Source organism: Salvelinus alpinus, chromosome 32 (assembly GCF_045679555.1).
Source record: "Salvelinus alpinus chromosome 32, SLU_Salpinus.1, whole genome shotgun sequence".
Taxonomy (NCBI): Eukaryota; Metazoa; Chordata; class Actinopteri; order Salmoniformes; family Salmonidae; genus Salvelinus; species Salvelinus alpinus.
In genome coordinates this window covers 11,743,197-12,031,554 of record NC_092117.1, presented here as the reverse complement: position 1 = coordinate 12,031,554, position 288,358 = coordinate 11,743,197, and the positions used below count along the sequence as shown (strand labels likewise).

Genomic DNA, 288,358 nt, shown 5'->3' with positions numbered 1-288,358 from the left:
TCTCTCTGGTGATCGAAACGATTCGAAAAACTCAGGGAACTCACAGAAGAGAAAGAAAAGGAGGCACAGGTTGGTACATATGATGACAGTTGTATTGCATTAAACTAGTACAACGAATGCCTTTGGGAAGCCTGCTTTATCAATGCTTCCAACTTTTAAAAAAATCATTTACAGAACCGTGTTCACATCGCATCAACTGGAGGAGCTCGAAAAGGCATTCCATGAAGCACATTACCCAGACGTATATGCCAGGGAAATGTTAGCAATGAAGACAGAATTGCCTGAGGACAGAATACAGGTAGGCCTATATAAACATGCAGGCTACTACAAAGCTAAAACGGACATGTAGGCCTACAATGGCCATATTGATGGTTTAATCCGGAAAGTTTTCCAACGATCTAACATTTTGTGCCTATTTTTTCAGGTATGGTTCCAGAATCGTCGGGCCAAGTGGAGAAAACGTGAGAAGTGCTGGGGACGCAGCAGTGTGATGGCAGAGTATGGGCTCTACGGTGCCATGGTCCGCCACTCCATCCCTCTGCCAGAATCAATCATCAACTCCGCCAAGAGCGGGATGATGGGCTCCTGTGCTCCCTGGCTTCTAGGTGAGCCAGCAGGTTGTTTGCTTTATTAATAATATAAGACTCAAATATGTATTTAATCCATTGAATACATAGCTGAGATGTGTTTTGTATCTGTACAATGTTTGATATAGGCCTAGATGTAGCCTTACATATTTCATGAAGTAAACATAAACATAACATATACTTAATAACGAGGAAGTAGGCCTAAATGTTACATTTTCGTTTACCAATAGGGCTAACCTCTACTTATTTGGATTTATTTTGCTATAGGCTACGTGTACGCTGAGACTAATTGTTTATAATTTTTATCACTTTACGCAGGAATGCACAAGAAGTCCATGGAGATAGTAAAGAAATCCCCGGGTACGCCAGAGTCTACCCACTCGGATACATACTCGGAGGAAACTAAAGGGAAAGACAGCGACATGTCCTGGCCCATCCGCGCTAGTGCTGTAGACGACAGTGAGGACATGGCAATAGACCTATCCAGCACCTCCAAGCAGGACAGCAACAAGAGCACTTTGAAATCATTGTCGCCGCAGAGGGATCTCATTCCCAACAGTGATTCAGACGATGAGAGCTAAATAGACGTCAATCCCCGTTGCAGACAGTGAGCTCGGACATTTGCGTGGAAATGATGCTCACCTCGAAGACAATTCCCACTGGGCACAGACGTCAAGGCAACGTCTATTCCACCTTGGTTCAACGTAATTTCACTGAATGACGTGGAAACAACGTTGATTCAACCAGTGTGTGCCTAGTGGGTTATTTTCCAAAGATGTGCAACGGTCCCATCAATTTAGGAGTGTACAGTGTACTTGTCTTATTTCTTAATACTTGTATTTGAACATATGTTTTATAACCTTGTCTGGTTTTAAATAAGATACTATTTAATGTTTTATTCCTTTCTATACTTTTGTTAACATTGTTGTGGTATTGAAATAATATTTCAAGAAAGAAGAGAGAGGACCACCAGAAATACACATACACATTATTTCATATTTTTGAATGTTGTTGGTTAGGGTGTAAGCCCCACCGCCTGCATTTTGTATAAAACATCAACTAAAATACACAGATCATCGTTATCAATGGGCGAAATTAAGCACTTTATTTGTGTTGATACTGAATGTCATTCAGAGGTCAGTTTCACTGTAATGATAGCGATAATAAGAACAGCAATATCATGAAAACAGTCAAATAAATCAAATATTTTTTTTGAAATTCTGTCTTTCTTTGATTTGTTCGTATACCTTCATTCACTTGATGTACCATTTAAATGTGTTAAAAAAAGACAGATGCCCTATGCAATAAGGTACTAACTATAGCGTACACTGATATAACCAACTTCTATTAAATAAATTACATTCCAGAAGGTAGACTTTGCGTATGCACTTAAAATGTTTTCTAGCACACACCTTTGACACCTGCTACTGTTGCTATGTTGGTACACTTACCACTAACACACACTTCCACATTGTTGCTTTTTACCCGTTTATTATTTATAGTCAAAATTAAATATTGAATGTTGGGAAATTCTGACAGAAGAGGACAACCAACAGAATCAGTGTATCGATGACGATGAGGCTGTATAGTGGAGCGGGTCGATCGCTTCAAGTTCCTCGGTGTCCACATCACTAAGGAATTAACACGGTCCACACACACACACACACACACACACACACACACACACACACACACACACACACACACACACACACACACACACACACACACACACACACACACACACACACACACACACACACACACACACACACACACACACACACACAGAGAGAGAGAGACAGCGCATCTTTCCCTCAGGAGATGAGATTTCCTGTTGACCTAAAAACATATTTTTAGAAGAACACATAGAGATGGAGATAGGCCTACACAGTTGGTTCTCTCACCGCCTTATTCGCCCCAAAAAATGTTAGGCTACATTAAATATTTAACATAAATCGAAATTACTCTAAAAAAACAACTAATTAGTTCACGACATGGGTATCAAAATACAATGTTTTGCCAATGTTGAAAATGTAGGCTATTTATGTTTTTTTGGAAAACAATAAAAGTATTAAAAAGATTACAAAAACAAAATAGCACCCTGACCAATTTTGAAGATCGAAAGGCACATGACATTTCCTGTACATTAAACATGTAACCTTTTAACAAGCAAACAAGACGGCGGTTGTTCAGTTGAAGCGCCGTAACAGCCCTGGATGCCTCACTGTATCTGTATGCCCATAAGAGGAGCAGAAGACGATGATGATTGAAAGAGTTATGATGGTAATGGGAGCATCCTTGCAGTGGCTCTATTTAACGCACTGTCACGCCCTGGCCTTAGTATTCTTTGTTTTCTTTATTATTTTAGTTAGGTCAGGGTGTGACATGGGGTATGTTTGTGTTTTGGGTGTTTATTATGGTAAAGGGGGTGTTGGTTTTAGTGTATGGGTTTGTGTTGAGTGTATGTGTCTAGGATTGTCTATGGTTGAGTGTAGGTGTTTAGGAAAGTCTGTGGTTGCCTGATTTGGTTCTCAATCAGAGACAGCTGGTTATTGTTGTCTCTGATTGGGAGCCATATTTAAGGTAGCCATAGGCTTTAGGTGTTTGTGGGTAATTGTCTATGTTTGAACGTTTGTAGCCTGTGTGTGTGTGTGTGTGTGTGTGTGTGTGTGTGTGTGTGTGTGTGTGTGTGTGTGTGTGTGTGTGTGTGTGTGTGTGTGTGTGTGTGTGTGTGTGTGTGTGTGTGTGTGTGTGTGTGTGTGTGTGCGCACAACGTTTATAGCTTCACGGTCGTTTGTTTAGGTTATGTATAGTGTTCGTTTCATGTTTTCTCTCTTCTGAATAAAAGAAGATGTTCTTTTCACGCGCTGCGCCTTGGTCCTCACTCTCTTCAGTAGACGATCGTGACAGAATTACCCACCAACGGACCAAGCAGCGTGACAAGCGGCAACAGGAGCAAGGCATCAAGGATTCTTGGACATGGGAGGAGATATTGGAAGGAAAGGGACCTTGGGCACAACCGGGAGAATATCGCCTCCCTCGTGAAGAGCTGGAGGCAGCGAAAGCCGAGAGGAGGCGATATGAGGAGGCAGCACGGAGGCAAGGCTGGAAGCCCGTGAGTACTACCCAAACATTTCTTGGGGGGGGGCTAGGAGGTAGTGGGCCGAGGGCAGGTAGGAGACCTGCGCCCACTTCCCAGGCTTACCGTGGAGAGCGAGAGTACGGGCAGACACCGTGTTACGCAGTAGAGCGCACGGTGTCTCCTGTACGTGTGCATAGCCCGGTGCGGGTTATTCCACCTCCCCGCAGTGGTATGGCTAGATTGGGCATTGAGCCAGGTGCCATGAAGCCGGCTCAACGCGTCTGGTCTCCAGTGCGTCTCCTCGGGCCGGCTTACATGGCACCAGCCTTACGCATGGTGTCCCCGGTTCGCCTACATGGCCCGGTGCAGGTTATTCCACCTCCCTGCACTGGTCGGGCGACGGGGAGCATTCAACCAGGTAAGGTTGGGCAGGCTCGGTGCTCAAGGGAGCCAGTACGCCTGCACGGTCCGGTATTTCCGGCGCCACCTCCCCGCCCCAGTCCAGTTCCACCAGTGCCTACACCACGCACCAGGCTTCCAGTGTGTCTCCAGAGCCCTGTTCCTCCTCCACGCACTCGTCCAATGGTGCGTGTCTCCAGCCCATTACCACCAGTGCCTACGCCACGCACCAAGCCTCCTGTGCGTCTCCAGAGTCCTGTGCATCCTGTTGCTGCTCCCCGCACTAGCCTTGAAGTGCGTGTCCCCAGCCCGGTACCACCAGTGCCGGCACCACGCACTAGGCCTAATGTGCGTATCCAGGGTCCAGTATGCCCTGTTCCTGCTCCCCGCACTAGCCTTGAAGTGCGTGTCCCCAGCCCGGTACCACCAGTGCCGGCACCACGCACTAGGCCTAATGTGCGTATCCAGGGTCCAGTATGCCCTGTTCCTTCTCCCCGCACTAGCCTGAAGGTGTGTGTCCTTAGCCCGGTGTCTCCAGTTCCGGTACCACGCACCAGGTCTACAGTGCGCCTTATCCGGCCAGAGCCATCCGTCTCTCCAGCGCCATCTGAGCCATCCGTCTCCCCAGCGCCATCTGAGCCATCCGTCTCCCCAGCGCCATCTGAGCCATCCGTCTCCCCAGCGCCATCTGAGCCATCCGTCTCCCCAGCGCCATCTGAGCCATCCGTCTCCCCAGCGCCATCTGAGCCATCCGTCTCCCCAGCGCCATCTGAGCCGCCCGTCTCCCCAGCGCCATCTGAGCCATCCGTCTGCCCAGTGCCGTTAGAGCCGCCCGTCTGTCCCGAGCCGTCAGAGCCGATCGTCAGTCAGGAGCCGCTAGAGCCATTCGTCAGTCAGGATCTGCCAGAGCCGCCAACCAGACAGGATCTGCCAGAGCCGCCAACCAGACAGGATCTGCCAGAGCCGCCAACCAGACAGGATCTGTCAGAGCCGCCAACCAGACAGGATCTGCCAGAGCCGCCAACCAGACAGGATCTGCCAGAGCCGCCAACCAGACAGGATCTGCCAGAGCCGCCAACCAGACAGGATCTGCCAGAGCCGCCAACCAGACAGGATCTGCCAGAGCCGCCAACCAGACAGGATCTGCCAGAGCCGCCAGCCAGCCATGAGCGGCCAGAGCCGCCAGCCAGCCATGAGCGTCCAGAGCCGCCAGCCAGCCATGAGCGTCCAGAGCCGCCAGCCAGCCATGAGCGTCCAGAGCCGTCAGCCAGCCATGAGCGTCCAGAGCCGTCAGCCAGCCATGAGCGTCCAGAGCCGTCAGCCAGCCATGAGCGTCCAGAGCCGTCAGCCAGCCATGAGCGTCCAGAGCCGTCAGCCAGCCATGAGCGTCCAGAGCCGTCAGCCAGCCATGAGCGTCCAGAGCCGTCAGCCAGCCATGAGCGTCCAGAGCCGTCAGCCAGCCATGAGCGTCCAGAGCCGTCAGCCAGCCATGAGCGTCCAGAGCCGTCAGCCAGCCATGAGCGTCCAGAGCCGTCAGCCAGCCATGAGCGTCCAGAGCCGTCAGCCAGCCATGAGCAGCCAGATCCGTCAGCCAGCCATGAGCAGCCAGATCCGTCAGCCAGCCATGAGCAGCCATATCCATCAGCCAGCCATGAGCCGTACAGCCAGGATCCGCCAGAGCCGTCCAGCCAGGATCCGTTCCTCAGTCCGGAGCTGCCCCTTAGCCTGGTGCTGCCCCTTATCCTGGTGCTGCCCCTTATCCTGGTGCTGCCCCTTATCCTGGTGCTGTCCCTTATCCTGGTGCTGCCCCTTATCCTGGTGCTGCCCCTTATCCTGGTGCTGTCCCTTATCCTGGTGCTGCCCCTTAGTCCGGTGCTGCCCCTTAGTCCGGTGCTGCCCCTTAGTCCGGTGCTGCCTCTTAGTCCGGTGCTGCCCCTTATTCCAGTGGGTTTAAGAAAGCGGGTAGTGACTATGGTGGGGTGGGGACCACGACCAGTGCCGGAGCCGCCGCCGTGGACGGACGCCCACCCAGACCCTCCCCTAGACTATGTGCTGGTGCGCCCGGAGTTCGCACCTTAAGGGGGGGGTTATGTCACGCCCTGGCCTTAGTATTCTTTGTTTTCTTTATTATTTTAGTTAGGTCAGGGTGTGACATGGGGTATGTTTGTGTTTTGGGTGTTTATTATGGTAAAGGGGGTGTTGGTTTTAGTGTATGGGTTTGTGTTGAGTGTATGTGTCTAGGATTGTCTATGGTTGAGTGTAGGTGTTTAGGAAAGTCTATGGTTGCCTGATTTGGTTCTCAATCAGAGACAGCTGGTTATTGTTGTCTCTGATTGGGAGCCATATTTAAGGTAGCCATAGGCTTTAGGTGTTTGTGGGTAATTGTCTATGTTTGAACGTTTGTAGCCTGTGTGTGTGTGCACAACGTTTATAGCTTCACGGTCGTTTGTTTAGGTTATGTATAGTGTTCGTTTCATGTTTTCTCTCTTCTGAATAAAAGAAGATGTTCTTTTCACGCGCTGCGCCTTGGTCCTCACTCTCTTCAGTAGACGATCGTGACACGCACCCTGTCCCAGGTTGAGCAGGACACGGTCATTCCCACTAAGCACGGACCGACGCCTGGTCCTGTCCAGACATCTTTTTTTTGGTGGGGTTCGGGCGTTGAAATCTGAATCATAGGCGTTTATGTTTGGTTCAGATTGGGTCAGGTCTGGATGGGCCATGATTTCAACATCCACAGCAACACCTCACATTCAATTCGTGCAAATATGTACAAAAAGTATTTCAGCAGATTTGGTCAGTTTTGTGTTTTTTTTTGTGTGGCTAATTCATGTGAAAATATATTTTTTTTTATAGTACAGTATAATGTACTGTACTAAACCCTCATTTACTCTCATGCACTCTACTCTACTGAACAAAACTGTACAATACTGTACTGAATTAAATTATACTGTATTGTACTGTATTGTATTGTACGGTCCCGTGTGGCTCAGTTGGTAGAGCATGGCGCTTGCAACGCCAGGGTTGTGGGTTCATTCCCTACGGGGGGACCAGGATGAATATGTATGAACTTTCCAATTTGTAAGTCGCTCTGGATAAGAGCGTCTGCTAAATGACTTAAATGTAAATGTACTCTAATCAAATCGAAATCAAATCAAAGTGTATCTGTCGTGTATACAGTTTAGCAGATGTTATAGCGGGTGCAGAGAAATGCTTATGTTACTAGCTCCTAACAATGCAGGAAAATGTTCAGCAAGTACACAAATAATACATATATTTTTCTTAGTCATTTTTTTTGTAACAACAAATCTTGGAATGTCAGAACAAATCCAATGAACTGTAACAGTAATACAAATGCAATCTATACGTATACATATATACACCGGAATTTACACAAGATATACTAAGAATGATATGTACAGCAGTAAATATATTAGACTGAGCTATGTCAAAAGTCTAGTATATAAATACATATGCAGTGCGTATAAACAGTGTAACTAAAAGGCAATGTACAGTAGTAGAAATAATAGAATGAGCGAGAATACATTATTTAAAAACACAGTACAAAACCCAATGGCAAAATGGATAGAATTGCAGGAATTTAGCTTCCAGACCAGAGTCCGGAATATAAATATACTGTATACAGTCAGGTCCATAAGTTTTTGAAGAGTGACACAATTTGCATCATTTTGGATCTGTACGTCACCACAATGGATTGGAAAGGAAACAATCAAGACGCTCTTTAAGTGTAGACTTGCATCTTTAATTTAAGGGTTTTGTCAATATTATTGTATGAACCGTGGAGGAATTACAACCATTTTTATACATAGCCCCCCCCCCCCTCAAAAGTAGGGCTCAAAAGTAATTTGACAAACTAACATAATCATCAATTAAATTGCTAGTTTTAATAATTGGTTGCAAATTCTTTGCAGTCAATGACTGCCTGAAGTCTGGAACCGATAGACATTACCAGATGCTGGGTTTCTTCCCTGGTGATGCTCTGCCAGGCCTTTACTGCAGCTGTCTTCAGTTCCTGCTTGTTCTTGGGCCGTTTTGCTTTCAGTTTTGCCTTCAGCAAGTAAAATCCATGCTCAATTGGATTCAGGTCAGGTGATTGACTTGGCCATTGCAGAACATTTCACTTCTTTGCCTTAAAAAAGTATTGGGTTGCTTTCACAGTATGCTTCAGGTCATTGTCCATCTGCACTGTGAAGCGCCGTCCAATGAGTTTTGAAGCATTTGGCTGAATCTCAGCAGATAAATAGTATTAAACACTTCAGAATTTTTTGACAAAATCTGGTCTTCCTGCTTTTGAGGCTTACCAATGGTTTAGATCTTGTGGTAAACCCTCTTTATTTGCTCTGGTGAAGTCTTCTCTTGATAGTTGACTTTGACACAGATACGCCTACCTCCTGGAGGGTGTTCTTGATCTGGCCAATGTGCAATTCCAAACCATAGTCTGGCTTTTTATGGCGGTTTGGAGTAGTGGCTTCTTCCTTGCTGAGCGGCCTTTCAGGTTATGTCGATATAGGACTCGTTTTACTGTGGATATAGATACTTTTGTACCTGTTTCCTCCAGCATCTTCACAAGGTCCTTTGCTGTTGTTCTGGGATTGATTTGCACTTTTCGCACCAAAGTACGTTCCTCTCTAGGAGACAGAATGCGTCTCCTTCCTGAGCGGTATGACGGCTGCGTGGTCCCATGGTGTTTATACTTGCGTACTATTGTTTGTACAGATGAACGTGGTACCTTCAGGCATTTGGAAATTGCTCCCAAGGATGAACCAGACTTGTGGAGGTCTACAATTTTCTTTCTGAGGTCTTGGCTGATTTCTTTTGATTTTCCCATGATGTCAAGCAAAGAGGCACTGAGTTTGAAGGTAGGCCTTGAAATACATCCACAGGTACACCACCAATTGACTCAAATGATGTCAATTAGCCTATCATACAGTGAATTATAAGTGAAATAATCTGTCTGTAAACAATTGTTGGAAAAATTACTTGTGTCATGCACAAAGTAGATGTCCTAACCGAATTGCCAAAACTATAGTTTGTTAACAAGAAATGTTTTGGAGTGGTTGAAAAACGGGTTTTAATGACTCCAACCTAAGTGTATGTAAACTTCCGACTTCAACTGTATATTCTCCACACTATGAGGTTGGAATAATTCTGTGAAATTGTGAAAATGATGGTAATGCCCTTTTAGTTGAAGAGCTATTTGAAAAGACCGCCTGAAATGTCAGCCTGTTTTGGTGGGATGGAGTTTTGACATCACCAGGTGGTATATTAGTTAATAGACCAATAAGAAAGAGAGTTCCAAACCTCTCTGCCAATAAAAGCTAGTTTTCGGGTTTTCCCCTCCCCACTCAGACCACTCCCAGACAGTCCTAGAAAAATTCTTGCTTGAGAAATTGCTCTTTGCTAAAAAGCTACTTCTGTTCCTTTTTGATCATTTTAATTGAAAACAATCACAGTAAGGTGCTTAATTCTTTGCCAGAAATGATTTGATATTGAGATAAAACGTATGCATTGGACCTTTAAAGTGACCAGTGATCAATGACTCTATGTACATAGGGCAGCAGTCTCTAAGGTGCATGGTAGAGTATCGGATTGTAGCCGGCTAATGACAGTGCCTAAGTTTCAGGGCAAGGTACTGGGCAGAGGCCAGCTAGTGAATTAAACTCTCCTGTACTATACTCTACTTGACTCTACTGAATGACACTCTATGAGATTGTGTTTGAAATTAACAATGATTTCATACCTTGATTACACTGAGCTGCAAATCACATATGTCTCTTTGTTTGATTTGTGGGAATACTTGGAAACAGGCTTCCTAAATTAAATTGACTGGTGATTTTACAGTCTTGTTTGACCAAAAACTAAAATGCCCCAAAAATCCATTCTTATAATGTTTTTAATTACTCGACGACCACCGTGGACCCCCTGTTGCTGACCCCTGTTCTATAGGTTGGACTACTTTGAACATAATCTCTGCCCGTTTTAAAGCTTTCGACGAGCTAACATAAGTGCATGTGACAGATGGGAGCTATAATAATTATTCTATGTTGGAATCTTCAGGTGGCTCCTCTTTCCCATATTAAATTGATTTAATAAGTATTATTGTGATATAATGCTTACTTAGAATCAATGACTCAAAAATAGGTATTTTCAACGTCTGTAAATTATGTATTTTCAACTTTCATTCAGAACCAAAAATGTACCTGATGTGCATTACACCATCCCCTGAAAATCCCAGTACATCTGGGCAGAAATTAATAGGACTACAGCTGATCACATGGTGTAGTCCTTGGCCGGGGGTCCGAGGGTCCTAGACGAGAGCTCAGGTGCCCCCCCACACACACAGAGCTCTCGCCTGTAGACACTAAATAAAGCTGAGGGATGGGGCAACAGGAATATAACCACTTTTGAGTACATGTAGCCAAGGATGCAATTAATGATAGTCCATTAGATCAACATCAACATTGTGGGTGATGGGGCAAGACTGTCCAGAATTTTCTCTGCAGATTGCACTATTTTAAGCCTATGTGAGTTGCAGGGGAGGCTGGTGGGAGGAGCTCATTGTAATGGCTGGAATGGAATTAATGGAACGGAGTCAAACATGTGGCTTCCATATGTTTGATGTGTTTGATACCATTCCATTAATTCCGTTCCCGCCATTACAATGAGCCCGTCCTCCTATAGCTCCACCCACCAGCCGCCACTAGTGTGTTGAGTAGTTTAACATCGTTTCATTTACATGTGCAACAGTTTACTCCCGTGACATGACCACCTTAAATGACCCGTGAAAAGCAATTGAACCCTGAATAAGAACACTGGCTAGAGTTATCAATAATGATGAGCTGACAACTGGCAAACTAGCTAACTAACTAATAATTTTCACCATTTGGATGGTAACTGGCAGGAAATCTGCTTATCTGCTTACACATGGTATTGGGTGTGTTTATTTATTTTAGAAGCTAGCTAGAAATTGATTGACAACTAGTTCGCTAATAGTGAGCTAGTTGCATGGAGTGAGGAGGTTGGATCACCTTAAATGGGGAGGATGGGCTCGTGGTAATGACTGGAGTGGAATCAGTGGAATGGTATCAAATATAGCCTCGCTACTGTATATAGCCTCGCTACTGTTATTTTTCACTGTCTTTTTACTGTTTTTATTTTTTAACTTACCTATTGTTCATCTAATACTTTTTTTTAAACGTAGAAATTGCACTGTTGGTTAGAGCCTGTAAGTAAGCATTTCACTGTGAGGTCTACCTGTTGTATTCGGCGCAAGTGACAAATAAACTTGAATTTGATTTGAAATACATCAAACACATGGTCCTTGGATCTTGGAGGGAATGCTCAGTGCATCTGCTCTATCTATTCTAGACCACAGACTCATCAGATGTTGGCCTATCCTTCTGACTCAAAACGTAAGTGGTTGTTTTGATGTAAGGATACCACATTGTGGAGATGTCTAACAAACACAACTGGCCTAATGGATCTCAAGTAATCCTCTCAATTTTCAAGCCCCTATAAGTACATGAACCCCTCCATATTTTCCACATTTGTTGTGTTATGGTCTGAAAAGTGACCACATTTCATTTGTATATTTAAAAAAAAACTATTTACACAACTTACTCCATAGTTATAAAGTGAAGAGAAAAAAACACGAGTGTTGTGTGAATAAGTAGGCCTATGTAAACCCCTGAGTGAGTACTTGATGAAAGCACCATTAGCAGCAATTAAGTATTTTCAAACAAATCTCTACCACCTTTGCCCACGAGATTCGGAAAATATTCACCCATTAGTCTTGATAAATGACTCAAGTTTTGTGAAATTGATGGACAATTATCTTCAAGTCTTGCCTCAGTTTTAAGTCAGAACTGAGACCCCTCAGGGACATTCAACAACTTAATTGTAACACTCCAGTGTAGCCTAGCCTTCTATTTTGGGTTATTGTCCTGCTAAAAGGTGATAATTCTATCCCAGCATTAGGCTGAGGCAAAATGATTGGGCGATGCGTTGTGGAAGGTCGGCCCCGGATTAAACGCTTTATATTGAGAACAAAGAAATATTTCAGTATTACTAAAATGTTGAATTGTAACAAAAAATGTTAGCTACTCAGTGGTAGTAGGCAGTGGTCAACCATGGTTATTGGACCTAGGCCTTCAGTGGGAGAAAAATAACGCTGTACCAAACTCAAAAATCAATAAAAATAAAAATAACATAAACATACTGTAGCTAATGTGCCCAACTGAATCAAATGGGCCTGAGGCATGCTTCAGGGTGCCACTCACACAGAGATAGCACCAGCATGGATAATGCTACCAGAAACAACAAACACACTGCTTACACAACCTATGGTAGCCTAACACCATCACCATCACTCCATCACCAAAACCCAAAGAAGAAATGGATGCTGAGGTGTTCATTTCACAACCTGATCATATTCAAGGTCAAGAGCAGAACTTTCAAGGTCAAAGGCAAGAAGTTGCTCATGGAGATATGCCAGAAGCAAGAGCACAAAAAGAATATCAAGCAGAGCCGTGACCAGCTCGTGAAAGAAGACTACCTGCTAGACTCCATGACTTTATCTTGACTTAGGGTCTTAGTTAAAGAAGGGGGAAATGTAGGACTGATAAGAGAATTATGTTCTCATGTTCTTTAACCAATGAAATTAAATTACTCAGTCTGCTATATCAGGATTTGTTGGATACTGATAGAAATAAAAACAGACAGAGGCCCAGTCTACAATAGTTAAATGTTTATTTACGGGAACGTTCTGCTTATTATTTCCGGTACATTGGTCTATATACCTCACATTTCGTCATAAACGTTCCTCCTCTTCTCAGATACAATGGCAACATAGTTCACAAGTCTCCTTCTCATACATTGTCCGCCACCTGTTGTACAATCTACTACAAGCCCAAGGTCTCTCCCCTCCCTGGGTGGGGAGACTTCCATCCCTGTTATCAGTTTCACAGTGGTCACAAGTTGTCTGCCACAGTTCCTTGCCTACCAACAGTCCCTCTTTCTTATGGACAAACATTCTTCATCAGACAGGATATAATTCTGTTAGTTATAATTCTACGTTAAATGTATACATAATTTTGTCATTATTCATAAAATTCCCATAACAAGGACCTGACTGAATACATAGTTCATAGTTTAGTTATAGGACCACAATTACCAATGTTCATATTAACAGAAGTAACTGTTAACATCCAAACTGAGACGGATAGGCTAGCTAAGGGATAGCTTAGCTGACAGCTATGAGCACTAACCATGTAACTTTCTAATACTTATCAAACCTTGTTAAATGATAGTACAAGTTGTAATCATTAGTCTGAGAAATACTCCTAAATCTGCCTTTTCAATACTTTTTGCCAGTAGTGTATATTCGACTGGCAGAAAATGAATGCCGGGTGATGGCTTAACGCTAACCCATTTTTTTTGTTTTGCCTTTCCCTAATCATAACCTTAATCACTGAAACTATACCTAACAACTTTAACCTAACCCTCATTCTTAAACCTAACCTTAAACCTAACCTTAATAAATGATTACCCCTATGCCGAAATGTAATTTTCCTGCTGCCGGTTGAATATACACTTCCATACTATTTACAATAAGAGATTTTTCTACTGGTGAAGCCTAGCATTTACTGGTTTTCATTCATTCCATCTCTCCCTCTGTTTCAGAAAAGGAACAAAATATTTGGAGCCGTGGAGAGGACCTCCAGACTTTCATTCTGATTAGTGGGGTCAGTTCATGCACTAGCTACTCATTAGAACATGTTATTTGCAAGACCGAAAGTGTTGAAGTGAAGTGATTCTGTATGACTGAAATTATCATAACATGTTTTTTCAGAGTGCAGTCGTAAATGCGGACTGGTGTGGATCTCTGGTCAATGTGGAGAATCCTGATGGAGAAGGTGTAACGATCGTCTGTTGAAGAAGGAGTGGACCAAAGCGCAGCGTGGTAAGTGTTCATGATTTATTAATAAAACTGAACACTGAATAACAAAACAACAAAGAGAACGAACGAAACCGAAACAGTTCTGTCAGGTGCAGAAACACAAAACAGAAAACAACTACCCACAAAGCATCGGTGGGGAAAAGCTACCTAAGTATGGTTCTCAATCAGAGACAACGATGGACAGCTGCCTCTGGTTGAGAACCACACCCGGCCAAACACAAGGAAATGCAAAACATAGAAAATGAAAATAGAATGCCCACCCAAATCACACCCTGACCAAACCAAAATAGAGACATAAAAAGCTCTCTACGGTCAGGGCGTGACAGAAGGACTTATGAATACAGATTAATTAGAAATATTGTCTTTCATACCAAAGAAAAGTCAAACATTTTGAAAAGTTAAATGCTATTACGTTATGATTGCTCATGTTTTTGCTCCTCTAACCTCACAGGGGGGACTGAGTCCAGTTCGTATGGAGGAGAGAATGTCAATGAGCCTCAGAACAATGAAAAGGGATCAACATCTCAGCTCACCCCTACAGAGAGCCTGGAAAAACCAGACACACTGCTGCCCTCCCCAGGCCCAACCTCAGACACCAAAGACAAGGATAGTGATACCGTAGAGCAGAGCAAAAAGTGCAGAAGCAAGACGACAGTCAGCACAAAAAAAACGGCATTCATGCTAACTTTGTGGAATGCATTTTTAAGGCCCAGGATGATCTCGGGAATCATCAGTGAATAGTACACTTATTTAAGGCCAAATCATTCATCTGTGGTTACTGTGGTACAGGTTTTGTCTAAAGCGCAATCGCGCCAGACACGATATCAATCACACAAGAGAGACTGTGTGCCAATGTAATATACAGTTGAAGTCGGAAGTTTACATACACCTTAGCCAAATACATTTAAACTCAGTTTTTCACAATTCCTGACACTTAATCCTAGTAAACATTCCCTGTCTTAGGTCAGTTAGGATCACCACTTTATTTTTCAAATGTGAAATGTCAGAATAATAGCAGAGAGAATGATTTATTTCAGCTTTTATTTCTTTCATCACATTCCCAGAGGTTCAGAAGTTTACATACACTCAATTAGTATTTGGTAGCATTGCCTTTAAATTGTTAAACTTGGGTCAAACATTTCGGGTAGCCTTCCACAAGCTTCCCACAATAAGTTGGGTGAATTATGGCCCATTCCTCCTGACAGAGCAGGTGTAACTGAGTCAGGTTTGTAGGCCTCCTTGCTCGCACACACTTTTTCAGTTCTGCCCACACATTTTCTATAGGATTGAGGTCAGGGCTTTGTGATGGCCACTCCAATACCTTGACTTTGTTGTCCTTAAGCCATTTTGCCACAACTTTGGAAGTATGCTGTCCATTTGGAAGACCCATTTGCGACTAAGTTTTAACTTCCTGACTGATGTCTTGAGATGTTGCTTCAATGTATCCACATAATTTTCCTGCCTCATGATGCCATCTATTTTGTGAAGTGCACCAGGCCCTCCTGCAGCAAGGCACCCCCACAACATGATGCTGCCAATCCCGTGCTTCACGGTCGCGATGGTGTTCTTCAGCTTGCAAGCCTCCCCCTCTCCAAACATAACAATGGTCATTATGGCCAAACAGTTCTATTTTTGTTTCACCAGACCAGAGGAATTTCTCCAAAAAAGTACGATCTTTGTCCACATGTGCAGTTGCAAACCGTAGTCTGGCTTTTTTATGGCGGTTTTGGAGCAGTGTCTTCTTCCTTGCTGAGCGGCCTTTCAGGTTATGTCGATATGGGACTCGTTTTTACTGTGGATATAGATACTTTTGTACCTGTTTCCTCCAGCATCTTCACAAGGTCCTTTGCTGTTGTTCTGGGGTTGATTTGCACTTTTCACACCGAAGTACGTTCATCTCTAGGAGATAGAACACGTCTCCTTCCTGAGCGGTATAATGGCTGTGTGGTCCCATGGTGTTTGCGTACTATTGTTTGTACAGATGAACGTGGTACCTTCAGGCGTTTGGAAATTGCTCCCAAGGATGAACCAGACTTGTGGAGGTCTACAATTTTTTTTCTGAGGTCTTGGCTAATTTCTTTAGATTTCCCCATGACATCAAGCAAAGACGAACTGAGTTTGAAGGTAGGCCTTGAAATACATCCACAGGTACACCTCCAATTGACTCAAATGACGTCAATTAGCCTATCAGAACCTTCTAAAGCCATGACATAATTTTCTGGAATTTTCCAAGCTGTTTAAAGGCACAGTCAACTTAGTGTATGTTAACTTCTGACCCACTGGAATTGTAATACAGTGAATTATAAGTGAAATAATCTGTCTGTAAACAATTGTTGGAAAAATTACTTGTGTCATGCACAAAGTAGATGTCCTAACCGACTTGCCAAAACTATGTCAGCAAGATATTTGTGGAGTGGTTGAAAAACGAGTTTTAATGACTCCAACCTAAGTTTATGTAAACTTCCGACTTCAACTGTATGTGTAAAAGGTTTTGGCAAAGTCCATTCCCTCAAATTACACCAGCACACTCACCGCAGCAAAAAACCCTTTGGTTTTGGTTATGCTGCCCATCTGAACCGACATCTAGATGCACACAAGGAGGAGAACGCATTCGGCTATGAGACTTGTGGGAAGAGATTCTGTCTGTGGAAAGAATTTCCACCAACCCTCCGAACTCAAGTCACACATGATTGTAAAACACTCAGAGGGTTCCAGAAAGACACTGACCTGCGCAGCCTGTGGAAAGATAATCTATCATGCCTTTAGCCTCAAGCAACACATGTTTACTCACACAGGGGAAAAGCCACACCCTTGGGAGGTTTGCGGAAAGCAATTCAGTCTCTGTTGGAATCTCAAGGAGCACCATAATGTCCATCCAGCTGAGAACCCATACAAATGTGCCACCTGTGGGAAGGATTTCGGTTCACGGATGTCTCTTTCCAGGCACAGCAGTATTCACACAGGTGAAATGTCCTTGTGGAAAGAGATTACGTCTCTGCCATTTATGAAGGTTCATCATGAGACACACAAAACAGAAGCTGAGGACTGCTCACACTGATGAAGAAGCTTGAAGAAAACCCACAGGCAGGTCCACAGTTTGAGTAGAATTGTTTTAGCTTTTCAGGTGAAGATATGTACAGTAGGCCTACTATGGGTACTGAATATGAATACTGATATGTGTGATACAGAGTGTTACATTAGTCAGTTCTTTACATTACCAAAAGTAGAATAAAGTTAATTGTTTATTAAATTCAACCTATGTATATTTACTTGGGCCTAAGTGGATCTCAATAAACATTTTAATGAATTATTATTACACATACTTAAATACAGTTTATGTACACTGCTCAAAAAGGGAACACTAAAATTACACATCCTAGATCTGAATGAATGAAATATTCTTATTAAATACTTTTTTCTTTACATAGTTGAATGTGCTGACAACAAAATCACACAAAAATGATCAATGGAAATCAAATTTATCAACCCATGGAGGTCTGGATTTGGAGTCACACTCAAAATTAAAGTGGAAAACCACACTACAGGCTGATCCAACTTTGATGTAATGTCCTTAAAACAAGTCAAAATGATGCTCAGTAGTTTGTGTGGCCTCCACGTGCCTGTATGACCTCCCTACAACGCATGGGCATGCTCCTGATGAGGTGGCGGATGGTCTCCCGAGGGATCTCCTCCCAGACCTGGACTAAAGCATCCGCCAACTCCTGGACAGTCTGTGGTGCAACGTGGCGTTGGTGGATGGAGCGAGACATGATGTCCCAGATGTGCTCAATTGGATTCAGGTCTGGGGAACGTGCGGGCCAGTCCATAGCATCAATGCCTTCCTCTTGCAGGAACTGCTGACACACTCCAGCCATATGAGGTCTAGCATTGTCTTGCATTATGAGGAACCCAGGGCCAACCGCACCAGCATATGGTCTCACAAGGGGTCTGAGGATCTCATCTCGGTACCTAATGGCAATCAGGCTACCTCTGGCGAGCACATGGAGGGCTGTGCAGCCCCCCAAAGAAATGCCACCCCACACCATGACTGACCCACCGCCAAACCGGTCATGCTGGAGGATGTTGCAGGCAGCAGAACGTTCTCCACGGCGTCTCCAGACTCTGTCACGTCTGTCACATGTGCTCATGTGCTCAGTGTGAACCTGCTTTCATCTGTGAAGAGCACAGGGCGCCAGTGGCGAATTTGCCACTCTTGGTGTTCTCTGGCAAATGCCAAACGTCCTGCACGGTGTTGGGCTGTAAGCACAACCCCCACCTCATTAGGTCTGTTTCTGACCGTTTGAGCAGACACATGCACATTTGTGGCCTGCTGGAAGTCATTTTGCAGGGCTCTGGCAGTGCTCCACCTGCTCCTCCTTGCACAAAGGCGGAGGTAGCGGTCCTGCTGCTGGGTTGTTGCCCTCCTACGGCCTCCTCCACGTCTCCTGATGTACTGGCCGGTCTCCTGGTAGCGCCTCCATGCTCTGGACACTACGCTGACAGACACAGCAAACCTTCTTGCCACAGCTCACATTGATGTGCCATCCTGGATGAGCTGCACTACCTGAGCCACTTGTGTGGGTTGTAGACTCCGTCTCATGCTACCACTAGAGTGAAAGCACCGCCAGCATTCAAAAGTGACCAAAACATCAGCCAGGAAGCATAGGAACTGAGAAGTGGTCTGTGGTCACCACCTGCAGAACCACTCCTTTATTGGGGGTGTCTTGCTAATTGCCTATAATTTCCACCTTTTGTCTATTCCATTTGCACAACAGCATGTGAAATTTATTGTCAATCAGTGTTGCTTCCTAAGTGGACAGTTTGATTTCACAGAAGTGTGATTGACTTGGAGTTACATTGTGTTGTTTAAGTGTTCCCTTTATTTTTTTGAGCAGTGTATTTTCAAACAGTCTTTTTATTTCAATATCCTACTTTTAGATACCTGTTTGACTAGTTGTATTGCTGTTTTCTCACAGAATAAAGGTATCTTGTTGACATTGCTTTTGCTTAGCCTATATGCCTCATCGTGATGGCTTGAGTGGGTATTGGAAATGCAAAACACCATCACAGTTGCCCTATTTGGTTAATGGTTCTTAAGATTCACATTAATATCTAGTTGTGTATTTCATGTCTAGTTTAAGCCTTAAAACCCTGCGTAATCACATATAATTCCCACTTAATGGTTCACAAACCATATAATTGCTCTACTGCCTTATCCTTATTTTTCCACATTATAGTCTAATGGCCCATTGCCTTTAATCTGATATTGTTTTGAGATTACAATGTTTTTGAATAGCAAATAGGGTAGTAGATTTCCAAATTAAATTGTATTTTGGTTTGGGCTCAATAATGGTTTATTTATCCTGTATTATTAATCCCATGATTAACAACAACAGCTTTAATATGATAAATAACACACATTTCCAAACAATAGTTATAAACAAATACTACTCGGATTGATTATAACATGATAAGGTGGGTGTCAAAAAATCCTACATGTGAGTAATGGAGAGAGTTCACCAAACAGTGCTGTTGTTCGGTTTGCAATCCAACAAGCAGAATACGTACGTTTACATACTCGTTATTTAGTAGACACTCTTATCCAGAGCGACTTACAGTTAGTACATTCATCTTAAGATAGCCAGGTGAGACAGCCACATATCTCAGTCATAATAAGTACATGTTTCCTCTATAAACTAGCTATTAGCAAAGTCAGTAAATTCAAGTCGGAAAAGGTCAAGTGTGAGTTCATGAAAGGCAAGGGTGTTAGTATATATATATTTTTTAAATGTCATTATGTTATGTTTTTTCTCCACAGCCTCATCAATATAGAATACCTCTGAATTTTAGCAAACATACAAAAACAATACAGCTAGGCTACACAGGCTGAGTAACTCAGAATAATATTATTCAGTACAATTACAACCATTGTATTAGTTTTAGACCATTGATCATGTTCAGTGAACCAATCAGTGGTCACATTACGTGAGTGATTGCTTTTCCCATGGATTGAACAAACAGATTAGCAGTAGGGAGAAAAACAAAACACAAAGAGATTAGAGACACCTCATTTTTAAGAATGAGGGGTATTAAATCTATTAAAATGTCATCAATCAGAATTTATCCCACAAATCCACAAGTCACGTTCATACCTTCACATCCCCTCGCCCAAACTAAACTACAATTATATGATGGTACTATGTTAGAGCATTATAGAAAACAGGGCAAATAATCTGGCCTTTTGTTGGAATTATCTGCTCATGGAAAACAGTGTTCGTTTATAGAACAGAATTTAATAATAATATCTGTTGTTGTTTTGTCAAGCAGGAACTGCCTGTCAAATGTTTGTTTTACTCCGTTCACAAGCATTCATCTTGTATGGTGTGTTTTTATATCACATACATCATTAATAAAGAGATTATGGGCCTAAAGTGTATTTAGTAGATAGGCCTATGCAGTGTGTTGATGAAAAGTTTGTTTCTGTCTAAATTGGTACGGTTGGTGTTTTTTTATTATACAACTACAAATGAACTATTCACTTTGGTTTAATTAGAATTCATACTATTAATGCAAGATCTGGAAATGATTGTCCGTAGCATAATATATGAGTGTATTTTCGACAATATGACTATTGCCAAACCCAATACAGTTTCATATTTCAACTGGGGATTCGAGCAAACAGTCTAATGTTATCACACACTGAAGGGAGAATTGTTGTTGAACAATGTGTTGGAGTGTGTTTGCAGGTTACATTGAAACTATTGCATTTGTTTTCCCCTAATCCAGATGATGGGATTGAGATTTCATTCAGGATTAAATAAAAATATAATTTCACCCTTCTGTATGGTCCTCTAGGAGGCAGCATCATTCTTGAATTTGAGAATACATGTAATAACAGAGTAGTGGCCAATATGAACATATTTTAAGAGTTTAAATTGAAAAGTAATTTTTTAATTATAGGGGACTACAAGAGATGGTGATGAAAAATTCGAAGGAAAATGTACTATCACACATATGCAGAAATTCAATAGGCTAATCATGATTTATTTCACACGTATTGTTTTTAATATGTTTTGACATGCCTTCTATGTACCACAATCTACTAGGACATATCAATACATGAAATATAAACATTTAAAAACACATACACAGACCAAAGAATGAGTAATACCTGTCTTGGCAGCAGAGAGAATGTTTAGCCGTTTTATAGCACATTTCCTGCAATTCTATGCATTTTGACATGGCTAATGCTCTGTTATTATGCTTAAACATTATAACAAAATTGTCTATCTTTTACTTTGTTTACTATAAATTCTCAGATTATAGGCTATTATTAAAACATACATAGGTCCCTTAGCTTTTCTATATACTTTCTATTTGGTTTTAGTGCTTTAAGTTTACACCGAAAGCGTTTTTCCATCCCAATTTTAACTATTATTTTTTTACACTTTTTGGGGTTGCAATGTACCAAAAATGTCCCGACTCCCGAGTTTGGGAAACAGTGGGCTAGGCTACACTTTAGTGATAGCGAGTGCTGAAACTAACTGTCCTCTGTCATGAACACTGAACTTCACATAATACATTTTCATCAACGACTTGTTCCCACCCTTTCTGTACCACCCAAGGAAACTCGAAAGAAAAGGATCCGGCTCTGGTCAAGTTCTGCGTGCAGCAGGGGAGCAGAAAATGGCTGCACATAAAAACGGGAGTTTGATACATATAATAAATAGAGCCAGTGTATACTTCAAAAACGGCAGCTACCGAAAGAGAATTTTATTGACCTCTCTGAAACCTGTTCAGTGTCAGAGGCGAACAGTCTCCAGCATCGGCGATAGGAACACGAACTTGACACCGCACTTGAGCTCAAATCTCGCTGGATGGTCATACAAGGAGTTATACGAATTGTCTGTGAAAGATCCGGAAACATTTTGGGGATCAATTGCTAAAGAGAGGCTTACATGGAATAAGCCATTCGATCAAGTGAGGGACTGCGAAATTACTAGTGGGAAAATCAATTGGTTTCTTGGGGGACAGTTGAACGTTTCTGGTAAGAATTGCCATCCCCTATTATTATTATTATTATTGGCTACACTGTAAATATTTACTACCCCATTGCATAACAGCATTTACTCAGTATTCTACATAGACTGGAAGTGCGTGCTCAAGCCTTATTTTCGTCTAGGATTAAGTTGATATTGTTTTTGTTTGTGTGGATCTTGTTCAGGTTTGCGAACTATGTTTAATGTACATTATGCTTACTGGACAGCCCCCCGAATACTGGACAGTAAGTTACATTAGTTTATCCATTCATCCATTTAATTGGCAGTGAATTGTTTGGATGTGCATGTTGCCAAGCATCCTGACAGAGTCGCCCTGGTCTGGGAGAGGGATGAACCTGGGACGGAGGTAAAGATCACCTATAGGTAAGTTCATGCCTATGCAAGGACCTTCGACAGGGTGGGGGACTATTATAACGTAACGCTTATCTTGGAAAGCTTGAGATATGATGTAGATGAGAGTTATCTGAATGAACGTGTCCACATCATTCAGCAGAGGAGCTGAAATCTATACTGATCTGTGCAACAGAGTAGGAGGTATAAAACCAACATACTTCACATTCCACACCGGTGTTAACCAGAGATGATTGCCTCCAGATGTAGGATCTTAATTTGAGCCAGTTTGCTACAGCATGAAAATAATCCTGCGGCAACAGGAAATGTGAATTATTAACCTCAAATACACTACAGGTTGAAAATGTGCAGGACGTTTTCCTGCAACAGGGTAATCAAATTAAGATCCTACATCTGTATCCTGTAAAAACATAATCTTGTCCTCTGTCAAGTATCCATGTTAGGTTCTGTTTTTTTTAGGTTATGCTATACTGTAAAGGGTAGGAGGAAACATGGCAGAGATTCAGCAGTGATATCTAAATATTTACAATATTCCAAATTGTTCTCTAGATATGCACAGTGAGATGTTCAGCTGTGCCAAAGAAGAACTGGATAAGAACCATGTTCTGGATATGCATGGATATATTGTTAACTTTAATGTTGTATAGTACATAAAGAGCATAACATTTAACCTTTATTGATACAAGGAATACCAATTGATACCAGAGTCTCTTTTTCAATGATGTCCTGTGTTACAACAATCAGCAAATCATGAAGGCTTAAATACTCCCATTACAATTTGCATTATGAATGAGACACCATATGTACTTTATTGTTGATGAGACTAAATCATAAGGAAGTGCTGTTGAAATTGCAAAATAATTTTTGGTTGGGTGTCACAGTTATGGTGTAAGGTGGTAGTGTGAGATTTCAAAATGAGGCCTTTCTGCAATAACGACTAAAGCTGCTTCCTGGATCAGAATGTAAACAGGAAGTTGTGGGGTGTCCAACTGAACGTTCACTAGACATGAAACTGAAAGTGTACTGGAAGGTAATTTCAGTGCTCCCAAAAATTATTAATCAGAGTTATCCATTGTTCAGTGCCTCAAAGAAGCCTCAAAGTCACTAATATACATCTTCCTATATGGATTGCAAGGAGTAGGGATTCAAAGTAGTTCTCAAAGACTCTCATCTTACAACAAAATACTTATTCGGCTATCACCATAGGAGAACCCTTTTGGGTTCCATGTAGAACCCTCTGTGGAAAAGCTTCTAAATAGAACCCAAAAAGGTTCTACCTGGAACCAAAAATGGTTCTTCAAATCCTTCTCCTATGGAGACAGCCGAAGAACCCTTTTAGGTTCTAGATAGCACCTTTTTTCCCTAAGAGTGTACACTTCAGATAGTGTTTGATGGAATCAATACAGAATACATACCTTTACTAACTTACATACGCAACAATATTTGAGGTAACTGCTGCTCCAAGTAATAACTTCTGTCTGAACTTTATACAACTTTTCTAAAGGGAGCTACTTGAGACTACCTGCCGCCTAGCCAACACCCTGAAGAGGCATGGGGTCAACAAAGGTGACCGGGTGGCCATTTATATGCCAGTGTCGCCCATCGCCGTGGCTGCCATGCTTGCGTGCGCTCGTATCGGTGCTGTGCACACGGTGGTGTTTGCTGGGTTCAGCTCAGAGGCCCTGGCTGGGAGGATTCAAGATGGTGAGTGATACTGGGCCTGGACTCATGTTTGACTGAGATGAACTCTTTAGAAATGTTAGGTCACAATTTTTTATTTATTTTATTTCACCTTTATTTAACCAGGTAGGCCAGTTGAGAACAAGTTCTCATTTACAACTGCGACCTGGCCAAGATAAAGCAACGCAGTGTGACAAAAACAACAACACAGAGTTACACATAAACAAATGTACAGTCAATAACACAAAAGAAAAGAAAAATAGAAAAATCTATGTACAGTGGGTGCAAATGTAGAAGAGTAGGGAGGTAGGCAATAAATAGGCCCTAGAGGCGAAAATAATTACAATATAGCATTAATACTGGAGTGAATAATGCATTTCAAGCACGTTTGTGTTTTGTATACAGATGCTCCCTTTAAAGCCCAAACATGACATTTGAATGGTTGACTGAACACAAGGGAAGGGCACAAGGTCATTTCAATTGTGCATGCATGCAGCTATTCAAGTTAAAATAAAAATGAGAGATTTTCGAGGTTATCTGTAATCATACAAAGCTGACATAATACTTAAGCTTTGCGCCTTTAAATAAAGCGTAATCATAGAGTTTACAGGAATTTCAGCTTTTCTATTCAAAGGCACAGGATAAATGTCTGATAGTTAAACAGGATATAGTTCCAATGGCCATGACCCCTAAAATGGCTTGAATGAATGGCTGCCAAGTTCTCAGCACTCCCAAGTGAGTCATTATGCATAGAGCAATGTCAGATTTTTAAAATTGAACATGCTCTTGGCCATTGTTTCTGGGATACACCAGTCATCAAGTTTCCTCCCCTTTTTTCCAACTTAACTCCAGTGAGAAACGAACCTGTTTTACTCAAACGCTCCTAACATCATGAGACTAGGCAAGGGTTGTTTAAATTCAAGCTGCATTTTGCGGTCAGACAGAAACCAGGCCAATTTAGAAAGATCAAACACAAGGCCAGCAGTTTAGGACACAAACTGAAGGATGAGACAGAAAACTAGGAGCAACATGTCATCTCAAACCTTTATAACATGTACAGTACAGTACTGAGTGTACAAAACATTAGGAACACCTGCTCTTTCCATGACATAAACTGACCAGGTGAATCCAGGTGAAAGCTATGACCCTTTATTGATGTCACTTGTTAAATCCACTTCATGAAGGGGAGGAGACAGGTTAAATAAGGACATTTAAGCCTTGAGACATGGATTGTGTGTGTGCGCCATTCAGAGGGTGAATGGGCAAGGCAAAAGATTTAAGTGCCTTTGAATGGGGTATGGTGGTAGGTGCCAGGCGCACAGGTTTGAGTGTGTCAAGAATTGCAGCACTGTTGTGTTTTTTACCTTAAACAGTTTCCTGTGTATATCAAGAATGGTCCACCACCCAAAGGACATCCAGCCAACTTGACACAGCTGTGGGAAGCATTGGAGTCAACGTGGGCCAGCATCCCTGTAGAAAGCTTGTAGAGTCCATGTCCTGACGAATTGAGGCTGTTCTGAGGGCAAAATGGGGTGGAACTCAATATTTGGAAGGTGTTCCTAATGTTTTGTACACTCAGTGTATACCTCAAACAGAACCAACAGATAGCAATTAGGCCTATTGACATCTTGAAATTGTGATAAGCTGCTTGCATTTTCTCAAAGTACTTAATATTCTCAGTTAGACTGTGTAGGGATGTGTCCGCATGATCTCAGATCTCTCAGACTGTGTTCCCCATCTCCCTGCAGCCCAGTGTAAAGCTGTAATCACGTGTAACCAAGGTGTGAGGGGAGGCCGGTTCATAGACCTGAAACCTACAGTAGATGCTGCAGTGAAGAACTGCCCCACTGTCCAACATGTGTTTGTGGCCCAGAGGACCACTAACCCAACTCCCATGGGCAAACTAGACATCCCATTGGAGGAGGTAAAACTTGTTCTTCATACTTTTCATTGTGTCATGGAGAAGGTAATAATGAGTCTGAGTAGCGGGACAAGCCAGTGGCAGTCCTGTCACGGGATCAGTTTGCATTGCAGCCAAGCTCTGCTCACAGATGAAGTGGTGAACTGAAAGAACCGTTTTGCGATGTTATCTGTCATGTTAATATCTGTTATGAAAGATCTATTTATTTGTCTGTCATTTCATCTGCCATTGTCACTGACGAGCTTAAACACCTTGAGGTGTTTTGTTTTCAAGAACAACCTGTGTACAGTACCATTGAACAAAGTACATAGACAGACCTACTAGGAGAGTAGCGTGATGACATAGCACACATTTAACTTGAAGCAAATCAAGTGTAATTCCACTGCATTTAGCTGCATTTAGTAATTCCACTGCAAGAAACATTCATATCACCAAACCATATCTCCAGTCTCCCACTCTTTTCCTCTCTGTCTCAGGCGATGGCCAGTGAGTCTGCACAGTGTGCTCCAGAACCTATGGGCAGTGAGGAGATGCTTTTTATGCTCCACACGTCAGGCAGTACAGGCAAGCCCAAGGGCATTGTCCACACACAGGCTGGCTATCTGCTCTATGCTGCACTGACTCACCAGGTATGTCTTCAGTTAACCCCTCTACGGAATACTTCTTACTTCAGAGAAGCAAATGCAGGTATGGTGCCTTCCTTAAAATGGTGATGTGGCAGAAAATATGCATTTGTTTAGCTGATATATTCAACCAACTATAAAAGGAGGAGGAAGGCCCAATTACTGTGTTGTCTGAGAATGTTTTGATGAGGGCTACAGAAAGGGGGCTACAGACAGGGTAGTTTGAACAATATAAATATTCTGCCACATGGTTTGGCATAGCTTAGATCAGAACAATGAATTCAGTGTTCCCCTTTTGTGAGAGAAGCCCCATTCCATATTCTGGGTCAAAATTAGCCCCCTTTGACTGACAAATAAAAACATCTGTTTTCTCCCTGCTTTTCGATGCTGGTGAGCATGTTGTGCTTGGTGGGATTTACAGACACAAAGCTTACATGATGTTAGTGATAATAATAGAATGAAAACACAGCTATGAATCTGCACGAGATGTGCTGCTAATTTCTAAGTAGCTTACCAGCTCAGACTCAAACAGACGTTTGGCAATTGCTCGCACTGTCTCTTTTTGGCATGTTGGCTGTTTAGATTCAAATAACAGACAAAGCTGCTTTATATCTGTATCCCCCTGAAACAGACTGGGCCTCTTGGGACCATGCCAAAGAGAGACCTGTTGCTGTTGCCAGGCTGTTAAGCAGTTCTGCTCAGAGAACTATCAATGTGGCAGCCATGTTGTTTGGGAAAGCATGTATACAGAATTAGTCAGAATTTCGCAATCTTGTAATTTTGATGATTTCGTTGTCTGGAAAAGTACAGCATTGCTCAATGGACCTTGTCTCTAACCTTACGTGTTCTTGTTCTTGCAGTATGTCTTCGACTACCATCCGGGCGATGTGTTTGGCTGTGTGGCAGACATTGGCTGGGTGACTGGTCATAGCTATGTGGTGTATGGTCCTCTGTGTAATGGTGCCACCACTGTCCTCTTTGAGAGCACTCCTGTGTACCCAGACCCCGGTGAGCTATAACAGTACAAGTACAAGGGCTGCACCCTGACAATATCTGATTGACATGATCATCCACTATTAATCATTAAGATGTGTCTACAACTGTTACATTGAGACAGAGGATACTTTGGCAGGAGACTTTGACATCAAGCATCAAAGTTTGTCCTGTCTTTTCTGGTGCTTTTTACTCACTTTACCAGAGGTCATAGAATTATACAGGTCGTATCCACAGAGAGATAGCCAGGTGACTTGTTACCAGCTGGGTGGGTGTCACAGCTTTTGGCAGTATTGGAATACTTATTCACTGGGCTGGGGGCAATAAGGGCCAAAAATCATTATTGTTTTTGATTCTATTTTTATAGACAAGTTAGAAGTTCTATATTATTTATGCATGTGTTAAGACGTCCTGTTGCTATGTGTGCTAGAACTAATGTATAACTATTACCGTAATACGCAATATGTTTCTTTCTATAACACCGCGGATAACTTGTATATGTAGTGCTTGGAACAACAAGAAAACCTTAGAAATGTGAATAAAGTGGATCACTGTAGTTGTAACTGGCTTCGTTGGCATTTCTCCAGTGTTGAGTGACTCATTAACTGTCTTGATGACAATTTTATTCTTTGCTTATTACCGTGGCTTGTTGACTGAAGGAGTGCTTCAAAGTGTTATAAGTTAATTGTTAAGGTTTGCTGTAAACTTTGTAGTGATATGACATTGGCCAATGCCCTCTATAGCCTTGGCATAATAGTACATTTCCTGTTCTTGTTTCTGTGTCACTATTTAGTGGTTTATGGAAACAGGAAGGATATATTTTGCTGATATTTGCGTGCGTGTCTATTCCTTTACCATAATGACCATGTGTCTTCTTTGTTCCCTCAGGGCGATACTGGGAAACAGTGCAGCGACTGGGCATTAACCAGTTCTACGGTGCTCCCACTGCCATCAGGCTGCTGCTGAAATATGAGGAGAGCTGGGTAAAAAAGTACGACAGGTCCTCCCTCAAGACCCTTGGCTCTGGTGAGAGACTAGATCAGTGCCCCTTGCATAATAATTTGCCAATGAGCACACAGTTGATCCTACCAGATTAATTAAATAACTGATCAACTGTTCTGTGTGCAATTGAGTTGCGTGTGGCTCAGTTGGTAGAGCATGGCGCTTGCAACGCCAGGGTTGTGGGTTCATTCCCCACGGGGGGACCAGGATGAATATGTATGAACTTTCCAATTTGTAAGTCGCTCTGGATAAGAGCGTCAGCTAAATGACTTAAAATGTAAATGTAAATAGCTGCAACTCAATTACAAATTCAAAGTCAGTGGCTTTGCGCATTATGGAAACTTGACTTGATTCCAGTGATTCCTGTCAGTGTTACAATGACCTTAATAAACAATTCATTTTCAGAGTTCTTGGCTATAGCCATCATCACATTCATAGGCCAACATTATCATAAGTCATATCAGTTCAAAGCATTTCGTATCTTTATTATTATTGTCTTATTACTGACATACTCTATCAGTAAAAAGGTAGCCCATTATCTAAATAATACAGAATGTTTATGCCTAGAGTACATTTCACAATATCTTAAACTAGCTCTGAGTGTGCCCAGAGCTGGGTGTACTGTATTGAATGTACCTGTCTTGCAGTGGGGGAGCCTATCAATCACGAGGCATGGGAGTGGTTCTACAACGTGGTGGGAGATGGAAGATGCCCCCTAGTGGATACATGGTGGCAGACAGGTAACATCAGGGCGGCTGAATGTCTTGGCCAAGGTTGTCTGATGTGGTAAATGCTTCAACTTTAAATTGCCTTAGCTTAATTGTGCGTTATAAAATCTCCTCAGTCTTTTAAAGAGTCTAACATTTTTTATTGCACTACCATGTAGGACATCATAATACACTACATTACATGACATGGAACAAAGGGCTTATCAAAGGCATATAAAATCAGGTCAAGTTATGTTTGTAAGAAGGAGGAGACAATCATGACTTGAAAAGCAAGCTTATTTTGTGCATCAAATGAATGCTAACGCCTGTGCTCTGATGTTGCATGCTGGTGGAGGAGAAAGCTCTGCCTCTAAGGCGCATCTTGATTTGTTATGGTGGTTTCTGTGCTGATCTAGACAATAAGTCTGTCTGATACTCTGTTTATTGGTGGCTTAACCCTAATTTGCAATTAGCACAAGGTACATCTGCACTGAAAATGAATTAAAATAATCCCTCCCTCACCCCCAACACACTTACCCCCTTCTCCCCCAACCGCCAGCGGGAGGAGGCTCTCCAGTGAGGGCCTGGCAGGAGTGAAGTGGGGAGGGTCATGACCTAATTCCTCAAAAATCACTTTCTGGGGTTTTCTCCATGGGCGTATGTGCTAAGTCTTTTGAGGGGGGCTGGAGAGTGGGGTTCTTCCAAAGGCTTAATATCAAAATGAAGTGTAATTTTCTTGTACAGTACTGCAATTCCTTTTTTATTAAGGTGATTATCACTTATTACTAATTTGCCATAGCCACAGGGGTTCAACCCTCACCCCTCTTCCCCATCAGCAAAACATAGACAATCTGTAGTGCAGCCAGACTTAGGTCAAATGCAGTACATATCAACTACTCTCCAATATGTCAGCTGCACATCCCTTTAACCCTCCTTATTGCACTTCTCCATGCATCTCCTCTCTCCCTCTCTGTCCCCAGAGACGGGAGGTGTGTGTATTGCTCCAAGGCCAGCTGAAGAGGGTGCTGAAATTGTTCCGGCCATGGCCATGAGGCCCTTCTTTGGCATTCAGCCTGTTCTCATGGAGGAGAAGGTGATCTGTCTGTGCTGAATTCAAATCAATTCAACTGTCTTGCTTTTTCAGAATGAAATGGTCAATTTGTATTTTTTTTAAACAGATTTTACTTAAGAGAAAACTTAAGAGAAAAATATCAAATGTATTTGTTCTATGTTCATCATTAAGGCACAACCTTAAATGTTTTACCTTCCATTTTTGTGAATCAAGTCCTTGTGAAATGTAGTCAGTTGTATTACCGCATTCTCCTCTGACGGCATTCTGGGACTTTGGAGTCTCGTTCTTCAGAAGCCATAAAAAGTATAACAATTCAAGCTGGACCATGTCCAACTGCTCCAAGGAAATTCCACTCTTCCCCTCCTCAACTGTGTGACCTCGTTCTCCGTTCAAAAGTTGAAAACAGGTTAACAATCACAAGGCCCGTGGGCGGAATACCAGGGTGCATTCTCAAAGCATGCACAGACCAGCTGGCTAGTGTCTTCACAGACATTTTCAACCGTTACTTGTCCCAGTCTGTAATCACAACATGTTTCAAGCTGACCACCCTCGTCCCGGTTCCCAAGAGCTCCAAGGTAACCTGCCTAAATGACTACCACCCTGTAGCACTCAGATCTGTAATTATGAAGTGCTTTGAAGGCTGGTCATGACACACATCAACACCATCATCCCAGACACCCTAGACCCACTCCAATTTGCATACCGCACCAACAGATCCATAGATGACACAATCTCAATTGCACTTCACACTGCCCTCTCCCACCTGGACATGAGGGGAAATAACAATGGGAGAATGCTGTCAATAGACTACAGCTCAGAGTTCAATACCATAGTTCCCTCCAAGCTCATCACCAAGCTAGGGACCCTGGGACTGAACCCCTCCCTCTGCTACTGGATCCTATACTTCCTGGCGGGTCGGCCCCAGGTGATGAAGGTAGGCATCAACACCATCGCCACGCTGACCGTAAACACGGGGGCCCCTCAGGGGTGTGTGCTTAGTTCCATCTTGTACTCCCTGTTCACCCATGACTGCGTGGCCACGCATGACTCCAACACCATTATCAAGTTTGCTGATGACATGACGGTGGAGTCCTGATCACCAAAGACGATGAGTCAGCCTACAGGGAGGAGGTCAGAGACTTGGCAGTGTGGTGCGAGGACGACAACCTCTCCCTCAATGTCAGTAAGACCAAGGAGCTGACCGTGGACTATAGTACAAAGAGGGGAAAGCACGCCCCCATCCATATTGACGGAGCTGTTGTGGAGCAGGTCAAGAGCTTCAAGTTTATTGGCGTACACCTCACTAAGGACTTCACATGGTCCACACACACACGCACAGTTGTGAAAAGGGCATGGCAGCGCCTCTTCCCCCTCAAGAGGCTGAAAATATTTGGCACGGGTCCTAGAATCCTCCAAAAGTTCTACAGCTGCACCATCGAGAGCATCGTGACTGTCTGCATCACCGCTTGGTATGACAAATGCACCGCCATTGACCGCAAAGTGCCACAGAGGGTGGTAGAGACATCCCAGTACATTCCGGGCCAAGCTCCATGACATCGAGGACCCCTATACCAGGCGGTGTCAGAGGAATCCCTGAAAAATTGCCAAAGACTCCAGCCACCCAAGTCATAGACTATTCATTCTGCTACCGCTTCTACCCCCAAGCCATAAGACTGCTATAGCCAGACTTCTAAATAGTAAATTAAATGGTACCAGAACTATCTGCACTGACTCTATCTTGCACTGACCCTACGCACACCCACTAGACTATATATACACACCATATATACATTCACTCACACACACTACCTTGACACGCCCACACATTCACACACTACATACGCACACACAACACAAACACACGTACACATTACACACACACTCACACACTTTTACACTCATCATTTGCTGCTGCTGCTCTGTTATGTATTTTACTCTTATTATTATTATCTATCGTGACGCCTAGTCACTTTACCCTGCCTTCATGTACATATCTACCTCATACCTCTTCACATTGACCTGGTATTGGTACTCCCTGTATATAGCTCCACATTGATCTGGTACTGGTACTCCCTGTATATAGCTCCACATTGACCTGGTATTGGTACTCCCTGTATATAGCTCTACATTGACCTGGTACTGGTACTCCCTGTATATAGCTCCACATTGATCTGGTACTGGTACTCCCTGTATATAGCTCCACATTGACCTGGTATTGGTACTCCCTGTATATAGCTCCACATTGATCTGGTACTGGTACTCCCTGTATATAGCTCCACGTTGACCTGGTACTGGTACTCCCTGTATATAGCTCCACATTGACCTGGTATTGGTACTCCCTGTATATAGCTCCACATTGATCTGGTACTCCCTGTATATAGCTCCACATTGACCTGGTATTGGTACTCCCTGTATATAGCTCTACATTGACATGGTATTGGTACTCCCTGTATATAGCTCCATTCTAGTGCATTTTATTACTATTTAATTTGTATCATTATTTTAAAACTCTGCCTCGTTGGGAAGGGCTCGTAAGCAAGCATTTCACGGTAAACACCAGTTGTGTTTGGCGCATGTGACAAATAAAATTAGATTTTGATTTGAACTGGTCTTTTAAAGCACTAAGTACTGTACGTTAGACGCTAATTGTGGGACAGTGAAATGATGAAAAGGCAGTGTGTATCTGGGGATCTCTCTGGAGCTGTTAACCCCCCCCCCCCCCCCCCTCAGTATTACATGTGGAGCCACTAGTTAGTCCCAGTCTTTTCAGCTTTAGAACAGAGAGACATAAGGACAGAGATATCTTTCAGTCCAGAAATCCCTCCAGCTTGAACCAACGTGTCCCTGTGGTAGATGGGTCACACCCGCCTTAACGCCTTTCACATTGCAATTAAAACTAACCAGCATATGCTTCCCTTTCCTTGATTAACATATTTACAGGGCTTTGTTGGAGTGGTAACCTGACCTCGAAACTTAATTTCCCCTCTCCGTGTCTTTTACTAGTAATTTCAGTAAACAGTAAATCTACACGCAGTACTGTATAACCTGCATGCACTGAATTTCTATGTATTGTTGTTATTTATGTGTTTTACTGTAGAGGTTGATCTTTATGAACAGACACATTCTTATTGTTATTATTGTTGTGACATGCTTGCTGCATGATTTTTTTCTAAATGCACTTGTAATGTTTGTGTTTACATTCTATACTGATTAGTTTTATTAATTCCAATGTTTTAATGTGAGAGAACCTAATAAATTATTAAAATGTTTGATAAATTTTCCTTTTATCACCAACAGGGTAAGCCTATATCAGGAAATGATGTCAGTGGAGCCCTTTGTATTGGCCAACCATGGCCTGGAATGGCACGGACCATCTTTGGGGACCACAAGAGATTTGTGGATGCATACTTCAAACCATATCCTGGTGAGTTGGCCTAATTCCGTTTCCCTGTAAGCTCCTCTCTATTTTTTAAATATTTTTTATTTCACCTTTATTTAACCAGGTAGGCCAGTTGAGAACAAGTTCTCATTTACAACTGTGGGTCAAGATAAAGGTCAAGATAAAGCAAATCAGTGTGACAAAAAAAACAACACAGAGTTACACATAAACAAACGTACAGTCAATAACACAAAATAAAATAAAAATAGAAAAATCTATGTACAGTGGGTGCAAATGTAGAAGAGTAGGGAGGTAGGCAATAAATAGGTCCTAGAGGCGAAAATAATTACAATTTAGCATTTATACTGGAGTGATAGATGTGCAGATGATGATGTGCAAGTAGAGATACTGGGGTGCAAAATAGCAAGAGTGTAAGTAATAATATGGGGATGAGGTAGTTGGGTGTGCTATTTACAGATTGGCTGTGTACAGGTACAGTGATCAGTAAGCTGCTCAGACAGCTGATGCTTAAAGTTAAGGAGGGAGATATAAGACTCCAGCTTCAGAGATTTTTGCAATTCGTTCCAGTCATTGGCAGCAGAGAACTGTAAGGAAAGGCGGCCAAAGGAAGTGTTGGCCCCGGGGACGACCAGTGCAATATACCTCCTGGAGCGCGTGCTACGGGTGGGTGTTGCTATGGTGACCAGTGAGCTAAGGTGGAGCTTTACCTAGCAAAGACTTATAGATGACCTGGAGCCAGTGGGTTTGGCGACAGATATGTAGTGAGGGCCAGCCAAGAGAGCATACAGGTTGCAGTGGTGGTATATGGGGCTTTGATGACAAAACAGATGGCACTGTGATAGACTACATCCAGTTTGCTGAATAGAGTGTTGGGGGCTATTTTGTAAATGACATCACCGAAGTCAAGGATCGGTAGGATAGTCATTTTTACGAGGGTATGTTTGGTGGCATGAGTGAAGGAGGCTTTGTTGCAAAATAGGAAGCCGATTCTAGATTTAATTTTGGATTGGGGATGCTTAATGTGAGTCTGGAAAGAGAGTTTACAGCCTAACCAGACACCTAGGTATTTGTAGTTGTCCACATATTCTAGGTCAGAACCGTCCAGAGTAGTGATGCTGGACGGGCGGCAGGGTGCAGGCAGCAATCGGTTGAAGAGCATGCATTTAGTTTTACTAGCATTTAAAAGCAGTTGGAGGCCACGGAATGAGTGTTGTATGGCATTGAAGCTTGTTTGGAGGTTTGTTAGCACAGTGTCCAAAGAAGGGCCAGATGTATACAGAATGGTGTCATCTGCGTAGAGGTGGATCAGAGAATCACCAGCAGCAAGAGCGACATCATTGATATATACAGAGAAGAGTCGGCCCGAGAATTGAACCCTGTGGCACCCCCATAGAGACTGACAGAGGTCCAGACAACAGGCCCTCTGATTTGACACACTGAACTTTATCTGAGAAGTAGTTGGTGAACCAGGCGAGGCAGTCATTTGAGATGCCAAGGCTATTGAGTCTGCCGATAAGAATGTGGTGATTGACAGAGTCGAAAGCCTTGGCCAGGTCGATGAAGATGGCTGCACAGTACTGCCTTTTATCGATGGCGGTTATGATATCGTTTAGGACCTTGAGCGTAGCTGAGGTGCACCCATGAACAGCTCGGAAACCAGATTGCATAGTGGAGAAGGTACGGTGGGATTCGAAATGGTCGGTGATCTGTTTATTAACTTGGCTTTCAAAGATTTTAGAAAGGCAGGGCAGGATGGATTTAGGTCTATAGCAGTTTGGGTCTAGAGTGTCTTCCCCTTTGAAGAGGGGGATGACCGCAGCACCTTTCCAATCTTTGGGGATCTCAGACGATACGAAAGAGAGGTTGAATAGGCTAGTAATAGAGGTTGCAACAATTTTGGCGGATCATTTTAGAAAGAGAGGGTCCAGATTGTCTAGCCCAGCTGATTTGTAGGGATCCAGACTTTGCAGTTCTTTTAGAACATCAGCTGTCTGGATTTGGGTGAAGGAGAAACGGGGGGTGGGGGGTTGGGCAAGTTGCTGCAGGGTGTGCTGAGATGTTGGGTAGGGGTAGCCAGGTGGAAAGCATGGCCAGCCATGGAAAAATGCTTATTGAAATGATTATGATTATTGTAGATTTATCGGTGGTGACAGTGTTTCCTATCCTCAGTCCAGTGTGCAGCTGGGAGGAGGTGCTCTTATTCTCCATGGACTGTACAGTGTCCCAAAACTTTTTGGAATTAGTGCTACAGGAAGCAAATCTGTTTGAAAAAGCTAGCCTTAGCTTTCCTAACTGACTGAGTATATTGGTTCCTGACTTCCCTGAAAAGTTGCATACCACGTGGGCTACTCGATGCTCATGCAGAACGCCACAGGATGTTTTTGTGCTGGTCCAGGGCAGTCAAGTCTGGGATGAACCAAGGGCTATATCTGTTCTTAGTTCTACATTTTTTGAATGGGGCATGCTTATTTAAGAAGGAGAGAAAAGCACTTTTGAAGAGCAACCAGGCATCCTCTACTGACAGGATGAGGTTAATATCCTTCCAGGATACCCGGGCCAGGTCGATTAGAAAGGCCTGCTCGCTGAAGTGTTTCAGCGAGCGTTTGACAGTGATGAGGGGTGGTCGTTTGACCGCGGACCCAGTACGCACACAAGCAATGAGGCAGTGATCGCTGAGATCCTGGTTGAAGACAGGAGAGGTGTATTTAAAGGGCAGGTTGGTCAGGATGATATCTAAGAGGGTGCCCATGGTTACGGATTTAGGGTTGTACCTGGTAGGTTCCTTGATGATTTGTGTGAGATTGAGGGCATCTAGCTTAGATTGTAGGATGGCCGGGGTGTTAAGCATGTCCCAGTTTAGGTCACCTAACAGTACGAACTCTGAAGACAGATGGGGGGCGATCAATTCACATATGGTGTCCAGGGCACTACTGGAGCACTATAACAAGCAGCAACGGTGAGAGACTTGTTTCTGGAAAGGTGGATTTTTAAAAGTAGCTCGAATTGTTTGGGCACAGACCTGGATAGTATGACAGAACTCTGCAGGCTATCTCTGCAGTAGATTGCAACTCCGCCCCCTTTGGCAGTTCTATCTTGTCGGAAAATGTTATAGTTAGCGATGGAAATTTCTGGATTTTGTGTGACCTTCTTAAGCCTGGATTCAGACACGGCTAGGACATCCGGGTTTGCGGAGTGTGCCAAAGCAGTGAATAAAACAAACGTAGGGAGGAGGCTTCTAATGTTAACATGCATGAAACGGGGCCTCCCGGGTGGCGCAGTGGTCTAGGGCACTGCATCGCAGTGCTAGCTGCGCCACCAGAGTCTCTGGGTTCGCGCCCAGGCTCTGTCGCAGCCGGCCGCGACCGGGAGGTCCGTGGGGCGACGCACAATTGGCCTAGCGTCGTCCGGGTTAGGGAGGGTTAGGCCGGTAGGGATATCCTTGTCTCATCGCGCTCCAGCGACTCCTGTGGCGGGCCGGTCGCAGTGCGCGCTAACCAAGGGGGCCAGGTACACGGTGTTTCCTCCGACACATTGGTGCGGCTGGCTTCCGGGTTGGAGGCGCGCTGTGTTAAGAAGCAGTGCGGGGGTTGGGTTGTGGGTTGTTGGGTTGTGTTGGGTTGGGTTGTGCTTCGGAGGACGCATGGCTTTCGACCTTCGTCTCTCCCGAGCCCGTACGGGAGTTGTAGCGATGAGACAAGATAGTAATTACTAGCGATTGGATACCACGAAAATTGGGGAGAAAAGAAGGAAACATTTAAAATAAATAAATAAATGTAAAAATAAATTAAAACATGCATGAAACCAATGCTTTTAACGTTACAGAAGTCTATAGCTATAGAAAATAGTTTTCGTGAATTCAATATGAAAATGGTAGATAGCAATCTACAGTGGCAAAGAGGAGGTGAGGGCCCTGGTGGAGTGGTGCTAGGAAAATAACCTCTCCCTCAACGTCAACATAACTAAGGAGATGATCGTGGACTTCAGGAGACAGCAGAGAGAGCACGACCCCATCCACATTGACGGGGCAGCAGTTGAGAGGGTGAAAATTGTCAAGTTCCTCGGTGTGCACATCATTGACAACCTGAAATGGTAAATTTCACACAGACAGTTTGGTGAAGAAGGCGCAACAGCGCCTCTTCAACCTCAGGAGGCTGAAGAAATTTGGCTTGGCACCCCAAGACCCTCACAATATTTTACAGATGCACCATTGAGAGCATCATGTCGGGCTGTATAACCGCCTGGTACGGCAATTGCACCGTCCGCAACCGCAGGGATCTCCAGAGGGGGGTGCGGTCAGCCCAACACATCACTGAGGGGAACACTGCCTGCCCTCCAGGACATCTACAGCACCCGGTGTCACAGGAAGGCCAAAAAGATAATCAAAAACCTCAGCCACCCGAGCCACTACCTGTTCACCCAGCCACCATTTAAAATGCGGAGACAGTACAGGTGCATCAAAGCTGGGACCGAGAGACTGAAAAACAGCTTCTATCTCCAGGCCATCAGACTGTTAAATAGTCACCACTAGCCAGCTACCACCCGGTACTCTACCCTACACCTCAAGGTCATTGAACACTGGTCACTTTAATAATGTTCACATACTGTTTTACCCACTTCATATGTAAACTCAGCAAAAAAAGAAACGTCCTCTCACTGTCAACTGCGTTTATTTTCAGCAAACTTAACATGTGTAAATATTTGTATGAACATAACAAGATTCAACAACTGAGACATAAACTGAACAAGTTCCACAGACATGACTAACAGAAATGGAATAATGTGTCCCTGAACAAAGGGGGGGGGGGGTAAAAATCAACAGTAACAGTCAGTATCTGGAGTGGCCACTAGCTGCATTAAGTACTGCAGTGCATCTCCTCGTCGTGGACTGCACCAGATTTGCCAGTTCTTGCTGTGAGATGTTACCCCACTCTTCCACCACGGCACCTGCAAGTTCCAGGACATTTCTGTGGGGAATGGCCCTAGCCCTCACCCTCCAATCCAACAGGTCCCAGAGAAGCTCAATGGGATTGAGATCCGGGTTCTTCGCTGGCCATGGCAGAACACTGACATTTCTGTCTTGCAGGAAATCACACACAGAATGAGCAGTATGGCTGGTGGCATTGTCATGCTGGAGGGTCATGTCAGGATGAGCCTGCAGGAAGGGTACCACATGAGGGAGGAGGATGTCTTCCCTGTAACGCACAGTGTTGAGATTGCCTGCAATGACAATAAGCTCAGTCCAATGACGCTGTGACACAGCGCCCCAGACCATGACAGACCCTCCACCTCCAAATCGATCCCGCTCCAGAGTACAGGCCTCGGTGTAATGCTCATTCCTTTGACGATAAACGCTAATCTGACCATCACCCCATGTGAGACAAAACCGCGACTCGTCAGTGAAGAGCACTTTTTGCCAGTCCTGTCTGGTCCAGCGATGGTGGGTTTGTGCCAATAGGCGACGTTGTTGCCGGTGATGTCTGGTGAGGACCTGTCTTACAACAGGCCTACAAGCCCTCAGTCCAGCCTCTCTCAGCCTATTGCGGACAGTTTGAGCACTAATGGAGGGATTGTGCGTTACTGGTGTAACTCGGGCAGTTGTTTTTGCCATCCTATACCTGTTGCGCAGGTGTGATTTTCGGATGTACTGATCCGGTGTTGTTACATGTGGTCTGCAACTGCGAGGACGATCAGCTGCCCGTCCTGTCTCCCTGTAGCGCTGTCTTAGGCGTCTCACAGTACGGACATTGCAATTTATTGCCCTGGCCACATCTGCAGTCCTCATGCCTCCTTGCAGCATGCCTAAGGCACATTCACGCAGATGAGCAGGGACCCTGGGCATCTTTCTTTTGGTGTTTTCAGAGTCAGTAGAAAGGCCTCTTTAGAGACCTAAGTTTTCATAACTGTGACCTTAATTGCCTACTGTCTGTAAGCTGTTAGTGTCAAAAAGACCGTTCCACAGGTGCATGTTCATTAATTGTTGATAGTTCATTGAACAAGCATGGGAAACAGTGTTTAAACCTTTTACAATGAAGATCTGGATTTTTATGAATTATCTTTGAAAGACAGGGTCCTGAAAAAGGGACATTTATTTTTTTGCTGAGTTTATATACTTTATTTTAGTCTAGGCTCATCCTATATAACTACTGCTTTACACACCTTTATTTATTACTCAGTATATACAGTATATTTATATTTTGGATTCATTGTTAATTCTGATATTTCTTAATTCCTTTATTTAAATTTGTGTGTATTGTTTTGTATTGTTCGGTATTACTGCCTTGTTGGAGCTAGAAACATAAGCATTTCGCTGCACCTGCGAATAACATCTGCAAATATGTGTACGTGACCAATCAAATTTGATTTGGATTTGATTTGTGATAGCAGGGCTAAAAAATAATACCAGTATATTTGTCTAACATGGCCAACAGTGTTGACAATGTTATTTAGATAACGATTACTGAGAGACCTTAGGTCACTGTTTATTACCCAAGGGTGAGCTTTGGAGTTGATTCTATTCCAGGTCTTTACTTCACTGGGGATGGAGCATATCGGTCTAAAGAAGGCTACTATCAGATAACTGGGCGTATGGATGATGTTATCAACATTAGTGGCCACCGATTGGGTACTGCTGAAATTGAGGATGCCCTGGTAAGAACTAACACACCTAGCCTATTTGTTACATGAATGGCAGCTATATGTTCAGTTGACTGACTAATAAAATCAATATCATGATTATGTGAAAGAGTCACTGTACTGTTGTTGTCAATGGGGATTTCTTATACATTTCTTGAATGGTTGTCTTCTGTCTTTTAGGATGAACACCCAGCAGTTCCTGAGACTGCGGTGATTGGTATTTCCCATGATATCAAAGGAGAGGGTAAGAATAAGAATATAGACATACAGTGCAAAACCTCTATCATCCCACATTAACACGCACAATACACATTTTTTACAGTATGTATGTGAATTGGATATTTCTGGAGCTTTGAAATGGCTTCTAAACCGTTGAATAACAGTACACCAGGAAATGGAAAGCTTCTTAGCTTTGAGTCAACTCTCTCCTTGAATCTAGCCACTGTTACCCTTTAGTGGAATAGGCACTAGCCTTCAGGTGTGTCAATACTAGTGTAATATATGTGGTGTTCTTCATGAGATTAAACCAACCCACATACTAACCAAAAGAAGATCAAGATTGCTAAAACTACATATGTATATATCTATGTACACTGAAATTACATATGTATATATCTATGTACACTGAAATGACATATGTGTACATCTATATGACTATCAAGTGCGTTGAAGTTTATTTACAACTTGCAATTAATTCATAGTTATTGGCACATTCTATCAACGCTTTGTTGCATGTTTTCCTTCCCTTGTACAACAGTTCCCTTTGCCTTTGTGGTTTTGAAAGAAGACCCTTCCCTGAACCACACAGCAGTCGTTAAAGAGCTGAGAGGCCTGGTGGCCACTAAGATAGCAAAATATGCCGTCCCTGACCACTTTCTGGTGAGGATATTCATGCTGCTTGTGGTTACTAAACTGTGCATTTATGTTAGTATGTAAAACTGCTGTTGTTGAAGATCCTAGTATATGCCCTGAACCAGACAGCAGTCGTTAAAGATCTGAGAGGTCTGGGGCCACTAAGATAACAAACAAAGTATGCTGTCCCCGACCACTTTCTGGTGAGGACATTCACACTGTTTGTGGTTACTAAACTGTGCATTCCTGTTATTCAAGGCAGTATGTAAAATTGCTATTGTTGAAGATCCTATTATATGGAAATGGCATTTGTTTTAAACTAATAATAGATGGTTTCTTTCATCTATCTGTCATTTGACCTCTTTCAGGTAGTGAAGAGACTTCCCAAGACACGCTCTGGGAAGATCATGAGGAGAATCCTGCGGAAGGTGGCTATGGAGCAGACAGGAGACCTGGGCGATGTGTCCACTCTGGATGACCCATCTGTTGTCTCAGAGATCATCAAGGCCTATGCTCAGTACAAGAGCCTGACATCTCAGAAAAAATAATGAAGTAGGCTTTATCACTGCTAAGACGTTGTGTTGGCAACTTGGCACTGGTCACTTGAGTAACAGCTCACTTCACTCACTCCATTCTGAATTTTATACTGTGCTGAAGCTGAGTTAGTTTTATGACCACAGTCCTTCAGTTGGTCACTATGTATGGCTCATTTATATAAGACACAAGACACTCAAGATACACAGTACACCCCTTTCTTTCCCTTAAGAATCATTATCATAAGGTTATCTCTCATGAGAGATGAAGATTATCAAACGCACAGTATTTTTTAACTTTGTTTTTTTTAAAGAGCCACACCGATTGGCACGGGTGTTTTTCTGTTGCTCATTAGAAAAACAAGATTTCAGTCTGGGATGTATGTTTCCTGACCGTTGTTCAACCCATGTTAGTAGGCCAATGGACATTTTAAAATCAAAACACAACCTTCATTTATTTACCTGTTGTGATGCACGGATGTTCCAAACTCTGTTTTAGAAGAGACTGACTTTATGAACAAAATTATCAGATTTACACTTGGTAGTCAATTTTGACGCTAGAATAACTGTTTCTTACTCATATAGATGCCACATATGCAGTTTTCAAAGGGATTCTTGCTTTTTAAAGGCAGTTCTCTTTAAAGCTGCAATATGCAAGTCTAAGAAGTGGTAGATCTGTTCTTTGTGCGCTATTTCTATGCTTCCCCTTCTTAAATTTCGTTTTTGGGTCTTTTAACTTTCAGTTTTGTACACCAGCTTCAAACAGCTGAAAATACAATATATTTTTTATGAAAAATATATTTCACAGGGGTTTGATGGTAAAATTACTCTACACTATACCTGCTTGTTTTGTCACATCAACTGAAATTAGGCGAACAATTAGAATTTTAGCAACCAGGAAATGGCAAAGCGATTTCTGCATAGTACATCATTTAAATATTTAGAAAAGGTGCTGTAATGAATTATGAATAATTCATCCAGAATAATGGTGTTTTATATATGTTATCTTTATAAAGGTCCCATTTAAACAAATGTTAAATTGCTCAAGGACGTGTTCACTTGATTGAAACATTTACTTGATAATTAACTTTTTTTCCAGATTCATTCTTTATAATATCAATGCCATCTTGAAATTATAACAGAATTAATTGACTTTACGTTGTAAATTCTTACAAAAAATAAAGCAACTAACAAAAATGAGCACTGTTTTTTTGCCTTGTCAATTGCTGTTGTATATGTATCGCATATATACGGAATAAAATATCTAAGAACTATTTTGCAGTCTTTATTAGTGATTATATTAATTGAAATAAACAATCCTTTTTGTTCAGCAATTCCATGACATTAAATGTTTTACAGTTACACATATGCAGTGGAGGAAACGACTTCTCCGCAACAAAACAACTCCAGTCCTTGCTGGTATAAATAAATATCTGCAATCTGCATGCCAACCATTTGATCTCAATCAGTTTCATGAAAATATACATTTAGATCTTCTTATTTAGTTATTTACAGTGTTGTGCGAATTTTTGAGCAGATAATGTAAACAAACTCTAGCATACCGGTGTTTTGTTTCAATCAATGGACACATTTTGCGGAGTGGTGCGCGCTGTTGAGTTGTGGCCCCAGAGAAATGTGACAATTTGCACAATCATCATAAAACAGCCTTTCTTAAAGTAAAGTATGGGTCGCGGACCAGTTAATGGTGGGTCGCGACGTGTCAGTGTAAATGTATAATTGTTTCATTAATTACAGGAATTGATTTGGCCAAGTGCATCTGCGCTCTCTGTTCAGTGCGCTTTCTGCTTAAGCAGCGGTCTCTGCTCAGTTTGGCAGCTGCGCGAGAGGGAGATGCCAGTGTGCTTCGCGGTTTACCGGATCTTTTTTTCTGCAGTTTTCTTGAAGATTACTCCGCGACACACACGATGCAGCGCTGTGGTTCAAGCGGCAGATTATGCGCTGTCAGCCACTGACTTGTCATTCCCACACCGCTGTCATCAAATGGATGCTAGCTACAAAATCAGACTGAGCTCAATTGTCATGGAACGCATATACAGCGACGAGTTTCTCTCTCTTTCATACACACTTATAACGAGGAGCGTCCACAATGTGTTTTGTGTGTGGAAGTGGTTAGTAATGAGTCTCGCATAACGAACAAATTAATAAAACATCCACAGCATGATGGTAAACCGAGGAAGTTATTTCAGAACAGGGCAGAATGCTTCAGGAAACAGTGCCTCGACAGTGGAAAAGTAAGTCAGCTAGCAAGGCATTGTTGTCATTTTATAGCAGGTGATGATAAGCAGAAATAAGGGAGTACTAACTAACTCTCATAGTAGTAGATGTGAGTTTCTCTTTCAAACAATCCCCTGGCCTTGTACACAGCTAATAGCTAACATTCGCCAAAGCAAGCTAGCTACTGATAGTGCAACCCTAAGTAACAGTACAGATGAAGATGAAAAATAATCAGGCCTACAGTACATCTTACTGTAGAAATTATTGTTGAAAACTAGTCTAGGCTGGAACTGTTGCTGTTAAAATACAATAATAATAACTGGAATAAACTGATTGACGCAAGATGCTATTTTAGGCAAACACACACAGTTCTGGGTTGCTCATCTACAACAGGAAGCGGTCTCCTGTCTGACTGAGAAAGCAGTAGATGTTCTGGTCCAGTTTGGCACCACATACCTATGTGAGTCAGGGTTCTCAACTCTGACATACTTAAAAAACAAGTACAGAAACAGTTTAAAGGCTGAGCATGACCTCTGTGTTGCACTGTTAAAAACAGCCCAGAATAGGCATGTTGCTGTTAAAATACAAATACATATTTTTTTATTCTGAACTGGAATAAACTGATTGATCACATCACACAGATATAGACCAGAAAAGGACTGTGTGTGATGTGATCAATCAGTTTATTCCAGTTCAGAATAAAAAATATGTATTGTATTTTAACAGCAACACTTCCAACCTAGACTTTCTTTCAACAATAATTTCTACAGTAGGCCTGATCATTTTTCATCTGTACTGTTACTTAGGGTTGCACTATCAAAAAGCCTGTGTGTGTGTTCTGTTATTCATCTGTGTGATGTGATCAATCCGTTTATTCCAGTTCAGAATGAAAATTATTTGTATTTTAACAGCAACAGTTCCAACCTAGACAGATATGTAAGTGTTTTAATTGGGGAAAATAAACATTAATAGATATTTATATGGATATTTAATTTAATTGTTATTTGTTTTTGTTTACAGTCGTGGCCAAAAGTTTTGAGAATGACACAAATATTAATTTCCACAATGTTTGCTGCTTCAGTGTCTTTAGATATTTTTGTCAGATGTTACTATGGAATACTGAAGTATAATTACAAGCATTTCATAAGTGTCAAAGGCTTTTATTGACAATTACATGAAGTTGATGCAAAGAGTCGATATTTGCAGTGTTGACCCTTCTTTTTCAAGACCTCTGCAATCCGCCCTGGCATGCAATTAACTTCTGGGCCACATCCGGACTGATGGCAGCCCATTCTTGCATAATCAATGCTTGGAGTTTGTCAGAATATGTGGGTTTTTGTTTGTCCACAAGTTCTCAATAGGATTAAGGTCTGGTGAGTTTCCTGGCCTTGGACCCAAAATATCGATGTTTTGTTCCCCGAGCCACTTAGTTATCACTTTTGCCTTATGGCAAGGTCCTCCATCATGCTGGAAAAGGCATTGTTCGTCATCAAACTGTTCCTGAATGGTTGGGAGAAGTTGCTCTCGGAGGATGTGTTGGTACCATTCTTTATTCATGGCTGTGTTCTTAGGCAAAATCGTGAGTGAGCCCACTCCCTTGGCTGAGAAGCAACCCCACACATGAATGGTCTCAGGATGCTTTACTGTTGGCATGACACAGGACTGATGGTAGCGCTCACCTTGTCTTCTCTGGACAAGCTTTTTTCCGGATGCCCCAAACAATCGGAAAGGGGATTCATCAGAGAAAATGACTTTACCCCAGTCCTCAGCAGTCCAATCCCTGTACCTTTTGCAGAATACCAGTCTGTCCCTGATGTTTTTCCTGGAGAGAAGTGGCTTCTTTGCTGCCCTTCTTGACACCAGGCCATCCTCCAATTCTTCGCCTCACTGTGCGTCACTCTGCTGCCATTCCTGAGCAAGCTCTGTACTGGTGGTGCCCCGATCCCACAGCTGAATCAACTTTAGGAGACGGTCCTGGAGCTTGCAAGACTTTCTTGGGCGCCCTGAAGCCTTCTTCACAACAATTGAACCGCTCTCCTTGAAGTTCTTGATGATCCGACAAATAGTTGATTTAGGTGCAATCTTACTGGCAGCAATATCCTTGCCTGTGAAGCCCTTTTTGTGCAAAGCAATGATGACGGCACGTGTTTCCTTGCAGGTAACCATGGTTGACAGAGGAAGAACAATGATTCCAAGCACCACCCTCCTTTTGAAGCTGCCAGTCTGTTATTTGAACTCAATCAGCATGACAGAGTGATCTCCAGCCTGGTCCTCGTCAACACTCACACCTGTGTTAACGAGAGAATCATTGACATGATGTCAGCTGGTCCGTTTGTGGCAGGGCTGAAATGCAGCGGAAATGTTTTTGGGGGATTCAGTTCATTTGCATGGCAAAGAGGGACTTTGCAAGTAATTGCAATTCCTCTAATCACTCTTCATAACATTCTGTGAAAATTAATATTTGTGTCATTCTCAAAACTTTTGGCCACAACTGTATATTGTATAATGAAATGTACAAATATTTATGTATCGTTGCATATTTTCCTAAGCTTGGGCCCCAGGAAAACACAGAATTTCTCATTTGGGTCCAGGCTGAAAAAGTTTAAGAACCCCTGTCATAAAATATAAGATGCTGTTTTTTGTCTCTAACAGTAATGTTATACTATGCTATTATATACGGTTATATGTACAATACTATCATAATGTGATCTTGCAGACATTGATTCAGCTTTGATCTAACTTTATTTGACAACCATCATTTGCCAGAGTAGCCTGTTCTTTAAATCTTCTACATCTGCATTGCTTGCTGTTTGGGGTTTTAGGCTGGGTTTCTGTTTAACACTTTGCGACATCTGCTGATGTTTTATAAATACATTTGATTGATTGACGCTCTATGAGTAGAGAAGACTGCGTAAGTAGAGAATTCCGCAAATGCGCAGAGACAGAGAGGAAAAGGCGAAGCGAGAGGGATAACTGGCAGAGATACTTTTGAGGAGATGGGACACTCTATTTGAATCGTATTGAAGCCATTGTGTGCGTTGCCCATGCCTCGGCAATGGACCGCGCGGTTCATTCTGGGCTATTCTGGCACAAGGAGAGCTCTCCTTCGTGGAGTAAATGGGAGTCAATTGGGAGCTAGCTCAAAAACACAACATTAGCATGACTTTTGTCAACAAGAACTGCAACATTACAAATCATTTCCTACATATAAAATAATTAACTGGTTCTCTGTAATATGTTATAGCTTTTGAATCGTGACATTACGTACTTTCGATGAAAATAGGGAGGTTTCTTGACTCATTCACTGACTTTGTGGCGGGATTGCGTGACGATTGTTTTAGCAACCGTGTGACGCAGCATGATAACTTGAACGTGATTGGTCGACAGAGTGCTGGATTTCTATCTCCTTTCTCTAATATCTCTGAATTGAGTACCTGGCCCCCAAATCTTCTTCTCCAGTAGGTGGCGTTTCTTGCGCTCGTCAAGCGATTCGTTTTTGTATGGAGGTCAATGAGAGTATCGAATTTGGTTAACAAAAAAATGGAATGCCTTATTTGCTACGTGTGGCTTATTTGAACGAATATAAGTTTCGTAATGTTTAGGTTGTTATGAGAGTACCGATAATCATAATCACAGCCGTATATATTCCCCCCCAAGCAGACACATCGATGGCCCTGAACGAACTTTATCTGACTCTTTGTAAACTGGAAACCACACACCCTGAGGCTGCATTCATCGTAGCTGGGGATTTTAACAAGGCTAATCTAAAAACAAAACTCCCTAAATTCTATCAGCATATCGATTGTGCTACCAGGGCTGGGAAAACCCTAGATCATTGTTATACTAATTTCCGCGACGCATATAAGGCCCTCCCCCGCCCCCCTTTCGGAAAAGCTGACCACGACTCCATTTTGTTGATTCCAGCCTACAAACAGAAACTCAAACAACAAGCTCCCGCGCTCAGGTCTGTTCAACGCTGGTCCGACCAATCTGAATCCACGCTTCAAGACTGCTTCGATCACGCGGATTGGAATATGTTCCGCATCGCGTCCAACAACAATATTGACGAATATGCTGATTCGGTGAGCGAGTTCATTAGGAAGTGCATTGACGATGTCGTACCCACAGCAACGATTAAAACATTCCCAAACCAGAAACCGTGGATTGACGGCAGCATTCGCGTGAAACTGAAAGCGCGAACCACTGCTTTTAACCAGGGCAAGGTGACCGGAAGCATGACCGAATACAAACAGTGTAGCTATTCTCTCCGCAAGGCAATCAAACAGGCTAAGTCCCAGTACAGAGACAAAATCGAGTCGCAATTCAACAGCTCAGACACAAGAGGTATGTGGCAGGGTCTACAGTCAATCACGGATTACAAAAAGAAAACCAGCCCCGTCGCGGACCAGGATGTCTTGCTCCCAGACAGGCTAAACAACTTTTTTGCCCGCTTTGAGGACAATACAGTGCCACTGACACGGCCCCCTACCAAAACCTGCGGGCTCTCCTTCACTGCAGCCGAGGTGAGTAAAACATTTAAACGTGTTAACCCTCGCAAGGCTGCAGGCCCAGACGGCATTCCCAGCCGCGTCCTCAGAGCATGCGCAGACCAGCTGGCTGGTGTGTTTACGGACATATTCAATCAATCCTTATCCCAGTCTGCTGTTCCCACATGCTTCAAGAGGGCCACCATTGTTCCTGTTCCCAAGAAAGCTAAGGTAACTGAGCTAAACGACTACCGCCCCGTAGCACTCACTTCCGTCATCATGAAGTGCTTTGAGAGACTAGTCAAGGACCATATCACCTCCACCCTACCGGACACCCTAGACCCACTCCAATTTGCTTACCGACCCAATAGGTCCACAGACGACGCAATCGCAACCACACTGCACACTGCCCTAACCCATCTGGACAAGAGGAATACCCATGTGAGAATGCTGTTCATCGATTACAGCTCAGCATTTAACACCATAGTACCCTCCAAACTCGTCATCAAGCTCGAGACCCTGGGTCTCGACCCCGCCCTGTGCAACTGGGTCCTGGACTTCCTGACGGGCCGCCCCCAGGTGGTGAGGGTAGGTAACAACATCTCCACCCCGCTGATCCTCAACACTGGGGCCCCACAAGGGTGCGTTCTGAGCCCTCTCCTGTACTCCCTGTTCACCCACGACTGCGTGGCCATGCACGCCTCCAACTCAATCATCAAGTTTGCGGATGACACTACAGTGGTAGGCTTGATTACCAACAACGACGAGACGGCCTACAGGGAGGAGGTGAGGGCCCTCGGAGTGTGGTGTCAGGAAAATAACCTCACACTCAACGTCAACAAAACAAAGGAGATGATCGTGGACTTCAGGAAACAGCAGAGGGAGCACCCCCCTATCCACATCGACGGGTCAGTAGTGGAGAAGGTGGAAAGTTTTAAGTTCCTCGGTGTACACATCACGGACAAACTGAATTGGTCCACCCACACAGACAGCGTTGTGAAGAAGGCGCAGCAGCGCCTCTTCAACCTCAGGAGGCTGAAGAAATTCGGCTTGTCACCAAAAGCACTCACAAACTTCTACAGATGCACAATCGAGAGCATCCTGTCGGGCTGTATCACCGCCTGGTACGGCAACTGCTCCGCCCACAACCGTAAGGCTCTCCAGAGGGTAGTGAGGTCTGCAGAACGCATCACCAGGGGCAAACTACCTGCCCTCCAGGACACCTACACCACCCGATGTCACAGGAAGGCCATAAAGATCATCAAGGACAACAACCACCCAAGCCACTGCCTGTTCACCCCGCTATCATCCAGAAGGCGAGGTCAGTACAGGTGCATCAAAGCAGGGACCGAGAGACTGAAAAACAGCTTCTATCTCAAGGCCATCAGACTGTTAAACAGCCACCACTAACATTTAGCGGCCGCTGCCAACATACTGACTCAACTCCAGCCACTTTAAAAATGGGAATTGATGGAAATTATGTAAAAATGTACCACTAGCCACTTTAAACAATGCCACTTAATATAATGTTTACATACCCTACATTACCCATCTCATATGTATATACTGTACTCTATATCATCTACTGCATCTTGCCATCTTTATGTAATACATGTACCACTAGCCACTTTAAACTATGCCACTTTATGTTTACATACCCTACAGTACTCATCTCATATGTATATACCGTACTCTATACCATCTACTGCATCTGCCATGCCGTTCTGTACCACCACTCATTCATATATCTTTATGTACATATTCTTTATCCCTTTACACTTGTGTGTGTGTGTAAGGTAGTAGTTGTGGAATTGTTAGGTTAGATTACTTGTTGGTTATTACTGCATTGTCGGAACTAGAAGCACAAGCATTTCGCTACACTCGCATTAACATCTGCTAACCATGTGTATGTGACTAATAAAATTTGATTTGATTTGATTTGATATAAGTAGGACACGTGACATCACGGTAAACTTTGAGAAAAAAAACACTTTATTTCGGAGTTGTGCCTGTTCACACGCGTATAGCCCTCTCATTGGCTAGAATGGTCCCACCTGATATTACCTCCTCCTGACTGCCTTCCATTTTTTTAAGACATTTATTTTCATTGTTAGAGCGGCCACTAAATATCTAGTCAATATAATTAAATAATCTGTGGCAGAAGCTTCGGGAGGAAAGGTCCAGTAAATCAGTGGAACTCAGCTTTAAACTTACTCTTGATTTGTAATAGTTGTAATAGTAGAATGCACAAAGTGCAATTTCGAAATGTCGAAGTGCATCATCAGTTCCTCTTGTCATGTTAGTCGTTGCATACCTTAGAGAGCTATTTATAACTTTTCAGAAATGTCCAGATCAACTAGCCCATGTCAGCTAATATTTATTTATTTAGGTTTTCTAGCCCAAAGATATTGTTGTAATTTTTTTTCTTCACTCAAATATCACATGAATACACATTAGACATGGCAAAATGTAAAGAATTGCAAGACAATTTGCTTTAATACTGAAAATTGTCTTTGCACACCATGACAACATGTGTAGAATTGCAGGAAATATCCTGCACAATGCTCTCCACCAACAAGAGGGGTGTGAACATGAACAGCGCTAGTACCCATAGAAATAGACTGTACTGACAGGGGGGCCCGAGTGAAAAAGTTTGGGAACCCCTGTAGTAAATGTCGGATCCGAATCCACTCCGATAAAGAGGAGGAGATACCCATACTTAGTGATATGTAAATAAATGCCAGCCAGATCTACACACACCTACCTGTACTCTCACTCCAGCCCGGTAGATGGCAGCAGTCCCCTTTCAGCTAGGAATAAGCTCACTCTGTCCAGTGTGGTGCATCATCGTCGGCATCTAAACTCAGCAAAAAAAAGAAACGTCCCTTTTTCAGGACCCTGTCTTTCAAAGATAATTCGTAAAAATCCAAATAATTGTAAAGGGTTTAAACATTGTTTCCCATGCTTGTTCAATGAACCATAAACAATTAATGAACATGCACCTGTGGAACGGTCGTTAAGACACTAACAGCTAACAGACGGTAGGCAATTAAGGTCACAGTTATGAAAACTTAGGACACTAAAAAGGCCTTTCTACTGACTCTGAAAAACACCAAAAGAAAGATGCCCAGGGTCCCTGCTCTGCGTGAACGTGCCTTAGGCATGCTGCAAGGAGGCATGAGGACTGCAGATGTGGCCAGGGCCATAAATTGCAATGTCCGTACTGTGAGACGCCTAAGACAGTGCTACAGGGAGACAGGACGGACAGCTGATCATCCTCGCAGTGGCAGACCACGTGTAACAACACCTGCACAGGATCGGTACATCCGACTCTTCACTGACGAGTCGCGGTTTTGTCTCACCAGGGGTGATAGTCGAATTAGCATTTATCGTCGAAGGAATGAGCGTTACCCCGAGGCCTGTCGATTTGGAGGTGGAGGGTCCGTCATGGTCTGGGGCGGTGTGTCACAGCATCATCGGACTGAGCTTGTTGTCATTGCAGGCAATCTCAACACTGTGCGTTACAGGAAAGACATCCTCCTCCCTCATGTGGTACCCTTCCTGCAGGCTCATCCTGACATGACCCTCCAGCATGACAATGCAACCAGCCATACTGCTCGTTCTGTGCCTGATTTTCTGCAAGACAGGAATGTCAGTGTTCTGCCATGGCCAGCGAAGAGCCCGGATCTCAATCCCATTGAGCACATCTGGGATCTGTTGGATCGGAGGGTGAGGGCTAGGGCCATTTCCCACATAAATGTCCGGGAACTTGCAGGTGCTTTGGTGGAAAAGTGGGGTAACATCTCACAGCAAGAACTGGCAAATTTGGTGCAGTCCATGAGGAGGAGATGCACTGCAGTACTTAATGCAGCTGGTGGCCACACCAGATACTGACTGTTACTTTTGATTATGTTCCCCCCTTTGTTCAGGGACACATTATTCCATTTCTGTTAGTCACATGTCTGTGGAACTTGTTCAGTTTATGTCTCAGTTGTTGAATCTTGTTATGTTCATTCAAATATTTACACATGTTAAGTTTGCTGAAAATAAATGCAGTTAACAGTGAGAGGACATTTCTTTTTTTGCTGCGTTTATTTCCTGAGCTTTCTTATATCTCCTAGATGTAGGACAGACACTTCAAAACCTTATTCCTTATGATATATATTTGTGACTGTATTTTTTGACATTTATGAATGTGTTATTCAAAGCGTTTCTATAGTAGTAATGGCCAAATTCAGTATTTTACCAAATATTTTTTTATTTTTGGGGGAGACCTAAAGGGGTTCTAAAATTCAAAATCAAATAGCTGAATAAAACAATTCCATATGTTAGCTTAGTATCCCCCCCCACACCCATGCGTCAATCTAAGTAACATAATTTAAAAAAAGTCCCACCCAGAAGTAGTCCAAACTAAAAAGCATGTTCTATGTAGAAGTTCCATTAAATTTGCTTTTAGGTCCAGGACAAGGCTTAATCCCTGTCTGGGAAACCGGACCTTAATAAGCAAGTACCTCAGATACCAGGGGTCAATACCAAGTGCATTTGACTGCTTGGCCACATACAACAGGTGTACACTTTACAGTGTAATTCTTACTTACATTTCCAACAATGCAGAGTTAAAAAGTAAGACAAATATTTGCTGAATAAAAAAGGAAATAGTAACAATAAGACAATAACGAGGATATATACAAGGAGTTTCAGTACCAAGACAATGTGCAGTAGTAAGTGGTAGTTGGGAGTTTGGCCCCTGTGATGTACTGGGCCTTATGCACTACCCTCTGTAGCGTCTTGCGGTCGGATGCCAAGCAGTTTCCATACCAAGTGGTGATGGAGCCAGTCAAGATGCTCTCAATGGTGCATCTGTATAACGTTTTGAAGATCTGCTCCATTTTAATCACATCTGTTACAATTCCATGTTGCACTATCACAAATAATAATGAAAAAGGTATACACAAGGGCAAACAACAGCATCCCATACATGCTGCAAAAACACCAATATGTTATCATTCTAGTACACTGAACCAAAATATAAACGTAACATCTAAAGTGTTGGTCCGACGTTTCATGAACTGAAATAAAATATCCCAGAAATGTTCCATATGCACAAAAAGCTTATTTCTCTCAAATTTGGTGCACACATTTCTCCTTTGCCAAGATAATCCATCCACCTGACAGTAAAAGACCACTCTAAAGACCACTCTAAAATGTGCAGTTTTGTCACACAACACAATGCCACAGATGTCTCAAGTTTTGAGGAAGCATGCAATTGGCATACTGACTGCAGGAATGTCCACCAGAGCTGTTGCCAGAGAATTGAATGTTCATTTCTCTACCATATGCCGCCTCCAACGTTGTTTTAGAGAATTTGGCAGTAAGTCCAACCGGCCTCCAAACCACGTGTAACTACGGCAGCCCAGGACCTCCACATCCGGCTTCTTCACCTGCGGGATCGACTGAGACCAGCTACCCGGACAGCTGATGAAACTGTTGGTTTACACAACCAAAGAATTTCTGCACAAACTGTCAGAAACCGTCTCAGGGAAGCTCATCTGCATGCTTGTCGTCCTCGACCTGTCATCCTTGACCTGACTGCAGTTCGACGTCGTAACCGACTTCAGTGGGCAAATGCTCACCTTCGATGGCCACTGGCACACTGGAGAAGTGTGCTAGTCATGGATGAATCCTGGTTTCAACTGTACCGGGCAGATGGCAGAAAGCGTGTATGGCGTCGTGTGGGTGAATGGTTTGCTGATGTCAACGTTGTGAACAGGGCAGGCATAAACTACGGACAACGAACACAATTGCATTTTATCGATGGCAATTTGAATGCACAGAGATACCGTGTCGAGATCCTGAGGCCCATTGTCGTGCCATTCATCCGCCGCCTCATGTTTCAGCATGATAATGCACGGCCCCATGTCGTAAGGATCTTTACACAATTCCTGGAAGCTGAAAATTGCCCAGTTCTTCCATGGCCTGCATACTCACCAGACATGTCAGCCATTGAACATGTTTGGGATGCTCTGGATCAACGTTTACGACAGCGTGTTCCAGTTCCCGCCAATATCCAGCAACTTCGCACAGCCATTGAAGAAGAGTGGGACAACATTCCACAGGCCACAATCAACAGCCTGATCAACTCTATGCGAAGGAGATGTGTCACGCTGCATGAGGCAAATGGCGGTCACACTAGATACGGACTGGTTCTGATTCACACCCCTACCTTTTTTACAAAAGGTATCTGTGACCAACAGATGCATATCTGTATTCCCAGTCATGTGAAATCCATAGATTAGGGCCTAATGCGTTTATTTCAACTGATTGATTTCCTTATATGAACTGTAACTCAGTAACTTATATTTTTGGTCTTACACTCACTACCTGGTTATATTTTGAGAAAATCATCACAAAAATACAAAACAAGTCTTGTGAATGTTACAAAAACCTTGGTCTGGTATCTAATTTACTTATCATGATATTCATTCATTTAAATTGTGTAGGTGAAGTAGAATTTCGATAGCATCCACTTCAATTTAAAACTTGCACAAGACAGTTCACAGAATTATCAATTTTTTAAAATGTAGGCAATTTATTAATTACAAAATTTGGCCAACATTAGATACTGCAGTTTATCCAGGGATTCTTACCTTTTCCTTAATTCAGCAGTCTCGTCCAGATCATCATGGTATTGGTAGTTATTTTTGATAGCCACATTAACAGCTAATTGGTTAGCATTTTTTTTGGGGGGGGGGGGATACAGGCGAATATATTGATAAAAGTCACCTTGTCTTGGAGAGATTTACACTGTTGTCAAAACGTCAGGCCAGTGTAAGCTTACACAAAACAGAGCCATTATTTTAAGTGTTTCTAAAATCCCATATGGGAAAAATAAATTGTGAAAAAATTATTGGAACAATTTCCTTGTTTGAATGCTTGGTTTTTGGGTTATTATGACTCATACTGTGGTACTCTATAGACCACGCTTATCCCTGTGTTCTCGGACCAATTTTGACCTTCCTCAGATCATATGACCAAAGACGGTGGCTAAATTAAGATCGTTAACTCAGGTGGTAAACCATTTGAAAAAAAGGGGGTGGCTCTCCATAGCCTCCAATGCGATAGCAGCAGGGTCTGGACTTCCGTTAAAATAGAAACAATGAGGAAGTGGGATGTCTCGCTTCCTCTTCCGTGTTTGATATGACCTTTTAAAAAAGATCTGTAGCGCACACTCCACAACAGCAGGTGGCGTTGAATATCAAGGATTAGAGACGGCACCTGTCGTCTGACGTAGAATAAAAAAATGCGTATTGCGTAAAAACTGTCCACGGCCGGGAAAGCTCGTCGTTGAATACTGTAGCTATCACTACGATGTCCTGCATGTATCTGTCTTTACAAGCAATCGAATTATCAACCTTCTCATGTAGCAAGCTGCTTACCTGAAACCTCATTTTGGGATAGAGTGATAGTAGAAGTCTCATTTCAGTATGAATGAGCCAGAGGGACTGCGGTTCAGGAGGCTGAACAGACCACAGATTATCACAGACGAATTACAGGAACCCCAATACAAGGGCACCAGGTAAACTAGCCTATTCTAAATAATACAGTATTCATATTATCATCAGATACTGCTTTCCTTGCTATGTAGTATGTATTGCCTCACGCACAGATGCAGTCAACCACTGTGTTTCAGAGTGCATGATTCGCATTTCCACTTGCTAGCTGATGACAGATGCAGAGGTAAACACAATCCATATCTAGGTCAGTTTTCCACTCACTGACGGGTAACAGTGGATGAATTACTTTGCATTATGCGTGCATGGTAGGAACCAAACCAGTCAGTGGAGAGAGCATTGGCCAGCATGCGCTGAGTGACGGTAAGGCTTATTCAGGTTTGTCATAGATGCATTCTCTCTGGGGGAAAAAATATGCATTTGCATTCTGTGTGTATGTTTGTGTACTGCATCATTTACTGTTGACCTCAGCTGACCTCATGGATCTCTTCAAACACCCAATAACATATTGATATTATTAAAACTACAGTTTGAGATCTGGGAATCTGTTCAAAATACCCATTGATTCTTGAAGAATGTAACTTAGGCCTATGCTTCAGGAGCTTAACACAGCAATCAAACCTGTATTTAACCAACAACATAAAAGTTATAAGCCTACTCCATTGTTTACAAACCAAAGAACATAAACTATGTAGAGTTCCAGTCAAAGGTTTGGACACACATACTCATTCCAGGGTTTTTCTTTATTTTTGCTATTTTCTACATTGTAGAATAACAGTGAAGACATCAAAACTATGAAATAACACATGAAATCATGTAGTAACCAAAAAAGTGTTAAACAAATCCAAATGTATTTTATATTTGAGATTCTTCAAAGTAGCCACACTTTGCATTGATGACAGCTTTGCACACTCTTGGTATTCTCTCAACCAGCTTCACCTGGAATGCTTTTCCAACAGTATTGAAGGAGTTCCCACATATGCTGAGCACTTGTTGGCTGCTTTTCCTTCACTCTGCGGTCCAACTCATCCCAAACCATCTCAATTGGGTTGAGGTCGGGTGATTGTAAAAGAAAATAGTAAAAAATAAAGAAAACCATTGAATGAGTAGGTGTGCCCAAACTTTTGACTGGTACTGTAAAGCTTGCTAATATTTATCATGTGGATGTCAGTCCTTGCATCTAGAGTTCTCTATGAATTTGAGAGGTTACATTTCCTCAGCCTCATCCCTTAGCTCTATAGAAAATGTATCTACGTTTTGTTGTTCCCAGTACCTACAGTGGAAAGGTATTCCGTGTGACCCTGGTGACCCTGGGAGGATGCCTGATCCTTCCATTGCTTGTAGTCTTTTTCCTGCTCGAGTCTCCTATTCACCCTGAGCTGCTCAGGTGAGATGTCAAGAATTTAAATCCTTCTCTCTTTTTTTTCTCCTGGTCTTTAGAATCATGTTAACTCTAATAGCTCAGAAATGTATTGACTTCAAGGAATGTTTACACTAATCAGCTTTACTGCAAAATACTTTAGTCCGTCTGCATAGTCAACATTTCTGCTTACTTTTCAACTCTTGAAATAGTTTTGTGGAAACTGTTCTGTACACTTCTACCACAAGTCCCTCTCACAGATGTTACGCCACTGAATGACTAGGCGTATAGTACTTGTATAATATACATTATGTAGTAGTATATAACGTTAGTATGTAGAATGGTTTCAATCATCCCTAAGCAATAGAATTCATCATGTAGGCCTAATGTTCTGATGCAAATATAAAATGCTTAGCCAAACAATATTGATAAGGCACTCTGCTCATAGTCTGAATGCACGGGTGCGATTTCCTTTTAGGCGCCTCCAGTCAGTTCAGAATCACTCTTGTCCACTCCACTGCCACAACCCTGATCTCTCCACAACTGCATAGCTGTATTTCTCCATACTGCGTTCTCTACTAATGCTATTAGATTGAGTGATTTGCTGCCCCAACTTGCACAGTGGCTGATCTCATTTGTAACCAGTGTCTGCCCCTCAGAACAAATAGCATGCGACTCCCTGTCCTCATTAGAATTAATTTCTAAATTCTGCATCCACAGTTAATGATCCATTCTGACGTCTTGGGGCCAAGGATTTCCTCTCTCCCTTTTCTCCACAGCACTAGGCTTCAGGGTACAGGCTAGTCTAGGGCAAGGGTGTTGATCAGTGATTCATACTGATTCTGTTTCCTAATTTGTTTTCTCTTGTTTGTTTTTTTTAGCCTCAATGAGCCTCCCCTTATGTCTGGGTGTTACGAGCCCAACTTTAAGCTGAGGGAGGCACAGCGGCTGTTTGAGGACCAGCTTGTTGGCCCAGAGTCCATTGCCAACTTCGGAGGTCAGTATGGGAGTAAAGCATTCCAGCTGGAGTCTCGCCACATGACAATGTCCTTCACCCAGTTTGTTTGGGCTTGTGTAATGTATGGTGTGGCCACAGTAACATCAGCTGATATTTCAAGGTGATAGGGCAATGCCGTCTGGATTGCAGACACGCTGTTGACCAATAATAGCAGATGTTTAGGTTTTCCAAATGAGCTATGATAAGCGTGGTCTTATCACTGGCCACTTTAATAATGGAACACTAGTCACTTTAATAATGTTTATATATTTGGCATTACTCATCTCATATGTATATACTGTATTCTATACTACTGTATCTTAGTACATGCCACTCTGACATTGCTGGTCCATATATTTATATATTCTTAATTCCATTCCTTTACTTAGATTTGTGTGTATTGTTAGATATTACTTGTTAGATATTACTGCACTGTTGGAGCTAGAAACATAAGCATTTCGCTACACCTTCAATAATATCTGCTAAACATGTGTATGTGACCACTAACATTTCTTAGTGACAGACGGATATTTGAGATGACACATATTTTCACATATGTTCCTCTGCAACTGTTTTGCTTTTCTGAAGGTCATAATGGTGAACCGTGTCCAACATATTGCCCTGGCGTTTTTTCAGTTTGTAAATGCTAATTGTTATTGTCTATCTCCTTCTCTAGATGTGATTTACACAGGTACGGCTGACGGGAAGATAGTGAAGATTGAAGGCAAGAGCATCACTGTTATAGCCAGACTTGGCAAGCCACCGTGTGGTAAGTGAGCAAGGACTAGAGCTGTGATTGATTCCTCACTCATTGCGTTAGACCTGATTTCACAAGCTTTAATTTCACAATGTTGTCTCAACATGACATGATTTAGACAGAAATGACCCAACAGTTCAATCATAAGCAACTCTTAGCAGTTGCATTTCACTCATGCCTTTTATGGATTGTTTTTATACTTGCACAACAAGGATGGCTTAATGCACAACAGGCCTTGCAGTGTGGCTCAAAACTGAAATGACATGTCAAAAAAAGGCCGAGCTCGAACTCTAGTATTTGCTCATATTAATCAGATTAGCCTGTTCAAAATGATTGAAATAATAAATAGCACCCAATAAATAAGGAATTACTTCAGATACCTCATATCCACTGGGATTGTGTGGTATGTTTTAGATGGATCCCGTGAGCAGGAGCCTAGCTGTGGACGACCCCTGGGTATCAGAGTGGGTCCTAACGGCACCCTGTTTGTAGCTGATGCCTATCTGGGGCTGTTCGAGGTCAACCCTGTCACAGGTCAGCAGCACACACAGCCAAGGGCAAGCTTCTACATAGCAATGGCTTTATTTCCTTTATAGGATAGATTTTCATATCAGTATTGTGACATAGACCGGTTCATTTTTTTTGCGAGGAATTCCCCAACAATTTTCACCTATTACTCAGTATAATCAATTTTGTTGCATATAATATCTTCCAAATAAAAGTGTGGTATTATGCAAGACATTTTAGTGATGTAACTCTCACTCCTTGACTCATCGTAAAGGTGAGGTGACCAACCTGGTGTCGGCTGGGCAGATGGTTGGGGGCCGGAGGCTCTCCTTCGTCAATGACCTGGATGTAACACAGGATGGGAGGAAAGTGTACTTCACAGACTCTAGCAGCAGGTGGCAGCGCAGAGACTACCTTCATCTCATCATGGAGGCCACAGCAGATGGACGGTAACTGTTACCACAAACCTTAGGGAGAGCTTTGAGCACATTCTAATAGCAAGGTCTTGTCTCCTTTTGTAAAGAGTTTCTATTGATAGTTAATATAGATTTTAGATCAGTATAGGGCCTTAAAAGCATGTGTGTTCATACATGATGTGGGTACCTTTCATTTTTAAGAAAAGGAACAGTTTATAAAGACAACAACCTGAAGTCTGAGAAAAGCTGTCCATATGTAACCCTTTGTCTGTCTTTCAGTGTGTTAGAGTACGACACAGAGACCAAGGAGGTAACCGTGTTGATGGAGAACCTTCGTTTTGCCAACGGGATCCAGCTTTTCCCTGATGAGGAGTCTGTGCTGGTGACTGAGACTACCATGGCTAGGATTCGCAGGTGCTGTAGTTGATCCTCCTGAGCAACACGACCAGCCTTATTTAACTAATTCACTGAGTGAAGAAATGCTACCCACAGGGGATCCCCCCCGCGTATCTCTCTCTCTTCCTCCTTTGGAACGATCTCATGTTTCGTCAGATGCTAAGTTGTTGTGGTGCCCACTTTTTGAACGTGCTCAAAGTGCGCCCACAGGGTTGTTATTCTCCTCTGGTTTTCATTATTTTCCTTCCACTGTAACACGATTTCATGGGTTTATTTCGCCTTTGTAATATCACACTTTTTAAAACCTGCAAGGAACACAGTCAATTCTCCCAAGCCTCACCTGGATAAATGATGCAAGCAGACTGTTGCCTCGGTAACGGAGCCCCTTCACCAAGCTGCCTGAGTAGAAAGACAAAATTAGCTTGTCCTTTCTCTAGTAGTAATACTAGTGTGGGTAGAGGGGGGAGGCAGCTCCTTCCTGCTGAATTTGTTTTGGGGGTGAGGGGGAATGAGTGTGAGGGAGGTGTTAATTCTTTGTTCATTTCAGCCTGTATGGTAATACAGACTGTTTGGGGACGTTTTCTATTTGCTGATTGTGCAGAATGGAAATCAGTAAATTGATTCCTTGAAAAACGGGGCATTATTTTGTATTTATTTTAAATGTTCTTTTTGGTTTTCCCAGCAAGTAGATTCTTTCCTCCCTCCCATAACTAGTTTATAATAGTTATAAGTCATACATTTTCCTTTGCTTTATCAATGCAGACAGTTTGCTGAGACAAATACCCTGGTGCTGCTGAAAACTCTGAATCTGGGTGGTCTTTCCATAACAGACTTCAAAGTATTGTGAAGACTGTTCGTAAAATATATATATTTTTTTCAAATGTTTTGAATTGTTTCCCATAATACCTCTGTCTGTCACACATACCGTAAGCATGAGGCAATGGACTTTCTTTCCCTCATCTCCTGAATTTCCATTCAATTGACTGTGTGTCTGTGTCCCTCCTAGGGTCCATGTGTCAGGTCTAAATAAAGGAGGAATGGACACGTTTATTGACAACCTGCCTGGTTTCCCTGACAACATCCGTCGCAGCTCTTCTGGAGGGTACTGGGTGGCCATGTCAGCGGTGCGGCCCAACCCTGGCTTCTCCATGCTGGACTTCCTGTCCCAGAAGCCCTGGATCAAGAAGCTCATCTTTAAGGTAGATGATATGACAGGACTTGATATCATATGGCGTTATATTATATAAAACCAATAGCTTTGTCCATTTACATGGACGTTTTAAAAAATACTACAGGGAGAACAATTTGCATGTCCAATTTACTGTGACTGAGTCTGGTCTTCATTGCTGTTAGTCTGATTTTTCGGTGTTTTTACATACAAGGGTTTACAGTGCCTTGCAAAAGTATTCATCCCCCTTGGCGTTTTTCCTACTTTGTTGCATTACAGTCTGTAATTTAAATAGATTTTTATTTGGATTTCATGTAATGGACATACACAATAGTCCAAATTTGTGAAGTGAAATGAAAAAAATTACATGTTTGAAAAAATTCTAAACAGAAAAGTGGTGCGTGCATATGTATTCACCTCGTCTGCTATGAAGCCCCTAAATAAGATCTGGTGCAACCAATTACCTTCAGATGTGACATAATTAGTTAGATTGCACACAGGTGGACTTTAAGTGTCACATGATCTGTCACATGATCTCAGTGTATATATACACCTGTTCTGAAAGGCCCCAGAGTCTGCAACACCATTAAGCAAGGGGCACCACCAAGCAAGCGACACCATGAAGACCAAGGAGCTCTCCAAAAAGATCAGGGGAAAAGTTCTGGAGAAGTACAGATCAGGGTTGGGTTATAATTTTTTAAAATCCGAAACTTTGAACATCCCACGGAGCACCATTTAAATCCATTATTAAAAAATGGAAAGAATATGGCACCACAACAAACCTGCCAAGAGAAGGCCGCCCACCAAAACTCACGGACCAGGCAAGGAGGGCATTAATCAGAGAGGCAACAAAGAGACCAAAGATAACCCTGAAGGAGCTGCAAAGCTTCAAAGCAGAGATTGGAGTATCTGTCCATAGGACTACTTTAAGCTATACACTCCACAGAGCTTGGCTTTATGGAAGTGGCCAGAAAAAAGCCATTGCTTAAAGAAAAAAATAAGCAAACATGTTTGGTGTTTGCCAAAAGACATGTGGGAAACTCCCCAAACATATGGAAGAAGGTACTCTGGTCAGATGAGACTAAAATTGAGCTTTTTGACCATCAAGGAAAATGCTATGTCTGGCGCAAACCCAACACCTCTCATCACCCCGAGTTTACCATCCCCAAAGTGAAGCATGGTGGTGGCAGCATCATGCTGTGGGGATGTTTTTCATTGGCAGGGACTAGGAAACTGGTCAGAATTTAAGGAATGATGGATGGCGCTAAATACAAGGAAATTCTTGATGGAAACCCGTTTGTCTTCCAGAGAACCCATCCAACTTGAAGGAGCTGGAGCAGTTTTGCCTTGAATGGGCAAAAATCCCAGTGGCTAGATGTGCCAAGCTTATAGAGACATACCCCAAGAGACTTGCAGCTGTAATTGCTGCTAAAGGTGGCTCTACAAAGTATTGACTTTGGGGGGTGAATAGTTATGCATGCTTAAGTTTTCTTGTCTTTTTTCGTTTTTTTGTCTTGTTTATTTCACGATAAAACATATTTTGCATCTTTAAAGTGGTAGGCATGTTGTGTAAATTAAATGATACAAACCCCCCAAAAATGTATTTTTTTTTTAATGCCAAGGGGGGTGAATACTTTCACAAGCCACTGTAGAATCTTGGCAGCTGGAAACCTGCCTAACAAATATTGAAGGGATACATACACCTCATTCATTGTGACCATGAGACCAGTTTGTTTCTTTATGCGTGATGTCGTCTACTTCAGTCGTGTTTTGGTGCTATGTGTGCCTCACTCCCCTCCCTCCTTTCTTCCTCCCTCCCTCCCTCTCCCTGCAGCTCTTCAGCCAAGACATGCTGATGAAGTTTGTGCCTCGCTACAGCCTGGTGATAGAGCTGCAGGAGAGCGGGACGTGCGTGCGTAGCTTCCATGACCCCCACGGTATGGTGGCTGCCTACGTCAGTGAGGCACACGAGCACGACGGCCACCTCTACTTAGGCTCTTTCCGCTCCCCTTACCTCTGCAAGCTGGATCTCAGCAAGGTGTGAGCTGGGAGCTGAGCACAACCACTTTCTCAGACGAAACCCGTATATGAGACTGCTGTCTGCCTACCTAACACCTCACTACCTAGTCTGTTTTCCAATAACAGCAAATACATCAGAATTGAAAAGAATGGCTTAATGCTTGATGTGCTGCATTTGCATTGCTTTTCACCAGCTTCAGGAAAAAATGGACTAGTCTTCATTAAGTATCTGCACTATTAAGGCACATTTGACTGGGATGCATATCCATCCTTTCTAGTCTTATCAGCCTACAATTAACTATTAACCCTTTCATTTCTGTTGACAGTGCATCTCAGTAGTTTCTCAAGGAATGTTTTTTATTTAACCAAACAGTCTTTGGGCCAAATAGTTTGCCCAAAAATCCCCATGTTGTAAGTACATTGTTTTTCAGGTCTGTGTTTTGGGTTGTTGAAATGTGCCAAATTTGTTCTTATTTTTGTTTGTTTAAACCATTCAGTATCTCAACTTTTAATTTCATTTTTGCACTAAGCTCTCATCTCACCTTTAAATATAACAATGTTATTATTGTACTTGGGAGAATTTCAAAGACTTAATTTTATCAGTTGAAATATACACCGAATCAGTATTATTTTAGGAGTGCCACTTTGAACTGATTTATTTTGTTGTGTATATTTAGAAATCAAAGATCTTGTTCATCATAATAAAGGTGATGCAAAAAGAATCCAAAATAAGTATGAATCATTTCCTCTCGTTTTGATACATTTCATCTGCTTTTGCATATTGCACTGTCAACTACCTTACGTAATCTAAATGTTTTGCTCGATGTTGAATGCTGCTGGCCTTCAGCTGAGTTTCCTTTGAATTAAAACAGTAATGTTTTAAAACTGGCTTTTGTCTAATATGAAAAACATGGTGACACATTTCTACAGTTTGTTTAGCTACTTACCAGTGTTTACATACTACTGCCATAAAGGATTAGCCTGCTACTGACCGACTACATGTCTTAAATGAGAGAAACCAGTGTCGGTGTACGCCTCAGCAATGTACAGTACAGTAGACCTCTACATGAGAGCAGATCGAAACCCTACCCTGCCTCAGAGCCAGTGAAGCTCATTAAAAGAGGGTGCTCAGAGTGCTGCGTCAAAGAGGGTGCCGGGAGCTCTGCGAGGAAAGTGCTGACCCCAAGAGCCGCCCGCTGCTACAGTTGTCAGCCTCTTCTGCTCTCTACTCCCTCCTCAAGATCAGATGCTGCTGCTGCTGCACTGGTTTCATAAGAGCCTTTGAATAATTAAGGTGTATCACAGACTATTAGACACAAGGTCAGGGTTCAGGTCACTGGGTGCTGAGGGAGAATGATAACCCTAGCTGTTAAACAGGCCCGGTGGAGCAAGCCTTCAGATGGACTCTGTAGAAGGTTTATGTTTACATGGGCTTAATATAATCGTGCTTGGTTGTCAAGTCCTTATTCACAAGGTTCCGTTTTTTTTAATCAGAGCTTGTTGATTAGAGTCTGTGCAGACCCTAACTCAGGCCAAAATGTGATTATTTATAATTCGGTATACAATTTGCAAGGGTCAAAGCAGTTTACCATTTTATTATAGGATAAAATACAACGTTATGTGCCTTTCGGTTGTTGTAGCTGTGTAAGTTAGACTTGAAAGGCCTGAAAATCATATTGCTACTCAAGACATGGAAATTGCCATTGTTTGACTATACGTTAAAGGAGTAGTTCACTATTTTACAACTTGATGTTAGATGGTTCCTCACCCAGAAAGTAGTCTATGGGCCAAGATAAACTGTAATCCATGGTTCCATTTTCTTTAAACAGCCACTACAAACTTCAGCTAACCTTAACCAACCCCAAGCTAACAATCAATGGAAATGATGGAAGTTTTTTAATGTCCAAATTCAAATCAACTCCACATTTGTTCTGATGTTACTTAAAGGTGATTTGGCCATTTCAACAACAAAAAAACATGCTCACATGACCCCATCACTTCCATTGATTGTTATCTTGTAGTGGATAAACTTATCTGAAGTTCGTAGTGGCTGTTTAAAGAAAACTGATCCATGGATGACAGTTTCTCCTGGCCCGTAGACTACTTTCAGGGTGAGGAGCCATCTAACATCAAGTTGTAAAATAGTGAACTATTTTAATATACTCAGTTATATGACCATGTTAAGAAGGAAACGGCTTAGTGATTTCCTCAGAATATTGAAATGAGGAAGGATTGGGTTTCATGAAGAAGTGGGAGGTCGGTCAGATGGACTGCAAACAAAATAGGTAGTCTTCATGAAGTGGAGCCAAGGCATAGTCCAAACCTCAAAGTCACAGTGGAATGTCTGAAAGACAAACATGCCCTCTATTAAAAATAATCATCTACAATGTTATGACATTTAGCCATGATCCATTCCACTTGTCAGCCAAAATGAGTGCTGGTCTTTACCCAATTGCTATACATACAACTTCGACATACTATATCATATTTAAATTCAATCCACACTGCTGTTCTTCCAACTTTTGTTAATTCTGCACTAAAAACATAATGTGTACTGTACAATACCTGCTGTAACAAACCATCTGGTTGGAACTTGCAGTTGGCCAGGTCTGCGTCTTTGTGCCCCTTTTTGCGGCACACAGTCCGTGAGAGGTCTACTTCCAGAATGTATTTGAACCCCTTTACAAGCTGTAACAGAAAGCTATGTTGAACCGAAGACGTTTATGCCTCGCTGGTAAAACCAACTACAGTATATTGTGAACCATACCATATGCCACACATTTTATATATTCTCACTAACAGGTTTTTAGCCAAAGAAGTTCAGCATGAAGGTCAAAGTTGTTGTCTGCCCTCCATACCTGTCTTTCTGCTTTCTTGATTGCAGATGGCTTGAAGAGAAAAGCATCATTGGTCTGGTTGTTAAATGAGTAGGCCCCGTGAAGGACCGCCTTTAGGACCCCCTTGTTATCCGTGCTGATGTTATAGGGAGAGCCAGGCACAGACGTATACCTTTGGCAACTGACTGGAAACAAATAAAAGTGCTTACTCAACACCATTCACAAATGTTTGTTAAATTAGGGTGACAGTCTGTTTACAGTACTACAGGTTTTACACTCCTACAAACAGTAAATCATTTTTATATATATTACATTTTTGTATTTAAAGCTTTTAGATCACAACAAAATCACAACAAATAAATATACAATTTCCCCCCTGCCCCACCCCCAAAAAAGTATAATAATTAGCCTGAAAAACAATACATAATAAACAAAAATATATTTTTTAAATAAGCAAAACATAAGTAAACAGGCCAACAATCAGCATATTGAAAGGCAATATAATTAGTAACATGGAACAGGTAATTGTTGACCCTAAGAACTAATACTAAAAAAGACTAATACTAATGAAAAATTAAAATAAACAAGGTATCCTTTGTTTGGTGTTGGCTTGGGCAGTGGACATGTACTGTACCTGACATGTTATTGTTTTCATTTGTGTAGGCCTACTTGTTTTTTGTTGGTTGTAACTCATCTACGTGGTGTTGGCATCCCTATCTACACTGCATTTTCACAGTCTTTGCGCGAGAAACACGTACGTACGCACGCACGCACGCACGCACGCACACACACACACACACTTACATTAGACTGTGTGCTACTACTGACAGTAAGAACTGAAGACAAGTGACACACAATATATTTTTCTCATACTGATAAATAGTTAGCCAACATGAGCAGAGAAATCTGACTCCTCATAAACAAACTGAAGCCAAGCCATAAGGGCCTAACCCTAACACGATTACAGAAATCAAGCAGGATATAAATCCATTATATTGCATAGGAATGATCATTAACTGTCATGCATTGCTACTGATCAAAGAGGCAATTCATTATTTAAATGCTTTGTAATAACAGATATTGGTGTAGTTATGTTATGGTAAAGTAATCAGAAGTGTTAAACTGAAGAAGTTGACAAAATCCTCAGAAAACCAAGACAACCAATTGGCTTCACAAACATGACATGCAAAACCTCCAACTTCAATTGAACACACACAATGTCATCCTGTTAATTAAAAGAGCTTACCAATTGAGCACAGGCACAAGCCAGAGAAGAGCAGAAGCATGTTGCCAATACCTGTTGGAGCTTTCTCAACACTGTTCTGTTTATTTTACTTCCTGTAAGGCAACACTTTCACCACACATTGCAGCCTAGCAAAACGTACCGTGGCCCCCCTCCCACAGGACATGATCTCAACCAATTATAACTAGCAGGTACAGTCAATAGTGAAAACTGAAGAGATAGTTTGATTCTTTCATTATCTTTTGATTGACATTCTTTAATATTTTTTGCAACAGAACATTATTTTAATGAATTGTGCTTACTTGGAAAGGTGGTGCATACAGTAAGTACATAAGAGAAGAAACCCACTAGGCACAGATGTCAATTCAACGTCTATTCCAAGTTGGTTCAACAGAATTTCATTGAAATGATGTGGAAACAACGTTGATGATTCAACCCTTGTATACCCAGTGGGAAAGCACCACAAGCAATTTTGAATTGGCTTTAAACTGGTTTATAGCTGCCTTTCAACAGAGTCCTGTGTGATAGCATCATCATGAAGACAGCAGAAGACAGCAGAAAGGCAGAGCCTGGGTTGGTTGACATCACTTCCTGTGTTAGTTGAACTGAAAGCCACAGAAGTACTACCAACAGTCCAATCGGAGACTTTAATCTGAAATGACCCAGCTAGCACATAACGTTCTGAAAATCATATGTTTCTAGAGTTTTGTAAGAGTGGGGTTCTCCTATGGTGATTTTGCATACAACCTTCCCACAACTTTCTGGGAATGGTGCAGAATAGTTGCTTGTCTTTGGAGCATTCTTCACAAATTTAAGGAACTTGACAAAATAAACATTATTTTCTTGGTATTTCATTACTTTAACAAAACGTTTCCTAAGAGTTCAAACATGGTTATGTTTAATTACATTTTTGGTAATGTTCTACTCCGGGATGCTGGCCTTCTAGGCAGAGTTGCAAAGAAAAAGCCATATCTCAGACTGGCCAATAAAAACAAAAGATTAAGATGGGCAAAAGAACACAGACACTGGACAGAGGAACTCTGCATAGAAGGCCAGCATCCTGGAGTCGCCTCTTCACTGTTCAAATCAAATCAAGTTTATTTTATATAGCCCTTCGTACATCAGCTAATATCTCGAAGTGCTGTACAGAAACCCAGCCTAAAACCCCAAACAGCAAGCAATGCAGGTGTAGAAGCACGGTGGCTAGGAAAAACTCCCTAGAAAGGCCAAAACCTAGGAAGAAACCTAGAGAGGGACCAGGCTATGAGGGGTGGCCAGTCCTCTTCTGGCTGTGCCGGGTGGAGATTATAACAGAACATGGCCAAGATGTTCAAAATGTTCATAAGTGACAAGCATGGTCAAATAATAATCAGGAATAAATGTCAGTTGGCTTTTCATAGCCGATCATTAAGAGTTGAAAAGAGCAGGTCTGGGACAGGTAGGGGTTCCATAACCGCAGGCAGAACAGTTGAAACTGGAATAGCAGCAAGGCCAGGTGGACTGGGGACAGCAAGGAGTCATCATGCCCGGTAGTCCTGACGTATGGTCCTAGGGCTCAGGTCCTCCGAGAGAGAGAAAGAAAGAGAGAAGGAGAGAATTAGAGAGAGCCAAGATTTTCAAAATGTTCATAAATGACAAGCATGGTCAAATAATAATCAGAAATAAATGTCAGTTGGCTTTTCATAGCCGATCATTAAGAGTTGAAAGCAGCAGGTCTGGGACAGGTAGTGGTTCCATAACCGCAGGCAGAACAGTTGAAACTGGAACAGCAGCAAGGCCAGGTGGACTGGGGACAGCAAGGAGTCATCATGCCCGGTAGTCCTGACATATGGTCCTAGGGCTCAGGTTCTCCGAGAGAGAGAAAGAAAGAGAGAAGGAGAGAATTAGAGAGAGCATACTTAAATTCACACAGGACACTGGATAAGACAGGAGAAGTACTCCAGATATAACCAACTGACCCTAGCCCCCCGACACATAAACTACTGCAGCATAAATACTGGAGGCTGAGACAGGAGGGGTCAGGAGACACTGTGGCCCCATCCGATGATACCCCCGGACAGGGCCAAACAGGAAGGATATAACCCCACCCACTTTGCCAAAGCACAGCCCCCGCACCACTAGAGGGATATCTTCAACCACCAACTTACAATCCTGAGACAAGGCTGAGTATAGCCCACAAAGATCTCCACCACAGCACAAACCAAGGGGGGGGAGGCGCCAACCCAACCTGTTGATGTTGAGACTGGTGTTTTGCGCGTACTATTTAATAAAGCTGCCAGTTGAGGACTTGTGAGGTGTCTGTTTCTCAAAATAGACACTCTAATGTACTTGTCCTCTTGCTCAGTTGTGCACCGTGACCTCCCACTCCTCTTTCTATTCTGGTTAGGGCCAGTTTGCGCTGTTCTGTGAAGGGAGTAGTACACAGCGTTGTACGAGATCTTCAGTTTCTTGGCAATTTCTCACATGGAATAGTCTTCATTTCTCAGAACAAGAATAGACTGACGAGTTTCAGAAAAAATATCTTTGTTTCTGGCCATTTTGAGCCTGTAATCGAACCCACAAATGCTGATGCTCCAGATACTCAACTAGTCTAAAGAAGGCCAGTTTTATTTCTTCTTTAATGAGCACAACAGTTTTCAGCTATGCTAACATAATTGCAAAAGGGTTTTCTAATGATCAATTAGGCTTTTAAAATGATAAACTTGGATCAGCTAACACAACGTGCCATTGGAACACAGGAGTGAAGGTTGCTGATAATGGGCCTCTGTACGCCTATGTAGATATTCCATAAGAAATCTACGGTTTCCAGATACAATAGTCATTTACAACATTAACAATGTCTACACTGTATTTATGATCAATTTTGTGTTATTTTAATGGACCAAAAATTTGCTTTTCTTTAAAAAACAAGGACATTTCTAAGTGACCCCAAATATTTGAACGGTAGTGTATGTACATTTCTAAAAACCTGTCTTTGCTTTGTCATTATGGGGTATTGTGTGTAGATTGATGAAGGGAAAAAACGATTTAATCAATTTTAGAACAAGGCTGCAACTTAACAAGATGTAGAAAATGTCAAGGAGTCTGAATACTTTCCGAATGTACATCATTTGTAGTACAAATGTCCACCAGCAGGTGGTATATGTAGCTTGCTTTTCCAGGAGCTTTGTCTGAGCTTTAACACTTTGACGATTACACTGAGTGGGGGAATCAGGGTAGGCCATGTCAGAGTGACTTAAATGTAGATATTTTTGTAAACTATACCCTGTAGATAAATCTTTGCATGGAAACGGAACATTTTCTGTCTTCAGGATTACAGTCCTGTTTTGAGTGACCAAGCTGCACTCCTCAAAATGTCTGATTACTTAAAAAAAAAAAAAAAAGATATTTATTAGGCTATTTCCACAGGCTTGTCTATAAAGTGCACTGCACTTCCAGTATGTAGAAGTAAAATCAAGTTCATTCTAACACTAATACTCAACTCATACTTTCAGTCAACTGGTGATCTGGTCCCATACATTGGATATAGCCAGAAGTGGGAACCTCTACACATTTTGTTATGTCTGGCATATTTGGTCTTCATTGCCTGTATCATCATTGTCTCTTCATTCCCTGTCACATCACTTGACCATGAATTGCATTCTGTTTTTGACAACTTAGTCATTGTGCGGCAAAATAATCCGCTCTCTAGACGTTCTACTGCAGAGAAGAGAGATGCTGATGCACTCGAGTTGAACCTCTGTCATCAAAGTCCCTCCCCGTCTGTTGTTGCTCACACACTTGACAGAGAACTTCGTCTTGTTTTTCACAGCTGCCCCCTTCAGGGAAAATCCAGATTTTCACTCTTCATGTTAGAAGAAATTGGTCTAAATTCACCGTGCTACTGTACAACACTCCATTTCTCCTACGCTTCAGTGGCTTTGGATGTCAAACATTACTTTAAGCCTTGTTCACACTGCTTGCCTTAATGCTAAAATCAGTTTCGGAATACTGACTGTCCAAACAGCAAGTTACAAAGAGGGTTGCCAGGTCTAGTTAAAATTTCAAGCCCAATGTCCACGAAACCAGCCCAAAAGGCCTGAAAACTAGGCCAACATTTTTTTTAAGCAAGAGAGGAGTTGCCATTTTTATACAATAAACCCTTTTTCGATAACGTTGTCGAGGCAATTAAGAAGGAATATCATAATAACTTGTAATGACGTTAGAAGCAAAATTAGGTTTTCCTCAAAATATTAATAATTACGAGCTATGACATGATGTAATAAAGGCATTTGAATATGTCGTGAAAGAAAGGACAATTCGCCCTTATTAAACTCGTCAGATCATTTTCCATCATTGGATGTCAATTTAACTAATTTGGCTGCTATGATTAAGCAATACGGCACAAAGGGTTATGATATATGGCCAATATTCCACGGCTAAGGGCTGTTCTTAAGCATGGCGTATTGGCCATATACCACAAACCCTCGGGGTGCCTTATTCATATTATAAACTGGTTACCAACATAATTAAAACAGTAAAACATTTTTTTTTGTCATACCCGTGGTATATGGTTTTATATACTACAGCTTTCAGCCAATCAGCATTCAGGCCTCGAACCAGGTTTATAGTTGTAAATAAATCCCCTTTGCTGATGTGCATAACTATAGATCAATCTGACAGGAGAGTTTGAGTGATGAAAGTTGGACAGAGGATCTCGAAATCTCTGAGCAAGAAACCCTTGGAAGAACATAAAAAAAAGAATGTTAGGCTATTTTCTGGCAATTTCATTTCAATAGGCAAAGACTACAGACTAAAATCTGAGTTTATGAATGTAATTAAACTTTGCCATGGTTTACTTAGATAAAGGCAGGTAGTTTATAGCCCCTGATAGGCCTACATCTAATTTCAGATAGTCTACAGTAGGCTAGGCAAGATGTAGGCAAGATGTGAACTCAACGATTTAGCGTCTGGAGGAAACCTGGCACCATCCATACGGTGAAGCATGGTGGTGGCAGCATTATGCTGTGGGGACTGGGAGCGCTCAGGACCTCAGACTAGGGGCGAAGGCTCACCTTCCAACAGGACAACGACCCTAAGCACACAGCCAAGACAATGTAGGAGTGGCTTCGGGACAAGTCTCTGAATGTCCTTGAGTGGCCCAGCCAGAGCCCGGACTTGAACCCGATCAAACATCTCTGGAGAGACCTGAAAATAGTTGTGCAGCAACGCTCCCCATCCAACCTGACAGAACTTGAGAGGATCTGCTGTTGCTTTGTCATTATGGGGTATTGTGTGTAGATTGATGAGTAAAATGTTGTATTTCATCCATTTTAGAATACGGCTGTAAAGTAACAAAATGTGGAAAAAGAGAAGGGGTCTGAATACTTTCCGAATGCACTGTATACAGTAGTACAAATTACCACCAGCAGGTGGTACATGTAGCTTGCTTTTCCAGACGTTTTGTCTGCATGTATTAAGGTGTCTGTAATAGAATACATACGTCAAAAACGAATGTAGACATTAATAGACGCATTTCTATAGCTTCCAAACTAATTTTTACAACGGTGGGGGAGTAAAAATATGGAGGCACGGTGGCTTCAACACAGCATCCCTCTCAGTCATCTAGTGTATATATTAATCATTGGTTCAGACAGCAGTCATTTACTGACATGGCTACGCTAGTTGTCATAGTAACGAGGGTGTGTGCTCAGCAGTGTAGGCTGATTGGTGGTGGTCATATGTCCTATCACTCAGTTATGTAGCAAGCTATGGTGATAATTCCTGCAATGAACGTTTCCCAGTTGCTTTGAATGTTCAAAATCATAGTGTAAGAACACTTAAAACCTCAAAGGATAAGACAATCCAACTTTCAAAAGTAGTCCTTTTTGGCAAGCCACTAGCTAGGTAGCTGATTACCTTTCTAGTACATTTACTAATTTGTTTGTAAACAATTAACAAGCTACCACATGTTTGTGTCAAATTGAGTAGATAGCAAGCAACAAGCCAAATAACTACATAAAAACACCTTGAGGGCAAGTAAATCAGATTTGACCGTTTAGACACAAGTCTCATGGCCAGAAATCAGGTCAGTTCTGCTAGTCTATACTAGCAGAACTGCACTGACTGCAATCTCACTCCCCTGTCCTAGAATAGGGTGACATTTTGTCAGAAATTCCCTGCAATAGTGCCCTTGGGTTGGATAATGTGGAAATGTTACAAAACTCCCGTAGCCTACTTCACATCGAACATGCCGGAAAGTTGACAAAACCAAAAGGAGAACAGACGAGGTAATGGAAATTAGAGGCAGAAGGTAATTTTCTCTTTCGTTTTGAGCCCACGAGAAGGCACCATAGCCTGCAGCGCAAACTGGTTCCCACTAGATAACCCAGCCACAAAGTCAATGACGAGCACACTGAATGGACGCCCCTGCCACGTCTGCTTCTTGTTCAGATCACACCTCCTGTAATTGGTGGATTGTAGCTCAACTTTGAGAAAAAACACTTTATATCGGAGCTGTCTCGAGACAGCTATGCATATTTATGACATGTAGCTAGTAGCATAGTATCTCTATCAATTGAATACAGGCGGCTGATGTCAACACCCCTCATCGAATATTTTTGAAAGTATTAAAATATCCACCAATCCAAAGAGAGGAATAGGCATGAGCTTGTTGAACAACCCGCCGGTCCCCTCTGTGGACAACACATCCCATTGCTAGGGTGGAGACAAGTTTCTCATCATTATATCCAAATATCTGGTAGCACTGAGTAGCTCCTCCATATGACGTTGACAAAAATAGTGCATTGTGGGTAGTTTAGAAGATATCCGGAAATTAGTGAATAAATATGTAATAACCCAGTGGTAATAACCCAAAAACATAACTATGTTTGTAACCAGATCAGGACAACTAAGTTACTTACTAAGTCTTTGACTACACTGTGTTGTTACATTTGTGAGTAAAAACTCATGCTTCATACCCTTTAATTTGTTCCCAAGATCAAAAATGCATGCATTCTAACTACTTGTTATGTGAGATGAGATTTGTCTTCAACATGAAATAGCTTTTTGCCATACTGATCTGTAAAAAAAAAATGATTTTTCTTATTGCTCTAGGTCAAGGTGAGAAACCATGATAGATTTGAAATATTGACTTTGATGTGTAATTGAATATACATTGACTTTGATGTGGGACTTCTCCTGCATTACAAAGAGACATACTCGCATGGTCCAGAATCTTTATTTCTTGATAAACAAAATGCCCATCAGCTCAAAATCAGCGTTTATGAACACTCTGTGTAGCCAAAACTGCTACAGTAACGTGATGCAAATGGGTTTGTCAAAAAATACTGTATTGATTTGTGGGCCTTTTGCAGGCCAACCTTGTTGGAATAGGTAAACGATCAAATGGACTGAGTGGTTCCCGCCATTTTGATGGAGTTCTCTAAATTGGTCTCAGCCCAACAATGTGAGCGTTCGTTCTGAGCTCATATTGCTTTTGCAGGAGGATTCAGTTTGAAAAAGAGAGGTTGTTTTTATATCACAAAGTGGCTGTTGTTTAAATATGACTTGATTTGGCAGCCGGGGAGCCATGTGCAGCTTGGGGATGCAACGTTTTATACTGCGCACATACAGCTGGTATACTGCAGGCGTTGCTCTGTGTGTGCATGTTGTCATCAGTGGATTTGAGTTCTGAATGTGACCCTGCCAGTGGCTGCCAGATGACGAGAGAGGCAGCAGAGCAATACGCAGTAAGAAAATATGGTTGTTTAGTGCCAAGGTCATAGGCCTGAAGACCTGTCATAATACTGTACCACCAAAAGCTATCAGTCGGAATGGTCATAGTTCAAATTGAGCAGCACACTGATATGGAATGCATCCTCATATTTTGCCAACTTCTTATGAACTCTTGAACTCACTGGAAAGTTGTATTTGGTCTAGATCTAGGATATATTTCTCTCCTCTAGCAATGTGGCTATTATCAGTATCTATTTGATACTGGTCTAGATCTATGATATACTTATCTCCTCTAGCAATGTGGCTTTTATCAGTATCTATTTGATACTGGTCTAGATCTATGATATATTTCTCTCCTCTAGCAATGTGGCTTTTATCAGTATCTATTTGAGCATGTTGTTGATAGTCAACTTTAGTGCTTTCAGAACTGGGTGGGAACATTTAGAGGATGGGTCTGTTTTAGTTTCCTTGGTTACCCTCAATTAGATGCAACATAATGCCTCATCCTCTTGTATTTAATCCTTCAAGGAGATGTGAAAAGCTTGAAACAATAAACACAATTAACACACAAGCATACTGTATTAGTGATGTGTAATACAGAGCACTATTCAGATTGCATTCACAAACCACCTTGTGTTTGTTCATCCAGACACTGGTTAGTTAACGCCTCCAGTCACAGAGCGTCTGCCTCATATCCTGTAAACAAACATCAGACAACATTAATATTATTTTCCTGCTGCATTTCCCTCATCTTTGTTTCCTCACCTGTTTTCCTTGTGGATCCTCATGATCCTCCCTGTAGGGCTTTTGACATTTAGATTCCTGGTAAGACGCCTTTTTAATAAGCCAGAGGTATTGAACCATGCAACCCCCACTCCCTTGTCTACAATTAATGGACTCCTTTCAGCCCTTTTGGAGAGCATTTTTTATATTAATGTGCACAATGTGCATGTGGTGAATCAAATTACTCAGGAAATTAAGGCTTTGGCATTTTCTAAACTCTGTCTTCAGGGGTTTTGCAAACCACACTGCCTGTCGACATGAAAAGTCATTATAAATGAATGTTTTTCGCTTTAGAGGAAGTGATAAGGTGTTCTATGTTGTTATATCCTGCAGCTCTTTAATTTTGTACACACTTTTCGAGACTTGCTGTCAACACCTTTGAATAGTTAGAATGCCATATTATGTTCATTGTTGTAGATGGGAACAGGAGCGCAGATTATGAGTTTGACATCTGGGGTCTATTCATTGTTAAATCTGTATGACTGTATGATTCTGTATGTCTCATACAGAATACCTGTGCTGTCTAGGAACAGCACCGCCTCTGCCCCCTCCCCTATCCCCCAGCCCAGCATCAATGTCAAACGTTTTGTCCTTCACATCACCATTGACAATGAGTGCCGAAGTGCATTGTGCCAATCATCAGCCAGCTCCTTCTATCTCACACTGTTGCTGACCCTTTCAGGAGGATACATTCTATAATTGCTGCTGTCAATAGGCGGATGGAAATCTCTGTCACTGAATTTCTCTGTGTTTATTTATCGATTGCAAGAAAAAGCCCAATGACTCAGTCAATACTCTCCCAATTTTTGTAGCGGTTGTACTTCCAACCACAGAAGCATCGCTTATTATATTGCTTTCACTTCTGTTCAGTTCATCTTTTAACCATAGTAATAATTTGCTCACATTGCAGAAATGAGTAAATAATAAAGTACAGTGGAGATTAAAATAGAGCTGAGTCTTCCTGCAATGATCCTCCCACATTGCAATATTAATACCATGCTTTTACTCCAGCATAGGCAGCCTCTGAGCCCTCCCATGAGACAGTGACAGCAGTATTATAGGCTATGTGTACAATATTGAGTTGTGTATAAATAACACACACCTCAATGCAATGTGTGGAGACAGGGTGAGCAAAATCCATTGATGAACACATGTCAACTGACTGTCACACCCTGGCCTCAGTTATCTTTGTTTTCATTATTATTTTAGTTAGGTCAGGGTGTGACATGGTGTATTATGTGTTTTTGTATTGTCTAGTGTGGTTGTATGGTTTAGGGGGGTTCATAGAGTAGATGGGGTTGTGTTCAGTGTAGGTGTTTAGAATAGTCTATGGTTGAGTGATGTGTCTAGGTATGTCTATGGTTGCCTGAGTGGTTCTCAATCAGAGACAGATGTTTTTCATTTGTCTCTGATTGGGAGCCATATTTTAGGCAGCCATAGGCATCATGTATTGTGGGTAATTGTCTATGTTGAACGTTTGTAGCCTGTGTGTGTGCACGACGTTAGTAGCTTCACGGTCGTTTGTTTGTTTTAGTTTTGTTAGTTTGTAAAGTGTTTCGTTTCGTGTTTGCTCTCTTCTTAATAAAAAGAAGATGTTCTTTTCACATGCTGCGCCTTGGTCCTCATTCTCTCCAGTAGACGATCGTGACAGAATTACCCACCAACGGACCAAGCAGCGGAAAATAAAGCAACAGCAGCGATGTCAAGACTCCTGGACGTGGGAGGAGATCCTAGACGGGAGAGGACCCTGGTCACAGCCAGGGGAATATCACTGCCCCAAGGCAGAGATGGAGGCAGCACGGCGACACGGTAGGAAGCCCAAGAAACAGCACAAAAAAATTCCTGGAGGGGGGCACTTGGAGCAGTCGGCGAAGTTGAGGGGTGAGTCTGAGATGGTCGAGGAGTTATTGGACAGATTGGAGGAGAGTGAACGAAGGGGAGATTATGAGACATTCGAGGAGTTGTTGACGAAGTTGGAGGAGAGTGAAGAGCGAGAGCTGTTGGTTTGGCAGAGTATGCACGGCATTCGCCCTGAGGAGCGTGTTAGCTGTCCGATGCCACCTGGGTCAGTTCCTCGTACTCAGCCTGAAACTGGTGTTAAAGTTCCGGAAGATTTGATGCCGGCTATACATACCAGGTCTCCAGTACACTTTCACAACCCGGTGTGTCCTGTTCCTACCTTTTGCACTCATCCTGAGATGCATGTCCCCAGCCCGGTACCACCAGTTCCGGCACCAAGCACTAGGTCTAATGTGCGTCTCCAGAGCCCTGTACGCACTGTTCCTGCTCCCCGCAATAGCCTTGAGGTGCGTGTCTCCAGCCCATTACCACCAGTGCCTACACCACGCATCAAGCTTCCTGTGCGTCTCCAGAGCCCTGTTCCTCCTCCACGTACTAGCCCTGTGGTGCGTGTCTCCAGCACATTACCACCAGTGCCTACACCACGCATCAAGCCTCCAGTGCGTCTCCAGAGCCCAATTCCTCCTCCACGCACTCTTCCTGTGGTGTGTGTCTCTGGTGTGTGTCTCCGGCCCGGTGCCTCCAGTTCCGGCACCACGCACTAAGCTACCTGTGCGTCTCCAGAGCCCTGTACGCACTGTTCCTTCTCCCCGCACTCGCCCTGAGGTGCGTGCCCTCAGCCCGGTACCTCCAGTTCCGGTACCACGCACCAGGCCTATAGTGCGCATCGAGAGTCCAGTGTGCCCTGTTGTTGTTCCCCGCACTAGCCTAAAGGTGCGTGTCCTTAGCCCGGTACCTCCAGTTCCGGCGCCACGCACCAGGCCTATAGTGCGTCTCAGCCGGCCAGAGTCTGCCGTCTGCCCAACGGCGCCTGAACTGCCCGTCTGCCAAGCGGCGCCTGAACTGCCCGTCTGCCAAGCGGCGCCTGAACTGCCCGTCTGCCCAACGCTGTCTGAACTGTCCGTCTGCCAAGCGCCGCATGAATTGCCCGTCTGTATTGAGCCTTCAAAGCCGCCCGTCTGCCATGAGCCTGCAAAGCCGCCCGTCTGCCATGAGCCTACAGAGCTGTCCGCCAGACAGGAGCCGCTAGAGCCTTCCGCCAGACAGGAGCCGCTAGAGCCTTCCGCCAGAACGGATCAGCCAGAGCCTTCCGCCAGACCGGATCAGCCAGAGCCTTCCGCCAGACCGGATCAGCCAGAGCCTTCCGCCAGAACGGACCGGCCAGAGCCATCCGTCTCCCCAGCGCCATCTGAGCCATCCGTCTCTCCAGCGCCATCTGAGCCATCCGTCTCTCCAGCGCCATCTGAGCCATCCGTCTCCCCAGCGCCATCTGAGCCATCCGTCTGCCCAGTGCCGTCTGAGCCATCCGTCTGTCCCGAGCCATTAGAGCCGCCCGTCTGTCCCGAGCCGTCAGAGCCGATAGTCAGTCAGGAGCCGCTAGAGCCATTCGTCAGACAGGATCTGCCAGAGCCGCCAACCAGACAGGATCTGCCAGAGCCGCCAACCAGACAGGATCTGCCAGAGCCTCCAACCAGACAGGATCTGCCAGAGCCGCCAACCAGACAGGATCTGCCAGAGCCGCCAACCAGACAGGATCTGCCAGAACCGCCAGCCAGCCATGAGCAGCCAGATCCGTCAGCCAGCCATGAGCAGCCAGATCCGTCAGCCAGCCATGAGCAGCCAGATCCGTCAGCCAGCCATGAGCAGCCAGATCTGTCAGCCAGCCATGAGCCGTCCAGCCAGGATCCGCCAGAGCCGTCCAGCCAGGATCCGCCAGAGCCGTCCAGCCAGGATCCGCCAGAGCCGGCCAGCCAGGTTCCGCCAGCCAGCCAGGATCCGCCAGAGCCAGCCAGCCAGGATCCGCCATTCAGTCCGGTGCTGCCCTTCAGTCCGGTGCTGCCGTCCCTTAGTCCGGAGCGGCCGTTCCTTAGTCCGGTGCTGCCCCTTAGTCCGGTGCTGCCCCTTAGTCCGGTGCTGCCCCTTATCCTGGTGCTGCCCCTTATCCTGGTGCTGCCCCTTATCCCGGGGCTGCCCCTTATCCCGGTGCTGCCCTTTATCCCGGTGCTGCCCCCTAGTCTGGTGCTGCCCCTTAGTCCGGTGCTGCCCCTGAATCCAGTGGGGTTAAGTTGGAGGGTGGTCATTTGGAGGAGGCTACGAAAGCGGGTAGTGACTATGGTGGGGTGGGGACCACGACCAGTACCAGAGCCGCCACCATGGACAGACGCCCACCCAGACCCTCCCATAGACTTTATGCTGGTGCGTCCGGAGTTCGCACCTTAAGGGGGGGGTTATGTCACACCCTGGCCTCAGTTATCTTTGTTTTCATTATTATTTTAGTTAGGTCAGGGTGTGACATGGTGTATTATGTGTTTTTGTATTGTCTAGTGTGGTTGTATGGTTTAGGGGGGTTCATAGAGTAGATGGGGTTGTGTTCAGTGTAGGTGTTTAGAATAGTCTATGGTTGAGTGATGTGTCTAGGTATGTCTATGGTTGCCTGAGTGGTTCTCAATCAGAGACAGATGTTTTTCATTTGTCTCTGATTGGGAGCCATATTTTAGGCAGCCATAGGCATCATGTATTGTGGGTAATTGTCTATGTTGAACGTTTGTAGCCTGTGTGTGTGCACGACGTTAGTAGCTTCACGGTCGTTTGTTTGTTTTAGTTTTGTTAGTTTGTAAAGTGTTTCGTTTCGTGTTTGCTCTCTTCTTAATAAAAAGAAGATGTTCTTTTCACATGCTGCGCCTTGGTCCTCATTCTCTCCAGTAGACGATCGTGACACTGACTTAATCAGATGGATGAATCAGATTGGATGATTGGATGAATCAGATGTTCTATCAGCTGTGTTGGTGTTGAGTCCTGTGGGAATATCTCCAGGTAAATAGATGATCAGTCAGTTCATCAAGTAGATATGAAAAGATTTTGTAAATTCCAAATGTTTGAACTGTCTGTCCCAAACATTTCTCTATTAAAGCTGCCAGACGATTGCATGCAATAGAAAGATTTCAATGCTATTTCCACCCTAGACATTTGAAGATATGTCATCACCTCCCTGCCAGTTGAAGAAGAACCATTTCCATTTAGACTGCCTTATTTGTACATCAGTCAGGGACATCAATAGTTTTTGTTTCAAATCATGGCCCTAATCATGTGACCACAGTGTGCAATGTGAGGAACGTCACAATGCTACAGTAGATGAGAATTTAGGGATGGGTTGGCATTCAGATCAAAGCCTGACTCCCTAGTGAGGAGATTATGTAATATAGGCTATGCATAGCCTAATACCCTTTTCAATACACAGGATAAAAAATAGGATTACTTTACTGAGCGCTGTAGACAACATGAAATAACTTAACTGATCTCAAATTGAGATAATATAGATTTTCTCCCTCATATAAATCTAATCTCAAATATCATGATTTGTATTCCTAAAAGTATGGCAATAGACAGATTATTAGTTTCTTCTCAATTTCTTTCCATGTATTGAGACCTGACAGTTTTTCCACATCTCAAGTGTCAACATGAAACATTTGTTCACCTTGTGGACATCAGCAGTGAAAGTGCTTCTCTTTAGTGTATCAAGTGGATGGGATGTAATGTAGGTTCATTTGCCTATTTATTCAGTCTTGGCGTGAATGTCTCCAGTTATTTTACAAATGTTTGACTTACAGTGACTAAAATACCCTAATTACTAACATTTTTAAAAGGGCTTGTTTAACCCTTCTGTGGTGCAGTGTGTTGTATGATGACTCACAAAAGGCTTGTGCTAAATGGCAACTATCTGGTTGACTATTTTAAGAGTAATAAAGTGTGTTTGTTCTTTTCCAACTACAAATGAGCGTTACACAATACAGCTAGTCATGCAGTCCGGAGGCGTAAGATAGGCCAACATTTTGTTATTTATTTACTCTCGCTTCTATCCTTCTTTTCCAAGGTCATCTGTCCAAGGGTGTAATGTTCAGAGATAAAGGGATGCTCTTTAAGTAACGTTTATGCTGTCATCTCCCATCATTTGACGTACTCGATGGCAGAAACCCATGCAGCCACGAATCAAAACCAGGCTTTAGCCTAACTAATGTTATGTTTATACCCATTAAAACGTATAGCATCTGTCACACTTTGTCCTGTGTCCATGGTCTGTCTTTGTTTTGTCATGCAATGCGACAGCTTGGAGGAGGCGAGAAAAACATACACATTTCTGTCTTTTGTGGATATCTATCTGTTATATCATTGGTATACGCCACATCTTCAAAACTTTTTAAAATAGAAATAGTAGAGGCATATTTCTCACCAGTTTAAACCAGGACAGATCATTATTCTGTTAAACTGAATGTAACCTAGCAACGGCTCCCAAAGTGGATTAATTTTTATTCCCCGGTCTAGATCCCCTAAACTCAAACCTGTTCATCCCCACACCACCACACCACCAATAGCAGTGCTTTTTTACATGACTATTTTGTCTGTATTGTATGTGTGATTGTTAATTGTATACTAATTGAAATCAGATTTAGTTCAGTATAAGCCTGTACAATATGCACTGCAAAGAGTGAAGGATAAAAAGCAGGAACAGTCTTAACTGAAGGGGACTCATAGTCGTACATACAGTAAATTAAGTGATAACAGGTAAGTTAGAGAGGCATTGGGGCAAGCTGATTGAGAATGGAATCCCTGTGTTGCTCATCCAGTTGACTGCGGTTTGTGATTGATGACTCCCAGGCATGGAGCGGTGCAGTCACCCTCCCTCCCCTGTCCCTTGCCTTCCCCGTTTGAGAACACAGATAGGCTGCTGCACTAAACATATAAATTAGCCCCCTGCCACACACAACTCCATAACTTGCTTCAAGCTGCTTTTGATGCAGAAAAAATAAAAATTATTGTAGTAAATTACAGTACGTTGTGAGTGCATTGCGGGAGGTAGGAGGAAAAAGCCAACCGGCCATGCATTGTTTTCTCTTTGCTTTGAGAGTACTGTACCTGTAAAGAGAATTGCATCCAAAGCCCCCTGTTACTGTGGAACAACAGACCTGGTTGGTTAAAATGACTGAGCGGGAGCTTTGTGGCTTGTCAAGCTGGTGATAAAATCAGCAAATGTCATTCTGTGACTCTTTCATTATAGATCTGTGATCACATTGCATGTTTTGCAAAGCAGAAACTTGTCTTTTGTTGAGGTTGACATTTGATAACATCACAGGTTATTCCTCTAGGAGTAGGAACACAAGAAATGTGTGTGATTTGATCCTGACGTCACCCTAACATCAATGATTTGGACCTAATGGGCATCAGTTTGGACTTTGTACCCTGCTGCTATCAAAGGGAAGATATCCTGAGAAGATATAATTTTATAATGGGGAGAAATTCAAGCCAATGAAACGCAATTGGTCACATTTTTGGACCAATCAAGTCTTGACTGCTCTCTAACTTGATTTTTTTTATCATAGAGATGAAAGGGAACGATTAAAGGTGAACAATGACTGACAATTATAGAAAGGTAAGTTTGATTGTTTTTTAGTAAAGAAACTAGCTAACCAACTAGCTAGCTAATCAACTATGATATATACTATTGAAATGGAAGTAGGTAGTTATTTGGTCTTCTTTTATTAAAGCAGGCTAGGAAGCTAACTAGCTAACGTTAGCTAGCTAACATTTAACCATGTGGTTTAACCAAAGCCAAGCTGGTTTAACTAAGAGCATTATCCCTAAGTCTAGGAGGGGTTTAGTAGAGGATGAGGACTTGGAAGACCAGCATGACTGGGTGGCAGAAGAGGGGGGAGGCGGGTGAGAACAGCTAGGGCAGACTCTCACTGGGGAAGAGGTCAGTGATTGAGGAGGGGGAGCCAGTCAGGCTCTGAACCAAATAATAGCCAATATTGTAAACCGTTAACCACATACTTCGAGATAGAATCTGATTGAAATAAAGATTTGATCACTTTTACTTTGTCAGTTGTTGTGCAGTTACAATAAATAAGAATGACCTCAAACTAATTCTCTATCTCCATCCCTGTCTTCATACAGGTCCACTGTCACTAATATGTGGCAGTGAAGTTGTTCTCTGCTCAGATGACAGAGACAGGAGATACAGGAGTCCATTCTGTTCCAAGTCGGTTACCTTGGCTCTCCTCTATGCACAGCAGCCTAGGGACTTCCTGCAGGTAACCGTGACATCCACCAATCACCCCCGTAACTTAATCATGAGTGGTACTGAGAGTTCCTCTAATTTCTAGGACACTGTATGGAGGCATTGTGCATAGGACATTTGTCACATAGGGAGGATAATGACCAGCTGCTGTCTATTGGTTAAAAATATGGTTCTATACAGAGGATGGTTCTATACTGAATGTACTGTATGTGATAGTCATTGCCAAACAATATGAGTAGTGTAGGTAAGGGATGAAGTGAAAACCTATAGGAAGATATCTCTCCACGAGGTGGGTTGGGCATAAAATGACAGCAGGCTGTTCAATACTGAGTGATGCTGAATTACATATGGCATGGATTGGTACAGGGCAATTCCACAGTGCCTGGGACACTGGAGAACAGCCAGAGGGTGGTCAAGACATCTTCTGCAACTTCATCTTTAGTGTGTCACCTCTGCTGCACCTGGGAGCTAAAGGTATGGCGCTGCACTCCTATTAGTCATGTGTAATTAAACATTGATGTATGCTCATGTATGTGTTTCTTAAAGTGGTAATCAGCAGCCCCTGTTTTGGTAAAACGCTGAGGGATGGGGCCAGAGAAATGTAACCACTCTCAAATTCATACACAGAGCTATGGATGCAAGGACTGACCATCGCGCCTCCTAAAACCGGGTTTTGAGAAGGTTGCGTGTAGAGAGGAAGTGAGGAGTTGAGCAGAAATTCATTGGGACAGAGCTCATGCCATTGTTTTAGGTGGATTCTATGTTGAATGATACATTTATTATCTGTTTGCACTTATATCTTTGTTCTACTTGTGCTCTTTCCACAGATGGCTCTGGCTTGCTGATAACATCTGATCTGATTATACTCCCGATTGCGATTTGACTCCTGTATTACTGAATGTATACAATAAAACTTCCAGTGCCAAATTGAAATAATTTGAGATTCTGTAATTAATAGACAATGGTAGTTCCCAATCAGACAATTACTATAAAATCCATCCTCACCTCTGCGATCACTGCAATGGATTGTGCGGTCTGCTGAGAGGGTCATTGGCTGCCACCTGCCCTCCATCGAGGCCCTGCACGCTCCTCACCAACCGGTCACCTGGTCCATGATGATCCTCTCATCCATGGACTTTGCACTCTACACTACTAATCCCAGAACTGCACATGTCTCTTTGCACATCTCTTACATGCATCATTTAGTTTATAGTGTTCATATAGTGTACACACTGTATGTGGATCTGTGGTAATTCTGCATCTATATATATTTTTGGTCTGTATAGGCTGTTTATAGTGGCAGCACCATTTCACAGAGTTAAATTCCTGTACATGCAAATAGCTTTGGTGAATAAAGCTGTTTCTGACATGTTAACCTGAGTTTAGCTGGTTTATCATATGACAGTTTATTTGGAACTGGTTATGCTCTGCTCTGTATGAACTGTAGCAGGTAGCAGATTCTCCCATTTGTGTCTTGATATAATTAAAAATCCCCATGTGCTGTGTGTCTGTGTGTGTCCTTGGGCTTAATACCCTAAATATTGGCTCCTGCCTGCAATTAGTGGATTCGTTTTATGGTGTTTGCTAGAGCTGGCTGTCTGCTTTTCGTTTTACAGGCGAACGTTGCTGGCTGACAAGTAATTATACTGAACAAAAATAGAAACGCAAAACGCAACAATTTCAAAGATTTTACTGAGTTACGGTTCATATAAGGGAATCAGTCAATTGAAATAAATTCATTAGGGTCTAGTCTATGGATTTCACATGACTGGAAACAATAAGCATCTGTTGGTCACAGATACCTTTAATAAAAGGTAGGGGCATGGATCAGAAAACCAGTCAGTATCTGGTGTGACCACCATTTACCTCATGACACATCTCCTTCACATAGAGTTGATCAGGCTGTTGATTGTGGCCTGTGGAATGTTGTCCCACTCCTCAATGGCTGTGCGAAGTTGCTGGATATTGTTGGGAACTGGAACACGCTGTCATACAAGTCGAACCAGAGCATCCCAAACATGCTCAATGGGTGACATGTCTGGTGAGTATGCAGGCCATGGAAGAACTGGGACATTTTCAGCTTCCAGGAATTGTGTACAGATCCTTGTGACAGTGGGCCGTGCATTATCATGCTGAAATATGAAGCGATGGCGGCAGATGAATGGCACGACAATGGGCCTCAGGATCTCGTCACGGTATCTCTGTGCATTCAAAATGCCATTGATAAAATGCAATTGTGTTTGTTGTTCCTGGTAGGGCTACAGTAACTTACAATGGCTTAGAAATGAAAAGCCTACTTGATGGCCAGCAGATGCAAATGTAGCCTTTCATTCTCCACATTTAATGTCAGAAGCATGGGAGGGAGTTAAATAACTTCCATTTCAAATTTCCACACGCTCAGTGCTCCAGACCTGAGAAATGAGCATGATTAAATCCCTTCGCTTGATACGGTTATCCATAAGAAAAGTTGACATTAGAATGCAGTTTGCTTTAAACCACCTAGGAGTTGTCTAAAGAGTTATCTAAAGGCCTCTAGTGCGTCTAAATTCCTTTTCATCGCTGTTACATCAGTTTTAGAGCGTTAATATCTTTTATGGAGAAAGGGTGTCTCCATAATGACCAATCTAAATAGCCTACTTACAACTGGTAAAAAGTTGTTACGACCTAAGTGCTGCTCTGTCTCCGTGACTCAGCTGCCTCTGCTGCAGCACTCTCTCAACCAATGCTCTCAACGCACACACCCCTCTGGCCCTCCCCTCAGCATTCAATTTCAATTCAACTTAAGGGATTTGTTGGCATAGGAAACATACACTACCGTTCAAAAGTTTGGGGTCACTTAGAAATGTCCTTGTTTTTAAAGAAAAGCAAAAAAGAATGTCCATTAAAATAACATCAAATTGATCAGGAGTACAGTGTAGACATTGTTAATGTTGTAAATTACTATTGTAGCTGGAAACGGCAGATTTTTTATGGAATATCTACATAGGCGTACAGAGGCCCATTATCAGCAACCTTCACTCCTGTGACAATGGCACGTTGTGTTAGCTAATCCAAGTTTATCATTTTAAAAGGCTAATTGATCATTAGAAAAACCTTTTGCAATTATGTTAGCGGAACTGAAAACTGTTGTTATGATTAAAGAAGCAATAATTCTGTCCTTCTTTAGACTAGTTGAGTATCTGGAGCATCAGTATTTGTGGGTTTGATTACAGGCTCAAAATGGCCAGAAACAAAGACCTTTCTTCTGAAACTCATCAGTCTATTCTTGTTCTGAGAAATGAAGGCTATTCCATGTGAGAAATTGCCAAGAAACTGAAGATCTCGTACAACACTGTGTACTACTCCCTTCACAGAACAGCGCAAACGGTCTCTAACCAGAATAGAAAGAGGAGTGGGAGGCCCCAGTGCACAACTGAGCAAGAGGACAAGTACATTAGTGTCTAGTTTGAGAAACAGACACTAAAACAAGTCCTCAACTGGCAGCTTCATTAAATAGTACCCGTAAAACACCAGTCTCAACGTCAACAGTGAAGAGGTGACTCTGGGATGCTGGCCTTCTAGGCAGAGTTGCAAAGAAAAAGCCATATCTCAGACTGGCCAATAAAAATAAAAGATTAAGACTGGCAAAAGAACACAGACACTGGACAGAGGAACTCTGCATAGAAGGCCAGCATCCTGGAGTCGGACCTATTATGAATCAATCTGAATTATCATATATGAACTCTGATGAAATGATAGCAGCTTAAGTGTAGAGGGTGTATTGCATGTGTTAACTTCATACAGGAGAGATGCAGCCATGATCATTTATTCATTCATTATTCATTCATTCATTAAATTTATTTTTGATAATTGTGTGATTAATTTCAGTTTGACCTTTCATGGCTACTTCTTTTATTTATTTAAACAGTTTTTAACTGTGTATGTTGCTGGTTATTATTACAGTATAATAACCGTATTAAAAGTAAAAAATATTAAGTAAAATTTCCAACCATACAGCAGGGGTAGACAGATAGATTCAACCGCGAGTGGCTGGTCAGGAGCCGGAACCTAATTATAATCATTTGTACACTGCAAATTAACCACAGCTAAGCCCAAAAAGAGATTGTGTTTGAAAATATAAATAATTTTATACCTTGATTATAATGAGACACAATCCCATTCAAATTAATTCAACTCAATTTCCCTGAATTACTGATGATTTTACAGTCTTTATTGACCCCAAAATATTTAACAAATAACTTTGGGGGGCCCCAAAAAATCACTCACGGGACAGTTTTGGCCCGCTTTCCACCTGTTGCCGGCCCCTGCAATACAGTATGTAGAGCAGCAGTAGTAACAACCTAACATAGGGGAAGTGAAAAAAATACTAAGACTTTCACCGTACAGTAGCAGAGAAAGAAAACTAATGTTTGTTTAATTGAATATATCCACATGAACAGTCACACTGGTTTTCAGTACAGTATGAATGGCCATGGCCCTGATTGGACTGTACAAGAGTAAGTGCCCCTTTACAAGGCCCCCCTTAAACCTCGTAAATTTGCCCATTAATAAGTTAAGATTTGTCTGTATCCTTTTCTCAAAAGTCACAAAAAATTAGCATTTAAAACCTGTAAAAAAATACACACAAAAACTCCCATATCAAAATATGTCCACCCCAATGTAAGAGTTGCTCGTTGCTTGTCTGTTGCTTGTCTGTAACCCATGGCTCTGCCTTTGGCATGAATGCTTGTTTACTTGAGTAAATGGCTAAAACAACATCCAGCAAACACATTTGTAACAAGCTTGACATTAGGAATGCTAGGGATTGAACTTGCACATTTGGATTTAATTATGTGATTGCATTTCATTTTCCTACCCTTTTCTGTGTGTCTTTTCCACTTCTTCCTCTACTCTCCCACGTAGGGCAGCTATAATCTGGGAGATGGATTTTCTGTCAGCTGACCTCACTGATACAGAACATCACTTCCTGGTCTTGACTGCTTATTGCTGCTTACTTGATGGATGGCTGCCAATACATGCACAAAATGGTAACTACTTCCTCAAAAACCAATAGATACGCGATGTACTAACTGCATTACCACTGCTCAATGAAGTTATATGGCCTTTTATTGGCCTTTTTCATTGTTTTAAAATGCTCTAAAAGAGGAATTTGTCGCTGTATTGTACAGTTTCTCCTATGGGCAAGGAATGATCGGATATCTGACAGTGTTGTTGGCATAGAGTCATAAATATTAGCAATTCATATCACTGTACATAACTTTTCCACCAGCTGCTCAAAAGGCTTTACATTGTATGGGGAAACTCACATCATCCACTATCAATGTATAGCACCCACCAGAGTGATGCCACGGCAGACATTTTTGTTCCAGAGTTTATCATCACACATTAGCTATCACAGTGGGGAGGTGAGGAGTGATGCATACCAATTAATCAGGGGATGATTAGGTGGCCATGATAGGAGCGACAGATTGGTAATGACGGAAACAGTGGAAATTATGAAGCCAATGTGTCAGAGACACCAGTAATAGTACACAGTTGTTTAAAGGAGGGAGAGAGTGTCTGCTCTGCTGTGGTGGGATTGCAGCAGTGGGAACCAGAGCCCACATATGGAGCCTCAGGAGGCGTAGCCAGCATTTGCATAGCAATTAAAACTCAATTTCTAAGTGATTTTCTTTTGTCTGCATTAAATGTCCTTTTTAAAGGTTGATTTATTCAACAGTACTGTCTGCTTTATTGAGTCTTCATCATCCTGCCTCTTTCCTTCTCAACTTGCTATTGTCCCCCTATCGTTCTGTTTTCTGCGCCACTTCTCGAGCTGAAATCCATTTTGGTTTGCGGTTGCTCCTCTCTGGTCTCTCCTCAGGCTCCAGTTTCTAATGGCAGTGGGTGACTAGCAGAGCGCTGCTGTGGTCTCCTTCTTAACCAGGTGGCATTTTCTGCATCACTGAAAATAAATCCTCATTATTGTCTCTGAAGTCTCCGTCTAACCTGTGGTCAATTGCATTCATATTGCTGATTAACTTAGTAATCAGTACATTATAATTGAATTCAAACACCCAAGTGAAATGATTACCTCATTACACACAAATAACTGCATTACCACCAAAGATTTGTTACATTTCTCAGTCAGGCATTGTTCAGAAGTAGACTCACTCTCACTGAAGGGTCAAGGTAGAATTTGCAAAATATGTAGCTACAACGATGGTGCGGTATGCTGAGTGGCTCAAGCATGATCTTCAATGTGCAGACACGCTTGATTCGACCCCCCCAGAGGCAGGGCTTGATAGCAGCGCCATCTCACAGTCAAAAGCGTTTGGGTCTGCTGCTCCGATCCTGTGAGACCAGGCCGTGATTGCCTTCTTCCTTTATTTTTCTCTACTGTATGACGGAACAGCTTGGAGTCTGTGTGATCACACAAGAACTCTCTATGGCATAAGCCGGGGGAACACAACAGAGGAGGAGAGACAGTAACACTCTGTGTATGTGAGGTGACCCAACTCTGATTGTTCATTACAGGCTAACATCTGATTAGCCACAGTCCCCGTATTCTTTATTAGATAATATGACACTATCCATGATGTCTCAGTTGGAACACAAGAGTCCGATTCTGTACCAGAGTACGCAACAACCTCCTGTTGACCTGCCTTGCTCCCCAACCACTTCTCCCCACTACTGGCCCATCGAGAGAGCTGTTGGCCTCGGAGAAGGCTGGATGAATAAATCATTCAGAGATGAGAGTGGGTTGAGTCATCACTGCTCCGTGTCACAGAAGGTGGGCTCTTAATTAACTCGCACATTAATTAACATTTTCAGCTTTCATGGAAACCCGAGAGCGAACCCGTTAGAGTTAATCGAATAGGGTAAGACCAGGGCCTTTTTCATTCCTTTTTGTGCTGTATTATGACCAGCTTAATCTCAGCAATCTTCAATTTACCCATATGATGATCATATTGAATTTTGGGTGAAACATCTGAGTGGAGGGTTGAGATACAAACCTGGCTCAGTATTATACAGACAATCTATTTCTTCTGTGAAATGATTTATGTGCTGTCCTATGCAGGTAGTGCAGAGCATGTCACAATGTGTGTGTGCGTGCCTGCGTGCGTGTGTGCACGTGTGTACATGCGTGGCCATTATTCATACCTTATTCATGTGGCAGATATTCTGCGATGTGACTCTAACATGGATCTTAGGGACAATATGTCTCCGGTATTTCGCCACGATGAACCTTTTGGCTCAGAGGAGAGGATGCACACTCTACAGATCTCGGTTGACATTTCTTCTTATTTACCTGCAAACCACAGTGGTGCATCAATAGAAAAGATCATTAAAGAAGATATCATACTTCCCGTAATGTACAGTATTAAGGGCAGTGTATAACGATAGAAACGCTATAGGTTTTCAGTTACCCACAGCAATTGGTTTTCTTGTTTGCATACATTTTGCATGACCAAATATCATAATGTACAATACATTAAAAAAAATATATATATATATTCCCTTTATCATCCTTTCCTGCCTTATTCCCGCTTGAACATAACAGGTGTAAATGTCTCACTGCTGCAAAATCTCAGTAAGCTTGTCTGTCCCTCTGTGTCTCCTCCTCATCATAGCCCAGTTCAGCCAGGCCCAGTGTTTCTGTGGAAGAAAACTCAATCACTGTTAATTTCCGATTAATGGGCCTTGGAGGGAAAACAGCTGCTGCGATTCATCGACTAGATTCCTCCTCGCCACAAGAACACTGACGTAGCAGTGTTGAGCAGGGGGGCCACGAGCTTTCAATATTATTCATTTCCATGCCGGCTCTATGCCTGGAAATGCCTTTGTCTGTAGCAAAAGATCCCAATTTCAAACTCTCCAAAAAACATTCTAAAAACTGGCAATAATTTATGTTAACTGAAAAATTATCTTATGTAGTTTTTTTGCAATAGCCTCTGTGACTTTAAATAATATTTACTGCTCTATGCTCTAACTAATATTTACTGCTCTAACTAATATTTACTGCTCTATGCTCTAACTAATATTTACTGCTCTATGCTCTAACTAATATTTACTGCTCTATGCTTTAACTAATATTTACTGCTCTATGCTCTAACTAATATTTACTGCTCTAACTAATATTTACTGCTCTATGCTCTAACTAATATTTACTGCTCTATGTTCTAACTAATATTTACTGCTCTATGCTCTAACTAATATGTACTGCTCTATGCTCTAACTAATATTTACTGCTCTATATTCTAACTAATATTTACTGCTCTATGCTCTAACTAATATGTACTGCTCTATGCTCTAACTAATATTTACTGCTCTATGTTCTAACTAATATTTACTGCTCTATGCTCTAACTAATATTTACTGCTCTATGCTCTAACTAATATTTACTGCTCTATGTTCTAACTAATATTTACTGCTCTATGCTCTAACTAATATTTACTGCTCTATGCTTTAACTAATATGTACTGCTCTATGCTCTAACTAATATTTACTGCTTTACTGCTCTAACTAATATTTACTGCTCTATGCTTTAACTAATATGTACTGCTCTAACTGCACAAGAACCACACCCTGTGATGAATGGTAGCATCTTCCCATTTCATTCACTTTGTGTTGCTGGTTCAGACCAGCAATGATTTTTGCTTGTGCTATGTAATTTGTATGACCTATCAAAACTCTTGAGCCGAACACGCTCTATTTGACTCAATGATTGACATTGAGAGTTAAGTGTCAAATGGGGGTGTTGTGCTAATCGACATTTGAGTTACAATGTATCGCCTTTAATATCTTACCCTGCCAACTGATAAGCTAAACGACAATGATGTGATACTCGGCTACAAATGACAGCCTTACAATTTGGGGAAGTCGATGCTGCCTCAAATTGCAGTCTTACACAACCATAATCAATGCCCTTCACTTGTTTTGGAGGATACTGACGACAGCAATGCATATGAATAGACTGCACTATCATCATCCCTGCTTTTCAGATCAGATGTCCTGCCAGTTAACATAAACATGGTGGAAGCCACCGTGCATTAAGCTAATAACCCATCTTCCCCCACTCCCTCAGTCCCCCGCTCTCCAAATCCTTATTAGATAGAGCTGTGGGCTCACTGGCCTGCTCCTAGCAAACAGCTGTTTACAGCAGGCTATGTTTGTTTTGTCGCTAATGGCAGCTCTTTGCCTGGGAGTTGCTAGTTTGAGGTTTCTGGTGATAAGGTGTCTTCTGCTTAACAATGAGAGCTCTAATTCATTGTTCCAGTGCTTTCAATTCATGCTGTCAATACATTTATAACGGCCAAATGCAAAAGACTGTCCTCTGCTTCTTTATTGTATTGTAACACATGTTGGAGGTCTAGACAATGAAGATATTGGAATAGGCTATTGATTTCCATGGCTATTGTTGCAATTCAATTTCCCTATGCCTTCTGAAAACGGGTATCTTAACCATTCCAGTCTATAGACAGGGTTGGGTAGGTTCATTTCTAAATGTAATCCATTGGTTACTAGTTAACTATCCAAAATAGTCATCAGTAATGTAACTTTTGAATTACCCAAACTCAGTAACGTAATCTGATTACTTTCAGTTACTTTGGAATTACTTTCCCCTTAGGAGGCAATAGAAGAAGACAAAAATTATCCTCAAACTCTTTTGGTGTGTCATCATAGTGGTCTCTGACTTATGTTCAGACTTGCTTAGGTGCAACAAACTTAAACTTGTGCCTTTTTTCAATGCTGAATTTAATATCATTGCAAAAACAGAGAGGTGTCAATGTATTTTTTTCCCGCAAACATCCTTTCTGAATTTAAAAGTAATCCAAGAAGTAATCATCTACACTGAACAAAAATATATATAAATTCAACATGCAACATATTCAAAGATTTTATTGAGATACGGTTCATATAAGGAAATCAGTCAATTGAAATAAAGTAATTAGACCCTAATCTATGGATTTCACATGACTGGGAATAAAGATATGCGTCTGTTGGTCACAGATACCTTTTTAAAAAAGGTAGGGGTGTGGATCAGAAAACCGTCAGTATCTGGTGTGACCACCATTTGCCTCATGCAGCCCGACATCTCCTTCGCATAGAGTTGATCAGGCTGTTGAATGTGGCCTATGGAATGTTGTCGGGAACTGGAACACGCTGTCGTACACGTCGATCCAGAGCATCCCAAAAATGCTGACGTGTGACATTTGATATGTCTGGTGAATATGCAGGCCATGGAATAACTGGGACATTTTCAATTTCCAGGAATTGTGTACAGATAGATCCTTGCGACATGGGGCTGTGCTGAAACATGAGGTGATGGTGGCGAATGAATGGCACGACAATGGGCCTCAGGATCTCGTCAAGGTATCTCACGGATCTCGTCACAGTGCATTCAAATAGCCATCAATAAAATGCAATTGTGTTAATTGTTCGTAATTTATGCCTGCCCGTACCATAACCCCACTGCCACCACTGGGCACTCTGTTCACAACATTGACATCAGCAAACCGCTCGCCCACACGACGCGTCTGCAGTTTGGAGGCCGGTTGGACGTACTGCCAAATTCTCTAAAACAACGCTGGAGGTGGCTTATGGTAGAGAAATGAACAGCCAATTGCACACTCCCTCAAAACTTGAGAAATCTGTGGCATTGTGTTGTGTGACAAAACTGCACATTTTAGAGTGGCCTGTTATTGTCCCCATCACAAGGTGCACTTGTGTAATGATCATGCTGTTTAATCAGCTTCTTGATATGCCACACTTGTGAGGTGGATGGATTATCTTGGCAAAGGAGAAACGCTCACTAAGAGGGATGTAAACAAATGTGTGCATAAAATTTGAGCGAAATAAGCTTTTTGTGCTTCTGGGTTCTTTTATTTCAGCTCATGAAACATGGGACTTTACATGTGTTTATATTTATGTTTAGTGTCATTTTTCAAAAGTATCTGTAATCTGATTTGTAGAAAATGTGCTGCTAATGTAAAAAAAAAGAAAAAGTAATCAGATTACATGTAATCAGTTACTCCCCAACCCTGCCATAAACGTTAGGTTGTAGATATCTTCTTTACCATCAAAATCCTTGCATTTACAGCCTAGCTGTTGTTATTGCCTCTGCTGGGTTTCCAGCCCCTGTGACTCAGAGTCTTATAGCCTATTGGTATGAATCAGCCTGGTCCCCGGGATTCACTGAGCAGGTGTGTCTTTTCTCCCAGTGGTTAGCCCAGGACACACAGTGTAAAGCACCTGGATCAGACCCACTAAGGATTCATAGAAAAGGCATGAAAGGCATTCAGCACTTAAAAGCCTACAGTACAATAGGCCTTTATCACTGAGTCTCTCTCATGTCACATATAGATATGATACAACTAAATCCCACCCTCTCCCAACCCACCTCTCTGACATGGAAGTCTTGGCATGCACTTAGAGCCGCGCTAACTACTACGGCGCCCTCAATGTCATGTAAAATGGATGAATCGTCTGGGCGCTTGGCAAGCTAATATTTGACAGGCAGCGAGAGGTTTCTGCTGCCATGAAATATGCAGTGCGTGCAGGTCATTAGTCATTCTTGGGGAAAGGCTGAATGTAATAGAGTTGTACTAGTATGTGCAGTGGAGGTGAGGATAGGGAAGGAGTGAGTGGGGAAACCTGATGCTTGAGCAGTGTCCATCATTTAGGTCTGTGCTGACTTCAATAAACACTTAATCATTTTTTGTGTGTTCAAGTAATATTTGTTTTTTTAGAAGCCTTTACGTTGTGCATATTATTAAAAAATGTTAAACATATTTTATAATGTACAGCATATGCAACAAAATAGCCTAACCTGTAAAACATTTTGACCAGATTATTTCATGTGGTAATACTGTATATGTTGTAATAAGCAAAGCTATTGTGCATGAAGAAAAAATACAATAATTTTAATAACGTTGCAGCTGAACCAACCAAAGTCAGATTGTGAAACCACAGGCACGTCAGACATAACACTACATTTCATTTGCAAGCACTTGTATCTCAAACACTGACTCTCCAATGAGTCTCCAAAACATTGACAGTTGACATAGTAGCAGTATACAGCAGGAAAAAAAAAGATTGCAAAAAAATGATCACATCTATTCCAGTATGTTTATAAACAAAAAGCATAGAGGTATTTACAGCATGGCTTCTGCCTCCAATGACTCCTCTGCTTTCCCCCCCCCCCTTATTTGTGCCTATCAACATTGAGGTACTGTATCTCTGTGTATGCTGGTTCTGTTGGGGAGCTGCAGCCTGTGCACTTTCTATCCCTGACGGAACACAAAAGCATGTCGTCGTAGGGTTACAACAAAAGCTCCACATTTCAGGTGTGAAGCATGTGTTAAAAGACATTGTGCTGCGAGGAGACATCAGTTCTCCCTTGAGATAATAGGGCCACCAAGATACTGTATTGGAGTGCAGTGGCACTTTAATGTACAGTGCCTTCAGAAAGTATTCATGCCCCTCGGCTTATTCCACATTTTGTTGTTACACAGCCTGAAATCAAAATGGATTCAATAGATTTTCTTTCTCACCCATTTACACACAATACCCCACAAGCGTGGGGAAGGAGGCCTGTATCTTTGTAGTGACTGGGTGTATTGATACACCATCCAGAGTGTAATTAATAACTTCAGCATGCTCAAAGGGATATTCAATGTCTGCTGCCCCCCCCCCCACACAGATAATTTTAAGTGTGGTGTACAGAGATGAGGTAGTCATTAAAAATACATGCTAAACACAATTATTGCACACGGTCCATGAAACATATTATTGGAGCACATTTTTACTCCTTAACTTATTTAGGCTTGCCATGACAAAAAAGGGTAGAATGCTTATTGAGACATTTCAGCTTTGAATTTTTTTATGAATTTGTTAAAATTTCTAAAAACATAATTCCACTTTGACATTATGGGTTATTGTGTGTAGTCCAGTGATAATAAAAACCTAAATTTAATCCCTTTTAAATTCAGGCTGTAATCAAGCGGTGTGAATACTTTCTGTAGGCACTGTATATAAACCATCACATTACTTTATAGGACTTGTAGTATTCACCCGAGAAATGATCCAGTTGAGCTGCACTATGTGACATCCACGGATCAATTCAATGTGACGTAGAATAAATGTATACAGGTTCAATGTATGGACGAGTGACATCTTTAGCAGCCCTTTTATCCACGACAGGAGCTGCCAAATGTGACTGATAGTGTGGTGAATGTAGCTGGACATCCACAACTCACCGTTAACTGAGCATTGAACATGCCCCGTAAACGTACAGTATACTCTTGGTACAGGTAATATTTAGTGCATGTTGGTTTGACCTCTCACAGGCTGTGTTTTGCCTTGGTAAAACTCAAACCAATTTTAAACATCTAAATAAGAAAATCAGTCGTGTATGGAACGACTAAGAGTCTCCAGTTTTTCTTGGTCAAAATGAGAGAATAACTTGACCGTTAAAATACCATTATCCATATCAGGAACCTCATGTTAGAGCTCACGAATTGTGTCAACCATATGGCCAGGTTCTGTCCATCCTGATAGTCCCATAGTTTGCAGGCCCATATTCCATTGTTCAATTGCCCCCAAGTGAACCATACCCCCAGCGCAGTCAGTACAGTGCAGTGGGGGCAGGGCAAGGCTACAAGTGGTGGTTCTTGGAGAGGTATGCGATGAGCGCGACAGCCACGCCCACATATATGCCTGTGCCGATGGTGATTGACAGCACAGCCAGGAAGAGGGCACGTCTGGAGCTGGAGCTGGCCAAGTGTAAGTCCCCCTTAGACACCGCCTTGTTCGTCTGAGAGAGAGAGAGAGAGAGAGAGAGAGAGAGAAAGAGAGAGAGAGAGAAAGAGAGAAAGAGAGAGAGAGAGAGAGAGAGAGAGAGAGAGAGAGAGAGAGAGAGAGAGAGAGAGAGAGACCGAGGGCAAAGGGGAGACAGAATTACCCAATTAATAGGAGGAAATTAAACAGGAAATTGGCCCTTTCCAGTGAAATGTATGGGGGATCTTGTGGAGGCGCTAAGCAAAACATGGCAACCCACAGCGGATAAATAATGAAATCCGCTGTGACTCAACTCGCCAACTGGGCCTGTATCCTTCTGAAGTCCACGAGAAATTATCAAGACTAAAAAGAGGGATATTCTGATTAATATAGCTCAATACCCTAGAAGTATTCCTTATTATGTCATCTACATACCGCCCCTGACCTCCCCTATTACCTTGCTGAGGACCATTCTTGGTTTGTTAGCAAGCAGTCCTTTTATCTTCAGCATTATGGGTAGCAATCAAAAGGCCGCCTGTAGACAGGCCCCCTCTAACATTGTAAATTGTGCAAGTGTGAATACCAAAACATTTATTAATGAACCAAATCCTCATTTAAAGATTCCAGACAAAGTTCATCACGAGGTGGGTAGCGGCTGAAAGCTGATAACCCTACTGGTGCTTGGCCCAAGGTTGAAAAAAAACCGGTCCTTTGGGTAAATGGAGGGTGAAGACAGGAGATTAAGGGATTGTGATGTTTTTATCTTGTTATTTTCTATGTTCAGACAGGAGCATAACATGGACTCATGTGAGGGCTCCCTGGGGCAAAAAACTTTATTTCACATTTTAATGTAGAGTGAACACAATGTTACAGCGAAATAACTGATGCAGTGGGAGGAAGGGCTTCAGAGGAGATGGAGTCCTGCGGGCTATTGAAAGCTCCATTATGATTTTTTTTCTTTTAAAATGATTGTAATTTGATGCCATGTTTTTTTCTGTGTGAATGTGGCCAGTGACAGGGTAGCTGAAATATTAATGCATGTAGCCGGCCCCAGAGTCCCACGGGAGCCCCGCTGAGATGTCAGCTTTACACCATCCCTCAGACACAGTACGTCAGCGATAGAGAGGACAAAGAACGAGGGAGAGTGAGGAAAGGGTAGTCGTAACAAGGAATGACTAGAGCGGTGCTGTGATAGTCAATTAAACCATAGTACTTATAGCATACGAGAGGTACTCATGGTCTGTTCGTTTTAGCTCACGTTCTTCTCAAGGTAGCTACGAATGTGTTTTCATTTAGAGGAACCTATGATTACATAATATGCAAATGGCAATTGTGAAGGTTATGCCTCACGGCCATGCAGTACTCCTGCAGGCCACACATAATAGAGTTGTAAACGTACGACCAAGAATGGCGCTGGAGGGATGACTGCCATTTTACGGGCTCCTGTGTTTCCTCGCATTGTTTGTAACTTGTTTTGTACGTAATGTTGCTGCTACCGTCTCTTATGACCGAAAAGAGATTCTGGATATCAGAACAGTGATTACTCACCTCAAACTGGGCAAATATATTTTTCTTTAATGAGTCCGACGCGAAGGATATACTGTTTCTCCAGAGACCAGGCCCATATCCCCATCATTCACGTGAAGAAAAGACGGAGGTACAGGGGGCAGGGATCGGGGTGCCTTGTGAAAATTCGGCAGCGAGTGGGTAACCAGCTTCTACCATCCGTTCTATTGGCCAATGTGTAATCACTGGAGAATAAAATGGATGAGCACCGTTCGGAACTATCCCACCAAGGTGACATTAACTTCTTTGGGGTAGGGGGCAGTATTTTCACATCCGGATGAAAAGCATGCCCAGAGTAAACGGCCTGCTACAAAGCCATAAAAGCTAGAATATGCATATTATTAGTAGATTTGGATAGAAAACACTCTGAAGTTTCTAAAACTGTTTGAATGATGTCTGTGAGTATAACAGAACTCATATGGCAGGCAAAAACCTGAGAAAAAATCCAGGTTGGTCGATTTTCAACTCAGCTCCTATTGAAGATACAGTGGGATATTGGTAATGTTGCACTTCCTAAGGCTTCCACTAGATGTCAACAGTCTTTAGAACCTTGTCTGATGCTTCTACTGTAAAGTGGGGGCCAATGAGAGGGGATTGAGTAAGGTCTATCATGTTGATGATAGACCATGTTGACCATGTTGACCATGTTGATAGATGTTGATGATAGATCATGTTGATGATGTTCATGTGAGACCGAGCTCTGTTCCATCGCACTTCTGAAGACAAATGAATTCTCCGGTTGGAACATTATTGAAGATTTATGTTAAAAACATCCTAAAGATTGAGTCAATACTTCATTTGTCATGTTTTTACGGACTGTAATATAACTTTTTTAACTTTTCGTCCGTACTTTCTGCTGGACTTGCCCGCGCGTCGTGAGTTTGGAAAGTGTACTGAACGCTAGAACAACAAGGAGGAATTTGGACATAAATAATGGACATTATCGAACAAAACAAACATTTTTGTGAAACTGGGATTCCTGGGAGTGCATTCTGATGAAGATCATCAAAGGTAAGTGAATGTTTATAATGTTATTTCTGACTTCTGTTGACTGCAAAATATGGCGGATATATTTGTGTCTTGATTGGGCTCTGAGCGCCGACTCAGATTATTGCATGGTTTGCTTTTTCCGTAAAGCTTTTTTGAAATCTGACACAGCGGTTGCATTAAGGAGAAGTGCATCTAAAATTCCATGCATAACAGTTGTATCTTTTAGCAATGTTTATTATGAGTATTCCTGTAAATTGATGTGGCTCTCTGCAAAATCAAAGGATGTTTTGGAACTTCTGAACGTAAGGCGCCAATGTAAATTCCAATTTTTGGATATAAATAAGAACTTTACCGAACAAAACATATATGTATTGTGTAACATGAAGTCCTATGAGTGTCATCTGATGAAGATCATCAAAGGTTAGTGAATAATTTGATCTATATTTCTGCTTTTTGTGAATCCTCTCTTTGGCTGGAAAAATGGCTGTGTTATTCTGTGAATAGGCCTAACATAATCGTTTGGTTTTGTGTGCTTTTGTCGTAAAGCCTTTTTGAAATCGGACACTGTGGCTGGATTTACAACAAGTGTATCTTTAAAATGGTGTAAAATACATGTATGTTTGAGGAACTTTAATTATGGGATTTCTGTTGTTTTGAATTTGGCGCCCTGCAGTTTCACTGGCTGTTGAAGAGGTGGGACGCTACCGTCTCACGTACCCTAGAGAGGTTTTAACAACTGTAATATCTTATGTATCACGAGTACAGTGGCTTGCGAAAGTATTCATCCCCCTTGGCATTTTTCCTATTTTGTTGCCTTACACCCTGGAATTAAAATAGATTTTTGGAGGGTTTGTATAATTTGATTTACACAACATGCCTACCACTTTGAAGATGCATTTTTTTTAATTGTGAAACAAACAAGAAATAAGACAAAAAAAACAGAAAACTTGGAGTGTGCATAACTACTCAGCCCCTCAAAGTCAAGGTACAGCTGCAAGTCTCTTGGGGTATGTCTCTATAAGCTTGGCACAATTAGCCACTGGGATTTTTGCCCATTCTTCAAGGCAAAACTGCTCCAGCTCCTTCAAGTTGGATGGGTTCCGCTGGTGTACAGCAATCTTTAAGTCATACCACAGATTCTCAATTGGATTGAGGTCTGGGCTTTGACTAGGCCATTCCAAGACATTTAAATGTTTCCCCTTAAACCACTCATGTGTTGCTTTAGCAGTAAGCTTAGGGTCATTGTCCTGCAGGAAGGTGAACCTCCATCCCAGTCTCAAATCTCTGGAAGACTGAAACAGTTTTCCCTCAAGAATTTCCCTGTATTTAGCGCCATCCATCATTCGTTCAATTCTGACCAGTTTCCCAGACCCTGCCGATGAAAAACATCCCCACAGCATGATGCTGTCACCACCATGCTTCAATGTGGGGATGGTGTTCTCGGGGTGATGAGAGGTGTTAGGTTTGCGCCAGACAGAGTTTTCTTTCCAAAAAGCTCAATTTTAGTCTCATCTGACCAGTGCACCTTCTTCCATATGTTTGGGGAGTCTCCCACATGCCTTTTGGCAAACACCAAACGTGTTTGCTTATTTCTTTCTTTACACAAAATGGCTTTTTTCTGGCCACTCTTCAAAGCCCAGCTCTGTGGAGTATACGGCTTAAAGTGGTCCTTTGGACAGATACTCCAATCTCCGGGTTATCTTTGGTCACTTTGTTGCATCTTTGATTAATGCCCTCCTTGCCTTGTCCGTGAGTTTTGGTGGGCGGCCCTCTCTTGGCAGGTTTGTTGTGGTGCCATATACTTAAACATTTTTAATAATGGATTTAATGGTGCTCCGTGGAATGTTCAAAGTTTTGGATATTTTTTTATAACCCAACTCTGATCTGTACTTCTCCACAAATTTGTCACTGACCTGTTTGGAGAGCTCCTTGGTCTTCATGGTGTCGCTTGCTTGGTGGTGCCCCTTGCTTAGTGGTGTTGCAGACTCTGGGGCCTTTCAGAACAGGTGTATATACTGAGATCATGTGACACACAGGTGGACTTTATTTAACAAATGATGTCACATCTGAAGGTAATTGGTTGCACCAGATCTTATTTAGGGGCTTCATAGCAAAGGGGGTGAATACATATGTACGCACCACTTTTCCATATATATATATTTTTTAAACAAGTAACTTTTTTCATTTCACTTCACATACACTTTATTTTGTGTATGTCCATTACATGAAATCCAAATAAAAATCAATTTTAAATTACAGGTTGTAATGCAACTAAATAGGAAAAACGCCAAGGGGGATGATTACTTTTGAATGAAGACACGGATAATATACAGTTGGCTGGGGTTTTCCGTGCATCGGCAGGACAGAACAGCTATGTATAGTAAGACGAGGGGTGGTGCTATGTGTCCATTTGTCAATAACAGCTGGTGTGCAATGTCTAATATTAAGGAAGTCTCGAGGTATTGCTTGCCTGAGGCAGAGTACCTCATGATAAGCTGTAAACCACACTATCTACCAAGAGAGTTTTCATCGATATATTTTTCGTGGCCATCTATTTATCAGCACTAACCGATGCTGGCACTAAGACCGCACTCAATGATCTGTATAAAGCCATATATTTAATGCAGGCAAACGTAAATCCATTTTACCTAATTTCTACCAGCATGTCACATGTGCAACCAGAAAAAAAAAACTCTAGACCATCTTTACTCCAAACACAGAGACACATATAAAGCTCTCCCTCGCCCTCCATTTGGCAAATCTGACCATAATTCTATCCTCCTTATTCCTGATTACAAGCCAAAACTAAAGCTGGAAGTACCAGTGACCGTACGTACATATCCCAACCAGAAGCCATGGATTACAGGCAACATCCGCACTGAGCTAAAGGCTAGAGCTGCCGTTTTTAAGGAGCGGGACACTAATCTGGATGCTTATAAGAAATCCCGCTATGCCCTCAGACGAACCATCAAAACAGGCCAAGCATCAATACAGGACAAAGATTGAATCCTACTACATCGGCTCTGATGCTCATGGGATGTGGAAGGGCTTGCAAACTATTACGGACTACAAAGGGAAACCCAGCCACGAGCTGCACTGATGACGCAATTTCAAATCGCACTCCACACTGCCCTTCCCCACCTGGACAAATTGAACACCTATGCGAGAATGCGGTTAATTGACTACAGCTCAGCGTTCAATACCATAGTGCCCACAAAGCTCATCCCTAAGTTAAGGACCCTGGGACTAAACACCTCCCTCTGCAACTGCATCCTGGACTTCCTGACAGGCCGCCCCCAGGTGGTAAGGATAGGCAACAACACATCTGCCACGCTGATCCTCAACATGGGGGGCCCTCAGGGGTGCGTGCTTAGGCCCTTTTTGTATTCCTTGTTTACCCGCGACTGCGTGGCCAACCACGACTCCAAACACCATCATTAAGTTTGCTGACGACACAACAGTGGTAGGCTTGATCACCGACAACGATGAGACAGCCTATAGGGAGGAGGTCAGAGACCTGGCAGTGTGGTGCCAGGACAACAACCTCTCTCTCAACATGAGCAAGACAGAGGAGCTGATAGTGGACTACAGGAAAAAAAGGGCCAAACAACCCCCATTCACATCGACAAGGCTGTAGTGGAGCGGGTCGAGAATTTCAAGTTCCTTGGTGTCCACATCACCAACAAACTAACATGGTCCAAACACACCAAGAGAGTCGTGAAGAGGGCAAGACATCACCTTTTCCTCCTCAGGAGACTGAAAAGATTTGGCATGGGCCCCCAGATCGTCAAAATGTTCTAAAGGTGCAACATTGAGAGTATCCTGACCGGTTGCATCACCGCCTGGTATGGCAACTGCTCGGCATCCGACCGTAAGGCGCTACAGAGGGTAGTGCGTACAGCCCAGTACATCACTGGGGCCAAGCTTCCTGCCATCCAGGACTTATAAACTAGGCGGTGTCAGAGGAAGGCCCCAAAAAATTGTCAAAGACTCCAGTCACTCAAGTCATAGACTGTCCTCTCTGCTACCACAAGGCAAGCGGTACCGGAGCGCCAAAAGGCTCCTTAAAAAACTTATTTGGGATTGGTGTCCCTTCCACGGACGGTTGAGCTAACGTAGGCTAATGTGATTAGCATGAGTTTGTAAGTAACAAGAACATTTCCCAGGACATAGACATATCTGATATTGGCAGAAAGCTTAAATTCTTGTTCATCTAACTGCACTGTCCAATTTACAGTAGCTATTACAGTGAAATAATACCATGCTATTGTTTGAGGAGAGTGCACAATTTTGAACATAAAAATTATTAATAAACAAATTAGGTACACTTGGGAAGTCTTGATACAAAATTTTGAACAGAAATGCAATGGTTCATTGGATAAGTCTAAAACGTTGCACATACACCGGTGCCATCTAGTGGCCAGAATCTAAATTGCACCCGGGCTGGAATAATACATTATGGTCTTTCTCTTGCATTTCAAAGATGGTACAAAAACAATACAAAAGTACAGTTGTTTTTTTCTTTGTATCATCTTTTACCAGATCTATTGTGTTATATTCTACTACATTCCTTTCACATTTCCACAAACTTCAAAGTGTTTCCTTTCAAATGGTACCAAGAATATACATATCCTTGCTTCAGGCCCTGAACTACATGCAGTTAGATTTGGGTGTCATTTTAGGGGAAATTGAAAAAAAGGGGCTAATCCTTAAGAGGTAACAAATTCTACCCCGAAACCATAAGACTGCTGAACAATTAATCAAAGGCCACCCTGACTATTTACATTTACAACCCCCCCCCCTTTTGTTTTTACACTGCTGCTACTCACTGTTTATTATCTATGCATAGTCACTTTGCCACTACCTACATGTACAAATTACCTCGACTAACCTGTACCCCTGCACATTGACTCGGTACCGGTACCCCCTGTATATAGCCTCAGTATTGTTATTTTATTGTGTTACTTTTTATTTTATAAATATTTTCTTAACTCTATTTCTTGAATTGCATTGTTGGTTAAGGGCTTGTAAGTAAGCATTTCATGGTAAGGTCTACTACACCTGTTGTATTCCGCGCATGTGTGAAATACAATTTGATTTGATTTAAGGCTGTGTTTTTCAAGTCAGCCCAATTCTGATATTTTGGTATTTTTTCATATCATATCAGCTCTTTTGTCAATAATTGGTAAAAAGATCAGAATTGGGCTGCCTGTGTAACAGCCTATGCTGTTCAAGGTTACAGAGTTGGGGCTAATTGATAATTGTGAACACCAGGCTGGCAGCGGAGATGTCATTCAGTGGAACCGGTCCGTCCTGTCATGACAATTTCATTTTCACACCAAACAGTGCCAAAGAACAGAGGTGTTGGAATAATTGACACATGGTTCAATTCAAATGTGTTACCAGTGTGTGAAAAGACCATAACCAATCATGTGGAATCACAGGGAGGGATAACACCACCTTTGTGTTAGGATCTGTGTAACTTGTGACCCAAGTTGTGGGATCGTTCATAAATTCCAGGCTTTTTATGTTCAACAGAACCAGGATTCTTCTCTTGCTCCATCATATAAACTAGATAAACCTAATAGGTTAAGTGAACAAGCATTTTCTCTCATACAGTTCTCATGATGCCTAGAATGATTAAATATGCACATGCCAAAACATAAATATTGTCAAGAGGACAAATGTTTTCCATTACAATGTTCAATGCAATAACAGTTTTAATGTAGTCTGGAGGAGAGACACAGCTGTCATTCAGTCCACTGCTTTCTGTAATACAGAAAAATCGAATTTAGTCAATGTGATCGAATATCTTTCCACTGACACATGATCGTGGAGTGCCATTGTTAATAAAGCAAACACGTCCACAGTGTGTGCCGATGCCTCCTTAGTCTACATAAGGTTCCTCTGAACACTTTCCCCTGTGGCTCTGCAATGCAAACTCAAGTCAAATAGATGTATGTAATTGTTTCTGTCAGGACATACATTTCAGTCCTTAAGCACAGGCAGTTCTGTGATCTATTTATATTACTGGCGTATGTCTAGGCCTAAGGAACAGAGAATTCGGTTTTTGGATTCAGCCCTGTCTGCAGCCTCAGTTAGAAGCTTTCTTGGAAGGCTATTATCTTGTTTTTCATTTGACTCACCGCGGATAAAATGTGCTTGAATCAATGAGGACATTATCTAATGACTTGCTATGTCAACAAGACTAACCCTAGCTCTGAAGAACTTAATGGTACTCCAAACTGTAGAAAGTTTTTTATCGAAGATGTGATTTCACCCTCTTGCCTACATCCCTCAGTGACAAGTATACTAAAGACGCACTTACAAGAGAGAAGAAGAAGACTAATAATATATTACGCAATAATCCCTTCATTTTCGGATCGACTAAAAATCATCCTACTTGAAAATTGGTGATATAAACTTAAACCTAGTACTCATTAGAGATAAGTGTAACGATCGTCGTATCGAGGAGAAGGAGAAGACCAAGGTGCAGCGTGGTAAGTACTCATAATTACTTTTAATGAATACTAAAAATAATTAAAAAACGATAAACGAACAGTTCTGCCAGGTGAACATACACTAAACAGAAAACAACCACCCACAACACACAATGGAAAACAGGCTACCTAAGTATAGCTCCCAATCAGAGACAACGATAGACAGCTGCCTCTGATTGGGAACCACACCAGGCCAAACACAGAAATAGACAACCTAGACATACAACATAGAATGCCCACCCACATCACACCCTGACCAAACAAAACATAGAAACATACAAAGCAATCTATGGTCAGGGCGTGACAATAAGGATATATACAAAACAAGGTAATCATCTTTAAAAAAGGAAGCATAATGATTTCTCCAATCAAAAAGCTTAATTCTTGGAAGCCAAGGTAATCAAGGTAATTCAAACGATTAATTTCAGTTTTTGCTGCTGCTTCGCATTGAGGTCAAATATACTCTCTTACGTATATAATAGATTACATTTACTGTGTTTGGGTGGACAACCCACCCCTAACACACACACACACACAAATCCGCACACAGTCTCTGTCCAACTCCAAACAATGCTACCATGAGGACCAAAGGCTGATTATCATCCCCTGCGTGGGGATCTATGATCCATGGTTAATCTGGGCTTGATGATATTATTTAATTTGAAGAGATCAAACTCCCACCCACTGCCTCCAACATACAGAGCCATGATTGCATGGAACTCCCATCTCCAATTACTCAAGCAAACAGCAAAATTACCTTTAAAAAAAGATTAAACAACATTTTATGGGACGGCTGGGACTGTGGGGACACACAAACACACGTTTTAGTTGTATTATTTGTACCATCATTTTTGTATATCATTGTATTTTACATCTGTGTGACTTTCCTTGTCGATCACTGTATCAGAGTTTTGTTACTTGCCATGTTTAGTGTTTTTTGTGGTCCCCGGGAAGAATAGCTGCTGCTTCAGCAAAAGCTAATGGGGATTCTAATAAAGCAATAAACCAAAAAATAAACCAAACCGAAAAACAACATAGTTATAGTGGAAGTCTGAGTAAGATTTCACTACGTCACCGGAGCACGACGTATGTTTGTTGTTGTTGAACGCTGTTGAACGCAGAAAACTGAACTAAAGAACTCAAATCTGAAGCTTTTTTTAGTGCTCTAGTCTCTGTGGTTGATGTAACACACATTTACGCAGGGGGGAGGGGGAGTCGGGCATGACACAAACAATGACCTTCACTATCTCCAAGTTGTGAGTACACATGCACAGTATAATCATTCACAGAGTTATGCGAAGGTAATATAGACCTTTGTTAACATGACAATGAACCATAATAGATCTGTGTTGTCTATCACATTACATACAGTGTACGAAACAAAATATGAGTAATTTCTGCATACTTGGAAAGGTCAGCAGGACATGGTTGTTTAGGCTGCCAGCAGAATTGTAAATGAGGACAATGAAACATGCAGGTGGGCATGAAAATGACTGTTGATGAATGTGTACAAAACATTAGGAACACCTTCCTAATATTTTGCCCTCAAAACAGCCTCAATTTCATGGGGCATGGACTCTACAAGGTGTCGAAAGCATTCCACAGGAAAGCTGGCCCCTGTTGACTCCACTGCTTCCCAAAGTTGTGTCAAGTTGGCTGGATGTCCTTTGGGTGGTGGACCATTCTTGACACACACAGGAAATGGTTGAGTGTGAAAAACCCAGCAGTGTTGCAGTTCTTGACACACTCAAACTGGTGCGCCTGGCACCTACTACCATACCCCATTCAAAAACGTACTTATTTTTTATTTAACCTTTATTTAACTAGGAAAGTCAGTTAAGAACAAATTCTAATTTACAATGACGGCCTACCCCGGCCAAACCCGGACGACGCTGGGCCAATTGTGCGCCGGGCCTGTGTGACTCCCAATCACAGCCGGGTGTGATACAGCCTAGATTCGAACCAGGTACTGTAGTGACGCCTCTTGCACTGAGGTATAGTGCCTTAGACTGCTGCGCCACTTGGGAACCTTAAATCTTTTGTCTTGCCTATTCAGCCTCGGAATGGTAAACACAATCCATGTCTCAATTGTCTCAAGGCTTAAAAATCCTTCTTTAACCTGTCTCCTCCGCCTTCCTTTACACTGATTGTAGTGGATTTAACAAGTGACATCAAAAAGGATCATAGCTTTCACCTGGATTCACCTGGTCAGTCTGTGTCATGGAAAGAGCAGGTGTTCCTAATGTTTTGTGCACTCAGTGTATGAGAGATATCTCTATAGAATGGCTTCGATGTTATTATTTAAAGGATAAGAGAAGGATAACATACCGAGATCAAGATGTATTAGTAACTCTCATGAGCCCTTCAAAAATACACACTGTTTGTTTCAGATGACTGACAAATGTAACAGAATGCCACAGTGGTCCCAGTCTGTGTCTCATTATTCTAACTATCTTCAGTTTTAACTAGAGGATGCCACATAGGGTGTTGCTGAGTCTTACAGACACTACCATTTTCCACCCAGCCCTCCCCAGCAGTTAATGAGCATACTAAGTATGTAAATATGATTAACAACCCTATTGTTCTGCACAGGCGAGAAACAGTTCTTTGTAATTACTGGCTCAATTTAAGTTGGCTTAATTAATTACAATCAAATCAAAACAAAAACGAATTCACCACGGAGCAACCGCAGTTCCTCAGATGCAGTAAGGAGAAAGAGAAAACAACCATTTTCAGAATGAAAAACGTGTTTTACAAACACATTAGACAATTATCTTCTACCCTTGAGATCTGAGGGTGTTGCCTGAAAATAATCTTTCACATTTCAACAAAACACTTAGTGCTCCTACACTATCATTCACAGGGACATAAATGTACTGTATACACTACATGAAAGTATAGATCATTGTGGATATACAGTGGCAAGAAAAAGTATGTATGTGAACCCTTTGGAAATACCATAAAATGTGATCTGATTTTCATCTAGGTCACAACAATAGGCAAACACAGTCTGCATAAAACTAATAACACACAAACAATTATACGTTTTCATGTCTTTATTGAACAAACCACGTAAACATTCACAGTGCAGGATGGAAAAAGTATATGAACCCTTGGATTTAATAACTGGTTGACCCTCCTTTGGCAGCAATAACAACCAAACGTTTTCTGTAGTTGTGGATCAGACCTGCACAACGGTCAGGAGGAATTTTGGGCCATTCCTTTTTACAAAACTGTTTCAGTTCAGCAATATTCTTGGGATGTCTGGTGTGAACTGCTGTCGAGGTCATGCCACAGCATCTCAATCGGGTTGAGGTCAGAACTCTGACTGGGCCACTCCAGAAGGCGTATTTTCTTCTGTTGAAGCCATTCAGTTGTTGATTTACTTCTATGTTTTGTCTCGTTGTCCTGTTGCATCACCCAACTTCTGTTGAGCTTCTATTGGCGGACAGATAGCCTAACATTCTCTTGCAAAATTTATAAACCTGGGAATTCATTTTTCCGTCGATGATAGCAAGCTGTCCAGGCCCTGAGAAAGCAAAGCAGCCCAGAACCATGTTGCTCCCTCCACCATACTTTACAGTTGGGATGAGGTTTTGATGTTGGTGTGCTGTGCCTTTTTTTTGCCACACATAGTGTTGTGTGTTCCTTCCACACAACTGTAGTTTCATCTGTCCACAGAATATTTTGCCAGTAGCGCTGTGGAACATCCAGGTGCACTTTTGCAAACTTCAGATGTGCAGAAATTGTTTTTTTTGGACAGCAGTGGCTTCTTCCGTGGTGTCCTCCCATTAACACCATTCCTGTTTAGTGTTTTACGTATTTTAGACTCGTCAACAGAGATGTCAGCATGTTCCAGAGATTTCTGTACGTCTTTAGCTGACACTCTAAGATTCTTCTTAACCTCATTGAGCATTTTGCACTGTGCTCTTGCAGTCATCTTTGCAGGACGGCCACTCCTAGGGAGAGTAGCAACAGTGCCGTAGACAATTTGTCTTACCGTGGACTGATGAACATCAAGGCTTTTAGAGATACTTTTGTAACCCTTTCCAGCTTTATGTAAGTCAACAATTCTTAATCTTAGGTCTTCTGAGATCTATTTTGTTCAAGGCATGGTTCACATCAGGCAATGCTTCTTGTGAATAGCAAACTCAATTTTTGTGAGTGTTTTTTATAGGGCAAGGCAGCTCTAACCAACATCTCCAATCTCGTCTCATTGATTGAACTCCAGGTTAGTTGACTCCTGACTCCAATTAGCTTTTGGATTAGTCATTAGCCTAGGGGTTCACATACTTTTTCCGACCTACACTGTGAATGTTTAAATTATGTATTCAATATAGACAAGAAAAATACAATAATTTGTGTGTTATTAGTTTAAGCACACTATGTTTGTCTATTGTTGTGACTTAGATGAAGATCAGATCAAATTTGATGACCAATTTATGCAGAAATCCAAAGGGTTCACATACTTTTTCTTGCCACTGTATCTATGAGTGAAACATTTTTATACATGATAAAAACCTTTGCTTTGTGGAATATGTCCGCCATCGCTCAAGGAGGATTTTTGTTCCTAGCTTATTCCATACAAGGCCCACTCTCACACAATCGCGCCAAAATATTATGTAAAAAGCTTACCCAATTTGTGTGGGGCATGTTCTAAAAGCAGTGAATCAGATTATACACACCGGCGTAGCAAAAACAGATTGTTTCAGTTTGGTATCGTAACATTGAGACCTCTCTTTAGGGTGTCGGGACCTATTCAACTTTGCCCATGTGATATGACAGAGATTGATTTAAATAAGATCTACAGTAATAATAATACAGTAATAATAATCATCTTGTGACAAAAAAAGGTAATTATTAAGCTGCACATATAATCCTGTGTTTTTCCATCTCACCATTTGTGTACACCACCACCTTATTTAAAGAATAACAACTACATGGTAAAAAGTATGCTCAGGAGAGTAGTTATATTAATCCCAATACAATCCTCCTTGACGACACCAATGAATCCACAAAATCAGCCAATGACAGAAGAAGCGGTTGAGTGTTACAGGTGATAGTAAACATGCCAGGTAAACAACCTCTCCCTCAACCTTACCAGCAAAACAAAGGACCTGATTGTGTACTTCAGGAGGAACCAGGCTGGACACGCCCCCATCAACAGTACCGCTGTACACATCTCAGAGAAGATTAAATGGTCTAACCACACAGACAACGTAGTGAAGGCACGACAGCGACTCTCCAACCCCCCCCCCCCCTTGGACATTTTCCCCTCACACCCTCAACGGTCACTTACCTTACCTGCTGCTCCACCTATGGACAGTCTTTCTCATGCAGCTCTTCCCCCTGCTACATATGTGTCCCCCTATGGACAGTCCACCCCCACAGACTTTTACTCTGCCCCCACCCCAACGACATTAGTCACTGTTGCATTTGTTAATATGTATATTATAACTTTTTTTTATTAAAATTGTTATAGATTTTTTCACTTGATCCCCACACCCCCCCAATGGTCAGGCTTCTCCCCTTATGGTCATTCCCCCACACCCCCTAAACAGTCTTTACTCTGCCTCTACCCCAATGGACATGTATTTATTCATCACTGCTACAGTTGTTATTGTGTATATAGTTCTATTGTTGTTTTTTATGACCATTTTCTTTATTTGACCTGGTCCTGCATGTTGGAGCTCAAAGCCTATGATGTTCACTGTACCCTCCAACGTGCCATTGGAACACAAGGAGTGATTGTTGCTGATAATGGGCCTCTGTATGCCTATGAGGATATTCCATAAAAAAATCTGCCGTTTCCAGCTACAATAGTCATTTACAACATTAACAATGTCTACACTGTATTTCTGATCAATTTGATGTAATTTTAATGGACAAAAAAAGTGATTTTCTTTCAAAAACAAGGACATTTCTAAGTGACCCCAAACTTTTGAACGGTAGTGTAGGTCAAACCACACTTAAATTAAAGCTGACAGTCTGCACTTTAACCTCAGTCATTGTTTGATTTCAAATCCAAACTTGTGGAGTATAGAGCCAAAAGAATACAAAATGCTTCACTGTCCCAATAATTACAGCGGCACTGTATATCCCAAAAAATTCTGAGTAAGCTTTGTTGTACAATTAACAGTAAAATACACTGCATTTCAAAAAGTCTGCAATAATCTAATGAATTCAGGGCTTGTAAAATTATACCTAGGCTAACTATAAGCCCTCCACAACCATAAGACCCACCAGTGGCGTGCCGTGGGCCTGGGGCCTGGGCCTTCAGTGAGGTACTACACAGTCCCACCCGAATTAATCCACCTCTTATTACCATCATTATGATGCCATGGCTCTAGACACTATACATTTAGACAGAAACGCAGTATAACCAGGCGTTGCGTCACCTTGAAATTGACAAATTGACATTTTTGGGTAAACAGTGTTTACCCAAAAACATGACACAATCAATGAGTCTTTTCAATATTTCCCTTCACCTTTTCATTGTGCAGCTCCGTTGCCCTGCGCGCTTGTTTTTTGAGCTGTAGATCCACTCCGGTGTCCCCAAAAGTTTTCAAAAGCACAATTGCTTGTAAGTGCCCAGCCGTACTTTGGAGTCTCGTTGCTGCCTTGGTTAGACAACTCAAGTTTGCAAAGCCAGTGTGGCTCCAAACACCAAATCGATCACTTGCAAATAATAGGCATTCCCAGCAGTACAGTTTGCAGTGCTTCTCGGAGCCTGTGAGCCATTGATAGCGCTCGTAGTTGAAACTTTGAAAGTGGCTTTCCCGCCTGTGACAGGCTTTGTGGCGTCGGGCGACCTCTCCTTACAATGTCTAACTTTTCTTGAAAAGTTCGTCTTGAGAATGGCGTTATAATTATATCCTCGACCAAATCGATATCTTCTCCTCCTTCCGCCATTGTGGGTTGAAAAAACAGTTTAGTAGTACGCGAATTAATTCGTTTATCAAATTCAGTTAACTAGATCTGCATAGACCTGCCCATAGGACCTGCCTCTCAATATTGGTAATCCAATCAAAAGACGTGCACGCACTACGCCTGCTAGCTGGCTCCTGTGTAACACTGGAGCCAGCCAGCAGGCGTACAATAGCCAACTCTAAAGCTGATTGGTTGACACAAAATTTTCATTTCCATTCACTATAAGCTACAAGCGCCCGCACTGTTGATTCTGAAGGCCTGAGGGCAGATTTTAGACCCCTGGCAACACATGATGGCTGAATATGATTGGATAAAAGATCTAACATAAAGACCAGCCCTCCAAATCTCAACCTGGGGCTGGAAGCAGTGCAACCAAGAGGAAAGCTATGAAATGAAGAGTATAACTCTTACTCTGGGGAATAATTTAATACATATTTGTGGGAAAATATATTTTAAAAAATATATATATTCTGATGATGTTTAGGCCAGCAGAGAAGGCCTTGCAGGCCCTGACGGCCCACCACTGAGACCCACTAATAATTATATTATTTTATCAAAAGTTTAAACTGCTTTTTGTTGTTGTTGTTGTTGCAATAATCACTGTCTGTCTATAAAAATGCCCTTTTTGTTACAGATTTAACCAGAACCATGCATAATGCACATGAACTAATAATAACAAACTTCCTGTAGCAGGTATTATAGGTCTCATAAACAATATCTCAAGCACAAGCCCACCTCTAGTGAGTAGCCAGCGAATGTTTGATTTCAAGTCTAGCTAACTTGGATCTATTTGCCAGCTAACAAAATAGAACAGTTGAATTGTTATGAACACACCCAGTGTCGCCATGTTCGCTGTTTTCCCATTTGATACAATAAATGTTGAAATGGCGATATCACTGGAGTCATTGCAAATCAATTTGTGCCACTTGTGTAGCCTACCTGGAGCTGGCAAACCGATTTCATAAATAGCCTATAACTTCCGTTTATTGTTGCAGCCTTGTGTTATGCAATTATTAATGGGCATGTTTCGTTCATTCAATTGGAAGTTATCAAACTCTATCGCAATTGCAGATCAGTTGTTAGAATGCATTAGACTGATGGTAACAGTCAGATTAGACTACAGTTTTTTTTTTTTATCTAAAAAAGAAAACACTGGCTGTTGTTGACCAGCATATTCAGTTCATATACATATTATTAATATTTAATTCAGTGATTGAAATGATGACCCATCCTCAGTATCCTATTCCAGCAGGCTATTGGGAAACACAAGCACTTCTTACCTTCAAATCTATTCATGTTGGATGAATTTGTCTGTTAATTTGAACGAGGCAAACTGCTAAATCGTTCAGTTCACATCTTGCCTACGTCTTGTCTAGGCTACTATAGACTATCTGAAATGAGATGTAGGCCTATCAGGGGCTATAAACTACCTGCCTTTATCTTAGCAAACCCATGTCAAAATTCAATTACAATCATAAACCCAGATTTTAGTTTGTAGCCTATGCCTATTGAAATGTCAATCTCACAAATAGGCCATTTATAACGGTGTATAGTCTTAACATCTGGCACATAATAACGGCCCAATTGCCAAACTGTTTTTTTATGTTCTTCATCTGTTTCTTGCTCAGAGATTTTCAGATCGTCTGTCCAACTTTCATCACTCAAACTCTCCTGTCCGATTTCTCTATAGTTACGTTATTTACAATTATAAACCTGGATCGAGCACTGAATGCTAATTGGTTGGAAGCCCTGGTATATCAGACCATATATCACGGTTATGAAAAATAATACTTTTTACTCTTTTAATTACGTTACAAGTTACTACGATATTCCTTCTTTATTGGCTCGATAACGTTATGGAAAAAATTATTTATTATATAAACATGTCAACTCCTCTCTTGCTGTGAAAAAAATGTCGCTAGTTTTCAGGTCTTTTGGCCAGGTTGAGAGGTCCTTGGGCTTAATTTTAGCTAGACCTGGTAACCCTGAACACACCCTTCTTGTAACGATTGTTCTCCTCCTCGTCTGAGGAGGAGCAGGGATCGGACCAAAACGCAGCTTTTGTGGAGTACATAATGAATTTATTCAAACAAGACGAACACGAAGCACACTTGAATAAATTACAAAATAACAAAAACGACGTAGACCGACCTGGACATGAGAACTTACATAACACGAAGAACGCACGAACAGGAACAGACTAAACAAACGAAACAGTCCCGTGTGGTACATACACAGACACGGAAGACAATCACCCACAAACAAACGGTGTGAACAGCCTACCTTAATATGGTTCTCAATCAGAGGAAACGTAAAACACCTGCCCCTGATTGAGAACCATATCAGGCTAATTAACAATGAACCTAAACATAGAAACACATAACATAGAATGCCCACCCAGCTCACGTCCTGACCATACTAAACAAAGACAAAACAAACGAAATAAGGTCAGGAACGTGACAGTACCCCCCCCCAAGGTGCAGACTCCGGCCGCAAAACCTGAACCTATAGGGGAAGGTCTGGGTGGGCATCTGTCCACGGTGGCGGCTCTGGCTCAGGACGTTGTCCCAACCCCACCATAGTCAATCCCCGCTTCCGTAGCCTCCTCCCAATGGCCACCCTCCAAATTAACCCACCTGGATTAAGGGACAGCACCGGACTAAGGGGCAACACCGGGATGAGGGGTAGCACCGGACTGAGGGGCAGCACCGGACTGAGGGGCAGCTCCGGACTGAGGGGCAGCTCCGGACTGAGGGGCAGCTCCGGACTGAGGGGCAGCTCCGGACTGAGGGGCAGCTCCGGACTGTCTAACGACTCTGGCTGGTCATGGCTGGCTGACGGCTCTGGCTGGTCATGGCTGGCTGACGGCTCTGGCTGGTCATGGCTGGCTGACGGCTCTGGCTGGTCATGGCTGGCGGGCGGCTCTGGCTGCTCCTGTCTGGCGGGCGGCTCTGGCTGCTCCTGTCTGGCGGGCGGCTCTGGCTGCTCCTGTCTGGCGGGCGGCTCTGGCTGCTCCTGTCTGGCGGGCGGCTCTGGCTGCTCCTGTCTGGCGGGCGGCTCTGGCTGCTCCTGTCTGGCGGGCGGCTCTGGCTGCTCCTGTCTGGCGGGCGGCTCTGGCTGCTCCTGTCTGGCGGGCGGCTCTGGCTGCTCCTGTCTGGCGGGCGGCTCTGGCTGCTCCTGTCTGGCGGGCGGCTCTGGCTGCTCCTGTCTGGCGGACGGCTCTAGCGGCTCCTGTCTGGCGGACGGCTCTAGCGGCTCCTGACAGACGGACGGCTCTGAAGGCTCAGGACAGACGGGCGGCTTTGAAGGCTCAGGACAGACGGGCGGCTTTGAAGGCTCAGGACAGACGGGCAGTTCAGGCGGGAGGAGGAACAGGGCTCTGGAGACGCACAGGAAGCCTGGTGCGTGGTGTTGGCACTGGTGGTACTGGGCTGGGGCGGGGAGGTGGCGCCGGATATACCGGACCGTGCAGGCGTACTGGCTCCCTTGAGCACCGAGCCTGCCCAACCTTACCTGGTTGTATGCTCCCCGTAGCCCGACCAGTGCGGGGAGGTGGAATAACCCGCACTGGGCTGTGTTGGCGAACCGGGGACACCATGCGTAAGGCTGGTGCCATGTATGCCGGCCCGAGGAGACGCACTGGAGACCAGACGCGTTGAGCCGGCTTCATGGCACCTGGCTCAATGCCCAATCTAGCCCTACCAGTGCGGGGAGGTGGAATAACCCGCACCGGGCTATGCACACGTACAGGAGACACCGTGCGCTTTACCGCATAACACGGTGTCTGCCCGTACTCTCGCTCTCCACGGTAAGATCGGGAAGTGGGCGCAGGTCTCCTACCTGACTTCGCCACACTACCCTTTAGCCCCCCCCCCCCCAAGAATTCTTTGGGCTTGACTCACAGGCTTCCGTGCTAGCCGCGTACCTTCATAACGCCGGTTCCTCTCTCCGGTTGCCACTGCACTCCTAACTGCCTCCAGCTGTTCCCATGGGAGGCGATCATTTCCAGCCAGGATCTCCTCCCATGTGTAGCAACCCTTGCAGTCCAAAACGTCCTCCCATGTCCATTCCTCCTTCGTGCGCTGCTGCTGCTTTCTCCACCGCTGCTTGGTCCTTGGTTGGTGGGTATTTCTGTAACGATTGTTCTCCTCTTCGTCTGAGGAGGAGCAGGGATCGGACCAAAACGCAGCTTTTGTGGAGTACATAATGAATTTATTCAAACAAGACGAACACGAAGCACACTTGAATAAATTACAAAATAACAAAAACGACGTAGACCGACCTGGACATGAGAACTTACATAACACGAAGAACGCACGAACAGGAACAGACTAAACAAACGAAACAGTCCCGTGCGGTACATACACAGACACGGAAGACAATCACCCACAAACAAACGGTGTGAACAGCCTACCTTAATATGGTTCTCAATCAGAGGAAACGTAAAACACCTTCCCCTGATTGAGAACCATATCAGGCTAATTAACAATGAACCTAAACATAGAAACACATAACATAGAATGCCCACCCAGCTCACGTTCTGACCATACTAAACAAAGACAAAATAAACGAAATAAGGTCAGGAACGTGACACTTCTGTCCATCTCCAACTGTTTGAACAGCATGCTAGCCTGTCCACTTTGTTCAGGATGTTGAAATCATGTGGCCTACCTTGTTTTTCAGAATGAGAATGAGTTCTCAATTCCTTATATAACAGTATTTTATGCTAATGCACATTTATAAAAACCAAACTAGACAGTATAATAGTCTGTGGCTAAAATACTGCCAGCAGTACACACGTGCAGATATAAACTGTGCATTCAGTCATTTCCAGAAATAATGTTCATTGACACTCCCGTTTTAGTAGGGTGTGCTCTTTGCAAAATTTAAGGAGTTGAAACATGAAAAGGGTATTTGTTAGAAAGGTTACGTTGTCGTCTATTACAGTAAAATATTGTCTCAATGTGTTTCGGTGTCCATATAACCAATTCTGTTGGACCAACCCAAATGCAAATAGCGAGTGGAATCCGCTTGCTGTCAAGAGAGGAAGAGGTGATCTTTCATCTTTGTTGTTATGAGTGGCAGGGGGAGGGCCTTGGTGTGTGTAAATGGGAAGGTGCACAGCATAGGTGCACAGTCACAGCAGAAGGAGCGAAGGAGACGAGACCAAAAAGACAACATGAGAACAAGCAGACATTTGCGTTCATAAAAACTAAAAGAAAACATAAGTAAACTTGATTCTTACAATACAGGCATTTGGAATATCGCGCTAAAACATAAACTCAAATTAATTCGATATATAGCCCAGCACTAAAATGAAATAGTAAATGGCCTATTCAAACCAGGGAAATACCTCCATAGAAATAAATGCACTTTAAAATGTTGAAAGAGTTATGCATGTTCCCCAAATAGCATCCCCAGAGATAAATGGAAGGATTTCATTCCAAACTGGCCCGTTCTCCTCCAGGTTTCCCTTGGGATGGTGCCTAACTAGAGATGAGATCAACCCCTGCTTGAATATGTATTTCACAATTTACTCGCTCTGATAGTTTCCTCTAAGTCCCAGAAGAGATGGGAAGTAGTGTGGTGGTGGTTGCAATATGCATGATCAACGGAGCTCTCCACTCTGCCAGATGAGTCAGAGGGACATAGTCATCCTCAACTGTTTCACTGCAGATAACAGTAATGAAAGTGGAAAGAAACTGTACCCAAACACTTTTCAGCCCAGCTTGAACAAAAAAAAGGGAATCAGGCAACTGAGGGACTTGAAAATCCCAAAAACATTCCTTACCCCAGGAAAAGAAAAACGGCAACTGTGTCTGCAATGATCTGAGTATTTATTGACAGGACATACGCAGAGAAACTCATCCACGCGTTCATCTTCTCTCGGATCGACTACGACAAAGCACTGTTTGTAGTGATTTGGCTGGGAGACCCCCAGAGGCTCCAACCAATCCAGAACAGTGCTGTCAGTGTCCTGACCAGGACCAAGAAGTCAGACCGCATCACCCCAATCCTGGCCCAACTCCACTGGCTACTGGTCAACTACCGGATCAACTTCAAAAGTCTCATGCTTGTATTTAAAGCTTGAATGGATGGAGTCCCACCTACATCAGCGACCTCATCTCAATCAGCAAGCCACCTCGCATTCTCCGCTCCAGCCACTCCCTACTGCTTCATGTCCCCAAGACACGTCTATGGGGGACCGAGCCTTCTGCTCCCTTGCCCATGGAATGGTCTCCCTGACCATCTGAGAGCCACTCCATCACTCTGAACTTTTAAAACTGGCCTTAAAATCCACTACTACAGACTATATATTTCTGAGTCCTAGTCCCAATCTAAAATGTATTTAGCACCTAGCACACTATTGCCATTTTACCTGCCTTCATTCTAAATGTATGATATATATATAACTAATATAAAGCGCTATACAAATTCAAATGTATTATTATTATACAAAACAGGCTTAAGTTTCAGCCTAATTGCCATCAATTCTGTCCGAGTCAGTCTGGGAGTTTCGCTTCGATGAAAGCCAATTCATGCTTCTCCTTTGAGTTTGAGACAGTAACAGTAAGGAGTAAGGATCCCCCTGGGCACAGACGTCAGTTCAACGTCTATTTGAGTTGTCAACTAACATGAAATTTAAAAAATGATGTCACCATAGCATTGGATTTATGTTCAAAGTTGGGTGAACAAAAGACGAAATTCTCTTATGTTGATGACTTTTTGGAAAGCCAATCACATTGAAACGTCGTCACAACAGAATAGGAGGAAGAAAAATACTAATGAGCAAAAACTGCAGCTAATACTGTGCAGAAATCCAAGTCATTCTGACAGATTAGTTGACCTTTTAACAGGCAACTGTATAGCTACTGGGTTGTTTATCTAATAGAGAGGGTGGGGGAGGGGGGGTCCCCTGCAATCTCATCCATGAAATCTAGATTGGTTGTGATTAAAGCTGTTTTCCCCCTACACCATGTCGCCCCAAAGAGCTGCGTATTGATTGCTTCGTTCCTCCTCAAAAGGAGGAAATTAATTGGAGTGTTGAGCAGTACAAAAGGTAACGGGAACCAATTAAAATGGGGCAACGGCCTTTAGTTGCTCTCGAGATGCAGAAACCAAGTGCACCACTCAAAACACAGCTCTTATTAACGTTCTACCAATCGACACAGAAGCTGCTTTCTGCTCTGCTTTGAGCGTGAGACTGAGGCACATCTTCAGAGAGAGAGCCCATAAGCAATAACCTGATCTTGATTAAAGTGCACTCAAGGTGATTGATATTTGAAACAAACTCCTGGGGGAGGTGTTGAAAGGAAACCTATGCTATGGCACACACTCTGTATGTGTGGGCTGTAGACAACATGGATTATCTTTATATTACATAAATACAGGCTGGAGCAGAAAATTGTTGAGCCTTACTGAAGCAGTTCCTTTGTCAATCTATGCATGGTTTTCCATCCAATTATCACATTGTCATATTACCCAATTTCCATAAATGTAAATACCAATAATGTTCTTAATTATGTTCTGGCTTCTACCTCTTGATCCAATAAACACGTCAGTGCCGATCCATTCTGCACAAACAGGAAGTTGTGTCTGTAGCATTTTTTGAAGAGATGATTTCAACAGCTTTTGTGTGTACGTAGGTGGCTTTCTCAAGACTGTATTTTCCTTGATTTCATTATGTTTTGCAGACCACCTTCGATTTTTCCTAAAAAGCCAACGTGGACAACTCATAGGAGGAAGATGATCAGCAGATATTTAATTCAAGAGATTCTCCGGTAATTTTGTATACTTTTTAGACAGTAGTTCTGAAAGTAGTCGATCACGAGCCAAAAGTGGACCCAGAAAATTACGTACTACGTCACATATGTGCATTGCTCTCTCTTTCCCTCTGCTCTGTGTGCATCTTGCTAACTGGAACTCAAATGGCGAGGGGCTGAAGCTCATTGGCTGAAACTCTAATTGCTAGGGGGGGGCTGGCCCAAGTGTGGGAAAATGAAGGGAAAATGGCGCTGCACAGCTTCCAGAAAACAGTCACTTCGTGGCTAATTGAGGTAAGACAGTAATTCTGCTCATAGATTATGCAGATACGGGGCGGCAGGTAGCCTAGTGGTTAGAGCATTGGGCCAGTAACTGAAAGGTTGCTAGATCGAATCCCTGAGCTGACAAGGTTAAAATCTGTCTTTCTGCCCCTGAACAAGGCAGTTAACCCACTGTTCCTAGGCCATCATTGTAAATAAGAATTTGTTCTTAACTGACTTGCCTAGTTAAATAAAAGTTAAATAAATAAAATATGAACTATAGAATTGACACATCCAGCCCAAAGTGGGAGGTTTCAAAAAATACTTACTAGTTGCCAAAGTTCTGGAGCATGTCTAACATGCTTGTGGATGGGTTTTCAATTCACTGAGACTCAAAACGTTTTCCTGTTCCATTCAGGAACTTATACTAGTTGCTTTGAATAGCTTATTGTCACGACTTCCGCCGAAGTTGGTCCCTCTCCTTGTTCGGGCGGCATTCGGCAGTCGACGTCACCGACCTTCTAGCCATCGCTGATCCACTTTTCATTTTCCATTGGTTTTGTCTTGTCTTCCATCACACCTGGTTCCAATTCCATCAATTACATGTTGTGTATTTAACCCTCTGTTCCCCCCCATGTCCTTCTCGGTAATTGTTTCTTGTAGTGCTTATGCACGGTATGCTGGTATTTACCGGGTTTTGTTTGAACCATTTATTGTATTGTTCTGTTGACGGTGGTTTATGGATATTAAACGACACCGTTGTAAATCAGTTTTTGCTTTCCTGAGCCTGACTTCTCTGCCGCCAGTACGCACCTCACTACACGTATCTTTGATGATACCCTAAACCAGGGGTGTCAATTTCATTCCATGGAAGGCCCAGTGTCTGTGGGTTTTTAGTTTTTTCCTGTTAAGAAAACCAGATGGGGAGAGTTCTTTATTAATTAGTGACCTTAATTAATCAATCAAGTACAAGTGAGGAGCAAAAGCCAGCAGACAATCCCTCCGTGGATTGAGTTTGAAACGTGCCCTAAAGCTCTTCAAAACCTACCACCATGGCGATGTGGCTTTCTGTTTTAATTTCAGATTGCAACATTTTGTATCCTGTGGCTACAAGGCTTTGTAGTTGGATTTTAGGAAATTGATTTTAGCGTGGGCTGTGTTGCCCATGCCAACCAAGCAGACTTTATAAAAACCTGGAGCATAAGAGAGAGATGTAGGTGTGTGAGTCGTGACGTGCAGTCAGACCAGAGTGATTCAGTGTGGGTAGCAGGCTGCTGCCAGAGGCTTCGAGCAGCTCACAGATCATTACAGAGATCATTACACACACACGGAAAACAACTGTCTAACATCTTCATCAAGCCCACTCTCATCTATCAACTGAATCAATGTCTTTTTGCTCATTTTCCTGGCTCTAAGATGCAATCAAGATGGTAAAACTATACAAAGTACAAGGTTACATGTTTTTATAGGGGATTTATGTTGTACATGGTCTGAAACAACAGGGACTTTTCACTAAAGGCATGTTTTTTTGTGTTATACTGTTATTACAGCTAAGCCCTTCCTGCAAAAAGCAAGGATTCAATCTCATGGTGTCCTTAGTGGTCCCCATGGTGCCATAACAAACCCATGGTTTACATTACAGAGAAAATAACATTGTCTAGGCGCATGCTTTGGCTGTAAACAAATTGTCCTATTTTTCCAAATAGGATGGACTGAAAAAGGATGGACTGAAAAAAAGCTTAATCAGGTCCCTGATTTATTTTATATGAAAATAAACCATCTTCTTTTTTTCTCCTAACTGCCATTGGTGACCTGTGAGCTGAAAAAAAGCAACAGCTAATGCAGAGATTTCATCCCGTTCTCTACCTACTAGGCAGCCCCCTGGGACCGTAGCTCTGCTGTCCTATATTACAAAATGTTAAATACTGAAACACACAGGAATATTGAATACTGATATTGAATACATGATGCATCTAACAACAAAAAAACAGGCACACAGGCAACAGATCCACTGTCTGGCACATTGGAAAGGAATAAAGAATATTGAGATACTTTCTTTCCATTTTAACAATGAATACCTTCCTGCCAGTAGATCTTGACAAAATCAAATCAAAATTGATTTGTCACGTGCGCCGAATACAACAGGTGTAGACCTTGCAGTGAAATGCTTACTTACAGGCTCCAACCAGTAGTGCAAAAAAAGGTATTAGCCGAACAATTGGTAAGTAAAGAAATAAAAACAACAGTAAAAAGACAGTGAAAAATAACAGTAGCGAGGCTATAAATGTAGCGAGGCTACATACAGACACCAGTTAGTCGGGCTGATTGAGGTAGTATGGACATATGTGTCACGCCCTGTCCATAGAGAAGCTTTTATTCTCTATTTTGGTTAGGCCAGGGTGTGACTAGGGTGGACATTCTAGTTTCTTTATTTCTATGTTTTCTATGTCTTTGTTTTTGGCCGAGTGTGGTTCCCAATCAGAGGCAGCTGTCTATCGTTGTCTCTGATTGGGAATCATACTTAGGCAGCCTTTTTCCCACCTGTGTTTTGTGGGTAGTTGTTTTCTGTTTAGTTTATGCACCTTCCAGAACTGTTTCGGTTTTCCCTCTTGTTTATTTTGTTTGAGTGTTTTGTGATCAAATAAAATCATGAACACTTACCACGCTGCGCTTTGGTCCGATCCTCATTACGACGAGAGCCGTGACAATATGGTCAGAGTGACTATGCATATATGATGAACAGAGAGTAGCAGTAGCATAAAAAGAGCCAATTGAGGTAGTATGTACATGAATGTATAGTTAAAGTGACTATGCAAATATGATAAACAGAGAGTAGCAGCAGTGTAAAGGGGGGGGGGGGGGGGGGCACACAATGCAGATAGTCCGGATAGCCATTTGATTACCTGTTCAGGAGTCTTATGGCTTGGGGGTAAAAACTGTTGAGAAGCCTTTTTGTCCTAGACTTGGCACTCCGGTACCGCTTGCCATGCGGTAGTAGAGAGAACAGTCTATGACTTGGGTGGCTGGGGTCTGACAATTTTTAGGGCCTTCCTCTGACACCTGGTGTAGCGGTCATGGATGACAGGCAGCTTAGCCCCAGTGATGTAATGGGCCGTACGCACTACCCTCTGTAGTGCCTTGCGGTCGGAGGCCGAGCAATTGCCGTACCAGGCAGTGATGCAACCAGTCAGGATGCTCTCGATGTTGAAGCTGTAGAACCTTTTGAGTATCTCAGGACCCATGCCAAATCTTTTTAGTTTCCTGAGGGGGAATAGGCTTCACTAGGCAAAAAGTGCCTAGTGAATGTCTACACACCCCCTGCAGTCGTCACATTCTGCTGCTTTAAAATAAAATCTAAAAATGTATGACAAATAGATTTTTTCCCCCCTACTGATCTACACACTGATCTACACATACTCCACATTTTCAAAGTGAAAGATTTTTTGAATGTTCCAAATTAAAGCAGGTCTGGTGAAGACCTGCCTTACAACAAGCCTACAAGCCCTCAGTCTAGCCTCTCTCAACCTATTGCGGACAGTCTGAGCACTGATGGAGGGATTGTGCGTTACTGGTGTAACTCGGGCAGTTGTTGTTGCCATCCTGTACCTGTCCCGCAGGTCTGATGCTCAGATGTACTGATCCTGTGCAGGTGTTGTTACACGTGGTCTGCCACTGCGAGGACGATCAGCTGTCCGTCCTGTCTCCCTGTAGCGCTGTCTTAGGCATCTCACAGTACGGACATTGCATTTTCTTGCCCTGGCCACATCTGCAGTCCTCATGCCTCCTTGCAGCATGCCTAAGGCACGTTCACGCAGATGAGCAGGGACCCTGGGCATCATTCTTTTGGTGCTTTTCAAAGTCAGTAGAAAGGCCTTTTTAGTGTCCTAAGTTTTCATAACTGTGACCTTAATTGCGGCCGGTAGCCTAGTGGTTAGAGCGTTGGACAAGTAACTGAAAGGTTGCTAGATCGAATCCCCAAGCTGACAAGGTAAAAATCTGTCGCTCTGCCCCTGAACAGGCAGTTAACCCACTGTTCCTAGGCCGTCATTGTCAATAAGAATTTGTTCTTAACTGACTTGCCTAGTTAAATAAAAGGTAAAATTAAAAAAATGCCTACCGTCTGTAAGCTGTTAGTGTCTTAACGACCGTTCCACAGGTGCATGTTCATTAATTGTTTATGGTTCATTGGGAAACAGTGTTTAAACCCTTTACAATGAAGATCTGTGAAGTTATTTGGATTTTTACCAATTATCTTTGAAAGACAGGGTCCTGAAAGGGGACGGTTCTTTTTTTGCTGAGTTTATATCACGGTATGACCGACTGTATTTTATATTTTTTAATAATAAAAGTTCTACATTTGCTTTATTTGTAGTGAGTGACCCTAGGGTGGCAACACATCCATTGAAATCACTTAGAATGTGTCCTTCTCCATTCTGATTGTTTTTTTACTGTTCAATTCAACCCAAAATAATTTTCTGCATTTACTACACTCATTTGAGGTAATTTCCACACTGCCACATAGGCATAGGGCTGCACAATGGCAAACAATCTAGGCCTTATTTTTAACCAAATGTTGCAATTGTGATTTGACTGGTGAACTGTTGGAATCATGAAAATAGAATGATTGTTCCAATTCTATAGTTAGAATATAATAGCGGGCACTTTGAATACAGTGTTGTTTGACATGACAACGAATGAAAATGTCAGGAGGAGTTATTGTGACAGGGTAGGAAGAAAAGTGTTAATAAGTGTTTCCTAAGGGACCCTATAATATTTGGCTATAATACTTCATGTAGCTAACATATTCATGCTTCGCATATTCCTCTTTGATTTAGAAGATACTGTCACACAAACAACATACTGATTTAGGGTCTATCCCATCACTGGTATTATCAAGCTGTATAGCCAGTTACGCTTGTTCTGTCTCAGTACATTTATTAGCTAGCTAGCCAGTTAACTAGCGATTAGCATTAGCAGCTAACACGATTTAGGCCCAACTTGCTAAGAAAAGACAAACTAGCTGTTTGCAGATGTAAGAAACACAAACTAAGTGTAATTATAGAACGCTTGGGGGGAAAAAATGGGACGTTAAACACGGCGTATCACATTTAACAAACCAAACATTCAAACAATTTTAGAAGGTAACATAAAAACCCAACCTGGTCCGTGCCTCGATACCAGTATTTCGTAAAATACGGTATACCGCCCAGCCCTACAATATGGCAAAGAAATTTACTTTTTGGCCTAAATTCAAAAACACACACACACGTTTGGGTCAAATCTAATACAACTGAGTGAAACCCTCTGTATTTTCAAGTATTGTGGTGGCAGCATCATGATAAGGGTATGCTTGTAACCGGCAAGGACTGGGGAGTTTGTCAGGATCAAAAGAAATAGGGAGCAAAGCCCAGGTAAAAGGTTAGAGGAAAACCCTCCTCACTCTACCCCCAGATAGTTTAATTTTTCATTGTGAAAATTACACAAATGTTCATGCCAAAGACACACCAGCATGGCTTTCCACAAGGGGTTGAGTGTTCAGTTTCAGTCCTGACTTAAATTTCCTAGAAAATCTGAGATGTTTGAACATTGCTGTCCATCATTGCTTCGCAGCCAAATGTACTGAGCTTGAGCAAGGCACTGTGCCTTCAGAAAGTATTCATACCCCTTGACTTATTCTACATTTCGTTGTGTTAGAGCCAAATTATTATTATTTATTTTTTAAATATTATTATTTTATCACCCATCTACACACACAATACCCCATAATGACAAAGTGAAAACATGTTTTTAGAAATATTTGCAAATGTATTGAATATTAAATACAGAAATATCTAATTTGCTATGACACTTTAAATTGAGCTCAGGTGCATCCAATTTCCTTTGATCATCCTTGAGACGTCACTACAACTTGATTGGAGTCCACCTGTGGCCAATTCAATTGTTTGTACATGATAGTTTGGAAACACTGCCTATATAAAGTCCCACAGTTGGCAGTACATGTCAAAGCAGAAACTATACCATAAAGTCCAAGGAACTGTCTGTAGATCTCCTAGATTGAATTGTGATGAGGCATACAAGGTATAAAACAATTTCTAAAAGTGTTGAAAGTTTCCAAGAGCACAGTGGTCTCCATCAAAGGGGAAATTGAAAAGAATATGGAACTACCCAGACTCCCTAGAGCAACAGGGCAGGAAGGACCTTGGTCAGGAAGGTGACTAAGAACCCAATGACCACTCTGACAGAACTACAGAGTTCCTTGTTTGAGATGGGAGAACCTGCCAGAAGGACAACAGTCACTACAGCACTTCACCAATTTGGGCTTTATGGGAGAGTGGCCAGACAGAAACCACACCTGAGAAAAAAGCACGACGGCAAACCTGAAGTTTGCAAAAAAGGCATGTGAAAGACTGAGCGCATATGGAAAAAGATTCTGTGGTCTGATGAGACGAAAATATGATTATTTTGCCTGAATGCAAAGTGCTATGTCTGGAGAAAACCAATCACAGTTCATCAACTGTCCAACACTACCATGAAGCAGTGTTGTGTTCGAGACCAAATCGAATCCAAGTCAAGACCAAGACCGGAGGAGGGGCGAGACTGAGACCAGAAAAATGCGAGCCCAATTCAAGACCATGATTGTAATTGTGTCAAATCACCACCATAAGAGTTCAAAATGTCCAGTATTTCTATATTCATATTTCAGAACATATGGATTCTTTAGACATCCGGAATAGTGAAAAAAATGCATGCCGAGGGCAAATAGAGCAACTCTACAAATTATTGCTAACCCCAAACACAGTGGGGAACAATGGGCTTTCTACGCCTTCAGAGAAGGGCTGAGGATTTATAAAATAATGATTATAATAATGATAATTGTATTATTTTCCATGCTGTTCTGATTTAATCTCAAGTTTTTACTAAAACGTATGGAAACTTCTGCCTTCTTGAAGGCCAACAAGTTACTGCGCAATAGCGAGCAGTAGTTTTCCCATGTTCTAGCTAGCTAGCTTTCGTTGTTGGCTATAGCAGGTGTTATTAAAGAGGATGTTGTTGCTAATTTGTTAGCTTCTCTCTTTTCAAGAAGAACTTTCAACAAGAAGTTACATTTCAAATGATCATCACCTGGTGAGTGGAACTTTGTTTTATTGCAACACACTTGCTGTTAGCCATTTCCTTGAAAATAACTTGTGTGTGTGAAACACTGTTGCATTTAAAGTGGAACTGACAGCATTTTATCAACATTAAATCTTATTGAAATATGTTCATATACAACCTCAGAAATAAAATTAAAACATCTGTCTCGTCCAGTACCGGAGTCTACACAGACCGGTGTGCTATAGCCAATCAGAACTACAATAGACCTTTATACAAATAAGTAATTTGCAACATGGGCCTGCCATCATTCACTTTGAACTAGACTGTGTTTACAGGCAGTTGCAACAGCACGACATTAGATCATTAGAATGCATTTGCCAAAAGCCACAAAATACACCTGAATTGATTTCTACAAATATGTAAACACAACGGGAGTCCTCTTAATTTTGGGAACTTTACAGTCCTATTGATCAAACAACCATGAAAAGGTAGACTCTCGCTCTCCCTCAGTTATGCATATCAACAAGATCAACAACTAATGCTAGCCAGAGCAAGATGAGCTCAAATCTAACAAAGGAACATTAGACAAACCCTCTGAAATTTCAGCCAATTGGCCATCACAATTGCACTGATAAACGATGGGGAATTATAGCCTACTCGTCCTTCTGCAGCTTGTCAGCCAATGCATGCTTGTCCCAACCAAATCACCCAAGCTAACTGGCTAAAGTTGGCTAGCTAGCTACTTCCAGACACAAATGAGAGAACACCTCAGTCTGACCTTTTTACTCGCTGTAGCAGAGCTGGTTAAGTAGTGTTTTTGTATTATTTTAATTGGGACCTACTGGCTTATTATGTCCTAGTTTATCGACTGCTTATCCTTTAACATCACGCTTTCCATCGGCCCTATGCAGTGGTGTAGTGGTACCTGGAGAAGTGGGTATACTCTAATTTTGCCCCAAAGTTTTTTCTTTCTTGTTTTTTCCCCCCACTCTCAAAATCACACTTTTTAAAATAAAATGTAAATAAAAACATGTAATGGTCTGTCCACAACAATGCTTAAACCACATCAATCTGATTCGGTGTGCCTGTCAGGGCCTGGCTCCCCTGTCCACCCAGGCCCGATCCATAACTACGCCCCTGACGCAAACAGCACATGACAGTTGCGCATCACAAATAGCCTACTAACCAACACTTCGGACTTAACTTTTTCCATACCTGGTTTGCATACCCATTGTTGCCTTAGTTAGCATTTACTGGTAGATATAAGTTCAAACGTCTTTGCTACTGTACCGGCTACCGATGTCATTCTTCGGTGAGCTGCTCCATGCCAAAACCAGTTGAGAGATGCACACTCTTGCTGCCTGCAAATGATATTCCGCTGAAACTAGGCTATGTGAATATATTTCACATGCTTTGCGATTGTGTAGGTTACTTTGTGCATGATTTCCCTGTTGTTCTACATAATTGATAAATCGTATACCTCCACTACACTATTTGGATATGCATCAGTAGGGAATAAGAAGTGAGTATAAGCAATGCCCACTGAAAAAGTGGGTATGCGGCTTATACCTGCGTTTACCCTCCACTACACCATTGGCCCTTTGTGTTTAACAGAAAGTGCACTCTCCTACATGAGTGCACTGGTATTACGGTTGCTGTCCTTTCAGAATCACCAACCTGTCACACACTGAAGGCCTATGTCTATAATAGATATAAAGGCTGTTAATATTGTATACATTTGGCCTGGCGAGGTGGTTTTATGCGCTGACTGAATGGAAGCTGATAATTATGAGTTGAGAAAATCTGCAAGGAAGAATGGGAGAAAATCCCCAAATCCAAAGGTGCAAAGCTGATATAGACATTCCCAAGACGACTCAAAGCTGTAATCACCGTGCTTCTACAAAGTAATAACTCAGTGGTGTTAATACTTATGTAAATGAGATATTTCTTAGATTTTATTTTCAATAAATCTGCAAACATTTTTTTTTTTAATATATATTCAGGCTGTAACAACAAAATGTATGAATACTTTCTGCAGGCACTGTCTGTTGTAATGGCTGCCAAAAGGTGCTTCCACCAAGTATTAACTCAGGGGTGTGAGGACATACACAATCAAGACATATATTAATTAGGACACTTTGAAAATGTCTAGATACATTTTTTAAATAAAAATGTAATCCGTAATCCTTTTTAGATTAAATTTTAAGGCAGCAAAATGTGAAGATGTGTGCAAGGGGTGTGTAGACTTTCACTAGGCACTGTACTTTTGAGCCTTGCACCTAATACTATGATGACCTAAAACTATAAATGATTTACTTCTTAGGTTATTTATTGTGTGAGAGTATACACATTCTCCTAAGACTGCCTTGATATTTACTGTAACTACTAGTGGTGACGCAACCGTGGTGTGTGTAGTGTCATTGACAGTGTAGTAGTCCTTACCTCATGGGACAGGTAGAAGGCAGCGATCCCCAAGGGCCAGAAGCAACACAGCATGGAGAAGACGCTCAGGCCCAAGTGGTCCCTCGGTGGCATCATGAGAAAGTTGTCTTCACTCTCTGAGTCGCTCGAGTACTCACTCTGTGAAAGCACAAAGAGTGACTACTTTAGATGCAGGTCAAGAAAGGCGAGAGGTTTACAGAAGACTGCACTATATCGCAGCATATGGTGGTCTTGCTGATGTGTTGTTGAAATAAATGTTAATTCTCTTTACTTCAGATGGCTCTGGTTTTCCTCACCTCAACACATTTGTTCAGGCACTGAGCTTGCACCGCTGTGCTCTCTAGCAGTCGATTTGCACCGAGAGGGCACTGTACATATGTTCAACCAGACAGGGGCACAACCAGTCATGCCAATTGGACAATGATGGGCAAACTGAAACCCGGGTCCAGCGACTGCCAAGCCAACACAGTGTATCTCAAACCGGTCTGGGCTACCCCCGAATTGACAACATTATACTTCCATGGTTGGTTTCATTGACTCTCCCATTTAACTGCTCCTAAATTTACCTGTTTTTAGCTACAATCAGCTTGAGCAAACCTAGTGGATCATGCTTGAAATACCGGTAAAAGCAAAATGCCCCCAAAAAAGCCCAAAAAGCTTGGCCCTAATTATGAAGGCATTCTTGCCCTGGAGGGTGGATTAGTAAGACACTAAAATCATTACACCTCCTCAGACTAGCTGATTAACTTCAGATGGGTACGGAACAAGACGCCAAAAATGTATAATTCACTAATCTCATTCCACACACAGTGCCTAAATCTGACGGTAATAAAAAGGTCAGAGGGCACAGTAAATTATAAGATATTGAAAGGACTTAGATAGTAACCTAGACAGCCTATTTAAATTTGGAAGGTTTAGACATGTTTTACTCCACAAGTACTGTAAGAACATTGTGATGGGCAGTCCAATACTGTAAACCCAGGGGAATTATGTTGACATGCTCTGGAACTTTGGCGACTGGTAAGTCTTTTTTAAAACCTCCCGCTTTGGGCTGGATGTGTTAATATGTAGTTCATAAATGCATAATCTAGAAGCAGAATTCCTGTTTTACCTCAATTAGCCACAAAATCCTTAGTTTGAAAGTGACTGTTTACTGGAAGCTATGCAGCACCATTTTCCCAAAATGTTCCCCCAAGCGGGCCAGCCCCCAAGCAATTTGAGTTCCAGCCAATGAGCTTTAGCCCCTTGCTATTTGAGTGACAGCTAGCAAGATGCACACACAGCAGAGTGAAAGAGAGAGCAATAACGGTGTGCACATATCTACACGTGACGTAGTATGCAATTTTCGGGGACCACTTTTGGCTTGTGAAGGCCGGCTACTGGCTAAGTATAGAAAACTACCAGAGAATTTCTAAGTATGAGGTATAGTATGTGCAATACATTTTAAGGATGGTCGTCATCTACAAATATTCTGTGGGAACCTCACATATTATTAAATTGCTGTGTATTTCAAACAAACCACGATGAGAATCCAAGGAGCTACTTTTGTAGTGAATAAAAGGCCAAATGAAGCAGTGGCGGTATTTTTTGCTTTCTCTACAATTTTACAACATACTGTAACAAAGATCATATTAATTAAGAATGAGCTATAAAAATGTTGCATACCTTGACTACTCCAGTGACAACCACCAGAAACCATGGCAACACCAGAAACCAACAATTTAGTGACGACTCAAATGTTTCCTGCAAACATTTAGTATTAAAATAACTAGTCTTTGAAGGTCACATAGACCCAGGGATAGGGAAACAATATATCCACCTGAGCCCACATAATGTACATGTCTTTCCCTGCCTGGTCTGTGCTGAGGCCTATTGAGCAGGGAAATGCCTGCTGAATCAGAGGTGGTGAGACATCTTAAAGGACCCAAGAGATCTTTCTCCTTCAAACAAAAACCTCAGAAATCCATCTGGTCCATTATTATTTGGCTCTAAATGCAATAACACAAACGTCTAACCATACAGCAATATATTCATGCGTTTCTTACATACCTTACAGCGTAATGTGATATGATAAAAGACAGAGCCCCAAGCCTTACCTCCAGGTCCTGGAACTCATCATCGTCATAGGACAGGGTCTGGATCTTTGCATCCTCCACAGACATGTCCAGGAACTTGCCATCGGCAAACATCAGCGTATCCTTGGAGCCGGCAGAGGAACCGGATGCCAAGTCCTCTATGAAGGTGGTCTCACAGCAATCCCCGACTCCTCCATCCCCCCAGGCCCGCAGCGTGTTCTCGGAGTACAGGATCAGGTCGGGCCTGAAGCATGGGTCCATGCCCTGGGGTAGAGCGCTGGGGTTGAGCAGCTGTGGGTGTCCCACTCCTCCGCCCACTCCCCGGCCATTCTGCTCCTGCTGGGGGGATAGGTTGACCACCATGTGACCCTGGTATTTGGGGGCCGAGTACACCGACACCAGCCCTTCAGTCTCCACCATCAAGCTGCGGGTATTGATCAGTCCGTTGTGCTTGCAAGAGCCCAGCCCTGCATCCCCTCCTCCGCTGGCTGGAGAAGTTGTCCCCTGGGTGGGGTACTCAGCCTCCACAGCCTGGCTGGAGCACGACCCTGCTCCCTGTCCACCCTCCATCCCGACTTACAGAGCTGGATTGTTTGGTCAAATCCCCTCCTCTTTAAAGGTCTCTCTCATAGGGGCCTTGGGTTGGGGAAGGCATGGGATGGTAGGCTGCACTCTCCTGTGGGAGGTCAGATTAAAATGGCTTATCAGATAAAAAAGGGCTTTTGTATTCGATTTACATTGTTGTTTTTTCCTCCATCAAAAGCAGTATAAAACACCGACAGAGCTTTAAGCCTGTACATGCTTCCTCTATTCATGTTACTGAATTGGTAATTCAGATGAGAAAAACAGGGGGTTTGAGGGGGTTTAATCAGTGATTGGCTTTCTGCCTATTTTCACATAATCTTGCACTCAGTTGTAAATGTATTTAATTGTGCGGAGTTATTTTGGTAAATCCAGCTCAGTCAGAAACATGGTCAGGTAAAGGGGTTATCAAAAAGTGAAGAGTGTTTTGTCAATTAACATCCACCATCTCTATGAAGATTTAATTGCACAGCTGCCAGTTACAAAACATCAACCCTGCCAAGCATTAAATCCTGAGAGGTTCGGTGCTGCCTAAGGCACTTTAACTCCCGGCCTACATCACTTTGCATTTCATCTGGTGGGGTGTGTACCAACAAATGCATTTTGTTGGCAAACACATACATGACTGCATGTGCACATGCACACACCTCACCCCCCTCATTCCCTCTCAGCCCTGCAAGCTTTTGGTCCTCAACCATGCCAATATAGTCCCTGCGTAAGCAGTAACGTTGCATGTCAGAGCCATAGATTCCACCATTGCATTATCTATCTGCATGCTATACCTTGCCAAGGCCTGGAACAGAAAGGCCCTTTTTGCTAGGTTCAGCAGTACACTGTGTGTGCAGGATGAGGCTCTAATGGATGCCATGTCCAAGTCAGCTTTTAAGTGTATTGCCACAGTGTGTGAGAGCAGCTTCTTGTGCAGCATCCTGTGACTAATTAGACACCTCGCTGAATGTGGGAGGTATTGGGACTCCCTTGGCTTGAGTTCAAACCTTTATTTGTTTGATTTTTTGTATTTTGCAAAAGAGTTCAACATGCTGCTTTGTATTCAATGCCTCAGGGACAGTAAACCAACAGCCTTTAAGCACATATCAAAACATTAGCAAATGAATGGTTCATTAGCAAATGAAAGGCTCCAGTGGAATTAAAATGGACTGCCACTATTCCATTTCTATCCCCTTCAAAAATCAAAGCTAAGGTCAAAACTAAAGCCTATAGAAGGGACAACTGTTCAACATTACAAAATCTCTATTTACATTATGAGAATATCTAGCTGGTCACATTTTGGCTCAATGACAGTGCTATCTCTGAGCATATGAACATAAGTGACCATTACAAGAACAAGCTTTTACGGGCTTAACTCACAACTGAGCCTAATTGCAATAAGGACAATAATGGCACAGTCCTTTTCCTGAAGATATATTACACTGAACAAAAATATAAAACGCAACATGTAAACTGTTGTTCACATGTTATTAATGAGCCGAAATAAAAGATCCCAGAAATGTCCCATACGCACAAAAAACTTCTCTCAAATTTTGTGCACAAATTTGTTTACACCCCTGTTAGTGAACATTTCTCATTTCCCAAGATAATCCATCCACCTGACAGGTGTGGCATAGCAACAAGCTGATTAAACAACATGATCATTACAGGTGCACCTTGTGCTCGGTACAATCGAAGGTCACTAGAATGTTTGTCACTCAACACAATGCCACAGATGTCTCAAGTTGAGCGTGCAATTGGTATGCTGACGCCGAAATGTCCACCAGAGCTGTTGCCAGAGAACTGAATGTTAATTTCTCATACCACAAGCTACCTCCTAAGTCATTTTAGAGAATTTGTCAGTACGTCCAACCGGCCTAACAACCGCAAACCACAAGTAGGGCTGGGCGATATGGACAAAATCTCATATCCCGATATAGCACATTTTCTATAAATTAAATGAATAAATAGTTTACATAAAATGACCACATGTAAATGCCTATTTCTTATTACATTTTGAATTATACTCAACAAATAAAAAAGGTACTTACTCATATTTAATTTCCTTTTATTTAGAACCTGTGCACATTTTCAATTAAGCATGTAACAATATAAAATATGAACGTAAGAAATCTAAAAAGGTAAATAGAAAACACTTCAACTACAGTTGCAAACAAAATAAAAATAGGCCTAATACAGTGGGGCAAAAAAGTATTTAGTCAGCCACCAATTGTGCAAGTTCTCCCACTTAAAAAGATGGGAGAGGCCTGTAATTTTTATCATTTTTATCATTTATCACATTGTAGGATTTTTTATGATTTTATTTGCAAATTATGGTGGAAAATAAGTATTTGGTCAATAACAAAAGTTTATCTCAATACTTTGTTATATACCCTTTCTTGGCAATGACAGAGGTCAAACGTTTCTGTAAGTCTTCGCAAGGTTTTCACACACTGTTGCTGCTATTTTGGCCCATTCCTCCATGCAGATCTCCTCTAGAGCAGTGATGTTTGGGGCTGTTGGTGGGCAACACGGACTTTCAACTCCCTCCAAAGATTTTCTATGGGGTTGAGATCTGGAGACTGGCTAGGCCACTCCAGGACCTTGAAATGCTTCTTACGAAGCCACTCCTTCGTTGCCCGGGCGGTGTGTTTGGGATCATTGTCATGCTGAAAGACCCAGCCACGTTTCATCTTCAATGCCCTTGCTGATGGAAGGTTTTCACTCAAAATCTCACGATACATGGCCCCATTCATTCTTTCCTTTACACGGATCAGTCGTCCTGGTCCCTTTGCAGAAAAACAGCCCCAAAGCATGATGTTTCCACCCCCATGCTTCACAGTAGGTATGGTGTTCTTTGGATGCAACTCAGCATTCTTTGTCCTCCAAACACGACGAGTTGAGTTTTTACCAAAAAGTTATATTTTGGTTTCATCTGACCATATGACATTCTCCCAATCTTCTTCTGGATCATCCAAATGCTCTCTAGCAAACTTCAGACGGGCCTGGACATGTACTGGCTTAAGCAGGGGGACACGTCTGGCACTGCAGAATTTGAGTCCCTGGCGGCGTAGTGTGTTACTGATGGTAGGCTTTGTTACTTTGGTCCCAGCTCTCTGCAGGTCATTCACTAGGTCCCCCTGTGTGGTTCTGGGATTTTTGCTCACCGTTCTTGTGATCATTTTGACCCCACGGGGTGAGATCTTGCGTGGAGCCCCAGATCGAGGGAGATTATCAGTGGTCTTGTATGTCTTCCATTTCCTAATAATTGCTCCCACAGTTGATTTCTTCAAACCAAGCTGCTTACCTATTGCAGATTCAGTCTTCCCAGCCTGGTGCAGGTCTACAATTTTGTTTCTGGTGTCCTTTGACAGCTCTTTGGTCTTGGCCATAGTGGAGTTTGGAGTGTGACTGTTTGAGGTTGTGGACAGGTGTCTTTTATACTGATAACAAGTTCAAACAGGTGCCATTAATACAGGTAACGAGTGGAGGACAGAGGAGCCTCTTAAAGAAGAAGTTACAGGTCTGTGAGAACCAGAAATCTTGCTTGTTTGTAGGTGACCAAATACTTATTTTCCACCATAATTTGCAAATAAATTCATTAAAAAATCCTACAATGTGATTTTCTGGATTTTTTTTCTCATTTTGTCTGTCATAGTTGAAGTGTACATATGATGAAAATTACAGGCCTCTCTCATCTTTTTAAGTGGGAGAACTTGCACAATTGGTGGCTGACTAAATACTTTTTTGCCCCACTGTATATACATACATACACACAGTTGAAGTCGGAAGTTTACATACACCTTAGCCAAATACATTTAAACTCAGTTTTTCACAATTCCTGACATTTAATCCTAGTAAAAATTCCCTTAGGATCCCCACTTTATTTTAAGAATGTGAAATGTCAGAATAATAGTAGAGAATTATTTCTTTCAGGTTTTATTTCTTTCATCACATTCCCAATGGGTCAGAAGTGTACATACACTCAATTCGTATTTGGTAGCATTGCCTTTAAATTGTTTAACTTGGGTCAAACGTTTTGGGTAGCCTTCCACAAGCTTCCCACAATAAGTTGGTTGAATTTTGGCCCATTCCTCCTGACAGAGCTGGTGTAACTGAGTCAGGTTTGTAGGCCTCCTTGCTCAAACATGCTTTTTCAGTTCTGCCCACAAATTGTCTGTAGGCTTGAGGTCAGGGCTTTGTGATGGCCACTTCAATACTTTGACTTTGTTGTCCTTAAGCCATTTTGCCACAACTTTTGAAGTATGCTTGGGGTCATTGTCCATTTGGAAGATCCATTTGCGACCAAGCTTTAACTTCCTGACCGATGTCTTGAGATGTTGCTTCAATATATCCACATAATTTTCTTTCTTCACGATGCCATCTATTTTGTGAAGTGCACCAGTCCCAGCAGCAAAGCACCCCCACAACATGATGCTGCCACCCCCGTGCTTCATGGTTGGGATGGTGTTCTTCAGCGTGCAAACCTCCCCCTTTTTCCTCCAAACATAACAATGGTCATTATGGCCAAACAGTTCTATTTTTGTTTCATTAGACCAGAGGACATTTCTCCAGAAAGTACAATCTTCGTCCCCATGTGCAGTTGCAAACCGTAGTCTGGCTTTTTTATGGCGGTTTTGGAGCAGGGGCTTCTTCCTTGCTGTGCGGCCTTTCAGGATATGTCGATATAGGACTCGTTTTACTGTGGATATAGATACTTTTGTACCCGTTTCCTCCAGCATCCTCACAAGGTCCTTTGCTGTTGTTCTGGGATTGATTTGCACTTTTCGCACCAAAGTGCGTTCATCTCTAGGAGACAGAACGCATCTCCTTCCTGAGCGGTAGGACAGCTGCGTGGTCCCATGGTGTTTATACTTGCGTACTATTGTTTGTACAGATGAACGTGGTACATTCAGGCATTTGGAAATTGCTCCTAAGGATGGACCAGACTTGTGGAGGTCTACAATTATTTTTGACGTGTTGGCTGATTTCTTTTGATTTTCCCATGATGTCAAGCAAAGAGGCAATGAGTTGGAAGGTAGGCCTTGAAATACATCCACAGGTAAACCTCCAATTGACTCAAATTACGTCAATTAGCCTAACAGAAGCTTCTAAAGCCATGACATAATTTTCTGGAATTTTCCAAGCTGTTTAAAAGGCATAGTCAACAGTGTATGTAAACTTCTGACCCACTGGAATTGTGATACAGTGAATTATAAGTGAAATAATCTATCTAAACAATTGTTGGAAAAATTACTTGTGTCATGCACAAAGTAGATGTCCTAACCGACTTGCCAAAACTATAGTTTGTTAACAAGAAATTTGTTGAGGTGTTGAAAAACTAATTTGAATGACTCCAACATAAGTGTATGTAAACTTCCGACTTCAACTGTATATCGTCATATCGCCCAGCCCTAACCACAAGTAACCACGCCAGCCTAGGACCTCCACATCCGTCTTCTTCACCTGCGGGATCGTCTGAGACCAGCCATCTGGACAGCTGATGAAACTGTGGGTTTGCACAACAGAAGAATTTCAACACAAACTGTCAGAAAAAGTATCTGGAAAGCTCATCTGCGTGCTCTTGGTCTTCACCAGGGTCTTGACCTGACTGCAGTTTGGCGTCATAGCCGACTTCAGTGGACAAATGCTCAACTTCGATGGCCACTGGCACACTGGATAAGTGCTCTTCACAGATGAATCCCGGTTTCGACTTTACCGGGCAGCTGGTAGACAGCGTGTATGGCATTGTGTCGGGCGAGCGGTTTACTGATGTTAACATTGAGAACAGAGTGCCCCATGGTGGCAGTGGGGTTATGAGTATGGGCAGGCATCAGCTACGGACAACGAGCACAATTGCATTTTATATTTTGTCACAAACCGGCTCAAAGTCCGTAACAAAAAGGGAGACAACGTGGAGATTAGGAATAACAAAAATATGTTTATTAACTGAGGTAACGTAAATACAATTAACAATGGTGTGTGTAGTCAGTAATCTGTAGGTGTAAGTGATAATGATGGGTGTTGAAAGGTGCAAAAGCAAACAAACAAAACGGCCACAAAAATGCCATGCATGGAGAGAGTCTCCTCAATGAATGGGGAAGAGGTGAATTTATCCCGGGACACACTCGGGCCCAGGTGTGTCCCATGTCGCTGACAACCCTCCCAGCTCCGCCCGCCGACATCCTAATAAGGAAAACAAGAGCAAAGAGAAAGAATACGGCAGACAGAGTGGGAGGGTCGTCACACAAACAAAATACTGCCCTGGATGGATACTAGCAGAAGACCCAGCCTGCATCCCAAATTGACCCAACCAGCATCCCAAATCCATGTGTTCACACTTCCACTTGCCCCAGCCAACCTCGTCCTCCACAGACTTCAGCAACCTTTGCGCACAGGAAGCAACCTTTAAGAGGAAAGAAGAAAACGAGACCAGAAGGAGCAGACAGGAGCGACAGAACAGAACAATACCAAACAAAAGAAACAATGGTCAGTCACGTAGACATACAGAAACAGGGCGCACGAGAGAGCGCGTCAGCAATAAGCTCCAACAAAAAGAACGTCTCAGGGTCCTTCTCATAAAATTTTGGCAACAACCTTAAGTTTCCAACAATATCAAATGAGTCAGGGGCATGACCGAGAGAGGAGCAACCCCTAGGTAAATCTGGGTCACCTTCCCAGAGGAAACTCTCCCCTGAGAGCTTTCCTTCCCTAACCAACTGTAGCCGCTCTTGTTGCAACTTGATTTTTGCACGCTCCAAATCCTGTGTAAATGCCAATTCCTTTTCATACTTTACATGATCATGCTCTAGTTGTAACAGAAGCAGTTCCTTCTGTTGTTCAAAAGACAGACCACTAAGTCTAACAGATGGGGCGGCCATTGTAACGAAACGGGGAGACGGCTGGGGAGGTGGCGAGTCCTCGGCAGAGGCTGCCCCAGTGTTAACTTCAAGAATACCACTCTCAATCAGATTGGCTTTCAATATCAACATAACAGAATTATTTTGACATTTATCACTAATTTCAATCTTGTAGTGTTCAGCGATCTTCAACAGCTGTTCTTTAGTACATAATTCAAACAGTTCCTCTGATGGAAAGCGAATGAACTCGTCTACATTAGACGCCATAATCACAAGTAAATACAACAAAAACAAAAAACATCTCGCTCTTCCCCTCTGCTGAGCACACCAGACCGGACCACAACAAGAGAAATGACAATCACACTGGGCACCACAGAAGAGAGATGAGATATATATGGAGATTCCCCAAACCCCACAATAACTCAACCTTAGTCTTCGTGCGGATTTGCGGTGGGTAATTACGCACTGTAGCCCGCTGGCAAGGTAAAAAAAAAAAAAAAAAAAAAACAGCACGCTGGCAGATTCCCTCCAAGCCACGGATGTGCCCCCGAGACAACTGCTCAGTTCACGGACACCACACAAAAATAACAAACAAAATAACCATGCCCAACATATTCCATAGTGAAACCATGCCCAACGTATTCCGTTGCTAAGCCTAACAGGGGAAAAAGAAAGGCTATAGCTCCAGGTAGCAAGTGTCACTACCCTACCCAAATCTCAGACTGAGGTACACAGCCGATTGTACTCATTTCCTCTGACCACTGTCCCAACAGCGAGTAGAGCAAGAGTCTCCAGCCTGGGTAGGGGCCTGGAAACTAACCAATGTACTCTCTCCAATGCAGCACACAACCAACTATCCACCGCAATGTCAAGTTTACCAAACAAACAAAGGCAACTAGTACTGAGCACCAAACATTACAACTCAAAAAAGCTGTAACAAAAGATGCAAACAAAGCACCAACAGAGATCTCAAACATTAACTCCACGTTTTCTCCCAAACACAATACCTTCGAGATCCCGGATGAGCCCCCACTTGTCACGAACCGGCTCGAAGTCCGTAACAAAAAGGGAGACAACGTGGAGATAAGGAATAACGGTTGCATACATAAAATGTGATTATGATGGGTGTTGAAAGGTGCCAAAGTAAACAGCCACAAAAATGCCATAACCAAAATCTAACAGTGTGTCTGCATGGAGAGAGTCTCCTCAATGAATGGGGAAGAGGTGTATTTATCCCGGGACACACCCGAGCCCAGGTGTGTCCCCATGTCGCTGACGACTCACCCAGCTCCTCCCGCCGAACATCCTAATAAGTAAAACAAGAGCAAAGAGAAAGAATACAGCAGACAGAGTGGGAGGGTCGTCACAATTTGAATGCACGGAGATACCGTGACAAGATCCTGAGGCCCATTGTTGTGCCATTTATCCGCCTCCATCGCCTCATATTATGGCATGATAAAATTAAATCAAATTGTATTTGTCACATAGTTAGCAGATGTTAATGCGAGTGTAGCGAAATGCTTGTGCGAAGCGGCCATCTCGGTCGGCGCCGGAAGTAGATGATAATGCACGGCCCCTCATTCCCGAAAGGATCTGTACACATTTCCTGGAAGCTGAAAATGTCCCAGTTCTTCCATGGCCTGCATACTCACCAGACATGTCACCCATTGAGCATGTATGGGATGCTCTTGACTGGCGTGTACGACAGCATGTTCCAGTTTCTGCCAATATCCAGCCACTTCGCACAGCCATTGAAGAAGAGTGGGACAACATTCCACAATCAACTCTATGCAATGGAGATGTATCGCGCTGCATGAGGCAAATGGTGGTCATATCATACCAGATACTGACTGGTTTTCTGATCCATGCCTTTTTGTTTTTTAAAGGCATCTGTGACCAACAGATGCATATACTGTATGCATTCCCAGTCAGGTGAAATCCATAGATTAGGGCATAATGAATTTATTTGCGTTATATTTTTGTTCAGTATAGATTGGCCACTTTGAAAGGGACTATAGCTCCATCTTGACAAGAATCTAAATCAATGAAGTGAGAATGTGAAGTGACAATCAGTCCCACCTCTCAACACTAAAATACAATGTAAACTTTTTTTATTTTTATATTATTTTCCCCTAAAGTCCAATGACAGTTTTGTTGGAGGTCGGATTCCATGTAAAGAATATGAAGTTGTAAAATATGAATTTCAGTAGGTTTGACAGAAATCATTATAGTCAGTTGTTAGGCTATAGTCCTGCCATGTCATGTTAATCACATTTTCGCATGGCTTTTTCACAGGTGTTGCGTCTGCCAGCTCTTACCGCACTTTTCAGTCCCTGATTAGAGGGGAACAATGAAAAAAATGCAGTGGGAACTGGGGGCTATAGCCTATAAATCTGAACGGTTACAACGTCACCTAACACAACGGTATCACATATTGGTTACAAGAGATGACAATGGGAAGGAAGTAATCAATCAGGCCAGATAACGTTTATGCTTTAAAATGAGTGTTAAGTTGTCGACTGATAGGCTATCCTAACTTCCCATGAAAGCAATATACAGTGCATTCGGGAAAGTATTCAGACCCCTTGACTTTTTCCACATTTTGTTACGATACAGCCTTATTCTAAAATTGATTAAATTGTCCCCCCCAATCAATCTACACACAATAACAGGTTTAGAAATGTTTGCTAAATTATAAAACATAAAAATGAAATATTACATTTACATAAGTATTCAGACCCTTTACTTACTCTGCCCCTTTGGCAGTGATTACAGCATCGAGTCTTGTTGGGTACGACGCCACAAGCTTGGCACACCTGTATTTGCTGATCCTCTCAAGCTGTCAGGTTGGATGGGAATTGCAGGCACGATATAATGAAGCTGCCAGTTGAGGACTTGTGAGGCTTCTGTTTCTCAAACTAGACACTCTAATGTACTTGTCCACTTGCTCAGTTGTGCACCGGGGCCTCCCACTCCTTTTTCTGGTTAGAGCCAGTTTGCGCTGTACTGTGAAGGGAGTAGTACACAGCGTTGTACGAGATCTTCAGTTTCTTAGCAATTTCTCACATGGAAAAGCCTTCATTTCTCAGAACAAGAATAGACTGATGAGTTTCAAAAGAAAGATCTTTGTTTCTGGACATTTTAGGCCTGTAATCAAACCCACAAACGCTGATGCTCCAGATACTCAACTAGTCTAAAGAAGGCCAGTTTATTTCTTCTTTAATGAGCACAACAGTTTTCAGCCGTGTTAACATAATTGCAAAAGGGCTTTCTAATGATCAATTAGCCTTTTAAAATGATAAACTTGGATCAGCTAACACAACATGCCATAGGAACACAGGAGTGATGGTTGCTGATAATGGGCCTCTGCACACCTATGTAGATATTCCATAAAAATTAACAATGTCTACACTGTACTTCTTATCAATTTGATGTTATTTTAATAGACAATTTGATTTGCTTTTCTTTAAAAAACAAGGAAATATCTAATTGACCCCAAACTTTTGAACTGTAGTGTAAGTATTTAGACCCAGAACTTTATTGAAGCACCTTTGGCAACGATTACAGCCTTGAGTCTTCTTGGGTATGACACTACAAGCTTTGCACACCCATATTTGGGAAGTTTCTCCCATTCTTCTCTGCAGATCCACTCAAGCTCTGTCAGGTTGGATGGGGAGCGTCGCTGCACAGCTATTTTCAGGTCCCTCCAGAGATGTTCGATCGGGTTCAAGTCCGAGCTCTGGCTGGGCCACTCAAGGACATTCAAAGACGTGTCCCAAAGTCACTCCTGCGTTGTCTTGGCTGTATTCTTAGGGTCGCATGTTGGATGGTGAACCTTCGCCCCAGTCTGAGTTCCTGAGCAGGTTTTCCATCAAGGATCTTTCTGTAGTTTGCTCCATTCATCTTTCCTTCGATCCTGACTAGTCTCCCAGACCCTGCCACTAAAAAACATCCCCACAACATGATGCTGCCACCACCACGCTTCACTGTAGGGATGGTGCCAGGTTTCCTCCAGACGTGACGCCTGACATTCAGGCCAAATAGCTTAATCTTGGTTTCATCAGACCAGGCCTGATTGTTGGAGTGCTGCAGAGATGGTTGTCCTTCTGGAAAGTTCTCATCTCCACAGAGGAACTCTGGAGCTCTGTCAGAGTGACCATTGGGTTTTTGGTCACCTCCCTGACCAAGGCCCTTCTCCCTCGATTGCTCAGTTTGACCCGGCGGCCAGCTCTAGGAAGAGTCTTGGTGGTTCCAAACTTCTTCCATTTAAGAATTATGGGGGACTTGTCTTGGGGACTTTCAATGCTGCAGAAATATTTTTGGTACCCTTCCTCTGATCTGTACCTCGACACAATCCGGTCTTGGATCTCTACGGACAATTCCTTCAACCTCATGGCTTGGTTTTTGCTCTGACATGCACTGTCAACAGTGGAACCTTATATAGATAGGTGTGTGCCTTTCTAAATCATGTCCAATCAATTGAAATTACCACAGGTGGACTCCAATCAAGTAGACACGTCTAAAGGATTATCAGTGTAAACAGGATGCACCTGAGTGTAACAGATGTGAAATGGCTAACTAGTTAGCGGTGGTGCGCGCTAATAGCCTTTCAATCGGTGACGTCACTTGCTCTGAGACCTTGAAGTAGTGGTTCCCCTTGCTCTGCAAGGGCCGCGGCTTTTGTGGAGCGATGGGTAACGATGCTTCGTGGGTGACTGTTGTTGATGTGTGCAGAGGGTCCCTGGTTCGCGCCCGGGTCGGGGCGAGGGGACGGACTAAAGTTATACTGTTACATGAGCACAATGTCGAGTCTCATTGCAATGGGTCTGAATACTTCCGTAAATAACATATTCAAAATATAAACAAATACATTTGCTAAAATTTCTAAAAACCTGTTTTCGCTGTCGTTATGGGGTATTGTGTGTATATTGAGGGAAGAAAATAATTGAATCTATTTAGAATTTGGCTGTAATGTAAAAAAATATTTGAAAAAAAAGTTAAGCGGTCTGAACACTTTCTGAATGCACTCTTAGTTTGTGGGTTGTGTGCAACGGGTAACATAACGCGCCTACGGGTTGCCCAATTTCCTAGAATTTTAATTCCATAAAAGGTGCATGCACTGGATTGCAATTCTGGTAAAGTAAAGGAATCCAGTTCAGTTTAATGAATTACAGTGTAGGGCAGGGCTCTCCAACCCTGTCCCTGAAGAGTTACCCTCCTGTAGGTTTTCAATCCAACCCCAGACTTAACTAACCCAACGTTTCCCAAACTCGGTGCGCATTTTGTTTTGCCGTAGCACTACTAAGCTGATTCAAATAATCATCAAGCTTTTATTATTTGAATCAACTGTGTAGTACTTGGGCAAAACCCCAAACGTGCACCCCTTGGGGTCTCCAGCACAGAGTTTGGAAAACGCTGAACTAACCTGATTCAAGCGTGCTAGATTCGGGTTGGAGCGAAAACCTACAGGACGGTAGCTCTCCAGGAACAGGGTCGAAGAGCCCTGGCCTACACTGTAATTCATAGCCTACCTATGACACAATGTAAACAGAGAAGTAGGCTAAAACGTGGTCAGCGGCGGATCAAAATAATTGCACGAAGTCTCCGGGTGAACGGAGGAGTTGTCCATGGAGCTGTCATTCAAGGTCCTTTATTTACCGTGTTTGTAATGAGTACGGAACAGTTCCCAAACAGCTCACTCTAGAAAGAAAGAAAAAATTGCCTTATAGGCTATGGCCCAATGGCCCACGCGGAGATGCGGCAATGTTTGTTAGTGACACATATATATATATATATATATAAAACATTTTTTTAACTAGTAGTCTACATGCATACCCTTTATCGTTTTATAATTCACCAGAATCACCCAAAACGAATCACTGAAAATAACATTTATTAGCTTGCTTGTGTTCTCTGCAGTCTCTTCTAGAAAACTTGACAAATGTACGATACACTATTTGCATTGCGAATAATTTACGAAGACAGTGTTATTCGGTTATGCGCTGGTGTCATCTTGGTGCAATCAATTGTTGCTGTAACCTGCAAGTTCGTGATCTGACTGGCAAGACATTCACACAAACTTACCTTCCAACGTGAAAGCGCGTTCTGCGGCGAGTAGACTAGATCCCGTCGGAAACATAAGTGGACCGAGGGTTTAACAATCCGTCAGCGATCCTTCCCTTACAGTAGGAATTCTCTACAGGCTATCCCATATAAATCTATCCAGGACTCCGTCTCCACCTAGTCTAACAAAAAGTGTTTAGCCAAAGCCTCAATAGTCCGATGTCCACCCTGAAGAAAAACATCAATGACATTTGTATTTTGTGTGCCTGCAAAGGGGGTGTTGCATTCTATCTTCTGCTCAGATGGGATGAATACAGCGGGGAACACGTGCAGCATACAGACAGACAGACACACACCACCGGCTACAGCTACCACAGTTCTTACTTGTGAAGTGAAGGCAGCTGCACTGTGCTTTGTGTGTAAAAGTGTCAAATAGCAGCATTTCAGACCTTACCCGCTATCAATCTAGTGCTGGGTGAGTGTGAAGGTACCAATCAAATGGAACAGTTCACCCCATGGTCCTAAAGAATGCCTGTTATTTCAACATATTTTTGTGCTGAAATAGGGATTTTATGCCATATTTCAAAGGGATTACAATATCAAAGGTTTACAATAAACTATGGTTTAGTAACCCATCTGGTACTATAGGTAAATCCTATACTGAATTGTATATTGACTCACAAATAAGACAATTTAATGTTGTGAATGTTGAAGAATGATTGTCCTCGGTCTCTACCTCGCTGTTGTTTCTCCTATCAAATAATCCAATGCTGCCCCCAGGTGTAGGCTACACGTCAAACAAATAATAAGGGTTGATGTACTGCAGGTCCCAGGTTTGGAACATTGAGCTTTAATAAGAACTAGAGACAGCCTCCAAGATGGCCGACCATTGTTTTCAATTTAATCTACTCATGGTTGCATACACCAATTTGTGGGGGCTGACATCTTGCTATTTCCGGTTTCAGGAGCCCATTAATACATGTGCACTAGCACTGGAGCTCAGCCGAGCACAGCCTGGAGCCCAGTGTGTGCAGCAGCATAGTGAGGGAGAAGAAATCTGTAGGCACGAAGTACCACCACATAACCACTGAAAACATTAAGAACATTTTGTGTATGAGGACAGTGCTTTCGCTTGCTCTATTTGTGCACATCAAATCAAATTTTATTGGTCACATACACATATTTAGCTGATGTTATTACGTGTGTAGCGAAATGCTTGTTTTCCTTGCTCCAACAGTGCAGTAGTATCTAACAATTCACAACAATACACACAAATCTAAAAGTAAAAGAATGGGAGACAGTTGTATGATATTTTCTATTTAAAGGGACACTTTGGGATTTTGGCAATGATGCCCTTTATCTACTTCCCCAGAGTCAGATGAAATCAAATAAAACAATCAAGTTTATTTTATATAGCCCTTCGTACATCAGCTAATATCTCGAAGTGCTGTACAGAAACCCAGCCTAAAACCCCAAACAGCAAGCAATGCAGGTGTAGAAGCACGGTGGCTAGGAAAAACTCCCTAGAAAGGCCAAAACCTAGGAAGAAACCTAGAGAGGAACCAGGCTATGGGGGGTGGCCAGTCCTCTTCTGGCTGTGCCGGGTGGAGATTATAACAGAACATGGCCAAGATGTTCAAATGTTCATAAATGACCAGCATGGTCAAATAATAATCAGGAGTAAATGTCAGTTGGCTTTTCATAGCCGATCATTAAGAGTATCTCTACCGCTCCTGCGGTCTCTAGAGAGTTGAAAACAGCAGGTCTGGGACAGGTAGCACGTCCGGTGGACAGGTCAGGGTTCCATAGCCGCAGGCAGAACAGTTGAAACTGGAACAGCAGCAAGGCCAGGTGGACTGGGGACAGCAAGGAGTCATCATGCCCGGTAGTCCTGACGCATGGTCCTAGGGCTCAGGTCCTCCGAGAGAGTGAAAGAAAGAGAGAAGGAGAGAATTAGAGAGAGCATACTTAAATTCACACAGGACACCGGATAAGACAGGAGAAGTACTCCAGATAACCAACTGACCAACTGATGAAATCGTGGATACCATTTGTATGTCAATACAATTAAATTCAAGTGGCTTTATTGGCATGGGAAACATATGTTAACATTGCCAAAGCAAGTGAAGTAGATAATACACAAAAGTGAAACAAACAATAAAAATGAACAGTAAACATTACAGTCACAGAAGTTCCAAAATAATAAAGACATTACAAATGTCATATTATGTATATATACAGTGTTGTAACGATGTACAAATGGTTAAAGTACAAAAGGGAAGATAAATAAGCATAAATATGGGTTGTATTTACAATGGTGTTTGTTCTTCACTGGTTGACCTTGTGGCAACAGGTCACAAATCTTGCTGCTGTGATGGCACACTGTGGTATTTCACCCAGTAGATATGGGAGTTTATCAAAATCGGGTTTGTTTTCAAATTCTTGTGGATCTCAGTAATCTGAGGGAAATATGTGTCTCTAATATGGTCATACATTGGGCAGGAGGTTAGGAAGTGCAGCTTAGTTTCCACCTCATTTTGTGGGCCGTGTGCACATAGCCTGTCTTCTCTTGAGAGCCAGGTCTGCCTACGGTGGCCTTTCTCAATAGCAAGGCTATGCTCACTGAGTCTGTACATAGTCAAAGCTTTCCTTAAGTTTGGGTCAGTCACAGTGGTCAGGTATTCTGGCCAAATAGCATTCTAGTTTGCTCAGTTTTTTTGTTATTTCTTTCCAATGTGTCAAGTAATTATCTTTTTGTTTTCTCATGATTTGGTTGGGTCTAATTGTGTTGCTGTCCTGGTGCTCTGTGGGGTGTGTTTGTGAACAGAGCCCCAGGACCAGCTCTTCTCCAGATTCATCTCTCTGTAGGTGATGGCTTTGTTGTGGAAGGTTTGGGAATCACTTCCTTTTAGGTGGTTTGGACTGAGCCTCGGCCTCCAGTCTAGTAGGGGATTTGCCGTGTTTCTCTGGGCTGCAGGGCCCCCGGAGGCCCCTGGGGTCAGGGATGGTGAGGGACCCCCCGCGGGGCCTGCAGGCCTGGGGGAAGGTGTGGTAGTCTGGGGTGGAGCTGTGGCGACGGCCTGTAGACTCTGGGCCTGGGCCCTCTGGTTTGATGATGGTGTTGGAGTCGTGCCTGGCCGTGCAGTCATGAGTGAACAGGGAGTACAGGAGGGGACTGAGCACGCACCCCTGAGGGTCCCCCGTGTTGAGGATCAGCGTGGCGGATGTGTTGTTACCTACCCTTACCACCTGGGGCGGCCCGTCAGGAAGTCCAGGATCCAGTTGCAGAGGGAGGTGTTTAGTCCCAGGGTCCATAGCTTAGTGATGAGCTTTGAGGGCACTATGGTGTTGAACGCTGAGCTGTAGTCAATGAATAGCATTCTCACATAGGTGTTCCTTTTGTCCAGGTGTGAAAGGGCAGTGTGGAGGGCAATAGAGATTGCATCATCTGTGGATCTGTTGAGGCGGTATGCAAATTGGAGTGTGTCTAGGGTTTCTGGGATAATGGTGTTGATGTGAGCCATGACCAGCCTTTCAAAGCACTTTATGGCTACAGACGTGAGTGCTACGGGTCGGTAGTCATTTAGGCTGGTTACCTTAGTGTTCTTGGGCACAGGGACGATGGTGGTATGCTTGAAACATGTTGGTATTACAAACTCAGACAGGGAGAGGTTGAAAATGTCCATGAAGACACTTGCCAGTTGGTCAGCGCATGCTCGGAGTACACGTCCTGGTAATCCATCTGGCCCTGCAGCCTTGTGAATGTTGACCTGTTTAAAGGTCTTACTCACATCAGCTGTGGAAAGCGTGATCACACAGTCGTCCGGAACAGCTGATGCTCTCATCCATGTTTCAGTGTTACTTGCCTCGAAGCCAGCATAGAAGTAATTTAGCTCGTCTGGTAGGCTTGTGTCACTGGGAAGCTCTCGGCTGTGCTTCCCTTTGTAGTCTGTAATAGTTTGAAAACCCTGCCACATCCGACGAGTGTCGGAGCCGGTGTAGTACTATTCGATCTTAGTCTTGTATTGACGCTTTGCCTGTTTGATGGTTCGTCGGAGGGCATAGCGGGATTTCTTATAAGCTATCGGGTTAGAGTCCCGCTCCTTGAAAGCGGCAGCTCTACCCTTTAGCTCAGTGCGGATGTTGCCTGTAATCCATGGCTTCAGATAACCACCTGCGTGTTTGCCCTTTCCCTCTCCCTTCTGCAGGACTGCTTACTGTATGGATCCTGGTGTGACTGTCACAGCTGCAACATAACATTTCAACATGACAGAGTGAGTAGTTATTGGACATTGAGTGCACATTGAACTATGAACTATGAGTACTGCTCCAGGGTTAATGTTATTGTGTGGCAATGGGTGTGCTGTGTTTTGGTAGCTTTCATTATATTCAGGTGACCTGATTCGGACGCAGTGTAGCAGCCCTACCCACCTGCTGGCATGTAATAACACACAAAAAACAGTCAGGCATAAATAGTGCGCCCCCCCCCCCCTTTCATGGGAGAAATTACATGGAATTGTTCACTAAGGTGATAGCCCCCGGAATGAAACTCCTCCTGAAATGCTCAGTGCACCACAGGATCAACCGGTTTCTTTGACCTAATGGGAGTTGATCAAAGCAAAGGTGATGATCAAAGTAAAGGTGATATGGGTGGTCCCGGCTGAAGATTATGTGGCGGGCTTTGCGGTGGATAGGGCGATCATTCTGAAGGGAGAGTTGAGGACTTGGGGAGGCCAATCAGTTTAAATTCTTCAGTTTGTTGCATTGTGAGACTCTGAGCGTATTGTGATAACAGATGCTGCCGTAGATGAGTAGTGGTTCAATTATGCTCCGGTATCACATTGCTGTGATTTCTTAGTTATTTCAGTGGTGTGTTATTCGAAGGTGAGTTTGTGGTCTATTGATATTTCGAGATATTTGAATGAAGGAACCATTTCGATGGCCTCTCGGTTGATGAGGAAAGGGTTGTCACGTTTTTTTTGCGGAAGTTGGTTGGTATTTATTTTGTTTTGGAGATTTTGAGATCCAGGTAGTTATTGCGACACCATTCACTGAATTGGGTAAAGGATGATTGATATTGCTGGAAGGATAGGGGGTGGGACAGGATGTCTGTGTCATCAGGGTACTTGAAAAGGAGTGTATTGTGGTCCATGCTTTGGCAGTCATTGGTATACAGGGTGTAGATTAACGGACTAAGAACGCAACCCTGCGGCGCGCCCGTGTTGGTGATGCGCACAGAGGACAGGGTGTCATCTATCCTCACGGCCTGAGGTTGATGGTGGGAGATACGTACAGGTTATTGAGCTTCTGGATTATAGTGTGGCGTTGGATGGTGTTAAAGACAAAGCTGAAATCCACGAACAAGATGTGTGCGCAATTCCCTGTTCCCTCCAAGTGTTCCAGGAGCCTGTGCAGCATGCAGACCACCACGTCATCCGTTTCTCTCCCCACTTTGTAAGCAAACTGGTAGGGATCAAGGGAGGAGTGAATGGTGGGCAGTAGGATGTTAAGAACCAGTCTTTCCAAGCATTTCATGATCAGTGAAGTGAGGACAACAGGTTGGTAATGGTTGAACTCAGTCTGAGGAGACTTTTAGGAATGGGGACAATGGTAGATGTTTTTGTGCTGATGGATAGTGATAGGTCAAACAGTCTGTGGAGGATGGGGCTGAGCTCAGCAGCGCAGGCTTTTAGGACTCGACCCGGTGTCCCTTGTGGCCCCGCTGCCTTGCACTTAGCTTTGTGTCATCATGAGCCTGTGGAGATGGTTTATCGGAGTAGCCTGCACACTTCCTGACTTTTTGAAAGGAATGCTTAGCGTTCATGTTGCTGAATTCCTCCTCCATCTTGTCCTTGTACCTTAGTTTGGCTTGTTGAATGGTATTTTCAGTTGGTGTAGGGACTGTATATCCCAATGGGAGAATGCAATCTTCATGCGTAATGCGTTTTTGATTCGCCATTTATCCATGGTTGTTCTCGTGGGGATCACACAGTGTATACAGAACTTGATATAGTCCGTTATTGTGGTAACCATTTGATCAATATTGTTGTTGGAACCAGACACGTGTGCATCTCAGTTCATACAGGCGAGGGACCCCTGGAGCTGGGCAATGGTGTCATCAGTCCATTGTTGGTAATAGGTGCCATGTGCACCGGTTTGAGTGTGTCAAGAACTGCAACGCTGCTGAGTTTTTCATGCTCAACAGTTTCCCATGTGTTTCAAGAATGGTTCACCACCCAAAGGACACCCAACCAATGGCCGCCCAGTGGTCGAAAATGGGTCATTGACGAAAGAGGACAAAGGAGGCTGATGCGAATTGTTTAGAGCAACAGACGGGCTACAGTTAGTCAACTGACAGTCCAGTACAATATTGGTGCCAAAAGACCCATAAAAGAATGCACAACTCATCGCACCTTGAAACGATTGGGGTATGGTAGCCGACGACCTTACAGAGTTCCACTTCTTTCAGCAAAAAACAAGAAACTGCAATTGCAGTGGGCTAAGGAACGGAAACACTGGACACAAACTATTTGGAGTAGAGATCCACTACCAGCCAACTTGACAAAACTGTAGCAAGCATTGGCGTCAACATGGGCCAGCATCCCTATGGAACGCTTGACACTTTGTAAAATCCATGCCCCAACTAATTGAGGCTATTCTGAAGGCAAAAGGGGGTGCAACTCAATATTAGGAAGGTGTTCCAAATGTTTTGTAAACTCAGTGTAAGTGGGCGTAAGGAAACATAACAGCTAATTGGGCAGATTGGTTGCCACTCAAGACAGTTTTGCGTGGCTGCTTGCTGCTTCCTTGCAGCTGTTTTAGTAATTCAGTTCAACCATTTATCTGGAATGTGATCATCTCAACACACTCCACAACTCCCATGATGCTCTGTGGCACAACCCCAAAACACAACAACTCCTCCCATCCTAAATTAACTGTTGGGAGAGTCTGTTTGACAAGTCCAAGCATCTAGGTGCCCAACTATCTCTCGTATGGTAACAGTAGTCAACCTAACTATCAACAACATCTTTAGACTGTGGTGTAGTCATGTGAGCAGCTTGTGTCACTGCCGGGTCAGGGTGTCAACTGGACACAGGACCAGTCTGAGCAATGACTGTAGCAGGAACCCACTGTGGTCCGTTGAGGTAGTTCCTAGCTTGCCTAACAACTGAAACTTAATTCTTCCACTGCGTTCGCTACATACTTCAGTCTGAGACTGCCATCATTGAAGTTGTTTGTGGTGAGGTCAAAATGAGGAGTGTTGTACAAAACAAAGTCGTCAGCAATTGGATAATCTCTAACCAATCAGAGTTTCAAAGCCAATGACAAATTTTCAAACACCGCTATACCCACGTGTGTTCTGGCTCTGGCCCAACCCATAGGTTTTTGGGACCAATCAGACGATCTAGAATGTGTTTGTGTTTTAGAAATCCTAGGGAAAGTACTCAGATCCAGACTCATTGCGGAGGAGAAACTAACGTCTGTAGCCTTTGGCCGGAGCAAGGAGTTTAGGTAGCCAGGCAAGTTCCTAGCTAAAACAGTTTCTCCAGGATTGAAAGCTCTGTCCTTTGCTGTCAGTTCGCAACTTTTGACTTGGCTCTCCTGTCTTCTTTGCGTTCTGAGGTTTGATTAGGTCGAAATTTGTGTGTAGCTCTCTCTTCATGAGTAACAATGCAGGCGAAGCTTTGGTGGTTGCATGAGGTGTATTCCTTTAGGATAACAGGAAGCTGTTCAAATGTTGGTGCTGTGTTCCTTGACCCTGAGATGCTTTTAAGGCATGTTTCATGGTCTGTGCAAACCTCTATGCCAGCCTGTTGGTTGATGGATGATAGAGTGCGTACCTGATTGGTTGTACGCCATTCACCTGTTGTACCGTAGCCATTTCTTGGGACACTAGCTGTGGTCCGGTGTCGCTAATGAGTTAGAGTGGCAATCCAAACTCACTAAACACTTCTCTATGCTTCTCAATAGTCTCTCTGCAGTAGTAGACATCATGATGGCAACCTCTGGTCAATTGCTATAAGCATCCATGACCACTAGAAACATTCTGTCTTCAAATGGACCTGCAAAGTCGATATGTATGCGTTGCCATGCCTCATCCTGCCAGTCCCACGGATGAAGAGGTGCAAGTTTAGGTACGTTGAGCACCTTCTGACATGAGGAACATTTCACTTTCTCCTCAATGCTTCCATCCAATCCAGGATGTCCTTAATGCAAACCATTCCACAATAAACTGAGTGTTGCTGTTGCAACACTAGTTTCTTCAGTGAAGGCGGAAAGATAACTCTCCTCCCCCACAGCAGACAACTGGACTGTACTGGCAGCTCAGTTCTCCTTGAAAGGTAAGGTTTCAGTTTTGGAGCAACTTTACCTTTGATAATAATGTCTATCACTTCAGATAACACTGGGTCGTTTCTTGTGTTTCTCTGCACTTGTGTTGAAGTGACTGATGCATTTTCCACTTGTCTGAAGTAGAAGATGTCCACTTGGCGTGACTCTGGTTTGTCTACAGGTAGTGGTAACCTGGAAAGTCCATCTACGTTGCATTGCAGTTCTGACTTGCGGTAGTTGTTGTCATAGGTGTGTGCTAATAACAACAAAGCCCATGTTTGTATTCTGGTTGCAACAAGTGACGGAATTCCAGTATGCGTTCCAAAGATGCTCGTCAGCAGACAATGATCTGTAAGAAGGGTGTACTCCCACACCATATGGACTAGCATCACAAGCTAGTTGGATGGGCAATGACTGGTCGAAGTGCATCAGTGCCTCAGATTTCACGAATGCTTCCTCGCATTGTTCTGTCTATTTCCATGTTTTGTCCTGACAAAGCAACTGATGCAGCTGTTTCAGCTTTGTTGCTAAGCTCTGGATAAAGTGTCCGTAGTAATTCAGTAATCCCAGGAAAAAACTTAGTTGGCTCACTTTGAGGAGCTGGTGCGTCCAAGATAGCCTTGACCTTATGAAGGCTCTTGGCGTTGATTACGTGTCCTAGGTATTCAACCGATTATTGAAAGAATGCATATTTTAACTCACAGTCTGTAGTCCAATCTCTGTAAGGTCGCATCGAAGTTTTGTAGATGGTTTGTCTTCGTCTTTCCCAGTAACGAGGATGCCATCCAGGTAGCATTGTACTCCTGCCACTGGCATTAAACAAAGCATGTGTGTCCATGTATGCTGATGATTTAACCATATAGGCATCAGCAACCACAGCTAATGAAGTCACTGAAACTATTAACAAAGAGTGGCCAGTAATAAACTGGTCCTGAACATCTCTAAAACTAGGAGCATTGTATTTGGTGCAAATCATTCCGTACTTTCTAGACCTCAGCTGAATCTGGTAATGAATGGTGTGGCTGTTGAACAACACCTGGTTAACTGTGACTTTAGGAGACTAAATTACTTGGCGTTACCTTAGATTGTAAAATGTCATGGTCAAAACATATAGATTCAATGGTTGTAAAGATGGGGAGAGGTCTGTCTGATATAAAGTAATGGTCTGCTTTTTTGACACCACACTCCAAAAAGCAAGTTCTGCAGGCTCTAGTTTGGTCTAATCTTGATTATTGTCCAGTCGTGGGGTCGAGTGCTGCAAGGAAAGACCTAGTTAAGCTGCAGCTGGCCCAGAACAGAGCGGCACATCTTGCTGTTCATTGTAATCAGAGGGATGATATAAATACTATGCATGCCAGTCTCTCTTGGCTAAGAGTTGAGGAAAGACTGACTGGATTACTTATTTTTATAAGAAACATTAATGTGTTGAAAATCCAACATTTTTGCACAGTCAACTCACACACAGCTCTGACACAAACACTTACCCCACCAAACATGCCACCAGGGGTCTTTTCACAGTCCCAAAATTCAAGAAAGCGTACAGTTTTATATAGAGCCATTATTGCATGGAACGCCGTTCCATCTCATATTGCTCAAATAAACAGTAAACCTGGTTTAAAAAAACAGATAAAGCAACACCTCACGGCACCACGCCTCTCCCCTATTTGACCTAGATAGTTTGTGTGTATCTACTGATATGTATGCTACGTGTGCCTTTGCAACAGCTAATGGGGATCCTAATAAAATACCAAATACCAAACTGACAGTGCTCTGATAGTAAACCCCCTTTTTCCCCCAATTTTGATCTCGTCTCATCGCTGCAACTCCCCAATGGCCTTGGGAGGCGAAGGTCGAGTCATGCATCCTCCAAAACATGACCCGCCAAACCGAGCTTTTTAACACCTGCCCGCTTAACCTGGAAGCCAGCCGGGCGCCAATGTGTCAGAGGAAACACCGCTCACCTGACTGCCGAGGTCAGCCTCCAGGCACCCGGCCCGCCACAAGGAGTCACTAGAGCGCGATGAGCCAAGTAAAGCCCCCCCGGCCAAACCCTCCCCTAACCCGGACGACACTGGGCCAATTGTGCACCGTCCTATGGGAGTCCCGATCACAGCCGGTTGTGATACAGCCTGGGATCGAGCCCGGGTCTGTAGTGACGCCTCTAGCACTGCAATGCAGTACCTTAGTCCGCTGCGCCACTCGGGAGGCCCAACAACACAATTTCTTAAAACTTTGGCAAAGGGTAAAGTCTACAAAACTTAGTTCACTTTGTTTGGAACAGAACTGTATTGAGATCAAATGTCTCATTGATGAGTAAATTAACAGAATGTCAGCCTAAATCCATCTCGTTTCATCTTCTCCCACTGCCGGCCACTGGGGTTTCTCTCACTACGATATTTAGTAGTGAGTGGGAACGCCAACCGGATACTTCACATTTATACATCCGGTGAAATATCTGTCTCATTGTTCTATCTGTGATTCTAGCCAATGAGAGGGCACATACGTGTGTGAACAATAGTCCATAGAGATGGATAGAGGGCTCATCTTTGTATCTGTGCCATTATAGCCTCTGTAACTGCATGGACAACGTCATTGAGGCTATCTCAATTTTAAACTAGTCAATTATCTTCTTATTAATTTGCTGATTGCTCCCAACTCATAGGAATCCCCACCCAGTTGCCTACCTAAAAATGGTGGAAGCCCTCAATGGCAATGGCCATGCTAACACGAGTCATATCCATGATGAGTCCTCTATGTCTATGAAAACAGTCAAAACTCTGATATAAAGTCGTTTTTTTTCAATGTTACCAAAATGACACGAGTGGTCACTATATCAGTGTATTGGTAACAACATAGCCATTATGACATTTCTATTCAATTAAATAATAGCAAATTCCCAACTACATTTTTGTTGAACAAATTCGAAACTCTCTCATTGGCCTCCATACAAAAATGACTAACTTCGTGGGCTTATTTTGGTGGACATATTTTGGTTGGAGTAAAACCTTTCGCTTCTCCGCTTCCTCTTTGACATTAGGGGACGTGATATGAAAGTTAAGCGGAAGTGAAGCGGTTTCATTCGGTCGTCACTAGTTATTACAGCCACAAAGTTATAAACCCCGCCCATTTCTAAAATGTGTCTTAATAAAATCAGATTTTAAACCTAACCACACTACTAACCTTATGCCTAACCATAACCTTAAATTAAGACCAAAAGGCTATTTTTAGTTTTCACAATTTGTTACGATATAGCCAATTTTGACTTTGTGGCTGTGGTAACTAGTAACAACCGTTCGTTTCACAGGGAAATTCCTACCCGTCACCTCAGTTTCTAAACCATACGTTTGCTGTCACCGTGCGGTGCGCACCGTAGTATCAAACGCTGCCTTTGAACTTTTTCCAGGCTGGGAAACGATACATTAAAACGGAGAAGAAAGCTCCATCGACAGAAGAGCGGGGAAGAAGTGAAGGGGAAACTCTGTAACACTGGAGGTAAACGAGTTATCTACCCATGCTATGTTGGTGTTATTAGGCCGCTCTAGTTCAGTTACACGCAAAGCCCGCTAATCACATATATATATAGTACAAAAAAGTGTAACTAATGTTAGTTACTGGTAGCTTTTAAAATCTTCTCGATAACGTTAGAAACAGAGGCAGGCGTTAGCAAGCTAGCTAGGTAATGTAGCTTCTTTAATAATTTGAGGCAGGGTTGCCTTGTCAAAAAGGGCCCCTGCTGATGAGGCAGTCTGTAGTGTAAACTTGTTGGAGTTATTCAGCGACATTGGCAGCCACACCTTTTTCATAGTAAATAGAACGATAACGTTCGCTAGTGTTTAAAAAGTGGAGCTGACTAACGTTAACTTCCCAGCTGATAGAATCAGATGTTTGAAGAGGGCTTTGATAGTCAAAATGGATCAAATGTAATAAAGTTAGCTACCAAACTAGATAACTTTACTAGCTAACAAACGCTATAGCAGCAGCCAGCGTTTACTGACCGTCGTTAGAATTTGCAACTGCTGTATAATAGCTTAGCTAACTGCTCTTCAATCTCTTATGCAAATTACTACCGTTATTTAGTTAACTATAGTAGCTAGCTACATATGTGTTGATAGGTACCTTTTTTACCCTCTAAATTAATATTCAAATCGGTCATAATGAAAAGGAAACTAAAGTTTCTGGAAATGTATAGCAAACTAGCGAACGTTAGCTATATTTGCCATTCACCAATAGCTTTATTATGTCAACAGCCAAGCCAAGTCTTCATTCATTGGCTGATTTGCCCATCCAGTAGTTTTTGTTATCCCTCACTGATCCAGTATCTCACTTTGATTTCCATAGAGGTGCACAACTAACAAGATACAGCCTGGCTACAAGTTGTCCAACAGTGTTATTTTAATTTTATCTTATATGGTCAAAGTATCACCACCTCAAGTATTGATATTAGTCATTCATTCTTAATTTTTACCCTTACAGCGGTCATGTTAGGCGAACGCCGCAATGGAAACCTGCTTGTCCAGCTGGGCCCGAAGCTGCAGGCCTACCCAGAGGAGTTGATCCGGCAGCGGCGGACTCATGATGGCCAGACAGAGTACCTGATCCGCTGGTGCCTGCTGACCATAGACGACGGTAGTGGCTCAGGTGGAGGGAGCAATGAGACAGGAGGAGAAGGGGGAAGCAGTTCAGGGGTGGGCGGTTCAACCTCAGGCGAGAGCAAGACGGAGAACATCCTGATGTGGATGTCAATGGAGGACGTCTACGCCAACTGCCCCACGCTGCTGGGCAAGCGCAAGGCAGATGCCCAGCGGCCCCTCCAGGAGGCAGAGGAGAGGCCCGGTGGAGATTTCCCTGCTGATGTCACCTTTGATGAGGTGGAGCTCTCTGACATGAAGGACGATGTCAAGAACTTGGTCAGGAGGGCACGCAAGCAGATGACCAAGAAGAGCGACTTTGCCATCAGCACCACACACACCATCCATGTGCTGAGTGCCTACGCCAGCATCGGCTCACTGGTGGGTGTCTTCAAGGAGACGGGTGCCCTGGACCTGCTCATGGAGCTGCTCTGCAACAAGGAGCAACAAACCCGCAGAAGTGCTGGCAAGATGCTCCGGGCTCTGGCCTCTCATGACGCAGGTATGGTGGGGCTTTGATAATTTCATTCTTACACTGTCCCAGTGTCAGCCATATTGGAAATGAGAGTAGAGAGACTGAGGCAGTAGTAAGTGGTGGTAATACATTCTATACTAGAGGTCGACCGATTATGATTTTTCAACGCCGATACCGACTATTGGAGGACCCAAAAAGCCGATACCGATTAATCGGCTGATACATTTTTATTTTATTTTTTGTAATAATGACAATTACAACAATACTGAATGAACACTTATTTTAACTTAATATAATGCATCAATAAAATCAATTTAGCCTCAAATAAATAATGAAACATGTTCAATTTGGTTTAAATAATGCAAAAACAAAGTGTTGGAGAAGAACGTAAAAGTGCAATATGTGCCATGTAAGAAAGCTAATGTTTAAGTTCCTTGCTCAGAACATGAGAACATATGAAAGCTGGTGGTTCCTTTTATTTACACGAGTCTTCAATATTCCCAGGTAAGAAGTTTTAGGTTGTAGTTATTATAGGAATTATAGGACTATTTCTCTCTCTACCATTTGTATTTCATTAACCTTTGACTATTGGATGTTCTTATAGGCACTTTAGTATTGCCAGTGTAACAGTATAGCTTCCATCCCTCTCCTCGCTCCTACCTGGGCTCGAACCAGGAACACAACGACAACAGCCACCCTCGAAGCAGCGTTACCCATGCAGAGCAAGGGGAATAACAACTCCAAGTCTCAGAGCGAGTGACGTTTGAAACGCTATTAGCGCGCACCCCGCTAACTAGCTAGCCATTTCACATCGGTTACACCAGCCTAATCTCGGGAGTTGATAGGCTTGAAGCACAGCGAAGAGCTTCTGGCAAAACGCAGGAAAGTGCTGTTTGAATGAATGCATACGAGCCTGCTGCTGCCTACCACCGCTCAGTCAGACTGCTCTATTAAATCATAGACTTAGTTATAACATAATAACACACAGAAATACGAGCCTTAGGTCATTAATATGGTCGAATCCGGAAACTATCATCACGAAAACAAGACGTTTATTCTTTCAATGAAATATGGAACCGTTCCGTATTTTATCTAACGGGTGGCATCCATAAGTCTAAATATTCCTGTTACATTGCACAACCTTCAATGTTATGTCATATTTACGTAAAATTCTGGCAAAATAGACTGCCCAAACTGTTGCATATACACTGACTCTGCGTGCAATGAACGCAAGAGAAGTGACAATTTCACCTGGTTAATATTGCCTGCTAACCTGGATTTCTTTTAGCTAAATATGCAGGTTTAAAAATATATATTTCTGTGTATTGTTTTTAAGAAAGGCATTGATGTTTATGGTTAGGTACACGTTGGAGCAACAATACGCACCGCATCGATTATATGCAACGCAGGACAAGCTAGATAAACTAGTAATATCATCAACCATGTGTAGTTAACTAGTGATTATGATTGATTGAGTGTTTTTTATGAGATAAGTTTAATGCTAGCTAGCAACTTACCTTGGCTTCTACTGCATTCGGTCAGATCGGTGTCCAAAAATACCGATTTCCGATTGTTATGAAAACTTGAAATCGGCCCTAATTAATAAGCCATTCCGATTAATCGGTCGATCTCTATTCTATACTTATCACCTTCCTTTCTATATAGACCACTGATCTTAACTGACCAGACAGAAAAAGCAGGCTTACTGGTAGGCTAGGCAGGGTTTCTGCCCTCTTGCTGTCACCTAGACTGTCCTTTACCACTATTAATATTTCTTTATCAGTGATGAGCTGTGAAAAGTGAGGGAAAATGTTTTGTGTAGACTACTTAATATGTGAGGACTTGGCCCCTGTCTGTTTTACATCTGCACACAGTTCCTGTAGTCTGTTTATGAATTAGGCTATGGTCCCTGATGTTTTTGGTGTGTTGGTGTGAAACATGACCCATCTGCCTGGAGTTCCACTCCCGTTACTATCCAAAACATGTTTATAGTGCAGGACACCATTTGTTTTCGGTTACGCAGTTTGTTGAGTGTGGTTGTTTATTGGATTACAGAGCATGTGCTGCAATGTAAAACACAGACCCCTATTAGGTAAATCAGTCACCAGGTATGTGTAATATTCTTCTGTAAGCATCATTGACCTGAATAATGGTATTTCTGCCAAAAAAGGGCTTAAATTCTTGATTTAGCCACTGGGTAGTCTTTCCTTTGGCTGATAGTTTAAGTTTCCCTAGCATTTTCTATTGTCATTGACTGACAATACTTCCCATTTTTAATTTTGAAAGTGAGAGTCTGTGGGCAATGGTAAGCCTAACTAGCAGGTTGGCATTTATTGTCATGAATCTTGCACTGGATGCAGCTCTGCAGTATAGTCACTAGCTGGCACAGCCACTAAGTCATAAAATCAGATTTTAAAGCTAAACTTAACCCTAACCACACGGCTAACCCTAATGCCTAACCTTAAATGCAGACCAAAAATCTAGTTTTTGTTTTCCTGAATTTTTACAATAAAGCCAAAGTTGACTTTGCAGCTTGCCCATCTAGCGGAAATTGCTCAGTTCTGCCTCCAAGGGCAAGATTTGTGACAAAAAACATCAACCTGCACCTAACTATGGGAACCTGTGTAGTGAGTGCCTAAATTACATGACAAAATATTTGTGCTGTAGTCCTAATACTTGAGGGATGCTGCTTGTTTACTTGACCTTTAGTCATGACATGTAATTCTGTGCAACTAGTCTGGATCTGAACCCAGACCAGTGGCAGGGAGCTTAGTGGTTAGAGCGTTGGGCCAGTAACCGAAAGGTTGCTGGATGGAATCGCTGAGCTGACAAGGTAAAAGTCTGTCTTTCTGCCCTTGAACAAGGCAGTTAACCCTGTTCCACAGGCACCGAAGACGTGGATGACGATTATGGCAGCCCCACTGCATCTCTGATTCAGAGGGGTTGGGTTAAATGCGGAAGACACATTTCAGTTGAAGGCATTCAGTTGTACAATTGACTAGGTATCCCCCTTTCTTAATTTGAATAAACTTTCGGAATGTGTGACATAAGTCTGTAGCAATTGACAGGCATGATGCAATGACAATCTGTACAATCCAAAACACTTACCACGTTTCCATCCAGACTTATTATCATCCATTATCTCATCATGTAGACTAGCCTACCTGTACTGAATCTGCGAGCTGTTGTTGGCTAGAGTGCACTTGCCAAGACCAGAGACACATTTAACAATTTTTGACAAAACTATCGGTTGAGTTGAAAATGCGATGGAAACACATTGAACCTTTTTTTTCTTTTTTCGGAACATGGTAAAGCGAGAAATAACATTTTGTGTGCACTACGTCATCACGCAGTCTTAATTTAGTTTTTTTTCATAGATTTTATCCTCAACGAGTACGTTAGGAAAAACACAATTGGTGGGAAAATCTGCGGATTTTTTAATATTTGCATGAAAATCTGTTGACAATTGGATGGAAATCTTGAAAGCTTGTGAAAAATATTTGTGGTATTGGTAATGCATTGTACCAGGTCCACTTATTTCCCATGTATTTTCTTGCCTTCCCACTGGCCCTTTTTTAGCACAGGCCCGCCCACTTGGGAATCAGACCTGCCCACAGGGGAGCCACGCCCAGCCCATCAGAATCAAATCAAATTTATTTATAAATCCCTTCTTACATCACCTGATATCTCAATGTGCTGTACAGAAACCCAGCCTAAAACCCCAAACAGCAAGCAATGCAGGTGTAGAAGCACGGTGGCTAGGAAAAACTCCCTAGAAAGGCCAGAACCTAGGAAGAAACCTAGAGAGGAACCAGGCTATGAGGGGTGGCCAGTCCTCTTCTGGCTGTGCCGGGTGGAGATTATAACAGAACATGGCCAAGATGTTCAAATGTTCATAGATGACCAGCAGGGTCAAATAATAATCACAGTGGATGTCGAGAGTGCAACAGGTCAGCACCTCAGGAGTAAATGTCAGTTGGCTTTTCATAGCCGATCATTCAGAGTATCTCTACCGCACCTGCTGTCTCTAGAGAGTTGAGGTCTGGGACAGGTAGCACGTCCGGTGAACAGGTCAGGGTTCCATAGCAGCAGGCAGAACAGTTGAAACTGGAACAGCAACACGGCCTGGTGGACTGGGGACAGCAAGGAGTCTTCAGGCCAGGTAGTCCTGAGGCATAGAGAGAAAGAAAGAGAGAGAGAATTAGAGAGAGCATACTTAAATTCACACAGGACATCGGATAAGACAGGAGAAATACTCCAGATATAACAGACTGACCCTAGCCCTCCGACACAAACTACTGCAGCATAAATACTGGAGGCTGAGACAGGAGAGGTCGGAAGACATTGTGGCCCCATCCGACGATACCCCTGGACAGGGCCAAACAGACAGGATATAACCCCACCCACTTTGCCAAAGCACAGCCCCCACACCACTAGAGGGATATCTTCAACCACCAACTTACCATCCTGAGACAAGGCCGAGTATAGATCTCTGCCACGGTACAACCCAAGGGGGGGCGCCAACCCAGACAGGAAGATCACGTCAGTGACGCATCCCTCCTAGGGACGGCATGGAAGAGCACCAGTAAGCCAGTGACTCAGCCCCTGTAATAGGGTTAGAGGCAGAGAATCCCAGTGGAAAGAGGGGAACCGGCCAGGCAGAGACAGCAAGGGTGGTTGGTTGCTCCAGTGCCTTTCCGTTCACCTTCACACTCCTGGGCCAGACTACACTCAATCATAGGACCTACTGAAGAGATGCGTCTTCAATAAAGACTTAAAGGTTGAGACAGAGTCTGCGTCTCTCACATGGGTAGGCAGACCATTCCATAAAAAGGGAGCTCTATAGGAGAAAGCCCTGCCTCCAGCTGTTTGCTTAGAAATTCTAGGGACAGTTAGGAGGCCTGCGTCTTGTGACCGTAGCGTACCTGTAGGTGTGTATGGCAGGACCAAATCGGAAAGATAGGTAGGAGCAAGTCCATGTAATGCTTTGTAGGTTAGCAGTAAAACCTTGAAATCAGTCCTTACCTTAACAGGAAGCCAGTGTAGAGAGGCTAGCACCGGAGTAATATGATACATTTTTGGGATTCTAGTCAAGATTCTAGCAGCCGTGTTTAGCACTAACTGAAGTTTATTTAGTGCTTTATCTGGGTAGCCGGAAAGTAGAGCATTGCAGTAGTCTAACTTAGAAGTGACAAAAGCGGGGCCTCCCGGGTGGCGCAGTGGTCTAGGGCACTGCATCGCAGCGCTATCTGCGCCACCAGAGTCTCTGGGTTCGCGCCCAGGCTCTGTCGCAGCCGGCCGCGACCGGGAGGTCCGTGGGGCAACGCACAATTGGCCTAGCGTCGTCCGGGTTAGGGAGGGTTTGGCCGGTAGGGATATCCTTGTCTCATCGCGCTCCAGCGACTCCTGTGGCGGTCCGGGCGCAGTGCGCGCTAACCGAGGGGGCCAGGTGCACGGTGTTTCCTCCGACACATTGGTGCGGCTGGCTTCCGGGTTGGAGGCGCGCTGTGTTAAGAAGCAGTGCGGCTTGGTTGGGTTGTGCTTCGGAGGACGCATGGCTTTCGACCTTCGTCTCTCCCGAGCCCGTACGGGAGTTGTAGCGATGAGACAAGATAGTAATTACTAGCGATTGGATACCACGAAAATTGGGGAGAAAAGGGGGTAAAATAAAAAAACATGGATACATTTTTCTGCATAATTTTTGGACAGAAAGTTTCTGATTTTTGCAATGTTTCGTAGATGGAAAAAAGCTGTCCTTGAAACAGTCTTGATATGTTCGTCAAAAGAGAGATCGGGGTCCAGAGTAATGCCGAGGTCCTTCAGTTTTATTTGAGACGACTGTACAACCATCAAGATTAATTGTCAGATTCAACAGAAGATCTCTTTGTTTCTTGGGACCAAGAACAAGCATATCTGTTTTGTCTGAGTTTAAAAGTAGAACATTTGCAGCCATCCTCTTCCTTATGTCTGAAACACAGGCTTCCAGCGAGGGCAATTTTGGGGCTTCACCATGTTTCATCGAAATGTACAGCTGTGTCATCTGCATAGCAGTGAAAGTTAACATTATGTTTCCGAATGACATCACCAAGAGGTAAAATATATAGTGAAAACAATTGTGGTCCTAAAACGGAACCTTGAGGAACACCAAAATTTACAGTTGATTTGTCAGAGGACAAAGCATCCACAGAGACAAACTGATATCTTTCTGACAGATAAGATCTAAACCAGGCCAGAACTTGTCCGTGTAGACCAATTTGGTCTTTTGTAGACAATCTCTCCAAAAGAATGTGGTGGTCGATGGTATCAAAAGCAGCACAAAGGTCTAGGAGCACGAGGCCAGATGCAGAGCCTCGGTCTGAAGCCATTTAAAGGTAATTTACCACCTTCACAAGTGCAGTCTCAGTGCTGTGATTGGGTCTAAAACCAGACTGAAGCGTTTCGTATACATTGTTTGTCTTCAGGAAGGCAGTGAGTTGCTGAGCAACAGCTTTCTCTAAAAGTTTTGAGAGGAATGGGAGATTCGATATAGGCCGATAGTTTTTTATATTTTCTGGGTCAAGGTTTGGCTTTTTCAAGAGAGGCTTTATTACTGCCACTTTTAGTGAGTTTGGTACACATCTGGTGGATAGAGAGCTGTTTATTATGTTCAACATAAGAGGGCCAAGCACAGGGAGCAGCTCTTTCAGTAGTTTATTTGGAATAGGGTCCAGTATGCAGCTTGAAGGTTTAGAGGCCATGATTATTTTCATCATTGTGTCAAGAGATATAGTACGAAAACGCTTGAGTGTCTCCCTTGATCCTAGGTCCTGGAGTTGTGCAGACTCAGGACAGCTGAGCTTTGGAGGAATACGCAGATTTAAGGAGGAGTCCGTAATTTGCTTTCTAATGATCATGATCTTTTCCTCAAAGAAGTTCATGAATTTATCACTGCTGAAGTGAAAGCCATCTTCTCTTGGGGAATGCTGCTTTTTAGTTAGCTTTGCGACAGTATCAAAAATAAATTTTGGCTTGTTCTTATTTTCCTCAATTAAGTTGGAAAAATAGGATGATCGAGCAGCAGTGAGGGCTATTCGATACTGCACAGTACGGTCTTTCCGAGCTAGTCGGAAGACTTCCAGTTTGTTGTAGCGCCATTTCCGTTCCAATTTTCTAGAAGCTTGCTTCAGAGCTCGGGAGTTTTCTGTATACTAGGGAGCTAGTTTCTTATGACAAATGTTTTTTGTTTTTAGGTGTGCGACTGCATCTAGGGTATTGCGCAAGGTTAAATTGAGTTCCTCAGTTAGGTGGTTAACTGATTTTTGTGCTCTGACGTCCTTGGGTAGGCGGAGGGAGTCTGGAAGGGCATCTAGGAATCTTTGGGTTGTCTGAGAATTTATACCACGACTTTTGATGATCCTTGGTTGGGGTCTGAGCAGATTATTTGTTGTGAGTACAAACGTAATAAAATGGTGGTCCGATAGTCCAGGATTATGAGGAAAAACATTAAGATCCACAACATTTATTCCACGGGACAAACTAGGGTCCGGAGACATTTAGGACAAAACCCACTGAGTCGATGATGGCTCCGAAAGCCTTTTGGACTTTGTCTGTGGACTTTTCCATGTGAATATTAAAGTCACCAAAAATGGGAACATTATCTGCCATGACTACAAGGTCCAATAGGAATTCAGGGAACTCAGTGAGGAACGCTGTATATGGCCCAGGAGGCCTGTAAACAGTAGCGAAAAAAAGTGATTGAGTAGGCTGCATCGATTTCATGACTAGAAGCTCTAAAGACAAAAACGTCTTTTTTTTTGTTGGTAAATTGAAATTTGCTATCATAAATGTTAGCAACACCTCCGCCTTTGCGGGATGCGCGGGGGATATGGTAACTAGTGTAACCAGGAGGTGAGGCCTCATTTAACACAGTAAATTCATTAGGCTTAAGCCATGTTTCAGTCAGGCCAATCACATCAAGATTATGATCAGTGATTAGTTCATTGACTATAACTGCCTTGGAAGTGAGGGATCTAACATTAAGTAGCCCTATTTTGAGGTGTGAGGTATCACAATCTCTTTCAATAATGGCAGGAATGGAGGAGGTCTTTATTCCAGTGAGTTTGCTAAGGCGAACACCGCCATGTTTAGTTTTGCCCAACCTAGGTCGAGGCACAGACACGGTCTCACTGGGGATAGCTGAGCTGACTACACTGACTGTGCTAGTGGCAGACTCCACTAAGCTGGCAGGCTGGCTAACAGCTGCCTGTCCTGCACCCTATTTCATTGTGGATCTAGGGGAGTTAGAGCCCTGTCTATGTTCATAGATAAGATGAGAGCACCCCTCCAGCTAGAATGGAGTCCGGCACTCCTCAACAGGCCAGGCTTGGTCCTGTTTGTGGGTGAGTCCCAGAAAGAGGGCCAATTATCTACAAATTCTATCTTTTGGGAGGGGCAGAAAACAGTTATCAACCAGCGATTGAGTTGAGACTGCTGTAGAGCTCATCACTCCTCCTAACTGGGAGGGGGCCAGAGACAATTACTCGATGCCGACACATCTTTCTAGCTGATTTACACGCTTAAGCTATGTTGCGCTTGGTGACCTCTGACTGTTTCATCCTAACATCGTCGGTGCCGACGTGGATAACAATATCCCTATACTCTCTACACTCACCAGTTTTAGCTTTAGCCAGCACCATCTTCAGATTAGCCTTAACGTCGGTAGCCCTGCCCCCTGGTAAACAGTGTATGATCACTGGATGATTCGTTTTAAGTCTAATACTGCGGGTAATGGAGTCGCCAATGACTAAGCTAATGGTGGGAGACTTCGGCATCTCAGACCCCGTAACGGGAGGAGTAGAGACCAGAGAAGGCTTGGTCTCTGACTCCGACTCGCTGCTTAATGGGGAGAACCGGTTGAAAGTTTCTGTCGGCTGAATGAGCGACACCGGATGAGCATTCCTACAGCATTTCCCTCCAGAAGCCATGAGCAAGTTGTTCGGCTGCGGGGACTGTGCGAGGGGATTTGTACTACTATCTGTACTTACTGGTGGCACAGACGCTGTTTCATCCTTTCCTACACTGAAATTACCCTTGCTTAACGATTGCGTCTGAAGCTGGGCTTGCAGCACCGATTTGGCCGCTTTTTTAATTTAAATTTTTTACATCTTTATTTAACTAGGCAAGTCAGTTAAGAACACATTCTTATTTTCTATGACGGCCTAGGAACGGTGGTTTAACTGCCTCGTTCAGGGGCAGGACGACAGATTTTTACCTTGTCAGCTCGGGGGATTCAATCTTGCAACCTTACAGTTAACTAGTCCAACGCTCTAACTACCTGATTACATTGCACTCCACGAGGAGCCTGCCTGTTACGCTAATGCAGTAGAAACTGCACATGGTTGATGATATTACTAGTTTATCTAGCGTGTCCTGCGTTGCATATAATCGATGAGGTGCGTATCGTTGCTCCAATTTGTACCTAACCATAAACATCAATGCCTTTCTTAAAATCAATACACAGAAGTATATATTTTTAAACCTGCATATTTAGCTAAAAGAAATCCAGGTTAGCAGGCAATATTAACCAGGTGAAATTGTGTCACTTCTCTTGCGTTCATTGCACGCAGAGTCAGTGTATATGCAACAGTTTGGGCCGTCTAATTTGCCAGAATTTTATGTAATTATGACATAACATTGAAGGTTGTGCAATGTAACAGGAATATTTAGACTTATGGATGCCACCCGTTAGATAAAATACGGAACGGTTCCGTATTTCATTGAAAGAATAAACGTCTTGTTTTCGAGATGATAGTTTCCGGATTCGACCATATTAATGACCTAAGGCTCGTATTTCTGTGTGTTATTATGTTATAACTAAGTCTATGATTTGATAGAGCAGTCTGACTGAGCGGTGGTAGGCAGCAGCAGGCTCGTAAGCATTCATTCAAACAGCACTTTCCTGTGTTTTGCCAGAAGCTCTTCTGTGTGCTTCAAGCCTATCAACTCCCGAGATTAGGCTGGTGTAACCGATGTGAAATGGCTAGCTAGTTAGCGGGGTGCGCGCTAATAGCGTTTCAAACGTCACTCGCTCTGAGACTTGGAGCAGTTATTCCCCTTGCTCTGCATGGGTAACGCTGCTTCGAGGGTGGCTGTTGTCGTTGTGTTCCTGGTTCGAGCCCAGGTAGGAGCGAGGAGAGGGATGGAAGCTATACTGTTACACTGGCAATACTAAAGTGCCTATAAGAACATCCAATAGTCAAAGGTTAATGAAATACAAATGGTATAGAGAGAAATAGTCCTATAATTCCTATAATAACTACAACCTAAAACTTCTTACCTGGGAATATTGAAGACTCATGTTAAAAGGAACCACCAGCTTTCATATGTTCTCATGTTCTGAGCAAGGAACTTAAACGTTAGCTTTCTTACATGGTACATATTGCACTTTTACATTCTTCTCCAACACTTTGTTTTTCATTATTTAAACCAAATTGAACATGTTTCATTATTTATTTGAGGCTAAATTGATTGTATTGATGTATTATATTAAGTTAAAATAAGTGTTCATTCAGTATTTTTATAATTGTCATTATTACAACAAAAAAAAGAAAATCGACCGATTAATCGGTATCGGCTTTTTGGGTCCTCCAATAATCGGTATCGGCGTTGAAAAATCATAATCGGTCGACCCTTAGCTTCGGCTGGTGGAGGTCCTGACAAACCACGTCCAGATAAAGCGTCCGGAGTGAAAAAGTTGAATGAAAAAAAAAGTATTCTGAGGGAAAAACAAAAAATATAAACGGTAATTAAAAGTAAAAACTGTCAGGTAGCAAAGTAAGGTTAGCAACAAAACGCACAGCAGCACTTAAACAGGTCTGCAAGTTGTGACTGGAATGAGTTTTTCCCCACAAGGGCTTTATTACATACAGAAATACTCCTCAGTTTCATCAGTTGTCTGGGTGGTTGGTCTCAGACGATCCCGCAGGTGAAGAAGCCGGATGTGGAGGTCGTGTGCTGGCGTGGTTACACGTTGGAGGCGGCTTATGGTAATTTTAACGTTCATTTATCTGGCAACAGCTCGGGTGAACATTCCTGACATCAGCATGCCATTTGCACACTACCTCAACTTGAGACATCTGTGGCATTGTGTTGTGACAAAACTGCACATTTTAGTGGCCTTTTATTGTCCCTAGCACAAGGTGCACCTGTGTAATGATCATGCTGTTTAATCAGCTTCTTGATATGCCACACCTGTCAGGTGGATGGATTATATTGGCAAAGAGAAATCATCTTTTTAACTGCACTGCCACCGTTTAACCTGTTATTGATCACTTCCCTCGCCAATCCCGTTAGCGGGATCGATTTGACAACATCCAGTGAAATTGCAGAGCGCCAAATTCGAACTACAGAAAAATCAATATTCAAGATTCACGAAAATATAAGTATAATACATCAAAATAAAGCTTAACTTCTTGTTATTCCAGCCGCAGTGTCAGATTTCAAAAAGGCTTTACGGCGAAAGCAGACCGTGCGATTATCTGAGGACAGCACCCCGCATACAGACACATGAAAATCATTTTCAACCAGGCAGGTGGTGACACAAAAGTCAGAAATAACAATATAATAAATGGCTTACCTTTGAAGATCTTCTTCTGTTGGCACTCCAAAATGTCCCAGAAACATCACAAATTGTCCTTTTGTTCGATAATGTCCTTCTTTATATCCCCAAAATGTCCATTTATTTGGCGCGTTTGATTCAAAATACACCGGTTCCAACTCGCCCAACATGACTACAAAGTATCTAATAAGTTACTTGTAAACTTGGTCCAAACATTTCAAACAACGTTCCTAATCCAACCTCCGGTATCCTAAAACGTAAATAATCTATACAATTTAAGACTGGATAAACTGTTTCCAATAGCGGATAAAAACGTGAAGTGCGTTCCAGTTCACGCGCACCAAACAGTAGAATCCATCTGGAGTGACACTTACAAAGAACAGCCGTACTTCTTCATTTCTCAAAAGAAAAACATCAACCAATTTCTAAAGACTGTTGAAATCTAGTGGAAGCCGTAGGAACTGCAACCAGGTTCCTTTTAAATAGGGCTTTCAATAGAAAACCAATGGAAAATACTATGACCTCAATTTTTTTCTTCCCTGGATGGTTTGTCCTCGGGGTTTCGCCTGCCAAATCAGTTCTGTTATACTCACAGACATTATTTTAACAGTTTTAGAAACCTTTGAGTGTTTTCTATCCAAATCTACCAGTTATATGCATATCCTAGCTTCTGGGCCTGAGTAATAGGCAGTTTACTTTGGCCACGCTTTTCATCCGGACGTGCCAATACTGCCCCCTATCCCTAAGAGCATTCTTAGCAACTTTCTGCTGGAGATGAAATTTAGAAATATATATTACCTTTTAAAAATAAAATCCCCAATTTCGTGGTATCCAATTGGTAGTTAGTCTTGTCTCATCGCGGCAACTACCGTACGGACTCGGGAGAGGTGAAGGTCAAGAGCCGTGCATCCTCCGAAACCCAACCAAGCCACCCTGCTTCTTGACACAATTAACCCGGAAGCCAGGCACACCAATGTGTCAGAGGAAACACCGTACACCTGCGACCGTGTCAGTGTGCACTGCGCCCGGCGTGCCACAGGCGTCGCTAGTGCGCGATGGGACAAGGACATCCCTGCCGACCAAACCCTCCCCTAACCTGGATGACCCCGGAGACAATTGTGCGCCGTCCCTTGGGTCTCTCGGTCGCGGCCGGCTGCGACAGAGCCTGGACTCGAACCCAGAATCTCTAGTGGCACAGCTAGCACTCTGATGCAGTGCTTTAGACCACTGTGCACTCAGGAGGCCTGAAATGTATATTTTCTTACATGCTTTATGAAAACAGTAGAACATTCATTGAATTTGGCTGTGTTTAATTTTATTGTAGGGTACTTTTTCTTTATTAAGCCACTCAGTGTTTTTATTCAAACAAAAACATTTTGAACCCCTTTTTTCTATGCGATTTTCTATCTGGACTCATCGCTTCAACTCCCAACGAGCTTGGGAGAGGCGAAGGTGGAGCCATGCGTCCTCCAGAACATGACCCGCTCCTTAACACCCGCCAGCTTAACCCGGAAGCCAGCCGCACCAATGTGTCGGAGGAGTCGCTAGAGTGCAATGAGCCAAATAAAGCCCCATCTGCCAAACCTTCCCGGACGATGCCGGGCCAATTGTGCGCAATCCTTTGGGGCCATGGCCGGTTGTGGCACAACCTGGGAATTAAATAAATGTCTGTAGTAACGACTCTAGCACTGCGATGCAGTGCCTTTAGACCGCTGCGCCACTAGGGAGACCAAAATATATTTGTTTTTAATGAAGATCCGAATGTGTGTGCTCTGCTGTCTTGTATAGAATTGCCTCTTGGTTTCTGTAAATTTTTAATTCCCTCTCCTTAGGCTATGAGGCTCACAATCCTTGTGGAATTTTATTCGATGTAACTCCTATCAGGAAGGGCTGAGACCTTTGACATGACGCTAAGGGCAGCTCTGCATTTCCGTCAGTGTCTGTCACTGACTGATGTTTGTTTTCATAGCTGAGCCCTGTTGAGGAAACGCTTGAGTACACAGGAGATCTCTTGAACCCTGTCTGTGTTTCCACTTTTGCCGTATTCCGAGGTGAATGGGAGCTAATATGGTTGTAAAGGCCTTTGCTTTGTCACAAAGGTTGTGTTTTCACTAATTTATATTTTGACCAATAAGGTCAGCTCTGAAAAAATATCTAATGTGAAAAGATCTGATGTGATTGGTTAAAAGACCAATTAGTGGAAAACATAATTGGGCTGCCTGTAAACCTAGTCACACACTTCTGCACTAAAATATATTTGTTCACAAGGATTTCTTGGTGCAAGTGCAAAAACAAAGCACATCATTGTAAGTACTATTACCATGCCAGGATTTTAGGTTGTCTTGTAAGTGCAAATTGAGTGAAACGGAAATGTATTGTTAACAGGTGATTTAAGATGATTAAGCTCTGGTATATCTCAACACTCCTGGGACAGTGGTAACCACCTCATTAGATACTAGATGACAATTTTGCTTCACGTTTAAACACCCATTTCCCCCCCCCCGTTTGTCTTTTAATATTATTTAAAAATCATAAAATTCCACGTCAATTCATAATGCAGAGCCGGGCAAATAAGTTTTATCTACCGCAGTCATATACCCTTGAAAGTTCCTCGGGTACGGCATGTTTTTTATGTCTAGGGTTAACTACAGCTTTTTAAATGCCGACACGAAACGTTCTCTGGAGATGGTTTCGAAGCGCCATTGAATGGGCATTTTACTTGTTTGTAAAAGAAGGCCGCTTCTGAAGCGGGACCGATGTCCATCACTAGGCGACCAGAACTGTCAATCAAATAATCTTGAGCTACCTACGCGCAGCCTGCCTGCCTGCTCGCAGACCACGCCTAAAAAAGTACTTTGAAGGTCGTGAGATAATATTTAGTTGAAAGAAAACATCTTCTATTAGGAATTGACTCCTATGATTCAGTATTTTTGGAATGGAGGAGACTGATTTAGTTCTGTACTTCTGAGAAGACAAACACTCTCATCTTTCCTAGCAAGTTTGCAAAGGACTGAGGGAGAGGGGAGGGGCACAGTATAAGCAGGTCGGCCACTAGGCAGACAGTTAGAACCGTGCACTAGGGCTGTCTATCGGCAATCAAAATCTGTATCTCGCAATGGAATGCTGTATTTTGCAATTTATTGGCTTGCAATGTCTCGCAACTGTCACAAACCGGCTCGAAGTCCGTAACAAAAAGGGAGACAACGTGGAGATTAGGAATAACAAAAATATATTTATTAACTGAGGTAACGTAAATACAATTAACAATGGTGTGTGTGTAGTCAGTAATCAGTAGTGCACGTGAGTGGTTGCGTGCATAAATGTGTTGAAAGGTGCCAAAGCAAACAAACAAACGGCCACACAAATGCCACAACCAAAATCGAACAGTGTGTCTGCATGGAGAGAGTCTCCTCAATGAATGGAGAAGAGGTGTATTTATCCTGGGACACACCCGGGCCCAGGTGTGTCCCATGTCGCTGACGACCCTCCCAGCTCCTCCCGCCGAACATCCTAATAAGTAAAACAAGAGCAAAGAGAAAGAATACGGCAGACCGAGTGGGAGGGTCGTCACACAACTTCAGTAAAACAGGGCCTATCATCAATGAATAGGCTAGGATATTCTACATGCAACAGACCAGACTGAACACACTCTCGCATCATTTGCGACGAAAAAGTGCAGGCGAGCCAGCTTCACTGTGATTTAAATTGTGGGGGGATGATGTTTTCTTAACGTTAAGGATCCCAATTTAGTTTAAACATTCACACCCCTAATACTAGGTGTCATGACAGACCAACCAGTGAAAGCTCAGAGGGGGAGAGAATACGAGAGAGAGTGTCCACCTAAAATAACAATGGTGCTTCTGTCTTCCCCCAGGGAGCCGTGCCTATGTGCTCCTGTCACTCAGCCAGCAGGACGGTATTGAGCTGCACATGGACTTTGACAATCGCTACACCCTCCTGGAGCTGTTTGCAGAGACCACTTCCTCTGAGGAGCATGGCATCTCTTTTGAGGGAATCCACCTCCCTCAGGTAACTACCAAATCACATTCTATGTCTATGTACAGTATTTTTACTTACCGATGTGTTCCTACATGTACCTCTAGATCAGGGCTCGCCAACCCTGTTCCTGGAGAGTTACCGCCCTATAGGTTTTCACTCCAACTCTATTCCTGGAGAGCTACCGCCCTGTAGGTTTTCACTCCAACCCGAATCTAGCGCAAATGATTTTAATAATTAGCTGATTGATAAGCTGAATCCGGTTAATTACAACTGGAGTTGGAGCGAAAACCTACAGGAGGGTAGCTCTCCAGGAACTGGGTTGGAGAACCCTGTCCTAGATCAAACCAGTAAATTACCTATCGCTAAGATGTAATGTGACGTTTCCCGTGTGCTCCAGATCCCAGGGAAGCTACTGTTCTCCCTGGTGAAGCGGTACCTGTGTGTGACGTCCCTGATGGACAAGCTCAACACGGCAGGGGTGGAGTCAAGCTCTGAGCGGCAAGACGCAGCAGGCTCCTCCTCAGGGGCAGGCCACCAGCCAGAGAACCTACGTGTCCAGCGAGAGTTTGAGTTCACCATGGCCATGGCTAACCTCATCTCTGAGCTGGTTCACGTCATGGGCTGGGACCACAACCGGCAACCGCCACAGTCCAGCAGCCTAGCCCAGGGCAGGGCCTGCGGGGAGGACCAGGAGGACGTGACGCCCCGCCGCATGCTGCGCTCCATCTTCCAGCCCCGCTTCTCTGCCTCTGCATTTCCTGTCTTTACCACCTCAAGCATGGCAGCCGCCACACCACCCAAGAAGAAGACCGGCAGCGGCTTCAGGACACGCACAGACTTTGCCAGCCGCTCTGCTTACGTGGAGTACGTGCAGGACAACCTGAAGAGCGGCATGTTGGTCCGTATGCTGGAGGACTATGAGGAAGTCAGCGCTGGTGATGAGGGGGACTTCCGCTACAGTAATGACGGCTCGCCACCAGTGCAGGTACAAAACATCACACCTTGTATCAGCACACAGCTGGCTCCTGAGATCTGATTAAGGGTTTAGAGTGATGACGGAGTTACAAAAACTTTATTAACAATATCAGATCAGATTTGCTTCAATGTGATTGGCTTATTGCTATCTGCTTCTTTTTGTGGGCACAGGTGTACTGGAACTCCCTATCTCGGACCTACTGGGTGCACTGGCACATGGTTGAGATCATGGCCGCTGGCACCAGTGGACAGGGTGAGAAAGACGCCCAGGAGAAAGCCTCCTCCCTGACTGAGACCATCAAGCTCACGGCTGGTAAGAGGGGGTCACCTGCACCCACAGAATCGCACTTAAGTAAGTGACTTTCAACAGTAAAGTGGCTCCGAAAGCATCAGGGCACATGAACTTTGAGCCCTAATGCACTTGCAGGTTATTCTGTAAACTCAACAAAATGCCCAAATACTGTTTTATTAGAGACGGTCTAATATTGTTGGTGTTGTGCTCCCTTGTATGTAGTGAGTCAGACGTTCTTCTCCAAGCCTCCTGGTGGTCTGTACTCGTTGCCTTACCTGGCTGAGGGGCTGCATGCTGATGGCGCCACCCTGAGCCGGGCTGAGTGGTGGGAAGTGCTCTTCTTCATCAAGAAGCTGGAACCAAAGCAACAGCAGGAGATCAACAACATCCTGCGTCAGAGCCTGGATGAACAGGCAAGTGCCCATCACTCCATCCTCCCCTCTGGCTTCAAATCCCTCACTCTCTAATCTAATCATTCTTCCTGCTCTTTTCATGACTCTCAGCCCCCATGGAAGTTGACCGTAGATTTCATGTTTTTTGACTTGCTTCTCTCTGCTTTGTCAGATGTCAGACGCAGACGAGGCCACTCTTATCCGGCTGTCGGTGCCAGGTGAGGTGGCCCGTAAGCTGCTCCACTACCTGAAGCAGACCCTGCAGAACTCGTGTCTGTGGGACCTGCTCTGCTCCCACTCCTTCTCTAAACACTACATGCGGCGCGGTGGGGGAGGCCTGGAGGATGATGAGCTGCTGCCCGACGGCTGCCCGGGCTCCTCTGGCCTGGGAGAAGGACAGGGCACCTCTTCATCTGCTGGCACTGCTTCCTCCTTCTCTGTCATGGGCTCATTTTGTAAGAAGTCTAAGAAGGAGAGTCCTACAGACTATATCTCTGACACCGAGTCTGAATTGCCCATGGAAGAGTCTAATTACTCAGAAGACCTGGAGGAGAAGATGAAAGGTGTGGCAGTCAGTGTGTTTGAGCTTTGTTTGTTTTTTCAGTTGGAAAACTACCTCTAGCTGTAGCCAACACCTTTTTTTCCAGAGAAAGACAAGTGAAACCATTTTTGTTGTTGTAGCAAAACATTTTGCATTGTGAAAATGAAAACAAGTGTTTATTTGACAAATTCAGGTAGATCCCTCCCAATTTCAGTCCATTTGCTTCCGTTTGGTTCCTAGTGAAAACACCCCAGGATACAGGATGATTTGCATCATGACAGCCATTCTTACTCTAACATGCTTTGCCTTGTGTTTTCCCCACCAGTGTTCAACAACTCCAAGGTGCAGGGCAAGAAGACGGCCCTGGAGAAGCTTGGGGAGGTGGTGGACATCATGAAGAAGAGTGGCTCAGATCCAGTCCAGCAGCTGGCTGGGATCAAGTTTATCACCAAGGTCCTAGAGGACGAGGGGCCTCAGGAAAGAAGCACCCTCAGGACAGACGCTATCCAGACCATCCGGTAAGGCTGCTGCCTGCACACTTCCTCTATAGGGTCACATTTGACATTTGTGTCCTCCCAACATGATCTTTGACTTTTCTCTGCCCCCCACCCCCAGGGATAAAGTCCTGAAGCTTGTGGTCGACATGCTGAGTGGGCAGCCCAAGGAGAATGTGGTCAGCACCCTGCGTCTCACCCGCACCCTCATGGTCAAGTATGAGTGGAGGGTCTCCTTTGCCACGGAGGGGGGCGTCAAAGCCATCCTCTCTTGTATGCAGGAATACCCCACTGTTCCACAGATCCAGCAAGTTGCCCTGGCGGTGAGTTCTCAATCACTTTGTTGTGAGTTGTTTTTACTCCCGCCAGTTATGTAATCTAGCTAGATTTCTTACGCAGTTTTAGGGGATGACAAGTAATGAGAACTCTGTAAAGGAGAAGCTTTCTATCATGTTTCTGTCCACGATTGGTTTCTTTCCTCCGCTCTAGACTCTGATGGTCATCACAGGCGCAAGTAAGTATAACCTTAGCAGCATGAGCAGCTCTTGTCTTCCTCTTTCTGAGTCTGGCACACCCATGATGCTCGGAGTCTTTGCCAGTATTGGCTCTGCCACCCCCGAGGGCTCCAAGGGACTGCTGGCTGCCATCCCTGCTGCCATTGAACTGATGCTCAACACATCTGGGTATGTCATTTGCACCTCGACCGGCTCTCAAAGGGAATGTTAACATGCCCAACTCCTATGATGAGACTGCTTTTGTTACAGTAGAGGTTAAGGGATATCTGCTCTCTCTCCTACCAGGTGTATGTTGTCGGTAAGGAACGGTCTGTTGGTGATCATCATGCTGATCTCTAGTAGTAAGAACCTGGCGGAGCAGCTGGTGGCCTGTGATGTCAGCACCGTGCTCAAGAAGTGCCTCGCGGCCTCGCGGCCAGAGAAATGGCTGGCCATCATCGCCCTCAACCACATCTCCATGGACCACAAGCTGGAGAAAAAAGGTGCGATTTCACTGCTCATCTGAACACACTCATCAATAAGTGCGGAGTTTCGGTTATGTATAGGCGTTCCTAGCTGGCTAGTTGCACATGAGCTTTTTTTTTTTTCTGCCACGCCTCTATTACTATGATAGTTCCTTCTAACAAAAAATAACAAAGAAAATATGACATCCCGTTCTTGTGGGCTTATGTCCCAATGTGGACAACAGGGTTTTTTCGGGATCCAAATTGGGTTTAGGTGTTGGTTGTGGTGGGGGCATGGCCATTTTAGAGGCTCTCCTGTTGGCCACAATAATACAATTTTGCTGTTTTAAAGCCAATTTCATGCAATTATACACATTTTGCCATGAGACAGAGAAATTTGATGTAAAATACAATTTCCTGCAATTCTACACCTTGCCATGGGGCTGAGAGGAAAATGTGCAGTTTTAAAGCAAATTTCCTGCAATTCTACACTTTTTGCCATGGCTATCAGAGTGACTCAAACATTAAAGCAAAATCAATGGGGGCCCCATGCCATGACAAAAATACTAGAATTTGGGATTCTCCCTGACTGTCTAGCTTTTATTTTGGTGATTGTTAGTTCTTAAAGATCTTATGAAAAAAAAATATATATATAGGTCCATTTATCTTTGTACAGTCATGGCCAAAAGTTTTGAGAATGACACAAATATTAATTTCCACAAAGTTTACTGCTTCAGTGTCTTTAGATCTTCTTATCAGATGTTACTATGGAATACTGAAGTATAATTACAAGCATTTCATACGTGTCAAAGGCTTTTATTGACAATTACATGAAGTTGATGCAAAGAGTCAATATTTGCAATGTTGACCCTTCTTTTTCAAGACCTCTGCAATCCGCCCTGGCATGCTGTCAATTAACTTCTGGGCCACATCCGGACTGATGGCAGCCCATTCTTGCATAATCAATGCTTGGAGTTTGTCAGAATTTGTGGGTTTTTGTTTGTCCACCCGCCTCTTGAGGATTGACCACAAGTTCTCAATGGGATTAAGGTCTGGGGAGTTTCCTGTCCATGGACCCAAAATATCGATGTTTTGTTCCCCGAGCCACTTAGTTATCACTTTTGCCTTATGGCAAGGTGCTCCATCATGCTGGAAAAGGCATTGTTCGTCACCAAACTGTTCCTGGATGGTTGGGAGAAGTTGCTCTCGGAGGATGTGTTGGTACCATTCTTTATTCATGGCTGTGTTCTTAGGCAAAATTGTGAGTGAGCCCACTCCCTTGGCTGAGAAGCGACCCCACACATGAATGGTCTCAGGATGCTTTACTGTTGGCATGACACAGGACTGATGCTAGCGCTCACCTTGTCTTCTCTGGACAAGCTTTTTTCCGGATGCCCCAAACAATCGGAAAGGGGATTCATCAGAGAAAATGACATTACCCCAGTCCTCAGCAGTCCAATCCCTGTACTTTTTGCAGAATATCAGTCTGTCCCTGATGTTTTTCCTGGAGAGAAGTGGCTTCTTTGCTGCCCTTCTTGACACCAGGCCATCTTCCAAAAGTCTTCGCCTCACTGTGCGTGCAGATGCACTCACACCTGCCTGCTGCCATTCCTGAGCAAGCTCTGTACTGGTGGTGCCCCGATCCCGCAGATGAATCAACTTTAGGAGACGGTCCTGGCGCTTGCTGGACTTTCTTGTGCGCCCTGAAGCCTTCTTCACAACAGTTGAACCGCTCTCCCTGAAGTTCTTGATGATCCGATAAATGGTTGATTTAGGTGCAATCTTACTGGCAGCAATATCCTTGCCTGTGAAGCCCTTTTTGTGCAAAGCAATGATGACGGCACGTGTTTCCTTGCAGGTAACCATGGTTGACAGAGGAAGAACAATGATTCCAAGCACCACCCTCCTTTTGAAACTTCCAGTCTGTTTTTCGAACTCCATCAGCATGACAGAGTGATCTCCAGCCTTGTCCTCGTCAACACTCACACCTGTGTTAACGAGAGAATCACTGACATGATGTCAGCTGGTCTGTTTGTGGCAGGGCTGAAATGTTTTTTTGTGGATTCAGTTCATTTGCATGGCAAAGAGGGACTTTGCAATTTATTTCAATTAATCTTATCACTCTTCATAATTGCTATCATACAAACTGAGGCAGCAGACTTTGTGAAAATTAATATTTGTGTTATTCTCAACTTTTGGCCACGGCTGTACATACTTTAAGTTTACACTGAATGTTTTTCCATTATTTTCTATTTTCATAAGTTATTTGTGGCCCATAAAAACACTTAGGCGGGCCGCCCAATACTTTTCTATGCACAACCCTAGACAAAGAGGATTCAGTAAGTTCTGTTCTGAATATGTCCCCTCAGAGTTGATGGAGGAGTTGGACTTCAAGGATGCGGAGCTAAAGATGCTGGTGGTGAGCCTGAAGGAGATGACAGCCAACAAGGAGGTGATCCTGACTCTGGAGCAGCTGCTGTGTGACAACTCCTCCCAGTTAGAGGAGGAGCGCAACCAGGTGACCCGTAGCCGAGAGACCTACCAGGACCTGGTGCGCCTCATGGACCAGCACCGGGCCGACCGGGCCACACAACTCTCCATCCTCAGGTGAGACGGAGCTTTTTCGAAACTGTAACATGAAAAATGCACCCTGGGAAGTGAAATGCAATCTGGGAATTGTAGTATGCTGTGTGAAATCTATTGTATTTCTATGGTGTGTAGACTATTGCAATATACAAGCTTTAGAAATGAGCTTGTGTTTTTGTCATTTTGGAACTATTTAATTCATTAAATTATTTAGCTATAATTAATCATAGGTCTATGTCATTTGACCCAATATTATGGCCATAGATTAGCAAATTAACCCTGACATGTATCAAATTACATTTTTCAAAGTTTAGATGTAATTGTAAAATTGTGTTTTGTCTGCTCTGAGTCTCTATGGTTTTGCGTAAGGAAATTGAAGGTATTCTTCTGTTCTTTAATATGGTGTTTTATTTTTGAAAGAAATTGAGTATATACTGGACAAAAGTATAATCGCAACATGTAAAGTGTTGGTCCCATGTTTCATGAGGTGAAAAAAAGTCCTATACATTGTTATTATGCACAGAAAGCTTATTTCTTTCAAATTTTCAGCACAAATGTGTTTATTTCCCTGTTAGTGAGCATTTCTCCTTTGCCAAGATAATCCATCCACTTTACAGGTGTGGCATGTCAAGAAGCTGATTAAACAAGCATGAATATTACACAGGTGCACCTTGTCCTGGGGACAATAAAAGGCCACTTTAAAATGTGCAGTTTTGTCACAGAACATAATGCCACAGATGTCTCAAGTTTTGAGGAAGCGTGCAATTGGCATGCGGACTGCAGGAATGTCCACCAGAGCTGTTGACAGAGAATTGAACATTGATTTCTCTACCGTAACGTCGCTTTAGAGAATTTGACAGTACGTCCAACCGGCCTCTCAACCACAGTCCACGTGTACCCATGCCAGCCCAGGACCTTGACATCCGGCTTTTACACCTGTGGGATTGTCTGAGGGGGGAGGGGGGAGTTCTGAGGAGTATTTCTGTCTGTAATAAAGCCCTTTTGTGGCAAACTCATTCTTATTGGCTGGGCCTGGATCCCTACCCTTGGCTGTGCCCCTGCCTAGTCATGTAAAATCCATAGATTAGTGCCTAATGAATTTATTTCAATTGACTGATTTACTTAGTGAAATCTTTGAAATTGTTGTGTTTTATTTTGTTTCAGTATAGAATATAAATTATATTTGATTTGCTCTACCAGTTATCAACATATTGTTCAATGTTTAAAAAAACTAAAGCCTAGTGGTTATTCTGTGACTAACTACAACGCTTTCTTTTTTTCATTTTTTTTCATAGTATTGTTTCGGTATCAAGTATCATGATGCTTAACCTGGTATCGTTATCGATGTAAAATATCTGGTATCGTGACAAAACACTAACTACAGGGTTTACTTGTTGGAATGCCATGTCAGTGCCTAGATCCTGTCATCAATACTGTGTAATGAACCTCAAAGGGCAGTAGGTTATGTACAGTGCCTACCGAAAGTATTCAGACCCCTTTTCCACACTTTGTTACCTTAAAGCCTTATTCGAAAATGGATTTAAAAAAATGAAACCTCACCAATCTACACACAATGACAAAGCAAAAACAGGTTTTCAGAAATGTTTGCAAATGTATCATACATAAAAACAAAAACAAATAACATTTACATAAGTATTCAGACCCTTTACTCAGTACTTTGTTGAAGCAGTGATTACAGCCTCAAGTCTTCTTACGTATGACGCTACAAACTTGGCACACCTGTATTTGGGGAGTTTCTCCCATTCTACTCTGCAGATCCTCATGCTCTGTCAGGTTGGTTTGGGAGCGTTACTACACAGCTATTTCTCGGCCTTTCCATAGATGTTAGATCGGGTTCAAGTCCGGGCTCTGGCTGGGCCACTCAAGGACATTCGGACACTTGTCCCGAAACCATTCCTGCGTTGTTGGGAATGTGTGCTTAGGGTTGTCTTCCTGTTGAAAAGTGAACCTTCGCCCCAGTCTGAGGTCCTGAGCTCTCTGGAGCAGGTTTTCATAAAGGATCTCTCTGTACTTTGCTCTGTTCATCTTTGCCTCAATCTTGACTAGTCTCCTAGTCCCTGCGTCTGAAAACATCCCCACAGCATGATGCTGCCACCGCCATGCTTCACCGTAAGGATGATGCCAGGTTTCCTCCAGACGTGATGCCAAAGAGTTCAATCTTGGTTTCGTCAGACCAGAGAATCTTGTTTCTCATGGTCTGAGAGTCTTTAGGTGCCTTCTGGCAAACTCGAAGCGGGTTGTCATGTGCCTTTTACTGAGTGACTTCTGGCTGGCCACTCTACCATAAAGTCCTGATTGGTGGTGTGCTGCAGAGATGGTTGTCCTTCTGGAAGGTTCTCCCCTCTCCACAGAGGAATTCTAGAGATCTGTCAGTGACCATCAGGTTTTTTTTCGTCACCTCCCTGACCAAAAGCCCTTCTCCCCTGATTGCTCAGTTTGGCTGGGCATCTAGCTCTAGGAATTGGCTTGGTGGTTCCAAACTTCTTCCATTTAAGAATGATGGAGGCCACTGTTTTTTTGGGGACCTTCCCCAGATCTGTGCCCCGACACAATCCTGTCTTGGAGTTCTATGGACAATTCCTTCGACCTCATTGCTTGGTTTTTGCTCTAATATGCACTGTCAACTGTGGGACCTTTTTATAGACCGGTGTGTGTGCCTTTCCAAATCATGTCCAGTCAATTGAATTTACCACAGGTGGACTCCAATCTAGTTGTAGAAACATCTGAAGGATGATAAATGGAAACAGGATACACCTGAGCTCAATTTTGAGTCTCATAGCAAAGGGGCTGAATACTTATATAAATAAGCAACAACAAAAAAAAAAATCATTGGCAAAAATGTCAACCTGTTTTCGCTTTGTCATTGTGTGTAGATTGCTGAGGAAATTATTTTATTTAATCAAATTTAGAATAATGCTGTAACAAAATGTGGAAAAACTCAAGGGGTCTGAATACTTTCTGAATGGCACTGTATATATGCAATGCATGTATTGTGTCAGGTGGTTACAGTGACTTTATATTCTCTCCTGTAGAATATTGAACAAGGTCTTGGACAATTACCAGGAGGATCTGCTTCCATGGCATGAGAGCATAGAACCATGCTTGTCTTCTATGACCACATTCATTAATGACCGTGAGGTAGGAAAGATCTTCCCACATGTGGCTGATGGCACCTTAATTGGGGAGGACTGGCTCATAGTAATGGCTCAAATGGAATGGTATCAAACATATGGTTTCAATGTGTTTGATTTCAATCCATTCCAGCCATTATTTTGACCTGCCCTCACCATCCTCCTGTGGATCCTCCATGATTATAAACGCATAGCTATAATCCTGTGTTTTCTATTTTAGCTAATGGTCATGACACAAGTTATTTTATTTTTTTCCCTAGGTTGTCCAGCAGCTCATCCGCTTCCTGTATCGCCTGGCCTCTCTGAACAAAGACTATGCCGTGGTGATGTGTCGTCTGGGCACAAAGGAAGCCCTGGTCAAGGCGCTGGACAAGCACAGTGTCAACCTGCTTATGGTCACAGAGCTGCGGGACTTAATCACAGACTGTGATAAGTACGCCAGTCTCTACAAGAAAATGACCACCAGTGTTCTGGCTGGTTGCATACAGGTTTAGTACAAGTGCTACTATCTAACTATTCAGCAGTTATATTTTCTCTCCACATAGTTTTTTCCCCCCCAGCTAAACCTGTTCTTCAATTAAAAATAAAATAATAATTACCTTGACATGGTCAAATAACTCAAGCATAGATTGGTAACTTTTGAGCAACTTGGTTAAAAAGAATGGCATCGATTCGCTATAGGTGGCGCTGTCATGATCACTCAAATCATCATATCCGCCACCCCGTTTGACCTAGTGACTTGAAACGTTGTGTTTAGTTGTCTTTCCTCATGCTGAACAAATTTGCTTCAAGGACCCATAAGGTCCATTAGTATAGATTTCCCTCCATCTTTGACATTTGCAAGATGTGATAACATGCTAAAATGTGCAGAAAAATACTTTAAAAATCTTCTTATGAACCATATAACCTAAAAACACAATTTGGGATGTAGGCCCATGGTACAGTTGATGTCGGAAGTTTACATACACTTAGGTTGGAGTCATTAAACTCGTTTTTCAACCACTCCACAAATTTCTTGTAAACAAACTATAGTTTTGGCAAGTCGTTAGGACATCTACTTTGTGCATGACACAAGTAATTTTTCCAACAATTGTTTACAGACAGATTATTTAACTTATAACTCACTGTATCACAATTCCCGTGGGTCAGAAGTTTACATACACTTAATTGACTGTGCCTTTTTAAACAGCTTGGAAAATTTCAGAAAAGGATGTCATGGCTTTAGAAGCTTCTGTTAGGCTAATTGACATAATTTGAGTCAATTGGAGGTGTACCTGTGGATGTATTTCAAGGCCTACCTTCAAACTCACAGCCTCTTTGCTTGACATCATAGGAAAATCAAAAGAAATCAGCCAAGACCTCAGAAAAACAATTGTAGACCTCCACAAGTCTGGTTCATCTTTGGGAGCAGTTTCCAAACGCCTGAAGGTACCACGTTCATCTGTACAAACAATGGGACCACGCAGCTGTCATACCGCTCAGGAAGGAGACGCGTTCTGTCTCCTAGAGATGAACGTACTTTGGTGCAAAAAGTGCAAATCAATCCCAGAACAACAGCAAAGGACCTTGTGAAGATGTTGGAGGAAACGGGTACAAAAGTATCTATATCCACAGTAAAACGAGTCCTATATCGACAAAACCTGAAAGGCCGCTCAGCAAGGAAGAAGCCACTGCTCCAAAACCGCCATAAAAAAGCCAGACCAAGGTTTGCAACTGCACATGGGGACAAAGATCGTACTTTTTGGAGAAATGTCCTCTGGTCTGATGAAACAAAAATAGAACTGTTTGGCCATAATGACATCGTTATGTTTGGAGGAGAAAGGGGGAGGTTTGCAAGCTGAAGAACACCATCCCAACCTTGAAGCAAGGGGGTGGCAGCATCATGTTGTGGGGTGCTTTGCTGCAAGAGGGACTGGTGCACTTCACAAAATAGATGGCTTAATGAGGAAGGAAAATTATGTGGATATATTGAAGCAACATCTCAAGACAACAGAAGGAAGTTAAAGCTCGCAAATGGGTGTTCCAAATGGACAATGACCCCAAGCATACTTCCAAAGTTGTGGCAAAATGGCTTAAGGACAACAAAATCAAGGTATTGGAGTGGCCATCACAAAGTCCTGACCTCAATTCTATAGAGAATGTGTGGGCAGAACTGAAAAAGCGTGTGCGAGCAAAGTGGCCTACAAACCTGACTCAGTTACACACGCTCTGTCAGGAGGAAGGGGCCAAAATTCACCCAACTTATTGTGGGAAGCTTGTGGAAGGCTACCCAAAACGTTTGACCCAAGATAAACAATTTTAAAGGCAATGCTACCTAATACTAATTGAGTGTATGTAAACTTCTGACCCACTGGGAATGTGATGAAATAAATAAAAGCTGAAATAAATCATTCTCTCTACTATTATTCTGACATTTCACATTCTTAAAATAAAGTGGTGATCCTAACTGACCTAAGACAGGGAATTTTTACTAGGATTAAATGTCAGGAGTTGTGAAACTGAGCTTAAATGTATTTGATTAAGGTGTATGTAAACTTCTGACTTCAACTGTATATGTTTTAACTTAGTTTGAGAAAAGCTAATGGATTGGTCAAAAGATGGCTGGCAGATTATAGACAAATCAAAAATCTACTTCACGGTGGCCTATCAACTTCAATCGCTGTCATGGATGTCTCTAAGATGAACCACACTGAATCTGGAAGAAAACAAGAACTCATTCTTTGCATATGTAACGCTAATGCTCAATCATCTGCAAACGTCTTCATGAACCATATCAGATTCACTCCAGATGTTGTATTTAGACTCATGAATGAACATAAAGGATGATAGTTCGTACATGATCGTGCTGGCTTTGTTATCCAAATGATCTTGTGTCCTTTGTCATCCTGTGAACCCTGTTCATTGCTGCTCGCTGCTATATTTTTACTTGTGGTTTTTAGAAGTGTGACTTCAATAGGGATGTCACATTTTGGCTTGCAAGTGTCATGCCACTCTGTTGCTAATAGCTCATTTGTAATCCGTGCTGTCCTTTCTCACCAAATACAGATGGTTTTGGGCCAAATAGAGGAGCATCGGCGAAGCCACCAGCCAATCAACATCCCCTTCTTTGACGTCTTTCTGCACAATCTGTGCCAAGGTATATTTACTTTTAGCTGATTCAAAGCACAGCTCTAATACCAGATACGCAAAGAAATGGTGCCAAAATCAGGGCTCCAAACTAACATTTCCCCTAACTTTTTCAGTTGGTGCTTTACAAATCCCATGATTTTGATTGCACCCAAAAAAAAGTATAATTTCAGCTCCACAAAAAAAGTACTTATCTTTTAAAGTAATTCTAAAGTAATCCACAATGCTTTATTAAGTGTAATACACCTGCATTGCTTGCTGTTTGGGGTTTTAGGCTGGGTTTCTGTACATCACTTTGATATATCAGCTGATGTAAGAAGGGCTATATAAATACATTTGATTTGATTAATAGACCACTGAGAAGGTATTCAATAAATAAGTTAATCCAGTGATTATCAAATCAAAATCGAATCATTTTATTGGTCGCTTACACACATTTTGCAGATTTTATTGCAGGTGCAGCGATATGCTTATGTTTCTATTTATGTTTGGGGCGGCAGGTAGCCTAGTGGTTAGAGCGTTGGGCCAGTTACTGAATGCTTGCTAGATCGAATCCCCGAGCTGACAAGGTAAAAAATCTGTCGAATCCCCTGAACAAGGTAGTTAACCCACTGTTCCTAGGCCGTCATTGAAAATAAGAATTTGTTCTTAACTGACTTGCCTGGTAAAATAAAAAAAGAACATCCGATAACATTCAAATGTTAGCCATTTCTGAGACTCATTTAGATAATTCATTTGATGATACAGCAGTAGCAATACAAGGATATAACATCTATAGAAGAGACAAAACGCTTATGCGGGAGGTGTTGCTGTATATATTCAGAGCCATATCCTTGTCATGCTTAGAGAAGATCTTATCTGAAGTGTTATTGAAGTGTTGTGGTTGCTGGTTCACTTGGCACATCTGAAGCCTTTTCTTTTGGGGTGTTGCTATAAGCCACCAAGTGCTAACAGTCAGTATCTCAATAATATGTGTGAAATGTTTGATAGTGTTTGTGATGTAAATAGATGTCTACTTTCTTGGGGACCTGAATATTGACTGGTTTTCATCAAGCTGTGCGCTCAATAGGAAGCTTCTCACTGTAACCAGTGCCTGTAATCTGGTTCAGGTTATTAATCAACCTACTGTACCAGGGTGTTTACAAACACTACAGGGTCAAGATTATCCACATGTATCGATCACATTTTTACTAATACTGTAGAACTTTGATCTAAAGCTGTATCCGTACCCATTGGATGCAGTGATCACAATATTGTGGCTATATCCAGGAAAGCCAAAGTTCCTACTAAAATAGTATATAAGAGATCATACAAAAGATTTTGCTCTGACTCTTATGTGGATGATGTAAAAAAATATTTGTTGGTCTAATTTGATTAACATACATCTTGAATAACGTTCAAACCGGAGAATAACATTCAGATGAGCGGTGGAACGGAGGTCCTCCTCATGTGAACGCGCATGGTGAAAAACTCATCCATATCTCGCTGGGATTTCAATGGGAGCTTGGTTGAAAATCCACCAGCCTCAGAATTTCCACTTCCTGTTTGGATTTTTTCTCAGGTTTTTGCCTGCCATATGAGTTCTGTTATACTCACAGACATAATTCAAACAGTTTTAGAAACTTCAGAGTGTTTTCTATCCAATACTAATATAATATGCATATATTAGCAACTATGACTGAGGAGCAGGCCGTTTACTCTGGGCACCTCTGTGCACCTTTCATCCAAGCTACTCAATACTGCCCCTGCAGCCATAAGAAGTTAATAAGGAGCATCCAGACGCTGCATTTGATGAATTTATGAAATTGCATCTTCCAATTATTGATAAACATGTACCTGTTAAGAAACTGACTGTTAGAACTGTTAAGGCTCCATGGATTGAGGAATTGAAAAACTGTATGGTTGAAAGAGATCATGGAACAGAAGGTGTGGCTAATAAGTCTGGCTTACTGAAAATTGAGAAATTATGTGACTAAACTCAAATCATAAAAAAAAGAAAATAATTATGAAGCCAAGATCAATGATATAAAAGTACTTTAAGTTATGGGCAGAAAGACAAATTCAACTCCATCTTTTATCGAATCAGATCACAAAACCATTTGATCTTGCCAATTATTTTAATGATTACTTAATTGGCAAAGTAGGCAAACTTAGGCAGGAAATGCCAACAATGAACAGTGAGCCATCGTATTCATGCATAAAAAAAACTATAATGAAAGAAAAGCATTGCAAGTTTGAAACTTATTTTAAGTTATTTTGGGAGAGGTGGAAAAATGTATCGATCAATAATGACAAACCTGGCATTGACAACTTAGATGGAAAGCTACTGAGGATGGTAGCTGACTCTATAGCCACTCCTATCTGTCATATCTTTAATCTGAGCCTAGAGGAAAATATTTGTCCTCAGGCCTGGAGGGAAGCCAAAGTAATTCCGCTACCCAAGAGTGCTAAAGCAGCATTTTACTGGTTCTAACAGCAGACCTATAAGCTTGCTGCCAGCTCTTAGCAAACTGTTGGAAAAAATGTGTTTGACCAAATACAATGCTATTTCTCTGTAAACATATTAACAACAGACACTCAGCATGCTTATAGAGAAGGGCACTCAACATGTACTGCACTGACACAAATGACTGATTTGTTGAAAGAAATTGATAAGAAGATTGTGGGAGCTGTACTGTTAGATTTCAGTGCAGACTTTTGATATCATTGACCATAACCTGTTGAAAAAAACTTGTCATGGCTTTTCAACCTCTTTTCAAGCTTCTCTAATGTCAAACATGAAATGTGTAGTGTAAGCTGCATCTGGTCCAGAACAGAGTTACACGTCTTGCTCTTCATTGTAATCAGAGGGCTGATATAAATAAAATGCATGCCAGTCTCTCTTGGCTAAGAGTTGAAACATTTAATGTGTTGAAAATCCAAAATTGTTTGCATAGTCAACTTACACACAGCTCTGACACACACACTTACCCCACCAGACATGCCACCAGGGGTCTTTTCACAGTCCCCAAATCCAGAACAAATTCAAGAAAGCATACAGTATTATTTAGAGCCATTATTGCGTGGAACTAAGTTCCATCTCATATTGCTCAATTAAACAGCAAACCTGGTTTCAAAAAACAGATAAAGGAACACCTCACGGCACAACGCCTCTCCCCTATTTGACCTAGATTGTGTATGCATTGATATGTAGGCTACGTGTGCATTTAAAAAAAAATAAAACATTTGATGTAGTTCTATCCTTGAGCTGTTCTTGTCTATTCATGTTCTGTATTATGTCATGTTTTGTATGGACCCAGGAAGAGTAGCTGCTGCTTTTGCAACAGCTAATGGGGATCCTAATAAAATACCAAATAGAAAAGATTTGTACAGCAGTAGTGATATAGGATGATCCAAGACTATATAATACAGTATGTGACGATTTATTAAAGTGACCAGTGTTCAATTTATTATGTACGTAGGGCAGCAGTGTCTAAGGTGCAGGGTACATTACTGGGTGGTAGCCGGCTAGTAACAGTGACTAAGTTCAGGGCAGGGTACTGGGCGGGCCGTTTAGTGGTGACTGTATAACAGTCTAATGGCCTGGAGATGGAAGTCATAGGTTGACAATATGGCTATTTATGTTATTTTACTTTCAAATAGAGCTCCAGAATCCTGATTTGTTTTTGTTCAATAGATATGAATTTGCCTTCATCTTTATGTGCACTATTACATTTAGAGAAACATTTTAGAATAGTCCATCTGATTCAGAACATACAGTTGGTTGCAGTCTGGAGCCCTGCAAAATGTATCACAATGCAATTCCTTTTTTATTCTGTTTTCATAAAATACATTACTAGTACTGGTAGATTATTTACTTGACCTAATCATCCCTTAAGTTTTTATTTAGCTTTTGAAAGTTAAAGTACAATTTGTCTTAAACTGTCCTGTTCATCTTGTGACCGTTAACAACAGGATCTAGTTTGGAACTCAAGGAGGACAAGTGCTGGGAGAAAGTGGAGGTTTCCTCTAATCACCATCGAGCGAACAAGCTCACTGACAAGAACCCTAAAACATACTGGGAGTCCAATGGCTGCACAGGTTCCCATTTTATCAACATCTACATGCACAAGGGGGTGGCGATTAGGTATGTCCACACATCACTTTGGCCATACTGAGTGTTTATAATGTTGTAATGTTTACTCTTGATATCTATGCACAATATGTAAAGACAATTGAAAATGAAGCCCACCTGTGTTGCTCACTGTTCCCTTGCCTTGTTCTTGCATCTGTGGATTATTATGCTAGACTGCATGCTGTATCTTAAACAACTGCTGCGTTTACTTCAATGGCATCCATATTTGTACTATTTCTTACTGTAACAATTGGGCACTTACTGTAAGCACATTTTCTCCTGTTCTTGTTAAACCAAGGCAATTGGCAGTTCTTGTGGCCAGTGAAGACTCCAGCTATATGCCTGCACGCATTGTAGTACTTGGAGGAGACGACCCCACAAATATCAACACAGAGCTGAACACAGTAAGCAGCTGTATAGGCAGGCAGGAGTAGGAAAATATTTGGAAGTAGGTTATATGTATGATCTTGTCTTTTTAAGGTTTAAGCCCCTCCCCCAACTCTTTGTGTTTACAGGTCAATGTGCCTCCGTCAGCCAATCGCATTGTGTTGCTGGAGAACATGACCCGCTTGTGGTCCATTGTGCAGATCAGGATCAAGAGGTGTCAGCAGGTGGGCTGTGGCATCATGAAAATTGGAATTTCAATTCCATTTTACTTCCTGAATTGAAATGGTATTGATCCCAACCCTGGTCAGCAGGGAGTCTACTTTAAAATGTTGAACATGCATTAACATCATTTTCTCTTCGCACCAGGGTGGCATCGACACGAGGGTCCACGGTTTTGAGGTGTTGGGGCCCAAGCCCACCTTCTGGCCCGTTTTCAAGGAGCAGCTCTGCTGTCGCACCTACCTCTTCTACACCACCAAGGCCCACACCTGGTGCCAGGAGATCCTTGAGGACAAGGCCCAGCTGCTACAGCTCTTCAACAAGTAAACCTGTCTCTACTATACACACTACTGCTAACTGCACTCACCCCCAGACTGCCCTAACCTGGCCTGGTGTGTGTGTCTGCAGACTGAACAGCGCTCTGCGACATGAGCAGATGTTTGCTGACCGCTTCCTGCCCGATGCCGAGGCAGCGGAGGCTCTGGGACGCACTTGCTGGGAGGCCCTCATCACCCCCATCGTACAGAGCATCACCATCTCTGGTAACTTCCGGAGTCTCTGGATGTTTCTCAATATGCATACTACCGTGCGCCACACTCATGCGCCAAGTTTATTCTCCGAGGACGTTCTCCTGAGTATTTTTATTTATTTATTTTATTTTACCGTTATTTTACCAGGTAAGTTGACTGAGAACACGTTCTCATTTGCAGCAACGACCTGGGGAATAGTTACAGGGGAGAGGAGGGGGATGAATGAGCCAATTGTAAACTGGGGATTATTAGGTGACCGTGATGGTTGAGGGCCAGATTGGGAATTTAGCCAGGACACCGGGGTTAACACCCCTACTCTTACGATAAGTGCCATGGGATCTTTAATGACCTCAGAGAGTCAGGACACCCGTTTAACGTCCCATCCGAAAGACGGCACCCTACACAGAGCAGTGTCCCCAATCACTGCCCTGGGGCATTGGGATCTTTGTTTAGACCAGAGGAAAGAGTGCCTCCTACTGGCCCTCCAACACCACTTCCAGCAGCACCTGGTCTCCCATCCAGGGACTGACCAGGACCAACCCTGCTTAGCTTCAGAAGCAAGCCAGCAGTGGTATGCAGGGTGGTATGCTGGCTATGTTTTTGTGAGGACGAGATTGTGGAGAACGCATAAAACATTACATTTGAGAAGCTACTGTATTACCTCACACTGCAACTCCTCATTCACTGAACCTTCTTCCAGCCAGGACAATGGCAACAATGGAGACGAAATCAGATATACACAAAGCAAACGTTTTACTTCATAATTATCAGCTAGCTGTATGGAAATCGTAATAATCTAGCTAGCTAGCCAAACAGGCAAAAATGACCTAAAACTAATGTTATGCAAGGTAGATGTACAATTTTCGTGGGTAGCGAGCGACCAATTCTTCATGGCGATCTGGCTAGCTAACTAACCGTAGTAGATTGCCAGTTAGCCCTATTGACTGTCTATGGGCTTAAGGTCTACGGACACTACAGTGGGTTTTGTGGGCAGGTAAACATGCCAAAATTAACACAGCATGTATTTATTAACGTATTAAGATATAATATTGTAGTCAGGCAACATGAGATGTGGCTATGCAACATTTCATTTTCTCTCGCTACAGTTCAAATAAGGACATTTTGTGTAATTTTTACGTGGTTGCGTAATATTTCTGTGCATACTTTATGTTGCATGCTTAAAAATGTTCAAATGGAGTAAGCATTCGACAAGTGCTCTCTGTACTCCGTTTCGCATTACTTTGATTTGAATCATACTCCGACCGTCCCATGTACCAATTTGCGTGCTCATAGCACGGTAGTATGCATTTTGAGAAACATCCTCTCTCTCTCCGTCTGCCTCTCTCACTTCCTGCAATTCAGCTACGTTCTGTCAGCCATACATTTTCATCAACTAAGATGATTTTCTGTCAGCGTTGTAGTATGCCAACCTTGCTTTTCTCCTCCACTCCTAACAGAGACCCAAGTCCTCAGTCCCCTCTCCTGGCTACTCACTGAGTACCTGGACAACGCAGAGTCAGCCAGGCGCTGCAAGAGTCGGGCCGCCATCTTAAACTCCCGCGTCCGTCGCCTCACCCACCTACTGGTCCATGTGGATACCAGCCGAGTGAACACAGAGGAGCTCAAGCCGCCCATCAAATGCAGTGAGTAATCCTGTAACCCTTATACCCTACCACCTCTTTACTTCTGGTATAACCACAAGTCTTCTCTCTGTCCAGCTGTGACTGATATTTCATTAGGCACAGTGGGGCAAAATGTGGGCGCCTCAACCTTTTTGAATAGTATTTTGGCAATTATTGCCCCTAAAATTGGGTGCGGAAATCCTACAGGAATTGCTAATCAAAATGAGTTGCAAATAAATCTCAGTAGACTAAAGACTAGATTTTACGTGGTAGTATAATATTTTGGAAATGCGAAGGTATTGATACTTTATTCATAATATTTGGTCGACAACCCATCACGTCTTCCGTATTTCTTTTGTTTTCAGAAGGTATCAACCGAAGCAAAGTTTTAAAGAGTAAGTAAGAGCTTAGAGTCTAATGTACTGCATTTAGTTATTCTTCCAGCATCTCCATTTTTATATTACTAATGACTGAGCCGTTCCGCTTTCCACCCACACGGAACCCTCCAGTTTGAATTGAAAATGATCAGGACGGTGTGTTACTCCTTTGTTTCTTTCAGTTGTTTTTGGCTGCAGTTTCATACACTACATGACCAAAAGTATGTGGACACCTGCTTGTCAAACATCTAATTCCAAAATCGTGGGAATTAATATGGAGTTGGTCCCCACTTTGCTGCTATAACAGCCTCCACTCTTCTGGGAAGGCCTTCCACTAGATGTAGGAACTTTGCTGCGGGGACTTGCTTCCATTCAGCCACAAAAGCATTAGTGAGGTCGGGCACTGATGTTAGGTGTGGAAGACTTGTCGCCCATCTCGACAAACAATTTTTTTATGGACCTCGCTTTGTGCACGCGGCATTGTCATGGTGCAACCGGAAAGGGCCTTCCCCAAACTGTTTCCACAAAGTTGGAAATACAGAATTGTCTAGAATGTCATTGTATGTTGTAGGGTTAAGATTTCCCTTCACTGGAACTAAGAGGCCTAGCCCGAACCATGAAAAACAGCCCCAAACCATTATTCCTCCTCCACCAAACTTTACAGTTGCAACTATGCATTGGGGCAGGTAGCGTTCTCCTGGCATCCGCTAAACCCAGATTTGTCCGTCGGCCTGCCAGATGGTGAAGCGTGATTCATCACTCCAGAGAATGCGTTTCCCCTGCTCCAGAGTCCAATGGTGGTGAGCTTTACAACACTCAAGCTGACGTTTGGCATTGCGTATGGTGATCTTAGGCTTTTGTGCAGCTGCTCGGCCATGGAAACCCATTTCATTGAAGCTCCCGCTTCCAGTGGCAGTTTGGAACTTGGTAGTGAGTGTTGCAACCGAGGACAGACCATTTTTACGCCCTTCGTGCTTCAGCACTCGGCGTTCCCGTTTTGTGAGCTTGTGTGGCCTACTACTTTGCGGCTGAGCCGTTGTTGCTCCTAGATGTTTCCACTTCATAATAACAGCACTTACAGTTGACCGGGGCAGCTCTAAAAGGGCAGAAATTTTACAATCTGACTTGTTGGAAAGGTGGCATCCTATTATGGTGCCACGTTGAAAGTCACTGAGCTCCTAAGTAAGGCCATTCTACTGCCTGTGTTTGTCTATGGAGGTTGCATGGCTGTGTGCTCAATTTAATATACCTGACAGCAAACGGGTGTGGCTGAAATAGCCGAATCCAGTCATTTGTCCACATACTTTAATATATGCATTGTATTTATTTTTACCTTGAATTTCTCAAACCTTTTGCCTAGAAGATAACTGATTTTGTCATTTTCTTTCAGATGGCAAAGAGGGAAAGAACAAAGATGCAGCTGCTGTGTCCTCTTCGTCCTCCAACTTTGTCAAGCCGAAGGGGAAGAACATCAGCAGTATTGCAGGGATAGCACTATGTTGGCAGGGCGTGGTACAGAGACAGGTTAGCCACTCTTACTTCTCTAAAAACACTGAGGCCCATTATAAACCTACTCTGATCTAATGTTCTTGAAGTAAGTAGGCGTAGTAATTCGGATCTAAAGTTTAAGTCAAGATGGCATCAGTAAATGAATCACAGGCCGGATTTAAGTTTATTTTTTTAAATGTATATATTTTTAAACTTGAGTGATTACTCAACCCATGTTTAACAGGTGAAGAAGTTCTTGGACTCAACGTGCAGTCAGACAGACTTTGTGGAGCGTTACAGGAACATGTACCTCCGTCTGAAGAATGCCATGGAGGAGCTGTTTGGCCAACAGACAGCATTTGTGCTGGCTCTCCGCCACGGCTTCTCTGCTGCTCTCCTACAGCTCTCCATCCTCACCGCCATGCATGTGAGTTATACTGGGTGACCTGTACTCAATACTACCTGGGTCATGTTCATTAGGGCAAGCAACAGAAAACGGCAATAGTCCAAATGAACGTGACCTTGCAGTGTACCTGTAACACATCTATGCTCCAAATCACTGCAGTCTGTGTGGGTTACATTCGCTATCTCTGTGTTTGCAGATGAGTGAGCGGTTTGCCCAGTATATCGACATGATGATCCAGAAGAGTGGAGTGGACTCTGGCAACGTGGAGACTCTTAACCAGTTGCAGCAGTTTCTAGAACCTATGCTCTTCCTCTCTGGCCTGGAGCTTGCCAACACCTTTGAGCACTGTTACAGGTAAGGCCACATTTCTTTATCTCTGCAGATTCCTGCACGGGTCAGTTTTTTTGGAACCGCACCTGCCCCGCGCCTCCCACATAAATTCCAAGCACCACCCGATATCTACCTAGAATTGTTCCTGGAGCCGATCTGTGACCCTCCAAATAACATATACATTTATTTCATTATTTTTAAGACTCCAGAGTAGTACACTATTATAATGAATTAGTCTGCATGTCTATTCAACATTTGGATAAAAGGAAACATGTCATGAATTAAGAAGGATAGGCCCATCTTGTTATTTTCACAATGTAATGCTGCACAACTCAAATTGCTTTTAAAAATAGCCTTCTTATTAGCCGACTCCTTCCCTACTGAAGCTTATAGCCGACATAACAATACCCTTACATTCAGTATTGTTTAAATAATCTGTTTAATTTAAATAAACAATTCCCAGAATCGAATATGCTGTAGATTATTGGCTACTCAAATTTTTACCAGCCTCGTAGGTTTAAACTTTATATGGGATGTGTATTGGTCTAAATGAACAAATTAACCTGAATTCATGTAATAATTAACCAAATTATTGTAAACTAATACCTACTTGCACTTTTGCCAGTTGGGTATCCATCTACCGGGTTGTTGTTCTCGTCCACAATGACTGGAAATATTATTTGTGCAGCACCTGTTTCCACGATGGTGTATCCCCCATCATAACCTTTTTATTTATCCTGTTACGTTAGCCATTTTCACGTGAGCTAGGAGTCAGGGAAAATTAACTTGGAAATGTATTGTCAAGAGGTGGAAGGGAACATAAGCTCTGCACATGGACAACTTAGGAATGTTTCAACACCACACACATAATGGACAGTTCCCGGCTCCACTCTCTCTCTGTGTGGTTAGTAGCCTAGGCTGTCTGTCTCACTGCTCACATAATAGAATTTGCAACACAATTCAACATAACAAGCTCATTTTTTCAAATAATATTATCTTGATTTAAAACGTTTCCAACCTGCAATATAATTGTTCTGAACCGTGAGCCGACCCTAAGACCATTTATCATTCATAAAAGGACCATATTGTAGCATTGTCTAGAGTCTCAATCCATCTCTTTTCCCCATCCCCCTCCTCCACAGGTACTACCTTGGTGACAGGCTGCTGGGCCAAAGCAAGGTGTGGCTGGAGACTGCTGTCATAATGCAGATAGGCACCTGCTTCCCAAACCGCTTCCCCCAGCAGATGCTGAAGAATCTCAGTGAGTCTGAGGAGCTGCAGCAGGAGTTCCACCTCTACCGCCTCCAGCAGCTGGACAAGACCCTGCAGGATGTCAACGAGGAGGTGAGTGTATATAAAAGAAGACCCTGCAGTGTATATAAAACATTGCAGTGGTGGTTTTCATTCACTGCTCAAAAGAATAAAGGGAACACTTAAACAACACAATGTAACTCCAAGTCAATCACACTTCTGTGAAGTCAAACTGTCCACTTAGGAAGCAACACTGATTGACAATAAATTTCACATGCTGTTGTGCAAATGGAATAGACAAAAGGTGGAAATTATAGGCAATTAGCAAGATACCCCCAATAAAGGAGTGGTTCTGCAGGTGGTGACCACAGACCAATTCTCAGTTCCTATGCTTCCTGGCTGATGTTTTGGTCCCTTTTGAATGCTGGCGGTGAGACGGAGTCTACAACCCACACAAGTGGCTCAGGTAGTGCAGCTCATCCAGGATGGCACATCAATGCGAGCTGTGGCAAGAAGGTTTGCTGTGTCTGTCAGCGTAGTGCCCAGAGCATGGAGGCGCTACCAGGAGACAGGCCAGTACATCAGGAGACGTGGAGGAGGCCGTAGGAGGGCAACAACCCAACAGCAGGACCGCTACCTCCGCCTTTGTGCAAGGAGGAGCACTGCCAGAGCCCTGCAAAATGACCTCCAGCAGGCCACAAATGTGCATGTGTCTGCTCAAACGGTCAGAAACAGACTCCATGAGGGTGGTATGAGGGCCCGACGTCCACAGGTGGGGGTTGTGCTTGCAGCCCAACACCGTGCAGGACGTTTGGCATTTGCCAGAGAACACCAAGATTGGCAAATTCGCCACTGGCGCCCTGTGCTCTTCACAGATGAAAGCAGGTTCACACTCACATGTGACAGAGTCTGGAGATGCCGTGGAGAACGTTCTGCTGCCTGCAACATCCTCCAGCATGACCGGTTTGGCGGTGGGTCAGTCATGGTGTGGGGTGGCATTTCTTTGGGGGGCCGCACAGCCCTTCACGTGCTCGCCAGAGGTAGCCTGACTGCCATTAGGTACCGAGATGAGATCCTCAGACCCCTTGTGAGACCATATGCTGGTGCGGTTGGCCCTGGGTTCCTCCTAATGCAAGACAATGCTAGACCTCATGTGGCTGGAGTGTGTCAGCAGTTCCTGCAAGAGGAAGGCATTGATGCTATGGACTGGCCCGCCCGTTCCCCAGACCTGAATCCAATTGAGCACATCTGGGACATGTCTCGCTCCATCCACCAACGCCACGTTGCACCACAGACTGTCCAGGAGTTGGCGGATGCTTTAGTCCAGGTCTGGGAGGAGATCCCTCAGGAGACCATCCGCTACCTCATCAGGAGCATGCCCAGGCATTGTAGGGAGGTCATACAGGCACGTGGAGGCCACACACACTACTGAGCCTCATTTTGACTTGTTCTAAGGACATTACATCAGCCTGTAGTGTGGTTTTCCACTTTAATTGTGAGTGTGACTCCAAATCCAGACCTCCATGGGTTGATAAATTTGATTTCCATTGATCATTTTTGTTTGATTTTGTTGTCAGCACATTCAACTATGTAAAGAAAAAAGTATTTAATAAGAATATTTCATTCATTCAGATCTAGGATGTGTTATTTTAGTCTTCCCTTTATTTTTTTTGAGCAGTGTATATACAGTGCCTTCGGAAAGTATTCAGACCCCTTGACTTTTTCCACATTTTGTTACATTACAACCTTATTCTAAAATATATATATTTTTAAATTCATCAATCTACACACAATACCTTGTAATGACAAAGCAAAAACAGGTTTTTAGACATTTTAGCAGAATATACCAAAAATAATATCTGAAATATCACATTTATGTAAGAATTCCTACCATTTACGCAGTACTTTGTGGAAGAAACTTTGGCAGCGATTACAGCCTCGAGTCTTCTTGGGTATGACGCTACAAGCTTGGCACACCTGTATTTGGGGAGTTTCTCCCATTCTTCTCTGCAGATCCTCTCCAGCTCTGTCAGGTTGGATGGGGAACGTCGCTGCACAGCTATTTTCAGGTCTCTCCAGAGATGTTAGATCGGGTTCAAGTCCGGTCTCTGGCTGGGCCACTCAAGAACATTGAGACTTGTCCCGAAGCCACTCCTGGGTTGTCTTGTTGTCTTAGGTGTGTGCTTAGGGTCGTTGTCCTGTTGAAAGGTGAACCTTCGCCCCAGTCTGAGGTCCTGAGCGCTCTGGAGCAGGTTTTCATCAAGAATCTCTGTACTTTGCTCCGTTTTTTTCCCCTCGATCCTGACTAGTCTCCCGGTCCTTGCCGTTTTGAAAAACATCCCCATAACAGGATGCTGCCACCACAATGCTTCACCATAGTGTCATGACTCTCCTGACAGTGGATCAAAAGACCCATCAGCTAGGCAAATATTTGAAGATAGCCAGACCTCCTCTCGCCCACAGAAGAGGGGAAGGGGGGCTGTGCCGGTCTTGACACCTTAACACTGGGTCGTACATTTTTTGAGAACAATCTCTTTCTTGCCCTCCATTATTGGGAAAGAAATCAGTTTTTCCGCCAAAAACTAAATGGACAAAGAATGAATGTTGGCACAATATTCATAAGATTGGTCCTTGGGGATCTAAAGAATAATCCTGTCATACGGTTTTATTATTTTGTGATGTCATTAAGGATGGTATAACCTAGTAACTGTAATTCTTAGTGTACGCTTTCTATGTATCAAGTTTACGTCTAAATGTTGTATAAAATATATTAATAAATAGGAAAATACTTTTGTGAAGATAGCAATGTGATTTTAGCCTTCTAAATGAGGTAATTGCGTTTCATATAAACTTGTGCACAGTCAGTAAACACGCCCAAGTGAGCACAGACATGTCGGCGTGATGGAACACCCCTTTTGGCCTGAGTTTTGACATAACAATTTGAGTGCTTAAAAGCTTCTTAAGGATCAGTGTCCCGCTAACGGGATAACTTCCGGTGAAACAGGAGGGTGCGCAATTCAAATAAATAATCATACATATTATGGATTTTAAACATTTAGGTACATAAGTCTTTTATATCAGCTGAAAGCTTAAATTCTTGTTAATATAACTGCACTTTCCGATTTACAGTAGCTATTACAGCGAAAACATGCCATGCGATTGTTTGAGGACGGCGCCCCACATCAAAATATTTTTCCACTGGCACAGGTTTCATACATTCACATATAACGATTAAATATTAACTTACTTTTTGAAAATCTTCCTCTGATTTGTCATCCAAAGGGTCCCAGCTATAACATGTAGTGTTGTTTTGTTAAAGTCCTTCTTTATATCCCAAAAAGTCAGTTTCGTTGACGCCAATCGATTTGAGTAATCCACTCGTTCAACTTGCAGAGAAAGGAATCCGAAAATCTACCCCCTGAACTTTGTTTCAATAAGTCAAAATATGTTTCTATTTACTCCTCAGATACCCTAAAATGTAATCAAACTATAACATTTATTTCGGAAAGAAGTATGTTCAATAGGAAACCGATTTTAGCAGGTGCGTAATGTCTTCATGGCGCGCGCAAACACAAATTTCCAAGACTGTGTCCTTCTGCCAAAACTGATATTTCTTATTCGTTTTTGAAGTTACAAGCCTGAAACCTTGAACATAGACTGCTGACACCATCTGGAAGCCATAGGAATTGCATCCAGGGAGTTAATTTACAATATGATCTTTCTCTTGCATTTCTAAGAGGATGGTCTCAAAGAAAAGAAAAATCTTTGGATTTTCTAATACCATATCTATTGTATTATATTCTCCTACATTATTTAACCTTACATTTAATTTAACATTTCTACAAACTTCAAAGTGTTTTCTTTCCAATGGTACCAATTATATGCATATCCTGGCTTCAGGGCCTGAGCTACAGGCAGTTCACTTTGGGCACGTCATTCAGGCAGGAAGTGGAGAAAAAAGGGCCGTAGCCCTAAGAATTATTTAAGGAACCGCTAATGAAATTTACATTAGACCAGCCTGACAGACAGCGTGAGCTGAATGTTACGAAATGGTTTAAAACTATGAGACCAAAACATGCCGGGTTGCTGCTGGCGTGTAAAGTGGTCGGGAGCCTGAACCTGAAGAATCAACCTTGAGACCACTACCAGACCAGCCGATATACAGCGCGAGCTGAACTTTACAAATGGTTTAAACTCTGAGATCACTGCGAGACCGTGGTCTACACGTTGAAATGGTTAGAAACTTGGAAGCTCTCAACCTCAACACGAGTGTGGAGATCACCTGCATGTAAAAGTGGTCCTAGAACTTTGACTAAAGCCAAGGTGGGAAGGAGAATCCCAACAGACAACCCTTGGTACATCTGAAGTATTTGTTCTAACAAACACTCCACTACCAGAGAAGCTCTACAAAGGACATTGTGACCTCTGGTGGACAACCAGAGCCTTACATCGAGCGACTACCCAGAGACGGATCAATTGGTTTCAACAGATGGATGACGATCAGGTACAACTACGCGTAAATGTGACTCACCACCTGGATTCGGTCTTATGTAGCAAAATGTGAAATATTTTTTTACATTGGATAAAAGTAGAGACTCGGCGCTAAAAAAGTATATCATACACTGCATTTGAGGAACAATGGGAAAGTAATTCTGCTTTGAAAGTTGATCAACTTGTATAGTCTTGTGAAAATCACCTTTGAATGTTTTGTTATCTAGTGTTGAGCTCTTCTTTGTCTACACCTATTCAGCATCATTCACACCTTAAGCTTTAGCCCCACCCATCTCGTTTCACTCTCGAAGTGCACACTTGACGCTCTGGCCGATGATTTGTTTACCTCTGGATAACATGAAGACAGCCTAACCAGCCCTGCTGGCAACAATTCCATTATGCTTTTTTGCAGATGTTTACTGACACTGGCCATATTCATCGGGTGTTGTTCACACGTCACGTAATGTTTGCTAAAGAGCCAGCCAACTAACGTTAGCTAGTTAAACAACAATGAACAAAGTGCCATCAATGCCTAACATTAGGCTCTAACTAGAAAAGCTAACTGCTCTGCGAAACAAATAATGTCTGCAAGGGAGCTAGCCAGCTAACTTTAGCTAGCTAACAGTACACTTTAGCTTAAGACATATAGCTAGCTAGCTAGGTAAACAATGAACCTAGCTAGGTAAACAACGTTTAAGATCACACACGTAACGTTAGCTAACGAGTCAGCCAGCTAACGTTAGCTAGTTAAACAACAATGAACAACATGCCAACAGTGCCACAGTGCTGGAAGCTAACCAACCAGGTCCAATGTTAGCTAGCTAACATTGGGCTCTAACTAGAAAAGCAAATGGCTCTGGGAAACAAGTAACATCAGCCACCTAACGTTCGCTAGCTAGCTTGCTAGCAGTACAGTTTAGCTTGAAATGAAACCACTTTGTCAAAATTACAAATGTGTAATATCTGAATGTAGCTAGCTATCTTACCTGTATACATCATGCATGATGGACGTGTCTGCCTGTCAGGAATGCCATACCACGGTTGCCCTTAGTTTGAAGATGTAATCCAGAGACAGGTGTTTTCTCCATCTCTAGCTATCATACTCTAATTCCACTGATTTTCAAAACGTGATCCTCCAGAAGGTGGAGAGCAACACTTATGCAGCTCCACTACACAATACATTTTTCAAAAAGCCGCTTTCGCACAGGATTACCAACAGACTGACGAGCTCAAATAGACAGAAGCCTTGACTATGGCTTCTCTCTGCATGTCCAGCCCACTCATTATCTCAGCCGATCATGGCTAGTGGGAAGGTTGCCATTAAACAATTTTAAGTTTAAGGCATTTCTGCCAAAAAACGTATTTTGATAAAAATATTTTTTATGTTCAAACGGCTCTCCTGTGAAGTCGTGACTTGCGACATTTCTTGCGGCATTTCTAATCCGTTTGAGAGGTTAGCGTGCTAAGTATTAATATTTCGGTGAGCGTAGCTTCCAAGTGTTCTCTCCCTCTTATTTTTTATTTTATTTAACCTTTATTTAACTAGACAAGTCAGTTAAGAACAAATTCTTATTTACAATGATGGCCTACACTGGCCAAACCCGGACAACGCTGGGCCGATTGGGAGTCCCATAGGGTGGCGCACAATCACAGCCGGTTGTGATACAACCTGGATTCAACCCAGGCTGTCTGGAGTGACTTCTCAAGCACTGAGATGCTTTGCCTTAGACCGCTGCACCACTCTTCCCTCTCCATATGTGTAACATCTTGCCAGTCCACTAGGGACTTTTATCTCATGTATGTGTATTCTGTGTTATTATTAAGTTAGTAAATAAATTATATCAATTTGTGTAGTACTGAATATTCAGAAGGGCTAGGGTTCTTGTGGATCCAAGGATTATGCGACGTTCAGAATGAGACTGAGTTAATAATTGACTGTTATTGATGCAAGAGATATCTATATATCTTTAGAGTTTAAGTCGGGAGAAAGTAACTCGTTAAACTACTTTTCCCGTGGTGCCCCAAATTCCTAATGAGTTAATTGTTACATGATTCATTTAATTGAGTAATACTGAGTTAGTTGGTAAAATAGCAGTCATCAGAGTAATGATAGTCAAGTCACGACAGTAGGGATGATGCCAGGTTTCCTCCAGACATGACGCTTGGCATTCAGGCCAAAGAGTTCAATCTTGGTTTCATCGGACAGATAATCTTTAATTAGCCTTTTACTGAGGAGTGGCTTCCGTCTGGCCACTATACCATAAATGCCTGATTGGTGGAGTGCTGCAGAGATGGTTGTACTCTCCACAGAGGAACTCTGGAGCTTTGTCAGAGTGACCATCGGGCTCTTGGTCACCTCCCTGACAAAGTGAGAAAGTTACAGACGACATTAATATCAAACCCCTCAGAAAATGCTAACCTCTTCTATTGTAATGGTGAGAGGTTAGCATGTCTTGGGGGTATGATATTTGTGCGTCTAACTTTCTCACTCATTATTATCCACGATTCATTCAGGATTATCTGTAATCATGGTAGTTTTCAAATGAATGTTGAAGTGTTTAGAAACATTTTCTAATCTTATTTACAATATATGCAACTCCAAACGATACTACATTATTTACCATTAATTTCTATTGGGCACAAAATAATCTGAAACAAACAGCAAATGACTCCAAGTTTGTAGAGTCACAAGCTTGATGTAGGCATTGATTGCTAGGGATATGGGACCTAATACTAACAACCTTTGACTACTTTAACAGACATACAGTTGAGGTTGGAGGTGTACATACACCTTAGCCAAATATATTTCAACTCAGTTTTTCACAATTCTTGACATTTAATCCTAGTAAATATTCCCTGTTTTAGGTCAGTTAGGATCACCACTTTATTTTAAGAATGTGAAATGTCAGAATAATAGTAGAGAGAATGATTTATTTCAGCTTTTATTTCTTTCATCACATTCCCAGTGGGTCAGAAGTTTACATACACTCAATTAGTATTTGGTAGCATTGCCTTTAATTTCTTTAACGTGGGTCAAACGTTTTGGGTAGACTTCCACAAGCTTCCCACAATAAGTTGGGTGAATTTTGGCCCATTCCTCCTGACAGAGCTGGTGTAACTGAGTCAGGTTTGTAGGCCTCCTTGCTCGCACACACTTTTTCAGTTCTGTCCACACATTTGCTATAGGATTGAGGTTAGGGCTTTGTGATAGCCACTTCAATACCTTGACTTTGTTGTCCTTAAGCCATTTTGCCACAACTTTGGAAGTATGCTTGGGGTCATTGTCCATTTGGAAGACCCATTTGCGACCAAGCTTTAACTTCCTGACTGATGTCTTGAGATGTTGCTTCAATATATCCACATAATTTTCCTTCCTCATGATGCCATCTATTTTGTGAAGTGCACCAGTCCCTCCTGCAGCAAAGCACCCCCACAACATGATGCTGCCACCCCCGTGCTTCACGGTTGGGATGGTGTTCTTCGGCTTGCAAGCATCCCCCTTTTTCCTCCAAACATAACGATGGTCATTATGGCCAAACAGTTATATTTTTGTTTCATCAGACCAGAGGACATTTCTCCAAAAAGTACGATCTTTGTCCCCATGTGCAGTTGCAAATCGTAGTCTGGCTTTTTATGGCGGTTTTGGAGCAGTGGCTTCTTCCTTGCTGAGCAGCCTTTCAGGTTATGTCGATATAGGACTTGTTTTACTGTGGAGAGAGATACTTTTGTACCTGTTTCCTCCAGCATCTTCACAAGGTCCTTTGCTGTTGTTCTGGGATTGATTTGCACTCTTCGCACCAAGGTACGTTCATCTCTAGGAGACAGAACGCGTCTCCTTCTTGAGCAGTATGACGGCTGTGTGGTCCAATGGTGTTTATACTTGCGTACTATTGTTTGTACAGATGAACGTGGTACCTTCAGACGTTTTAAAATTGTTTCAAGGATGAACCAGACTTGTGGAGGTCGCCAATTTCTTTTCTGAGGTCTTGGCTGGTTTCTTTTGATTTCCCATGATGTCAAGGTAGGCCTTGAAATACATCCACAGGTACACCTCCAATTAACTCAAATGATGTCAATTAGCCTATTAGAAGCTTCTAAAGCCATGACATATTTTTCTGGAATCTTCCAAGCTGTTTAAAGGCACAGTCAACTTAGTGTATGTAAACTTCTGACCCACTGGAATTGTGATACAGTGATTATAAGTGAAATAATCTGTCTGTAAATAATTGTTGGGAAAATTACTTGTGTCATGCACAAAGTAGCTGTCCTAACTGACTTGCCAAAACTATAGTTTGTTAACAAGAAATTTGTGGAGTGGTTGAAAAGCAAGTTTTAATGACTTCAACATAAGTGTATGTAAACTTCCGACTTTAACTGTAAGTGATTTTGTCCCAATACTTTTGATCCGTTTAAAATGGGTGAACTATGTACTAAAAGTGTTGTAATTTCTAAATGGTTCACCCAATATGGATGAAAATAACCTCAACTTAAAGCTGATAGTCTGAACTTTAACCCCACAGTCATTGTATCATTTCAAATCCAAAGTGTGTGAGTACAGAATGTACTCTATGCCACTGTCCCAATACTTTTGGAGCTCACCGTATATAACAGATGATCGTTTTCAAAGCAGCATACACATTGTCGTGACGTGACTATCATTGTGATGACTGCTATTTATCGAATAATTATTACTCAATTTAAATTAATCATGTAACAACTAACTCATTAGGAATTTGGGGCACCACAGGAGAAGTATGTTTAATGAGTTAACGTGTCCCGAATTAACTCAAGAGTATATAGATATCGTACCAGTCACCAATTAATAATTTCCTCATATCAGTTTCATTCTGAACGTCGTTGACTTCGTATATCTGCACAAACCCGAGTCTTACTAATCATTCTGTACAATACATTTGATTTGATTATTTACTAACAAGCTAAATGATAACATATGATAGACACGGTGTAGGTTATTGATTAGAAACGTAACACAATGACAACAAGTCCTTAGCGGACTAATACAATATGACACTGACTATACAAGATGGAGATTTAAAGAGAGAGAAAGCGACAAAGAAAGCAACACTTGGATACATTTGGAAACTATACTTATAATAGCCCTAATACCTTGCCCCAAACTGCCGCTCTTATGGGTAAAAAGTAATGCATGTATTTACGTGTTGAAGGTCTTCGTCGGGTGTCTCTGTTGGGCCCAGGCCTCTGTGGGCAGAGTTCCGCTCGTTGAGAAGGGGTCTGTTCCTCTGTAAGTCTGATTGTCCACAAGATGCCACAATGTCCTTTCTCTTAGTTGTCTGTTTACTTGTACTCGTTCTGGAAGAGTGGTCTTCTGAGCTGTGTAGATGATCCCAGAGTGGGGATAAGAGCAGTGTAGACAAACAATGATTTCAAGATAATAACCGGATGGTCCTGCTTAAATTCACCTTCTTAGATACAGTACTCAACCGTAGCAATGATTAAGAGGTTCCTTTGTCTTCAAACTAGTGTTGCGTTTCGGGGTCGTGACTAATCGTAGACCTCAGCTGCAGCTTGTGGCCCTTCTAGTCTGATATGTTCATTCTTAACTCAAATGCTTTATACCCTCGGGTAAAATTGAGGCGTTTACATCAGGCTGGCACGCTCTCTGGGTTCCCTGGGGCGTGGCTAGTTACGAGACAAGGTATCACAATATGATCTCGTTGGAGAATTAAAATCACAATCTTATCGTCATAAAAAATTCTTTATCCTGGATATTTTCCACACAATGTGAAGTGTGTAAACATGACATACACGTATGAAAACTCTTTAAGTTACAATGTTTTCGTTATAACGTGTTCATGCAACTTTTAATGACATCACAAAATAGACATTCATTTTCCATTTTCCATCTCTCATCATTCCCAATATTCGGATATTGAAATATATTGTCCATGGTTTGATGTTGAAGTTCTTGGGCGGCAAACTCTTCTGTCACACAAAGATGCATTCCATTTGCCCAAATTAGGCCCCAAAAGGAATCGTCTGCTGCCTATTAACGATCTACGTGAGGTGTCATAAACCCCCACATCATTCCTCTCCCCCTCTGCGGGAGAGAGGGAGCTCTGTAGAGCTGATCCACTGTAACCTGATCCTTTGGATCCTCACAGGAGAGTCATGACAACATATTACAATGTTATATGGCCTATTGGGAATCCAACCCATAACCTCCCAAAAATGTTGTCCTTTTCTGTGCTGCAGATGATGGATGATCAGCCGTCCGAGCCTGATGAGGAGAGTGAGGTGAAGGTGCTGGTCCTGTCTCCTCGCTGCTGGGCAGTCTCCTCACCCTGCTACCTGGACAACTCCAGCAGATACTTCCCCAAGCAGCTCTCCACCTACCTGGCGGAGTTCACAGACTTCTACTCTAACAGTCAGTCCCATTCTGTCTTTTCACAAAGTTTTGGCTGTATGTTTCTCTCCTCATATTGATATACACTGAACAAAAATATAAACGCAACATGTCAAGTGTTCGTTCCATGTTTCATTAGCAGAAATAAAAGTTCACAAATGTTCCATATGCACAAAAAAACCTGAATGTTTACATCCCTGTTGGTGAGCATTTCTTCTTTGTCAAGATCATCCATCTGACAGGTGTGGCATTTCAATAAGCTGATTAAACAGCATGATCAGTATACAGGTCCACCTTGTGCTGGGGACAACAAAAGGCCACTCTAAAATGTGCAGTTTTGTCACACAACACAATGCCACAGATGTCTCAAGTTTTGAAGGAGCGTGCAATTGGCATGCTGACTGCAGGAATATCCACCAGAGCTGTTGCCAGAGAATTGAATGTTCATTTCTCATACCATAAGCCGCCTCGAACATCGTTTTAGGGAATTTGGCAATACGTGCAACCGGCCTCACAACTGCAGACCACGTGTAACCACACCAGCCCAAGACCTCCTCATCTGGCTTCATCACCTGTGGGATTGTCTGAGACCAGCCACCCAGAGAGCTGATGAAACTGAGGATTATTTCTGTATGTAAGCTCTTTGTGGGGAAATCTCTTTGATTGGCTGAGCCTGGCTCCCCAGTGGGTGGAAATTCATAGATTAAGGCCTAATTAATTTATTTGTATTGACTGATTTACTTATATGAACTGTAAAATCGTTGAAATTATTGCATGTTGCGTTTATTTTTGTTTAGTATATTTTAGATCTTTCTCATAAGCCAAAATCTCGCCAAGTTCCATCAGAGCCAGTCCGTTACAATGTCATCTTTGAGAACGAAGTGCTAGAGGCTGATTGGTGTGTGATGTGTGTTTGTCTGCAGGCCAGTGCATGTACAATTTGACCCACAGTAAGCCCCGGCGTCTACAGTGGACCTGGCTGGGCCATGCAGAGCTGCACTATGGCTCCTGCACTCTCTACGTCTCCACACTGCAGATGTACATCCTCCTACAGTTCAACCACCAACAGGTAACTAGATGGGGGAAACACAGTGCAATGCACAATGGGAAATGTAGTTTAATTATTTCATTTTCTTAATTGACACTAAACTACCTCCTGTTATTATTTTCAGGATGTATCTGTGGAGGCTCTTCAGCAGGCTACAGGCCTTTCTCCGACAGTGCTGGCCCATGCACTGTCTCCCCTCACTGCAGAGAAGGGCATTCTCACCACAGACAGCCCCGACAACAATCTTGTGAATGGTGCGCTACCGCTCTGTCTTTCCCTGGCTAGCTCTTTCTCTGAGCTTTTCACAAATACATTCTATGGAGCTACTGTGGAACCCTGCAATCCAGCAATTTTTTTCAAAAAAAGATTCCATCCCCTGAATTGTTCCCCAGTTAGATGTTATTTTCATGACCGTTTGAATTTACTGTTGGCGTTTGTGGAGTTGGACTGAATGTAAGGTTTTGTCCTTCTCTACACATAGGAGTCCTGAGGTTGAACAAAAAAGCTGTGTCTCAGAGTTTGGAAAACCGAAGCTACTGCTACCTGCTACCCAAGCAGACCTACCTGAATGTGGACGAGGACGCTGCCTGCTCGCTGGAGAGGAAGAGGAACTTCATCTACTGCCTCATCATCCAGATCATGAAGGCTGAGAAAGAGATGAACATAGACAACCTGGTGTTCAGAGTAAGGCCTTGTTCCCTCATGTGTGACCATTGGAGATGATCAACTGATCCTATGTTTTATTTTTATTTTACCTTTATTTAACTAGGTAAGTCAGTTAAGAACAAATTCTTGTTCAGGGGAGAACGACAGATTTTACAGATTTTACCTTGTCAGCTCAGGGATTTGATCTTGCAACCTTTCGTTTACTAGTCTAACGCTCTAACCACTAGGCTACCCTGTGTAGTGGTAGTGTAAATATACATCTCTCCATGTTTCAGGATCAGCTTTTATTTTGGTTCATCTTTATTTGATGTTCCAGATGCTAGCAGCGGGTGTCTTTATGTCCCTTATTTTATCCCTTGTCCTCCCTCAGGTGTTGGACACGTGTCAGAAGCGGGAGGTGACTCGTTCCCCAGGCTCGGTGCGTTTCAGCTGCAGCACTACAGACGTGCTGTCCTGTGTCATGCACGTCATCAGCAAGGGCTACATCAGGCGCAACGAGGACAGCCCCCACATCGTGGAGTTCCTGCCTGAAGACCCCTCCACTCCCCAGAAGGGCCAGGCGCATTTCTCCTTCAGCAAGGCAGAGCTGAAGAATAACCCCAGCAGCAGCAACGCCGACATCAGGTGTGCGGACGACCCTTGACCTAGTGGGGGAAGGGTTTTTAATGTAGATTGCTGGTGTGGTCTCGGTTGATTTTGTATCTCAGGGCAAGTTCTTTGTTTTTGAATTGTAGGGAAGGAGAGTAGAATAATTACTAACAGCCTTCTTTTCCATGTATATGTCTGTCTGCTATAGCCATTGCATAAATGCTTTAATAGCTAACCAATTGGGTTGATGTCTTCAGCCCTGACGTTACAGCACTTATTTGTGCCATATGTACTCGTTCTGTCCAAGTTGAGCTTTTAAATACACATTGACCTAAACTGTGGCTGCATGGCAATGCCTGACAATGTCAGTCATTTCACATACAGGATGACCATTGACCACCGATGCTGTTTATGTAAGCCATTACCTTCAAAGAAACCCATGGCTCTAATAGTCTAATACATGCAACACAACAAAATATCTAGGCTGTTATGCCATATGTTGAGAAACAGTCAAAAGATGCAAGTGAATGTTCTATTAATATAAATAATAAAGAACATTTAAACTTTGAACCACGTTTGTTGCTTTCTTATTTTGTGTGGGTATAATACAGTAGTCTAGAAATGCTGTGTGGGGTGATCTTTTTTAATGAAGATACCACAATTTGTCTCTACAGCTCTTTGCCATTAAAATCACATGAACTACTAACCTGATAATTACAAGCTCTGCTTTCCATAAGAATGTTATTCTGCCGCAATGTTTTTAATAACACATGCTTGTTCTCTGAAATGAGAGTATTTCCAATGTAATCATGCTAAACTGTGACCCTCCTCACGTTTAAGAGGTTAAGATTTCCATAGCTGTAAGTTACCTCTTGTGACCCGCTGTGTCTTCTCCTCCAGCCTGGAAGGCATCATTGCAGCCCCTCAGAGTGTGGAAGACGGGGTCCTGGAGGCTGTCCTGTTGTCCATGGGCCGGACTATGAACCAGGAGGAGGTCCGGCAGCTGATGCAGCGCACAGTGCAGCAGGTCTCTGGCACCCTGAGTCTGGACCTGGACCGGGCTGAGCACCTGCTGGTCCACTGCAAGTGGAACGTGGACGTGCTGATCCAGCGCTACACAGACGACCCAGACTCCCTGGTCATGGCTGCTGGGCTGAGGGGCTGGAACCCCCAGCAACCCCCCAGCCCTGTGTCCAGCTGCCCTGTGTGCCTCATCTCTCAAACAGAGGAGGCAGAGCCCGTTCCCACCCTCTGCTGCATGCACTACTGCTGCCGGGTCTGTCACTTTTTACCAATTTTTCTAATCCTTTTCTAACCTTAAACTAGTTTAATCATGTATAGATGCTTTAAAGGGACATTTTGCAGTTGCTATATAATTTTTGGGACTTAGAAATGAATGATATGTACCCATTGATTCTTGCCTTCAGAAAGTATTCATACATTTTGTTACAGCCTGAATTCAAAATGGATTTAATAGATATTTTCCCCACCCATCTATATACAATACCCCATAATGACAAAGTGAAAACATGTTTTAGATTTTTTCCCCCCACATTATTTGAAATGAGATAGAGAAATACACTACAAAGTATGTGGACACCTGCTTATCAAATATCTCATTCTAATTATTAATATGGAGTTGGTCCCCCCTTTGCTGCTAAAACAGCCTCCATTTTTCTGGGAAGGATTTCCACTAGATGTTGGAACATTGCTGCGGGGACTTGCTTCCATTTAGCCACAAGCATTAGTGAGGTTGGGCACTGATGTTGGGCGATTAGGCTTAGCTCGCAGTCTGCGTTCCAATTCATCCCAAAGGTGTTTGATGGGGTTGAGGTCAGGGCTCTTTGCATGCCAGTCAAGTTCTTCCACACCGATCTCGAAAAACCATTTCTGTATCGACATTGCTTTGTGCACGGGGGCATTGTCATGCTGAAACAGCAAAGGGCCTTCCCCAAACTGTTGCCACAAAGTTGGAAGCACAGAATTGTCTAGAATGTCATTGTATGTTGTCAGATTAAGATTTCCATTCACTGGAACTAAGGTGCCTAGTCCGAATCATGCAAAACAACCCCAGACCATTATTCCTTTTGCACCAAACTTTACAATTGGCACTATGCATTGGGGTAGGTAGCGTTCTCCTGGCGTCGGTCGGACTACAGATGGTGAAGCTTGATTCATCACTCCAGAGAATGCGTTTCCACTGCTCCAGAGTCCAATGGTGGCGAGCTTAACACCACGCCAACCGACGCTTGGAATTGCGCATGGTGATCTTAGGCGTGTGTGCCTGCTCGGCCATGGAAACCCATTTTATGAAACTCCCGACAAACAGTTCTTGTACTGACGTTGCTTCCAGAGGCAGTTTGGAACTTGGTAGGGAGTGTTGCAACCGAGAACAGACGATGTTTATGTGCTTCAGCACTCGGAGTTCCCGTTCTGTGAGCTTGTGTAGTCTACCACTTCGCGGCTGAGCCATTGTCGCTCCTAGACGTTTCCACTTCACAATAACGGCACTTACAGTTGACTGGGGCAGCTCTAGCAGGGCAGAAATGTAACGAACTGACTTGTTGGAAAGGTGGCATCCTATGACGGTGCCACGTTGAAAGTCACTGAGCTATTCAGTACGGCCCATTCTACTGCCAATGTTTGTCTATGGAAATCGCATGGCTGTGTGCTCGATTAGATACACCTGTCAGCAACGGGTGTGGCTGACATAGCCGAATCCACTCATTTGAAGGGGTGTCCACATACACTATATATACAAAAGTATGTGGACACCCCTTCAAATTAGTGGATTCGGCTATTGTACAATATTTGCACATTATTCTTACAAAAATTATTCAAGCTCTGTCAAGTTGGTTGTTGATCATTGCTAGATAACCTAAATCGGCATGAAAATGATTAACTGTAACTCGGCTCCTCAGGAACATTCGCTGTCTTCTTGGTAAGCAACTCCAGTGTATATTTGGCCTTGTGTTTAAGGTTATTGTCCTGCTGAAATGTCAATTTGTCTCCCAGTCTGTTGGAAAACAGACTGAACCAGGTTTTCCTCTAGGATTTTGCCTGTGCTTAGCGCTCTTCCATTTAGTTTTATCCTATAAAAAAAAACGATGACAAGCATATCCATAACATGATGCAGCCACCACCATGCTTGAAAATATGAAGATTGGTACTCGGTGTTGTTTTGGATTTGCTCCAAACATAACACTTTGTATTCAGGAAATGAAGTACATTTTTTTGCTACATTGTTTGCCGTTTTACTTTAGTGCCTTATTGCAAATGTTGCATGTTTTGGAATCTTTTTTTTCTGAACAGGTTTCCTTCTTTTCACTCATTTAGGTTAGTTTAAAATTCACTGCTCAACTGAGGGACCTTACAATTATCTGTATGTGTGGGGTACAGAGATGAGGTAGTCATTCAAAAATCATGCTGTCCATGCAACTTAAACATGCTGACCGGACACATCGCGTGTGCGAGCGTCGCAAAATATATATTTTTTTATACATGTTATTCAATTATTGCACCCACACTGCTCGCGCGCGCGCGCCAACGAGCGTCTGCGTTGCCAAGGGCTAAAATAGAAGTCATTCCTATTTCTGACGCAGATCGCGCTGCAAGTCCTGCCTCTCCAATCTCCTCATTGGTTTATAGAAGCAGTTACCATCTCCTCATTGGTTATACCCACGTGGGTGATTGAAAGACGAAATGTTTTGCCGGTTGTCTTGGTAAAAGTGTAGATGCGATCACCATATCATTTCAAAGATGAAAAAGCTTGGAAGGAGGAGAGATAACTAGTAATGATTCGGTTGGCCGTTTTATGTGTGGATTAATTGTCGGAGTAGACCTTGTGCATTTCAGGTAAAATAACAACTCAATGTTTATATCCCAGGACAAATTAGCTAGCAACAGCAAGCTAGCTAAATAGGACAAATTAGCTAGCAAGCTAAATTGCCATACATGTTTAATGCTTTTCGACCTGTCCCCAAATTAATGTCATTGGTTCAGAGTTTGTTTTGATATTTTAACCTGCGTGTCGTGATCGCGTTTGGTGTAGGGGGACAAAATACATTTATGCACGATGGCGCACACGCGCAGCCGGTTTGGGTTCCGTGTTATGTGACTTTAAGCACATTTTTACTCCTGAACGTTTTTAGGCTTGCCATAACAAAGGGGTTAAATACTTATTGATTCAAGACATTTCAGCATTTCATTTTTTATTACATTGTAAACATTTCTTAAAAACAATTCCATTTTGACATTTATGGGGTATTTATTGGGTGTAGGCCAATCACACAAAAATCTAAATGTAATCAATTTTAAATTCAGGCTGTAACACAACACAATGTGGAAAAAGTAAACGGATGTGAATTTCTGAAGGCACTGTAACTTATAAATGCCCCATGAGTTCAACTGTCTTTACCCCATCAGAACCCAAAATATAAGATTGTTTTACAATGTTTGTAAACAAAGTAAATGTAAACAAACACTACAGCCTTAAAACATGGTTTAAACTAGAAATTTGATATCATGGATGGTCAGTCCCTTCATGGATAGCTTGGTCTATGAATTTGAGCGGTTAGATTTCTCTAACCCCATCCCTCAGCTTTTTACCGAAACCGGGGTGAGGGTGCTTTGTTATTGTTTCAACTGCTGAGTGCTGCATTAGACTGTTCATGTTGAGTCGTAACATCTGCTCCTATTTGATGTGTGAACAGTTTGTCACAGGACTCCCATTTCATGATAATTTATTTATTTTTCCTTCCTAGTCTTGCTGGCAGGAGTACCTCACGGCCAGAATTGAGCAGAACCTGGTGATGAACTGCAACTGTCCAATAACAGACTGCCGAGCACAACCTACCTCTCAGTTCTTCTTCAACATCCTGACCAACAAGGACACCATCGCCAAGGTCTGCCATCCCCCCCCCCACACACACACACACACACACACGAGAGCAACACACTTCAAGTGAATTTGGAAAGTATTCAGTATTTGGGGAGTTTCTCCCATTATCTGCAATGCATATCCTCTTAAGATCTGTCAGGTTGTATGGGGAGCATCTTGCACAGCTATTTTCAGGTCTCTCCAGAGATGTTTGATCGGGTTCAAGTCCGGGCCCTGGCTGGGCCACTCAAGGACATTCAGAGACTTGTCCCGAAGCCACTCCTGCGTTGTCTTGGCTGTTTGCTTAGGGTCGTTGTCCTGTTGGAAGGTGAACCTTTACCACAGTCTGATTTCCTGAGCACTCTGGAGCATGTTTTCATCAAGGATCTCTCTATACTTTACTCCGTTCATCTTTCCCTTGATCCTGACTAGTCTTCCAGTCCCTGCCGCTGAAAACATCCCTACAGCATGATGCTGCCACCATGCTTCACCGTAAGGATGATGCCAGGTTTCTTCCAAATGTGACACTTGGCATTCAGGCCAAAGATTTGAATCCTGGTTTCATCAGACCAGAGAATTTTGCTTCTCATGGTCTGAGAGTCTTTAGGTGCCTTTTGGAAAACTCCAAGTCGGCAGTCATGTGCCTTTACTGAGTGGCTTTCGTCTGGCCACTCTACCATAAAGGCCTGATTGGTGGAGTGCTGCAGAGATGTTTGTCCTTCTGGAAGGTTCTCCCATCTCCACAGAGGAACTCTAGAGCTCTGTCAGAGTGACCATTGGGTTCTTGGTCACCTCCCTGACCAAGGCCCTTATCCCCGATTGCTCAGTTTAGCCGGACGACCAGCTCTAGGAAGAGTCTTGGTGGTTGCAAACTTCCATTTAAGAATGACGGAGGACCTTGCTGCAGAATTATTTTGGTACCCTTCCCCAGATCTGTGCCTCGACACAATCCTGTCTTGGACCTCTGTGGACAGTTCCTTCGACCTCATGGCTTGGTTTTTGCTCTGACGTGCACTGGATGATCCATGGAAACAGGATGCACCTGAGCTCAATTTCGAGTATCATACCAGAAGGTCTGAATACTTATGTAAATAAGGTATTTCTGTTTTTGATTTTTATAAATTTGCTAAAATTTTTAAACCTGTTTTTGCTTTGTCATTATGGGGTATTGTGTGTAGATTGAGCATTTTTATTTATTTAATCCATTTTAGAATAAGGCTGTAACGTAACAAAAAATACTTCATGTACTGTATATAAACCCATAAAGTTAAGCCTGTCCAGTTGTACGTGTTTGCTGATCGTGAGTTTAAAACAGTAGCGCCTATCCATCCTCTGAGGCTCCTGTCCTCTGTTTCTCCTCAGTATGAGAACGCTCTCCTCCGGGGCTACGTGGAGTGCTGCTCCAACCTGACCTGGTGCACCAACCCCTTGGGCTGTGACCAGATCCTGTGCAGGGAGAACATCGGCAGCATGGGCACCTGCTCAAAGTGCTGCTGGTCCTCCTGCTTCAGCTGCAACTTCCCCGAGGTTAGCACTGAGCTGTCATACACGTCTCCTGTCCTCATTCATGTGGTTTATTTGTCTTCTTTTTTTTTTTTTTTTACTTCAATGGCATTGAATCAGAAATCCATATTTGTATGGATACCCATCAGACCTGGTGTAGTGTAAATCTATCTAGTACATACAGTATTTTTGTTCATAGAGACAGACAAGCAAGCACAGAGTATAGATTTATGCTGATTTCTTAACCCCCACTATCTCCCCAGGCTCACTACCCAGCCAGCTGCAGTCACATGTCCCAGTGGATAGACGATGGTGGCTACTACGAGGGTATGACCATGGAAGCTCAGAGTAAGCACCTTGCCAAACTCATCTCCAAACGCTGCCCCAGCTGCCAGTCCCAGATAGAGAAGAACGAAGGGTGCCTACAGTAAGTTTAAAGCCACTGGACCCGTTTCAATCCTCAGCCCTGTTCTCTGACGATTTCCATCAAACCATTTCAAGGTTAACCAGAAGTATGTTGTAGGGATTTCTAGGCATCACTGTTACTGCCACTCAGTGTCTTTTTTTTTTTCTCAGTATGACTTGTGCCAAATGTAACCATGGATTTTGCTGGAGGTGTCTCAAGCCATGGAAACCAACCCACAAAGATTACTTCAACTGCTCAGCTATGGTAATTCCAATTGACTTGATTAAGTTAAGTTTGTGCTTCATACGATTTTGTACAAATGCAAAGGGTTTCCCCTCGATATGTATTTGGACAGTGAATTTTTTATTTGGCTCTGTACTCCACCATTTTGGATTTGATCAAATGTTTCATGAGGCCACTTTACAGAATATCACCTTTTATTTGAGGGTGTTTTCATACATATCTGTTTTACCGTTTAGAAATAAAAGCACTTTATGTACAGTGCCTTTGGAAAGTATTCAGACCCCTTGACTTTTTCCTAATTTTGTTACGTTACTGTCTTATTCTAAAATGTATTAAATAAATAAAACATCCTCCGCAGTCTATACACAATACCCCATAATGACAAAGGGAAAACATGTTTTTAGAAATGTTAAACAAAATAAACAGAAGTTTTACGTAAGTTTTCAGACCCTTTGCTGTGAGACTCAAAATGGAGCTCGGGTGCATCCTGTTTCCATTGATCATCCTTGAGATGTTTCTTCAACTTGATTGGAGTCCACCTGGTGGTAAATTCAATTGATTAGACATGATTTGGAAAGTCACACACCTGTCTATATAAGATCCCACAGTTGACAGTGCATGTCAGAGCAATAACAAAGCCACGAGGTCGACGGATTTGTCCGTAGAGCGCCGAGACAGGATTGTGTTGAGGCACAGATCAGGGGAAGGGTACAAAAAACAAATCTGCAGCATTGAAGGTCCCCAAGAACACAGTGGCCTCCATCCTCCTGAAATGGAAGATGTTTGGAACAACCAAGACTCTTCCTAGAGCTGGCCACACGGCCAAATTGAGAAGGGCCTTGGTCAGGGAGGTGACCAAGAACCCAATGGTCACTGACAGAGCTCCAGAGTTCCTCTGTGAAGATGAGAGAAACTTTCAGAAGGACAACCATCTCTGCAGCACTCCACCTAACAGGCCTCTATGGTAGAGTGGCTAGACGGAAGCCACTCCTCAGTAAAAGGCACAACAGCCCTAAAGATTCTCTGGTCTGTTGAAACTAAAATTGAAATCTTTGGCCTGAATGCCAAGCGTCAGGTCTGGAGGAACTCTGGCACCATCCCTACGGTGAAGCATGATGGTGGAAGCATCATGCTGTGGGGATGTTTTTTAGCGGCAGGGACTGGGAGACTAGTCAGGATCGAGGCAAAGATGAACAGAGCAAAGTACAGAGATCCTTGATGAAAACCTGCTCCAGAGTGCTCAGGACCTCAGACTGGGGCGAAGGTTCACCTTCCAACAGGACAACGAACCTAAGCACACAGCCAAGACAACACAGGAGTGGCTTCGGGACAAGTCTCAATGTCCTTGAGTGGCCCAGCCAGAGCCAGAACTTTAACCGATCTAACATCTCTGGAGAAACCTGAAAATAGCTGTGCAGCGATGCTCCCCATCCAACCTGACAGAGCTTGAGAGGATCTGCAGAGAAAAATGGGAGAAACTCCCCAAATACAGGTGTGTCAAGCTTGTAGCGTCATACCCAAGAAGACTCGATGCTGTAATCGCTGCCAATGTGCTTCAACAAAGTACTGAGTAATACTTATGTAAATGTGGTATTTCATTTTTATTTTATTTAAATTTTAAATGAGCAAACATTTCTAACCTGTTTTTGCTTTGTCATAATGGGGTATTGTGTGTAGATTGAGGAAAAGGGGTCTGTCACGATATCAACACCCACCCGTAGCACGCGCTCCAGCAGGTATATCTCACTGATCATCCCAAAAGCCAACACCTCATTTGGCCGCCTTTCCTTCCAGTTCTCTGCTGCCTGTGACTGGAACGAATTGCAAAAATCGCTGAAGTTGGAGACTTTTATTTCCCTCACCAACTTTAAACATCTGCTATCTGAGCAGCTAACCGATCGCTGCAGCTGTACATAGTCCATCTGTAAACAGCCCACCCAATTTACCTACCTCATCCCCTTACTGTTTATTTATTTACTTTTCTGCTCTTTTGCACACGATCATCTGATGATTTATCACTCCAGTGTTAATCTGCTAAATTGTAATTATTCGCTCCTATGGCCTATTTATTGCCTACCTCATGCCTTTTGCACACAATGTATATAGACTCATTTTGTTTTTATCCTACTGTGTTATTGACTTGTTTATTGTTTACTCCATGTGTAACTCTGTGTTGTTGTCTGTTCACACTGCTATGCTTTATCTTGGCCAGGTCGCAGTTGTAAATGAGAACTTGTTCTCAACTAGCCTACCTGGTTAAATAAAGGTGAAATTAAATTTTTTTAAGTAATTTCTGAAGGCACTGTATCTAGTCCCCCCATTTGAGGAAGTGAAGTATTTGGACAAATTTGCTTACTGTATTAAAGGAGTCAAAGATTTAGTATTTTGTCTTTGCACTCAATGACTACATCAAGCTTGTACAGACTTGTTGGATGCATTTGCAGTTTTTGGTTGCGTTTTAGATTATATTTTGCCCAATGGGAACTGAATGGTGAATAATGTATTTTTTCATTTTGGAGTCACTTTTATTGTGACTAAGAATAGAATATGTTTCTCAACACTTCAACATTTATGTGGATAATCATGAATGAACCGTGAAAAATTATGAGTGAGAAAGTTAGAGGCACAAAGATCATACCTCCCCTGTTATTGGTAATTGTGAGGTCGCCAAGTTTTGTTGTAGCCTTTAACCTTCTAACTCATTATTCATTTTTCAGTGTTCAGAAACATCTTTATCCACTAACATAGAAAGGAAATTACTCCAGTCATCATTCACCATTCAGTTCCTATTGGGCAAAACCTAACCCAAAACAAATTGCAAATGCACCCGAGTCTGTAGAGTTACTAGCTTGATGTAGTCATTGCGTGCTAGGAATATGGGACCAAATACTCCTCTTTTGACTACATTAATACTCAGTGAATTTGTCAAAAATACTTGACTTCCTCAAATGGGGGGACTAGATACATGAAGTGCTTTCATTTCTAAACAATAAAACAGATGTATGAAAATAAAAGGTGACATTCTGTACTGTTGCCTCATGAAACCTTTGATTCCAAAATGCTAGAGTGAGGAGACAAATAGAAATAACATAGCTTCACTGTCCAAATGCATATGGAGGGGAGTGTATTTCCCCTTGGTATGTAATATGATCCTCCATGTCCAATCTAAACCTACTACATACTTAAATACAGGGCTTCCCAAACTCGGCCCTGGGCCCCCCCGGCTGCACGTTTTTCCCTAACACTACACAGCTGATTCAAATAATCAAAGCTTGATAATGAGTAGCTGTGTAGTGCTGGGGGGGGTGTGTGATCCAATGCAGTGATCCACTTTTTTTCTGGCTGCAGGTGAGTAAAGCAGCAAGGCAGGAAAAGAAGTTCCAAGACTACAACGAGAGATGCACTTTCCACAACCAAGCCAAGGACTTTGCCATCAATCTAGAGAGCAAAGTCTCCTCCATCAATGAAGCCCTGCAAATGAAGTCCTTGACGTTTGTTATTGATGCCTGCAAAGTCCTCGCTCAAGCGCGCAAGGTAAGAGGAAGTAAACTAATTAGAAAATAACTGTCCAATCGGTAGAGACATTTAAGCATTCACCATGGGAATATAGATATGCATTTGTTGGTCACAGATAGTTAAATGTAGGGGCATGCATCAGAGAACCAGTCAGTATCTGGAATGACCACCATTTGCCTCATTCAGTGCTACACATCTCCTTCGCATAGAGTTGATCAGGCTGTTGATTGTGGCCTGTGGAATGTTGTCCCACTCCCCTTCAATGGCTGTGTGAAGTTGCTGGATATTGGTGGGAACTGGCACACGCTGTCGTAAACGTTGATCCAGAGCATCCCAAACATGTTCAGTGGATGACATGTGGTGAGTATGCAGGCCATGGATGCACTGGGACATTTTCAGCTTCCAGCAATTGTGTACAGATCCTTGCGACATGGGGCCATGCATTATCATGCTGGAACATAAGGTGATGGCGGCGGATGAATGGCACCATCTTGTCACAGTATCTCTGTGAATTCAAATTGCCATCGATAAAATGCAATTGTGTCTGTTGTCCGTAGCTTATGCCTGCCCATACCATAAACCCGCTGGCCACCATGGGGCACTCGTTGATATCAGCAAAGCGTGCTGTCTACCATCTGCTTGGTACAGTTGAAACCGGGATTAATCTGTGAAGAGCACAATTCTCCAGCGTGCTAGTGGCCATCGAAGGTGAGCATTTGCCCACTGAAGTCTGTTATGACGCCAAACTACAGTCAGGTCAAGACCCTGGTAAGATCGATGAGCACGCAGATGAGCTTCCATGAGACGATTTCTGACAGTTGTGTGGAAATTCTTTGGTTGTGCAAACCCACAGTTTCATCAGCTGTCCGGGTGGCTGGTCTCAGACAGTCCCGCAAGTGATGAAGCCGGATGTGGAGGTCCAGGGCTGGTGTGGTTACACGTGGTCTGCGGTTGTGATGCCGGTTAGACATATGGCCAAATTTTCTAAAATAACATTGGAGGCGGATTATGGAAGAGAAATCAACGTTCAATTGTCTGGCAACAGCTCTGGTGGACATTCCTGTAGTCAGCATGCCAATTGCACTCTCCCTCAACATGAGACATCTGTGGCATTGTTGTGTGACAGAACTGTACATTTTAGAGTGGCCTTTTATTGTCCCAAGCACAAGGTGCACACTGTCTAATGATCATGCTTGTTTAATCAGCTTCTTGATATAGCACGCCTGTAAGGTGGATGGATTATCTTGGCAAAGGAGAAATGCTCACTAACAGGGATGTAAACAAATTTGTGCACAACATTTTAGAGAAAATCTTTTTGTGCGTATGGAACATTTCTGGGATTGTTTATTTCAGCTCATGAAACATGGGACCAACACTTTACAAGTTGCGTGTATATTTTTGTTGAGAATAAATTATACAAATCTTAGAATGTCTTACAAATCAAAATATATATGGGCTGCATGGTGACACTATAGGCTATTGATGTTTTTGGAAAGTCACAAAAAAAGCTTGCGCTCTGTTCCTTGCCTCAGGCTGCACATGTTGTTCTCAATTTAATCCCATCTTTACTAATATGCAAAATTTGTTTAGATTTAGAATGGCCCATTATAAAATGAGCAGGGGAAGAAAGATGTAGTCTGTATGCACTCGAATAGCGAATGGAGGCCGCTTTCCCACCGGTTCGTTTTTCAATCATGCCGGGTTATTTCACTCCATGCATCAACTACTGTTTTTGTGGAGCATGCAGCCTCTTGCTGCACGACAGGTGATATTCCGCCCAAACTCTGTATACCATGGGCTCTAAAACCCTGTTCCTGCAGCTTCCCAGTGCTTAATTTGGGAAACCAAGTCAAATCTTTTCATGAACATCGATAGTAAAAAAGAAAAAAATCACAACGAAACACAGGCTATTTCATTGAACTGTTGCCAGCCCCTCTCTCTGCATGTTCGAGAAAGGAATGAAGGACACAGAGAGATGGAAACGGACGGCGGTGAGATTCTCTAGCTAAAGCCTATTACTAGGCTATTCAAATACAAATTCACTATAATTGTAGGCTAACTCAGTCGCCCTGCACAATCGATGAATCAATAGCATCTCCTAGGCCTATACGTTCTCTCCCAGACTCATGGATAGAAAGTTTGGAGTGTAGCATAAGGTAACCAGTACATCCAGTATGCAGAATAATACAGTCCACACTCAAAGGCAATTGCTAGAATTTTAATTTTGGCGTATAGGCTAGACCAATTTTGAACCAAAAACATCTTAAATCAGTTTTTAAAATATTTTTCTGCCATGTGTAATATGCGGTACACTATGTATTGTATAACGGAACAATCATTATTTTAATTCAATGTTTTTTTCAGGCTTGGGCTCATATATAGGCCTGTGTATGGATAAGCTCGAATATGCATATGTTATTTTTTTAATGAATCATCACATTAGAAAGCGCTGTCCATTTCGTTGTTAGTCTTTGAAACAACATCCACAACGACCATGTTTTCCACTGCTTCAGCCAATCACAGTGAGGTAAGTAAAAAAAAAAAAACACTATTGTTTTGATTAGTGTTTGATAGCATTTCCATTGATGTTAGAGGGACAATTGAGCACTGAGTACCAGGCCATTAGTGACCTTATGATCGTTAGTTTGTTGGGTACTACTTGATGCATGTCCAGAGTGCATAAGAGGAGATTACCTTGACTCAACAGTCACATGGCGTTTTACTGCGGTCATGACTGCCAGTGTGACGGTAATACGGTCACCTCAAAAGCCCTATTCATGATGAACCTTTTCAGCATTTAAAAGATATGACTAATATGGATCCCTTGCCTGACTGTGCCATGTAGGTGCTGGCCTACTCGTGTGTGTACAGCTACTACAACCAGGACACAGAGAAGATGGATGTGATGGAGCAGCAAATGGAAGCCCTGGAGCTTCACACCAACACTCTACAGATCCTGCTGGGTAAGACCTGCAGGAATTACAGTGCCTAGAGAAAGTATTCACACCCATTCTTAACCTTATCCACATTTTGTTGTTACAGCCTGAATTTAAAATTGATTAAATTTAGATTTTGTGTCACTGGCCTAAACACAATAACCCATAATGTCAAAGTGGAATGATGTTTTTACAAATGAATACAAAATGAAAATCTGAAATGTCATGAGTCAATAAGTATTTAACCCCTTTGTTATGACAAGCCTAAATACAGTGCATTCGGAGAGTATTCAGACCCCTTCCATTTAATTTTTTGTTACTTCACAGCCTTATTCTAAAATTGATTAAATAAATTAAAATCTTCAATCTACACATAATAACAAAACAAAAACAGTTTTTTATATTTTTTGCAAATGTATCAAAAATCTAAAATGGATACCTTAACTATTCAGACCTTTTGCTATTAGACTTGAAATTGAGCTCAGGTGCATCCTGTTTCCACTGATCATCCTTGAGATGTTTCTACAACTTGATTGGAGTCCACCTATGGTAAATTCAATTGATTGGACATCTCTGCAGCACTCTACCAATCAGGCCTTTAAGGTAATGGCCAGATGGAAGCCACTCCTCAGGGCACATGACAGCCTGCTTGGAATTTGCCAAAAGGCACCTATAGACTCTCAGACAATGAGAAACAAGATTTTCTGTTCGGGTGAAACCAAGATTGAAGTTTTTGGCCTGAATCCCAAGCGTCGCGTCTGGAGGAAACCTGGCACCATCCCAACTGTGAAGCATGGTGGTGGCAGCATCATGCTGTGGGGTGTGTTTTTCAGTGGCAGGGTCTGGAAGACTAGTCCGAATAGAGGGAAAAATGAATGGAGCCAAGAACAGAGATCCTTGATGAAAACAACATTGTACTTACTCCCCAATACTAACCTAATTGACAGTGAAAAGTAGGAACCCTGTACAAAACATGCATATTGTTTGCAATAAGGCATTAAAGTAAAACTGCAAGAAATGTACTTTATGACCTAAATACAACGCGTTATGTTTGGGGCAAAGACAACACATCACTGAGTACCACGCTTCATATTTTCAAGCATGGTGGTGGCTACATCATGTTATGGGAATGCTTGTCATCGGCAAGGACTAGGAAGTTTAGAATAAAAATAATCCTAGAGGAAAACCTGGTTGTCTGCTTTCCAACAGACACTGGAGGACAAATTCACCTTTCAGTAGGACAATAACTTAAAACACAAGGCCAAATATGCTTACCAAATCAATTTGTATTGGTCACATACAGATGTTATTGCGAGTGTAGCGAAATGCTTGTGCTTCTAGTTCCCGACAGTGCAGCGATTTCTAACAATTTCACAACAAATACCTAATACACAACCATCTAAGTAAAGGAATGTAATAAGAATATGGATGCGCAATGACAGAAGAGCACAGGCTAAGATGCAATATAGAATACAGTATATACATATGAGATGAGTAATGCAAAATATGTAAACATTATTAAAGTGACTAGTGTTCCATTTATTAAAGTGGCCAATGATTTCACGTCTGTATGTAGGCAGCAACCTCCTCTGTGCTAGTGATGTTTGTTTAACATTTTACATTTACATTTTAGTCATTTAGCAGACGCTCTTATCCAGAGCGACTTACAGTAGAGTGCATACATTTTATTACATTTTTTTACATACTGAGACAAGGATATCCCTACCGGCCAAGAGCAGACGCTCTTATCCAGAGCGACTTACAGTAGAGTGCATACATTTTTATTACATTTTTTACATACTGAGACAAGGATATCCCTACCAGCCAAACCCTCCCTACCGGCCAAACCCTCCCTAACCCGGACGACGCTATGCCAATTGTGCGTCGCCCCACGGATCTCCCGGTTGCGGCCGGCTGCGACAGAGCCTGGGCGCGAACCCAGCCCAGCCTGGGCGCGAACCCAGAGACTCTGGTGGCGCAGCTAGCACTGCGATGCAGTGCCCTAGACCACTGCGCCACCCGGGACAGTCGTCTGGTCTTGAGATAGAAGCTGTTTTTCAGACTCTGTCCCAGCTTTGATGCACCTGTGGACTGACCTCGCCTTCTGGATGGTAGTGGGTTGAAAAGGCAGTGGCTCGGGTGGTTGTTGTCCTTGATCTTTTTGACCTTCCTGTGACATCGGGTGCTGTAGGTGTCCCGGAGGGCAGGTAGTTTGCCCCTGGTGATGTGTTGTGCAGACCACACCACCCTCTGAAGAGCCCTGCGGTTGTAGGCGGTGCAGTTGCCGTACCAGGCGGTGATACAGCTCGACATGATGCTCTCAATTGTGCATCTGTACAAATTTGTGAGGGTTTTAGGTTGTCACCTCATCTGTGTGGATGGACCGTTTCAGTTTGTCAGTGATGTGTACGCCGAGGTACTTAACTTTCCACCATCTACACTGCTGTTCTGTCGGTGGATGGGGGGGTGCTCCCTCTGCTGTTTCCTGAGGTCCACTATCATCTCGTTTTTGTTGACATTGAGTAAGAGGCTATTTTCCTGACACGTATACTCCGAGAGCTCTCATCTCCTCCCTGTAGGCTACCACGATGTCATTGAATGTTCCTGAGTGGCCTAGTTAGTTTTGACTTTAAATAGTCTTGAAATTGGCTGTCTAGCAATGATCAACAAACAACTTGACAGAGCTTGAAGAATTTAGAAAAGAATAATGTGCAAATATTGTACAATCCAGGTGTGCAAAACTCTTAGACCCACCCAGAAAGACTATGCTGTAATGGCTGCCAAAGGTGATTCTAACATGTATTGACTCAAGGGTCTGAATATTTATGTAAATTTCATTTCTGTATTTCATTTTCAATAAATAAAAAATACATGTAAAACATGTTTTCACTGTCATTATGAGGAATTGTGTGTAGATGGGTGAGGATTTTTTATTTTATTTAATACATTTTGAATTCAGGCTGTAACACAACAAAATGTGGAATGAGTCAAGGGGTATGAATAAAAGGATCATTGTAAGATTGTCAAGGCAAATTTCTATTACGTACAGATTGGCATTTGAAAGGATTTCACTATTAGAGAGATTTTTTTACTTCAATGGAGACTTGCTCACGTGACTCGAGAGATAGCCGGTGCGCTGCACTCTGCTTGTTTAAGTAGAAAGATGGAAGCGTTCTTATAGGTGTAAAGTCATACCATATTAGAAAAAAAATCATGACAGATATGATTGAAACAGGAAGTTTCTGTAAAAAATAACTGTTGCGCCACTTTAATTGACCGACAATAAGCTACACTTGTGTAATGCGTTGGCTACCGGTGTGTCTTTTTTATGGGGCACACTCAAACTCTTGTTTTATTAAAACTTTGCATGCAATGGTCTATTCTTGTAGGTTATGTAGCAATGTCACATAGGATCATCTTAGACACAGCCTTAAAAAAAAAAAGAAGATCTCCCAAGTAATCGAATACGAATGTCTGTTTTGGATATTCGAACATCCCTACTTTTTGAGGATGTTTCATACACCATGGATGAGTTCTCATTGTCTGTGTCTTTCCCCTCCAGAGGAGACCTTGTTGCAGTGTACGGATCTAGCGTCCTGCATCCGTCTACTGAAGCCTGAGCACCTCAACACTGGCCTGGAACTCATCCGCCGCATTCAGGAGCGTCTGGTGGCCATTATACAACACTCGACCCAGGTAGGGACTAGGGAGGGATTTACACACTCTGAAGAGCACAGCACAAAGTGTGGCGGTAATACTTATTGGGTGCTTTGTGGTCCAATCAACAGCAAGTCATGAGGTTTTCCTCCTGTCTGGTCTCTCCAAACACAGGACTTTCGAGTGGGATACAACTCCAAAACAGGACGACAGGAACTGGAATCTGCTCAAGCTTCAAATCTTTCTAAGACCCCAGACGCCAACAAAGTGTGAGTACAGGAGATTTGGGAAGTGGATCTCTACATTGGTTACTGGATCTAGTAGCTTATTACTGAGAAAATGTTCTTCCTGATTTGCTGTGCTCACGGTGAGACCGGGTCTTCTCTCTGCAGGGCTGGGGGCTCTGAGTCTGACAACCATAACAACGAGGGTGGAGATGAGGAGGATGAATGGTATGACGATGAGTACGTTCCCGAATGGCATGAAGATGACGAGGATGACTTCTTTTCTGATGGTGACGAGTCCGATAACCTAGAGAGGGACTTCAGTCCTTTTGACTAAACATCTAAAAATAGGAACCAAAAATGTTCGGTCTCAATCTGTGCAGGCACTGCAAGCACCATATAAATATATTTGAAAACAAACAGTACTTAATAAACAAACAAAAATCCATCCGAGAGAGCGATGGTGACAGAGAAAAGCCATGGTCTGGTTTGAAGTGAGGCTGGGTGTGATCCTTCATTTTTCCAGTCAGCCTCTGCGCTGAGCCTTCACAATTTCAGTCCTATGCCACAACTGCAATTGTTGGATGGGCACACTTACATGTTCCACTTATTGTTTATCACATAGGTTTGAATTCCTAGAGCCTCATTCTTTTTCACATGACGCTGTTTTGAAGCCGATGAGGGTTCCATGACTGTCAGACATAATGAAGGATCCCTGTAAGAAAATATTTTGGAAGTGTGACGATATACTTGAGAAAAAGCCCATACTTTGTGTAATACAAATGCGGCTTTTTCATTTACCAGCGTGACTGAAAAGGGATTTTATAATCCAGCGCTAGGAAGGCTGTTAAATTGGCAGAATGTTGTTCATTGCCAAATGGTTTGCCTTGATATATTTTTGTAATACATGGATATATGCCTTCATTGATAACGATAAAGTACTCATTCAGAAAATGTATATTTCCATAGTGAAACTTAAAATACTGTTGAATTATTGTATGTTAATTTAGAAGGCTATTAAAGCTCAAGACTGCGGTTAATACATAATGTTTGAGACATTTTCATGGGTTAAAGGGCTGCAAGGGGGAGAAGATTGGGAGGAAAAGGATGTAAGGTATTGGGTGTGCCTGGCAACAGTAGCCTGACGACTTGTAACATTCTTGCGCTGCATTGTAGTTTGCTACATAGTTCTTCTGCGATTGGATCGTCTCTTACCAATCAGTGTCAAAGCCAATAACACATTTTCAAACCGCTGCTTTACCCATCGGTTTCTGGACCAATCAGGCGGCCTTGAATGTGTTCGCAAGTCGGTGAAGGGTCAGGGAGGTACTCCAATCAATCACATATATTTTATAAATCCCTTTTTACAGTTGTCACAAAATGCTTACACAGATACCCATCCTAAAACTCCAATGCGCAAGCAATGCAGATGTAGAAGCACAGAGCGACTCATTGCGTAGATTAAACTAACGTCCGTGGGCGTAGCATTTGGCCGGAGCAAGGAGTCTGGGTAGTCAGGCAATGAGGGAGTTCTATTAACCTGAGCTGTGGTGCACCGTTCTGTTGTCCACGACGTGAACGGGCAAAAGCGGTGAGGGAGGAGCGCCCTCACAAATCGAACAGTAATCTGCACCGCTTTCATGTCAACAAGGCACCATGGTGCATAGTCTAAAACCTACATCTCTTTTCCATTATAAGTTTGAATTTTCAAACCAGTTTTCATTGGGAAGGGACAGAAAGCGTTTTTATCAAAAGCAATCACTTTTGCATATAAAAACATAATCCTACTCATTACTCCACATGCTTAATCTAGCCTAGGCTACATCATGCTTTTTTTTTGGGGGGGGGGGGGGCGCATTTGAAATTGTCAATGTTTATCTGTATATGGGTTGAGGTATTTGATATCTCAACATGCCACTTTGCTGTTGAGAGATCCTTATATTCAACCTGTGCATCTTCAAAAAATGTATATTTCTGATCTCAATGTTGAACTTGTGCAATGTCAGCTGACTAAATAAATGCGCTTTCTGCTATCATGCTGGAGTGATTTCATAACTGTATATGTATTATTTCATAACTACATTACCTGATTTAAATGAGACCTTATTAAAGTCATAAATATCATCATAGGCTGCTAGAGAATACTTCTGTGCAGTGAGGGGGGAAATAGTTTGTCATTCCCTGGCTTTTCCCAAAGAATATCTATTATTTTGACAACGGAAATACATGTCCTCAAAGATGGAAGGCAGGTGGGAGGAGATCAGGTCGGACCATTTTAGCCAATAAGAGGGCAGATACCAGTGGCGTAGTACATTTCCTGAGTGTTGTCGTGTTTTGCTGCCTTGCTATGTTGTCGTCTTAGGTCTCTCTTTATGTTGTGTTATCTCTTGTGATGTGTGTTTTGGACTATATTTATTTTTTTAATTATCCCAGGCCCTGTCCCCGCAGGAGGCCTTTTGCCTTTTGGTAGGCCGTCATTGTAAATAAGAATTTGTTCTAAACTGACTTTCCTAGTTTAAATAAAGGTTCATTAAAATTGTGTGTACTGACAGATGTAGCCAATTGAATAGCCTATCATTATAGAATATTCATTTTATCCTCCAATTGCAACATCTGCCTATGCCCACACACATCTATTTAACCTCAAACACCAAGTTAGGCATAGGCAACCCAATTTCAAAATAGGCCATAATCACTATCAATCGTGAATGATAAATCTTTGTTTTACTGGTGAAATGTCCAAACTACATCTCCATGCCAGTTTCATGGGAATATGCATTTAAATCTAACTGAATGACTATTTCATGAGCAAATTCAATCACATGGTGTTAAGCTATTAGCCTTGTATTTTGTTTCAGTCAAAGCATATGTCCTGCCTAGTGGCACGCTCTGACTTTTGGCGCATGGGCTTCTTTTTTTAAACTATTCAGCTTCAGCTAACCATCCTAAAATCTCATTAGAAATTAGGTATTTCTGGTGTGATGTTTTTGGCCTACTTTGCTATGGTATTATATTCGGTTCTGTTATGTAAAATGCAAATTAATCATTGTGATCTTGCGAGACATTCATTTAGCTTTGATCTAACTTTACTAAACGAGCACCATTGTGTTAATCTTCTATTTGTAATAATAATAGAGTATGACTATTGGGCCTCCGCAGCGCACACACGTAGTTCATAATTCTCACCACCGCCAGAGAGAAGACGGGGAAGAAAACACCATTTACCGGCCTCTAGGTTGCGATACATGTTTATTTGGTTTGTTATTCTATTGTTTTTCATTTAATTCATGTAATTAAATAATTTATTTACAATTTATCAGTATGAATTTTCCAGAAATAGTTTTACCAGCTCAGTGTATTCTCAAATTGAAAAAAGTAAGGGGGTGCCACTCCTCTGCTCCGGCAGCAATACACCCCTGCAGATACACGTGAACAACAGGCACAACTCTAATATTAAAGGTTGACTCAGTGATATTACGTAGATGTAAAGAGCATAGTAGGCCTATTAGAGCGTTGAAGCCCGAGACTTAACTTCTCCAGTTTTGGTGCACTGGCTACCACGCTTTGAACAGCGTGAAGCGATACTGTGGATGACTGAGAGCGACATTTCTGGCATCTTGCTCATCTCAATATCTGCGGTGCTGCTCGTGGCAATGTATTTTAGCTGAGTCTACCTTTAAGTCGTTATTTTTTTCAAAGTTGTTGAAATGCCACTTGCGTCTACTTATATCAGTGCATTCTTAACAACCTAAATTCCTCACTTTCTACGACAGCCATGCTAACTTCCCATTTAATGTTGAGGAACTAACATGGCTGCCGTAGAAAGTGTGGAATTTTTATATGGGGGGTCAATGTGTGTGTCGAATTTGGTCGACAAAAAAGTTATTGCTGATTTGGTACGTGAGGCTTATTTGAACGAATATAAATTGGGAATATTTAAACAATGCTATGTAATTTAATGTCTAGAATTAAATTCTAAATTCTAAAAAGTTGGCCCAACTCTCTAAATACAAGATATGGTCTGAAAACAACCAGTTTACAGGTTGGAAATTTCAGAGTTTCAACTAGCATGTGAAGGTGGAATTACTTTTGTGGACAGATTATAATTTGTTGAGAAAAGTGGAAAAGGTCATTTAACATTCCAAACCTCTAGTGTCACTGAAGCTTGTGGTGAAGCAACAGGTAGGCCTATCCATGGGCAGAGTCTCTGCCTCTGAGGTTGTCTCCTCCCTTAAACTTTCCTTTGACATAAAAATACAAGAAAACACTAGTTACTGAAATGCTTAATGACTTTTGTACACAGAGGGAAACCCTGTTTCTTTTTAAATCCATTCATTACCTCTGGCATTTATGACATAAAGCTCAATCTACCTCCCTCTCCCTAACACACAAGCTATCAAATACCTTAAATCTTAAGTACAGACAGGGCAGACCTCCTTAGCCCAGCTGATTTGATTGCAGCTGGACACATGCCATCCAGCTGCAGGGGAACCAACCTCCTGTCTGTTTTAAATGACTACATTTGGATTCATCTGGGGGAATGTTTCCCCCAGAACCTTCAAGAAGATGCTCTTCTCCTGATCATAAGGCACTTTGATTATCCTAATATACACAGGGAAACAGTCCATTATCTTTCGTCAGTAAAATAACCTTCAATAAGTCTGTTTAATCACAAGATGGATTCACATCAATCCTACTTACAAAGCAAGCACTGTGTATGTGTGTCCTGTATGGATATTATAGGGTAAATGTACCTATCCTGTTCAGCAGCTGGATGGTAGGGTCAGTGATCAGGTAAACACTCATATTTACCCGCAGACTTCTCCCCGTTTGCCGCCTTTGGACTATTATTCAGTCTCCCGAATGATTGAAATCTGACAGGTCCAAAGGTTATAAAAGTTACAATAATGACACTCCGCATAATCTAATCCGCCCATTCTCGCGCACCCCACCGTGGCTGCTGCTATCGTTAGCTAGCTAGTTCAGTCAAATCCAATGCAGGGCTGCCAACTTTTGAAGAAAGCTTGGAGTGAGATTTGCTATGTGAATTCATTGCCCCCTTACACAATCCCTAGACCCCCAGGAAAATGTTACTGTTTTAAAGCTAATTTCCTGCAATTCTACATATTTATGATGCTTAGAATATTAAATGAACACTCAAAATTTGACGACTTTGTTACTTTTGGGGGAAGAAATGTTAAGAATGCTAAAACAAATGTTGGTTTGACAATTTATTCAGACAGTAATGAAATTAAATAGGGACACGGGCAAAATTGGACTGGAAGAGAATTCTGCTTGCTCTCCAGAAGGGTTGGCCACCCCTGATTTATGTTTCCCAAGTGCTGGGTGTTTGAAAATGTCCTTGTTATAACAATCATTTCTCAAAATCACCCAAGCTTCATGAAAAATCAAATAAATATCAATATTCAGGTAGTTTAGGTCTACTAAGGAGAGATGGATTGGGGGTGAGGCCCTGCGATAAACTAGCGTCCTGTCCAGGGGGTTTACTTTACATCAAGCTGCCTCACGCTACGGAAACAGGAGGTAGGCTCCTGTCCTATGAGCCGTTCCAGCTCGCATAAGCCAAGGCTACTTACTACTTATGCCTACATAGACAAAATATGTGTTTATGAGTTGTGAGTCCCCTTACCATCTCTGCCTAGCTTGTGCACAATACTAAAATGTTAAATTATATTTGATTCCTGGAGCATTTAATATCCTATGCTTATTTGTATGACTTCTTCAAAATTGTCCAGTAATGGCTGCAATAATACATAGCCTCATATCATTCATTTTCAAAGACACAAGTAGGCTAATATGAGATTTAAATGTGTGTGATTACACTGGCAAAATTTGGAATAAGTGGAATAGTAAAATACGTGTGGGGAATAACAGTAGTGTTCTCGCTGACAAGCACAGCAATTACCCTATATTGTAGCCCATTGTTAAGAATGAGAATTGTTCCACTGATCAGACTAAATAAAGTAAATAGATCAAATCTACTCTAGACAAGATTACATAAAACTGCCCCTACACCATAACCAATTAATTGTTATATTCATTGTCTCCCCTCTAGAATCCAATTTACACTTTTAGGTTCACAATCTGTTTGACAAAATTATTTTCATAGTTACAAATAAATTCACCCTACCAAACTTCTCTGCTAAAACATACTGTAGGTCTGTCTGATGCTTTTTTGTTGTCACTGCCTAAATGCCAATCACCAAACAATGGTACTAATGCAACTGTGGATTAATTCGACTTTAGCGCAACCATGCTGCTCTTTTAACAGTTTTATAAACTCAGCAGAGAACAATCTCGCTCTGCATTCAGCTCCACTCTAATCTTGAGGGGCGTTTCTTTTAAACATGCCTCCAATCCCCCTGATACCTTACATAACTACACCAATCATATGGTTCAATGTGCCGCAGTTCACAATGTTGTGGCAAGACTGGACAATGATAGAGGTTCCGCTCGTGATGTTAAATTACAGATGCTCCGATTACAAAGAGACAACAATACATCACACGAAGCAGCCACAACTGTCAGTAAGTGTCGATGATTGAGATGAACTGTCCAGTTTGAGTGTTTGTTGCAGCTCGTTCGCTAGCAGCAGCGAACTGAAAAGACGAGCGACCCAGGGATGTGTGTGCTTTGTGGACCTTTAGCAGAACGGGTGGAGGATGAGGGGGGGGGGGGCTAAGAGAGTTTTATAAATAAGCATCAACCAGTTGGTCTTGCAACAGGTATACTGCGGTGACCAGCTTACAGAAGAGTATAGAGTGCAGTGATGTGTCATATAAGGAGCATTGGTGGCAAATCTGATGGCCGAATGGTAAAGAACATCTAGCCGCTCGAGAGCACCCTTACCTGCCGATCTATAAATTACGTCTCCGTAATCTAGCATGGGTAGGATGGTCATCTGAATCAAGGTTAGTTTGGCAGCTGGGGTGAAAGAGGAGCGATTACGATAGAGGAAACCAAGTCTAGATGTAACCTTAGCCTGCAGCTTAGATATGTGCTAAGAAAGAAAGTGTACCGTCTAGCCATACTCCCAAATACTATGAGGTGACTACCTCAAGCTCTTATAGAGCTAAGTGTTAATGACATAATAAACAGCTGATGAAACTGAGGAGTAATTCTGTCTGTAATAAAGCCCTTTTGTGGGGAAAACTCATTCTGATTGGCTGGACCTGGCTCCTACAAGAATTAATCCTACTTTTGAACCACCCGATTGTCCTGAGGTGGTTGTACTTGGCTGGCAAAATTGAAAACGCTGTCTCATGTTTTCAAACTTCGACATTACTTATTCGTTTCTTGGTGATGATGGATGTGTTCGTAAATTCAATCTGGAGTGCCAGAGTGCGCTCCGGGTGTTTGTAAATTCAGAGCGTTTCGGCTCTCGGAGCGTTCAGAGAGCACACTGGACGCTCTGGCCCAGGAGTATATGCAAGCCCAAGAGTTTCAAATCGTCTTACCCGGAACACGTAATTATAATTTTTCACTTGCTTTTTTCAAGTGTCAAATGTCTTTTTTGTACACGTGATTTTTTCCCCACCTGTCCAGTGTCTGTTTACAGGCGATTTGAACACTTGTAATATGAATTTTTACACCTGTTCAGTGTGCATTTACAGGTGATTAGAACGCTTATGGGCAATTTTACAAGCGTGTATTATACCTGTTCAGGTAAGGAATGGCGTATTTGTAGTTTTTGGATAATTGCCGAAAACAACTTATTTGGTAGCTAACGTCACATTGATTTATGTATTGAAAAAAAAAAGCACAAAGGCTTCATAATTCATTAAGGTATTTTTCCCCCATTTTAATTAGCTATCCATAATTTTTCCTTCTTTGAAGTATCAAGTGTGTGTGTGTGTGTGTGTGTATAAATATATATACATTATGAATCTTTCCATCCACCAGATGGGATAGTTTTGCGAAAAGTACCTATTTTTCCAGAACCCCATTTGTTTGATGAATAAACTAAAGCAATAATAGTCACTATACTTTCCAAACCACAAAGGCTGAATTAAAATGTTTTCTTAAAATTAATTTATAAACTGTTACAGGGGCAGCAGAGGAAGGACCAGGGTGCACAACATTTGAGATAAATATGCTTCTTGTGCTTATGGAAAATGTTTGGGATCTTTTATTTCAGCTCATGAAACATGAGACCAACACTTTACATGTTGCATTTATATTTTTGTTCAGTGTATATATACGCCCATGTGAAAATGCGGTGCAAACTGAGACGTCACCACTCAAGTCGGTAATCCAATGTTTTGAAAAAAAGCTGACTAGCCGTCTGTTCAGTACATAACATGCACATGTCTAATGTTATCTTAAGGCTACCTCTGCACCGTTTGTCATTGATAGGCTGTACATTTACCTACTTATTCCCTGACATTGTCCAAGTTCTGATTTCTCATTAATTCTCCCATCCTCCTCCAATGTATTCCATATTGCCCACTTCCTCACCAGACAGTAGCAACAAACTATTAGTAACGGTGCTAATTTCATTCATCAACATTTAAAAAAAGGGTAGTAGACATTTCCCCAATCATAATCTAGCTCAAAACTAATGAGACTGTTTCAGCATGTAAAAAGTAACAGTACAAAACATACATTATTTTAGCGAACATAAAATTATTGAGTTGACTGAATATATATTTAATAAAATGTTTGAAAACAATACATTATACTATAACCTAAATTACATCCAGCATAAAAAACAAACAGAATAAACTAAAATAATTCTGTATTTATTTCAGATGTAACAAACATTGTATGACTTGAAGGTGTTGTAGAAAGGAGCGGTCTGTTTTCCTCCCCCTCCATCTGTGTTGCTCGTTCAACATAGAATTTGTAGATTCCTGTGAACATCGACAGTCATAAACATGTCATTCTGAACAGCAACGCCTACCTAACAAGAATTTAGAACAGTTGTCAATTCAAAAGAACTCAGTCTTGTTCACGTTGATGATCGGTACAGCATGAGACAGATAACAAGCTATGGTATATCAGACCATATACCACGGATATGAGTCAATATTACTTGTTTACTGTCGTAATTACATTGGTAACCAGTTTTTAATAGCAATAAGACACTTCAGGGGTTTGTGGTGTATGGCCAATATACCACGGCTAAGGGCTGTATCCAGGCACTCCGCGTTGTGCATAAGAACAGCCCTTACCACAAACCCCCGAGGTGCCTTATTCCTTAAATATAACAGATACATGCGCATGTGAGGTTTCAAATAATGTTACTACTACTAGCTTGCTCTCTCCCTGCTTTTCCTGAACATGTTTATCTGATATAGCTAGCTGTTCTTGTTCTTCCTTGCTCATCCAAAGCAGGCTTTTCTCCTCCTCACAAGTCTTCAGATGCTTGACTACATGATCATCATGTTGTGGCTGTAACATGGACAGTGCATTAGAACAACTAGATACACTCTTAGAAAAATGGGTTAACCATGTAGAACCCTTTTTGGGTTCCATGTAGAACCCTCTGTGGAAAGGGTTCTACCTGGAACCCACAAGGGTTCTTCAAAAAGTTATCCTATGGGGACAGCTGAATAACTTGAAATTCTAGATTGCACCTTTTTTTCTAAGGGTGTAGCTTTAGAGTCATTTTCAGAAAAAGCAGCTCACTTATTAGCAAGCCAATAAAATACATATTGCATTGGTTCAACCTTGAAATATAGCTAGTCACGATAGAGATCTTACCTTTATCTCTGTGGCAGTTGGCTCTCACCTAGTCTGGGCACTGCAACAGCCAGATCTTATTCCCCATTCTCTTGTCTAGATTATACAGGGAGCTAACCTGTTCTCCTAAAACATTAGCTAATAGCTAAATTAGCCAATTTGAGCAAATACATCTCAGCTTGCTAACTAGCAAAGCCAACAACAAATATACACAAAGTAATCAATTATGTTCTAAACTAATGTTTGTCTCAACCAAATGACAAGTACAAAGAACTATTGCTCTGTTCCACAACGTAACAACCATTAGTTACAGGCTTGACATAATACTATTGCTAGCTAGCTAACTCGCCATGCTATTTCAATGAAAATAAGCTAACTAGCCAGCGTCAGCTTTGTAGTTGTTATGTGGAAAAAGTCGTTTTAATTTCTTCCTCCATTTTTCTCACCAACGCCTTGCTGTAGCGTTTACATTCTGTAAATGTAATAACAATTTGAGCCATATTTAGAATAATCTCCTCCCTGAGTAAGCGATTTATCGCAACAGGCCGGAAGTCAAACTCACAAAAATGGAGGTGAGAGGGGCTACAATGTGGTACTTTCGGGCACTACACGGGCGTTATAATCACCTGTAAATGCACACTGAACGGGTGTAAAAATGCCCGTAACAAGCGTCCAAATCAAGACGATTTGAAACTCTTGGCCTTCCATAGTAGGGTTAATCCGAGCTTTCTGACCTCACAACCGCAGTCAAGTACCCAATATAATTGGTTAACGTAGGCCAGCTTCTTCCAGACACAAATGAGAGAACACCGCACTCTGACCATTTTACCCGTCCTAACTCCTAACTGCTAGTTAGGCTGTTTATGTTATCCAGAGCGTTGGTGACGAACTGTATTGCTGGCAACAATTTACGTTTTTTTTTTTTTGATGACACCGGCCATATTCAACGGGTGTTGAGCGTTTGAAAATTAATCAGTTATTCTGCACTCTGGCACACTCAGGTTAAAGTGCTCTGAAATCGGAGTAGATAGCCAGAGCGAATTTACGAACGCACCCATAGCTGGCTTCACGCGCGACTTAATTGTGATTGCAAATATTGGCCATAATGTTATTTGACCTGTAGCTTTTGACACGCAAGGTGAGTCACCCACCCAAATGGCGTTCCATAAATAGAACGCCCCGGCCGCGTAACGCAATCTGTGGTTTTCTAGGTTACCCCATTGGCTCACAGCAAATACTTTATTTTTGTCTGCTTGTTTTAGTAAATTACATTTTAACCCAAGTAAACAATGTATAAAGATTACTTGTCAACATTGCCTGCTCCCTAGTGTCCTCACTACCTAGAAAAAACAATAGGGCTTCCCTGATTACATGTTCATTGTACATCACAGCAATTTTTCGGCATGTTTTGTTATTTCCGTACACCAAAAAATCTGATGGTTGGCTTTCCTTATGCTGAATTCCTTATTACGTGAATATCGTTGCGTACTATGGTTGCCATTTTCACGCTATTCTGGAACTTTTAGGTTTTATATGACATAGCACCCTCTATAAATTAAATACGATCTCAATGGTATAAATCATCTCGCTTCGCGTTGGTCGTCACTAGTTCACAAAGCCATACACCCCGCCCATTTCTACAATTTACCTAATTAAAATCTGATTTTAAACCAAACCTTAACCATACTCCTAGCCTTATGCCTAACCCAACATTTAGACCAAAAAGCACATTTTTGTTTTCATAAATGTTTACCATATAACCATTTTGACTGCGTTATCTAGTGAAAAACTTTCGCCTCTCTGATTTGGCTCTATCTACACCGGATATATGTCATGTCTCCACAGTCATAATATCCGCAACAAGTTCGCTGATGTCTAGTGTGAGGTAATGAAGCAAGCTAGCTCGCTAACGTAGGATGTTATAGTATATAACCAGACGTACTTATTAAACCACAAACTGTGAATACGCAATAGTGAATACATGTACCTTCATATATATATAGTATGGTAATCTAGCCAGCATTTGAACGTTCGCTTCCCCATTTGAAGAGTTGTTACTGCTAACGTAAGCTTGCGAGCAGCTTTCGTTAAATTTTTCGAAATGGGACGAGGTGGTGGTCGGAAGCGTGGAAAAGGCAATGGACCTCCTCCATTTGATATGGGCTCAAGGGTGCCTGATCCATTTGACATGGGTCCAGGTTGGTGTGGGCCACCTGGATCTTTTGATCCTTTTCACGGTGGCCCAGGTCCACATCCTAACTTTATGGGAGATCCAATGATGCACGGCCCCATGCCACCTGATTATCACGGATATGGGACAGGCTATGGACCAATGGGTCCAGGTGTCCCCATGGATGGATATGGACCAATGGGTCCAGGTGGCCCCATGGATGGATGTTTAGATGGGCCACCGATGGATGGACCAGGATTCAGGTATGGTCCAGGTATGCCCGAACCATATGATCCGATGATGTGCAATGGACCCGGACCAATGCCCCCGGGTATCCTGCCCCCTGGTATTCCTCCCCTAGATATGCCGCCCATGGTTCCGCCTCTGGTGGACAACCCTGTCTTTCCTTCACTCTGGCAAAGCGAGGTAATCTTATAAAGACAACTTGTTGTGCCTTGTGCATATTGTAAATTCTTAATTTAAACGTGTACAATTTTTTTGTGTGTGTTATAGTAACATGACATGGTTTAAATGGCCAATCAAGAACAATTAGTTTGTTCTTCATGAATGAAAAAGTAATCCCTAACATCAAGTCTGCCTCCTTTAGGCCAACCCTTATGCTGTTCATCCACCATTGTGGGTAAGTGCCACTGTGTCTGTTCTGTCCTGTCATCTCTATGATATAATTTTAATTAAATGTATGTGCTGCTGAGCCTCAACTTCTCACAGGCTTCGTTTCTCTTCCCTACAACAGCCCGTCCTGACAACAGCCTCCCCTCCGACTGAGACGACTGTAGTTCCTGATGTGTGGGGACTCTGCTGGGGCTCTGAGGTTCTTCAGCTTGATCCACCCCAGACTGATGAACAGAAGACCAAAGACTCAAAGAAGGAGAAAAAAGCAGGACAGAAAAAGAGCTACAATGACAAGTAATGATAATTATGTCAACAATTTGGATGTCATCATCACTTTGCGATTTAGTGTTTGATTGCATACAGTAGTTTGATCTTCCATACATGAGATTAGCTGTTCAGAAAGTCCTGCTTATACATGACGCATTTATTTTTTCCTCTCAACACTTATAAATCATAGGCCTCCTCCACCTGGAAGATTCAAGGGGGTCATCTCATTCATAGGGGTAAGTCCAAAAGCTGAGAATCCAGCTTGAAGGGAAGGTTCTTCATCTCCACTAGTAAACATTGCATTCTCAAGTTTTGCTCTCCCCCCCACAGCCAACTTATGGCTTCATCGAAAGAGACGATCTCAATAAATATTCCTTCACTTTTGATGCTTTTCTCGGAGTCCCCAAGAACATGATACCTGGGGTCAGGGTGCATTTTACAGCCTACAAGGAGAAGGTGGGTCACTTTTGACATGTTTCGCTATATATAGTTTAACAGACATTTTCAGAAGTTTATGAACCATTAGTTTTCATTGTATTTTAAATAATGGGTCTTGTTTTTTCCCCCTCTTTGTATTGTAAACCCAGGCCGGGGAGTGTGCCACTGATGTGTCTGTACCTCCAGGGGGGACTGAGGAGATTGACTCCACCATTATTGAAGGTTTTGTCTGCAATGTTATCCTGGAGCAGCAGGTGATAGAACTCTGCAGTACACAGGGGGGAAAAGTATTCAGTCATAACTTTATTAAAGTTCTAATCACTGCCATAACTAGATGTTTATTGTAAGGTAACCTGATTATATGCTTGGCTTGTTATGACTAGTATTTGGCTTCTCATTTAAATATGTCCTTGTTGGTATTAACATAATTATGTGCACCCACACAGCCTGGTGCAAAGCCGAAACCTGGCCAAATTGAGGCCAACATCGACGGCATGTCAAGAGCACTGCTTTACTCGGAGAAGGACTACACCATCACTCTGTTGCAAGGGGACCATGTGACGTTCAACTTGTTGACCGACATAGTTACCCAAAAAATTAGAGCCACTAATATTCGGCCACAGACACCACAGACTTTTAAGATCACTGAAGAGAAGAGGGAGGTGGTGAGTCTAAAGTCTGAGTGGCATACCTTTATTTTTACACCTTCATTTTGGTTACAAATTCTGACAAACTTTGGTCCTGTAGAGCTCTATGCCATTTTATTCAGCTCAGTATGACCACACCGGAGTCAAATAATAATATATTCAAGATCTTCAATTGACACCACAATTTTTTTTAAGACATGCTCCAGTACTTTGGTGACTAAGTATTTTTTAAACCTCCCACATTGGGTTGGCTGTGTCAATGTGTAGTTCCTACATGCATAATCTATGAGCAGAATTACTGTCTCACCTCAATTAGCCACAAAATCCCTAGTTTTTTTGGAAGCTGTTATGTGCCATTTTCCCCCACGTGGGCCAGCCCCCTAGAAATTCGAGTTCAACTAATGAGCTTCAGCCTCTCACCATATGAGTGACAGCTAGCAAGATGCACATGATGCACCCACAGCAGCGCGAGTGCAATGACATGGTGCACATATGTGACGTAGTAGGCAATTTTCAGGGACCACTTTTGGTTCAAGCGCTACTTTCAGAACTACTGGCTGAAAAGTATACAAAAGTAACAGAGAATCCCTTTAAATCAAGTGTGTTGGAGCTGGGCTGGAACAAAATACTGCACACATAGCGGCTCTATGGGACCAGAGTTGGCCATCCCTACTGTAGCTAGCTGTTGATATATTTTTTTCTACTCTCCACCAGGGTGTTATAAAGAGCGTAAAGGGTGGTTCTGGTACCATCATGGCAGCGAACCAGAACAACCTGCCCTTTGAAACCACCGAGAACATGAGTCTAACTGAGTTCACCATTATGGATGAGGTGGACTTTACAGTTGTCACAGTGAGTATAGTGTCTTTTTGGCAAATTGAGTTTGTTGACACTGAATGATGATCAGTTTGTACCTGGGAGTGATGTTAGGACCCTCTATGTGCAGGTTCTGATCCTAAGTATAGCAATGTTGTTGAAATTATTTGTTGATTGATTTATACATTTGACGTTAACATAATGTCATTTGTTTTCATTAGATCAAAAATAAGGAGAAGGCCATCAGAGTAAGGAAGCTGAAAGAGTGCTCAGTGACACTGGAAGAAACCATGGAGAAGATAGTTGAAGACCCTGCAGGAAAAGACAAGGTGGGGCACAGTTCAGTGCAAATTATGATAGGTGCCAACTGGTGGAAAATCTCCTGTCATTCAGAGTGGAGTACTCTCATCTGTGACATACCCAGTAATGTCCTTTTTACTGTGTCTCTAGTGGAAGCCAGTGGCCCCAGTGGAGGAGGTGCTGCTCCAGAGGACTGTGGTGTTTGAGGACATTAGCACTGTGCAGCATGCAGGAACGGTCATTAAGGTCTCCAAAAAGCAGCAGGTACGTGTGGTACTGAAAGAATGTACAAATCAAACATTATTGTCCTGTTCATGTTGGGAGAAGTTTGGGTGGTCAAATCATGTATTTTAGAATGTGTTATCTAATTTTCCTTCCAGGAGCAGGGCCTTTTGGAGGCATTGGTGGGTGGCACACAGAAGCAGCTATTGTTTGGAGCAGCTGACGTTCTGACTGAAGCCACCATGTTTGACGGAGACAAGGTTCACTTTCACATCTCCACCAACCGTGAGACTAAGGAGGAGCGTGCCATCAACGTGGAGATTCTCTCAGAGACGTTTGAGGAGTCAACAGAGCAACGCAGAACCGTAAGATCACTTTTAGAATTCGGTACAGGATGCCATTAAGTCGGAGTCTGGCTAGGTTTTTCCACTTGATGTATGACAACTTTACACACTGAAGAGAGATGGGATGTTTTATGTAATGGAATTTTTATAAAAAATGCCTTAATATTCTTTGCACAGCATGTCTAAGTGAAGTGTTTTCCCCTCTAGGGTGAGGTGGTGCAAGCTGGGGATCTGTCTGGGACCATTAAGTGCCATCACAGCCACCAGCTGCTGTTCTTCCATCTTACCGAGGTCATGGAGGAGAAGAAATTGGACATCTCGGAGAAGGTGAAGTTCAGTGTCATTTCGGTGAGTCTCTATGGTGCTGTGATTGATTAATATCAATTGGTATTCAGTGCCTTCAGTAAGTGTTCACACCCCTTCCACATTTTGTTGTGTTACAGCCTGAATTTAAAATGGATTAAATTGAGATGTTTTGTCACTGGCCTACAGACAATACCCCATAATGTCAAAGTGGAATTATGTTTTTTGAAAATGTTACAAATGAATTATAAATGAAAAGCTGAAATGTCTTGAGTCAATAAGTATTCAACCCCTTTGTTATGGTAAGCCTAAATAATTTCAGGAGTAAACATTTGCTTAGAAAGGCTCATAATAAGTTACATGGACTCATTCTGTATGCAGTAATAGTGTTTAACATAATTTTTGAATGACTACCTCATCTCTGTCCCCCACACATTTAATTTGTGTTCCATTTGCCAGCAGCATACCACCCTGCATCCCACTGCTGGCTTGCTTCTGAAGCTAAGCAGGGTTGGTCCTGGTCAGCCGCTGGATGGGAGACCAGATGCTGCTCAAAGTGATGTTGGAGGGCCAGTAGGAGGCACCCTTTCCTCTGGTCTAAAAAAAATAAAAACATATATCCCAATGCCCCAGGGCAGTTATTGGGGACATTGCCCTGTGTAGGATGCTGTCTTTCGGATGGGAAGTTAAACAGGTGTCCTGACTCTCTGTGGTCACTAAAGATCCCATGGCACTTATCGTAAGAGTAGGGGTGTTAACCCCGGTGTCCTGGCTAAATTCCCAATCTGGTTTGGAACTCGGTAGAGAGTGTTGCAATTCACAATAACAAAACTTAGTTGACCAGGGCAGCTCCAGCAGGGAATAAATTTGACGAACTGACTTGTTGGAAAGGTGGTATCTTATGACAGTGCCACATTGAAAGTCACTGAGCTCTTCAGTAAGGTCATTCTTCTGCCAGTGTTTGTCTATGGAGATTGCATGGCTGTATGCTCAATTTTATACACCCGTCAGCAATGGGCGTGGCTGAAATAGCCGAATCCACTAATTTGAAGGGGTGTCCACATACTTTGATATATTGTATATTAGTGTTTTCATTTTCATTGGTCTTATACAAATGTTGAAGTTTTTTCTTCCATTCTGACATTAGAGTATTTTATGTAGATCGTTGTAAAAAAAAAAAAAGACCATTAAATCCATTTTAATCTCACCTTGTAAAACAACAAAATGTGAAATATGTCAAGGGGTGTGAATACTTTCTGAAGGCATGGTACATCCAACTAGCTATTTCAAATCAAATTTTATTTGTCACTTGTGCCGAATACAACAGGTGTAGACTTTACCGTGAAATGCTTTCTTACAAGTAATTAACCAACAATGCAGTTCAAGAAATAGAGTTATAGAAAATATTTACTAAATAAGAGAAAATATTTACTAAATAAAATAAAAGTAACACAAAATAACAATAACGAGGCTATATACAGGGGGTACCGGTACCGAGTCAATGTGCGGAGGTACAGGTTAGTCGATGTAATTTGTACATGTAGGTACGGGTAAAATTACTATGCATAGATAATAAACAGCGAGTAGCAGCAGTGTAAAAACAAAGGGGGTGGGGAGTCAATGTAAATAGTCCAGGTGGCCATTTGATTAATTGTTCAGCAGTCTTATGGTTTGGGTGTAGAAGTTTTTAAGGAGCCTTTTGGACCTAGACTTGGCACTCCACTACCGCTTGCTGTGTAGCGCCTTACAGTCGAATGCCGAGCAGTTGCCATACCAGGCAGTGATGCAACCGGTCAGGATGCTCTCGATGGTGCAGCTGTATAACTTTTTGAGGATCTGGGGACCCATGCCAAATCTTTTTAGTCTCCTGACCTCTTCACGACTGTCTTGGTGTGTTTGGACCATGATAGTTTGTTGGTGATTTTGACACCAAGGAACTTGAAACTCTCGACCCGCTCCACTACAGCCCCATCGATGTTAATGGGGGCCTGTTCGGCCCTCCTTTTCCTGTAGTCAACAATCAGCTCCTTTGTCTTGCTCACATTTTTATTCTATTAATTTTTTTGTTATTTTTATGTTTTTCTTTAACTCTTTCAATTTTCTCCTAGCTTGAAACCGCTGAAGGAGACAACCAAGCGATTAGGATCAAACGCCTTATCGACAGTGTTCTTACCCCTGTTCTTACCGCAGTGCCCAAGCTAAGGGGCGTGGCGGCAAAAGAAAAGGTTGGTTTATGATGGAACAAAGGCCAGTGACTTTGGGGCATGTCATATCCACTTAAGGGATAGACATGTGGCTGTCTATGTTGTATTAAATTGTCTATTTCCTATTATTGTCTATTACAGAAGAAGATGACCATCAAACTGATGAGAGACCCAAATGACCTCATCAAGGGCACAGGTGTCAAAGTAGAGAACAAAGATGATGATCCCACGTGAGTTTGATTGTAATTAGCAGTAGTATTGGTTCCAACATGAAGTCAAGGTAAAGTATCATTGTGTGATGATTTTGGATGTCATTTGTTGGCACAGCCACAAGTACCCTGGAATCTAAAAATGTATCCCCTAGAGTCGATGTCCTAGCCCCTGTGGAAATAGAAATAGCATAATAATAAAAAAATCCCTATCAAAATCCGTCAGTTTAAGTTTCCTCCACACAGTTGAAGTTTTTTGCATGGGATGCGTCTCAATCCACTGCATCCGCCGATGTGGCCCTTCCGCATCTGCAGTGAAAGATGGCAGAGCTAGAGCGAAGTTTGTCAGACCATGAGGCATCCCGAAAATCGGTCTTCTCATACAAACGTCTGTAGCGTCCGAACGGTTTGGCCCGCAAACTATTGACTCCTCTATGGAACGATGACTCTCACAAACATGATGGTGTTCTCCGTTTTGCTCTACGACCCCCAAAAGCGTCACGGGACTATGTCTGAACCGTTTGGGCTACACACTAATATGGCACCTCTGTGGAAAGGTGAGTCTCTCACGAACACTTATGTCAGTTGTTTTGCTCTAGGATGCTCACAAGACTAGTCTGAAGGTAGCCAGGTACCAGTTAAAAAAAATAATGGAAGTATATATGTAGTTAGTTTAGTGCCTAAAATAAGGGGTTAAATCAGTGTTTCCCAAACTCGATCCTCAGGACCCCAAGTTTTTTTTTTAAAGGTTTAATTATTTGAATCAGCAATATCAGATATAGGATAGACACTTCAGAACAAACATCCTTTTAGATTTTTTGGGGGGACTATCAGTTTATCCATGTATGAAGCTTATAATGTGTTTCCATGGGCTAATAGCAGTAAGGCCAAATTCAATTTATCCATTTCTTTAAAATATATATTTTTGATACCTAAAGGGGTCCTAAAACTCAATCAAATAGCTAAATTATCCTTGGTATGACCATCTTTAATAAACAATTCCATATGTTAGCATAGTAGGACCCCCCCACACCCCCACCCGCTTAGACTCCAGAGGGTTAAGAGATGTGCTCGAAGTCATTTCCCTCATTCTTTTGTGCACCAGCAACGACAAACCTGCCTCGGAGAAGTCAATCAAGATGAAATCTGTCATAAAAATTCTGCAGTCAAAACCTGCTGGCTCTGGATCTGGTGGCAAGGACTCCGACAGCAGCCAGCGGAGATACGGACGCAGGAGCCCCAGCCTAGACCAGTTTGGCCGGGTGAAGAAAAGGCGGAGCACGAGCATGGAGCGCAAAGAGCGGGGTGGTAGATGCAAGTACAGGCGCAGTCGCAGCAGGAGCCGGGACAGGGAGATGAACAGGAGACGAAGCCACAGTCTGGAGAGAAAAGATTACAACCACAGGAGCGGCAGCAAAAAGAGGACTTCCTCAACAAGGAGCCGCAGCAAGGAGCGAGATGGAACCAGTCAGAGGAGGTCCAAGAATGGTTCAAGCTCAGTAAGTAGATCTCCAGATAGAATGAACAATGAGCTAGAAAGAAAGAAGAAGGAACTAGAGGAGCTCAATGAGTTGATATACCGCAAGAGAGCCATAGTTGCCATGGAGAAACATGGTGGAGTTCCCAATTTCTTCTCAGAAGTGAAGCCTATGGAGAAGACCTGCTTTGACTACAATCATGGAATGGCAGAGCTTCCTACACAACCTAAACCACCCACTGACATCAAACCCAAGTCCATTCTGAAGAAACGATCAGACCATGTCGCAGGTCCACTTTTCTCAATGCAGGTCAGTTGTCATTTTTAAACGTTTCATTCATGTAGATAATCGTTTGTTCACTCTCAAGAATTTATAAGAGCTGGTTATATTCCATCGGAATATTCCACCGTGCCGGTGCTTTTTATAGTTATCATATATCGGTAAAAGAAACATATTAAATCATCAGCATGGTGAGCAATTTGTCAAATCAAATCATTTGTATGAAATGGGGGAAAGTCCAATTATAAATGTTTTGTTTATTCTCTCCAGACTGAACTCCCTAAAGCTCAACCTCTTGATCAAAGGCTTGTGGAACAATACGGTTATGACGTTGAGACGCCCTATAAACCACACTCTGCCCAACCACCCTACACCCAAACATCCAGTCAGAAGTCCTATTATGAACGTTCACTTGCTGGGCATCCTGTTCCTGACTTATCTGCCAAGTATGATCCATATGAGCAGACTTCTAGAGAGCACCCGTCGCAACCTTATCCAGTTCGCCAAACACCTCTTGACCCTCATTCTTCAAATCAACCTCCCATTCGAGAGTCTCAGGAAAAGAACCCTAACCTGAACACCCAGCTCGCCCGTTTCCTCAACACCCTCAACAAAGGTGTGGATGCCGGTCTGCTGTCAGCTATGGTCAAGGAGTCTCAAGAGGAGATTGCTGGTATTCAGGAAGATAGTTACATACTTCAAAAGCCTTATTGCGAGTTGCTTGACCGTAGGGATGAAGATCAGTACAGAGATGAGCCCTGTACAGAGGAAGAGCCAGAGTGCCCACGCAGGGGCTTCATCAGTGAGCGAGTGAAGAACTCCGACGACTATGATAACTCCAGAAACGAAGACTGGCTGCTGCCTCACGAGAGAGCAATCCAGGAAGGTGGTGGCTTTCCCGGAATTCTTGGAATGATGTCCCACAGCCAGCTATTGAGAGAACCTGAACGTGTGGAAGAAGAGGACTTCCTCTATGGGGGTAAAGCCCCTGCAGCGGCTGAGAAGGAGCACTGTGAGAAACCTGGGCGGTCAGACAGGTACAGGGATAACAAGAGGTCCTGCTCAGCCAGAGTCCCGGTGGAGGAGACCAGGCAGCAGGAGAGTCGGGAAAAGACGCAGCACTTCGACAAGATCAAGAGCCTGCTCCAGGTCATCGGCTTGAATCTGGACACCTCAGAGGTCACCAAGCTTGCAGACAGGACCCAGGAGCGCCTCTACGGGACAAAGTCATCTAAACACTCATCCGAATCCTCAGAGAGAGAGACGAAGCACTCATCTAGGCGGGGAGATCGGCACCGCACCACCGACGACTCTGATTCCAAAAGCTTCCGGTCAGCTTCGCCATTCAGGTCTTCCCAGCGGGAGGTGTACCTCAGCCCCCAAGACACCTCGGAACATGGAGGGTTCCTTGACCCGGAAGAGGAGGCGGCCTTAGAGAGGGCCAGGCAGATGCAGAGCCTCACCAGGACTGTGAGCGTCTTGCCCCCCACACCCTCCTCACAGCCTGGCACCTCCTATTCCACCACACAGTGGAACTGTCCTGAGAAGACCCAGCCCATCGCGCCTAAGAGTTGGCCTAGCAAGGGTTGTAGTACCAACTATCTCTCATCACTGCCACCCGGTTCCTCAGGTCCCCCTGAACAGATTTCCCCGGTTTCATCCATGACAAACACACCTGATGTTCCAGCTGGTCAACAAGCAGCCGGGGTGTGTACTTTTACTTCACCTATGGGACAATCCCCTGACCTACTCACTGCCTTGCCCTCCTCCACTTATTATGGGCAGCCTAGTTCCCCCATGATACCGTTTGCAAAGACTCAGTTCACACAACAATTGAATATATTGAATCAAGTGACTATATCAAATCCTACAAGGGATGTCTTGAGTCAAATCCTCCAAGTCACCAACCAGTCTAGATGCCTCAAGGTGATTGAAACAGTCAAAAGTGTGTCTGGTGCACAGCAGGATTCACCAAGACAAAATATCACCATACCTCTCCAGATCAAAACACAAAGCCCTGATTCTGCAGGTGGACGGCCCTCTCCTCCCCCTCAATCACCAGAGACTCGGGGTCCACCAGTGACAGAAGACGATATCAAGGCCAAACAGAAGAAAAGGGTATGTTGTGTTTTTTTTCATTCCGTGTGTAGAAGTTAGGAAACATTTTACCTGTCTGATTGTGTTACATTTGTGTATGATATACAAGCCGCACCTTCAGTCCTTGGTGCTGTTTACATTTGAATTACAGTATAGGCCAACAGTATAGGACAGTTATCAGGAATTTACAATTACACACAACATAAGTACTCTTGGGAAAAGTGCAGGGTGTACAGAATTTTTGTAGTCCCAATTCTATTCAATTGCTTCTGATAATTTCATGTTCTGGTTTTAGTGCACGTTGGCAAGTCAGTCCCAATCTGCTTAATTTAGGAATTGACTGTATTTACATTGGATAGACTTTGTGTGTGTCTCAATTTGTCACTGTTTTGTAGCTGGAGCAGTTTAACCTGCGGATGAGACGGAAGAATCAGGAGAGGAAGAACGATACTCGTGACACTAGGATAAACACAACAGGTACCAGATAACCCTTAGAGTAAGGTTGAAACGTGGCAATATGGCCAGCCACAAATTGTAGCTTAGGTTAAGATTAGGTGATGCCAGAACAAGTCAAGAGCTGTACATACCTGGCACTAAACACAAATTAAAGTATAGGATGAGATGAGATGATACCATAAGGTGTCAAGAGACGGCTATGGAGGAAACATAGGTAAGTTTGAGTCTTCACTTCAGTTTTACTTGCTCTTATTACAGCCATAGTTAATCACGTTTAAGTGATATCTTGGATTGCTTTAGCTATGATATTTTCTGTAATGTAAATATTACATTTTTATTATTGTGTTATGGCTTGGTCTCGCTCAGGAAGTTTAAGTAACATTTTATTTTATGTCTACCACATTGCTTCACAAAGCATAGCCTTGTGTCTTGGAAGACCACATCAATGCCTGTTTATTTGCTTTGAAAGCCCTATCCTTGTAACAATTGACCAGTTTAGTGCTCGTCTTAAAATTGTGTAATGCAAGTATGTCCTAGTATGGAAGTGCCCATGCTTGGTTTATGCTCACATAGAAGCATTTAAAAAAATATATATATATTTATCTTCCACTGTGCATGCAATACAATATTTTGATGAAAACATGTATTGCCCTCTGTGCATGCAATACAATTTATGAACATGGTGGTCTTCAAGTGCTTTTGCACAGACAAACTAATAATAACAGAAACAATAGACCGACATAGACTCCCGTGTTCCTTTAATCTGGACAGGAGATGCTCTAAATACAGATAGTAATGTTAGCTAGCTTTAACATGTCATGTTTTCTCCAACAGCTAAAGGTAAGTATTTTAGCAGACTTTGCATCAATAGGTCTTCAGCTGTTGAATTGCATTTTTGCTTGTGTAGTACAGAAACAGGGATTAGAGGAGCTTTAGGAAGGCTTCAATACTTTTAGGACTTTTTTAGAATTACTGTATGTTTCTTGATTAGGGGATCTCTACTGCTAGGGAGAATTTTACATGAATAGGGGACTTGTTAGTGTTGTTTTCACACCAAAACAGGGATAAACGTTGTCAATCTGACTACTAGCTACGGCCTGCATGAGGGTGTGGTCTGGTAGTACTATACAAACAAGATCAAGCTAGGTCAGTTAGTGTGTAAGGTGTCTTTAGTGTCAAATATTTCTCATACCTCAGTTCATTAGGAGAGCTCTGTTATAGCACGAGACTAAGTTAACTAACTGCTTGAGGACGTAGTCTTGAGTGTCAGCTCCGTCAGTTCTGGGCCAAAGGTGGAAGAAAAACAGCCAGCCTGCAGAGACCCAAGAGCTGGAGCACAGGTCAATCCTCGCAGTAACGTCAACCTAGCAGAGCCCCTGTGAAGCTAACCCATACATTTACCCTGTCTCATTATTGCGTTTTTACAGGAAAAGTTCCCAAAGTTACCTTTGCCAACACTGAGCCTAGGAATGTGTGGATCTGTGGACACTCGCTTATATATTGGGCAGAGATGAGGGCCAAGTCGCCTGAGATTGGCATGCAGTTGGGCATGGACCCCAGCAGTGTGCGGGTGTGGTGGAAGGGCACACAGGGCATGACGTGGGCCCAGCTGCTGCCCCAGTTAGACCAGCTGAAGATCAAGTGGCCCAAACCGGACGTGGTCATCCTGCACCTGGGTGGGAACGATCTGGGTACCCAAAGCCCTGAAGCCCTTATGTCGTCTGTGAAGAAGGACCTGACCTCCACGAGGAGCATTTTCCCACAATGCCGGTTGGTCTGGTCCGACATCTTGCCCCGGATGTCCTGGAGGCAAACGGAGGACAGCGAAGCAGTGGACAATGTTAGAGCCGCCATCAACAGAAAAGCTCACGCCATCATCGCTGAGCTAGGTGGCACCGCTCTGACCCATGAAAACATCACGTGTTACTCAGACGCAGGCCTGTACAGGCCAGACGGGGTTCATCTGTCTGGTAAAGGTATTGATACTTTCAACTTGAACCTGCAGGACTTTTTGGAGAAGTGGGAGACCGAGGCAAACGATGTTCCTGAGATGACTTAAGAAATGACCAATGAATGTTGTTTTTTATGGGGGGGGGGGGTATTTTTCATTTCTCTATTGTAATCGTTTCCTCTCTGCTGGATACCAACCTAAGGGTTGATTTAGATGTAATGTAACTTCATTGCAAATAATACATTCTGTTATTGGTGTATCCACTTTGATTAAATGCTGTATGTAATCTTACTTTATAAAGTTTTAGCATACTGGTAAAAGGCATGTTCTGTTTATCCACAAAGTTCCAGGCTTTTACTTATTGTATACATTTTGTTGGGCAAAAAATAAATAAAACTAGACAATTGGGAAATATTGTGTCCCTGGCATTTTCATTCTGCTCCAAATCCTTTGAGATATGAAACTGCTGCTTGAATGCCTCTTACTAGGTAGTGCCTGTAAATTATGGTTATGGTGAAAGTATGATTATGGTGAAAGTATGCCAAACGGATTCCAGAGAACTAAGGAAAAGTCTTCAGTTTAGTGGAAATTCTTACATATATAACATACTCACTCGATTTTTAAGTTAATTTCTGAAGAAAAGTTTACACATCCAACAGAAATTCTACACGTAAACAAGAGGTTTATCTGTACATTGCTGCTAAAGCTTTTCTAGTGTAGTAGTTAGCTTGCAGAAGATTGGCCACTCCAAGGTTCTCTTATGTATTAGAATTCCTTTTATTTCTAACTTATTCCAGTCCATTTGAGTTTTTTCCCCCACTGCTTCCAAGCTGTTAGGTTGTCTGTGGCTGACCAGCGGTTTGCTTTTTCCTCCAATCTATCCAGGAGTCTCTACTCTTTTCCTAGGATGACCACAGGACTAGGTTTTGAACATCCAACAAGAGCAAACATGAAGTACATTTTCAATTTTTGTCATCTTTGGAAATTATACAGCATTCTGCAACATCAATAAAAGATCTGTGAAATCAAGTGTTAATGTACAGTGTACCATATTGTAGTGCCATATTTTGTTAGTGTATTGTGTTTTTGTATTAATATTATCAAAATATAAAAGTCTGTACCATAGGTGACATTGAGGTGTGCATGTTGTGACATCTGACATTGTGTGCTTGTTGAGAGGAAAGCGACGTAGCGGACAGAGTATCAAGAATAATGAAAAGGCATCCACTTTGTTTTTCAGAACTGTAAAAAAAAAAAAGTTGGATCAGGGTATGTTTTTTGTGGATAGTCTCTGTTTGAAATGTTTCTTAAAAATAAATGTACACTGCTGTCATAAGGCTTGTTACTAAACTTACTGGTATTCCTATCTTTTCACTCCTAAAATATCATTATGGTGTGACAAACACCAGCCTATTATGAAGATATGACTTGTGTCTATAATTTTACATTAGATTGATAAGCTACCAAAATCTATACCATATTGGTATGCACTACTTAGCCCCAAGCTTTTGATGCAACATACATTTTCAGTGTAGCCATGCTAATAAATTGTTGAACATACTCAAATTAATTGCAATTTAAATGGACATGGCTAAAGCTGCTCGTCTGAATTCAACTAGTCAGACAAAAGTAAGCTGATGATTACACAAAAGGCAACTTAAACCCAGTGCTTTCAGAAATGTTAAGCCTTCAGACTCGAGGCGCGTTCCTCTACCCAGGTGTTGCTGCAGCATGCCAGATATCACAAAGCCTGGATGGGTATTTTCTGTATCAGCTAATCACATAGATGCGTTCCTATGCTTAGACGTTGCTGACGCCTGACACATCGTACTACACCTGGATAGGTATTTAAAGTATAAGCTAAGCCAGTGTTTCCTAATCCTGGTCCTCGAGTACCCCTAACAGTGCACATTTTCATTGTAACCCTGGACAAGCACACCTGATATAAAATGGGCAACTAATCATCAAGCCCTCAATGAGCTGAATGAGGTGTGTTTGTACAGGGCTACAATAACAATGTGTACTGTTGGGGGACCAGGGTTATATAGCAATTTGTCAGTCGATGACGTGGCACGCAACCATTGGTAGTTACGTCGCTTCGCCTCATATGTTATGCGGCGTTCACATCACAGGAGGTTGGTGACACCTTAATTGGGGAGGACGGGCTTGTGGTAATGGCTGTAGCGGAATCGGTGGAATGGTATCAAATACATCAAACACATGGTTTGATGCCAAATATATTTTATATTTGAGATTCTTCAAAGTAGCCACCCTTTGCCTTGACAGCTTTGCACACTTTTTGTATTCTCTCAACCAGCTGCATGAGGTAGTCACCTGGAATACATTTCAATTAACAGGTGTGCCTTGTTAAAAGTTAATTTGTGGAATTTCTTTCCTTCTTAATGCATTTGAGCCAATCAGTTGTGTTGTGACAAGGTAGGGGTGGTATACAGAAGATATCCCTATTTGGTTAAAAAAAAAACTAGTCCATAATATGGCAAAACAACTCAAATAAGCAAAGAGAAACGACAGTCCATCATTACTTTAAGACATGAAGGTCAGTCAATCCGGAAAATTTCAAGCTTTGAAAGTTTCTTCAAGTGCAGGCGCAAAAAACATCAAGCTCTATGATGAAACTGGCTCTCATGAGAAACGCCACAGGAAAGGAATACCCAGAGTTACCTCTGCTGCAGAGGATAAGTTTATTAGAGTTACCAGCCTCAGAAATTGCAGCCCAAATAAATGCAGTAACAGACACATCTCAACTAGAGGTCGACCGATTATGATTTTTCAACGCCAATACCGATTCTTGGAGGACCAAAAAAAGCCGATACCGATTAATCGGCCGATTTGTAATAATGACAATTACAACAATACTGAATGAACACTTATTTTAACTTAATATAATACATCAATAAAATCACTTTAGCCTCAAATAAATAATGAAACATGTTCAATTTGGTTTAAATAATGCAAAAACAAAGTGTTGGAGGAGAAAGTAAAAGTGCAATATGTGCCATGTAAGAAAGCTAACGTTTAAGTTCCTTGCTCAGAACATGAGAACATATGAAAGCTGGTGGTTCCTTTTAACATGAGTCTTCAATATTCCCAGGTAAGAAGTTTTAGGTTGTAGTTATTATAGGAATTATAGGACTATTTCTCTCTATACGATTTGTATTTCATATACCTTTGACTATTGGATGTTCTTATAGGCACTTTAGTATTGCCAGTGTAACAGTATAGCTTCCATCCCTCTCCTCGCCGCTACCTGGGCTCGAACCAGGAACACATCGACAACAGCCACCCTTGAAGCAGCGTTACCCATGCAGAGCAAGGGGAATAACTACTCCAAGTCTCAGAGCGAGTGACGTTTGAAACGCTATTAGCGCGCACACCGCTAACTATCTAGCCATTTCACATCGGTTACACCAGCCTAATCTCGGGAGTTGATAGGCTTGAAGTCATAAACAGCGCAATGCTTGAAGCATTGCGAAGAGCTGCTGGCAAAACGCACGAAAGTGCTGTTTGAATGAATGCTTACGAGCCTGCTGGTGCCTACCACCGCTCAGTCAAACTGCTCTATCAAATCATAGACTTAATTATACATAATAGCACACAGAAATACGAGCCTTAGGTCATTAATATGGTCGAATCCGGAAACTATCATCTCGAAAACAAAACGTTTATTCTTTCAGTGAAATACGGAACGGTTCCGTATTTTATCTAACGGGTGGCATCCATAAATCTAAATATTCCTGTTACATTGCACAACCTTCAATGTTATGTCACAATTACGTAAAATTCCGGCAAATTAGTTCGCAATGAGCCAGGCGGCCCAAACTGTTGCATATACTCTGACTCTGCGTGCAATGAACGCAAGATGTGACACAATTTCACCTGGTTAATATTGCCTGCTAACCTGGATTTCTTTTAGCTAAATATGCAGGTTTAAAAATATATACTTCTGTGTATTGATTTTAAGAAAGGCATTGATGTTTATGGTTAGGTACACGTTGGAGCAACGACAGTCCTTTTTCGCGAATGCGCACTGCATTGATTATATGCGACACAGGACACGCTAGATAAACTAGTAATATCATCAACCATGTGTAGTTATAACTAGTGATTATGATTGATTGATTGTTTTTTATAAGATAAGTTTAATGCTAGCTAGCAACTTACGTTGGCTTCTTACTGCATTCGCGTAACAGGCGGGCTCCTCGTGAGGCAGGTGGTTAGAGCGTTGGACTAGTTAACCGTAAGGTTGCAAGATTGAATCCCTGAGCTGACAAGGTAAAAATCTGTCGTTCTGCCCCTGAACAAGGCAGTTAACCCACCGTTCCTAGGCCGTCATTGAAAATAAGAATGTGTTCTTAACTGACTTGCCTAGTTAAATAAAGGTGTAAAAAAATTAAATAATAATCGGCTTCCAAAATTACCGATTTCCGATTGTTATGAAAACTTTAAATCGACCCTAATTAATCGGCCTTTCCGATTAATCGGTCGAACTCTAATCTCAACATCAACTGTTCAGAGGAGACTGCGTGAATCAGGCCTTCATGGTCGAATTGCTGCAAAGAAACAACTACTAAAGGACACCAATAATAAGAAGAGACTTGATTGGGCCAAGAAACACAAGTAATGGAGATTAGACCGGTGGAAATCTGTCTTTTGGTCTGATGAGTCCAAATTTGAGATTTTTGCTTCCAACCGCCGTGTCTTTGTGAGGCGCAGAGTAGGTGAACGGATGATCTCCGCATGTGTGGTTCCCACCGTGAAGCATTGAGGAGATGTGATGGTGTGGGGGTGCTTTGCTGGTGACACTGTGATTTATTTAGAATTCAAGGCACACTTAACCAGCATGGCTACCACAGCATTCTGCAGCGATACGCCATCCCATCTGGTTTGTACTTAAATGGGACTATCATTTGTTTTTCAACAGGACAATGACCCAACACACCTCCAGGCTGTGTAAGGACAATTTGACCAAGAAGGAGAGTGATGAAGTGCTGCATCATATGACCTGGCCTCCACAATCACCCGACCTCAACCCAATTGAGATGGTTTGGGATGAGTTGGACCGCAGAGTGAAGGAAAAGCAGCCAACAAGTGCTCAGCATATGTCGGAACTCCTTCAAGACTGCTGGAAAAGCATTCCTCATGAAAGTGGTTGAGAGAAAGCATTACACACTCTTGCCAATCATCAAGTGGCGCAGCGGTCTAAGGCACTGCATCTCAGTGCTAGAGGCTTCACTACAGACACCCTGGTTCGAATTCAGGCTGTATCACAACCGGCCATGATTGGGAGTCCCATAGGGTGGCGCACAATTGGCCCAGCGTTGTCCGGGTTTGGCTGGTGTAGGCCATCATTGTGAATAAGAATTTGTTCTGAACTGACTTGCCTCGTTAAATAAAGGTTAAAGTCAAAGGGTTGCTACTTTGAAGTGTTTAACACTTTCTTGGTTACTACATGATTCCCTGTGTGTTATTTCATAGTTTTGTCTTCACTATTATTCTACAATGTAGAAAATAGTAAAAAGTAAAGAATGAGTAGGTGTGTAAACTTTTGACTGGTACTGTGTGTATATTTATATATATACAGTTTACATACACTTCGGTTAGAGTCATTAAAACTCATTTTTCAACCACTCCACAAATTTCTTGTTAACAAACTATAGTTTTGGCAAGTCGGTTAGGACATCTACTTTGTGCATGACACAAGTAATTTTGTTTACAGACAGATTATTTCACTTATAATTCACTGTATCACAATTCCAGTGGGTCAGAAGTTTACATACATTAAATTGACTGTGCCTTTAAACAGTGTGAGAAATTCCAGAAAATGATGTCATGGCGTTAGAAGCTTCTGATAGGCTAATTGACATAATTTGAGTCAATTGGAGGTGTACCTGTAGATGTATTTCAAGGCCTACCTTCAAACTCAGTGCCTCTTTGCTTGACATCATGGGAAAATCAAAAGAAATCAGCCAAGACCTCAGAAAAGAAATTGTAGACCTCAACAAGTCTGGTTCATCCTTGGGAGCAATTTCCAAACGCATGAAGGTACCACGTTCATCTGTACTAACAATAGTACGCAAGTATGAACACCATGGGACCACGCAGCCGTCATACCGCTCAGGAAGGAGACGTGTTCTGTCTCCTAGAGATGAGCGTACTTTGGTGCGAAAGTGTATATCAATCGCAGAACAACAGCAAAGGACCTTGTGAAGATGCTGGAGGAAACGGGTACAAAATTATATTTTTCCACAGTAAAACGAGTCCTATATTGACATGACCTGAAAGGCTGCTAAGCAAGGAAGAAGTCACTGTTCCAAAACCGCCATAAAAAAGCCAGGCTACGGTTTTCAACTGCACATGGGGACAAAGATTGTACTTTTTTGAGAAATGTCCTCTAGTCTGATGAAACAAAAATAGAACTGTTTGGCCATAATGACCATCGTTATGTTTGGAGGGAAAAGGGGGATGCTTGCAAGCCGAAGAACACCATCCCAACTGTGAAGCATGGGGGTAGCAGCATCATGTTGTGGGGGTGCACTTCACAAAATAGATGGCATCATGAGGCAGGAAAATTATGTGGATATATTGAAGCAACATCTCAAGACATCAGTCAGGAAGTTAAAGCTTGGTCGCAAATGGGTCTTCCAAATGGACAATGACCCCAAGCATACTTCCAAAGTTGTGGCAAAATGGCTTAAGGACAACAAAGTCAAGGTATTGGAATGGCCATCACAAAGCCCTGACCTCAATCCTATAGAAAATGTGTGGACAGAACTGAAAAAGTGTGTGCGAGCAAGGATGCCTACAAACCTGACTCGGTTACACCAGGAGGAATGGGCCAAAATTCACCCAACTTATTGTGGGAAACTTGTGGAAGGCTACCCAAAACGTTTGACCCAAGTTAAACAATTTGAAGGCAATGCTACCAAATACTAATTGAGTGTATGCAAACTTCTGACTCACTGAGAATGTGATGAAAGAAATAAAAGCTGAAATAAATCATTCTATCTACTATTATGCTGACATTTCACATTCTTAAAATAAAGTGGTGATCCTAACTGACCTAAAACAAGGAATTTTTACTCGGATTTACATGTCAGGAATTGTGAAAAACGGAGTTTAAATGTATTTGGCTAAGGCATATGTAAACTTCCGACTTCAACTGTGTGTGTATGTATATATATATTTCGGGAATGGGGAGGACGGTCTGTTATTTTACGGACTATGGTCGGAATTAGCATGGCTCTTTTATTTTTTTAGTAGTATGGGATTGGGTAGGACTCGGACGATTTAGGTTTTTGTTGTATTTTGTTTAAAATAACCGTGATCGACCACACACTCCATCCCAGTAGGTGGCGGCATGCACCGTTCACGTTTGTTGGCGGATCGCTAAAATATGAAAGAAGAAAACAAGGTTTTTCGGTTCAATCAGGCCGGAAATCGTAACACAGTGAGCCCTGTGTTCGTCAAACAAACTGAAATAGCTACATGGTAGTTAGAATGTTATCACTAGCTGCAGACATACAGTAAGTAATATAAAACGGCAATGTGTATTAAATCTATTCGGTAGTAAGTGGCTGTAATTGATAGGAAAAGTCCAATTTAACAGTTAAATATGTATCGTGGACGGCCTCCACCTCGAGGAGGGTATCCGCCGCCGTACGAGGGCCGTGGCCCACCGCCCCGTGGTCTTACGCCTGGTAGGCCGTATCCTCGGCCTCCGTTTAGAGAAGAACGAGGAAGGCCCAGACCGCCGTTTGAGGGTTACCATGACGGGCCACCTCCAGACCCATACAGACGTTCTCCACCGCGCAGGAGGTATACTTCAGCTGGTTCAGGGAGTCGCAGAGGACCAGGTGGTGAATACTGGGGCAGCGGCCCTCCCCAAAGAGAAGTAAGTGCAATCATTATTTGCACGTTACTGCTACCTGACCAGCTTACCACTAGTTAATTACATTGGTAAACGCAGCTATACATTTTTTGCGTTACTAGGCTAGTTAGCATAACCATTTGATCACTGTTTATTGTTTGCTGAATCAGTAACGTTATCTGGTGTGTATTCATTACGTCTCGCAACGGAAACCGTTTAAGAACCAATCGGAAGGTAACTGTGGAGTCGACCTTAATTTGTCCAATAGAAACTCATTTGTCTCAAAACATTTTCCCGTTTGGAGTAAACGGTTTCTGTTTGAAATAAATCAAGCAACAGACGAAACGTTTTGCAACTGAATCGACATAAGGAATATACTCCTGTGCAGGGGAGGAGACAATGAGTATGACAAGTCTCCTCTATCCCAGTTTTTCCATTAGACAGTTCTGCAAGTCAAAGTACGTTTGTTACTCCCCAAATATGGAGTTTCTCTGAGCAACTTTCATCTTTTACTGCCATCATGCCTGGTATGTACTTCCAAAAAATGTCAAAATTTTAAATTTACAAGCACCCCAAAAAAGTATTGTTTTTGACCAAATCTCTTCAGAAAGATTTACTCTAAAAACATTGTCTACTTAATCTATTTAAATACAGGGGTGGAAGTAAGGAGGTCTGGTACAGTGTCCAGGCAAAATCAATAGTGGGGGTACGCCATACCTGTAAAACCTTAGCCTATCCCAATAATGAAAACAATTGCTCATTCATCCCCCCCTTCTCTCCCCTGTAACTATTCCCCAGGTCGTTGCTGTAAATGAGAAGGTGTTCTCAGTCAACTTACCTGGTTAAATAAAATACATAAAAACAAATGTCAAGAAAACTGTAGGCTATTACTCCATTATTTATAATTACCGTAAGTGTCAGAGGCAGGAAAAATTTGCAAATGGAAACTGGTGGACAGCCTACGCTCCAAAATGCAATGTGGTTCGACAAGAACACAACATTTTTGCCAAGGCAGAGATGAATGACGGACACGAGACGCGCACAGACAGCAGTGGAGGCATTCATTCTGGCCTAATGACCATCACCAAATGTCATTACATTTTTGGTGTTTTGTGTAACAGATGTCTCTTTCCAATCACCACTGTTTGGAGGTTGGAAATATGTTGCGAGTGGATGAACATGCCCTCTTGAAGTGATTGTTTGACAATCAAATGAAAACATCATGACTGGTTGGGTTTATGCCACAATAAATGGTAATGCATTTTAAAACTCATGTCGTGTATGACTAGGCCCACAGATGCTATTGAATTAATAGGTATTCTAAATATAATTCTCTGATTTAGGCCCCATGGCCGGCCTGCCCATTATGCAGGATCAGGTAGCTGCCTAGAGCGTCAGTTTGACGAGGGTGGCATTGTCTGTGCCCAGTGCGCCTCTCCAGGGTGCTGTTGGAGAGACGCAGCGCTGGGGCACTCCACAAACACTGCATCACGTTCATTTAAACATCAGTTATGTAGCCTACGGTAGAAAGAGTAGTAGGCTATGTGGTTTTTCTGTATCCAATAGACTGGAGACTAAATGTATTAGAATGTCATGAGATAATAATAACAAGTGTCTTAACGTATTAATGAGGAGGGAGAGTGCAGGAGAAAGTCAACCAAAAAGGCATGCGGGTGGATGTCAGCTTTGGAGCGGCTGCAGCATAATCAGAGGTGGACAGCAAATGGTGCTAAAAGTAATTCATTTCAACAATTGTTTTTTATTTTAATTTGACTTCACTAACAACATGAGAGCTTTGTTGTAGCCTATTTCTTCCTATGAAATAAGAGGTAGGCCTACCTGTTTGGCAGATGCAGTTATGCTATCCATAGATTTACCAGTATAACCAAACTGCCAATACTGTTACCATGCACTCCGTAAATACATCCGTGTCTGAGAAGGGCTTGGCTTGGTGTTTGGTTAAAACCATGGGTCAAATTGAGTGAGGGTATGCCATACCTAGGGTTGCAAAGGGTTGGAAACTTTCCGGTATATTTCTGGAAATTTTCCGTGGGAAGTTAAGCCCTGGAATTTGGGGAATTTTGCTTAAATTCATCAAAAAAGTTAGCTTATAACAGTAAACCTTTTTTGTGGTATACACACAAGGCAATTCTAGGTTTTGTGGCATATTTTGGTTTAACTATCCCCAATTCAATAGAATTGCAACTCTACATGCACAGTGCATCAATCCATCACATATACAGTGCACTCTTCCATCACATGTACAGCTGATTCTCAAAATCTTGCACACTAATGAGATGCTATTGAGCCCACACTACTACACTGTCTGAGCCAAGGGACTACATGCTTTCTGGTAAGTTTTGATTACAATTCTGGGTGGGGTGAAATATATTTTATGCCATTATTTTTTGTTAACTAGTAAATAGTAGCCTACAACAAAGTGTGTTTAAATAATTTCTAACTTGTTAACAATTTCTGCTAGTTAGTTTTTGCTACCATGTGGGTTTTTAGCTTGCTTGAGCCTGCTAACTGAGTGTTAATTCCCCTGTTTCCATACGTGTTTCATTTTAAAACATTTATCTTACAAAGGAGTTGTTTAATCTAACTGCTGAACTATTTATCTGTACATGGAATTGTATTTGGGTTGCTTTTACTCATTTGTTTCTAATCTTTACAGGAAAATGCCACGGGCACTATCTGATGTGTGGAGACATTTCACTGCAGCTAATGTAGAAGGAAAAGCTGTGGACATTTGCAAATACTGTGCCAAATCATATTTGAAGAATGCAACAAAGCTGCAGAATGATCTGACCAAGTGTATAAAGTTCCCTCAGCCCTCACAACAAGCAACCTCTGACAAAAGTCCCTCTACTTCTATTCGAGGTGAAAATAATGAATCAGACACCTTATTGATAGCAACAGCTCATTGTCCTCCTGGAATCAGAAGTTTGTTTGACTCAATGGAGGAACGTAGTCAGAGAAATGCTGATTAATGTCTTGCTCGAGCTGTGTATGCAACTGGTTCACCTCATGCTCACAGGCAATGTTTATTGGAAGAGATTTCTGAACGTTCTTTGCCCAGCATACACCCGTTCAACCAGACATGCTTTATCTACTCATTTGCTGGATGCAGAGTTCAAGTGAATGTCAAGCAAATCATAGAGAAAGCAGACTGTATTGCAATGGATAAGATACCTAACCATTTCCTTGGCTATGTGAAGGGTCATATAGCAGGGTCATATAGCAGCAATCTACCTCACCATGCAAAGTGAGAAGAAGAAGAGCACCACATTGAAGCTGCCCAGCAACACCCGTTGGGGTGGTGTTGTCATCATGTTTGACAGTCTCCTGGAGGGGAAGGAGTATCTCCAAGAAATGGCCATATCACAGTCTGCCGATATGGACAGCCCCATCAAGAGGATCCTCCTGGATGATGTATTTTGGGAGAGAGTGGTAAGCAGCCTGAAACTCCTGAAACCTATAGCAGTAGCCATTGCACGGATTTAGGGAGACAATGCCATCCTGTCTGATGTTCAGTCTCTGCTTGCAGATGTAAGAGAAGAAATCCATACTGCCCTGCCCACTTCACTGTTGCTCCAAGCAGAGGAAACTTCAGTTCTGAAATACATCAAAAAGCGTGAAGACTTCTGCCTGAAGCCCATACATGCCGCAGCGTACATGTTGGACCCCAGGTATGCTGGCAAGAGCATCCTGTCAGGTGCAGAGATCAACAAGGCCTATGGTGTCATCACTACTGTGTCTCGCCACCTTGGCCTAGATGAGGACACGGTTCTTGGCAGTCTGGCGAAGTACACTTCCAAGCAAGGGCTTTGGGATGGAGATGCAATTTGGCAGTCGTGCCAACATATCTCATCTGCCACCTGTTGGAAGTGGACTTTGTGGATCTGAGGCTCTTTCCCCTGTTGCCTCATCATCCTCCAAATCCCACCAACATCAGCTGTGTCAGAGCTCAACTGGTCCTTGTTTGGGAACACACACACCAAAGCACGCAACAGGCTGACCAATACAAGGGTGGAAAAATTGGTGGCTATCCTAGCAAATTTGAGGCTTTTTAAGCCTGACAACGAGCCATCCTCAACAGGGTTTGAGAGTGACAGTGAAGATGAGTCCTCAGAGCCTGGTGTTAAAGAGGAGGTCCAGGGAGAAGACATGGAAGCCTGAGAGGAAGACAACCAAAGCTTTAGTTTCTAGACTATCATTTTACAGATGTATATTGAAAACATTTTTGGGAGATGGATCATTCAATATTCCCTTTTGTTGTTCAGTGAAATCATTCCATCTGAAGAGTCAACTTATTTAATTAAAATTCAATTCGTAACTAAATATTTGTTTTCAATTAAAAGGAATTAATCATAAGTAGACATAATTGTAAATGATAAGGTAACAGGTTTATGTTTCTGTCTCCATATGATATGGTTAATATATCCAATGCAAAAAGCATATACTTTTAAATGGTATTAATATTAATTTGCATATTCCTGTTAATTCCCACGGAAAGTTTCCACCTCTGAAAATTCCCCAAAATGGGGTACGTGTGTGTCAGAGCTGTGTGTAAGTAGACCTATGCAAACAATTTGGAATTTTCAACACATTAATGTTTCTTATAAAAAGAAGTTGCGCAGTTAGGCTCTCCTCAACTCTTAGCCAAGAGAGACTGGCACGCATAGTATTTATATCAGCTCTCTTAATTACAATGAAGAGCAAGACGTGCCGCTCTGTTCTTGGCCAGCTGCAGCTTAACTAGGCCTTTCGTTGCAACACATGACCACACGACTGAATAATCACAATAAGACAAAACTAGAGCCTGCAGGACTTGCTTTTTGGAGTGTGGTGTCCAAAAAGCAGAGCATCTGTTTATTACGTACAGAACTCTCCCCATCTTTACATCCATTGAATCTACATGTTTTGACAATGACAATCTATGGTAAAGTCAAGTAATTTAGTCTACTCAAGTTGTTCAGCCACACCATTCATTACCAGATTCAGCTGAGGTCTAGAACTTAGAGAATGATTTGTACCAAATACAAAGCTTTTAGTTTTAGAGATGTTCTGGACCAGTTTATTACTTGCCACCCATTCCAAGACAGACTGCAACTCTTTAAGCATTTCAAAGGACTTCATTACAGACAGAAATACTCCTCAGTTTCATCAACTGTCTGGGTGGCTGGTCTCTGACGATCCCCCAGATTAAGAAGCTGGATGTGGAGGTCTTGCTGGTGTGGTTACACATGGTCTGCGCTTGTGAGGCCGATTTGGACATACTGACAAATTCTTTAAAATAAGGATGCACGATATATCTGTGAACATATCAGAATCATCCGATACCGATATTAGCATTTTTAGCTAATATCGTCCAATTCTGATATGTTCACAGATATATTGTGCATGTCTAGTTTAATGCCCCGATGTGCAAAACCGATGTCAAAGCTGACGTGCATACCTATATAACGTAGGTACATGACTTAATGACGCCACGTTAAATTTTGCACTATACACGCAACACAGCATTCCTAAACTAGCTCACAATGTCGGCTGTGTGGATCAACAGTCAACAAGTCGAGCAGTCATTTGAAAGCGTAACAACATTTCAGCGAGACAACTCAAAGGTGAAATCTATTAAAGCCAAGATAATGGAATTCATTGCCCTTGACAATCAACCGTTCTCTGTCGTGGGTGTTGGCTTTCGCCGACTGGTCGAGCACCGGTCCACACTACCAAGTGCGCTATTTTTCAGATGTTGCCCTACCGGAGTTACAGTAATAGAGTCACTGCTATTAGCTTCACGACATGCATACTATGGAATGCCGTTTGGGTCTTTGAGTGTCAAAAAAGATACAGTAGCACTGTCAAAGCTGTGCAAAAAAGCAAAAACCGGCCACGAACGATGTGTTTACAATACCGCGTTGGTAATAAAGCATAATTTGTTCGACTGCAAATTCTGGCGTAGCTAGCTTTAGCTTGATACCTAGGTAGCACCAATACAAGCAGCCTGAAAATAATGACCAGTAGAACCTGCAGTCATTTTCATTATTCTTAGCAATGATTTAGGAATCCTTGTGAGTAAGTATTAGCTAGGTTGCCACTTGTTCGCCTATTGAAATTGAGCTTCAGTTCATGAAAATAAATAGCTAGTCAGCAACTTAACCCTGTTGCCCAAAGCTAATGTTATAAGCAGCCAGGTAGCTTCATCTGGCTAGTGAGGCTCGACCACACCGGGTTATGTGTCGTGAAGCTAGCCACAATAAGTAAAAGGCACAATAGTGGAATTTGCAGTTTGCCTTCAAAATAAAAGTATGTTATAGACAGTAATGCAAATTAATAAAAATAGTATTATGCCATACTTTTATTTTGTAGGCTAACCGCAAAGTCCACTATTGTGGCAAATCCTTATTGTGGCTAGCTACACATAGATGTGTCCGACCACCATTAATCAAATAAGAACTGTCTCATAAATTAGGGTTATTTTAGATGATGACACCTAGCTATATACAGTTGAAGTCGGAAGTTTACATACAGTTAGGTTGGAGTCATTAAAACTCGTTTTTCAACCACTCCACAAATTTCTAGTTAAACTATAGTTTTGGCAAGTTGGTTAGGACATCTACTTTGTGCATGACACAAGTAATTTTTCCAACAATTGTGTCACGTTCGTCGTAATGTTGAAGAGAGGAGGACCAAGGCGCAGCGTGAAGTGAATACATTCTTCTATTTATTTAAGAAGAAACACTAACCAAACTAATACAAAACAACAAAACGAACGTGACGGTATATATAACAGTGCAGACACAGGCAACTAACACATAGACAATCACCCACAACCCACAATGACAAAACAGGCTACCTAAATATGGTTCCCAATCAGAGACAACGACTAACACCTGCCTCTGATTGAGAACCATATCAAACACAGAAACAGACAAACTAGACATACAACATCGAATGCCCACTCAGATCACGCCCTGACCAAACAAAACATATAAACATACAAAGCAAACTATGGTCAGGGCGTGAAAAATTGTTTACAGACTTATAATTCACTGTCACAATTTCAGTGGGTCAGAAGTTTACATACACTAAGTTGACTGTGCCTTTAAACAGCTTGGAAAATTCCCAAAAATGATGTCATGGCGTTAGAAGCTTTTGATAGGCTAATTGACATCATTTGAGTCAATTCGAGGTGTACCTGTGGATGTATTTCTAGGCCTACCTTCAAACGCAGTGCCTCTTTGCTTGACATCATGGGAAAATCAAAAGAAATCAGCCAAGACCTCAGAAAATAAATTGTAGACCTCAACAAGTCTGGTTCATCCTTGGGAGCAATTTCCAAACGCCTGAAGGTACCACATTCATCTGTATAAACAATAGTACGCAAGTATAAACACCATGGGACCACGCAGCCGTCATACCGCTCAGGAAGGAGACGCGTTCTGTCTCCTAGAGATGAACGTACTTTGGTGCGAAAAGTGCAAATCAATCCCAGAACAACAGCAAAGGACCTTGTGAAGATGGAGGAAACGGGTACAAAAGTATCTATATCCACAGTAAAACGTGTCCTATATCGACATAACCTGAAAGGCCGCTCAGCAAGGAAGAAGCCACTGCTCAAAAACAGCCAGACTACAGTTTGCAACTGCACATGGGGACAAAGATTGTACTTTTTGGAGGAATGTCCTCTGGTCTGATGAAACAAAAATAGAACTGTTTGGCCATAATTACCATTGTTATGTTTTTAGGAAAAAGGGGGATGTTTGCAAGCTGAAGAACACCATCCCAACCGTGAAGCACGGGGGTGGCAGCATCATGTTGTGGGGGTGCTTTGCTGCAGAAGTGACTGGTGCACTTCACAAAATAGATGGCATCATGAGGGAGGAAAATTATGTGGATATATTGAAGCAACATCTCAAGACATCAGTCAGGAAGTTAAAGCTTGGTCACAAATTGGTCTTCCAAATGGACAATGACCCCAAGCATACTTCCAAAGTTGTGGCAAAATGGCTTAAGGACAACAAAGTCAAGGTATTGGAGTGGCCATCACAAAGCCCTGATCTCAATCCTATAGAAAATTTGTGGGCAGAACTGAAAAAGTGTGTGTGAGCAAGGAGGCCTACAAACCTGACTCAGTTCCACCAGCTCTGTCAGGAGGAATGGGCTAAAATTCACCCAACTTATTGTGGGAAGCTTGTGGGAGGCTACCCGAAACGTTTGACCCAAGTTAAACAATTTAAAGGCAATGCTACCAAATACTAATTGAGTGTATGTAAACTTCTGACCCACTGGGAATGTGATGAAAGAAATAAAAGCTGAAATAAATCTTTCTCTCTATTATTCTGACATTTCACATTTAAAAAAAAATAAAAAAAATAGAGGTGATCCTAACTGACCTTACACTGAATTTTTACTAGGAGATAATTTCAGGAGTTGTGAAAAACTGAGTTTAAATATATTTGGCTAAGGTGTATGTAAACTTCCGACTTCAACTGTAGTTAACTAGCTAGCTAACTATAGCTATTGAAACAGATGTAGTGATATTTGACGTGTTTTTTTGACATGCAAAGACCCAAACGGCGTTCCATAGAAATCCTGGTTGAAAATGAAACGATTGAACAAATGAACAACGAAACAGCACAGCAAGTAAGTGAAATAAATAGGTTTTGATTATGTTTTATTGGTAATGGGAACATAAATAAATGCCAACACCAACTTTTTGGTGTGTGTGTAACCTTCAACTAGGCAAGCCAGTTAACCTCTCTTGGGTACGTGAGACGTTAGCGTCCCACCTCTTCAACAGCCAGTGAAACTGCTGGGCGCCAAATACAGAAATACTCATTATAAAAATTCAGAAAACAAAACATATTTTACATAGGTTTAAAGATTAACTTCTTGTGAATCCAACCACGGTGTCAGATTTTTAAAATGCTTTACGGCGAAAGCATACCTTACGATTATTTGAGAACATAGCCCACTAGGCAAATCATTACAAACAGTAACCAGCCAAGTAGAACAGTTACACAAGTCAGAAATAGAGATAAAATTAATCCCTTACCTTTGATGATCTTCATATGGTTGCACTCAGCAGACATTCATTTACTCAATAAATGTTCCTTTTGTTCGATAAAGTCTCTTTATATCCAAAAACCTCTGTTTTGTTCGCATTTTCTTCAGTAATCCACAGGCTCAAACGCAGTCAAAACAGGAAGACAAAAAAATCCATATTGTATCTAAAGTTCATAGAAACATGTCAAACGATGTTTATATTCAATCCTCAGGTTGTTTTTAGCCTAAATAATCGATAATATTTCAACCGGACAATAACGTCGTCAATTTAAAAGGTAAACAAGAAAGGCACTCTCTCGGTCTCGCGCATGAAAAAGCTCTGTGACACTTTAGGGTCCACTCATTCAGACTGCTCTTACTTCCTCATTTTTCAGAATACAAGCCTGAAACAATTTCTAAAGATTGTTGACATCTAGTGGAAGGCATAGAAACTGCAATTTGAGTCCTAAGTCAATGGATACTGTAATGGCATTGAATAGAAAACTACAAAACCAAAAGAAAACAGCTTCCTGAATGGATTTTTCTCAGGTTTTCGCCTGCCAAATCAGTTCTGTTATACTCAGACACTTTTAACAGTTTTGGAAACTTTTGAGTGTTTTCTATCCAAATCTACCAGTTATATGCATATCATATCTTCTGGGCCTGAGAAGCAGGCAGTTTAATTTGGGCATGCATTTCATCCAAAATTCCGAATGCTGCCCCCTACCCTAGAGAAGTTTTAAGAACAAATTCTTATTTACAATGACAGTCCAGATGACGCCGGGCCAATTGTGAGCCGCACTATGGGACTCCCAATCACGGCCAGATGTGATACAGCCCAGATTTGAACCAGGGACTGTATTAACTATTTAACTGTACTAGAATGCTTAAAAGGCCGCTAAAATTGTAAATATCGGTGTCGTTTTCTTTGGCAAGGGAAATGTCAGATATCGGTATCGGCCAAAAATGTCATATCGGTGCATCACTACTCTAAAGTGACGTTAGAGGCGGCTTATGGTAGAGAAATTAACATAAAATTATCTGGCAACAGCTCTGGTGGACATTCCTGTAGCCAGCATGCCAATTGCACGGCCCCTCAACTTGAGACATCTGTGGCATTGTGTTGTCACAACTGCACATTTTATTGTCCTTTTAATGTTCCCAGCACAATGTGTAATGATTGTGCCGTTTAATCAGCTTCTTGCTATGCCATACCTGTTAGGTGTATGGAATATCATAGCAAAGGAGAAATGCTTGCTAACAGGGATAAGCAAATTTGTGCGCAACATTTGAGAAATTAGCTTTTTGTGCATATGGAACATTTCTAGGATCTTTTATTTCAGCTCATGAAACATGGGACCAACACTTTATATGTTGCGTTTATATTTTTGTTCAGTATAAAGCCAAAGTGGTGTGGCGCAGCCAACTGATTGAAAAGTGCTGTGGCAAATGCTGCCTCGCCACACGTTTCCCGGCAGGCCCTGGTTGTAGGTAATGAAATAAATTACTTTTCGGGATACTGTACCAACCTGTGCGTAGCAGTAATGAGTGATTTTATTGGTGCCGAAGAGGTGGATTTGGCACGTGATAAAAAACAATATATAGATTATTTCCAGACATTTTTTTTGGTTGCTTGTAAATGTTTAACTATTTTTTGGGAAGTACGTATCGGTTGCTCACAAACTCCATATTTGGTGAGCAACGAATGTATTTTGACAATGTTTGCAGAGCTGTCTAAGGGGGAAATGAATGGTATCTACCTGGGCTAGAGAGAAGACTTGACATTCATTGTCTCCTCCTACCCTGATACTGGTTAAATTGTTAGCTAGCTAACATTACCTACATGTGCAATTTTATTTATTTCTTTACATTGGAACTGGAAGTTAGTCCCGTCCCTTGCACTGGCTCATATTGCCTTTTTTACTGGAGCAATGCATCAATTGCACAAAATGCTGTCTTATCATTTCAAAATCCCAGTGTTATAAAACTGATTACATATCTATTTCTGTCATTAGAGATCTCCATCTCCCCGTGGTGGCATCCCCACTGACCACAGTCTAGTAATCACTGTGGGCAATGAGTTGACTGGACCACCTGGGGTAGGGCTACCCTCAAGAGACTACCCTCCTTACCTGCCAAAGAGGTCCAGTTATGACGGCCCTGATGACCGTGGCCCCAGGAGGCAGAGTCCCTGCAGCGGGAGAAGCCGTCCTCGTAGCCGCAGCCCGGGCTTCGGGGGACGGAGCAAGAGCCGTCCTCGTAGCCGCAGCCCGGGCTTTGGGGGACGGAGCAAGAGCCGTCCTCGTAGCCGCAGCCCGGGCTTTGGGGGACGGAGCAAGAGCCGTCCTCGTAGCCGCAGCCCGGGTTTCGGGGGACGGAGCAAGAGCCGTCCTCGTAGCCGCAGCCCGGGAATCGGGGGACGGAGCAAGAGCCGTCCTCGTAGCCGCAGCCCGGGAATCGGGGGACGGAGCAAGAGCCGTCCTCGTAGCCGCAGCCCGGGAATCGGGGGACGGAGCAAGAGCCGTCCTCGTAGCCGCAGCCCGGGAATCGGGGGACGGAGTAAGAGCCGTCCTCGAAGTCGCAGCCCTGCAATGGGGGGACGGAGCAAAAGCCGCGCTCGAAGCCGCAGTCCTGAAATGGGGGGACGTAGCAAAAGCCGTGTCAGAAGTCGCAGCCCTGAAATGAAGGGACGAAGCAAAAGCCGGGCCCGAAGCCGCAGTCCTGAAATGGGGGGACGAAGCAAAAGCCGGGCCCGAAGCAAAAGCCCTGAAATGGGGGGACGGAGCAAGAGTCGTGGAAGGAGCAAGAGCCGTCCGCCAAGCAGGTCCCGAAGCAGGAGTGGGAGTCATGGCCAGAGCTATGGACGGGCCCGCAATATGAGCAGAGCAAAGACTGCTGGTCAACGCAGGAGCCGCAGTGTCAGTACTAGCAGCACCAGCAGTAGCAGGAGCAGCAGGGGAGGTGATAATAACTTAAAGAAGACGAGTGGGTTCAAGGAGCTGGAGTTGGCCCGTCGCCGCAAAGAGATGGAAGACATGCTGAATATTCCTACAAAGTCCATCCTGAAGAGGCGCATGGACTCTGAGACTGACTCCCCGTCATATGTGCAGGTAGTGGACATGTCATTTTATTACTATGTTAAATTAATTATGTTGCATATAGCATATGAATTATTATTCATGATAAATTTGGTCATCATAGATTATTCTTTTGTTTTTGTTTTGCAGAACAGTGATTCTCCAAGAGTTGACCCTGCTGGTGAGGCTGAGGCAGAGCGTCTTCTCTCGGCTATGAAAGGCATGGACCCTATCATGTTGGCCACAATGCTGGGGGAGCTGAGGGATGACCCACACATGTCCCAGGGTAGGCTGGAACACAGTGGGATTGCAGGGATCCTTGACCTGTTGGGAGGTGCACCCGCACCGCAGGAGGAGAAAAGGAAGAGGGTACCAGACATTGACGATGAGGAGAAGTTCCTTTATGGAGATGAAGATGATGTAGAGCGGGGCAGGGCTTCAGCAGAAGCTCCCCGTCAGCACAGTCTGTCAGAGCTCTATGGTGATATTATGAGTGAGCCGGCACGCTATGGCACCTCACCGCACCTAGAGAGCCATCCTGGTATTGTAGATCCGAGAAGCTCTCGTCAGCAACAGATGGACATGAGGTATCGGCATCAAAGCAGGTGCTCTGCCATCCCTGACCATAATATCAAGGTTGAAGAGCCTAATGACTACCCACCAGGAACAGGGCCACTGGAAGGGAAGGAGAAGCAAGACGTGGAGGAGTACGAGAAGATCCAGGACCTCCTCAAAACCATCGGGCTGGACCTGGGGGTGACAGAGATCAGCAAGATGGCTGCCAGGACTCAGGAGCGTCTGCATGGAAAGAGGCCCCCTCCGAAAACCCCCTCACGTCGACCTGGCAAGAGGCGGGATTGCCGTGACTCTTCAGGAAGCTCAGACAGGAGCAGGGGCAGGCGTAGGAGCTGCAGTGGGAGCAGCTCTAGCAGTCGTAGCGACAACCACAGCCCGAGCCGTAGTAGCAGCCGTGATAACAGCAGGAACCGGAAGAAGTCACCCCCATCTGACAGGCACAGCACCCATGGGAAGACTCGAGGCGGCAGAGAGGTGAGGACTGAGGACAGTAGCTGGGGGCAGAAGGCTTCACAAGCCCCTGAAACTACTCCAGTGCCACCCACCCACCCATCTCTCTCCATGCCTGCCTACGCCCAGGCGCATGGTCTGGTACCACCCAACTATCCACCTCCTGGCTATGGGCAGTATGGGAACTGGCCTTACATGCCCCAACAGTGGCCCATGTACCCACCTCCATCTATGGGCATGCCACCTCAATCTCCTATTGAAGATTTTCCGAACGCTCCGCCTTTTGACAGACCATACCTTAAAGTTATCCAGCCAGAGTTGCACCAGGGGGGTGATAGAAAGGGTGAGAAGAAACTAATGGCATTGAATAAGTGGATGTTTTAATGACTTGTTCATTCCCCATCAATATATACTGTACCAGTCAAAGGTTTGGACATGCCTACTCATTCCAGGGTTTCTCTTAATTTTTACTATTATTCTACATTGTAGAATAATAGTGAAGACATCAAAACTATGAATTAACACATATGGAATCATGTAGTAACCAAGAAAGTGTTAAACAAATTAAAATATATTTTAGATTTTTAGATTCTTCAAAGTAGCCACCCTTTGCCTTGATGACAGCTTTGCGCTCTTGGCATTCTCTCAACCAGCTTCACCTGGAATGCTTTTCCAACAGTCTTGAAGGAGTAGCCACCCTTTGACTTTAACCTTTATTTAACTAGGCAAGTCAGTTCAGAACATTGCTGTCATTGTTATTTACAATGACAGCCTTCACTGGCCAAACCTGGACGACGCTGGGCCAATTGTGCGCCACCCTATGGGACTCCCAATCATGGCCGGTTGTGATACAGCCTGGATTCGAACCAGGGTGTCTGTAGTGAAGCATCTAGCACTGAGATGCAGTGCCTTTGACCGCTGCGCCACTTGATGATTGCCAAGAGTGTGTAATGGTTTCTCTCAACCACTTTCATGAGGAATGCTTATCCAACAGTCTTGAAGGAGTTCCGACATATGCTGAGCACTTGTTGGCTGCTTTTCCTTCACTCTGCGGTCCAACGCATCCCAAACCATCTCAATTGGGTTGAGGTCGGGTGATTGTGGAGGCCAGGTCATATGATGCAGCACTCCATCACTCTCCTTGGTCAAATAGTCCTTACACAGCCTGGAGGTGTGTTGGGTCATTGTCCAGTTGAAAAACAAATGATACTCCCACTAACCCAGATGGGATGGCGTATTGCTGCAGAATGCTATGGTAGCCATGCTGGTTGTGTGCCTTGAATTCTAAATAAATCACAGACAGTGTCACCAGCAAGCATCCCCACACCATCACACCACCTCCTCTATGCTTCACGGTGGGAACCACACTTGCGGAGCGTGATCATCCGTTGACCTACTCTGCATCTCACAAAGACACGGCGGTTGGAACCAAAAATCTCAAATTTGGACTCATCAGACCAAAGGATAGATTTCCACCGGTCTAATGTCCATTGCTTGTGTTTCTTGGCCCAAGCAAGTCTCTTCTTACTATTGTTGTCTTTTTAGTAGTGGTTTCTTTGCAGCAATTTGACCATGAAGGCCTGATTCACGCAGTCTCCTCTGAACAGTTGATGTTGATGTGTCTGTTACTTGAAATCTGAAGCATTTATTTGGGCTGCAATTTCTGAGGCTGGTTACTCTAATGAACTTATCCACTGCAGCAGAGGTAACTCTGGGTCTTCCTTTCCTCTGGCGGTCATGAGAGCCAGTTTCGTCATAGCTCTTGATGATTTTTGCGACTGCTTTCAAAGTTCTTGGAATTTTCCGGTTTGACTGACCTTCGTGTCTTGAAGTAATGATGGACTGTTGTTTCTCTTTGCTTATTTGAGCTGTTCTTGCCATATGGACTTGGGTTTTTTACCAAATAGAGCTATCTTCTGTATAACACCCCTACCTTGTCACAATACAACTGATTGGCTCAAACGCATTAAGAAGGAAAGAAATTTCACAAATTAACTTTTAACAAGGCACACCTGTTAATTGAACTGGATTCCAGGTGACTACCTCAGGAAGCTGGTCGAGAGATTGCCAAGAGTGTGCAAAAAAAATATATATTTGGAATTGTTTAACACTTTCTTGGTTACTACATGATTCCATATGTGTTATTTCATTGTTTTGATGTCTTCACTATTATTCTACATTGTAGAAAATAGTAAAAATTAAGAAAATCCCTGGAATGAGTAGGTATGTCCAAACCTTTGACTGGTACAGTATGTATTTTGTAATCAATGAAACTGCAGCACATAACTCCTGTCTAATTTTGTACATTCTTCCTGTATAGCATCATCCAATATGGCCCCTCTAGATAATGGCAAGGACAGGAGGGTTTTAGAGGAGCGAAATAATGAAAGCCAAAAACAAAAGGTGGAGTATTCAGCTATCCAATTCAAATGCCATTTGACACTGTTTTGGCTGGTTTTGTTTTCTTTCCATACACTCGTTCTCTAATGATTCTCCATTCTGTAGGTTCTTGAAGAACGGGAAAAACTGAGACGAGACAGAGAGATCCGCATGAAAAAGAAAGATTATCTCATGAAGGAACTAGAGAGATTGCGGAAACAGCAAGGTACTTCAATCATCTCATTCCTTTCCTATATTTCTTTGTATTTTAATTCATAAATGTTCATTAGGTTTTTGTACAGTTGGATAAAAAATACATTGTCTTGGTAGGGGAGCTTCTGCGCAAAAAGCGGCGTGAAAAGGATGGCCACAAGGACCCGTTACTGTCTGAGATCAGTCGGCTGCAGGAAGAGGTCATGACTCAGATTGCTGAGCTCCGCAAAGAGCACGAGGTAGCAGAGAAGAAAAGATCCGAGCTTGACAAGGTGGCTCTCATTCTCGGTCTACAACCAAATGACAAGCCCCGGCGAGAGGGTAGGGGTTCTGCGGACCTTGAGCAGTCAACACACCCACCACCTCCAGAGAAAGAGAAGAAAAAGGAGCGTGCTCACATCCGAGAGAAATCACCTGTGGCCCATGCCTCTGCTAAGGTAGAATTCCGTTAGCTGCTCCAGGCACAAGCCAGAGAGCTGAAGTACTGGTAGAACCTTAAAACCTTCATTGCTGCAGAAACATAATTATTTTGCTGAAATTGACATGCAGCCTTCGCTTTATTATAGAATATCAGTCTAAATGACTTGTTGAATAACTATTCAAAAGGGCCGGTTTGGATTTAAATGTCTACTTGCCCTTGTCTGATCTATTAAATACCAGTAAGCACTATTTACTTTGAATACCTGGCATTTAGCCTTCTGCTTATACATCAGATATGGGGTTAATCGATGTTGGTGCAACTACTCAGTCTAACCTGGACAAACCGTGTGCTCTGTCATATGTTGGTGTTGCTCAAGAGGCAGAGTTGGATCACTCCTCGATTTAAAAGTTCCCTCTTTGTATGCCAATGTCTGACCCAACTGATCTCATAACTGGTCTGCAAATACATGCATGTTTACAAATGAATGTGTTTTATACCTGCAACCTAGGTGGAACCTGTTCACTTTCATATGGCCAACAGTTGTGATTTAAGCTTAAGCTCTTCCTATATTTTACAATATTTTTTGGAGCTCACTGTATTTGTTGTTTATGAAAGACCACAACCATATCAAACTTTTTCTCTGAAATTGTTTCTGGAGATGCCAAACTCAGTAAGATGTTTGCGTTAGAAGCTTGGATTTAGGGTATTTACATTCATAAATTGAAAGGCGGCCATCTTTTTCCCTAGTTTGTAATTTAACTGTCATTTATTCGAAAGCATTTTTCACAATCAACATGTAGCTAGAAGATCAGAGATTAGTTGGGATGAATAATATGCATACAGAGAGGGATCCTAATTATGTGGCCTGTTTTAATCATTTTCATTGGCTCTAATTCTTTCAAATTTGTGTTTTAAAAAAGAGTGTTAATAAGGGTGGTCACTCATCTCTAATTTCTCGTTCAAAAAACGTAATAAGGTATTCAATTTCAATAATTTAAGTTATTAAATATGGAAACCGTGTATCGTTTGAAGACAAGAATACACCAAAATGTAACATTTTCATCTTCACAGTAGAGCGGAGTGGTATCTTAAAAGTCAAATGGATTTTAATGGCGAGGGTGCATACACTTGTAGGAATTCAAATATGACGTCATGGTTTTACCACTAACTCCATGGAGTTTTTAAACTACGGCGCGTAACATGGTTCAGTGCCCCAATAAATCAGCACAATATACTTTTTCCGATTTTTCAAATTGCCTGCGTCTTGGCGTTTAACTTGGATCATGTATACTGGGCTTATGACGATACAAAGAAGAGTAACGGAGAGCAACGTACAATACGGCAAACTTGGTAAACAAGGCATTTGTTGTAAGTGTGTGGGTGCCACAATCTTTATGACCTCTGCTATTGGAAACTCGACTCTGAATTTTAGCTGTTTGGTTGAGATGAGTAAATCTCTTTAAATATCATACTTGATGTTTTTCCACTCTACACTCATGGTCTGTGAACAGCACTCATTGAGTCCATTTCTCTCGACTGCTTTGCTCTGCTCACAAATTAGTACTTAATGTGATTGTTGACCATTAATTGGTGGAGATTAGCGTACAAGGATACGACGATATGAGTCCTATATTAGCCTTAAACAGGATTCTCTGATAACTCACGAGTAACTCCCTCAAGGCTGGAACACAGATCGCCTATGTTGCCAAGGTAAGAGATTTTGAAAACTTCAATGTTTGGGGATCATCGTAAAATTCTCTTTATCGAACATCTGTTTTAATTTTTAACACTCAATGTATTTTTTTTTGTCTGCTTCCTCTAGGCTTATTTAGATCTTTTGCTGACTTGTGTAACTTCTGTTCTTCATTAGGCAGCATCGTCGTCCTCAAGAGCCTCTCCTGAAAAAACGAAGAAGAAAGCCCCCGCCAGTACCCAGCCTCCTGAGACTCCAGCAGACCAGTTTGAATACTATGACGCTGGGAACCACTGGTGCAAAAGCTGCAATGTCACCTGTGGTTCCATGTTCGATTTTTTCACGCACTTGCACAGCAAATCGCACCGAAAGGTTTGTGTACTATTTGTAGAATGTCCCAATAAGACTCCAGCTTCAGCAGTTCCGTGCTCAGGAGTTCTGCTGTGGAACCAGTCACATATCATACAGACTACAGAGAACAACCAAACTATCTTTGCTAAGCCACTCAGTAAACAAACGCTGTGAGCTAGCTACAGTGTTGCTGAATGTAGTCTTATTAATATATTTTGCAAGTGGTTAGGAAGCCATGCTGTACTTGCGCTTCAGCCATGCTGGTAACTGCAAGATAAACAATAAGATTGCATGGCCAGAACTACTGCTTTATAATACAGTATTAGCTAGCATTGTGTGACTGGTTTGGTGATGGTATGATAGATAGCTAGTTGAGTTTACATTTTAACTTTATATTTAAATTGCTTTCTGATAAACACTCAGATGGACTCATCTCTTTACAGGCCTTGTTACCTATGAAGTCAGCTAGCTAGCTAGTTAGTTAGCTACCTTGAAAAGGAATGCAGCAGACTCCTGAATATTTACATTTACATTTAAGTCATTTTATAATAATGCCAGAATATGATGCTGAAAGCCTATTGGCTGTTCTCGGCAAGGATCTCTTGAGAACAGAGCTGAGGGACTGATCGGCTGCAGCTGTACCCTTCTTGGATATTCGATCATACTCAGTGAATTGAAGAGCTTTTGTTTACTATCATGAGTGCTGTCTCCTGTTCCCGTTTTTTGTCCCTCATCACTGGTCTGATTTCCTTTTACCTTTTCATTTGAACTGTTCAGTCCCTTGTATTTTTACAGCAGATTGGTTATGCTTTTTTTTTGCCACTTTGCAGACTCAGGATCCTTACAATCGACCGTGGGCTTCAAGTTCCTCCAACAATGTGAAGAATAAGATTCACTCTTCAGGAAAGAAAATGACTAAACCTGCTAAAGGTACAAACTTCAATCTTTTATATTTTCCCTTTTTCTAAATATTTATTATGTACTGTTAAATGTTGTTAGCAATCTTTTACTGCCACAGTTTGCAGACACTGAATTCAAAATATGCATAAGAAATAAGCATTGATTTCTATATGCAATGTAAAGGGGATCATATTTTGGGCAACCTTTAGTCAAGTACCAATGTCTACAGTGGGTATCATAAGTATTCACCTCCTTGGATTTCTTTACATTTTGTACTACACAATGGAATTAAAATGGATTTGTAAACATTTTGTGAACGATCTTCAAAAAATAACATTTGTCTGTCCAAATAATTATATATTTTAAATTTATGAAAAGTTAAACTAATATTCCTTGATTAGATAAGTATTCGCCTTGAGTCAATACATGTTAGAAACACCTTTAGCAGGGATTACAGCTGTGATTCTTCTTGGGTACGTCTTTATTAAAAGCTTTGCAAACCTGGATTGTGCATTATTTGCCCATTTTATTATTTTCAAAATTCTTCAAGCTCTGTCAAGGTGTTGGGGATCATGGCTGTACCGCAATTTAAGTCTTGCCATACATTTTAAAGAATATTTAAGTCAACTAACTTGGCCTCTCAGGAACATTCACTGTCCTCTTAGTAAGTGACTCCAGTGTAGATTTGGCCTTTTGTTGTAGGTTATTGTCCTGTTGAAAGGTGATTCCTCCCCCAGTGTCTGGTGTAAAGCAGCCTGAAGCAGGTTTTCCTCTAGGATTTTGCCTGTGCTTAGCATCATCCCATTTATTTTTATCTGGAAAAACTCCCCAGTCTTTGCTGATGTCAAGCATACCATGATGCAGCCACCACCATGCTTGAAAATAACCAGGCAGTTACTCAGTGACGTGTTGGATTTAGCCAAAACATAACGTTTTGCATTTAGGCCAAAAAGTGTATTCCTTTGCTATGTTTTCTTGCACTAACTATATAGTGCCTTGTTGCATACATGATGCATGTTTTGGAATACTTTTATTCTGTATATTTATATTGTTCTTTTCACTCTGTCATTTAGGTCATTATTGTGGAGTGACTACAATATTGTTGATCCGTCCTCCGTTTTCTCCCATCACAGCCATTGAACTCTCTGTAGCTGTTTTAAAATCACCAGTGGTTTCTTGGTGACATCCCTGAGCAGTTTCCTTCCTGTCCTGCAGCCCAATTCAGGATGATGACTGTCTTTGTTGTGTCTGGGTGGTTTAGTACATCATCCACAGTATAATTATTAAAGAGATATTCAATGTCTGATTTGTTATTATTACCCATCTACCAATCACTGCCCTTTATGAGGGTTTCGAAAAGCTCCCTGGTATTTGTAGTTAAATCTGTGCTTGAAATTAAATTCTTGACTGAGGGAACTTAGATGTAGTATTTTTGTTATTTTTATTCATTTGTAAATATTTGTAGAATTTTCTTTCCACTTTGACATTGAGTATTTTGTCTAGATCAATTACAAAAATAATCGCAATTAAATCTGTTTCATTCCCACTTTGTAATGTCATTTATTTTGAAAAATTCCATGGGGGTTGAGTACTTATGATATACAAATGTTGATGTTATGTGTATATGTATATGTATGCTTACGGAACAGACCTAAATGTAATAATCTACTTTTACAATAGGTTTTCTTCCATGGAGAGCATAGTAAAGGTAAAAATCTGTGATTGTTCCCTGTGGCCATTAGGTGTTTTTAAAAACGTCTCTTTTTTTCTCATAGGATCTGAGTTTTTGGTGCCAGTGAGGGGATATTATTGCCAGCTGTGCGAGGAGTTTTGCGGGGATGCAATTTGCGCTGAAGATCATGCTACAAGTCAAACTCACAATGAGAAATACAAGGTAGGCCATTTCTAGTTGGGAGTAGGGCATTATTTCACCATGAGGTACATTCCATCTGAAATTCAGCACTCTGGTTTGGACTCCTGGAGCGTTTGGGAGAATTCTACAAAATGTTTTGTAGAATCCTTGAAAGTAACTGTTTCAGGGTGCGATTTGCAAGACTCACATTTAACATGATGTTAGCAAGCTAGCTTGTTTACAACGGGTAAAAAGTTCCTCGCAACTTGTGCTGCTGCGTCACATTACCTGGTACTCTGGTCCTGAATCTTGGACCTGCTACTCAGGTACAGGATTCATTTCAGCCAAGCCATTTCAGGACCAAGGTTCATTTGCGTTTCAAACATGCTTTATAGCGCAGATCAGGGTACCAAACGCTCCAGGATCCTGATCAAACGTGACCTAAGGCTTTGTTTGGGAAATGCTTTTGTCATGCAATGTCCTCAAGTTACGTCTTGAACAGTAGATGTCGACTGATTTTATGATTTTAAAGCCGATACCGATTTATTGGAGGACCAAAAAAAGCTGATACCGATTAATCGGCCAATTTCATTTAAAAAAAAGTTTTATATATGTATTTGTAATAATGACAATTACAACAATACTGAATTAACACTTTTTTTAAAATATAATGCATAAAAGAAATTTAGTCTCAAATTAACATTTTCAATTTGGTTTAAATAATGCAGAAACACAATGTCGGAGAAGAAAGTAAAAGTGCAATATGTGCCATGTAAAAAAGCTAACATTTAAGTTCCTTGCTCAGAACATGAGAACATATGAAAGCTTCAAGTCATCCCAAAGTCTCCAGATTGTGTTATTCAATGACTTGGTTTGAAGTTATAAGAGAATTTGGACATGACATTTAAAACATGCTAATATTGGGTACATTGGCTCACAATAGTTTTTGGTTAGAAAATGTTAATGTTAGTGTTTGGTGTCAATGGCTAGGTAAACAAACTCAAATTGTATATTGCACTCTCTTTTGTCCATAAACCACTTACAAGGTAAGGAAACAAACATGTTTTTGTAATTTGGGTGGACTGTTCCCTTGAAGTCAAATTTTGGGACAGTTTGTTTACATTTCACTCTAATGACTTGAATATTTCTTTGGTCCTTCTGCCAGAAACGAATGTACGAGTATCCGCTCTACGAACAGAGAAGGAACCTGGATCGTCAGGCTGGACTCACGTTGGAAGTTAGTGACAAAAAGCACTCTGAGCTTAAACGTAAACACGAAGAGGAAGAGTCCAAAAAGAGCAAAGAGAAGGAGGAAGGGAAACCTAAACGCAGCAAAAAGGACAAGGAAAAAGAGGAGGAGAAGTCCAAACACAAAAGGGAGGATGAGGTGGAGAGAGTCAAGTACAGCAAAATTGAGGAAGAAGAGAGGTATTTGTACCGCAAGAGAGAAGAGGAGGAGCGGTACAAACATGGTAAGGAGGGAGGAGAGAGGCCCAAGTACAGTAAGAAGGAGGAGGACGAGAGATACAAGCATGGCAATGAGGAGGAGCGGTTCAAAAATCGCAGGGAAGAGGAGGAGTGGTTCAAAAATCGCAGGGAAGAGGAAGAGCGGCTCACAAACCGTAGAGAGGATGAAGACAAGCCTAGGTTTAGCAGGGTAGAGGAGAGACCCAAGTTTAGTTGGAGGGATAATGAGCATGAGGAAGAGGAAGACCAGTCCAGATATGGGAAGTGGAAAGAGCCCAATCCCAAATGTAGCAAGAAAGAGGAGGAGAGGTATAGATCAGAGAGGGAGGAAGGGAAACCTAAGAATGAAAAGGAGGAAAGACAATCAAGGAAAGAGAAGGGTGGGTGTCAAAGGGAGGAGAAGTCAGGATCTAGAAAGCAGTCTGAGCCTGAGAAAGCCAGTGACCCTCCCAAAGTGTTCTGTGGTCCTAATCCAGCATTGAGAGCAAAGCTGCGCAAGAAAAGTGAGGAAACTGCCAAAGTGGAGCCAAAGGCTCCATCTGCCTTCGGTAAGTTCAGCTGGAAAAAAAAACTAGAGAATGAGCTTGCGAAGGAGGCTGAGAGAGTGGCTGTTGAGTTCCTGAAGGAAGATGAGGAGGAGATTGAAGAGGATGACGACCCAGATGCATTTTCAAAGTCTTTGGCCGCAGCCAAGAGCATTGCTATCAAACTGTCAGGGAAGACGGTCATCTCCCCAACTAGCGCATGGGTACCCTTCAACTCTGGGAAAATACGCCCAAACCTCCCTGCTCCTTCCACGGTCCTGAGAAAGCCCTCTGGACTTGGGCCCTGGGTGTATGCTAAACCGGCCCCTCTCAACACCTTTCTCTCTATCAGACCACCCGGTGACAGTGGCGTGACCCCTCTGCCTGTCGTACAGAACCAGCCTAAAAATGACCCAGTACTGGCAGCAGACATAATTTCCAAGGCTTTCTGTGGTGAAGAAGTGGATTTGAAGAAGTCAGCAGATGGCACTGGGAAGCCAGGTCCCACATCTACACCAGACGAAAAGAAAGCTTCCACAGCAGAGTCTTTTAGTCAAGCCTCCACATCCACTCCTTCAGCAGTGATGCCCGAGTTCAAGACTCCCCTGCCTCCCCTGACCATGATGACCATGATGTTTGATGTATCTGCACCAGGAGTCCCTGAGAGTGAGCAGAATGTCCCTGTGATGGTCACACCCCCTCCTTTCATGCAGAGACCCCCAAGTGAGGTGATGAACAAATCAGAAAAACCGAAGTCTAATCTAGCTGCCGCAAAAGCCCAAGATTTATTTGACATATTCTATAGCAGCATTACCACAGCCAGTACCACATCCATCACCAGCACAGCCACTAAAGCAGTTGTAGAGTCCAAAGGTGAAACAAATGGCTCAAAGAACAGCGAAGCCTTGGCGACTACGGCCTCACAAATGAAGCAAACCCAACCCGAGCTCCCAGCTCTTGACAACGGTAACACCATTGAAACTGAAACTCAGGAGTCAGAGACTGAGAGTGGGTTTGACCCACAGGCCACTAAAGCAGTCGTAGAGTCCAAAGCGGCACTGAATTACTCAAAGAACGGTGAAGCCTTGGAGGCTACGGCCCCACAAACAGAGCAAACCCAACCGGAGTTCCCAGCTCTTGACAACAGTAACACAGTTGAAACCGACACTCAGGAATCAATAAAGATGGAGAGTGGGTTTGACCCGCAGGCCACTAAAGCAGTGGCAGAGTCCAAAGCTACACCGAATGACTCAAATAACAGCGTAGCCTCGGAAGCTACGGCCCCACAAACAGAGCAAACCCAACCTGAGCTCCCAGCTCTTGACAACCGTAACACCGTTGAAACCGACACTCAGGAGTCAATGGACAGTGAGAGTGGGTTTGACCCGCAGGCCACTAAAGCAGTCGTAGAGTCCAAAGCTGCCCTGGATGACTCAAATAACAGCGACGCCTTGGAGGCTACGGCCCCACAAACAGAGCAAACCCAACCCGAGTTCACAGCTCTTGACAACAGTAACACCATTGAAACCAACACTCAGGAGTCAATGGAGACTGAGAGTGGGTCTGACCCGCATCCCAAGGAAGAGACTCCTGAGGATGCCCCCGTACAACTAGATAACCCATCAGATTCTCTGGGTATCTCAACAGAGACCCTGGATCTCCCAACAGAAGTGCTGGGCTTAGACCTCTTTGATTTTAATCTTGAGTAACAGACTCCACTAGACAGCAGGCCGTTGGGAATCTGTGTTTTTAAGTAGTTGATGGGATTAGACGGGAACAAGTAGTAACCCACACAAATACTGCTGATTTGGAAACTAAGCCCTGTTAACTTGATGACCCTAGCAGGCAGCTCGAATTTGAATGGAGTGAAACTTCCACTAAAAGACTTGACTTTCATATTAAGTGATGAATCTTCAGAACTTTAGAAGCTTGTTCTGCAAGCCTTTTGTCTTGAGAATTTTACTTCTTCGTTCAGCAAAACCTTTCTTTACTTCTTAAAAGGTAATGTACTGTACCATGCTTATTGATTACTATGGTTTTTGGTATATCCACCTTCAGACTCTTCAGAAATGTGTTATTTTCTCTTTAAATGATTGAAAGGTATTTTAATACAGGAACAAGAACTCACGTTTAAGAAGAAAACAGAATTTGGTAAGGTAGTGCAGCATGGACCAAAAGATATCTGAACATGGCTTTCTTTGACAATTACACCATGTAATATCTGTCACTCTTTACAGCACCCTCCAGAAAAGAAGATGTGGATATAGATACTCATGAACATAACCTTGGAATTGTTGTTCTTTTTTTTCTTTTTTTACTGACTTTACTATGCTCAATGTTATTCTGTGTTAGTTAGTGAAAATAAAAAAAATTAAAAATGGTTGTCCTTTACCTGTTGTTGCTAAAGTAGAGTTCAAATAAATTTCAGTGACCACAACATTTTCTCTGTTATTTCTCAGACCTTGTAATCAGACATTGGAAACATAAAACATCATTATGGTATGCCCAGGGTTGGGTAGGTTACTTCCTAAATGTAATCCGTTAGTTACTAGTTACATGTCCCAAATTGTAATCAGTAATGTAACTTCTGGGTTACCCCAACTCTGTAATGTAATCTGATTACATTCTGTTACTTTTAGATTACTTTCCCCTTAAGAGGCATTAGAAGAAGACAAAATGTATGTTACCAATTGAATGACATCTATTGAAGCATCAATCAATGTTAAAGTTTACATAGTTGGCCATATATGGATGTAAAAAAAAATCTTTATGGGTTGGTTATGTAGGCTTCTTCTAACCCATCGCTTTCTACTACATATAATACATCTTAACACTAAAAGCCAAAGTCTGTCAGAATTTCTGTCATTCCAATAAATGTTATACCCCTTGATCTTAAAGAATAGGAC

At 42.6% G+C, this 288,358-nt stretch overlaps 8 protein-coding genes and 2 long non-coding RNA genes across 21 annotated transcripts in view; 6 read left to right on the top strand and 4 right to left on the bottom strand.

Annotated features, from left to right (window-relative positions):
- The window catches only part of LOC139562145 (visual system homeobox 1-like), a 2,619-nt gene extending 814 nt beyond the window's left edge, over positions 1-1,805 (top strand). The window contains exons 2-5 of one of the 2 annotated variants that reach the window (XM_071379539.1): positions 1-69; positions 175-298; positions 425-617; positions 906-1,805. The exon at positions 1-69 is cut by the window's left edge and continues 10 nt beyond it. In XM_071379539.1, coding sequence (XP_071235640.1) covers positions 1-69; positions 175-298; positions 425-617; positions 906-1,168 — 649 coding nt within the window. In that variant the 3' untranslated portion in view covers positions 1,169-1,805. The remainder of the gene's footprint in view (positions 70-174; positions 299-424; positions 618-905) is intronic. The other variant, XM_071379540.1, reaches the window with a different exon arrangement.
- A 19,790-nt stretch (positions 1,806-21,595) lies between these two features.
- On the top strand, positions 21,596-43,151 carry LOC139562304 (acetyl-coenzyme A synthetase 2-like, mitochondrial). Of its 2 annotated transcripts, XM_071379891.1 has the most exons (14): positions 21,596-22,097; positions 22,377-22,473; positions 23,966-24,165; positions 25,890-26,065; positions 26,539-26,691; positions 27,546-27,693; positions 28,567-28,704; positions 29,328-29,420; positions 30,368-30,480; positions 33,757-33,883; positions 40,380-40,507; positions 40,673-40,736; positions 41,250-41,371; positions 41,713-43,151. In XM_071379891.1, exons 1-14 carry the CDS (start codon positions 21,737-21,739, stop codon positions 41,890-41,892), a joined length of 2,100 nt encoding a protein of 699 aa, XP_071235992.1. In that variant the 5' UTR covers positions 21,596-21,736; the 3' UTR covers positions 41,893-43,151. The 2 variants fall into 2 exon arrangements, with proteins under 2 accessions (XP_071235992.1, XP_071235993.1); XM_071379892.1 differs by lacking the exon at positions 22,377-22,473 and having other exon boundaries at positions 21,959-22,097.
- Positions 24,232-55,804, bottom strand: LOC139562316 (uncharacterized). Its single transcript, XR_011672341.1, has 3 exons — positions 55,247-55,804; positions 51,364-51,456; positions 24,232-25,657 (listed from the first exon to the last, which is right to left on the bottom strand). It is a non-coding gene; the product is annotated as an uncharacterized lncRNA (long non-coding RNA).
- Positions 55,805-55,838: 34 nt separating this feature from the next.
- Positions 55,839-64,615, top strand: apmap (adipocyte plasma membrane associated protein). Of its 2 annotated transcripts, none has more exons than XM_071379898.1 (9): positions 55,839-56,175; positions 57,381-57,497; positions 58,352-58,467; positions 59,144-59,236; positions 59,639-59,758; positions 60,006-60,180; positions 60,427-60,561; positions 61,550-61,742; positions 63,546-64,615. In XM_071379898.1, the coding sequence occupies exons 1-9, from the start codon at positions 56,084-56,086 to the stop codon at positions 63,753-63,755; spliced, it is 1,251 nt and encodes a 416-aa protein (XP_071235999.1). In that variant the 5' UTR covers positions 55,839-56,083; the 3' UTR covers positions 63,756-64,615. The 2 variants fall into 2 exon arrangements, with proteins under 2 accessions (XP_071235999.1, XP_071236000.1); XM_071379899.1 differs by lacking the exon at positions 55,839-56,175 and adding an exon at positions 56,449-56,473.
- A 680-nt stretch (positions 64,616-65,295) lies between these two features.
- On the bottom strand, positions 65,296-67,970 carry LOC139562314 (cystatin-F-like). The gene is made up of 4 exons (XM_071379914.1): positions 67,814-67,970; positions 66,589-66,752; positions 66,296-66,418; positions 65,296-66,074 (listed from the first exon to the last, which is right to left on the bottom strand). The coding sequence occupies exons 1-4, from the start codon at positions 67,851-67,853 to the stop codon at positions 65,970-65,972; spliced, it is 432 nt and encodes a 143-aa protein (XP_071236015.1). The 5' UTR covers positions 67,854-67,970; the 3' UTR covers positions 65,296-65,969.
- A 26,294-nt stretch (positions 67,971-94,264) lies between these two features.
- On the bottom strand, positions 94,265-147,793 carry LOC139562377 (synapse differentiation-inducing gene protein 1-like). Its single transcript, XM_071380066.1, has 5 exons — positions 147,732-147,793; positions 147,299-147,505; positions 133,806-134,460; positions 131,710-131,847; positions 94,265-98,199 (listed from the first exon to the last, which is right to left on the bottom strand). The coding sequence occupies exons 3-5, from the start codon at positions 134,352-134,354 to the stop codon at positions 98,041-98,043; spliced, it is 846 nt and encodes a 281-aa protein (XP_071236167.1). The 5' UTR covers positions 134,355-134,460; positions 147,299-147,505; positions 147,732-147,793; the 3' UTR covers positions 94,265-98,040.
- An 11,052-nt stretch (positions 147,794-158,845) lies between these two features.
- On the top strand, positions 158,846-232,143 carry LOC139562300 (cullin-9-like). 6 transcript variants are annotated; one of them, XM_071379884.1, is made up of 41 exons: positions 158,846-159,100; positions 160,082-160,738; positions 176,182-176,336; positions 176,704-177,291; positions 177,453-177,633; positions 177,796-177,986; positions 178,138-178,528; positions 178,832-179,024; positions 179,122-179,323; positions 179,490-179,683; positions 179,801-179,997; positions 182,328-182,565; positions 185,598-185,703; positions 185,957-186,184; positions 188,742-188,832; positions 192,777-192,948; positions 193,235-193,340; positions 193,452-193,547; positions 193,690-193,865; positions 193,951-194,084; positions 195,530-195,715; positions 196,060-196,089; positions 197,462-197,595; positions 197,804-197,986; positions 198,162-198,319; positions 199,438-199,639; positions 210,272-210,443; positions 211,346-211,491; positions 211,595-211,724; positions 211,952-212,154; positions 212,507-212,760; positions 213,625-214,000; positions 217,488-217,628; positions 218,966-219,130; positions 219,370-219,533; positions 219,683-219,776; positions 223,104-223,289; positions 226,117-226,234; positions 229,770-229,903; positions 229,996-230,133; positions 230,257-230,396. In XM_071379884.1, the coding sequence occupies exons 2-40, from the start codon at positions 160,087-160,089 to the stop codon at positions 230,110-230,112; spliced, it is 7,584 nt and encodes a 2,527-aa protein (XP_071235985.1). In that variant the 5' UTR covers positions 158,846-159,100; positions 160,082-160,086; the 3' UTR covers positions 230,113-230,133; positions 230,257-230,396. The 6 variants fall into 6 exon arrangements, with proteins under 6 accessions (XP_071235985.1, XP_071235981.1, XP_071235983.1 ...); XM_071379880.1 differs by having other exon boundaries at positions 158,852-159,100; positions 196,063-196,089; positions 230,039-230,133; positions 230,257-232,143; XM_071379882.1 differs by having other exon boundaries at positions 158,854-159,100; positions 177,453-177,594; positions 230,039-230,133; positions 230,257-232,143.
- Positions 232,144-238,737: 6,594 nt separating this feature from the next.
- Positions 238,738-240,413, bottom strand: LOC139562692 (uncharacterized). The gene is made up of 2 exons (XR_011672430.1): positions 239,815-240,413; positions 238,738-238,961 (listed from the first exon to the last, which is right to left on the bottom strand). It is a non-coding gene; the product is annotated as an uncharacterized lncRNA (long non-coding RNA).
- Positions 240,403-255,964, top strand: LOC139562691 (uncharacterized). Of its 2 annotated transcripts, none has more exons than XM_071380625.1 (18): positions 240,403-242,389; positions 242,571-242,603; positions 242,718-242,890; positions 243,054-243,099; positions 243,194-243,319; positions 243,451-243,555; positions 243,748-243,966; positions 244,663-244,800; positions 244,986-245,093; positions 245,215-245,328; positions 245,445-245,651; positions 245,838-245,978; positions 248,042-248,158; positions 248,279-248,367; positions 249,452-250,133; positions 250,374-252,221; positions 252,596-252,677; positions 255,493-255,964. In XM_071380625.1, exons 1-18 carry the CDS (start codon positions 241,895-241,897, stop codon positions 255,516-255,518), a joined length of 4,749 nt encoding a protein of 1,582 aa, XP_071236726.1. In that variant the 5' UTR covers positions 240,403-241,894; the 3' UTR covers positions 255,519-255,964. The 2 variants fall into 2 exon arrangements, with proteins under 2 accessions (XP_071236726.1, XP_071236725.1); XM_071380624.1 differs by lacking the exon at positions 255,493-255,964 and adding an exon at positions 254,084-255,019.
- A 6,077-nt stretch (positions 255,965-262,041) lies between these two features.
- On the top strand, positions 262,042-287,889 carry LOC139562612 (zinc finger protein 318-like). Of its 3 annotated transcripts, XR_011672417.1 has the most exons (12): positions 262,042-262,519; positions 273,565-274,659; positions 274,777-275,995; positions 277,973-278,055; positions 278,158-278,257; positions 278,362-278,681; positions 280,536-280,730; positions 281,540-281,639; positions 283,385-283,503; positions 284,627-287,453; positions 287,567-287,603; positions 287,690-287,889. XR_011672417.1 is itself a non-coding variant. In XM_071380429.1 (10 exons), the coding sequence occupies exons 1-10, from the start codon at positions 262,241-262,243 to the stop codon at positions 287,159-287,161; spliced, it is 6,045 nt and encodes a 2,014-aa protein (XP_071236530.1). In that variant the 5' UTR covers positions 262,042-262,240; the 3' UTR covers positions 287,162-287,889. The 3 variants fall into 3 exon arrangements, 1 of the variants encoding a protein (XP_071236530.1); XR_011672416.1 differs by having other exon boundaries at positions 284,627-287,603; XM_071380429.1 differs by having other exon boundaries at positions 284,627-287,889.
- Positions 287,890-288,358: the final 469 nt, after the last annotated feature.

What these genes read in the sequence shown, in the direction of transcription:
- LOC139562304 (XM_071379891.1), top strand. Translation starts at nt 21,737, where the DNA reads ATGGCTGCACATAAAAACGGGAGTTTGATACATATAATAAATAGAGCC. An exon ending in ATGCTGCACTGACTCACCAG is followed by an intron (nt 26,692 to 27,545) that starts GTATGTCTTCAG and finishes TTGTTCTTGCAG; the next exon opens with TATGTCTTCGACTACCATCC. An exon ending in CCGTCCCTGACCACTTTCTG is followed by an intron (nt 41,372 to 41,712) that starts GTGAGGATATTC and finishes GACCTCTTTCAG; the next exon opens with GTAGTGAAGAGACTTCCCAA.
- apmap (XM_071379898.1), top strand. Translation starts at nt 56,084, where the DNA reads ATGAATGAGCCAGAGGGACTGCGGTTCAGGAGGCTGAACAGACCACAG. An exon ending in ATTCACCCTGAGCTGCTCAG is followed by an intron (nt 57,498 to 58,351) that starts GTGAGATGTCAA and finishes TGTTTTTTTTAG; the next exon opens with CCTCAATGAGCCTCCCCTTA. An exon ending in ACTTGGCAAGCCACCGTGTG is followed by an intron (nt 59,237 to 59,638) that starts GTAAGTGAGCAA and finishes GGTATGTTTTAG; the next exon opens with ATGGATCCCGTGAGCAGGAG.
- LOC139562314 (XM_071379914.1), bottom strand. Translation starts at nt 67,853, where the DNA reads ATGCTTCTGCTCTTCTCTGGCTTGTGCCTGTGCTCAATTG. An exon ending in CTTGTGCCTGTGCTCAATTG is followed by an intron (nt 66,753 to 67,813) that starts GTAAGCTCTTTT and finishes ATTTGTTTCCAG; the next exon opens with TCAGTTGCCAAAGGTATACG. An exon ending in CAGATGGTTTGTTACAGCAG is followed by an intron (nt 66,075 to 66,295) that starts GTATTGTACAGT and finishes TTTGTCTTTCAG; the next exon opens with ACATTCCACTGTGACTTTGA.
- LOC139562377 (XM_071380066.1), bottom strand. Translation starts at nt 134,354, where the DNA reads ATGGAGGGTGGACAGGGAGCAGGGTCGTGCTCCAGCCAGGCTGTGGAG. An exon ending in ATGAGTTCCAGGACCTGGAG is followed by an intron (nt 131,848 to 133,805) that starts GTAAGGCTTGGG and finishes GTGCTTTCACAG; the next exon opens with AGTGAGTACTCGAGCGACTC. An exon ending in CCTTCTACCTGTCCCATGAG is followed by an intron (nt 98,200 to 131,709) that starts GTAAGGACTACT and finishes TCTCTCTCTCAG; the next exon opens with ACGAACAAGGCGGTGTCTAA.
- LOC139562300 (XM_071379879.1), top strand. Translation starts at nt 160,087, where the DNA reads ATGTTAGGCGAACGCCGCAATGGAAACCTGCTTGTCCAGCTGGGCCCG. An exon ending in TCTGCACAATCTGTGCCAAG is followed by an intron (nt 188,833 to 192,776) that starts GTATATTTACTT and finishes CGTTAACAACAG; the next exon opens with GATCTAGTTTGGAACTCAAG. An exon ending in TCAGCTGCAACTTCCCCGAG is followed by an intron (nt 219,131 to 219,369) that starts GTTAGCACTGAG and finishes CTATCTCCCCAG; the next exon opens with GCTCACTACCCAGCCAGCTG.
- LOC139562691 (XM_071380624.1), top strand. Translation starts at nt 241,895, where the DNA reads ATGGGACGAGGTGGTGGTCGGAAGCGTGGAAAAGGCAATGGACCTCCT. An exon ending in ATGTTATCCTGGAGCAGCAG is followed by an intron (nt 243,556 to 243,747) that starts GTGATAGAACTC and finishes GCACCCACACAG; the next exon opens with CCTGGTGCAAAGCCGAAACC. An exon ending in ACCCTGCAGGAAAAGACAAG is followed by an intron (nt 245,094 to 245,214) that starts GTGGGGCACAGT and finishes CTGTGTCTCTAG; the next exon opens with TGGAAGCCAGTGGCCCCAGT.
- LOC139562612 (XM_071380429.1), top strand. Translation starts at nt 262,241, where the DNA reads ATGTATCGTGGACGGCCTCCACCTCGAGGAGGGTATCCGCCGCCGTAC. An exon ending in ACAGCAAATCGCACCGAAAG is followed by an intron (nt 280,731 to 281,539) that starts GTTTGTGTACTA and finishes GCCACTTTGCAG; the next exon opens with ACTCAGGATCCTTACAATCG. An exon ending in CTCACAATGAGAAATACAAG is followed by an intron (nt 283,504 to 284,626) that starts GTAGGCCATTTC and finishes TCCTTCTGCCAG; the next exon opens with AAACGAATGTACGAGTATCC.